The sequence below is a fragment of the Ciconia boyciana genome, chromosome 7, assembly GCF_034638445.1.
Source record: "Ciconia boyciana chromosome 7, ASM3463844v1, whole genome shotgun sequence".
NCBI lineage: Eukaryota > Metazoa > Chordata > Aves > Ciconiiformes > Ciconiidae > Ciconia > Ciconia boyciana.
The window spans coordinates 32276024-32482600 of NC_132940.1; the positions used below are offsets into that span (position 1 = coordinate 32276024).

At 44.7% G+C, this 206577-nt stretch overlaps 1 protein-coding gene and 1 non-coding gene across 5 annotated transcripts; both read left to right on the forward strand.

The window, feature by feature from the left end:
• Positions 1–19802: 19802 nt before the first annotated feature.
• COP1 (COP1 E3 ubiquitin ligase) lies at positions 19803–149649 on the forward strand. Of its 4 annotated transcripts, XM_072867328.1 has the most exons (22): positions 20255–20317; positions 27754–27813; positions 28346–28626; positions 28734–28797; positions 29383–29480; positions 30826–30902; positions 33300–33419; positions 35449–35517; positions 45631–45690; positions 47627–47703; positions 52776–52833; positions 56471–56585; positions 60150–60285; positions 75520–75663; positions 84006–84114; positions 85885–85966; positions 92769–92885; positions 111508–111625; positions 115518–115642; positions 116760–116920; positions 146509–146553; positions 148526–149649. In XM_072867328.1, exons 4-22 carry the CDS (start codon positions 28757–28759, stop codon positions 148541–148543), a joined length of 1770 nt encoding a protein of 589 aa, XP_072723429.1. In that variant the 5' UTR covers positions 20255–20317; positions 27754–27813; positions 28346–28626; positions 28734–28756; the 3' UTR covers positions 148544–149649. The 4 variants fall into 4 exon arrangements, 3 of the variants coding, with proteins under 3 accessions (XP_072723427.1, XP_072723428.1, XP_072723429.1); XR_012043363.1 differs by lacking the exons at positions 28346–28626; positions 28734–28797 and having other exon boundaries at positions 19803–20317; positions 148526–148777; positions 149102–149649; XM_072867326.1 differs by lacking the exons at positions 28346–28626; positions 28734–28797 and having other exon boundaries at positions 19803–20317.
• Positions 130631–130763, forward strand: LOC140655052 (small Cajal body-specific RNA 3). The gene has a single exon (XR_012043627.1).
• Positions 149650–206577: the final 56928 nt, after the last annotated feature.

The window sequence follows — 206577 nt, forward strand, 5'->3', positions numbered from 1 at the left end:
ATGGGCACCAAGAACTTGCCCCAGCCCAGAGCAGGGCACCAGAGGACATCTGCAGGGACACCCTGGCCAGCTGCTTATGGTGGGAACACACCAGATGCTCCTGTTAAAGCAGGTCGTGGACTGCTCCTTGCCCTGGGTGGGCACTAAGAGCTTGCCCCATCCCTGCACAGGCTGGAGGTCTTGTTCTCCTCTCTGATCCACAGCTGCTGTGGCATTTCCACACACCCTCAGCATGGATCCTGATGGAATCAGACACCCATGGGAACAGCCACAACTCCTGTGCAAAAACGCTTTCAGCTGAAACCAGGCGCACGCTGTTCACCAGTTTGGGTGAGAAAGATGTCCCCATGTCACAGGCTGAGAGCCTGGTGGGTGCCATCCCACTGAGCACACAGGCTGCCATGAGTAAATGCAATGCTCTGCAGCATGAGGAGGCCAGGCTGGAGACATGTCCCCGATGGTGGTCCTGTATCACCCCACTGCCGCATCTCCAGATGCTGGAGATGTGTCCCTCATGCTGACCCTGTATCACCCTGTATCGCCCCATCTCCAGGTGCTGGAGATGCCAGAGCTGAGCATCCTTTGAAATTAAGGGCACTGCATGCAGTGCAAAGCCTCTTGAAGACCCTTCCTGCTCCCAGGATGCAACCCAGGATAACTGGTGGTCTGTGGTCGGTGCAGACAGGTAGGCAGCTGGAAGGCAGGTCTTGCAGCCAGCCTCCCTCAGCAGGAGGACGCTGCCCCTCTCCCTTTCCTGGGCACCTCTTCTTCCCCAGGAAAGGTGGCACGGGGATGTGGCATCTCAGGATGGAGGTTCCCAAGGGACCAGAGGGACTGGGGCTCTCAGCCAAGCCCCGAGTGCTGAGCAACCCTGGCTCTGTCACTGGAGCACTATGAGTGGGGTTTTCTCAATTAACGAAGCCCATTTCAAATGGCTTTTAGATCCTTAAACACAATCGTAGGGCTCAAATTGGATGCACCCCACTTTGAAAGCCGAGTTCCGCTGGCATCTCCTGTTTATACATGAACAATCAAAATGATTTATTCATCTGCCTAAAGCATGGTTGCTCTTTGACCGTCCATCCATTATCCTTATCTATCTGTCCTAGTTAGGAGCCGAGCAATCCATCTTACCCAACCTAATGTACGCCAAACGACTCCGCAAGCCGCCGCGCTCCAAGCGGGCTCTGCCGGGGCAGACAACACAGGCCTGGTTTTCAGCAGCGCTAACGCAATTGCATTGACGTCAACCGGAGCCGCCCGCCATCACCCTCCTAGAAAATTAAAGCCTAGGACGGGCAGACCCGAAGCAGGCGCTGAAGGGATCCGCAGTTGTAATCAGGACCGCATCTGCCACCGGGCTCACTGTGCAGCGCACGGACCCTGTGCCACCAGCATGCAAAGAGCCTGTTTAACCCAGAGAACTTCTTGTTTCTTCTCATTAAACTGCAAAAGGGGACAGGTGGTGTGGTCCTGGGGCAGCATCTTCTCATTCATGATGAAAAGACCATGCTGCTCCTGTGCCACATGAGCATGCAACAGGGGCAGCTGTGCCCAGGGTCTCCGGCTGTCCCCACCTGGGACATTGCAGAGGGGCAGCACCTTCTGCAATCAGACCTCAGTGGGTGTCGCAGGCGATAGCGGGCTGCAGACCTCCTGTCTCCCAGGGGAGAGAGGTTCCCCACCTTGTAGAAAAGGAGTAAGTGAAGCACCATGTGGATGTCCCCTCCCTGGAAATGTTCAAGGCCAGGTTGGAAGGGGCTTTGAGCAACTTGACCTAGTGGAAGGTATCCCTGCCCATGGCAGGGTGGTTGGAACTAGATGATCTTTCAGGTCCCTTCCAACCCAAACCATTCTATGATTGATGATCTATGGCCATGAGAAATTAGCTCAGAAAATGCATTACCACCTTTCTTCTCATCTTTCATCAGGAACAAGCAGTTGTGACAGGCTGAAGGTGCCTGCAAGACCCGTGTCTGCAGCAGGTGGGTGCCCAGCAAGGAGAAATGGGGTCCCTTCTCCCTGTCCCACCATCTGTCCCCATGCTGGGCTCTACAGGGACTGTTCAATCCCACGGCCATGGATGGGAGAGTGCTGAGGTTCAGTCGTGCAGGAGAAATGGAGGGTCTCCACCCCACAGGACAGGCAGCTTGGGGAGGACAGTACTGGAGCTGCCCACCACGCACACCACCACACTCCAGCACAGTGCTGCCTGCACCTCTGGTCAGCAGGTCAAGCAACTGCTGCTGAAACTTTAGCTAAGAAAAACAAATCTACAAGCTTAAATAAGCTGCAATGGGCATCGCGCTCCTCCAAGGAAAGCGGAAGGGGTTTGCAGCTGAAAAATGTTGAGACTATGGTCCCATCAAGAGAGACCTCCCTCGCCAAATTTCACCTCTCCATATGAAGCACAGGGTGTGACAGCTTTCCAAAGGAGGCTCGGGAACAGTGTTTGGCCACAGGCAAGCCAAATGGCTTTCCTCTGGCTTTTCTCTTGGAAAAAGCTGACCCAGTTTGGCTGAAATTTTCCAGAGAAGTTCATGTTGAGGCAAATCCCTGGCAGACAATTTCTGCCTAAATGTTTGCATTTTGGTGTTGTTCTAAGCAATGGGAAACATAGCCCTATAATGGGAAGTATTGGGTAACCTCAGTAACAAGCAGGGTTATCTACCCTGTCTACAATAAAATAATTAATTCTCATTAATCTGCCCTCTTTGCCTTTGAAGAGGATTTCCAGACTGGAAAAAAAAAAGACAAAAAAAGAGGAGAAGAAAGCAATGGAATTAGTCAGCCCCCTCCTGACTTGAATCACTCCAGATCTGTGTGACAGTACCTGGCAGAGCAAGGAGAGGTGTTAAGTGCTGTGGTTAGGAGACCTCTGAGCTCAACTAATAAACAAGAAAAAGGTTCTTTCCACTGCCGTCTCTGAGCAGGACCTTCAACAGTTGGTAATATCAGAGGAAGCTCCTGGGTCATGGAGGAAAAGCAGGGGGCGGTAGGAGTAGGGCACTGGCACTTCCAAAAAACACAGTCCTGGAGAGGGAAAAGCAGGTATTTTCATGGTATCTGAGACACCGTTTTCCTCTGTGCAGAGCGGGCGAGCAAGGCTCTTGCATCAGGATTCTCCACAGCATTGATAAATGGAGTTTATAGCCTGTCTGAAAGCAGGAGTCACCAAATTTTTGTGAAAGAGACTGGTTTTGAAAGATTTCCAGCCCGAGCAATTAATGAGATTTGGATTATCCAGAGAAGTCCCAGGTAAGCATCTAAAATTTGGGGAACCAAGCAGACCCAGACCCTCAAGGCCAGTGCCCACAACTGGGTACCAGGATGCACGGTTTGTATCCCCAGTTCTGCACCCAACTTTGTAGGTCAAAGTGAGGCGAGATGACTTCCCCGACCACTCACCTTCCCTGCTGTTGCCCTGGTTGGACGGAGATGCAGGTACTGAGCATGACTGCTGCCAACACTGCTGCAGCACTCATACAGTCCGACCCAGCGACCAACACATTTTGAGCTGTGACTGGTTGTCTTCTGGAAATTCCTGGCTGGATCAAGCCAAAAGATCACCCAGGTTCGACAGATTTAGCTTGCTGTAGCGTGGGATGACTCTGCCCACAAGCCAGGGTGACTTCATAGCCGGTGTGAGAGCAGGGGCACTCACCATGTGCTTGGAGAGAAGTCCACAAGCCAAAGAGGTGCTTTTGTTCAGTGAAACTATTTTCACTGAGCTTAAGTCAAGCAATGAAATATTCATAGGACACTAAAGTAGTGGGCTCACCGGCTGCCTTCTTATGGGAATTCAATAATACTGGAGACAGCCTTAATTCAATATTCAAAAAGCCTCTTTCTCTTTCCCTCTCTCTCCATCTCCCCGCTGTCTCTTTGGGTTCAGAGATCTTTTCGGAAACCTCACTTTTATGCTCTGGATGCATTAGTGGAGAGAGAATGGTGGAGAGGAGAAACAGGGGAAGAAGGAGTGGGAGCACAAGGATGGGGACCACATGCAAGACAGCTGGGGATTTCTGGTTCCCAAGCTGCCTGGTGATGCTTGGCTGGATGATCTGAACCAGCTCTTCCTAAAGGCACGTCTGCATGGCTTTTTAGGGGCTGGACCCACACTTGCGCTCAGACATAGCTGGTTAGGAGTCAGCTCTCATCCAAGAGCTGTGTAACCATGGTCATGTAGTCCTGTGCTCCCAGCGACAGACCCGCTGAGAAACAGGCTGCCTGGCTCAGCCGTGGTGTGATGCTAGTGGGACTGGGGCCATTTTTGGCTTGGCAGCTATCCTGTGAAAAAAAACAGTGGAGATGGAGCATTTGTCCACCAGCGTGGACTGGAAATTGGAAGAGTTGGGCCTAGATGCTCATGAGGTGTAAAGCCTTGTGGCTTCAATGACATGGGTACTGTTCACATGGACATTCATCCTCACCTGGGGTGAGGACACAGGTGCTGGCAGGGCTCTAATGAGCCATTTTCATGCTCCCAGGTTGCCCTGCTGTTGCTATAACTCTCGATCCCTGTCCTGGAAGAGCAATACTGACAGCCTCCTCCCTGTTTCAGAGAGAGCAAGGACCAACCTGTGAACTTCTTCCCAAAGGTCATGTTTTGGGTGGAATTGCACTGAGCTAGCCCCCAGAAACCAATACTGACACACAACTACCCCATGCCAGGAGATGGGCACTGCTTCGTGCTGCAGCTGGGTGGCAAGGAGCTATAGCTCTGCTGGTAGGGCCTTTCTGCCCACTGTGGGGATGGCCAATACTCAGGATGTGACCAAAGCTCCTCCAGCCACTGAGGGGCCCTCCAAATACAAAAATGGGGAGGCACCAAAGGATATGAGCAGCAGGAGGTGGCTTTCCACACCATCCGTGGACACTGCAGGGGCAGGATGCTGTGGGTGCTGAAGTTTCACATGGTTCAGACAAATTCAGGGAAGAAAGTCCCCCACAGCAACCCACTTGTCATCCATAGCTTTGGATGGCAATGGTCTATACGCGTTGCAGCAAAGGGGAGATTTAGAAGAGCAACAGCTTTCCAAGCACTTAGCAGGGCTTTTTTCCCCCCTCATAGGATCCTTTCCCAGAGAGTATTTAAAATCAAACTATTTACTCCACAATGCACTGGTTATTTGGTTTCTTCTGGCATCTCCCCATCACGAATGCCCTCGAGCAGATCAGTTTCAACCTTCAGAAAACCTCTCTATTAGCGTTTGATCTTGGCAAGCTCTTTTTATAGCCACTCTTAAAGCTAAGTGGAAGCCGCTCGATGGCTATCTATCTGCTGGGGCATGCAGGCAGATGCCAGCTAACAGGAGCAGAGCACCATCCCTACGTGTGAGGCTCCAAAGCACCAACGATGGTACAAATAATGCACAAAAATTGGGAGAGATGCACAAAACTTTGGTCTGTGTTCACATGCTGGGGTGAGAATGGGGAGTTCCATACTGCTCTGAGCTGCTTCTCATCTCCAAGGCCAGCTGGGAGCCCTCTGGGGAAAAGCAAGATGCTCCATCCCCTTGCAGGAAGGGTGGCTGGGTGCTTGGTGGGTGCTGTGCTGGTAAACCCTGCAGAAGGAGAGGGCGAACAGGTTGCCTGCAAGTCCTTTCACAGCTTCTGCAAGAGCCTGGCATTAGCAAGGCCCTGGCCAAACTCCAGCAGGGACCTGACATGCTGCCTCCCTTTCCTGCAGTTTCCATGACAAAAAAGAGATTTCTTTCTTCCTTATTCTAGCATCTCCAGGGCTGATGCTGATCATGCAAATGCAGTGAAGATACTCTTTCTCCCTATTGACCCTTTATAGGTTCTGTTTGCAGCTGTACTTGGAATTATTTTATTTTTTTAAGACTTTCTGGCAAATCACCAGTCCCACAGATGACTGTTTTGGAGCAGATTTCCCTGTGCATTTGGAGCTGGTACAGGTCTCCTGATGGGGTCTCAGGAAGCTCTCCCTCACTCTGCTGGTGCTCCAGGTGCATGCCAGCCATGTCACCCCAAAATGCTCACTTCCTACCCCATCTGCCAACAGCTTGGGGCTTCCCTCTCCCCTTTTTGTCTTCAAGCAAGCTGGAACAGCTGGACCACATCTCCCAAGGGGCACAGGGACCTCCTGTTTCTGGGACACCTGGCACTGCCTGGAGTCACCTGGTCCATGAAGATGAGCAGAGGTACTGTGCATGCAAAGGAAGCTCCCAAAAGGCACTGCTGATTCACTGTCAAACAGGAATTTGATGGTGTGAGGCTCAAACTTTTCCCTGTCTGATGTAATAACTCAGATACAGCATGGCAAACCACAACCCTACTGTAGATACAGCTACAGTGTCATAGCATCAGTGTGCATCTGAGCTGGAGAGGCAAGGCAGGTATTTTATCCCATGGCAACATGTCACAGGAGATAGGTATTTAGCTATTGGTAAACTAGTTGTTTTGTGACAAGATTATGAAGCTTAGTTTTCTCCAGATTTTGAGTCTTATACTTTGACTCCCTGTTTTATTGCTCCAAGCTAGGGTTTTTCTGTATTTGTGGTGTTGACCATTTCATGACAACTCTTGGTGAACACCAGAATGTAGTTGATGGATCTCACAGACCATATTGGGAGCTGAAAGCAGAGACATGCACTGATGTTTCTGGTGGGAAACTAGGTTATAAAGCAGGTCTAAACAAAGTTACACAAGAGTTGTGTTGCAGAGCAGGGACAGGATACAGGGTCTACAGTAATGCCCCCCACACCTCACCTTGATCCCTTTCAGGTTTTTCAAGCTGTCCTTGAGAAGAAAGTCCCCCTTTTCCCAAAGCACCTATTGCACCATGGTTCATCAGCTGCTGGTGAGTGAAAGACCAGCTCTGACCCCAGGCAGCAGCACATGCCAGGGTGTCCCCACAATCCCAGCTTCTCCCTCAATGAATACCCCCCATGTGGAGTCACCTGCAGACGCATAAGCCTCCCAAGACAACCTCTGCAAGGAATAACGTCACTGATGCCTGCCTGCATGAATTGTCTGCCAGTAGGTCACAAATTACTCAGATGTGTCTGTTATCCTGAATTATTCCCTGATTCACACAGCAGCTTACGCAGGAGCCCCTTGATTAGATTCCTCAATATCAAACACCCCAGCTTGTTGGCCTGACCTTCTTGTCCACATAAGCCCTCAGGCTGTAAACCATTCTTATCAAAAATCTTGACCTCATGTTTAATTTTATTTCCATTGACGTTAACAGGGATTAGTTAGGCTTGAGCATGCACTGGAAGTTAAGCTTTCCTGTACCAGGGCCTCCATGAGTTTCCCTATGCTGACTGATGACCCAAATTCAAGGATACCTTTTCCCTGGCTTCAGCAGGCTTCAGCTTGGCACACACATAATTCCTGGAATCGGTTCTCCACCACCAACGATGATGAATCAATCGTTTGCTTTCTGAACGTGTTCCACAGAATTCCCTTAGCCTTCAACACACTGGCAGGCTTTCTCACCAGAAAATTAGTTGGCTCAACAGTTCTTGGGATAGCAAGCACCCTGAGTATGATTCCTCCCTGGAAACAAATGGATTTAAACATTTGAAGTGAACTTGTGGGATGTCTTTTTCAGCAGTTCCCCAGCCCTGGTGAGAACCAGACCCTACAAAAATGGGTTTGTGGGCAGAGGGTGGTTGAGGAGAAGGAAGTGCGCATGAGGGCTAGTGTATTGCCATCAGTCAGCCTGGTGCAGTCTAGAGAGGGTTTTTACAGGTTCAGGAGACCCCTAGGTACCTAACCTCACCCAGGCAGTTCCATGGAAAAATCCCTGTAATGCTCCAGTTGAATTCACCTCACATCAGATATCTGTAAGCTTGATAGGTTTGCTTGGCTGTCTAAAGCAAGCAAATCATCCAGGCTCCCTCTCTGGTGAGTGAAGAGACAAGCAAGAGTCCAGTCCAGAGGTTGATTTATCCCAGCTATTTGAGGCAACTGGCTCTGAGTGATTCATCCCACCTAACAGTTGCTTGTTCAGTCCTTTGACCATGGAGGTATCTTGGACAACAGCTTTTGCTGCAACTACTGGCTTTTGGATGGCTGAAGCCAGCTAAAGTGAATCCTACCCCTTGGTGCCTACCTGTACCTTTGCCAGTCTCCCCCACTGTCCAAACATCCCAGTCTCCAAGGTCCACTTCCCCACATCATCCTCCACAATCACCACATGAAGAAGGACAAAGCACCTTCAGCCAGCAGTGGGAGAGGAACCAGCAGGGCATCCCAGTTCATGGGGCCAGCCTCATTTGGCATTTCCCTTGAAGCTGCTTCAACAGCAAGGTTGGATCCTCCTGCCGGCAGTGGGGACTCCCCACAACATCTTCCAGTACTTCACTTTTTTCCTGGCAGAAAGGCATTTCCTCAGGGCTTCCTAACTCTTTTGCTGCAGTTTAAACCAATCACTCCTTGCCTTTTCCTTCAGGGACAGTTTATTCCTTTTCTGGCAGTTTTGGGTGTATTTGGAGCCTGTTTCTGTACCCTCTCCTCAGTCTTCCCTGCTCTTGGTGAAACTGCCCTAGCCCTGCTATAAAACTTGCCTGCTGGCAAGTTTTCATAATCACACAGTACATTTTCAGTATTTGAGGCAGCTGAAAACACTAAGTTTCTTCCAACTCCACAAACTGATTGTCAGCATCCAAAACAGGAACCCAAACTCAGATGAATGCATGAAGAGCAGCCCTGCAGAAGAGGACCTGGGGATACAGCTGGGTGACAAATTGGACATGATCCAGCAATGTGGGCTTGCAGCCCAGAAAGCCAACCGTATCCTGGGTGCATCACCAGGAACATGGCCAGCAGGTTGAGGGAGGTGATGCTCCCCCTCTACTCCACTCTCATGAGACCCCACCTGGAGCACTGCATCCAGCTCTGGAGTCGCCAGCACAAGACATGGACCTGTTAGAGTAGGTCCAGAGGCCACAGAGATGGTCAGAGGGCTGGAACACCTCTGCTCAGGAGAAAAGCAGAGAGAGTGGGGGTTGCTGAGCCTGGAGAAGCAAAGGCTCCAGGGAGACCTTGTTGAGGCCTTTCAATATAAAAAGGAGGCTCATAAGAAAGATGGAGAGAGATTTTTTTACCAGGGCCTGTAGTGATATAACAAGGGGTAAGATCTAGCATAGACAGAAGGAAAACATTTCTTGCAGAGCATGGTGAGACACTGGAACAGGTTGCCCAGAGAAGTTGTGAGTGCCCTATCACTGGAAATGTTCAAGGTCAGGCTGGATGGGACTTTGAGCAACCTGATCTAGTTAAAGATGTCCCTACCCATGGCAGGGGGGCTGGACTAGATAATCTTTGAAGGTCCCTTCCAACCCAAACCATTCTATAATCCTCAAACCATGATTTAGACTTTAGATAGATGCCTCTGCTTACCTAAAGATGCCCAGCTCCAAAGCCTGATAGGGAAGCTCAGTGGGGCAGGGAATCCTCAGCACCTCTGGCAATCACATCACACCAGCCTGAGTGCCAAAATGGGGTGTCTCAACATTGCACCAGGTGTGGGTGTTTATATATTGGCATAATGTAGAACATGTTTGCAAAGAGGAATGAATAATTTTTGCCTATCAGTTTAATTGTTGAATACTGCCTCTCTCTGCAAACTATTTACAAATAGATGACAACTTTCTCTAATTTAGTCATTAGTCCTAATTATTCACTCCATCTCTCCTATTAATAACATGCAGTCAGCAGACTGACAGTAAACAGCTCCATGCAATTATTTTGCTCAGTGAAGTTTGAAACATGAGCTGTGCCAGGTATTTCTGATGGGGCACAGATTGCATGGCATATCTCTGTCTACCCACCACGTGGCTATGAAATCATAGAACTGCATTTCTAGTGTGAATGCCCCTGTTTGCAAAATGAACATGTGCCAAAAAGCTGCTGGTTCCCAGACTCAAAGACATTTGTTTGAATATCTGTGAAAAGTGAATACAAAGAAGGACCAAAGCAAATATCTTAAATAGCTCAATAAATCACCAGTCTCAACTTCACAGGAGACAGCTTTCTTTAGGCTCACTGTGCATCCAAATATTAAGTGACAATGTGAGAATCTGCCACCTGAAACTGAGTGATTTATTGCAAGGGTACATAAGGATTACCCAATATTTAATTAGCATGATGTTAATTAGCTACATCACATTGCTTTCATCCATCCACACAATGATCTAAGCAGATTCAGGCTCCTGACCAGTGTATGAAGCCCTCAACCTTTCTTTCCCTGTGTTACCTGGGCAAGGATTCTGGGTGTCACCAAACCATCAGCAAGTTACTTATGGCTTAACAGTTTTAAGGCCATTTGAGGTTGTAGTCCTAAATTCTACCCTTAGCAGGGAACAGAAACAGGAATCTCCTTTATGCACATAGAGATCTAAATTTAAAGCCCCATGTGAGGCAAAAGTCAACAGCTTACAAGCATGCCCTCATCCCCTGGAAGCGGCAGCTGCAGCATTAACTCCAGGCAAAAAAATTCCTGCTAGAGAAAACTTATTGACTTCTGGTGGGGAGAGCTCCTGTCTTGGTTTTAAATTCACTTGAGATACAGAGTTTATTCAATTATCAGCCATCTAGAGAATGAAATGTGGCTTCACTCCAAATATCAACTGGGCAGGGAGAAGATGACAACCAGGTTAACCCTTCATTTACCCTTCAGCTAGATAGAGGGTGGGCAGCAGGATGGCACTGAGTGATCCCACATACATGGATCATGCATCTCCAAGGTTAAAATTATTGGCTCAGTCCTCTGTATGCAGAAAGGGCTTTTACACTGGCTATGCCTAGGAGGGCAGGTGGAAAAAAAATCAGTTTGATGTGGTACCCAATGGGAGGATGCTCTGTTCACAAGCCCCCTTTTGTAAGGGAACCCCATGTAGTACAAAGGGCTCTCTGTCCTCAGGGGAGACCCACGGCTGTAAAAACAAAGAGAGACACCGGGAAAGCGTCTGGTTCATTATTCCCCTCTGAAAAGCTCTCCAGCATCAGGCTTTTTAAAGGAAGACTCTGAGGAATAAGGGGGGGTGTGGATTAAGACTGAGATTCATTGGAAGAGGCAAAGGGGGAGCTGGCAAGATCTAAATCCTCACCAAATGCCCTGGGAAGCACAGAGGGTCTTGGGCTGGCAGCAGGGACCACATGCAGCACATGGGGCTCCTGGGAGAGGTCAGAGCTGCAGTAGTATAAAGCAGTTTTCTTTGCTCCTCTAGGATGCATCTGAAGCACTTGAGGGCCACCACTCCCATAGAGGTTACCTTAGTGCCTCTGGGTTTGCTGGGGCTGTGCAGCCACTCCCACTGGTGGCTCCAGAGACCAGCAAGATGCTGGATAGAAAGCAAGCAGCAGCCAGCACAACTTTTCCACGTGCTGCTCAAAGTCTGTCCTCAGCCATAAATACAATTTCTGCTGGAGGAGGAGAGGGTGGGGAAGGTTATATTTGTATTTGGGATGCTAAAGCACAAACCTGCTGCTTTCTGGGAATCTCTTCTGTATTAAACTGATTTGACTCAGAGCTCACAGCATCATTCTTACCACTCACTGCAGGCTGGGGCATTCCTGCAAAGCAAGATTTGCCCTCGGGGGAACCAGGGAGCAAAGCCCTTCCTGGCAGCAGGCAGAGATGGGAAGCTGGATCTGTCCCCTGCGAGAGGGACGGTAAATGGCCTCTGTTTCCTTTGTCATTACCTAGCAGCAGCAGCCCTGACAGAGATGGGTCTGGGAAGCAGCAGGCTGCAGTAACCTGATATGGAACATCTTCGCCTGCGCTGAGCTTGCCCTCTGATGGCAAGCACTGGTAGTGAGAAGAAGCAGGTCTCTCCCAAAACCATCCTCTCCCTTGGAGGGTTTCCCCATCCCCAGCTGAGCCCCCTGACACTAATAGAGCATTTCAGAGTGCTGCTGCCACAAAGGCATCCTCAGCTCCTGGACTGAAGGTTGTCCCAGTGAGGGTAGCTTCTCAAGTCATGCCCTGCCCCAAGCAGGGCTGGGGGGACAGGGGCTGGCAGAGGACAAGCAAGGCAGTGCAGGGATGCTACAGCAACTCAAAGGGGGCAAGAAGGCTACAAAATACTTTTTTTAAGCCCTAGTTTAAAAAAGAAAACAGGGAACATGAAGACAAGCAGCTTCTGCCAGCCATCTACCAGCTTACCCACATCTAGCAGCTGACTGGGGGGGTTCTTGCAGCACTAACTCCTGTGACCTCCCATTCACCCAGCTTAGCAAAGAGAAAGCAGGCAGGGAAGCAGCCAGCACACAGCCACACATGCAGTTGCTAATGTCAGGGAGCAGAGGGCTGCCTCATGCAGGGAGACAAGCCAGAAGCCAAAGTTGACTGCAGCACAGCAGGATACTCACCAACAAGGGTGCAGCCCCATAGGGCCTGAACACAGCAGGCAGGGCTGGGTGCTGGTAACAGGGTCCATCAACACTCCCAGACACAACAAAGGAGTCAGGTCCTGGGTCCATCCAGGAAGAGCAGAAGATAGTGCCAGAGGCAGGACTGGAGACCAGCTACCTACAGCACAAGCACCGAGTCCAGCCAGAAGATAGCACTCATGATACACACCACTACACTACATCCCAAGCAAAGGAAAAGCCCAGGCCTGACCTTAAATACAGCTCCTGGGCCAAGAGCCAGGGGGTGTGTGGGTGGAGGTCCCAAATGAGGCTGCTCAAGGCAATCAAGGCTTTTTGGTGCCCTCAGGGTCCTGGCAGCTGGCATGATGCTGCATGCAGGGGCAGAGCTTAAGCCCCACCCCCACCCCCTTTTTTTCTTGCCTCTCCCCTATTTCACTGCTGAAGGTCAGACCCTGGAGGCTCACCTCCGCAGTGACAGAGCTGTTGGCTCCTTGCTCTTCACAGGAATATGCTTCCAAAGCAGGCACTAAGCAAGGACCTTGCTCCCCTCCATGTTCATATGGGAGCAGATGTAGAGGATTTGACAGCTGCCAATCTTTTTCCCCTGTTTCAGATAGAACGAGAAGAAGAGCAGCTGTATGAGCACGGAGGTTGCACAGCCAGGAGAGAGTGATACACACATACATGTCTTGGGACTCCAGGATTGGACCTGGGGAAGAAGAAATGTATAGGGGGTAGTAAAAATGAAAGGGAGAGCTGTCTGGGTTAGGGTGTCAGGAGTGTAGATCAGTGGGTGAGGGCCAGGGGTGGTGAGGACTTTAGGTGCTGAAGTTTACGCGTAGCCCCTTGCATCCAGCCTGGGCATCGCACTGCATTCCCCTGTCCACGTGTGCAGGGAGGGATGAGAACAGGCACAACTTTACGTCTTTTTTAATCATGAAAGATCCATGTTGGACCTGGCCGGTGAGCAACAAGACAGCATCACAGTGGGTCGTCCTGGGCTGCAGGTGACAGAGGTGATGCAGAAGAGCAGAGCCCACTCTAGCCAGGCAAAGCAGCAAGCAGAGGGCACGAGTGGTACATACCTGCCAGGGAGAGCAGCTCGAACACAGGCAGACGTGTATGGATCCTTGGGTTGGTTCAGACAGCAACAGGGATCCCAAGATAGGATCCCAAACTTTTCTTTGCCAACTCCAAAATCCTTAGAATAATTTTTCTCACCAGATAACCAGCAGAGACATCATTTTACTTCCTACTTGAAGGAGGAGATGCACCAGATGCTTCCTTGTGCCCAGCACGGGTTTGATTTGGGCAATGAAGAACAGCACACAGGCTAGATGGAAAAGGTCACTTGTGCAGGCAGAGTTCGTGTCTGGCAGAGGCAATAGGGCAGCGTGAAATTTCCCAGGCTGGAAACCATCAGTAGGTCAGTGGATCGCTCCCTGAAATGCCCTCATTGGTAGCTGCCTTCCATAGAAGGGTAAATTTTTCAAAATACATTGGTTTGCACCAGGAGAATCAACCCCAATGAATGAAAGTGGACTAGAAAATATTCAGGCTGGTCAACCCTAATACATTCATTAGACAGGCTTGAAAATACTGAGATTTGAAATAGATTTCTCTATATGTATTTCACTTCCCATTTTTTTGAAATCTTACAGGTCACTTTTTCTAGTCTGCCCCTATAACCACACAGGCCAGGCACACACTTCCCTAAAAACACTGCAGAGCAACGTGGCTCAAGCAAATACCAGATCTATGCAGCCAGGGCTACAAGAAAACATCAGCTCTTGCAAGCCACGCAGTAAATCCTAACAGGTGGCAACACTAAAGACAGATGCCTTTTGCCATCCATAACATAATGGAGGGAGTTCACAGGAGATAGCAGCACATACTAATGCTCAAAAAACCAATTGCAAGCCACTAAATAGACCTGTTCCATATTATAAGGGCACATAAACTACATCATTGTCAATCATATTTTGTGGGAAAGAAATCACCCTGGACAGATGCTAAATTCATCTTTATTAAAACGATTAGTACAGTTACAAAAGGAATTAATCTGATCATGGATGTATTTAGGCATGGCATATTAGGCGAGAGTGGGAGCGATAGCAGGGGCTGAGTTTAGCCAGATTTGAGGGGTGTCCCTGAGAGCAGGTACGCCGAGTAAGGAACAGCTGAGCCTCACCACTGCACTTCGTGAGTAACAGAGAGCTTTGGCAGTGCTGCAGTGTCCTGAGACAGACCTGGGGTCACACAAACCGAGGGTGGGCCAAGACTGTGTGATAGAGAAACTGTCTCTAGCCCTGCTTACGCCAGGTGGAGGACTTAGTTAATATTTGCCTAGAAAGCCCACTCTTTGAATACAAGGTCAAAGACTCAGAGCAAAAGGACGTGCCATAAGGGAAGCTTCACTCTACCCCCAGGCACATGCATTAAAGTGCGGAGTTTAATAACAAGATGGTATCTTTTTTTTTCCCCTGTAAAGGGAATTTCATAATTCTGAGCAGTGAATCAGGTATTTCTGCTTGTGTAGGTCAGAAATGAAGTCAGGCTCCTCTGTAGCTTTGCTTCAGCGCACACACATTGAAACAGCAGTTGTATGTGCATTTCTCTTCGGGTCTCTGTAGCCCCTGGAAACTTTGGAGACAGTATTTCAGTACTACAGAAGAATCACCAAATGATTTTAACCTCATTTTAGTTCAATCGAGTCAAATGCCTCTTCAGAAGACCTGAATAATGTAGTTTGCAGCGTAAAGATGACACTTCTCCCAGTTGTTTGGGGTTTTTTGCTTTAAAGAATCAGAGCTTTTTAAACACAGCAGTAAATGTTAATATTTTATTTTGCTGATTCTTCATTTCTGAAAATGGTTAAACCACTTTTGCTCAAAATCTCTTCACCAATTTGGAGTTAGGCTGAGGCTGATGCATAAAATTCTATCTGGGAGAGGCAAAGGTGTCATTATAAAGCATTGAAAAAATCCTTTTTTTAATAACAGTGTATAATCCTAACTATAACAGATGTCGCTAAGCATCCTCCCTCCCAGCACTACTTGCTTCTGCACTATTGAACTAGAAAAGAAACTAAAGAGAAAAAAACAAGCAACCAACCAGGTCCCCCATAGTTCCTGCTGTACTCATATCCTAAGCAGCCTGAGGTAACCTAAATCGTATGTTTTAACAACTAAATATTCTTTCATAGTCAAGTTTCAGGTGATGACCAAATGCATACCTGAATTGCTATAAGAGCAATTCGTTCCTACCCCCCTGCCAAAACACGGTCATTAAGTGCATCGTGCCCCTTCCTGGGGGGCTCTCCCCTGTGCAGGCACCAAGTGGGTACCACTGCCCTGCAGAGGACATGTCTGCTGTGGGCAGGGAGTGCTGAGCTCTCTTCCTCAGGCACCACTGCCTTCTGGCCATGCCTTCCAGATCCTCACATCTCTCTGTGTCTGTCTGCATGAATTGAAATTTGGAGAGATGTGTCCAGGTTTCTCCCAGTAAACTGGGGAGGGAGTGTACCTGATGGGTAGGAACTGGGTGTCCTGGATAACTTTGCTGCAGGTTAGCTTTAGGAGAAGTTGCTGACAGCCCTGTTTTCAGATTTATGGAGCATTAAGAGCTCCCATTGACTCTGTAACCACGTGATGAATCTGTCTACGCTTCATTTTTCTCAGCTATAAAATGGGAGAAATGGCATCTCTGTCACTGGCTAGCTGGGAGGTTAATCCAATGATTATTAATAAAGCTCTCTAATGACCTCTGGAGCAGCAATTCCCAAGCTAGGGTGGCAGTTCCTAGCAGGGGTTGCTTTGCTCCTGAATGGACTAACGGACCCAGTGGAAATTAGGTGGCAGCAACAGGCTCAGAAATGGAAGCAGAAGTAATTTTCCTAATGAGTCACCACCAGTCAGGAGCAGAGCCCAGGAGGTGACTGTCACTTCCCCCAAACATCTGTCCCACACGTCGCTCTGCGTGAAAGAAGTCGCAGTCTCCCTGCATGGTGATCCATGCAGAGCATCCGTAATGATTTCTGCGGCTGTGCTACCACTGGGCATCACAGCTGCAACTGCCTGTTGCACAGGTAAATGGAGCTGCAGTCATAAAAGTCACAAACTCAGGGCTTATAATAAGGAGGATTTATGTACCCAGAGGAGCAGAACCTATATTGCTATTAAGGTTCATTCATCTCTAGACAGTACTACAGACTGTCTGCTCCTTCCTTTAATGTCAGGGTTAGTGCATTATCCCTCCTTGCACAGGATCAGAACATATCTTCGGTGTTTGGGACACGGTCAGTGAGCAGCTTCAGAGGCTGGAAAATACAGAAAAGTAAGAGCAGGTTCCTACAGCCAGTCTTCCAAAATGTACATCTGTCAGAAATACCAGTTTCATTGTATAAAGTAATCACTAAGGGCTATAGCTGGAGACAACTTATCCCAGAGTAACTGATTTGTTTTCAGCCTAAGTTTCAGGCCAGTCAGGAACGGGTTGTGTTTACCGGCTGGGTAGGAGGTGCTTGGCTTGCTGTGCTCCACACACCTTCGAAGGCAGAGATGCATAATATCTCCTTTAAGAGGAGGTACAAGGGTAATACACAGGTTAAGCAAGGAAACACAAGCAATCCTTTGGGGGCAGGTTTGAACCTGAACAGGACCCTAGGAAGAGTGTGCTACACGAGGATGCAGGTGTCCCCATGCCAGGACTCTCCCCTCTGTCCTGAACTCAGCACGAGTTGTGCTTCAATACAGGATCCCAGTCCCAAGGTGGTGCAAGCATCTGGCACGCTGCTGGCTGGAGGAGACAGAGAAAAACCTCTTACAGCTGATCTATCATGTTTCACTCTTGTATCCCTGCCACCGACTATAATAACAGCATTGTCGATACTTGGACTGTAGCAAATTAATTCTTAGAGCTCATTTTGTGCTCATAGGGACTCGAAGGTAACTGATGCACCACTGCTCCAGCTGCAGTGAAGTTTTAAAACCAGGAGACTTTACCAATGTCCTTTATCCTGGTACAATGCACAGGTATCTCCAGGAAGTAGCACCTAATCTTCCCTTAGGCTGCATACATTGATCTTTGAACTGGTAATACAAAGTAACACCAGGAAAGAAATGGCTCCAGAAGCCAGAGGCTATTCAGTATTCATCAGGACAGTGAAGAGAAGGTCTTTGCTTCAAGGGCCTCCAAGAGCTTGTAATGATATCCTAAAGCTCAGGTATTAGGGAGTCAGTCCTTCAGTGCGGAAGGTGCTGGGTGCCACACTCACTGCCAGGCCTGTGGGTAGAGGTGTTGTTGTGAAGGCCAGCTACATATAGGCATAGGGTGGCATATATTTGATCTTTAATAGCTTTTACCTGTGTCATTTTTCCTCCCTGGAGCACAGTCAGTAATGGCACCAAAGAATAGCAAGACTTTTCAAGGATCAGCCAGTATTCCAGTACGCATGAAGCATGTAGATGTGCCATCGCCAATACTACTGCTTACTACCACTTTGTTCTTCCTTGGAAACCTAAAAGTCAATTGCAGACACTCATCCATAAAGCTTTTGGTCCCTCTGGAAGACAAGGAAATTATGCTTTCCTTTCTCTTAGCAAAAGGAAATACAATGCATAGAGACATCAACAGTCAGGTTCAAAGAAAGGTATTTAGGCACTTCTCTTTTGCTCCCACTGTAATCAGGGGGAATTGATGTGTTTAAATGTCTTTATGGAGTTAGTCCTGAGACCTGCCAGTGAGAAGGCTATTTACAGAAAGCAGGGGAACACAATGGCTAAAAAAGAAAACCAAAACAAAACACCAAAAAGAACCCCAAAAACTATAAAAAGAGAACTTTTTAATAACAGCAACAAAGAGTTAAATCATGGGAGTGACTATAATGGCAAATGACAGTTTGTAAAGGTAAGACCTGGATCTCAAAGAGAAGCTGCCTTTGAATTTCCTGGCTTGCACCGATCCACATTTACACACTAACATTCCTCAGAGAGACAGTTTGGGTTTTGTTGGCTGTCTTGGGGTTTTTTTTTTCAACATTAGGGGTAAATACACAGAGGCAAATACCCAATGGTATTCAAAACCAGTTGAGAGGGGAAGTCAGGAGGAGCACTCCACAGCTCTCCACATGCAGCAGCAGCATCTCCGGAGTAAAGCAAGAGCTGTGCTCCCTTTAGGACATTTGTGATCCAGCGTCCCTGCCACCCTGCTGCATACCAGAGAGGTCTCCTGACCAACACTGCCTACCTGAAGCCACCTTTTTTTCTCTCAGACCAGTTTTACCAGCTCTCATACTGGTTTTACAGCCCACTGAAGGCTCACTCTGCTGTCTGTACTGGGAGGAGTGCTGCAGAGCTGATTTCTTTGGGCGTTTTCCTGTACCTGGGTTTAGGATTACCGTCCTCAGGGAATGCCCTAGAGTTTCTCCAGCTGCCTCTTTAACCCTGGACAGGTAAAGATGACTGCAGACAATACAGTTACTCAACAGAAAGTAGGCAATACATGTCCATAGGTTGTTGGAAGAGAAATGAAAGGAAACAACAGGTATGTCTCTGCAGTACTTCTGGTCAAGCTGAGAAGTTGGCAAGTGCTGTGTTTCATGAACCCTTCAGTTTGGCTTGCAAAAGTCTGGGTCTGGGGACGACATTTCCCTTAACACCCAAAACATCTTTAGGGCATCATTCATCAATACTTCATTCATTAACTTATGCAGGAAACAGTCTGCCCTTGCTTCTGTAAAACCATGGGCTACTGTAGGGAAACGGGAACACCCCGTAGGCCTGCACAGTGGGATTCCCACCTGCCCAGGCAGCAAAGGCAGCCGGCTCAAGTCCAGCAAAAACTTGTTAACTCATTATTGGATGCCATTCTGTGGGGCTGGACAACGTGCGGTACTCCGGGTAAGGCTCAGCAGGCATAGAGCTGGTCTTCGGGGCATTCACCTAAGGTGGTAACTGCAGCTGAGGGCACCCTGTGAGACACGGATGAGTCCTGCCCCTTCATGGGACCCCCTCTGTGGCGCTGAGGGGTCGGGTGGTCCCTGACGGAGAGCGTGGCAGCCTTCCTCCTCAGCGCTGTCGCACTCTCCGATGGAGATGTGGTGTCGGGGGGAATGACTCCTTGCTTACAGCAAGAGCCGGGTTTGCCCCGGGCGGCCTTCACCGCGGCAGGCAGGCTCCTGGCCCACAGCCCCCGCCCCACCCAGCTCCCTGTCACACGGCCCCTAACCTGCTGCCAGGCCTCCCGGCGCGGTCGCTCCCCTGCGCTCGGCGGCACCTCGGGGTCCCAGACTGAGGCGCCGCGCGCAGCCCACGGGGGCCGAGGAGGGCAGGGCCCGCGGCGCTGAGGGGAGGCGGGGCCGGGGACCCGCGGCCCCGCCCCGAGGGGAGCCTGGCCCCGCCCCAGGCCGCGCATGCGCGGCGCGCTGTCCGCCTGTCAATAAAGCTTGAACAAGCGCCGGGCCGGGGACGCGCGGGCGGGCGTGTTTTTTTTTTTTTTTTCTTCCTTTCTTTCTTTCCCCCCTCCCCTTCTTTGAACGAACTTTATTGTTCCTGCGGCGCCGCGCGCGCGCGGGGATGCGCTGAGGCCGCTCCGCCGTCGGCCCCGCTCGGCCCGGCCTCGGCATGTCGGGCAGCCGCCCGCCGCCGCCGCACCCCGCCGCGCCGCCCGCCGCCACCCCGGCCTCCTCCTCTTCCTCCTCCTCCTCCTCCTCTTCGGCGGCCATGGCGCCGGGCTCGTCCTCCTCAGGCGGCGCGGCGGCGCGGCCTGTGCTGGTGGCGGCCGCCGTGTCGGGCTCGGGCGCGGGGCTGGCCCGGTTGGCGGCGGCGGCGCGGCCCGGCGGCGGCTCCTCCGCGGGAGGCGGCGGTAGTGGCGCGGGCGGTGGCAGCAGGAAGAGGCCGCTGCTCACCCCGCTCTGCAACGGGCTCATCAACTCCTACGAGGACAAGAGCAATGACTTCGTCTGGTGAGTGCGATATATCGCGATAGCGGCACCCGCTACCCCGCTGAGGGAAGCTGGGGCGCCGCCATGCCGGCGGAAAGCCCGGGGGGTGTAAAATACCGGCGGGAGGACGGAGCAGCCGGCAGCGGCACCTCAGGGGCTCTCTGAGGGGGAAGAGGCGTCTGTACGACTAATGGTACTCGAGGGATTATGGCCTTGGGGGTTTTTCCCCCCTTTGTGGCTATCTGTTTTCTTCTTGGCCCTGTGTAGCAGCATTGCTTTCACCCTCTCTGTTTTTAAGCAAATTCAGGTTATTCCTTGCAGGTTCCTCCTTGGGTACACTCTGGAGCAGCCCAGCTTATCGGAAAGGACCCACAACCCGAGGTGTTTCCTCATAACGTGTTGACATTGCAAGCAAATGTCCTGTTTTCCTGGGGGGTGTAGCCTCGGCAGGGGCCGGAGGGGCTCTGGTCTCCGGTGGGTGCGATAGCTCCTCTAGATCCCTTGTGCTGCCCTATTCAGACCTCTGGAAGAGGAGCCAGCAGAGGATTTTGTGCTCCTTCAGATGGGGATCTGAGGAGTCTTGTGGTGGTTGACAGATCCAGCAAAGCTGGTGTGGGTTTACCTCCCTTGCTGGGAAAGGTTGGCTAGTTTGAAACAGCAATAAGGTTTGTGTCAGTCTGGCACCGAAAACCATATGAGTGGGAAATTTTGGCAATGATGGGATAAAGATTTTTCTTGAAGCTGTTCAGATGCTGTCCTTCTAATGTTCATCCAAAGCTGTAGCTTGTAGCTGGAAATACACTTTCAGCAGAAGTGGTAGACCAAGGCCCACAGCAATGTGTCGTTTGAGAACTGTTGGTAATTTGCAGTTTTAAAGCAAGCCCATTGCTAATGGGTTTCAAACCTAACATAAGGAATAGGTTTGACTTTTGTAACTGGTTGGATGTACTAAAATGTGAGAACAGAAAGTAGGGGTAAGTGTTTGCATCTGAGAGACAAACAGTGAGGAGATACTGGAAAGAAGCTTGAGTTGTAGTAGGAAAGTCAGGTATCGGAAAGAAACAGTAAAAAAACCCAGAGGAACAGAAAGCGGGCACAGCTTCCAAGATGACTTTGACAACTCTGGTTTACAGGTGAGGGTTGGATGTTTGGCATCTCCACAGGACAGGCATTGTCTCAAAAACCTGTAGACTTGATTCTACAGCTTCGTAAACTGTCTAGCAGAGTAGATAGGAAATATTCTTGCTACTGAAGTGAGAACCTGAAGCTGCTAAAAAGTTAGTGGCAGAAAAAACAGTAACTACTTCTTACTAGTAATAAGTAATAATAAAAAATGACTGCTTATTACTGTAAGTAGTTTTTTGCTCAGTAGCAGAATTGGGATGAGAGCACAGCTGTAATCAGCTGATGTCCTGCTCTGGCTGAAGGCTCTAGGGCATGTTAGGTGAATTTAAGGGCACTTGGTGTGGGAGATGGCTGTGTTGCTGTTGGTCGTGGAGGTAACTTGATTGCGAATGCCCGTGCCCCTCTGTTCCCTCTGCAGTTATACTCTGGCAGTAGTGGTCTGCAACCATTGCTGCCTGTCCTTTTCTAGTCAGCTGTCATTTCCCGTTTTGTTGTCTGTCATAGAAATGAGAGTGTTTGAAGGGAAATTACACCCATAACAAGTTTGTAGGCCAGTTGAAGTATTTTAAGAGTGTTCAAAAAGCTGAGTTTCTTGGTTCTTTTTTTCTGCAGGTAAGTACCGTGCACGCTTCAAGGATAACATGTAATTAGCTGTTTTCTCCTCATTCAGGAGTGCTGCTGGCTGAACAAGTGAGAGGAAAAAAATCAACTGAGTAGTAATCAGGGCAAAATGCCTTTTCTTGTCCCCCTTTTCTTGGTATTTACAAGAGCTACATTGGGCATATTGAAGTGCAGATCAGAAGCTTTAAGAGCAGGCAATAATTATAGTTAACTGACCTGAGTTCTTTACTGCTGTGTATTTCTGTGGGCTGTAGGATTTGTTCTTGCTTATATTAACACTAGCTTCAAGTTATAGTATTCTTCTTTTTTTGAGTTAGCAATACAGTTGTGTAGTACAGAAATAAACTCAACTGGGCAACTCTGGAACTTTGAGCAATGTCCAAGAAGACAGGTGTGTGCGTGTGCAGGTTAAATAACTGATTTAAACAAGCTTTAGATATTTCAGTCTGAGAAGCAGAAGTTTTCCATATGCCTTTTTTTCCATAAGGACACTTTCAAGATGCTGCCAGCTGCAGGGAACATTTGATAATTTTTCTGAACATGGGCTGTGAGTTGCTAGCAGGTAGCTACAGCTGTAAACTCAGTGGTACATTCTGCCTGTACCAGACTGAAGGTGGGAAGGAGTAAAGAAGTTTGGGTGAGTTTCAAACATCAAGGTGCAAGTGGAAATCCTGTAAATAGCGTTAATGTGTGCAACCTCTCTGCCTGTCTTCTGAAAGTGCTATCTCAGCAATGTGAGGCCTAGGCCTTAATGTAAACATTGGCATACATTGCTAGTCTGGATTGTGAAATGTTCAGCAAGTGTACTCTCAGGAGTTTGCAAGTGTGTACCATTTGTGGTAAGTATCAGCTTCTGCCTGGAAATGTATAACTCTAGTCAGGAAAGCAGATAGGTCTGACTTACTGGACAACTTTATAATAAAAGAGGAAACTTTTTGTTTCTCTTGGTGCAGGATGTAGAATTTCACAGAATCATATAGGTTGGAAAAGGCCTTTCAGATTGAGTCCAACCATAAACCTAACGCTACCAAGACCACCACTATACCATGTCCCTAAGCACCTCATCCAAATGTCTTTTAAATACTTCCAGGGATGGCGACTCAACCACTTCCCTGGGCAGCCTGTTCCAATGTTTGATAACCCTTTCAGTGAAATCAAATTTCCTAATATCCAGTCTAAACCTCCCCTGGCGCAACTTGAGGCCATTTCCTCTTGTCCTATCACTTGTTACCTGGGAGAAGAGACTGACCCCCACCTCTCTACAACCTCCTTACAGGCAGTTGTAGAGAGCGATAAGGTCTCCCCTCAGTCTCCTTTTCTCCAGGCTAAACAACCCCAGTTCCCTCAGCTGCTCCTCATCAGACTTGTGCTCTAGACCCTTCACCAGCTTTGTTGCCCTTCTCTGGACATGCTTGAGCACCTCAATGTCTCTCTCGTAGTGAGGGGCCCAAAACTGAACACAGTATTTGAGGTGCGGCCTCACCAGTGCTGAGTACAGGGGCACGATCACTTCCCTAGTCCTGCTGGCCACACTATTTTTGATACAAGCCAGGATGCCATTGGTTTTCTTGGCCACCTGGGCACACTGCTAGCTCATATTCAGGTGCCTGTCAACCAACACTCCCAGGTCCTTCTCTGCTGGGCAGCTTTCCAGCCACTCTTCCCCAAGCTTGTAGCATTGCATGGGGTTGTTGTGACCCAAGTGCAGGACCTTGCACTTAGCCTTGTTGAACCCCATACAATTGGCCCCAGCCCATCAATCCAGCCTGTCCAGGTCCCTCTGTACAGCCTTCCTACCCTCAAGCAGATCAACACTCCTGCACAACTTAGTGTCATCTGCAAACTTACTGAGGGTGCACTCGATCCCTTTGTCCAGATCATTGATAAAGATATTAAAAAATATATTAATTGATAAAGAATTTAAAGGTAGAGTTTGTGCTACTCCTGCAGCCTCTTCCCAGTTGCCCGGGGAGTACCTGAGAGGGAATCCTCTCATCAGAGGACTTTCTCCTGTCCAGCAGTGTAATTGCTTACAGTTTTCCCAGGCCTTACATTAACATTCCCAATTAGTGGTTGACTAAACCTCTTTAAAACCACTTACTATCTGCTTTGCTCCCTGGATGGAGGGGATCTTACTACAGGCTGTCTCTTCAGTGGCTGTTTCATACCAGTGCTTGTTTCTGAGCTCTGGCATAAATCAGAATGTATGGAAGAGGGGATGTTGCATACTGACCTGGAGAGGTACAACCAATAAACTCAGGTGAGAGAAGGGCTGTGTGCCACGTTGAAGGATGGACTTGCAGGTTCATGGGTTTTTAAAAACAGTTCTTCAGGTGGCTGCCTGTTAATGCCAGGCATGGGCTGAGTGTAGTTGTTCACGTTTGTGATTTGGCAAAGCCCTTTAGTAAGGAATGCTGCAGATTGACCCTGGAGGTCACAAACTAAAAACATAGTGAGCTGTTTACATACCATATACAATTATGGTTTTATAATTTATTGTTATATTGGAGCTTCATATTGAGTAGATAGTAATGGCAGTGATCTTTAACCTGGCCACCTTCCATGTGAAGGACAAAGCCTGCAGCAAGTCCTGCTCTCTGTTTAGACCAGAGAGGAGCAGAATAGGAGGGAGAAACTATAATGGATCTTGTTTGCTGTGGAGCAGAAGGAAACTTGAAATGTGTTTAAATTCTGTAGTGACCACTTCAGCCAGGTGTTCAGGTAGCAGCAGGGTGACAGTAACACTATTGAGAGGTGCCTTGAAAACAGCTGGCAAAACTTAGAGGCATGAACTTGGTTAAAATGATTTAAAAATATTTGAGGTCTACCTCATAGAGAAAGAATGGCAAACCTTTGCAGTGCTGGATAAAAACCTGTTTGGTAAATAAGTCATCAATATCTGGTAAAGAACAGTGACATTTTTGGCTTGCTGAAGTAATTTGCATCCTTTTCACCTGGCTCTGCTGCTTAAGACAAATAGAGAATAAGAGCTATCTCATGCAGAGAAGCCTTGATTTCACCATACCTGTGCTTCTCAATTTCAGTGTATACTACAAGCCATAGTATGTCTCAAGTCGCCATCACTCCACTACTTTCTTAACCTTCGCTCTGTGTTAGATTAACTTAAAACAACTGGTGCATGGCAACTTTCATGTGTTACAGCCAGCTTGGCTTCAGTAAGTATTAAAAGACATCAATCTTGTTTCCACTTGTAAATCAGTGAGCATTTCAGGGGAAACAGTTCTTAATGGAAACTTCAGGCTCTGTTAACGATGACCCTGGCACTGAATGGCTGCATCTGCTGGCTCTGATTGCTTTTTTTCTCAACTATTTTGGCTCTGTTGTTTCTCCAGTGAAACTGGTGTGAAGAAGAATAAGTTTGGGAGCAATGGTCTTGGGTGACTGATGTGTTAGGAGGTAATCTTTTTAGCTCTAATTTGTGGTGTCCTATTGCAGACAGAGGAGCATTACAGCCTTGTTGATTGCTGCACTTTTTGGATGTAGGGCATTAGGAGCGTGCTGGAAAAGACACATCTGGCCCTGTGGAGAATAGCAGTTTTTAGCACAATACAGAGAGTGGGACTGTGTTATACAGCATGACTAGAAGAAGGCGAAGAAGTTAAGCTGTTTATCACCAGTGGGAAGAAACCAGCCTCAGACACTCATATAACCATAAGTCTTTGACTTTCTTTTTTTGAAGGCCAGCTAATAGAATACAAAGATGCTTAACTCTCCTCTTATTAATCCACCCTTGTTGGCTAAGTTTGGTCATAATTTATTCTGACTAAACAGTGCCTTGAAACTAAATAACTTCTAACTTGGAAGCAGTGGCTTGAACTCCTGAAGTTGGTGCTACTCAAGACAAATGATGTGCAGAGAGGTGTCTGCCAGGGTGGAAGAGGGACAGGTCCATGTTAATTATTTTGGAGGCTTCTTTTGAGGTGGCACAGTTGGTTCAGAGAGTAGCATTCTGGTTTGATTCATTTGCCTTTATGTTGTGTTTATACAGACAATTTGGTGCAATATTTAAGACAACCTGGTTTGTATGTGAGGTTGGACAAACTTTTCAAGGCATCCATGTTTTCCAGTTTGGTCATTTGGAGGGGGATTGCATTGGCAGGAGCCACAGCTTCCCCTCTATGTGCTTAAAAAATAAGTGCTTATTTAAGAGGTGTTTCCTCCTTCCTATTTTTAAATGCCTAATGGGGTAACAAATGTTAGTATCCTATAAAATGGATGACAAAGGGGGAGTGACTTCTGTGGAGTGCTAACAAAGGGAGAAATTGAGGTGCTCCCCTCCCCTGCTCAGCCAAGCATTGCTTATTTCAGTCTAAGATCTGGGTTTTTGATCTTGGATTCAAAAAGATTTGTGCTTTTCAAAAGTGGTTAACAGTTTATTAACTGCTCATTCTGTGGGAACTGCCTTGTTGGCAGAAGGTTGGAGGGAGGCTGATTCTGAAGAAAACAAATGCTGGTGAAAACATCTCTGAACTGAGATTGGTGTGGACTTGAGGGAGTGACAGGAGAGCATTTGGATCTCTGTAAGGTCTTGAAAGCAAGGTGAAGCTTGTGACACAGCTAATACATGTTACATGCAGAACTGATGTTGCTGTCCACAGCATCTCACTGGATAGCTGGCCAAGACCTGAAGATAAGTATGTATGTGACAGGATATCTTACCAGCTATTGGGGATAGCAGCTGTAGGAGTCACTGGAAATAAGATGCATCTCTCCTCTGCTTTCATTTGTGTTTCATTTTCCTTTCAAACATGTCACAGCCACTTGATGGTGAGACAGATTTCTTCCACTACCCATCTCACTGAACTCCTGTGTCTCTTGTCTTGCTCAGGTTCCTGTGGAGCACTACTTGCTTGCATATCCTTCTTTTCAGCTCCCTGCTTGGTCCTTGGTGATCCCTCCCAGAGAGCAGGCTGTGCTTTGGTCACTGACTAGTCTTGGAAAAAACTAAAGCCCTTGTTTCCATTTGCATTCCTTTGTCTTCCTTATGAACAGTCCTATATTCTACCTTTCCTGTCTTCTCCTTTGACTGTAACACCGTGCTTGACTGTTGGTTCCCTCTTTCTGTTGCACCGTACTTTCATCGTGCTCTTCAGCAGCCAGCCTGCTCCCTGGCAGTGCTCTGCAGGCACACCCCCTTGTTGGTACCTTTTTTCTCCTCCTGCTTATTAATTCTTGTTCTCATGACATCATTACTATTTCTGTTCTCCTCTGCCTCTTTGCATCATTTTTTTAAAATTATAGATAGCTATTGGCTGAAAAAAGGAAGGATAAACTAATTTTGGTGTCATTTATAAATACCTCATGTCTGTTCATGTAAAAAACAGGTTTTTTATTTTGTCTTTGAGACCGAGTGCAGATGGTTAGGACGCTCTTCTGCAGCCTTGCTTGTTGAAGGTACTCTGGCTTTGGGTGGTTTGCAACTGTTGAAAGCTTCAAGACTGAACACTTACCTGGTTTCTAACTGTAGCAAACTTGCAGTATCATTCTGAGTTCAAAGGACTGTTGATTGCCCTTTTGATCTTTATACTGCCTGGCTGCTGTTGCACTTGTGTGTCCTCTTTTGTTTTACAAATAGAAAATATTACCTAAGTGTGATTAGGTGGTTGCTTTGAATTAATAATACTTTCCTTCCTTTTTAGCATAAAAATACATCTTTGATTTTTTTGTTGTTGTTTTTGTTTTGTTTTCAGCCCCATCTGTTTTGATATGATTGAAGAAGCCTACATGACGAAATGTGGACACAGCTTCTGGTAAGATTTTTTTTGTATTGCGCAAAATGTCTGTCTCTTACAGCGTGTGAGGACTGATGTTGCTGTGAAACCCTTTCCTTCTGAGTTTTTGTTACTTTTCTGTCTTCTGTCCCTGCACTGAAGAAAGAGGTTGAAATAAAATTTTAAAAGATGGGTACCAGTTAAATTAAAAAAGTCATCTTAGTGTTTAAAACAAAAAATGTTGTGCCACCATATTTCCTCTGTAAAGAAATAAAATGGTCATAAACTGCTGGTAGCATCCAGTACCCAGAGTCAGAATAATTGGTCAACTTATCTCTATTGGAAATGGAAGGTGTCTGTTACCACCTGAAGCAGTGGGTCCCACCTCTGTAGAGGTCATGGGAGTGAGTGTTGGTGTTGGGAGGTCCTCCTTGCCTTTGTGCAAGACCGTATACGGTTTGAAGTGGCTTGCACGTTGTCTATTGCAATTCTCTTAAACTTTTAAAGAGAGGATATGCTTCAGGTTTTTTTCTGTTGTATTGAATTGGCCCACGGTCCACTTATTTTTCAGTGTGTTATCTCTGGCTGTCACGAGGAGCAAATGCTTCATGGAGAAGTACAAGAACCTTCCAGGGGCAGGTGTGGAACTATCTGCTGCTCCTGCTCTCAACTAGGGATTGGAATAAATGTTGAACCATGATGTTTTAATGTCCCATATACATTATACTCTTACGGTGTTTATTAACTAGAAATAAATCGCCTACCTCTTACAAGAAGTCATTTTAGTAGCATAAATCACTTGCTCAAGCAGCAGATTCAGTTAACTTTCAGAAGTGTTTTCACCTGCAACAGGTAAGATAACAGCTGATTTTGTGCCCTCTATGGTAACACTTTATCCCTGTGATCTCTAACTTTTAAAAAAAGTCCAAGATGAGAAGCATTCAAATATCTTTGTTTAGAAAGAAGAGAGCAATGTTGTCACATGATGTCTTTACCAGCAGTCGACATGAAGCTAGGCTCTAGGTGAGATGCTTAAACTTGATGCTAAAGTGCATCTTGTAGTTACTCTGTCCCTCAAATAGCTAACAGCTCAACAGAGAGCACCTCTGAAGTCACTTCTGGTGAGAACAACAGCCAGGGAGTGGGGGGAAATGTGAGAAGTTGGTGAAGGTGTTTTTTCTGTGCTCAATTACCCAAAATGTGCAATAGCTTTAAATGTTGCTTGATAAGTATTTGGTTTGTCTAGAAGAGTTGCTTCTAAATAATGCAGTCTGTTTGTTAGCTCTGCTTGTGGAAGAAGGGCATAAATTCAAGGTGAAAGTGTGGCTGAAGTATCCACGTTGCCACAATCGTCAGGGAAATAAGAGCGAAGTACTTAAATACCTTTTGTAATCCTTGCCAAGGAACTTTGCTGTCTTTCTGCTATAGCATGCTCTCAGTTAATATTGGAACATTATGACTCCGCTGTAAGATCTTGGCAATGCAGCTGTTAGATGGCAACACAGAGTACACGTTATCTAAGGTTGATATTAATTACCTTGTGCTTATGTTTTGTTCCTTCATGTTTGCTCACTTGTTTTGTTTCTTGTTTTTTATGTTTTTAAACAGCTATAAATGTATTCACCAGAGCTTGGAGGACAATAACAGATGTCCCAAATGCAACTATGTTGTGGACAACATAGATCATCTTTATCCCAACTTCTTAGGTGAGCTCTGGGCTTGCTTGCATGAGAAACATCTTAGTTGTTAAGGAAGGCAGGCACTTGTAAATTTGTCCTATAAATAACTGGCTTCTCAATATTGAAAATAAAATCCCAACATCAGTCCTTTGGTCAACTGTGGTTTTTATTAAAAAAAAAAAAGTGGTTAGTAGTATAAATCGTTAATACTCCACTGCCTCCAGCAGTTCTGTATGCTGAGTTACAGTAGTGAGACTGACTTGCTGCTGTTTGCATACTAAGAAAAGCAAAACGAAGATGTTTTTCTGGTGGCTAGAGATTTGAATGTCTTTATTTACTTTTGTTTTCTTGCACTGTTGTCTGACTAATAATCAAGAACCTGTCCTGTTTACAAAGCATGGACACTGAAGGAGGGGGCTGAATTACATATTGTACTATTTTGACTACTGTAGTGAGGACCATAGGATGTATGTCTAAATTAGAGAAAATATGCATACACATACCTATACGAAGTCCTAATTGATTGCTGCTTAAACAGAAGAGGGAAATGTTCTTAACTGGAAATAGAGTTTAAAACTTTGTTATGGGGAGAAAAGATCAAAAGAAACACATTGCAGTGTGAAATTTCAAAATTAAATCAAATCTTGATTTCATGTGCTGGGATATTCATTTAATAGTAAATAGATTAGAAGCCACAGTAGCCGAGGAATGCTTCAGAAATGGGCATCCTGATTTAGACCCTAGCATGCTGTGCCAAAGGTGGTGCTGAGGTGGATCTTGGAGGATGTGTTAGGCCATAGAGCATTGCTTCCATACAGCCACATTTGAGGGTTTCAGATCTGTACTGGGGTGGGGAAACAGACGTGAGGGGAGAGAAGAGCTTGTATATGTGTGTGTGTGAAGGGTTGAGGCTATTTTTCTCTCTTTGCACCATTCACTAAATTGGTATGAAATAAAACAGTAGCAAAAATATATCTTTAAAATTGCACATAGTGATTAAAGGAGAAAGTTGTTCTACCCAGCTGCACTTGTTTTCAGCCTGTAGTAAATCAGTTAAAGTTTTATCTCCTTCATACTATTCTGTGATATACCTCTGCCTTGGAGTTGAAAAACCAGGGTGCTCAGAAAAAGGAACTGAAGCAATTTGGGGAATGTGTAGGCATTGTATTTAATTTTTTTAAATCTTTATATACTTTACAAAATATCAAAGAATAAATTGGTGAGAAAAAAATTGAGACATCTTCTGCTGTTTTAATTACTGATAAACTTACTGTGGAATTAATAACTAAAGTAAAAATATTGAGATAGAATTTTTCATACTTTTTTGTGAACTTAAATCCAACTCTGACATCCAATTTATGTATGTTTTTAGTCAATGAACTTATTCTTAAGCAGAAGCAAAGATCTGAGGAGAAAAGGCTCAAACTGGACCATTCAGTGAGTAGCACCGTATGTTCCAACTTTTTTACTTTATATTTACTTAATGGTTCTGTACAGCAGTTGTCATTATGTGGCTTAATTTAGAAGAAATTATACTGTTGTGCTGATGCTTTAACTTGCTTTATGTGAGAATAATACCAATATCAGTGGCACTAGATCCCTTCAACCTTGTTAACTCTCGTTCTTCCTGCCAGCAATATATGTGTAGAGGCAACCTGTGTTAGCATAGCTGAGTGTCATATGATGTATTGAATATAACCTGGGAAACTACCCATGGAAGCACACTTGTTTAAAGGTAATAATTTTCATTCGGTGTTGGAAATTACAGCTACAATGAGAGTAATGGATGATTAGAAATGCCACGGGCTTGTCTGATCACATGCAAGAAGCTGTGTTCTACAGGGAAATTGGAGGAAGGCTAATACCAACCACAAGAGGGAGAAGGATGTGTTCGGAGTACTGGTGTTCTGGCTCTGATCCCAGATAAAACTGCCTGGATATCTGCTAGACTTGCTTCATGTCACAGAATCAGAGCATGATCTGTGTTCTCAGTTCATGAAAACACATGTACAGCAGCAGTGGATACTCTTGTATGTTAAGATCAAAAGGAATATATGACGTTAACCAGGAAACTTGCATATTTGTCTTGCTATGCCTGGCTTCCTTCCTTGGCTTCTGTAATTCATAAATAAGGTTGCAAAGTAATATTAAAAATCGTGGAGCCCCTGTTTTTGTCAGTTGAAAAACCCCTCTATTGAAGTGTTATTAATTTAGGATCTGTGTTGCGGAAACCAGTGCTTTCACCAGTTGTATGCTTTAGAAAAGAGCAGGCTTTAAGGATTCATTGGTTTACTCGCAGTAAGTTTTTTATATTCAATATAAAATATGCATAAACCGTATCTGGTTTAAAATGCACACAATTGACCTGAAGGCATGTGCAGTAACTTCTTGGAAATTTTCTACTCTCTCATAGTGCATCTTTAAAAACGATGCCTGTAAGGTAGATACTACCAGTAAGTGGAAATCTACCATGACTTCATGCCCAAAACAGTGTTGTGTTTACCTTTTGGCAGCAAATAAAAAATACCAATGTCTCTAAAAAGAGGAATGCTGCTGTTGTACCAGCTCCTTAATGTGTCTCTTCTCCTCTTGTATTACTTTTGGTATTAAGAGAAGTCATTCAAGACGTTGCAGCAAATGCACTGTTTCTTGGTTATGGATTTGTCTCATTAAAAAATCATGTTAAGGCACCTTTGAAACTTTGAGTAGTTTAGCAGTAGTACGTTTAACTAGTACATTAGTATGTTAAAGTTTGTCTCAAATCTTGTTGACTTGCTTAAAAATTACATATTTTTTTTTCCAGTTGTTCCAGATTGGAATTGAGTTTTTGCCTGTGTGGTTTCCACAGGTTCTGTTGAGAGTTAGGTGAAAAGTAAAAGTTGTGTGTTCTATAGGGATGTTACATATTTTATTTTTTTATTTAGCCAATACAAATAGGCTACAACCTCTTAGAAAATGTCTGGTTTAGACTAGATGACACTTTTAGTTCTTGCAAATTTAAATATCTTGATTTAGTGTCATAGCTTTTATAGGGCAGGATTTTTTAATCCAGCTTTGTTTATTAGAAGGCCTAAAGACCTTTCAGCTGCTCCTGTTGGTTCCTGAGGCTTTTTAATGTAGGTCTATATTAGCATTAACCTATTATTGAGGTATTCCTGTGCTAAAATATACTATTTTTACTTTTTACTGACAATGAGAAGAGCTAACAACCTGTAGGGAAGAATGGGGTGCATGGTAGCATGCTGGCTCTCTGGGGGGTCCTTTTCAGCTCTAACAGGTTGAATGAGAAGATCACCCTGATGAGCTCCATCTTCTTTCCTGCTCTCACATTTCCCATGAAAATATTCTTAAGAGGAGTAGTGTGGGGAGGTCAGAATAGAAAAAATAAGCTGATACTACCTTCTTCCATTTGAATTTAGCATGAGGGTTTTACCTATTACTTGGTTAAAAAATTAAAAGGTATTGCCACTTAACAGTATTTCAGATAGGTGTAATCCAACTAAGCTTGGATAAACATGTTTTTTCTTTCTCCCCTTAGAAATATGTTCTCAGAAACTAGGGCACAAATCAAATAAAATTGTGGCTGTGAAATAATCTCTTCCTAGCAGCAGCAATGCTCTCATAAAGCACAAATATCTTCTACTGTGTAACTGCTTATCTTATTTGGGACAGAAGAGCTATATCCTGTACATGTGGGAGAATTGGGAATTCTGATTCCTGAAAATTGTTTTGAAGTCTTTACAAAGGGATGAAATATTGCAGTGTTGCTTTTAGTATCTGTTGCTGGATATAGCTCTGGATGGCAAGAACTCACTCTCTCTCCAACATATCTCCTTCTCTTTCTAGAATGGCCATAGGTGGCAGATAATTCAAGATTTGTTGGGAACGGATCAAGACAATCTTGACTTGGCCAATGTCAACCTGATGCTGGAGCTGCTGGTGCAAAAGAAGAAGCAGTTGGAAGCAGTAAGAAGTTCTCTTGTCTTACTTAAATGAGTACTGTTGTCTATTTAGCAGTTTTCTTTTCATGCTTTTATCTTCTTGAAGTAAGATTCTATTGCTGAATTAATTGCTCAGAGTTTTCTCTTACATTTTGGTGTTAGTGTTGGCCATCTCACTGACCTTTGTAGCAAACTAACGTTTCAACTGTGATGCCCATAACATGCTTATAGTGTTGCTGCTGGCAGGGTTGTACAACAAGCAGGGAAAATGGAAAAGGATAAGAGAAAGTGGCTAGCAGAACAGAGAAATGCATATGAAGATGTTTGCTAATTGACTGTTGCACAAGTAAATATTAGATCTTTCTTGGTAATAAGCATGAAGAAGTCTAAAATATAGGTTAAGGAATAAACTCAATGAACATGTGAAAGATCACACCATTTAGTTTCTACTGGAACCGATAGAACCTGAATGACTGCCATCCCTGAATACTTTATTAGCATTTAATGTTTGAAAGGAAAGTTCAGATGTCTTGTTTATGAGGTTGGTTTGAAGATTTATACAATATGAAGCAAGCTGTTCCTATGATTTAACTGAAATGTAGTTGGTTTGGGATAGTTCTCATGTATTTGGCTGTTCCATGCTGTTGGTCTCAAGTGACCATTTTCCATTTATGAGAGCCAGACCTTCAAAATTAAACTGGATTACAAAATTTGGCCTAGTGGACTTTGGGTAGGAGGGTGGATTTCAATGGTGCTTTAAAACAGGTGAGGGAAAGTTGTATTGGGAATGGCTTGTCTTATTCACTCTTGCAGAATGAATATTTACACAACTTGTGGTTCTGATGGAAGGAAAGTAACCCAAAAATATGTTTATTGACTACTAGCAAAACTGTTATGATACCTTATTGCATGGGGAGTTGTACATAACTTCTTTTATTGTGGTTCAGTGAAGTTATGGTGGGAGTATGGTCTCTAACTTCAGAAGAAAACCCCCCCCCCCCCCCCCCCCTCGCCTTTTTGTGTCATTTGTGACAAATCTGAAATAAAGCACAAGACTGAGTGTATGAGTACTTCTGAGCAGGAATATCTTTTAAGGATACTAAGCCTTAAAAAAACCAAAACCACACCTACACTTAACAATTTAAAAACATTTTTCCTTTCTAGTTTTACTTGTTTCATTATAGTCACGGGGCAGGGAGGAAGAAAATAATCTCAGAAAAGGTAGTAGTCTTGCATCCTAATCTCTTTACTTTTCCTCTCCCATCTGCCTTTAATGGATTCTGCGTGCTCCTATGTCTTGATCCTTTTTGTGTGTATGTTCACAGTCCTTTAATAGTAAATATTTTGGTAGGTTGTGAAAATAATTCTCAGAATGCTGTGATAGGATTAGGGCTATATTAGTGCTGGAATATAGGTTTTATTTGTCTTTCCTCTTGTGCTTCTCTTATCTTGCCCTGTCAAGTTTTTGTCCCATTTGGGTGAAAATACTAAGCTGATGGTTGAGGTAAATGACCTGTTATGGAAGGATTGGAAAGGAATGTTTTAGTTTCATCAGTGACTTAATTGTTGTCTTCCACTCAGGAGAAGTCTTCAGCAGTAATCTCTTTACATAAACACAAATGTTAATTGTGGGAGGATGTGGGGTTTTATATAAATACTTTATGCTTTAGTATGTTAATCATGAAGTGGATGCTAATGGTCTTCCAGAGTGGAAGATGAGTCTGTGAGGAACCCGTATTCCAAAAACAATTTCAGATGCAGTAGCCAAAAAAACTGAAAAGCATTTAAACTTATTAGTAAGTCTTCATTAACGCACAAACAAGAGCTGTTAGAATGATTTCTTCCTTCATGTAAAAACTTGTCATGAGCCAAACAAAACCTTAAAACCTGTGAGGCAAAGTAAAACTACCATTTTTAAAACTGCCTTAAAAAGCTATTTTCTCTTCCTCACCTCTAAATGAAAGCTGTTTCTGTGCGAGTGTGGATTTCTGTGTATAAAATGTTTGTTTCTCTTAAAGTATATGGAAGAGTTACACTTATTTATTCTGTTACAGGAGTCCCATGCTGCCCAATTGCAGATCCTTATGGAATTTCTCAAAGTTGCCAGGAGAAACAAACGAGAGGTAACTTGCTTTGTGTTTCAGTGGGTGAGGTGTTGTCTGTTGCTTTCTACCAGTTCATTTCTATTTAAGTGATGTGTTAGCCTGGCATTATCTCTGCAAAGAAAAAGACAAAGTGTATTTGGGGAAGTCTCAGGCAGAGGACACGTGGGTTTCAAGGAAAATTAATCTCTTTACATGTGACAGCTTCAATTTTTAATCTCTTGCCTTTTTGTCTCACATTGGTGAAGCATGTGGGAAGAAGGGAGCTTGAGGACAGAGAATCCTTGCTGTATATTTACATTAAATTCTGGAAACAAAATTTTTCTGTGATGGGGGAAAACTGAAGGATGGGGAAAGGAGTGAAATTGTCACTCAATTTTTTTTCTTTTAGTGTATCAAATACCATGACTAATGCTGTGTCATAAAAGAATGAACATTCTGTGCTCTTTCCTTATTTGTCTCAAAACAAGTGTCTCAAGGAATGAGAGAGGATTCCGTAATCATGTACACGGTGTTTCATGGTTTGGACCTTATGTCATGCAATGCATAAACCCTAGTACCAGAAATGTCCCAGAAACCTAGAAAAATAATCGTGAAAACGGCAAAAGGACAAGCTTTCTTGGAAGTCATGGTTTTTGATGAAAGATGTGAAAAACATGAGACCCAATGCTGTGACTAAGGTCAAACTTGGACCATGTAATGGTGATGTGTGTAAGAAGCCTTGTGCAGAATGGATTGAGGGTCTGGTTATAGAGTCACCCCAAAGCAAGTTGTTCAGAGTCTGTCCACCAACAGATATCCATGGCCTTCTGACCAGAACCAACAGGGGTAATGGAAAGGAACTAACCAAAGGGGAAAACTGAGTCCAAGATAAAGTTGCATTTGTAGAGTATGAGACCTGCTAGGCATAGTATCCCATGAGAAGTGGTGAACATACTGTTTATTAGGATACCTGAATGTGAAAGGAAAATGTGAGAGCCAAGATATTCTCTAGTGTACTAGACATATCAGTGAAGATAAAATGGCATGCTTCCAGTTCTGATTCTGTTTAGTATGAAGCATAATACTTGTTTGATCCTTCAGGGTTGGAAAAAGTGGAGAAATATGTATTACTGTTTGTTGGGGGTTTTTTTGCTTAAACAGCAAAGGCACAAGCGTTGCTCAAAGCTATTGAGGTATCTTTCAGCTTTCATTTTTTTTAATGCTGGTAGAAGTTATTTTATGGCGACTTAGTCTACAAACACCTCAAATCTTCAGAATATGTACTTTCATTTTCTTGTATTCATAATATTTAGTATTATGCAGAGAATTTCAGAAGCTTGACCCATCTTCACTGCAGAACTAATGCAGGCTCTGGCCATCAGCTCTCATTAAACATCTTCCATCAGGATTCGGTGCAGCTTGAGGAACCAGTAAGATATTGGGGAAGTTTCCTGGTAATGCTGCCTTTGTCTAGGAGGTGAATTGAGAAGTAGGTGCTTCAGGAAGTTCATATACAGCTTAGCTGGGGTGCTCTTGAGTAATCCTGCGGTGATTCAAGTGCAGGGTGTTTGGGGCAGTACCATAAAGTCAGTGATGACTTTGCTTTCTCCTCCCCCAGTTGAAACTGAGTTAGAACAACTCTCACAGAAGGAGGGGCTGTTGATGCCTACTTTAGTTCGCATGTGTTGAGTGGGAAGGATGAAGGGAAGGGAAGTTGCATAGCTTCTGGTTTTTAACATTCTGTAGCACTGTTCTACCACTGACTATAATTTTCAGCACCTGGGAAACCTTTCCCATCTCATCTGTATCTGCCCTTGGCTTTAGTAATAATGTACAAGGATAGCATCTCTTTTTTTTTTTTTAAGGCTGAAGTAACTTAATTTTGGCTGCAGATCCTGCAAATATGGCCTTGGGAACATCCTGAAGTCTATTAGGACACATAGCTTATTTGAGATCCTCTGTCCCTGCTTATGTGTTCCCTCTGTTGACAAGATGTCCTCTGATGATATTTCTTACCACCCCCCCCCCAATATTAAAACATGAAATGCAGGCTGTCACATCTCAAAAGACTTTTATGCAGGCCTGTCAGTTCTGTCCTTGCCATAGTGATTAGCATCTGGCCTTGCCATTTATTTTGAGGGAAATGAGGACTTGTCAGGCTTGCTGCTAGCAATCTTTCTTTTCACTTGATAAGAAAGATGAGAACCAGTGGGTAGAAGCATGGAAAATACAGACCAGTCAGTAGGATAGTTTTAGAAAGATGTCAAAGGTTGTCTTCAGCAATCAAGATATATCCATAGAGTAAATTAAGCCAGTTGATGTTTCCTTTCTAATAAGTCCCAAGGTCTTCTCTGTAGCTGGTAGAGTTTGTGGTAAGTACTCCTTTCTGGAGGGAGTTTTCTGTATGGATAATAGCAGAGCTACTGTTTGGAAAAGGGCATAGGTTATGCTGGTGGTGAAGATATATCCAGGCTGCAGAAAGCCTGAGATGCTAGTGTGGAAGCTGAGAAGGGGGGTTTAAGTGGCCACATAAATAATGCAGTAAAGCAAAGGGAGGTTATCGGAGCTTTAAAGTTTACTGTAGTTTCTTTTGATGCTGTAATAGGTGACTGCTTAAGAAATAAGGATGGAACATGTGTGGACCCTGGAACACTTCTATGATGTATTGCACATAGTTATGCTGAGTCATATGAGCAGGCTTTATTACGGGCAGGAACACTACCTTTTTTCCTTTAAGTCAAACCTGGTTCTAGTAAAGATGCAGAGTAATCTGCAGAGTAATTGCAATTTCACTCAGTAAGCCATAGCTGCAATATAAAGTTCTTAATAAATAAAAGCTTCTTTTGTGTGAGGCTGAGAGTGCCTGATTCAAATTTTTGGCTTAAATGTTTAAAGGAATGTAAAATTGCCTGGTAACTCTGTTTCCTAATATGCCTCTCTGAATATTGCTGCATGATTTTATTAATCATTTTTTAATTACATACTGCAAGTTCTTACATAGAGACTAGGGTAGTTAATACAGATACTGCCTTAGAGTTAGTGTACCTGTGTAGTATTTCATAACATGTTCAGAGCATACGATTAACCACCTGTAACCCTACTTGCTTACTTCACTCATAAGTTTTGTGGGGTTTTTCTCCTGCCTTCATGAAATGGTGACTTCTGAGCTTATTGGAGGGGGTTTATATCTAGAAGAAAATTGTATCTTTATAGACTTGTACTTAAGAATTCAGAATATTGCTGTAGTCAAGTATTTTGACAAATGCCTCTTTCTTGCACTTTCATCATTTCTCTAGAAGATAAATGTGAGGTTCAGCACCTGCAGAAGTTTCTATCAGAAATCCTGTTTTGGCATGTTTATAACTTTCCAAAACATTGATCTTTCAAGCTGAAATTTACTGCATGTTTCTTGCACAAAGGTATTTGCAAGTCCCTTTTCTTTTAAGTTTATGTATTTTGTTTTCTTTTTGACCTATGGCAATGTGGTAAAAAACTCAAGTCTTTGGCAATAGTAATAGAAAAAAATTTCTTCTTTGAAAAAAGATTGGAAACGAATGGCTAAAGCTTGAAAATACTTTTTCAACAAAACAACAGATGGTTTTGGAGGGGAGAAACGTATTGATCATCCACAGTAGTTTGTTGTCTCTAAGGCAAACTTAGCATGGCTGTATGCCTTTCCATATATGTGCACAGTTAATTGAATGTACACTCTCCATTTTTTTTGATCCAGCAGTCTCTTCTGTTGAAATCAAGAGTCTGGAAAGTCAAGTTTAATAATGAAATACTTGACTTTGGGTTTTTTGTTCCTATTTTCAAGGGAAACTAAATGCAACAACCTGTAACATTTTAATATTCATATTTTCATGCCAGAGTTTTAATGCCGTTAGCTTAGCTATGTTGCATACTTTTGCGAGTTTAACTTTGCTTTTAAATGATCACATGTTCTTTCATCTTGAACACTTTGTGAGAGCTGATAACATCAGTTAACAGAAAAAATTCTCCCCAGTTTTGTATTCATCAATTTAAAGAGGCCTTACTAATTGTCTTGTCAGGATTTGAATGTTACCAAATTAAGTTAGACACCACCATATATATCATATATGTATAATTTGTTCTAAAACATTGTTAGCTCAGCTATGTGATGGAGAGTGTTTGCTATTTCTGCGAAGTAGCACCATTGCTTACTGAAGGAAAATACTGAACTTAATGATTAGTATCACAAATCAAGTTCTACAACATACAGGTGATATTCCCTACATGCATTCATGTTTCTCTTGGCAGCTGTCACTTCACTTTTATGTTTTGTGGGCTTTTTCTTTCTAATAATGTCACATTAAGTCTGTCATATCTAACAAACAAGACCTCTTTCATGTCTGCTAATGCACAGGGGCTGTTTTTAGCTGGTAAACATCCTGGGACAGAGAAGTAATCCTGAAATGTCTCAGGTTTGTGGCACTGAGTGCCTGCTCAGTATTTCAGAATCATCATCGTTCTTTTCAGCCTCAAATCATGTATCTATCCAGCTGTCTTCACTTACTCCATATTGTGAGCATGTTAAATACTAAAAATAAGAGGAGTTATTAGTTATTGTGGGATAATTGCAGGGAATTATAAGTGTGAATTCTCCAGGGATGTCATTACCTTGTGTTAATCACTTCACCTGTCAAATCTCATTGTTCTGTGCATACACACATGGATGAACTAATGAGTAAGCAAGAGGAGGTGACAGAAGTAGAAATCAGTCATGCTCTTATGTTGTCATATAGTCTTGATTACATTCTAGGACTCCTGAGGTGAATTTATAGCTATAGTAATCTCTTTCCTATCCACTGCACTTAAATAACTGGTATTTTAAATCTATTTGCATTTCTAAGCTACTCAATGAGAGATGTGAGCTCTGACTGCAGTGATAATAAGCCAAGGATACAGCTGGTGTATGAGCAGCAAGCTAGAGATTATCATATAAACATCAGTGCATAATAGCTGACTCTCCTTACTGCAGTGGAGAGGTCTTTCCACAGAAGGAGGGGGCAACCTAGTACTAGGAGCAAAGTAGCATGTACAGTGATGTATTAAACTCTAAGGCAATTAATCTAAATGTTTAGACAGCTTTATTCCCTACCCCAGATATCTCTCTCTTGTGACACTTTTCTATCAGACCCTATCAGTAAGCCTTCAAAGCATTAGTCCTGCAACCCAAACTGGAGGATTTAAATGAGGGGGATGAAAGTTCAAGATATGAAACATTTCTGATCAGCCAGGCATCTCCTTCCTCCTACCCTCAGGAATTGTGTGTGCTAAACAACTCAACTAGGGTCTTGTCCTCAAACCTTTGTTAACTCTTCCCCAGTTAAGAGGAAATGTTTACCATTTGGAGGAAGTATTGATGAGAGAGAAGAAGTATTGATGAGAGAGAAGTATTCCCTGCAGATAAATCTGTTGTAGGAGGACTGTCTGTGTGTCTAAAAGGCTTGGATGCCATGTTTCACCAGTGAAAGTAACTTGTGGAGGCTCAGGTGTTCTTCGTGTCTTCGTACCAAAAGAAACCTTGCATCTTTTCCACTTGTGCAAAGACTTCATAACAGTGAAGTATTAACAATGGAGTTTGATGTCAAAATAAGTGAGATTTGCAATTAATTTAAAAGGCTAAAATCTCCGTAAACTCTTGACGATTACTTCCTTACTATAGTTGCCCTGTATGTTATAACAGGCTCTGTATCAGAAGCAATATAGGAAGGAAAACCCTGAGACAGACAAGACTTCCAACTGGTTTCCGGTGAGAAATTGATCTCAGTTGCTGTAGAGTTGTTGAAGTATTGAGTTTTATGGGAAGAAATTAATTTCACTGCGTACTTTTAGGAAAGGTTTATCTGTTGTACTTAAGTTTACACTTAAGTTTGTTAGAGCACTAGTTGATGCAAGAACAAAGTAGAAGAGATCATGCTGGATGAAGTTATGGGATAGTCTGTAGATAATCCATTCATTCTATCTGATTTATTCTTCTCAGCTGGACAGCTACTAGTTTTTACCCTGTCCTGGTTGGTGCAATGGCTATGCATGTTTGTGGGGGAAAAAAGATGCTTCCTCTGGTAATAGTCTGTCTTTTTGTCTTGATCTATGGTGTATGTTGCGATGAGTTCATGAAGGTTTTGCTCTGTAGCCTTGAAGGTGTTTGAACATAACAAGGCTTGTGAGCTTTCAACATCGTGAATCCAGATGCTCTGTTTAAGCTGCTTGATGAGAATTGTGTTAATGCTTTCACAGTATTTCTGCAGAAAATAACTTCTGCTGTTCTTGTGCTTCTTCTAGAATTGGAAAGACAGTTGGACAAGGGTGTATAACTCTTTTTCTAATGCATTTTTCTAGGCCATTTTTTTCTAGGCTGTCTCTGTGGCACTGGGAGGCTCTGCTGAGCTTTTTTGTAAACGTTTAAAACCAGCACCAGGAGACTCAGTCAGGACCACTTGCTGTCTGTGCTGTACAGAGGATGAAGTCACTGCCTCCTGAGGGGCCTTTGGTCGAGGAAAAACAGGAAGACTGAGAAAGAAAACTCAGCACTGTGCACAGCTACACTTGTTAGTAGATAGCAAACTGAAATCAAACTCTGACCATGATCTGATGCTTAGTGTTGTGCAAGTTCAAATTAATATTTCCACCCAAGAATCTTATATGGTAGTTCAGTAGCACGGTGGGGTGTCTCTTATCTCTGAGCAACTCTAACCAGGGAGTTTCCTTTCATCCACATACGGAAGGGCTGAGAGTTGTCTTTGGAGAACTCTTTGTGTGTGCGTCTAGACAGCTTCAGACTCAAACCAGAGGGTTTTGGAGTGGACTTGCCTGGTGGGTGTGAAAGGGGTTTGCATCTGAAAGGTTACCTAAAAAGAATGACATGAGAGTCTGCATTTCCTACTGTGGTACCTTCTCTGGTAATTGATGAGCATAAGTTTTTTTTTCTTCTTGGACATTGCTTTCAAATATTGTTTTAACCTATTGCTGCTAGCCTGTATGTTTGAACAAGAAGGTTGCCAGTGATCATGCCTTATTCTTGAATTCTTCAGTCACCTCTGAAAAGACTGAATTTCAAAGGGGGATGTTTACCTGCCTTTACTGGGAGCATTTACAACTGCTAGTTGTGGGGTGGGAGTCAGTTGCTTACTCACACTTAGAGTAGTATGCAGCTCATTCACTGTGTAAGCTTGTTTGTCCTTGAAGTTTTGCTGTGAGTTTTGCTTAGGTGAGACTAGCTCTGAGTTGTGCTGTTGGCTTGTTTTTCTTAACTGACATTCAGCTCCTTGATATAAGAGAAGATCTTTCCAGTCCTTTAGTTCTTTTGACTTGCATGTTCTGAAATCCCTTTTCCACACATTAAAAGAAACATAGGCTGTTTTGAGGTAATCTTTTTTTTTTGTATGTCTATTTGTGTAACTTGGGATTTTCTTCTTGGGACTTTTTTCTTTTATATGTCTGTGTAATGTTATAACTACTTCTTGTAGTTCATTCAGTGGAGTTGAAACAACGAGGTCTAACTGCTGAATCGAAACCTTCTCCTTGTCCATATTGGCCCTTTCAGTTCTGGGAAAGCATCTGTGTCTGAGAAGAGTTTATAGTATGTGCTTCTATTTTAGCATACATTTCAGTGTTCATTCTAAGTGGTTTTGCTGACTTAATCTGAAGTTTGACAGGTGTGATTCTGCCCATCATTGGGACAGGACTTGGCTTGCTTTCTGTGCCCAACATAGTGAAAAACAAATTAAGGGCCCATAAATCTGGATATACTGGAAGGACTATAACTCATTTAGCTTTCCTTAAATGTCCCTCAATAGCTGGCAATTATAAATCAGTAGTCTCGTTTTTCAGAGTTTAATTGGAATGAATGTGGACTAATTTAAGGTCTTTGACAGATTAAAGCTAAACCACAAAAGACTTGAGCCAACCTACCAAAAAAAAGCCTCAATGTGAGCATTAGTAACTCATTTGATGCTGACAGTATGAGAAGGTTCTTCCTAAAATAAGCATGAAACCCATTTACCTAGTTTTTACACTTGCTGCTATTGGATAAGTTTGTGGTAGGTTCAAATTGCTTGCCTTAATGTAACTAGAAGGAAGAATTGGTAAATGGAGTCCCAGATCTTGTACTTTCAAGTCTGTGCAATAGTTAATAAAAGCTGGCCAATAAAAAAAGTCTCTGCTCTTGTTCCTATAAAAAGGTCTCCTGTTTATGTGATGGCAACAACTGTCAATTATTTTTCAGTTGTCCAGTTTGTCTGTGAGCCAGTACATTGTAGAATAGCTGATTTCTTTGCTGTAATTTTGTAACTTCTAAGCCGTTTTGTAACTTCTTTTAAAATGGGATTTATGAAAGTGGGGGAGTAATAATATTTGCCTGCTAGTAGAGGCACGACCCTTGCTCTGCAAGTGTCACTTAACTTTACCACTAATCTTGGAGCTATAGCACCACCTGCTATTCTTGCTGTAGGTTTCACAAGGAAAAATGGAATTTTCTGTTATGGTGTAGTGGTTTGTAAATTCTCTGTGGCAGTCTAGTTTTAAACAATTAAACTTGTGCTGTCTGTGACTCAAATTAAATATAGACTGAAGTGTTCAGAGTAGAGAGATTAGGATATAAATACAATGTCATCTCATTCCAAGGAAGAAGCAGCCATGTTAGAAGTAGGTGTGGACCCAGCAGTCCTTTCCTCTCCTGTCTTCAGGGACAAGAGCTTTTTTAATGTTGAAAAGGTAAATTAAAATGGTGGATTATCTAATGCAGAGCACACAGATACTTGGAATGCTGATCAATAGTGGGGGTTTAAGTGGTGGGTGTGTCTTTGTTTAAGCAAAACTTTCTGCCACTTCTGCTACAGGATCAAGCTTAAGCACTCGAGTGAATAAGTCTTTGGGAGTAGCTTGCCAAATGTTCTTGGGAATATGTCGTACTAAGTGTAATAACCCTTGCAATACTAGTAACTTTGAATTTGGGCAATTTGATATTCCCTATAAATTCAAAACGACAAAAATTTGTCTGGCCTTTAGAGAATGTGTTGTTAATAAGCTTTCAGTGGACTTGCCAACTTGGTCACAGCTTCTGGTTGAATGCCACAGTGCTAGTTGTCTGTAGACTTTTATTGTGAGTTGAGGAGAGTCAGGTGGACTTCCAGTTTTCAATTTTATTCATTAGATGTGTGCATCTTAGTGAAACAGACTTGCATTGGAGCTGAGTTTTGTCTGTTTAGGTCCAGACTCAGCTCTCACCTAGAGAAGTGCGTGTGTTCAGGTCTTGCAAGGCTGGGTATAGGCTATGTGAGTGTTTGGATGGGACATGTCTGCTGAATAAGAGGGGGAATTAGAGCTGGTAAGCAGATGATGTTCTTGCTTAGGGATAAACAATCACCAAGTCTGTAGCTTCACAGTTGTTAGAGATGAGTGAAGGCAGGTTACTGACTGACTGAAAAGTAACTGCAAAAACCTGAAAAATACTGTGTGACACAAAGAAGGGAAAGGGGGTGTAGGCTGGTGAGAGGGGAAGTCCCTTTCTGACCCTTTCAGGGATAGCCCTCAGATTGACTGGAGTTTATGCTGTAATCCAAGGTAAGTACCACACCTTTGAAAGAAATGCCACGTGGTGCTTGCTTGGTGCCAGGAGCAAATCTATCCAGGGTCATAATAGATGGTTTTTTGCCAATCCGAAAATTTTATCAGTAAGTTTAAATTGGCAATTGGCAGGTTAACTGCTAGCAAGAGAAATACTCTTAACACCTTTTAGCAAAGTATTTAATGTTTTGTTAAGGGTGGAATGATCACTGTCTTGTTCATGGTGGTTTTTTCTAATTATGTTCAGTGTTTATAATCCAGTTATACCTTGCATGGAAGATGTTAGAGGAGTATAAAAGTATTAGTTTGAATAATGTGGGCCTCTAGTTGATATCAAAGTATCTCGTGCTCATGTTTTTTACTGTTTCACAATAACTTTGTCTTGAATGTGGTTTGTGTGCACACTTATGTTAATCTATTCATATGAACTTCCTGCCTAGTCACTTTTGAATCGTGTAGCATGCCAGTTAAGATAGCTCAGGTTCCTCTCTGAAAAGATTGTAATCTTGTTGGTGGTGCAGTGCAGATTGATTTAGACTTCTCCCATTCTCTTATCCACAGCAATTGGAGCAGATCCAGAAGGAGCTAAGTGTTCTGGAAGAAGATATTAAACGAGTAGAGGTGAGGTGCCCAGACATTGTTCTGACTCTGGCAATTTTTCATTTTCATCAAGCTGTCTGCCTTGCTGTGGGGCTGCTGTGTTAAATTTATAGCATTTGAGTCAGTAATGGGAAAATGAACAGATGATGGTCTGTCTTTAATTTGTTCATTTACTTGATGTGTGCAAGCTGCAGGTTGGTAAGAGGGGTCTTCGTTGAAACCTAGCTCTTATATAATCGTATCTTTCAATTCCTTTGTGTTGGTAGTAGGTATTTTAGAATAATTGCTAGAAATCAACAGCCAATATATTGATCATAACTTACGATTTTTGTACGTTGCAGTGTTCTGGTTATTTGCACATGCTGTTTAAATCTTAGCAGCATGCCACTTTTAAAATGAAGAGGTATTGGGGGGTGCACAGGAGAGCCATAATGCAGAGACTGGGTAGGAGCAGACCAGCTCCCTGCTGCATGTCAGAACAGAAGCAATCTGCTACCTCCTGATATAATTCCCTTAATTCCTTAATGATGGGGGATCGCTTGAGATTTTTAAGAATTATTTTCCAAGTATTTGTAAACCCATCAGCTCAATCCTTCTGTCCTTACTGAGTCCTTAGGTTCCTCCTTAGTTCTTTCCTCTAATCATTCTAGTGTTTTGATCTTGGAATAGGAGAGTGATGTTTCAGGAATGCATCAGACTGCCACCTCTCAAAATAGCATTCCCTTAAAGCTTCTTGGGAATCAGTTTGCAGGTCTGCTTCTTTCTTCTTGCTTGTCTCAAGCAGTTAGCACGAGCTCTCAACCACTGCCCAAAAGCCTTTTAGATTTCTTCACTTCCAATTTATATGCATGCTGATGAATTATCAAAATATAAATAGAACTGGCAACTGCAGGAACTTCCCTTCCGCTGATAGCTATGTAAATTGTAACTTAGGTCTGAAAAATACTGTTATCTACTATTTCCCTAAATGTTTCTCAGCTCTTGGGAAATAAATATATCTAGCATGTTTCCTTGAGACTGGTAAAATAGGTCTTCAGATCTTGGAGAAGCTATTCCCAAAGCTGCAGGATCCATCAAAGAATATCTAGCTACCTGCTTTTCTGCTCTTTAATCAGGCACTTCAGTGGACTGCAGCTGGGGTACATATCTGGTGTGTGACAGTGACCTTGGTTCTGACCTCTAAAGCCTGGGATCTCTCTCATCACAAATATCCTACTCTCTGCCTAACAATTAATGGGCACCTAGTGGGAGTTTGAAAAGCACTGGTAATGTTGTCCTGGAACACTTTGCGCCCCTAACTAATGAGCTGCAGCATCCTGCATAGCTTCCATTTCTCAAACAGATGAAAGGTACAGTCTCATACTGAGTACACAGCAGTGATTTAGTCTGGCAGTGACAAAGCCAAGTTTATGTGCAAAGTTTGCCCCACTTGTTTTATGTGCACTTGCCCCACAGAAGACTGATAGATCCTCTTTTAAGTCTGGGGCATGATACTACCTTTGCCCTGTCATCTTGTGGCTGTTCTTGCCATGACCCATATTCAGCATTACTTTCCAGCTGCGAAGGCTATTAGATAAGTTTGCACATATCTCAAATGCAGTTACAGCTTGCTTGTTCTGCCATGTTTAAGGGAAGTGCTGGATTAGAGACAATTGGATGGTAACCAAATGCATTGATTTTTGAAGTATAAACTCCAGAACTGCCTCTTTTGGGGCAAAAAGCACTGCAGTTGTAGGATTTCTGAAACCCAGTTAGAATGATAACTGAAAAAAAAAATTGAAGAAAATCAATATTTCCTCAGGTATAGTAAAGACTTCTAGGTGAGAGTTGAATAAATGTAGATACATTTGGTTATCTGCTTGGAAAAACAAAACATTACTATGTGAACACCTTATATTAGACGGTGCCTACTATTCATGTTTTGTCAGCTTTGCTGTAACATGGCTTTCCGTTTCAGGAAATGAGTGGTTTGTACTCCCCAGTCAGTGAGGACAGTACGGTGCCACAGTTCGAGGCTCCCTCACCTTCACACAGGTATGGAGCTGGTAACTTAGAACTTGGATTTCAAGCTGTACATATTGCACTGTACTTGCTAGTCCTCTCTGTGCCGTGCCCAAAACACAAGTAAAACTAGTTTGAGTGCCGTACAATATTTTCCTCTTCTGTTTCTGATTGGTATAAACTTTCTGTAAACAAAGCAGTGAAGAAAGAAGCCATCTGAGTCTGCAGTTGGATGAAAAGTCTACTCTCAACCAGATGCTGTGGAAAGCTGATGGTTTTAAATGTAGTGTGGATTAGTTAACTTGAGTCATAAGCCTTCGCTATGGTATGAAATATTACTGTTAATACATGCTACCTTTTCTGAACGTTAGGCAGTTCTGCTTGGCATGTGAAAGATCTTAATTTTGTATGATATTTGTGTCCTCTGGCTCCACACTCAGTGTGAATGGGTAAAGGTATGGGCTCACAGGATCAAAATTTAAAATATACAGCCTATTGATTCTGTTTATCTGCTGTCTGTTTTGATTTAATGAAATGTGGCCACACAAAATAACATAATAACATATTTTCAATGTGGATTTTTGTCTGGAATATTGCGTAGTCTGGTTTCTCGATGATAAAATTGCCGATGCTTTTTGTGTCCAAGTTGCACGTGCCAGGGTTTGAAGTGCTTTACTTCTTTATAGCAGTGGGTTTTGGTTGTAAGAAAGCTCTGATTTCACAGGGCCAAGTTATGTTATTAAATGAACATCTCTCCTGCCTCTCCCCAGTGTATTTTTCTAATAGAGCTCTCTAAACTGTTGACTTACATTATAAAATTGTACTGGTGCCTTTTCTGTAATTGGCAGCTCTAAACCTAATAGCGCAGAAGAAAGAAAAAATGATCAGATTTCCCCCCCTACAGAGATTTAGATATAGTGCTCTAGTAAGGAGCCTAGCAATACTGGCTGGGAATTCTTACCAGAATGCTATTTCTGGACACAGAGACCAGAATCTCTCATATTTCTATGAAGCTCTGGTTGGCCCTAAGGGAAAGGACAGGAATATGGCCAAGATGGATGGGAACAGTGTTATTCCGCTTTTCACTGCTTGCCTGATTTTTGCATGCAGGTGTGTTTTTGATGTGGGTTATTGCTGTTTTGCCAAGCAGCAGTTTTGTGAAGCTGATGAGATTCTTGTCAGGTTCTACTAGTTTTCGTTATTGGCTATTAAATAGATTGCTTATTGTTTGCTTCATGGAACTGCTGCTTGGGGAAAACTTGAGCACTAGTTGAGCTGAATTTGTTACATGTTGAACGCCTTCAGGCCTAGAAACCTTTCTTTTTTAACAGAAGACTGTACTTGCGAGAGGAAATGTATCTCTATTACTTTAGCCAAACTAACAAACAAGCTCTCAAATAGCTTTTTTTTATCTGTTGAAAGCTGGCATAACACTTAAAGCCCTGGAGTTTTGGCGAAAGAGTTGGGGGAAAAAAATAATCTGCTGTGTGAGGCCTACACTGGTTTCAGTCTACTGAGAGTTTCTTATTATTCCTTTATGCCTGTTTATTTCATGTCCTAGGGTCAATCATTCTCAGTTCTTGCTTTTGAAGATATAAGATAGCGTCCAAAATATTTTAGTGGCTTTGGATGGATGTGCTTAACCTGAGGTCTGCTGGGAGATGGCGGTGGGTTAGACTATGGTCGGTGCAGAGACAATGGGCTCTTTCTTGCTTGATCTTCTTATGCTTGTCTGGTTCCATCTTGGCTATGCTTTAAGCTTTTGGGTTTTTCCTCTGGTACAACATGCAAGGGGTGTGTGATGCAATAGGATGTTCTGAGGTTTTCTAGGGTATGTGGGGTTGCCTTTTTCTCTTGGCTTGAGAAGACTCCTTTTCTGTTTTTAATGACATTCTTGCATTAAGAGGTAGTCTTAAGTGGTCAAAGAGAAAACAGTATATGAAGGTAGTGTCCAAACAGGCACTGATTGTTGCTGGACTCTTGTAACTTTGGTCCCCTGCCCCATTCTTACAGTTTTGTGTAATTCAAGTAATTGAATTGGTTTGAATTGCCAGAACTCAGATTCCAGAAAAGTCTACCACTTGAAATTTGTTTTGTTTTCAACATTAAATGTACATTTTGGAGAGTATCTCAAGAACTGTAACTTTGATTCCTCCTTGGAAAGAATGCTGCAGAACAACCGGTAGGAGCTTTAAAATATGCTCTTTTTTTTTTTTCCACCTCTAACTGAAATATTTAGTCTCCAAAGTGCATTTTAGAGATGCTGTGAACCAGTAAGAATGAAATACAAATATAGTTTGAGATGGTTTCACTTCCAGGTTAAAATGTTGTTAAACTTGCAGAGACTTTTTAACTTATCAGTGGATTAAAATGGTATATTTAAATTGGAATATAACTTGTTAATGTGCTTAACACCCTGCTAATGAAATACAATTGTATAAAATTTTACTAATGTGTCTTATAAATTAGTACAAGGTTATCATAGACCCATGCTGAGATGAAGAAAATCTCTTTAGCCTTTGAATTTGAAGTTCAAGAAAATAGTTCTTTGGAATTTGGTTTATCTGGTCTCTAGTGACTTGCCCTTATTCATCTACTTCTTCTAAATCACAGGCTTGCTTCATTAATTCTCTGTTTCTTTTCATTGTTTGTAGCTTCCCACACACACACTTAACATCTTCGAAATGTGAAATTAATATGCCTCCCCCACCTTCTTTTGTAAGTTCTTTTTAGCAAAAAACCAAGTATGGCTATCGAGTTCAATACGTTCTTGGCTTCAAGAAACACGTGTTTTCTCTTATGCTTGTACAGGGTATGATGAAATATTAAATTGGGTAATAGCATAGCACTTGTTTACAGCGTTGCAGATTGCTGGGCTTGTATACTAATAGAGAACAAGAGGGGAAGAATAAGGGAAAAGAACAAATAGTTCTGTGTAGGGTTTCTCTGAACAGGCGTGCATGCTATTTTTGCTACCAGTAAATGGTGCAAACAGGAGATAGAAATAAGCAACTTCTCTGTGACTACATATTCAGGCAGTATTACCAAATAACAAACTATCACTCTAAAAGGAGTATCTGGGGAAAGATTCTGATCTAAAAATTAGTTGCCTGGTAACTGATTCGGTTATTGAAATCCTGATCTCCTTACCCTCCATTTCTTCTAATTATCCCCTCCCACCCCTGCAAGGGAATAACAAATGGGATTTATAGTCTGCAGGTTGCTGTGTTTTTGTTGTTGTTGTTCCAGGTTTTTAAATATGTTGTGTTAGTGTAGCTGAATTTGCTAATTGACCTTAATGTTACAGCTTTTAAAAATAATTTGGAGGGAACTTTTGTAATTTTCTCATTATTTGCTTCCTATTTTTAAGAGGAAAAACATTCAAGCATATGCCAGTTAACTCAGCTACAGGCACCACACAGAAATTACTTTTGAATTTGTATTCTGGTTAGAGAGATGACATCTGCACTCTTGAAGGCTTTACATCACCAGACAACCTGCAGCAAAATGAGACCAGATGCTATAATTCTGTGTGTTTTGCTGTTAATTGCCACTATACCTGCTTCAGAGCTGAAGTACTTTTTCATTGCTTTCCAGCCGAGCGTCTTATTCATGCTGTTCCTGGCAGGATCTGCTGTACGTGTTTCATTATTTCGTGTGGCCACATTCTAATTTAAAGTTCATTGTCCCTGACCATGCCTGAAACAGCTCTGCTGTTTTCTCCCTTGCAATAGCTCGCAGCAAATAATGATTTTTATCCCTCAGATTTTCTTGGTTGCAGCTTTTGTCTTGCCTGTAACAGAAGCCCAATCAATCTCACCTTACAAGTTAACCACTAATGAGACTTTAAAATTGTCTCTCATCTTCTGTTTCTACTTCCCTCCACCTCCAGGGGAGCTCTAAAACATTCAGAAATATTTAAGCACTACTACCACTGTTTCATCCTTACAGACTTACAGGTACCCTGACCCAGCATTTCAGACAAACCACTTGTTTTATGACCAAGAATGTCAAGTCTATGCATCAGTTCTGGCAGCTGTTACATAAACATCAATAGGTACAATCATCTTTTACAAAACCAGGACTTACAGCCATGTTCTGGCAGCTTTTTAAAGAAACCTTAAGCTTTCCCAAGTGATGCTTAAATCTAAGGTTACCTCATAAGTAAGACTAAGAATAATGAACCCAGATAGTTTATTTTCTGTCCAAGCCAAATGATAGCAGAAGCAAGTGAGTTATAAAGACTTTTAGAAACAAATCATGGTGATGTCTGTAATGTGTTCTCTTAATTAATAAAATGGTGTTCTGGTGTACTAACGTTTACTTGTCCTAAAAGTGTTTTAATTTTTTGAGTGATAAGGGTGCTTTCATCTGGCTCTGGTGTTTTATTGAGAGCTAAATATTTTGCCCATATGTGCAAGAATACTGAACCACCTGTTTTCTGCTTATATCAGTAGATCCTTTTGCAGTTTTGAAAGTTAAATCTCTTGATTTTGCATATATATGCTATGTTTTGAAAACAGTGATTTAAGGTATGTTGTGTCATTATAGATACTATGTAGCTATATATGGTGTAGCATTTTCTAATAATAGTAATCCTGGCTGTCAGTATTTTTTTAGTTTATTTCTGTATTTCATTACCTGTGTCTGTTTTGTGTGTCTTCAGAGATGTCTGGAATACTAGTGTCTGTCTGAAGCCGATTTCTCTAGCTTTTCTCTTCACAGTGCTGTTTCAAATGCCACGGCATTAAACTTCTCTCTTTTTGAAAGGAACTGAAAACCGATGGTAGCATGTTATTTTCAGAATGTCTTATCCTGCATATTTCATACAAAAGATATGCTTTTGCATTCTAATTAGAAATTATTAGATTGCACTACACATAATTGTGTGTGACAGCGTTCTGCTCTAGGAGATCCCTGTATTAAAAATAAAAAAGCCCTCCCAAACCCCCAAACAAAAAATAACCTTGTGTTCCCTGTCTGTAAAATGAATTTTAAAGGCAAGTATGCTGCAGGACATAAAGTGGGGAATAGCAAACAGGTTAAAAATGGTAAAGGGTGGTTGTACAGTGATTTAAGCAGACTTATTTCTTTTGGTTTTGCAGTAGTATTATTGACTCCACGGAATATAGCCAGCCTCCAGGCTTCAGTGGCAGTTCTCAGGTAAGGTAATACATGTGTCTGTACAGGGGGGACATGAGAGTGAATGTGGAGTGTGGGCAGAGATTAGGCACAACCCCATCTCTAGGGTACCAGTCAACTTGAGTCTTGTAAATGCTTTTAGCTGGTTGTGTGGAGAAACTGGAGCCAAGACTACAGCCATAGGAATGACTGTGCGTGATTGTGAGTGTTCACACTGATGCCATCAAAGAAATCTAGTGTAATATATTTAGACGTCTGACTTTATTCCCAAAGCTGACTCTTCCAGGGAAGAGGGGATATTTTTTTGCTCTTCACCTCTTCTTCCAAGTGGGCAGCATTTGGTAAGGGAGGTAAATCCCTGACCCTTTGCATTGACTTAAATAGCTTTGGATCAAGCTTGACTTTCAAAACAAGAAACATTCATTCTCCAAACATACAGCTGTTTTGTAGTTTGTCCTTGTTTAGGGCCTTACGAACTGTATTATAAATTCACATAGAAGGTAAAAAGTTGCATATACAGTGAAGCTGTTTGGCAGGCAGCCTCCAAACTCTCTGATCCACAGGGCCTCCCGAATGCTAAACAGCACTGCTGTAGTCTTGCAGCTCAGAGTGATTCAGCTAGGCTGGGAAGATGACACTGATAACCAGCTCACAGCTTTGAAAAGGTTAAACAGTTTTGATTCAGACAGATGGACTGTTGGTTATATGCCAGCTCATGCCTTTGGTGCTCTCTGGTGGTGGACCATCCATGGCACACAGCAGTTTCAAACTGGTAAATTAACAGAAGTGCTGTTGGATCTTATTTGATGGAGTAACTGATATAAAGAAAAAAACACCTGAATTTTGGGCTGATGTGCATGTATGTGTGTGTGCACAGGTTTTTGGGTTTGTAGCTGTATAACTAAGTGGTAATTAGAATTTCCCTGTATTAATCTGTGGAAAAATGCTTGTTGTTCTTGCTACTGGGGTCTGGGAGATTTTTGCTTCAACGAAAAATTGTAGCTCTACCTCACTTCAGAGGGCAAGTGAAATGTGGGTGGAGATCTTATGTTCAGGACTCTGATACAGTACTGTGTGTTTGTTCTCCACTGACACTGCTTGTCTCAGTACTTTTCTTTCTATTTCAAAGACAAAATTAACAGCATAGCTGTACTGCTGGTAAGTGCACAAAACTAACAACCTAGACTTTCTAGTCATTCTGTATGACAGCCTTATTTGAGAATAATCTTTTTTGTCCTCAAATGCAATTTTTTGTCCTCAAGAGTGCAAGATCTGTACTCTCTAGTGCAAATTTTTGAATTAAACTTTAATATATGTTTTGATGGGGAGTTGAAAGAGAACTCTTGAAGTTAAACACTTCATTCAAAGGTAGTCTAATATCAGCAAGACTTTACCATAAAAATAGTTTTAAGAATATAAATTCAATTGTGCTTTTTTCTAATTGTCAGTCATGGCAAAAATCATAGATTGGGCACTGCTGGCACAAGCTATGCTAGGATGGACAGCATAGCTTTCTTTCTCAATATAATTACTTTGTGCAGTGCTCGTAAACATGTTCTTAGGGAAGAATTTATATATCACAAGGCTGCAGGACAGTTTTCTTCCAGAAGCTGAGCTTCAGAAGTAAATAATGGACAAGTCATATAGGCCCTGGGGAATTCTGCAGGTAGTATTTAGTGGCAGTGCCTTTCTTTACTGCTAGAACTAAGGAGCTTGTGTGTAGCTATGAAGCTTTTCCACAGCTGTTAGAGGACTCTTCAGAGCACCTAATGGAGTTCAGACAGTAAAATCACTCTTGATAACAGAGCAATCCTAAATAATGTCCTCAACTAGGACAACCATAGTAGTTTTAGCAGTTGAATAAAAATTGCTTGGGTATGTTTTCTCTCTTTTCCTGTATTTTTTTTTCCTCCTGTTTCCCAACATTGCTTAACAAGTAGCCAGGGAGCAGGCTTCATAGAAACTTAAATGTTTTGGTAAAACATGAGCAGTTTATAATGCTTAGCTGGGGAGGATCTGATGAAGATGAGTTAATGCAGATTGATTCCCAACACAGCTGGGTCACCATGTGCCAGCCTGAGACCTGCTCTGGGGGGTTCTTCTTCTGGAGACCCAGCAGGTGTATCACACAGCAGGTAAATACTTACCATAATTGATTCTACCTTGGTGTGGACTGGGCTCATCTGGCAGATCAGACTTGGACTTGGGTTATATTGCTCATCATGTTGCAGGCAGCTTGTATTAACTTGAGACTGAAGTGGTTGCTCTTCGATGTTTGAAGTTGTCTTGAGCCCTAATCACTCCTGATGTGCTTGAGAGAGGCTGGAGCCCTTGCAGGCTGGTGTGCAAAATTAATAGGAAGATGCTATAAAAGTGTTCCATTAAGTATTTCTTAAAGCTGTGAAGTTTTAGAAAATTGTAGTTAAAAAGTGTTGAGGTAGGAGTACTTTCCAGTGTTCTAGTTGTGTGTTGAGATTGGAGTTGTTTTTGAGATGAAACAAGCTGCATAGACCATAGGCGCTGTCAACATGCAAGTGTGAGTCATGATACCGATGTACAGCCAGGGGCCTCGTGTGGGAAGTGGCGTCTGGAGGTTTCATTGCTTGGGGCTTGCTTTTTCCCTAAAATGTTAGATTACTGTTCATACAGGTATAAACAGAATTTGAGTGGGCTCTAGTTTGTTCTTATTGGCTTGCTTGATGGCTGTAATGAGGGCAGTCTGTTCTCACACATGGATTGAGGGGGAGTTGTATGTGGAGTGGGTATTGTTAGTGCCATTGAGTGGCATTAGAGACCTTGTACGTGGTCAGGGATGTTGTTCATTAGGGATCTTGATGGTTCTCAAATCTTTTAAAATTTCCCCATTAGCTTTGAGTATGTGATATGTGAGATTTCTTAAATATAAACTAAAGCAAGGTGCTCTTCATGCTTCTTGTAGTAGAGGAATTGGTTCCTTTTTCTTACTAGTGCTTAAAATGAGAAGTACTGTATTTTCTGTTTTGCTTCAGGAGAAGAGCTTACCTATGTAGTTTCAGTCCTCTGCTTCTGCCTCTCTGTTACTGCTTGGGTAGGTTGGGAAATGGCTTTAATGATGAGTTTCATGGACTTCTTTTCAATTAACCTTTGAACTTCATGGTGTCTTCTGCTTCTATCCTTATTTGTTTAGCTTTACGGACAGTTACTGAGTTGCTTCAAGAGAAATAATTCAGTAACTAACTCTTTAAAATAAACGCCGCCTTCTCTTTTTAATGAGCTGTCTGCCAGGGATCTAGGAAGTATTTGTTGTACAGTCGGTTTGATTTGTGAAGCTGGAAGCCTGATATCTTTGGCCTCTGCCGTCTATCTGTATAAAGGCAAGACGTGACTCCCCAGGGGTTGCTGCTGTCTGTCCTGCGTGTGAGGCTGAAATCGGTAAATTTGCAAAGGTTCAGGAAACAAGAACTGTCTAAAAGCAGCTCGTCTTGTTTGTCAAGTTAAAGGGTGCAACATAGGACCCTAAGAATAACTGTTGACAGCGGCAAGATCTTCATTTATTGTCACTCAACACTTCTAACCTTTCACACATAATGTGTAAATTGTTTATAATTTGGTGAAATCTCTTGAAATGGAGCCCAAGCCTGGCTTTACCTTTCTGAAGTGTTCTCTCTTCTCCATTCAGACCAAAAAGCAGCCGTGGTATAACAGCACGCTAGCCTCACGACGCAAGCGGCTCACAGCTCATTTTGAGGACCTAGAGCAGTGCTATTTTTCCACCAGGATGACACGTGTGTCGGGTGAGTTCCTCTTGCATGGTGTTCAGCTTCTGACATCAGTTACCTCTTTCAGTGCCTAGTCCTCAGAAAAGGCGTGCTTTTGAGAGAGTAGCTGTCACTTCTTCCCTGCATGGGAACATTGCTGTACATATTTGTGTTACTCAAATCATCCTGCTTTTGCTTTTCTTGACCAATCTTTGAGGTTGCTAAACTTAGAAAATTTAATCCTGTCACTTTGGAGGGGCACACATATTGCTTTGTAATCCTGTACTGTGAAGGGCATAACCCACAATAAACAATTTCACTAATGGTCCTTCTGAAGATACAAATGTTTGAAAGCAGTAGTTGGGTTGTCTTTCTACTAGATGTGGTATAAACACAGTAGTTATAAACATTGCTATTGAACTACTACAGAGGTATAAACATAAATTGATAAGTTCCCCTATATTTAGCATGCAATAGGACACTTGGAGGTTATCCTTTATGTTGTCTAGATTGAGTCTTGGTTAACAAATGGCTTGGAGTATAGAAGCTGAGTGTGCAGCAGCATTGTTGTCCCGTGGGGCACACCTTAGATTTAAGGCTTGTTTTGTAGAATTAGAAGCTGTTTTCACAATTGCCTAGATTGCTTCATTCATAATTGAGTGACAGTGTGATAGCACCTAGAGTAATTGTTTCCTAGTGGATGGATGGTTCTTAATTACATGACAAGATTCTCTTAAGAAATGAATGGGTCAAATGAATATGTTTTGAGGGCCAGGAGGGTTGCTCGGTGGCCCCTCTGGAGAAGAAACAAGCTTTGGGGAAAAAAGTTTCAGGCACCGGGCTGTGGCGGGCGAGCGATTTGCAGCATCAAGCTGCGAGCTGCAGCTCATATGAGTGACAGACTGCAGCGAGGAGTGGAGAGCAGCCAGCCATCAGGGGATGGGAGAAAATTTCTAGGGACAAGAGGGAACCAGGCAGAGGTTGCTGCAGCAGAATACCTTTACTTGTAGTCTTGGAAGGTAAGGACCAACCTCCCAGGACACAGAGATTAGCAAGAGGGCTGGGGTAGAAACCCCTGCTTGTTTTTCTCCATGAATTTAGTTTAAGTTTTATTCACTTTAAAATAAATAAATAAAAATGAAAAAAATGAGGCTTGGTTACTTTTTTAATTAAAAAAAATATTGGCTTTAAGTTTAAAGGATGCAATGTGTTTTAGGGGAGCTCACTCTTACAGATGTCTACATCTTCTACCTACTTCAGAGCAGTGACCGACTTGGGTCTCATCATGCACAGCAAAATAATTTTAACAAGGAATGCGCGTTTAGAGGGTGCTTCAGCAGCTGGAAGATCGGAGAAGCCCGTTGTATGTGACCAGCCAGTTTCCTGTGAAGTGCTAACAAGTGCTTTGCAGAGTACAGTACTTCACAGATCACACTGAAATGTTTTCATGCGGTGCTAACTTAGTGATGCATTAACTGTGTTTATGTTAAAATAGTACTTATTAACCAAGGATAACAAATGGGGTTCTTCCCAGCATTCCCTTCTAGAAGACATCTTTCTTCATAATTGGAACTATAAATATGAATGCAGTGTCTTCATATTTTTGTATTCATATGTCAGCTGCACCAAGAGCAGAGGATTTGCAAGTGCAAGTTTTTTCCTAAATAAGGGATAACCTGTGATACTTGATTTGTTTTTCTTCTCTTAAGTCATTCCTGCTTTTTGACACATTTTAAATAGGATTTAATGTGGATTTAAAGCTTTTTGCAAGAAGTGTCTGACTGTTCTAGTAGGGAGTGGAGACATGATATAACTGTAATTATGAAATGGCCTTGCACTTTGACGGGGAAAATATCTTGAGAAATAACATTCAGTTTTCCAGGCACAGATACAGAATAAATTATAGGAGGACTGTGTGCTTGATCTTTAAATGAGGGAAATGGAAGAGTAGCAGCTATTTGTTCCTGTCAGTGTTGAAGGAGGAAACAGTCTTTGAAAAACACTGATGTTTACATGCTTCTTCTCGAGCTGTTTCCTGTAGTGGTCAGGTGCTGATTATTTTAATTTGGAGCAGTACTTCATTCATTTTGCCCCTTTTGATCCATCTGACATGGGTAATGTATATGCTAGTACTCTTAAACTTGCTAATTACTAGCCTTCACTGTTCCTTTATATTATCAAACATTAAATAGCATATAAGGGACACTTCAAAATGCCTTAAAAGTGTAGAGCAAGATAATAATTTCTTACGGCAAGGAATTACCAGAGTGCAGAAAGTGATTATTCTCTCTGTGTTTTCCCACCAGAAATCACAGCTGCATTTTGCTTTTATAGATCAACCTTTTCATTTTTTCACCCCAGTATTTCCAGAGACTTCTAATAAGTGGAGCTTTGTTGTTTCCTTGTGCTGCTGGTAAGGAAACAGATAAGGATAACTTAACTAGTGGATGGAATTTGATCTCAGCCACGTGAGCAAGTAGTGTGTATGGTTTCTCTGCTGCTGCAGTGGATGCTGTGCTTTAACAGGAGGCAAGGTGTGCAGTATTGTGACTTGCAAACTGGACTACCTGTAAACTGAGGTGCTGTGTATTAGTGCTGTGAGAGCAGCCATAGGTGTAGTTCCCTTACGTTGCACTGGTGCAAAAAGACAAAGCAAGCAGAGAGAGGAGGAGAGGGAGAACTGTTGCAAACTTTGGGGGTTGTTACAAAGCCTGAAGGCTCTACATAATGTTTGGCTGCAGATGCATGATCGTGTTAGGAAGGCTGGCTTGCCCATGTGGCATCGCTGTAAGTTAGGAATTTTTCCTTATTTAGGAAATACTGAATTTTAAAATGGTTTACATAAAATTCTGTTCATACTGAGAAAAATTGGAACTTCTGACGAATTGGGGAATGACTTTCAGCTGTCTACACTGCAATTTAGTTTTAACTTTTGTAGTAAACTGTTCTATTTCCCAAGAATACTTATGATTATTCAAGCTGGCTCGATTTCATCTTGTCTGCTGAAGGTCATAATTTTCACAAAACTTATAGTACAAGGGAGTCTTCTGGTTTCATGCTTGTCTGTCTTCTCCAGCCCTGAAACAACTCTCCCTCAGCTCTGTTGCTTTTGGAGTAACAAGACAAATATTTTTTACCAGAAGTATTTTCAATGTAATTGACACCAAATGTAGGCATATTGTAACTGAAATCAGGGGAAAGGAATATACTTTCACCTCTGTAGAAAACTAGACATGTTCTTCACGGTGCTTTTTGATATGTCTTAAGGTTTTCTGTTAATAATCTGTATGGCCCATGGGCTCTGAATTTGAATAAAATAAATGAGCTTATCTACCAGGAAAGCTGTATTTGTGATCTAGGCAGATTCTGAGCACAGTAGGTTTACCTAGTGTTGCAGTGGAAAGACTTTGCGCTCTGAAAAATCACATGGCCTTCAGGGAATGCTAGAGGGGAGAGAAAACCTGTTCTTGACCAAGAATCCTCCCCAAATAACAAGCAGAGGTAGTGTCACATGAAGACATACATCTTTATTTTTGTTTGCCGTTGAGTTTATCTTCTTACTCTGTTTCTGTCCTCCCCAATGCTTCTGCCTCTCCCTAGATGACAGCAGAACCACAAGCCAGCTGGATGAGTTTCAGGAGTGTCTATCCAAGTTCACGCGCTACAATTCTGTCCGACCTCTGGCAACGCTGTCTTACGCTAGTGACCTCTACAATGGCTCCAGCATAGTATCCAGGTAAGACACACCGTGGCTCTGACAGTGCATCTCATGCTGATACAGGCTGCTGAGGCTGAGTTAACCCATATTAAACAAGTTATGGTCTGTACATGTGTAACACTTCGCAGTTGCTTCCCAAAAATAGCTTTGTGAATGTGTGATTATCATTGATCTGCAAGGGCACTCAAGTACCACAGTAGTACCTTTTCCTGTTGGTGTTGGTCAAGACCAAATGCAGAACCTTTGAGGTGCCAGTGAGCATCTGGAGCTGTTTTGTTAAAGTACAAAGCCTGTTGCAGGCTCAGTCCTGTTCATTTTAGTACAGTTGCATTGTAAGTGATGCAGTTCTAGCATTTTAAGAAACATCCATCTTGCTTGGTGTTGGTAGCTTTAAGAATCTATGGTGGCTTTAAGTATTGTTGGTGGATCCAGTCATAATGGCAAATATTAAATAGCTGAGTTGTTTTTATCTGATTGATCAATTATAAGATTGCTTGAACTCTCGAGTGCTGGAAGCTCTGTTCAGTGCTAAACACTAGTGAGGGGGTGGTTGTGGTAAAGCCAACTTGACAGCTCTGTTCTTGCCAACAACAGCTTTGTATCCCCTCCCGTGTGCAATGGTCATGTCCTGTGCACTGGTGCTGAAGCTCATCTGAGTGTCCCATGGACCAGTTTGGACACTTAAGCTGGTGAAATGCTGTTGACTGTCTTTCAACAGAATTAGTTTCCTCTAGTTTAGCTCCATGAACCAGCTCCCTTAGGGATCAGGCTTAAGAGAGCACATAGGATAGGGAGAGGCTGGGACCTGCCAGCAGCCCTAAACTTCAACTGGTTTCAGCAGCTGTGGAAGCATACCCTGGGGGATTTAATTAGTCTGTGGTAGCTTGTTTGGAGCTGGTGGTGGTGGAAAAAATGATTCAACATGTTAACTGGGAAATCTTTTCTGCATGGTATATATGCAGGACCCATTAGCTTCTTACAGGCACATTTCACAAATTTAAATGTTTTTTTAAAATTGTTCACAGCAACCTTTTGAAGGAGGAATAGTAGTATCATCTCTATTTTATACATGAGGAGCAGGAGATCCAAAGTGGCCATACGTGAGGTCTGACAATGACATCTTGACGATGACATAATGAATTGAACTTGGGTTTTCTGAGTTTTAATTTAATGCCTTACAAAGGGGCCATTTGGACAGTGACAGAACAGCTTAAATGTTTGTTGAAAGACCCCAAAAAACTTGCACTATGTGAAGAAATGGAGGCATGTGTAGCATAGAATACACATTTTTTTAAAGCAGCATTGATTCCTTAACTACTGCAATATGTAGCAGGAATGTATAATGTCTGACTTAGCCACAGAGGTCAGAACACAATAATCACTGGTCTGACATATATTTAACCTGCACTGATTGGGTTCACACTAGCTGCAATGAAATGCAGACGGGAATCTCACTGCAATGTAGACAAACTTTCTCAGCTACCAACTTCAGCACGGATTGGATTTTGTTTCTTTGCCCTTCCTTCTCCTTGACATTCTGCAAGAGCAGCATTTTTGTGGTATTTGGTTAGAAAATGCTGGAAGAGCAGTAAATCTCATTCCTGTTTTGAAAGCATTATAGTTCTTGGGTGAAATATATGTTTGAAGAGCATGTGTGTTAGTGTTAAAATGAAGATACTGTGGGGCCTCCCTCCAAGCCAGTGCTAGAGTTGGTAGTTAAATGCATTTAACTAAAAAACAACTTGGCTTCCAACTCAGTGTTCTCCCCTGCTCATGCTTTTTATTTATCAAAGCATTTAGGAAGTTTTTAGGGGTTTTAATGTGGGGGCTGGGTAAGACTGTTCACATCTGAGCATGTCCTTAAGTGCTTTGGTAAAGTGGGGCTGCTGAATGTGCTGCTGCAGTAACTCTTGTTAGCTTCTGGCTATCTGAACAGTTCCTTTAAAGTTTGAATTTGTCAACCAAGAGTTTACATGTAATATGTGTCGGCCAACACAGTTCTGTTGTTCACCATTGTTCTTTATCCAAATTAATAGACTCAAGTTCAGAGAGAGTCTGTGAAGCTAAATGAGGTGTGTCTTAGTGATGGCAGCTTAAGGTAATAGAGCAGCTTTTAGGTACCCACTGATGGGCCAAATTAATTATTGGGGTGCTTTAAAAAGCTTTTTAACTGAGTGAAATGCTGTGAAAAGTTTTATCTGGCCAACTGCACTGACTTCTGAAGATGTTCCTGGGCGTGCTGTAGGAAACACTGAAATAATGACAAAAAGTAAGTCTTGCTGCTTAGCCGTTGCTGTTGAGACAAATGTATTTAAATACAAAGCAAACATAAGGCTAATAAGTAAGGAATCTCATAATTTTTTTAAACATATTTTAAAGGGATATTTTAAGTATATTTAAGAAGAAAGGTAGAATTGACTGGAAGTTAAACTTTCTTGTACTTAATTTAGTTGTTTTTTTTAAAAAATATATTCTGTTTGTTGGTAACAGCAGTTTAAGGGTGTTTGGTTTGCATTTCTTTAACCCTACATGAAGTTCACACGCTGGACTCCAAAAGCTCTGCTGGCTTAAATAAGAGGTTTTTAAGATGTATTAGCTTTATGTTTGCAAAGGAAGAAGATGGAAATATGTTCCTTATCTGCAAAACCTTGATGTTTATTTAGAAGGGAAATAAAACTGGGTTTATGGTAACAGGTTGAAAAGTGTAATTAAAGGCTGTATATAAGCAGGCTGAAAAACTGAAACTGAGCAGCAACAGTACTCTCCTGAGCACCTTGCCACAAGCATATTTATGGATGTCTGGACTTCTTGAGGACTAATATAAGACCATAAACAACACTATGTAAGTTGTATTACTGTAAAACTTCTGGTGCAATATTAGGAAAGCTACAGTTGCCTTTCGGGATGAAGGGACAAGCCAATGCCCTGCTCTCCAGTTCCAGGTTTCTCCAGCCCGTCAGGGAGCTTGCCCAAGGGACCCGCGCTGAGCCTTGCTGGGCTGGCAGCTCTGTGGCAGCTGTGCAGCATCCGCACGGTGGCGTCGGTTGTGGTGCTGGCAGCATGGGCCTGCGGGCAGGAGGTGGGCAGGGGGTGGGGGACTGATGCAGGGCTGGTACCTAAGCTGTGCATCTTCTGTCACGGGCTTATGGTCTTATTTAGAATGGTGTACCTGGTGTGATCGTAAGCCCAGTGAGGGAGAGCTTTCTTACCTTGCTTAGAAACATTCTCACAAGCAAAACTAACAACCCTCAGTCCTTTTTTCCCTTATTTGCTTTAAGAAAAACAGATTAACAGAGAAGGATGTTCAGTGAAAACACATTCAAAGCTTTGCAACTGCTGGTTGCTTAGTTTTGCTTTAACATCAGGGGGACTTTCAGCGTGCTTGCAAAGGGAATGTACTTGTACCTCAATATGCTAACTGTTTTTTTAATACACTTCATTCTCTTAAGTACAAAGTATTCACACTGTTTTCACAAGTATATTCAGTTTTGTTAGAATTGGGCCAAGGAATAAATTTTCCCTTTATTATGCCCCCAGAGAGAGTAGTCATCAGAGCTTAACTTTTCTTCTCTCTGCTTGCTGTGGCAGTAAATAATAAAGGCTTTCTTTTAAAGATGAGTCTGTAAACTGCAGTGTTAGCATTACAATGATTTATGTAGAAAATTGCTTTAACACTGTCAGAGGCCTTCAGAGAATAATGTGTCAGTCTTTCATATTTTAAAAAAAAAAAAATCCAAGAAAAATCCCAAAATCCAAAACTACAGCAAGATGTCTGTCTGAAACCTGGTTATCAGAAAACTGGTTCTCCCTGCTGGGTGGTTCCCAGGTCTGGTGGAAACGTGAGTGTGTCTCTACCAGAGGCCCTGAGGTTTGAGGACAAATGGTGTGGGTTTTTGTCATCTGCTCAGACTTCAAATTCTTCTGGGTTAGCTTACCATTTCTCTGAAAAGTCTTAATGACATCTGAAAGGTTTTGGATAGCCAAGACTAACTATATTTATCTAAAGGCGTAGTGATTTACAGAGAAGGAAAGAAACAACTTGTTTTTTGGCTGCTGAAACCTTACTCAACTCATCTGGTGAATCTTGAGACGGTGTTCGAAAACTGGATCTTACCTTTGGGGTCCATTATTCTTTTTTTTCCCCATTGTTTGCTTATTATTTCATTGCCTCTAAGTAATGAACAACATATGAAGATGTTTCTCTTAGCATTCAAACAGTACAATTAAGTCGGTTTCAAGATTGTATTTTTGTTTGTGTTGACCCTTTCAGTAATGTGACCTGAAATCCTTTCTTCAAAGGTGAGCTTAAAAAAATAAAAAATCCATTAGGGTATGTTTTCCGTGTATTCATTGAACCATTCTGGTTTTTTACTCCCCTTTTTACTTTTGATTACAATTACTTGTCCATGTAAATTCTCAGATCCAGACTTTAACAAGATACCTTTTAATTCTGTGTCCACCATAACAAGCCCCCCCCCTTTTTTTTAATGCCATGGGCTTGCTAGGATTAGATGAGCCATTTTATTAAGTTTGTGACCTGCAATGGTTCTATTTTGGTGGTTAAGATAAATTAAAGAAATGTAAGTGGGTTTATCCTTCACAGGATTGTGTTTCAGAGTACAGTAGATGCTTCTCCTTGAAGATGAGAAATGAGGGCTGAATTTTTCTTAGTCTGTTAAATCAATCATTTTTTCAATGGACTCTTATTTACAAGTGGCAGCTCAAAACTGTGGATGGATGTGTCTTATTTGGACTGTTCCTACAACTGGAAGGAAGAGAGAAATGCTTGGATAAACAGACTTGAACTGCAGAGTGGCTGAGGAAACTTTAAGTATAATACCCTGAACCTACTTTTAAGTTTGTGCTTCTCCTGTGGTTCTCTTACCTTACTTCATATGAGGTTTTGGCCCATAGACCAGAGGTTGTCTGGGACTGAAATGGGATTTTGTTCAATTAGAGCGGAGTAAAGTACAGAGCCTTTCCCTTACTTTCTCATCTTTTTCTCTGGAGTGCAGAACTGATACATTTCCTAGTACATAATTGTAGTCTGGATCCTTTGAGCAGAAGCTAAATGTGACTCGTACCCAGCAGAAGGATTATAGAGATGTCAGTTCAGATCTCTGAATTCAGACTTCAGAGAGACTCTCAACTCTGTAATGTAGCCCTCCAAGTCCCCAGGGTGGACTGCTAGTACCAAAAGGGACTTGAAACCAGAAAAGTGCATGTCTACTTGTATCTCCAGTCTTGACCTGAAAAGTAAACCTTCTGGTGATTGTGGTGACACTGCAGAGAGAGAAGTCTGTTCTTCCATCAACATAAGCTTTCACTTTCAGGGGTAAAACTTAAATAACTTGAAATTGGGAAGTTAATGAATGGAAATTGCATGGCCACCAAAGGGACCTCATTTTTCCCCCTCCCCCTAGTAATTTTGGACTATTTGGTAGTAGGAAGATCTTTTTCCCATTAAGCTCTCGTAGTACTTAAAACCTGTCTCCATCTGCAGATAATTAGATAAAGTTTTTTTAGTTTAATTTAAACTTTGTGAATTCTTATAAATGGTCTGTTAAAAGTATTGAACAGTCTTTTGATGAATTTGGGAATCGGCTTTTTAAACCAAAGGTATTAAACAATGATTGCTCTTCATGGCTTCTTTTTTTTATATCTTGAAGAAACTTTGGGCAGTTTACATAAGCAGTTGCCATTTCTTAGCAAATATCACGTAGTGATCACTGGCTGCAGTGTGGGGCAGTCTGGCATTGGAGCTGGCTTTCCAAAGAGGTCGTACAAGCTCCATTCTCAGGAGTTATTCAAGAACTAGTTGGAGAAAGCCCTGAGCAACCTGCATCTGACCAGGATGGTAGCATGTGGAAGTTGTGGTGTTATCGTTGCATCCACCCCTTCTTGATCAGGACAAATCTTTTCTGGGAGGCTGCAGGTAGCTGCTGTTCTGTTCCTCCTGATGTTCATGTAATAATGGCCATCATCAGGCAGTAGTGCTGTGTCTTGGCCTCAGGAATTGGACTTGCAAGCCATGAAAGCTGTGGTTTCACAGCATCTTATATGCAGAACTTCCATGCTGACGGTGTTGGTAAAAGGCAAAGACAGATTTCCTTTAATTCCCCCCCAATTCTGTAGCTTTCTTCCAATGTTGAGTGTTGATACAGTGAATTTTTGTGTCTGCTTGAAGAAACAAACCTGTTTATTAATAGAACATGAATTTCTGTAGCTTATTACAGAAATTTAATTATCTAGCCATATTTGTTGCAAATGCCTGAATTTGCTAGGAGGTCATTATCTGAAAAGCATTAGCATGCCTTTGGATTTTTTTTGTTCCTTCCTTGTGAACTAAAGGAGTTAGTCTGTTAAATGGTAGGTAGTTGAAAAAAAATGTATTGATGTGGTGTGTTAAGGCATGCGAAGATGTATGGTATGGGCTTAAACAGTTCTCAGAAAAAAACCTTACAAGCAGCTCAGCCTGGAGAAGTCTTGAGTCAATGATTATTAATATTGTCTGTATTAATAAATACAGACTAAGACAGATGGTTGGGATTTATATGCTGCATAGGTGTTATAGAATAAGTTGTGAAGTGACACTTATGTTCTTACAGGATTATATACAAGTGTGTGTATACACTTGTGCAAATGAAGGTGGAAGTCAGATCAAGTTTTTCTCTGAGACTGCGTGAAATTAGAGGTATTCATAAGTATCTTTATTTTTTCTAAAGAATAGCTTAAGGATACCATTACAAAATAATGACCAAAAAAAGATTCAAAAAGCTATCAAAACAATCTCCTGAAACAGATTTGGCAGTTGGATGAAAAATGCTTCAACTGGTGTTTTAACCTCGTTTTAACCTCATTCCATCATTGTCCGGCAGCAGGACCATCAGAGTTAATTGCCCCAGCCTATTCTTTGGCTCCTCAAGATGGCTCATCTGCAGTGTGTGGACTTGACATTCATGAAGGCTGGTGCCCCTGCCTCTCGGTGCCTGTTGGATTGAGCTGAGGTGTCTAAAGAGGTTACTGTCTCCAGCTGTCCCTCCTGGTGCTCTGCTGCGGGGTGTCTGGCAGAAGAGCTGATGGTGGTGTCGGGCAAATTCAGAGGCTTGAGTTAATAATATGGCAGGCTGTGTACTGGGGCACTGGGCTGGACGGTGATTTGTTCTGAGAAATGGGACCTCTGGCAATGTGGTCAGCTGGAGACAGAAATGTCTTCAGCTGCTGCAGCCAAATCATGGAGGAATCATGGAATCATGAATTGGAGCCTATTGGCAGACTGCATTGTTTACAGTCCCAGTATTGATGGAGGTTTCCTGTGCTGAGCTCTTTCAGATATATTTGTTTCCCTGCCTCTTTGGCTCCGTCAGCAGCTGCCCTGCTCAATTTTGAGGAAACAAAATCCTTGTTACTGTAGTAATAAATGTGGTGGCTTGAAAACAAGTTTGCAAGCTTTTGAATGGCCTTATTTAGAAGGTACTTCCATGTATATCACAACTGATTGAGTTCCTTCCTACTTAATGGCATAATCCTGGTAAGATGGTACTTGTAAGATGTGCTGACAACCTTGCAACTCATCGTGGAGGAGGGTTTCCTACCTCAAACCTGCTCCTTATACAGCTTTGGCTGAGGCGGCTGCCTTCCTTTCTGGAAATGTTTCCCAAGCTTGAATGGAGAAAGAAGGCAGCTGAGTGTGTTTGGAGACTTAAAACCTCTTCCACCTTAGTATTTTGTAACACTGAGGCTGTGCTCCTGCTACTGTCAGAGCTGTTTGTAACCTACTGTGTATCAGCCCAGCTGGGAGAAATGGCAGATCCTGGTTTTCAAATATAGATAGGTTACCCAAAATATTAACGGCAGGGAGACTGATAACTTGGCTTTAATTTTAAATAGTGTTGCAAGAAACATTCTGTGTTTAACTGTTGGCATTTTTAGTTAATATTTCCCTGCTCCACCTTTTATTTAAAATGGTGTTTGTGGAAAAACTGAATCTAATCCTCACTAACTTGCATGGTAGTTGTTTGCAACGGCTTTGGCTCGTTGGACTTCTGTGTATCTGGCATATAAATCCTGGGATTGCTGTCGTCTTCTCTTCAGCATGCAGAAGAGCATTGCCTAGCAGTAAAGTGGCTTTTTATCAATATGCTTTATGTTCGGTTGCTTGCAAAATTCAGTAGTTCCCTATAGGTTTTATCATCAGTGCTAATTAAGCCAGGTTTCCCTGGATACGTGTATGAAAACAAACTTACGCAGTAGAACAGGATGTCTCTAGCTATAGAGTCTTACAGACAAAAGGCTGGAAGTCTGCTATGGCTTCCTGGGAGATTTTGGGTTGTATTTAGAGGAGATTAGGTTCAGGGTCATTTCCCCTTACTTCCACCCCAAAGTAGAGGGGATCCTGGTTCTAAAAGTTGAGCTGTTGCAGGAAGCATAATTAATCTCTTGTAGCATAGTATATTCTCTCATTGGGTTTAAAAAAAGAATGACTCTGTTTTATCTAGCGATGACAAAGCATGAAAGTAGCTCTGTTGGTTTTGATTTCGGAGCTGTGAGATGGAACTAAGCCCACCAAACCTCCTCAATTCAGATTTAATATTCTCCTTTAAACAAGCTCTTTGTGGAATGAGAGTATCACTAAGTGGTCTCTGTTAGAACTGATGGTATTTCATTACACTTAAAAGGACTTTTGTCAGCATGAAGTGGGCCTGGAACTAGGTCTAATGACATTACTTTGTCAACATGGTACCTTTTTATGCCTTTCTTCAAATGGAGCAAAATAAAACTCCAGGCTACTGTGGCTGCAAGAAAGAAGCTGAAAGTGTGACTGCAGCATGACTGGTGCAATAATGTCCTCCCAAGGGAACCTGGAGCTGAGGACTGTTCTTCTGTGCAGTGCAGGCTTTGAACTGTTGTAACACCCTTCCCTGTCTGTTTTCCAGCAGTGGGGGGAAAAAAAGATAATCAACACACAGAGCTGACTTCCTAGTGTTGTCTTTCTGTGCTTCAGATAGAGGTTTGCTTAGGGGGAGCATATTCCCATCAGATGTTTAAAGCCTGGAAGAGGTGTGATGGCAGGGGAGGGTACCCATGGTGCATTCAACAGCAGCTAGTGCTGCTGAACCTGGAGCTGGAATATCCCAAACAACTCCAAGGAATGGGATGAAACTGAAACAGCTTGGGGTCTTCTGTCCCACGGTTTTCATTAGACTTCCATTAGACTTTGATCCATTGAGAGGCCATAATTATAGCAGCCAAGACAACTTTACCTTGATTAGAGGACAAATCTGACAATTTTCTGGTAATCTGGGGGTCACATCTAACCCAAATTAATGTGATTCTTAGGGATGATGTTTGCTCTCTGACAGGATTCATTTAAGTGGAGTCTCGTTTATACAATTAGTTTATCTATCCATATAGCAGTCTAGACAATCAAAGCGTTTTTCTTTAAGTAGTCTTTCCTGGGTAGCGATTGTAGCAACCTGTCTGGGATTGTGGTATGCTTGCTCAGTTTATATTTTGGAAAACATTTGGCAGCACAGGGGTTTGAATCAGGGAATATATTCAACCAGCAGTGGTCTATCCTTGTCCCTGTGGCACAGGTTAAGGACTTCAGAACAGCAGCAGTGACCTTATGTAGGTGGTGCTTTGGAGTAAGGAGTAACTAATGCAACTGTTGCTTTATTAAAAAAAAAAATAATTTCATCCACTCACAGCTTTAGCAAAACAGTCTTTTGATACTGAAAATTCATATGCTTTGTCTCAGTAGCCTTTGTTTTTTATATGTGACAAAATATAGACTTTGAGCTGATGGAGCACAAAATCCAAGTGCTGTAATAGCAGCTTCCTATGCCTGAATATAGCTTTGTTTTTAAAAACTACAAATTAGTATGCTAGTGCATGCTTAGTGACACTAATTACTTTGCCTTAAAATATCAGTCTGCTGTAAAAAGTCTCGCAGGTATGTGATATTAATACCAATTTCTGTATTGGTCCCAGGTGCTGAACAGTCTGCAGTGGTGGTCATGGTGTTGAATTGTAACCTAAATTTCTAATCTTTGACTTCGATGTCTCACAATGGGCATTGGAAATAGGCAAGCAGGCTATAAGACAGTGGGACTTGGGATTGTTAGAAGTGACAGGAGGTCACTATCCCTCGGAGGCCAGGGAGTGGAAGCACAAAGTGAGAAAGACTTCAAGGAAATGTAAGTGAAGAGCAAAAGCTGCTGTTATCTCTCCTTCCTCCCACCAATTAAGTCCCCCAAAACTGATAACAGTATGTCCATGTTGCAATTAAATATGGGGCCATGGCATGATAGGAGTTGGGGTTAGAGGTATGGAAATAGATACAGTACTGTATTAGGTAGAATTGAAAGGCTTTGGTATATTCAGGGAGAAAAATATATATAAATATATAGTCCCATGAGAGGGACTGAGTTCATCTACTTGGTGGAAATGGCAACTCCTGCGGTCACAGATCTTGTTACCAAGTCACAGCTGAGGCATTTATGATTGTAGTAGCAATTGTAAAGTGTGTGTATGGAAGGGGGAGAGGAGCAGTTGGCTGCAGACCTTCAGTTGTAACTAGCGATGCAGTTAAAGACAAATGCAGATAGATGGCAACCCCCCCTTCTCCTGATTTGAAGGAGTAGATATAGCAGGTACCCATTTCTCACAGAAACTTACTGGGGTAGGTGCCCCTCCAGTCTGACCCCTGAGGCATTTCAAACTGCAATTTCGAGTACAGTGTGAGCTGCCCCAGGGGTCGGTTTGAAGGGCACCTAGCCCCATGCTATCCCTGCAGGAAGACCACAGAGCATGTGAACCTGGTCACTGCCTGTAGAGTTGTCTTCTTGTGGCTTCCCAGCATCCACAATAATTACATCGGGGATACTAAAGAGTATATCTGTATTTCTGTTAATATCTGGTATGGGCCAGTTGTTCATGGATTACTGTTGTCAGGTTCACTTTGCTGCTGTCGTGTCTTGCAGGAGTAAGTACCTGGAATGTGTGTGTGTGTTTTTTAAAGTGTGACTGGGAGGGGGGAAACTCTCATCTGTCCCAAATCAATCTTCTGGTGAGTGCCTCCTAGTTCTAGTGTGGAGTGATTGGTTTAACACCAGTCTTGCTGTTGCCTTGTTCATAGTCCTTATGGTAAGGCAGCTGCTCCATTCCTTTAATCAATTTAGTTGCCTATCTGTATGCATTCTCTAACTCCAGTGTGTCCTCCTGGAGTGTGGAGAACAACTGCATGCACCATCAGGATGTGAATATAGCAAGGCTTTATACAATGGCAGAACTGGTAAATACTCATGCTTTACTGTTTCCCCACTGATCTACCCTCAACACCAAGCCAAGCTTCCAGACATGTTTCAGAAGCAATTTATTTCATAATTCCATTTGTTAGCTACAAGTGCCCTCCAAGGTTGTAGGTTTTAGCATTAAATAAAGCAATTGATTTATAATCTCACAGATTGGGAATAAAGATAAGCAGCAGAGCAACCAGAACCCTTGAGAATGTGTTTACTTTCTAGCAGCTCTCAGTGGTATTTCCATAGGACACTGGTCATTAACTTCTTATGAAAAAGAAAACAGTGACTTGGGAACTAGAGATGTCTCTTCTATTTTCCCTAGAACAAAACAATCAGTTCCTTTCAATTTGATTTTTATAAGTAAATTCTGTTGCACATTTATAAATATTTTTCAAATATCCAGGAGGTTTTTTGTCCCCAAAAGATTCCTTATAAAAATTCAGCTAGTCTTTATTAGTCAGAAAATGTGGAGTTTAAAAGTAGGTTAAAAAAGAAAAGGAACAATTGCTGATTGTTTCTAACATGCGCATCTTTGAGGAGCAAGGACCACTGCTAGTCCAAAAGGGAACTTCACTGGATGTTCAAATGATCTAAAATATGGCTTACCTCCAGCCATGCTTCCTTAAAAGAATGAAAATAATATCTGAACTGGTCTCCCATCTCTAGAGGATGTTGCTTCATGCTAGGACTGAGGTAGGTTTGTAGCACACAGAGACAGTTGGTGCTCCATCTGCCCTCTGAGATGGTGAAAACATTCATTGTCAGTCCCATGTTAAGTCTACTTAAAACAGTGCTACCAAAACACATTGCTCTTATTTTAGCAGGATGTTAATAGCCATTGCACACACATTTTATGTGCTGCTTTGGCTCACTGGTGGCTCTGTGCCTCTCGCCACATGTGAAGTGGGTGCTGTTGTCTAGCTGGTTTATTTCTTGTCTTGATGGCCTTTTTGACAAAAAGGATAAAGTATTTCTTATTACTCTATTGCATGTGATCATTGTGCTAATGACTAACTCACTTTGACTGTAGAAATGTATCGCCTGCAAACCAGAATGTTGTTGTTCTTCAGAGCTGACCCTGTTGTGTCTTTTGACAAAATAAAACTAAGTTCTCTTGCAAATTTTCATATAGATAAGCTTGTGCATAAGCAAGTACTTACATTGAAACAAATACTCAAGCAGTAAGTGACAGGAATACCATTGAGCTAGTTAAATGCAAATAAGCCTTGCTTAATACTAAATGCGTTTAGAAGACTTGTAGGAAAAAGCGTGAAAAAAACTGTTGCTTTGCAAGTGAGCTGTTTGTCCTAATCCTGATTAGTCCAGGGGGAAGCAGAGCTTTGCAAATATTAGGAATAGTTTTATAATAATCCACTTGATTAGCTACTTAGATTGTTCATATTTTTTTTGTAAATAGCTTACTAAAAGCCAACTGGCAGAAAGTGAGAACGCTTGTTTTACCAGGACTGTGCATAGATGATGGAGGCCAAGGTGCAAGTGTGCGTTACGCTTGCTGTGTTGGGTTTGCCTGCCTCTTACAGCCGACAAACATCTGTACAGATGATGGTTTATTTCTCCATCCGTTTTCTCCCTGCAGTGTCTTTGCTGTTTGAAGGTTACAGGTCTGACAATCAATTTCATTGGTTGATGCTTTTTATCAATTTTTTTAATGGTGTGTTAACTTTTATAGATGTATTGAAATACTCATTTGTTACGTCTACAGCATGTCTCTATTAAAAAAAAAAAAAAATTAATGCTAGAGAAGCAAACCCACCCCAGGTGAGAGGTTCTATTCTGTTCTAATAACTTGGCTTTTTACCAGACATTGTAATACATAACTTTTTTTTCTTCAGCAGCAGAAGGCTAAGGGTATAAATTGAATCCAAGTAGATGAATCGCTGCCATCAGTTTAGTTGCACTTTACCTGAATCCACAGGGCAGTGAGCAGGAGCTGAGACAGCGGTTCAATTAAGATTATGGTACAAGTAAATCCATTGTATCATTATAGAGGCTTTCAATTTATAAAATTCTTCCACAGAATAGGGTGAGCTAACAAGACAAGGCAGGCCTGAATGGTGCTTTTGTCCTGTTTGTATAAAAAGTGATTAGACTAGGGTAGATCTGGGGCTGGGGGAGAGCAGTCTAGCTGCTTAGATGACTTCTTTCCCCTCCCATTTTATTTAAATAGATGCATGCTTACTTGCTTCATTCCCCAGCCATAAGCGTGTTCCTTTTCTTTGCCTTTTGGAGGCTCGTGATTTTGCAGGCTTGACCCAACTAGCTTGTTTCTCCTCTAGCAAGCAAGCAGTCGTGAGTGGGACCATCTCCTGCCACTGCTTTGGAGAAGTTTAGGTGCCTGAGTTACAAGGCCAAATTGCAAGCTGTTTCATTGAATTATTTTATACTGTCAAACTGCATATCAACAATCCTTTCTCTTTTTTAGTTTAAAAATAACTTGATGATATCTCCTTTACAGGGATTTAAACTCTGGCATTTAAATTTATCTTCCCTTGAAAGCATTGCAGTGCCTTCAACTTCTCAGCTATGTTGAGGGGTAGAAAACTCTGTTACAGCTATGGGGGCAGCCTAAAGAGCCCTCTCTCTTCTTGTAATTGGTTTAATGCTTTCTAATTGTAGAAAGGTACCTTAAATACCCCTGCTCTCAGGATTTTTCAAGCTATGTGAACGTGAAACCTGATCAGTGTAAACTCAGTTTTCTCTGCTGCCATTCAGAACTTGCTGCCTGGTTCACAAGTGCTGTGGCTTTTAAAAAAAAATCATGATAGGGACAGCAGAGATTGAAATTAATTACTGAGTGGAAGAACCCCAAAAGAGACCTCTCAAAGTGGTAGATTGCTTGCTTAGTGAAGAGATTTGAGGAGAGCTGGTTACTGACTATACCAACCTGGAGACTTGGGGCAAATGCTACCCCCCAAGCCCTTTCTGGGAGGAGTAGCAAACTTTTTGTCTCACTGAAGCTGATGCTCCTGAAAGAAGGTATATGTGCACATTCACCGTGCCCTGCCTGCAGTGACATGGGCTGCAGGCAGGCAGGAGCTCCTTCTAGGAAGCAGGCTTACTTCCCTGGTTACTAAGAGTCTGATAGCTTTCTCTCAAGCCCTTCCAAGCTGCAAAGGTAGCAATGACATTAGCTGTTTATAACCTGCTGCTTGCCTTCGCCTCAGATGTATTTCATGTACAACCTCAGGCTTTTCTTATTTGCAGCTTAACTTTGTTATAAGGTGACTGCTTTTACTTCTGACTTCAATGATATCTATTACAAACTTGCCCTGCAGTACAAGAAAGAAGGTGCCTCAGTTTCTGTGAGCAACCCTAAGTGGAAGTCATAGCGTGCATGGTTTTTACAGTACTGATGATATATGTTTCGACCCTCTGTTACTCAGAGAATTTAGAAGGTGTTTTTCCACGAATACTGGTTTGCTCTGCATCAACACTTAAAGTTCACCAAGCTGCTCTATATAAGGAGCTAAGGGATGCAGCAGAGAAATCACTGGGCAGTCATCCCATAGCATGTTGATTCTAGAGCATACAGCTGAATGTTAAGCACGTTTCCAGGGTGAGCTGTCAGCTTTGACGTTTGGGTACCGCACAATGTAGATGGTGTAGCTGAACTGGAAAACCTCTAGAGCATCTGAACAAAGATCCTGGCTGCAGGATGGAGATTATGCTACCACAAAGAGTCCGTTTCAGTAAATGGAGTTGTGGGTGTGTTTGGAGGGGATTAGAAAATGGTGCCTGAGAGCAAGAACTCCACGCTGTTGGTGTGTGTGCCAGACCTGACCAAGGTGTTCTGAATGGGGTATTTGCTAACTGCAAATTGTGATTCTCAGCTCTGCCATACCAAGATGTTTAGGTGGTAAAATACCCTGCTGGTAAGTACATGTGTTATGTTACACAGTTCTCAACCTATGCTTTTGTTCCTCAGTATTGAGTTCGACCGAGACTGTGACTACTTTGCCATTGCTGGGGTGACAAAGAAGATTAAAGTCTATGAGTATGGTACAGTCATTCAGGATGCAGTGGATATTCACTACCCTGAGAATGAAATGACCTGTAATTCCAAAATCAGGTAGGTGTTGACTTTGCATTTGAACTCGGAGGGCCTTTTCCATTTGCTTGTTTGTGTGCAGTAACTGTTTTGCTTTCTTTATCCATTGTGGGAATAGGAGGGGAAAGGAGGAAAGCAGGAGCTGATGGAGAAGCTTGCTTTGAACTCTGGGTGGGATCAGGTGGCACAAGCACTGTTACTTGTGTATGCCGAGCTCATCCAAGGTAATAGCAGGCCCACATATCTGGAGGAGAAAGGGACGTAGGGTAGTGAACTGCTTTTGCGTTCCTTGCAAATGCTGTTGGATACCTACTCAGTTAAAAAGAGAGTAAAAGCAGAGTAGTAGATATGCTCCAGGTAAAGTCTTAGCTTGTCTCAAGGTAACTTCTGTGCCCAGTTCTTCACAATAGCCACCAATTCCTTCATGCTGTCTTCTCTTCATCAACCAGATCCTTTTCATTCTGCTGAGAGGCTGCTAGTCCTCAGGAAATATGCCTCGTGTACCTTCTGCCTATGGATTTTGTCTGCCTGAAGTACTGTTCTGCTGGGCTTCATAATATCAAGCTCTTGGGAAGAGGCCTTGCTTGATTTTTGCTTCTGTGCTGCTATCACTACTGTCAACCTATTTTTTTATCTTTTTAGATTACTTAAACCAAAGAAATATAGACCACCATGTCAGAACTTCAGTTGAAAGAATCTGGCTAACGTAACTTGAAAATCCTAATTCAAAAATTGTTACAGCTCAAAGTAAATACAGGCAGTCAAACCAATTCAGTATTATAATACAAGTCTCCAGCATCTCTGAACTCATTTGGTTTTATTTGGTACTCTACATTTTAAAAACAGTAAAGCACCCACAAAAGTGTAAGTAATAAATTTATGTAACAGTCCGGTTTCCATGAAAAAAAAATGTTGTACGACAAGCTTAATAATGTTTGCAAGCCTGCTTGATAATGTAAAAGTTACACTTTTTGTAGTTGATAACGTTTCTTAAGATAGATCAATCACTCCTGTATCACTCATGCTGATTGTTCTCAGGAATTGTGTAACACTATTTTACGAAGGAAAAGATGTAAATGCAACTGACCCTAGGACTGGCTTTCAAGATGGGTAAAAACAGTCTGGGAGGGATTTGTATTGATAAGCCATACTGATTATGGAGCTTGTGTTTTGCTGGACTTGTGAAACATTGAGCACTTTTGCCTGAGTCATAGCAGAGTTCATACTGTTCAGCTTCATTATTCTGGGGAGAAGAGCAGAATAATAGGAGAACCATCTAGCAGTTGATTAATACCTTTTGCCTTAATTAGAAGGGGAAAAGCAATGTGTGTTTGGTATTTCTTGGTCTGTCTGAGGCAACTTCCAAACTTGCTACTTCAAATTTGACAGGGATCTACCCTGATGATCCTGCCAGGCATTAGGAAGTTGTTTGTTCTCCCTTTGGCAGCCACCAGTGAGGAGAGCCACAATAATGCCTTCAGTGATGTTACTCTTGTCAGCTTTGTGCTCCAGACAAGATACTGCTTGCATTTAAGATTTCTTCTTTCTCAAGTTTCATGCATATATACATTATATATATATATATATATATGGTGATGCTAAATACATTGTTCTCTGACACTGTGCCTCAGCAGAGGTAGACAGGATCCTCTTTCATTTCCTTGCCCTAGTTTCTCTCATTCCTCTGAAGGAATGCATTTCTTTTCTCCCATTGGCACTTCCACATTATATCAGCCTTCCTTCAGCATGTAGATGCTTTTGCTTTTGACAAATAAAGTTAGGCTGTCAGTCAAATGCATCCTTGCTATATCCATTAGTTGTACTGCCAGTCACTGGTGCTGGGGCTCGCTGGCACAGTGTCGAGCAGCATAATAACTTCTATTCTGAAGTGGTGTAGCTTGAGGGAGAAGTTATATATTAAGGCTGTAATTTCATTATGGAATATTGCAATATGCTGCAAATGTGCCCATATTATAATAAAAAAAATAAACAAGTGGAGCCTGCTTTTTGTAAAGCCTTGGCTTAAAGCTCTTGATCTTAATTTGGGTGGAGGTGCAGCTTCTTTCAGAGGCTTACTTTACCTGCTAGTGCCCTTTCTGGTATCAAAGACAGACTATTTCTGCTGTGGCACATGGGTGGTACCTCTCTTCCCAGCAGAGATGCAGGGGTCTGTGTACAGACGGGATTTGGTGACATGTCTCTTCTGCTGAAGCTGGCGTGTGACACTGGCACAGCTCATAATGTCCCTTCCGTCCTCGGGCGGCACCAGAACTGTCTGTCAGCAGGCACTTTGGCTTTCCAAAGACATGTCATGGGAGGCTCACCCTAAATTGATCCTGGTTAACCTTATTCAGAGTGATGATGCTGGAACATAAATTGTTAGTGGTTATGTGAGTGACTCAGCTTTCGGAGGAGCAGCAGCTCTGATGGGCTTTTATAAAAGCAGACAGGTGACAGCATTTGTGAGGACTCATGTCTGGCCAAGAGCAAGTCTGCTGGCCTGGAGCAGCTGTGGGAAGGGAAGCCCTTGCCTGGGATGGGGCTGGCATCAGCCCAGCCCTGCTCTGCCATGTGCCAGCTGGGCGTCTGCTGAAAGGTTGAGCTTCATGCCAGCAGTAATTGATTATAGGCTTTTCTGGAGCAGAGCCCTGGTACCAGCTGTAGCTGAGTCTTTCTTCCTCTTTTCCAACCCCCTTTTTTTACACCCACCTGCTTCTTACATACATTCTTTTTTCATCTGCTGAGCTTTCTCATCCCTATTTTTAAGAATGGGGAGGAAGTCGGTGTGTCGGGTTTCTGGTAAATGTGCATCGCATCCCCCGGGAACAACAGTGGCATAAGCTTCCAGGAAAAACACAAGATGACACATAAATCCTCATAAAAATCCCATTTACAGATTCATAGCTTCAGTACAAGAAACAAATCCTGGCATTGTGTAGTAGCTATAAACAGCACCCTGTGAGCTAATTATGACTTGCTGTGTCCCTAGCTATGGCAGACAATCTGCAGCTCTCCCCGTGCAGGAGGAGATGGGAAAGGATGAGAAGAGGATGAATGGCTAGCAGCGAGCCACAGCTCTTCTCTGATTTATTCAAGAGGCAGATTTGTTGTTTTGCTATAGGTTGCAGGAGGAGAAAAATAAGGAGGTCTAGCGTTCAGGTAAAAGAAGTTGGCTTTGGGCCTCGTTAATCTACAATAGGTGATGTGCAAGTGTGGTTAGGTAAACATGCTTTTGAAATCCATGTTTAGTATTCTGCATGCTCACCACTGTTTGCAGCATCTGTATGTCAGTGATAGATGTTACCACAAACCTCCAAAATCAGCTGCATCTGTTTAGTCAACTGCAGTAAAAGCAAAGCATCAGTAGGGTTTTTTTAGGAGGCTGCTAGTATTTTATTGTTTTCATTTTTCGGTGTCAATAAATCAAATGCGTGATTGCTATGTTGTAATAGCAGTTCATGGGCCTATTGCTGTCAGTTTTTAAAATGCAGTCAGTTCTCACTATGAAGTTTAAATTAAGCAAAAACTTGCTGTATGGTGTTTTTCATCGTAGAGTCTTTGCTATTTGGAGAGGTATGAACTCTCTTTATCCTGAAAAACCTCATGACTGGTTGTGTTGGATGCCCATATGTCCAATGCAGAAAACGTTTGACACTAAAAAGGTTATAAAGAAATGTACCTTCAACTTTTATTAATTCCGGTTTTCAGAGTAACTGCTTCACTTTGCAAGAAGATTAAGTTTTTCTTTAAAAGTATTTGTCTCTTAACCCTACTAGAGGTTTTCTTTGTATTGATTAGAAAAAAGGGGTTTTTTTAAAACATTCATGATGGTAATGTAATTCTTATGTCTCTGAAATATTTGGTTAGTGTTGTTATTCACGTGGATGTTCCTTGCAGTAATAGAGCACTCCCTTAAAAACATTTCAGTTCTAAAACTACTGGGCATTGGTTGACTCATGGTAATAGACTGGGTCTGAAGCACTTGGCACTCAGAAGCGGGTCAGACCACAGCAGTTTGTGCCTTATTAAAAGCTTTAACTCTGTTTAACTCTCACTGCCAGAGGGGTGGCTGACACTGGGTAACTTGATCCTGGATTTGAGACATTTCAGCTATAAGAATACTGGCTCATGAAAGAAACATCACTGTGACTGACAGCGCTAACGGAGCTGGCCCGCTTTTGTGTCTGAATAAAATGAAGGATGCACATAAATCTTTACAGGGTCAGGATTTCTGTGTGTCCGGATCAGATGCTGAGGTTAGGAGAGTGTTTCAGAGGTTGGTGATTAGCTTTCAACTAGAGTTTCTCCAGGCTAATCTCCTAGGAAGGAAAGCTATCACAACTTATGGCAAGATAAACCTCTAGGGTATAACTGTCGTCCTGTTTCTGGATTAAAAAACAAAGCAAAAACTGAAAAAATATAGCTACTAGTATTTAAAATAAGATGGCCTCGCACAACTCCTTTTAATCCAGCACTGAATTATGCATTATCTCAGCCTTAGGTAGCTATTTTTTGTATCATGTCTCGTAGCTTCCACATTTCAGTTTCTCCCTGGATGTGACTGCAGGCGATCTAAAGGTTGTCTACAAAAGGTTATTTTTATGTACTTGTGGGGTTTTGATGCTTAACCTGTTTGAGGACTGTGTAAGCTGCACTTTTGGTCTGTCTTACCTTAGCGCTTTCCTTTCCCCTTCTCCAGCTTGCTCCCCCATGCATTTTTGAGTCTGTTATTCAATTTGTTACCCATGATAACATCTCAAGGGAACCTAGAAAAGTAGATTTCTTTGAAGTTTCAACAAAGTTGCCTGTGTTGGGCATGGAAGAAGGATCAGTGCTTCCCTTGAGGGGAGCATGGCAGTAGCTTCTCAACCCTTTGTAGGTCCCAGGGAAGCCACATGGAAGAGAAACATCGTAATGTCCCAGCTCCAGGACCACCTTCTTTCAGGTCTGTGTCACCGCAGATGCCAGAGAATACAACCAAAGGACAGTCAGCCCTTGGTAAAAAGCATCCTTTACCTGGAGAGGGAGCTCCCCTCCACCTGATCCAACCCTGAATTGAGCTCTACAAAGGTTACTTTTGAGGATTTAAGTTACAAAGAAGCTCAGGTATTGCGATGTCAAGGAGAAAACTCTAGTTTCAGACTTTGTAAAGAGTTGGGTGGTGATGAGGGGAGAGAATTAAGGCAGAGCTGAACAGAATTGGTTTTGTCTTATTATGATCCTTTAATCATATTCCTTAAAAATGAAAGATTTATGGTGTGTGTGACTTAAAAGGTGTTAATTGAACCACTTAGTGGCTGCAAATCCCAAAACATTTTTCACCTGTCAGTTCCTGTTTTCCCCTCTGTTGATCTACAAATGCTTTCCAGGTGAGTGTTAACCCCTTGTTAACATCATCACACTTCAGTAGGACAGAATGCTTAGCTTGATCTTTGCTGTGCCAGACCTAATGGACATGCTTTTGGGCACAGAAGTCCTTCATTTTTCTCCATCTATATTGATTGATTCTATTAAAATATTACCTCTACCTACAAACCTGATATAAGAAATATCCTTAGATCTATCACATCTCAAGCAGCACTGTTAAACTTTGTCCTTTATATTTTTCTGCCTCCTCAGTAATTTGTAATTTTCATCATCTGTGGTGATTTCTTTTTTGACAAGATACAGTTATGTGATTATCCTATTCACAGTTCAGCTTGCAGTGCCCAGCTCTCTTCTGCTGGTCGGATGTGGATCTCTTGCTCCCCTAGCACGTAGCATCCATCCTCTAACAAGCTAGGGTGGCACCAGCATGTCTGCCTTTCTCTAGGACCCTCTCCACCTGCTGATGCTGCCCAATGTGCTCTCAAAGCTGTCCAGATAGAAGACTGCCTTCTCTAAGATTTGGCCTGGGGCTGTATTCTTCCTGCTTTTGTGTGATGGCTAAACTTACAGATTATATTTTTTCTTAAGCTGCTTGAAGCCCTGACTTGAGTTGGAGATAAGATGGCAGGGGGAACAGGTTTGAACTGATAAATGTCTAGTGCAGTGTCTAGCCCCCTGCCATTAGTTGGAGACTGCTCCCAGCCCAGTGCCTTGCTGTGTTGTAGCTCTAGGGCTCTGAACCACTTTTGCTTCCATCAGTGACTGACTGCTCTGCCTGGAAACAAGACTCCAGATGTCAGACGTGGTTATCTCTGAACTGCTGCAACCATCACCTCAGTCCTGGTGGGCATTGCCTGCCAGCTTCATTTGGTCCTCAGGGAGCCACTTAAGCCTCTCTGAATGAGGCTTGTAGTAAATCATAGACCCGCTTTTCTGCGGGTACCTGAAGGTAGTAGAGCTGGTGTAATGATAGCTCCTTGATGATACATTTGTGGACAGTCTTTGTACTTAAAAGGGTTGAGGACACTAACATTTTCTAATTAATGACATATCGTGGAAGAGGTGAAATCAGGGAAAGCATTGCCTGAGCAGTATCACCTCAACCATCCTCTTAGCAGCTGGTGGTTAAAGATAATGACTTATATTGGGTAAATAAAACTTTTTACGTTTCTGAATGAAAAGTTTTAAAACCAAGGGATGCTGTTGTATGAAGGAAATGTGCAAGTGTGTGAACAGGGTATAGGTAGATAAAGGTGTGCACAGGGAGTAATGTTTGACAGGTTGAAAACAGTGTCGTCTATGTCATCATTCTGTACTGGCCATTCTAAAGAAAGCTCCCAGTGATCTGCTGGGGAAGGTGTGTCCTAAAGGTTTTCTCCAAGCATTATGCAGTGGTGTGAGGCTTGCAGAAAGCTGCTACTGTTGGATGACTCTGTCTCGTTTCTGTAAGTTACAGATTAACTTGTGCAGAGCAAGTCAGAGCTGGAGGTCTTTTGGACCACTCAATGAAGTTTCCTGCTGATGCAAACATCCCTAGCATGTTGTTCCTTTCATGTATTTCTTCAAATTTGTTCTAAAAACCACCTGAGTTTCTTGCTTCCTATTATTTGGCTGCTCCAGAACCTCAAATAAGTTTGTTGATTCCATGCAGCTAAATAGCAGTGAGCTATGATTAGTAGTTGGTGTGCATAGTCCCCCTGTAGTTACAAAACTCACACCCCAGTAAGTGAAGTTTGACCATACTCAGGAGCAGAACACCAGCGCTGCTTTAAGTGTTTATATACTTTAACTATGTTAAAAAGGAAAAGGATTTTTTCCCCTTCTGTGTGTAAATGCTGTATTCCTAAGGAAAACAGGCTGCATGTGTATAGTGGAACCAAGAATTTGCCAAGGTGTAATACTCCTAAATCAGTATCCATGTATCTACATCATATTTCAATGTGTAGCTGTACTGATCAAAGCAGTACTAAAAAGTTACAGAATCACGGACTTCTAGTTTATATTGTTGGTTAAAACTTGGCCCCAAGGCTGCCATAATCTAGTTAACTGTGTCAGAGCTGTTTGACCTGCACGAATTGGGTCTGTCAGTTCAGCTTCTGCTACATGCATCATAGTTGATACCAACTGGCGTGTTTTTGTGCCAGATGGTCCAAAAATTGGTGAACAAGTATTAAAAATTTTCTTTGTCACATTTTTCGGGAGTCAGAGTGGAGGCATAGTGCCAGAACGCCACAAATGTGACTTGGCAGTGTCACTGCTCTTGTTTTGTCTGCTGATGCTCAGAGTTTGTTGGTGGAATTGTCATTTAGTTTTGCATGGCCACTTAATTCAGTTTAAAATATAAACCCATGAGACATATATTGCAGGTCTCAATCAGAAACATCTCCTTAACTTCCCGTAGCAAACAAACCACTGTTTACTTCTGGATAGGAAGGAGAATCTTTCCTTATACAGAAAGCTGCAAATAGTTTCTCAGAAGTAAAACTTTCATTTGCACATAGGTACAGCTTTGAATATTACGTATATGCCAGGGGAGAGGTTGATTTACCATCCATGCAGCTATGTGTTTTACATATATAGCTTCTGTTAGATAAGTAGTTATTTTTATGGTAATAATAGTAGTAGTAGCTATTGGCAAGAGGCTAAGAAGTCAAACCCTGAGCTCTCTGAGAATTTGTGTGGAATTCAAATAGCAAAACAATTGCAGTATTAGAGATGAATACATTTTTAAAAAATCCCAAGCCCTAGCACTTCATCTTGAGGGAGGCAATGTCACTTAAGCCAATAAAGCTTTTTTTTTTTCAACTTGTGGAGGAAGGTTTGTTATGTTTCTGTTGGGTTTTGGTTTTGTCCTTTCCTGAGTGTTTCAGTGGGGTGGCTTGATCAAATGCTGCATGCTTTGCAAAGACACTAATTGCCTGAGGTATTGCAAGAGTGATTTTTGTGTTGAGATATGATTTAATGTAGGACTGACCAGGACTCTCTTTCTTTTTAAGCTGTATCAGCTGGAGTAGTTACCACAAGAACCTGCTAGCCAGCAGTGACTATGAAGGCACAGTCATCCTTTGGGATGGATTCACGGGACAAAGATCCAAGGTCTACCAGGTAACATGCAGTCAGTGAGCAACACTTTCCCACACCATGGACCACATCAGGGGAGCAGTATTCAGTCTGAGATTCTGCTTCTAGTCCAGCAATAGGCTTTTGCATTCCGCAGGGTGACATGGATGCTCCTCATGTTTGGTAAATGTCTCATCTGCACAGCTTTATTGAGCTATAGTCCTCCAAGGGAGGCAGCTCTATCTTCTTGTCACAGTCATGAGGCAGTTGATGTTTTCTTGCTGCTGCTTTTGGGTGGGGAATCTGCACAGGGAGAAATGAGTTGAAGTTGTTTGTCTTGCCTTTCTTTAGAAACCTCTGTCTCTCCATACTTGTTCCACTTCAGTCTTTGTCAAAAGCCTTTTGTAAAATCCTGCAGTGATTGCTGTTTCTGGTGCTTGTAAAGAAGAGGAGCAAAATGCAGACTTAAGTGGCAAGGCTGGGAGAAATGGGGTGGTAGGCAGAACCCTTCCTGGTATGGAAGGGTTCCTGCGCTCGGCAGAGCAGCGTATGCATGCAAGTGGGCTGAGCTCAACAATGAGACCTGCTTGAGAAGAACTTTCCAGCATTTTGTCTTTTCATGCAATTTGAACATTGTGTTTCTATATAATGGATTCTGAGAGGTTTGTGATCAGAACAAGGAGGTTGGAAGATAAGATGGTCTGTTTGGGGAGAGGCTGGATGTGCTGCAGGCTGTTGTGTAGGTAGCATAGTGCATTGAAACAGGTCAGTGATAATGAATGAACTGCAGACTAGCCTTCAGTTCCTCCTTCTTGACAGTTCAACATAAGTTTTGATTCCTATTTAAGCCTTTTTTACTTTTTCATTGTGTTTTGGCCATTTTATAATGCATGTTTTCACTAATCCTTTGCATATCTTGATTAAAAAGAAATTATACTGGACAAAATAAATCTTGTCTGTTTTCCTCTCAAATATATTCAGCCTCAAAGAAATGCAAAATAATGAACCTAGAGAGGACCAGCTGTTGCTTATGTTAAAACAAACTCATTTTGCTTCCTATCAGATTCTTTGAATCTTTTATTTGGATTTGCATAGAGGCATGCATACTGACATCTGCTTCACATGTATTAGAAATCCTTTAGTGACTTTGTCCTGGCGAGCTTTTCATGTTGTCATCTTGCAAGGCTTTAAACAAAGGGTTTGACTGAATTTCATGTTTCATTCAATGTGGTGTTTTGCTTCCATGTGGGATGTGCCAGCATAGCAAATACAACTCTTCTGTGCTTTGGGGGAGAGTGTGCAGCCTTGTAAGAATACTTGTTTGAATGGAAAACCACAGGATTAGACACGGGAAGTTTTGTTTAATAGCTCAACAGGAAGGTGAGAATTTCCTGGACTTTCAGAGGAGGTGTTTGAAATGTCTTTGAACAGGCATCTTATGGGTATTGGGAGATACAGCTGTGATCTACTAGAATAAGAAGCAGCACACGGTGGAACCACAGCCAGTCAAACTGTGCTGCAAACACAGGTCTTTAATGTATATTTCCTGAAATCATTATTTTTTTTCTTTCAAGTAAAAAAAAATCAGTTTTAGTTTTTAAAATTGCTGTTCTGCTTTCATGGCATGTCTAGCATACTATAAGCATTGGTCTGATTAGGAGAAAAGATATATTTTGAGAAACTGCTAAACACAGTAGGCTTCTGTGTCCAGGACTCTCCTGACAATTTATACCAAACAACATGTGTGTTTTCTTTTACTGTTTTATCAGATTACAGCTCACTACCTTGCAATATTTTTCTTGTTTCTCTAAACAGGAGCATGAGAAAAGGTGCTGGAGTGTTGACTTTAACTTGATGGACCCAAAGCTATTGGCTTCAGGCTCTGATGATGCCAAAGGTATTAGTCTTTTTTAGTCTCTGTGCCGAAGACTTACACTCTGCATATTCCCTTTGAGGAACAAAAATGCGGTATTTCAAGTAGCTGATTCCTCAGCTGCCTTCAATATTGTAGTTGACATGGTAATGTGTCAAGATATTACTGAGAAGGAGAGGCTTTGTTTGAATTAAGATTTCTTGGTGCGATGTTCACATTTTTTGGGTAATATGCTCTCTAGCATTTTCCGGGACACTAAACAAAGCAAAATGTTTTAACATTAGTTAAGCTTGTTGAGTTAAAGCCTTAGGGCCTTCCAAAAGAACAGCATGTATTTATATTTCGGAAATGAGGTTGTCGGTGAAAAAGCAGAAGTTAAAAATCCCTGCTGCTGTTTTACCTGTAGCTCGGAATGTTAAAGACTATGCACAATGAGAAGCTTACTGCTTTCGCAATGTGCAGTGTGTTTCTCGGAGCTTAACAGAGTCAGATGGTGGACTGAATGAGTGTGCTGGGAGCAACTCAGCTTTCCATGCTCTGGGGTCCATCTGACAAAGGGCTTTTGGAGAGAACCCTTAAGACAAGCCCTTTCCCAACATCCTGGTAGAAAAATGTTCCTCTTCTTAGAAGAAATAGGAAACTTCTAAAGAAAAGGATAGCACTGAGTGATATGTAGTAGTCTTCATCCTTAATGAACAAGATTTTATCTGTAATATGTTTACAATATCAAATTAGGGTTATTAAGCAGCAAGAGGTTTAGAGTTCCTTTCATAGTCCGTGGGGATCACCTCTCCCAGATGGGCTTGATACAGCTCTGGACAGAGCTCTTCATGATTTGCTTTGAAATGATAAATTAATTTTTCATAAACATTAAACCTTGCAAGCTGCTTCCCCCTCTAAAATGCTTTTAAATTCTGTTTCAAAAGAAAGCTGTATTAGTGTTCCTCAATTGCATTTTGCAGTCTTAATGTAGCTGGTAATTCCATTTACAAAATGCAGCTTTAATTATTATTTTATACTTAAGGTCAGTTTTAAATGTTCTTGATGCACTTCCCTCCCCTTTTTGGTGGAAGTCAAGAGTGTTTTCTGTGTGTTTAAATGCAGTGGGAGTGAACATTCACCTTATTATCAACCTCTTCATCACATTGCTCCCCACTCATGCTATGCATTTGAAAAAGCTTACCTGCTGGGTAGACATGCATTTATTAGCATGTTAAGTTGTCCAGTTTTGCAAAGCCAGCTGCAAGCAGAGCTCCTGTCTCTAGTTTAACAGTTAACTTCAGTAATAGTTTCTAAAAGTGTAGTGTTTCCTTAGAAATTACTGTAATAAAGTCGGCAGAGCTACATAACTTGCGTTTCAATTCACAAAGGTCTTTTAAAGGTGTATTGGGGTTTTGGTGAATAAAACTGGGCTGGAACATTTTATCCTTTATGTCCACCATGGTTTGCCTGTGATTTGCATATGTAACAAGCCCATTAGAGACAAATGGAGTCCTGTGTGGAAGTGGTTGAAATAAGCACAGATTTTGGAAGTCTTCAAGATACAGAGCAAATGTCCAAATTAATGTTATAGTGTCCACCTTCCACTCCAGTGGTCACATTGAAAGGGTTAAATGTGAGGAAAAGGTAACACCTATGATGAGTTCTCTTAACTCAAACCTGCATAACTTAAATTTTTGTCTTTCTGCTTATCATGTTCAGGAGTGTTTGGTTGAGTTCTGGACAGCTTTGGGTACATATAATACACATTTTGCCAGCTACAGCGTCTGGTGGGAAATCCAAGTTCTATGTACCCTTCCTGTCCTCTTTTACTTCTCTGCTTGTGTGAGGCCACACTGGGCTTTCTAACAAGAAATCTGAATGCTGATAGATATTGGTGTGACCAGAGCGATTGGAGCTAATCTCACCGCACTTCTCTGGAAAGCACGAGTATAACGTTTTCCTGTCCAGTGAGCAGGACAAGCCAGCAAAAAAGTGACAGCTTTGCCAGTTCTTCCCACTTGCCTGCATATCTGCCTGTCTATCCTTGGTCTTTTCAAGTTGGAAGCTAATTTTTAAAGCACTTGGTATGCTCAGTGGGCATGTATTGGGGAGGAGCTTTTAGATGAAAAATCCTAGCATCAGTGTTTCACAGTTTTCTCTGCCAGGGCTCAGGCACAGCAAAGGGGGTGCTAACGAATGGAGAGCTATTAGGGATAAATTATTTTGATACAATTAGAAACAGCATCCTTGGGCCTCGGGTCCTGCATTGTCCTCTTCGTTAGATGAAGATAATCCAGGATGCTTATTTGTGGAAGATCTTTCTACTTTAATAGTAGATAATGAGAGCATAAGAGCATTATTGTATTTGAAGTAACTACTGTGTGTATGAAAGACCTCACTTTTATCTACAGTTGTCATGCCCTTCCCTTTTAAAGGGGCAAAGGTAGTTGTGTATGTCTATAGGAACCTGACTGTGTACACTAACTAGACAGCAGTGAGCAAAATTAAAGTGTTTACTTGTGCTACAAGCAGCTTGGGGGAATGGTACAGTCTTAATTTCAGTTCTTTTATGCACATAATAATGGCAGGAGCTATGATTCTCATGTAAGTAAGAAAGGGTGAATTTCTGCTATTGGAGGAGAAGAGATTATTTAATCTTGTGAAGGCAAAATGATGTGATCAAAGTGCCAGGGTAGGGCTGGAGCTAGTGCACTTAGCTAATGACTTACAGCTGCTTCTCAACCCATCATCCCTGTTTGTTCTGGATTGGGAATGTAGTTTAAAGGCCATGGTAGAGTTAGCAGATGAGATAGAGCAAAATATTATGTGATGCCATGTGGGTAGAATTTAAGTCTCCACTGGGGTAGAGGCCTGTTTTGGAGTAATCAAGCATTTGATCTCTGCTCTGGGGTTGTTTTAGAAGCTTTCTGAAGCTCAAGGAGATACAAGCAGTACTGACAAATTCGTCTGAAGGAAGAGTCCTGGTTTTACGTCCTTTCTGTAAGCTGTAGTCCCTTTACTATCCCCTGGCTCAAAATGGAGAGGTGGAGCAGAACAGTAGCACCTGATTGCTCTGAGCTGTAGCAAGATGTTACTTTCCTCCTTGCCATGAGACAACAAAATGCAAGCATCTGTTTTATTATGTCTAAGGAAAGTAATTTCCATGCTGCCTTGGTAAGTGAGAACACTGGTACCAGTCCTACAGCTAACTTTTTTTACAGTGCCCCTGAATTCAGAGGTGCAATACAGATTTGCAGAGTTGGCTTCATAAAAAAGAAGCATGGCCTTCTAGAGAGGGAACTAGCCTGAGAACTGCAGATCAGAGTTTGCTCCTCAGCTTTGTTGAGGACTTCCAGAGGATTGTTCGGGGTTTCATTTTCAGTGATACTTCGCTCCATCAGCTTCTGCTGACTTTAACTGGAGGTATAGGTGTTTATTGCTCTTAAAATATCAGGTTGAACTTTCATTTTGCTCATTGTCCTGGCTGAAGGAAGTTTGATAATTTCCTGGAGATTTGTAGGGTTGTTGGATTCCATTGGGAATACCTCGAAAGGTCAAGAAATGTTGGTAGTTAAAATACCAACCAAAATATCTATCTATCTGTGTCTTATGCAAGGAGGAATACCCTGCAGTCATTGCCTGCTAACAGTCATCAGTTTATATCATCCTCCTGACCTGCACAAGGCAGTGGATCAAAATTTTTGCCTAGCAGGACAATTCAGCAGCTTCCTTCCTTTCTAAGGGATTCCTCAAAATCTGTTCAAACGAGTTTTCTGGTGGCAGTATCCTATTCCTGGTTTACAGCTTTTTCGGAGTGACAGCAGCCTCTCAATCACATGACCAGATAAGAGTTTCAAGAATGACGGGCTGAATGAAATATTCTTACTATCTGTATACCAACTGTGTACATCGACACCTTCAGCTACTGCATTACAGGCTTCTGCCTCTTTTAGTCAGTGTTTAGACATGGAACTGGTGTATAGAAAATTAACTTATAAACTCACACATTTGGTGTAAAGTTCCAACCAAATAAACAATATCTTAAAGACCTAAACATTTTAAACTGAAAAAGCTGTTCTGGAGGCATCTTCTTACTTGTTTGGTGAGGGGTAGACATTTGGCCACCTAGAGATGTCTTTCAGCAGCTGCAAAATTAAGATACATATGCTTTGACATCATGTGTTTTAGAAATAGTCAATCTCGGATGGTTGCTTGTCTCATCAACACAATTCTAGGTGTTATCAAGACATCTGTATGTTGTATAATTACTGCCTCGACCTCAGCAAAATTGCTGAAAGCTACAGCAAATAAACTCTACCCTTATGAACTATGCTTTATTAACCTGTCAGTTCTTTTTAAAAAATAATGGGCAGTTCCAGGTAAAACTTGTCATGTTTCATTACGTGTTATGTTGCATATATCCTTTTTTATGGCACTGACTAAGATATAATTGGAGCCCAGCATATCCCACAGCAGTTAGATCACAGAAATTGCAGACTCTAATCTGTGTCTGTCAGTTGTAACAAATATTATGATGGCTTTGAACATGCAGGTTGACTCTTTACCAGATTAAATGGCTCCACTTACGACCTGAAAACTTGAATGAAAAAAGGAGCCAACTTGAAACTGAGCCCTCAATTAGCTTTTGCTCCAAAACTGAGACCAGATGGCCATTTGTTTATTAGAGGTGGTCTCAAGGAGAGACTTGGCTGCTTTGAATGCAACTTTAAATATTGATACCCGGTTGGAAGGCTTCAAGACAAGCCTTTGTGGTTTTAGTACTAGATTTGGGCAGAACATCGCTCTGAACTGTGAGATCGTGTAACCTCCCTGCACGCCTCAATTTGAAGCAATGTTGTCTGCCAACAGTGTCCTCTTGTAATCATGGTAGTATTTGCTTCCTATACCATCTCATACATAAACCTGATGTCCTCTACTGCCACTGCAACTTAGACTATACATCTCCTAGTGTCTGTTCATTAAAGCAAAATGCTAATGTTTTATTACTTTGCAAAATTGTCTTTCCTGGCTCCATTTCCCTCCCTGCCCCCAAGCACAAAACACGATGGAGGAGGTATATCATCCAGTCTCACCTGGGAGAAGAGAGCATCTTAAGCCATGCTTGCAAAGCTGTTGGTTTCATTTGGAAATGTAGCTATATGTTTAGGATGAATATTATAGCTCTGGTAAATGAGAATGGATTTTATTTCTGAAAACCAACAGGGTGGGTGCTGTTTTCATTGAATTTTACATAATGCTTATATGCAAATACAGTATGTATCACTGTTTGTATTTCTGGTGTGTGTGTGTGTGTGCTGCTTTATAATGGTTCCAGGCAGCTGTCAGATACCCACACAGTGCAGTACTTAAAATGATTCCTTAGTGAGCTCTGAGCAGTTATGTATTTCCTTCATCCTTGAAGCAGTTCTCCTAGGCATGGTGAGAAATAGTGCAATCTTGTTGCTTTTTCATTGCTTACCATACTATTAAAAAGTAGGTGCACTAGAATGAACCTGCTAGTGTTCCTCCTTTTCCTTGACTATCTAAAACATCCTAGAGTAATCCACGTGGAAGCCTTGCTGCTGCTTTGAAGCTCCTGGGAAAGACTGACCAAGAGGTGATACACAGGGGTCCTCAGAGGGTGGGGGACACACACCATAAGGCTGCTTACCTCATTTATTGGCCACAGTGAGTAACAAGATTCCTGTTCTTTCGCCATTTTTGCTCACTTCACCTCCAAAGTGAGCTTTCTGTAAAAAGACAGCAGAGGACCCATTGGCCACAGATCTGAAGAAGCCCAGGCAGCGTGTGGCAGCTGTTTAGGGGATTAAGACTTCATGTAGCTCCTGTGTGATCAAACACTGGCTTCAGCTTGCTCTGCTTCCTGCCTCAGCATGCTGATCATGATACTCAAGTACAGCACAACCCACTCATCAAGAAAAGGGAGAAGGGAGAACATTTAAGTCTTATTTAAGTCTGCCTTACAGGCATCAATGGGTCTTGATGCCAGTGTGCTGCCCCTTCACCTGGACTGAGGGCAAAGTGTTTCATCTGTAGCTTTTAATAGGAAGGTTGGCTACATGGGGAGCACCTGGCACTCTTCATCTTTAAGGTTAAATGGTACATGAAGTGTTTGGAGAGGGTGGGGAAGGCTGTATTTTGAAAAGCCGCTGGTGTTTTCTGTTGGTTGTCCTGTGAAATGCTGAAGTGAGTACTTGGGAGAAGAGCTCATTCTGTACCACAAAGCTTAATCAATGTTCACACGGTAGTCTTGTAGAACAGTAGAGTTCCTTGTAGCGAGGAAATATATCATCACAGGAAGCCAGCATACTGATTTCTTTCCTGTCTGTGCCAGTTTCTCAAGAATAAAACAAGTTGTTCTCACTCACTGTGCTCAAGCATACAATTAGGTATATTTATTCTGTGCAAAGCAATTCTGCTGTGGAGTATAGAGTTCTTGCATCCCAAGTAAGGGATAAGGAACAAAAAGGATGCAAGCCTTCCTGCTCTTGGTTATATGAATCTGTGGTCCAGTAGCCTTAAATGCTGAGATTCTAACATGTGGTTAGTCACCTGCTCTGATGTTCTCAGCCATGCAGGATGTGGACTTTCAGTGTGTCCTGTGTGTATGGAGGTGGGCAGGATATTTACAGTGCGCACCTGAGAGTGTTCTCAAGCTTACCAACCATCAGCAGCAACTGACCCTTTATAATCACTAACATCTTGGCAACTGAGGCTTTTCAAAATCTTATTTATGAAATAATGAGATTTTGTGCCTTTCTAATGAGGTTGATTTTTTGTTGTTGTTGTTTGTTTACTCATTTCTCTCTTTCTGTTTCTCTAGTGAAGCTGTGGTCTACCAACTTGGACAACTCAGTAGCAAGCATCGAGGCCAAGGCTAATGTGTGTTGTGTCAAATTCAGCCCCTCTTCTAGGTATCACCTAGCTTTTGGCTGTGCAGGTAGGTACAAGGGGTTTTGGGCAAAGAGTTTCTTCCTTCCTTTGTTTCTTATTCTCCCCAAAGATGCGAGGTTGGCTGCTGTGCCCAGGACTGAGGTATCTTTGCAGTTAAAATGTCTCTGAGTAAGACTTTTCAAGCGTGCAGTCACCCAGAAGACATGATACCCGAGTGTCAACTTCATCCTGCAGCCTGACTTTTTAATTTGGATGTCTCTATCAGAGATAAAAGCTCATGAAAGCAAGTCATCTAGTATGTTTATTGAGATCACTAAGGCAACCAGGCAAAGCTCAGCTTTGAGAGTCTCATAGCAAAGTTAATGTGTTAACATGGTGATAGTTGTTCTTTCTGATTTATAGCATTGCTCTGTAAATACTATAAAGCCATACTGTCAATTTTAACTGGTTTTACCTGAGGCGTGCTGTAAAACAGTGGCTCTGCGTGTTTCGCATAGCTGCAACTACAGTCCCTGTGGGTGGGCTCGTACTTTCCTAGGTTGGGCAAAGCATTGCTGTTAATGGGGTTTTTTGGGTTTTTGGGGGGTTTTTTTGACTTAGTCAATGGGGAAGGCACGATGAGCCTTTTATTCACGTCGGTTAAATAGTTCTTAGTGATAATACAAAGATTTGAGAGCAGAGCAGGTGTCGCTTTGGGAGGAAACTGTATCGTGCTATGCATGCAGGAACCGAAACTCAGAGGTACCTATAAATGTTTAACCAACTCTGCATTTTCTTTCTCCTTGGGGAGTTTTAATGCACTTGTAACTAGGTGTTCTGACAACACTTGCTATCTCTGGACTTCAGGAGAGAAGTTGATCATTCTTGCAACCACTGGTTTGCCATGTCATTTAGGTGTTCCCATTTCCAGGCTCGTTCTACTTATTGTGACTCTAAGGAGGAAAAAATAAATTTGCATTTTGATACACTACAAAAAATGGATTCAAGTTGAAGTGTAAAATATTGACTTGTTTGACAGGCATCTCACTGAAGTTTAGTGAATTACATGCAAGAATAGAATTGAATTACAATACCTACTAGCAGCATTTGAATGAAAGGGGCTATCTGTGAAAGGCTCTAGGGAAAGATGAGTGCACCAGCTCCTAATGGATCAGCTGCTGATTAAAATAGATACCTAAAAGCACCACGAAACAGAATTCTTCCTGATAAATCAGTAACTGGGATTCCTTTCCACCTGAAAGGCAGAGCGGGGAATAAGGCACAGATAAATCTATGAAAGCTTTCGGAGCTGTAGGGCACGTGGGATGGAACAGATAGGAGTGTTTCTCTCCCCATACTCACATCTAACAAACTGTGATGGGCTCATCTTCAACAAGTGTGTTTGGGAAAAAAGCATTATCAAGCACTAGGAGTTATATGGAGGTTTTAAATGACTACATGTGCATTTTTATGATTTAGAGAATGCTGAGGGGTAAAATGGTATTTGTACTGGGGAAGAAGGCGTAGGAGGGAGACAAGATGAAGTTTTAAAAGTGTTTACATCTGCTTGCTTGGTAATTGAGTCTCTAAATAAAAATTAAAATGGGTATTTAACTATGATTGCTGAAACAATTACATGGAGTAATTGAACTGATGGGAATGACTTCCCTCAAAGGAATTCTAATTGATCTTTCAGCCATAAATACATGTGAAAAAATGGCATATGAAATTCAAAGAAATACTGGGGTCTTGAAAGATGTTATTTCTGAACTCTGAACCTAAAAGAAATCAGAGCAAAGATATGAGTTAGTGTCTACTTTTGTACTCCATATAGTCAAACAGTCCTGTTTCATGTGTTATGATGGAGACAAAGGTTTTTCCTCCTCCATCAGTTTCTGCAGGTCTTGTTTACTAATTTCATTTAGTCTAAGGAAAAAGCAATCTAACTTGTAAATAGTGTGATTTGTCACGTGGGCTATAAAATTGACAAAGGAAGAGTCAAAGCTGGTTTCCTTGAGTAGTAGTAACAAAAAAAAGGGTGGATTGGGCACACTGACTTGGCTATTCCTGTTTGCCCCTCAGTAGGAATAAAGATGAACGATGCAAAACATTGAACACTAATTCAGTGACCAGTGTAGTGAGCAATTTTAGAAAGCTGTCCTAGCTCTGCCTTGGCTTGTTCACATGCTCAGAGGATTTTCAGTTTTGAAAATGGTTTCAATTACTTATTCAGTGACTTAGTCAATGGTAAAAGAGCCAAGACTTCTTAGCATTGCATGCCCAACACAGTTTTGTACAGTATTTAGGCAGAAGTGCTGCTCCCATATATACTCTCTTGTTTTGTTTGATATGATGGAACTTAATGCTATGTATGTGCATATATATATATTTATAGTTTAAGACTTGAGGAGACAAGCAGTTGATGAAATGTTTGGGGGGGAAGTATTGGTACTTAATATTTGAGATATAAAAGGAGGAAGTAAATTGATTTAATATACCATTATTAAATTACTAGACATACATGTTTCAGTTCCCCCTTCTCTGTATGCAGAATAGCTTGCAAGCTAGCATGCCTTGCTTTAGCACTGCAATTTTGACTCCAAGTCTAAATTTTTTCAGTGTTAATATTTTGAAATTATTAATTTTTTTCAATTTCATTTCTTGTTTTTATTTTCTCTTGAGGGTCTTTCTGAACCATTCATACAGCTGAAACACCTTTTCATAAGGTCTTGTTCTTTCATGCCTTGCTTAATGAAACATTTTCCTCTACCCTTGACAAATGCATCTTGCCCATTTGCCTCCGTCTTTTAGAAACACCTCTTTGAAGTGGGTTTTCCTAATCAGATGCTTCAACTAGATCAGCATCTTTTTGAATCTCTGTGCTGGTTCCTCCTTTACATTTTCCACAGAAATAGAATGGCTATCTTAAGGTCCTTTCTACCCGTCTCCAGTTTATGTATCCCTTCTCATTTGTTAGTAAAATCTTGACTGTTGGCTGGCTTCTGCCAGTGATGCTAATATTGTACATGGGTAAAATATTCAGAGGTACCTTAGTGCTTTCTCTCACTTTCTCCAATTTTAGAAGAACTCCCTTTTACAGAAAAATAGGAAGGAAGATACTTAAGTCCAACAGAGATCTAACAACATGTGGCATGAACTGTGAGCTGATGCAGCAGCCTGTTGAAGTGTTCTCATTGCCCTTTTGTTCCCTGTGTGCCTTTACCTGCTGAGGACCTCCAGTCCTCAAACCAGGGGCTCTTTGGGGTGGGGTCACTTCTGCATGTCCAGTGCTGAGGGTGATGGCAGCTTGACCTTCATCTGGGTCCCTGAGCCATACTGCAGTGTAGGTAGCCACAGTCACGTACCCACAGCTTCAGGGCTCTGTAAGTAATCCTGAACCAGAGATCTTGGTTTTAAAAAAGCATTTCCACCTGCACCCAGTTTGCATGCTGTATTGTCAAATAAAAAGTGAACTGAAGGACTGTGGTGATGGATTTTGAAGCAAGGCCAGGCTGTAAACCCTGTGGCACAGTCAGTGAAATGGGGGTTATTGCTCCAGCAGCTTTGGCTGTGATTTTTTCTCCCTGATGAGACTATGGTGACTCTGCTAGACTGCTCACTGCTGTTAGTATCGTACTGCTCCTCCTTCAGGGATAACATCCTTTTCCCCTTGTGCCGAGTTCCTCTGCAGGTCCCTGCCCATCACTGGCAGCAGCAGGAGAACATGAAGTGACTGCCTTGAATGATGCCTCCTGAAAAGGACATGATGCGGGTTGGAATTGGGATTTTATGTGGATTTCTTGGTCAAACCCTCTGTGCTTCAGTATACCTGTTGGTAAACATGAGTACTGATCATAGGAGTTGCTGTGACACTTTTAGATGTAGCTATGGTCAAAAGTGTTGTTAGATTGTGTATCTCTGTGGATCACTTTCCTTTAGTAGAGAGTACTGTGTTGGCTTCAGATGTCATAGAAAACCATGCTTTAGTTACCACTATAGAAGCAAATCCCAGGATTACCATCTAATATGGATGATACATATGTTTCTTTCCTGGGCTCTTCACTCTGAAAGCTTTTAGATGACCAAAAGATCATTTTGGTAGCTTAAAACAGAACAAATGAGCAATAAACTGGAAATAGAGCCTATACAAGAGAGGAATGGGTATTTGGTTTGGGAAATAATTCTCTTAAAACCAGACAGGCACTTCAGGTGAGAGGGAAACTAGCGCATCTGGCTGCAGCCTGATAAAATCTGTTGCAGTGGAGAGGGCACATAAAGAAGAAAAGATCTCTTTGTCTGTTACTTTAATAAAATATTCTATTTGCATGCTTACTGAGTTGAAACAGTGGGCAGTATAAACTGTAATCACTGCCAAATACAAAATCAGGTAATTTTGTGGTCTTTTCCTCTCTTTAAAAATAGATAGGGGTTTTATCCTGAAATTAGCTATATAAATCATGACTGAAGTTATTGTTCTGCCTCAGCAAGAGCACTGATGCCCTCAACCTATATATTTTCTAGCAGTACCATTTCCCTGCTTTAAAAAAAAAAAGGCTGAAAATGCATGCAGTTTGCAGCTTGAATGTCCAAGTTGTGCAGTCTGGGTGAGATCAGACTGTCCGCTAACTCTAGTGAGCTAAGTGTAGCTATTGATAGCAATGCTTTATTCCCAGCATGCTGTAATACTGTCAGCAGCTAGCACTGACCTTTTATTTTCCATATATTATGCAGAGATCATGTCATCAAAGCTTCATATTCCTGAGTTCTTACACTAGATGCGTCATTCTCTCGCATGCTATATTTTTTTCCCTGTAGGACTCACAAATCTAGCAGGTTGGATAGGGGGATGAGAGGGATTCCTCAGGGCTGCAGAGATGCAGGACAGACTACCAGCTCTCCAGGAGCTTCACAAAATAAGTGGAAGCAGCGGACAAATACAGATGGACAGAGGAGAGCAACAGGACAGCTGCAACGTGGTTAGAGCTTCAGGTTTTGCTGGATTAGTTTTAACCTTGATCAGGTCTCCAAACTGCTTCGCTTCATTGTCAGAAACTCTTGACAGCGTGGGTTCAGATAAAGTGATCAGGGAAGGGAAAACACGGGGCAGTACTGATTTGTTGGTTTTACTACTTACAGCCTCAGAGTTTGAGACTACTTGCACTGGGGATACCATACTCCCTCCTAAACATTTCCAATTTTGCTTTTCCATCTTTTCCTTCATACTGGCAATTGTGTGGCCAAAACTGAAGTGCCTTTTTTCTGGATTGGCTCATGCTCTGGTCATAGAGCACCAGTGCCGGCCCCAGACAGGCTTTTGGCAGCCTGAATTGAGATCAGCGTTAGCTACCGAGGGGCAAATCCTCATTGGACATGAGGTCTCCCAGTCCTGAGGTTTCTCCCCTTTCTTGCCCACTCTCTCTTCTCTTTATTCCCTTCCCTGCTTTACAGTGACGCTGAGCAAAAGTACTGCCCAAGAAAGTGCTTTTCCTTCAAAGATGGTTTTGCCCTTCCCCAGCAGGTTTTGCATACTTTTTAAAGATCTGCCATGTGCACCATTTTCAGCATTACAGAATGGCATTGTACTCTGGCTTTGAAAGCTGATGCCTTTCTTTCATTGTTGAATGTCCACAAAACTAACGATACTGTTCCACAGCATGTAGCATGCTGAAGGACTCCTGTTGCTAAGTCAACAGCTTTGTTTTCGTTTGCAACTATTTACCCACACCTTAAGATCTCCACATTGCCCTGATGCACTTACAGTTCAAGGTCACATGTGGCTTCTTTATCAGCATCGTTCAATTTTGCTAATATACCTGGTGTCCAAGCAAGACAACTTTGGAGACCATCCTTGTCCAGTGAAATATTGATTTTTCTGCTGCAGTAACTGGAGCAGTGATTTCTCTTTTCCAGACATCTCTCTGTAGAGCTAGCCTTTCATGCTGCCTCAGATCTGGGTGACTTGCCTGCCTTGTCACTCAGCTCAGAAGAATGATGTGATATTAATGACCAAGAAGGCGGTGTGCCTTTTTGGAAGAGAATTGTTTTCCAGCGAAAGCAAGGTCTTACCTTAATAGATTCTCATGGGTAAGTACTCTGCTTCATTGAAAGCCTGCAGTGACTCAGAAAGAATCTATTTGTGCAAATATATGACACGTTTAGGGTGGAGTTAGGCAGCTTCTTTGGGCTTAAGCTACAAGGTTACCTTTAGCATACAAATTGAGTGCTGTATTCAAAGGCACAGTCAAAGGTTAGACATTTGTTTCAAGCCTGTGGAAAAGTTCACAGCAGTGCTCAAAATTCAGCCTTTATGAAAGCAGTATGGCATGCAGCAGTCCAGGGCTTGCCTGTTACTTTTATTGGACTTTACCTGCAGAGTGTCTTTTCTTTTTTTGTGGGTATTCAATAATCTTCCTCTAGTCCATGATCTCTGAGGCTGTTGGCAGGGGAAGTAGGGGATGAGGTCCATGTTTTGGAAGTGCACACTTGTCGCCTTATAATTTAAACTCATTCCAGAATTCATTGCAGAGGTTTCGTTTGTAACCTTTGAACGCATCTACAGCACTTCAATCAGTTGAGGGTCATTTGGAGGAATCTGTATTTTTGGCCAATGTGGTTGTAATCATATTTCTGTCCTGACTACTTATTGGGGGGAAAGCACTGAGCTTAGTGGGATTTGTTTAGGTTAGAACACCATCTTGAAGGTTTGACTTAAGTTATCCCTTTTCTTGGATGCTGGGATGTAACTGAAAGTGAAGTATCAAGCCATACCTTCTGCTGTTCTGGTGAAGACAATCTTTCTGGCACTGGCAGGTAGATCACATTCTGCTTCTGCTCAGGACTGACAAGCAGAACTGCAGCTATGCCATGTTATTTAAGCCTACGATGTTTGCAGTTAAGCTGACTTGCCTATATCTGCACATTGGAGATGCTACCAGGTCAGCCAGGCACTGCACAGTGTTGTCCTGCCTTGCTGCCGCTGCTTCCTAGGAAATCATGAAAGGACACACAAAGCACTTATAGGTGTGCAGGACAAGTTGTATATGCAAATTTCACATAAGCTTCAGAGTTTAAAAGCTTATGTAACTTTTTTACTTGCACAGAAAAAGTAGTCTCTGACTTGTGTTGGATAAAGCATTTGCAATGAATAGTGAGTAACAATATAAAGACCTATTAGGAGTTTCCAAACTTTATCCCAGAGGTCGTCACACTTCACTAACAAGTGAATGAATAAAATGAAATTGAGAAGCTCCATTTGATTCTCTGGAGAAAAAGATAAATCTGTTGTTAGCAGAAATGAGTGTGCTAATTGTTTGCTTAAATATTATTTTCCTGAACATTTTGTCTTCCGACTGGTGTAGAAGTCATTTAGTCAATGTTACAAAATTCAAATTAAAATTGAAATGAGCCTTGAAATTCAGGAACAGAGTTAGACAACTCCAAGATTCATCTTTTCCTCAGGATGCCAAATTACTCTTGTTACTAGCTGTTGCTGTATGCCTTAGAGTTCAATCCTTGCAGCTTTGGAAACCGCCAAGGCTGGAAGTTTTTCTGGTAGCTCATTTAAAGGAATTACTCATTGGAATAACATTGTCTGTAATGGCTTCCTGTGTTTTCTCCTGTTCAGACTGCTGCATAGATTAACCATTCCAGCCTTTTATTTGGGTACTGTGCACATTTAGACTTTTATAACATACACTACGTTTTCCATACAAACTGGTGAAGATTGTCACATTGCATAGGAAAATCTATAACCTGCAAATGCAGTGTGGGCTCTCATCTCAAAGGCTTTGTTTGATAGTATCTGAGCATCCAAGCATTGCATATGTTTTTTAAGAGGAGAATTTTTGAACAGTTGGGCTAGGTTGAGAGGAATTAATCTAAAGATGCCCTCTTAGCCATTTGAATCTCAAGAAGATAAAAAGTAAGACTGTAGATGTGTGTGCAAATCCAGTTCCCTTTCATGTCACTTATTTCGTTGCCTAGCTAGTGTGCACTTTGCCTCTTCTACATTGCATACTTGTGTATCATTGCGTATTTTCCCATGCTTATTTCCTTGTCTGCATAATCCCAACACATACCTTTGGGGTTTTGGTTTAAGTATTCTTTAACTAATTAAGCATTCTTTATCTAAGCTTGAATATTAGTGATTGTGATGCTGTATTTAATATCCATCATCTCTTCCAGTGGAGTCTGCTTTGAGGGCAGTTTAGGGGATGAATCAGATCACCATCTCCAGAACCTAGTAAAAGAAGGCTTATATCTCCTCAGGCTAGTGAAGCAAAATGTAGTTCTGGGCCAAAATTGGGTTTGACTGATAATTTCACAAACTTGGTCCTCAGCTGCATATTGTACTGTATATGGCAGCAGCCTGCCCTTTTCCTAGAGATCGTTTCACTGCTCTGAAGCCTGTTTGGTTCTTTTTGTATGATGCTTGCTGATATGACAAAAACCCTAAATCTGTTGCTTCATAAACGTAGTCCTAAAATCTTGGGGAGGATGTTCCTTTTCTTATCTACCTTTCTTAATGTCTTAAGCCCTTATCTACATGATCTTGACATCTTGGAGCCTGTGGTCCCTGGGAGTCTGGCTGTACTGCCCTTTCCCTCCATCACAGCTCCATGACCTGCACAACTTCGAGTCATTCAAGAACCAGAGCTGACATGGGCTTGCAGTAAGAACAAATACTGTGTGCAATAAGTATCTTGAATCAGGAGAGATCTGTTTGGTGAATGATGTAGTACTTCAGGCTTTAAAAGGTGTACCCAACAGTCATTGTACAAATAAGACTCCTGGTGCTCATGTGAGAAGTTTCAGATCTTCAGAGATGTAGTCCATTTAGACAGCATGGGTTGAAGCACCTTTTACTATAAAATGACTGTTCTTCACATGTTCTAGGTGTCTTAACTCATTTTGGACATTGGCCTGCATGCACTAGTGCATATAGAGTTGTACATGTTACGTAGTTAAGGAGAAAAGTTGGATTAAGAGTCTGAATAGTACATAATTCTTTTTTCTCTTTCAGACATAAAGAATTCTCTGAAAAGCTGCAGGTTGTTACTACTCTTATCTTCATTTTGTAACATTGGTAAATCTTCCTTATGTCTACTGAATATTTTGTTTCTCCAACAGTCTGATAGAAGGCAATCTTTGAATTGCACAAAACCCAGCTATCCCTTACTCCTGTGAGAAATCTACGTAGTTCTTTAAAACCATAAAGGTCAAAGTTTCAAAGGAGTTCTAGAGAAATCTGTTTTCCTTCCCTGTCCCATCAGAGCCCTTTTCTCAACTGATTAAGATCTCTAATGTTTTATGTCTCCTCCTTCTCCCCTTAATATGAGACAAGTTATTTAGGGTGGAGGTTTTATGGGCTACTGTGTCAAAAGCTTTAGACAAGTCAGTAAAAAATGTTCCCAGTGTGTAAAGACTATTATCCATAACCTGGCAAATGTCATCTGTAACTTCAAGCCATAGGGAATCTGTCAAATACAAAGGTAAAAAACCCAGTTGGTGGTTCCCATCAAAGCTGCTGTTTCCGTCATCTTTTCAGCAGAGAGAGATATAGATCTTTAGTGAAATGCTAGTGTTGATATACATTTTAAAAATGTACATTTCGTGTTAGAGATTAAAATCACTGGCTGAAGCAGTGTATAGTCTTCCCTGCAGAGCTCTGTCAAAATATTTCAAGTGCTAACCCGAAACCCTCTGCTGTCACATCCCTGAGTCTTTCCTTGGTAGAAGGAAAGGTAGGAGGTGCTTATTGTGCTGTTGGTTTTGCCAGAGATTAAACTGAGGCTACCAGATGTGTTTAACCTCAGCTCTCTTTAATTCAGTTTTCATGGAGTGGACCTTTATCATGTCGCTTCCTTTATCATCTAGTCTTCTAAACAGAACACTGTTAGGCGTTTTTCTCCTTCTTAAAGCTGTGCGCTTCCTTAGTTTGAATGAAAACCTGGGCTGGATTTGTGTTGATTCCCTAAATATGATTTTTTGGAGGCTGGATTTGTATTGGATTCCCTAAATATGATTTTTGGAGGCTGTTGTGCATCATCTGTATTGCAGTGTAGGAAAATGAGATTGAGTTGTCATCCCCAAATACCCATGCGCCTTTCTCTGCTTTAGAAACTTCCTTTCATCTCCTCACTAACATCACAGGCTCTGTGGCTTCCTCACTTGAAAGGTGGATGTGTTTTTAAGATTTTGCCACCAGCAAAATAAATCACACAGACCTTGCTTAATCTTGTATACACTTCAGAGCATGCTATAAGGGAAGAGCACTTGGGGGAGGCTTTGACCTGCAGGGAAAATATTTATTGAATGCTTTTCCAAAGTTCAGGGTGGCTGTTGAATTTTTGACACCTATGAAGACAGGGTGTGCGGGAGCTCCCTGGGAGTCTGGTGCAAGTGTTTGAGACCACTTGTCTAGACAGAACTCCAATAGCAAACGTGAATGAAGTACCGCATCCCAAATCATCTCGGGCACACATATGAAATACAAAATAAGGTCATTGTTCCAGCTTGCTGCTGTGGACCAGAGCGTTGCTTCTAGAAGAGATTGCTGAGATTCCCCCAGGGCAACAGAAAATGGCTATTCAGAGAAAAACTGTTCCTTTACCGCAAAGGGAACTCCAGGTAAAAAGAGGAGGAAAAAGCAAATGCATCAAATGGGTAATTTTGTCTTAGTTATAGAAACAAAGTACTTGCAGTTTCTGCTGGAAGAGAAAATGGTGAATACAAAGCTATATCCAGCAAACACTTTAATGTGCTTGTAGCGATGGCTGTCGGGATAAAATTTTCTTGTTTTATTGTTTTGGGGGGTTTTTTGTTTGTTTGTTTATTTTAAAGGAAGGTATATACACGGAAAAATTAAAAAAACACCAGTTAGCTTTGCCTGTGCTGCAGTGTTCTACAGGGAGATGTTGGGGTGAAATGGATTTATTTCTGCTCTTTCCTCCTCATGTGACTTGTGATGCTGCAAGTGGAAAACAGCACACTGCATTCTTCAACAAAATGTTCCAAATAGTTTCGTCTGTCAAAGGTTCTTTGCTTCAGGCTATATCAAACCCATTTTTAATCCTCTTCCTTACAGTAAGGGAAATGGCTTGTAAAGAGGGCACTGATGTCAGCTCACTGCTGTCGATATTATCTAATTTCTTCTTCAGAAAATTCTTGTGTTAATTTTTGGTGCAGGGCTTTGCTTGAATTCAAGTCCCCTTTGTTTCCCGTCCCTAATGCGTTGTCACCTTTTCTCTTTTCCCAGACCATCTATTTCCTTTATGTAGTGGAAACTATCACACTGTCTTCTCTCCCTGAAATGGCTTGTGATAGGCCAAAGCCTGTGCTGATCATATCCCATCCTGGCATTACTCTGTCAAGTGAAATAAATATCTTTATAGTGTTTCATTGGCTGAAAGGCTTCCTCACCGTTCTCTGTCAAATGCCCAAATGCCACCCTGCATTTCTATTGCTATAATAAAGACCCTTTTTTTTTTCTCTACATGCTCTGTTCTGCCCTGGAAGACCCAGGATTGAAAATAGTGTTTTTTCTTTTTTTGTGGTCCCTGCATGAAGATTCACCTGTCTTGTTGAGTTGAATTATTCCCAAAGATGGAGTGTTCAACTGTCCTATGTCCCCAGTCTTCTCTCCAGAGCAAGACCTTTATACGGATGTTCAAACTCCAGTCTGCCTCTCTGCCATAGGGGAGATTAAATCTCCACCCTAAACTTTTAGAACAAAGCCACCTCAGTCACATGAAGATCTCTAAGCGCTGTTGTTTGGTAGTACAGGCTTGGCAACAAAGTTCAGCAGTTCTCCATTTTCTTTTTTTACCACTAAGGAAAAAAAAAGAAATTAAAGGAAAACTAAGGTTGTATGGCACTGCCTCATGCCACCCCAATCATGTGGGATTAGGTAGACAAAACCTGAAAGGTCTGAGAAGCCAGAAACTTGTGCAGCAAAACACAGCCTAAACTTTAATGCTGTAATGCTGAGAGGTGGGCTAATGCCTCTCCTTTCTCATGTCAATAGCAAATAGCTTAAGCAAATTTGGATTTAAAAAAATTTCTCCCTAATCCTTTGACATGAGAGTACTTTTCAAGGCAGCTAAGACAAGGTAAGAGTTTACAGAATCTCTGTCTTTGGAAAAGCTCAGAGCTTGACTGAGTAGGACCCTTGAATACAATTATTTAACTTGGAAGTTGAATCCAACTTTGCAGTTGTCCCTTCTTTGAGTGGGAAGTCAGACTGGCTGGATTCCAGAGGTCCCTTCCGACCTGTGTTACTCTACAACTTTCAGGGCCCTTGAGCAAAAATAGATTTCAAACTGCACTCTGTGCAGGATTAAGTTTCAGTTTGGGCTTCCTCATAATTAAATTCTGAGTTGTCTTTGGACCAGCCTTTGATATTGCTGCCTTTGTAGGAAGGCTGTTTCCTGGTGTGGAGGTATGTAGAAGATCCACTGGAGAGGTTCTGCTTCCTTATTAATAGCTTTTCAGTAAGTCTCTACGTAAGTATGAGCTTGTTAGATGGCTTTGAGGTCAAGAGAGTCCTGAGGCTTTTGTAGGTCTCCTCTCAAATTAAAGGAAATCTTTTTTAAAGCGTTTCATCTTCAAGGTTTGGGTTCTGATAGCAGCTGTCTGTCTTTTCAGGTTTTTGAGGAAGAGCAGCACTTGTTTACCTGGCCTTTGTTCAGGTTTCTGTAAGGACCAAGGCATCTAATGTTCCAAGTTGTCTTCAGTGTACTGCAATACAGTACACTGTAGTATAGTGTACTACTGTTGATTTGAGTTTATTTTTAAATCAGGATGTTGTCCCTCTTTATCTCCTTCCTCTTTCTCCTCACAAATAGAAGAAGAAAAGTTTTTAACAGTGAAAACTGAGGCTGCATGTGAGCCTCCTGATTCTGTTTCCACTTTTGGTCTAGCCAAAGGCTTTACCTCTGAGGATGCAAGCTTCCTTTTTATAGCAAGAAATCACACCAAGCCTGGATGAAAGAGACATTTGGTTAAACCCATCTTGATGCTGAATTTCTGTTCCACTGCTTGTTTGTCTATGTTCAACAAAACTTCATTAAGGTGGTTTGCCCTCTCCTTCATGGCATGCCACTTAAGGGAATAACAACATGTACTCTTTCCTTTCACCCAGAGACACTTGAAACACAAGTTTTGGTTTGAACCACTGGGCTCTGGACACTTGAAGGCATAAGGATATGATTATATTTTCCTGCTAAACAAGTTGCCTAGATACAATTCCAGGTAGCTTTGAAGGCTTCATTCTGGCCACTCTGTGTGATAAGTAATCTTGCTTATGCTTGGTATACAAAGGAGAAAAAGTGAAAGAAAAGATCAATTTCTATATGTAGATGTTTAAATATAAATAACTGGATTTCAGCTAACCCCTTCAATATATATTGAGCAATGGGGGCTTCCTTCAGGATCTCTGAAATAATTTTTTTAACCAATGAAAGTAGAAATGGAATCAAACTCCACAAAATCATGCCTCCCATCTTTCTTTCTGACTAAAGATACTTCGTGGGCTTTTTTGTGCCCTTTTATTTTGTTGCTCTTTAGGTTTCTTCATGATAACCTAATTGGAGGCAAGCAGAGGTATCTTGCACCAAATTTGCTCTGACTCAGTTTAAATTTTGTTGAACAAGTAATTTAAATACACTCCTCAGACTATAAATGTCTCTTATTCTTACTAATGTGCAGAGTTTCACTGGTGAAAACAGGTAGCCTTGATCCAAGCTTGAAGTTCATATGAGGAAAACAGACAAAGCTGAGGGAATCATCAACTGAGGACATGAGTTACTAGATGCAACAAATCAGATCATGGTCAAAGAAGCACAAGAGAAACACCTTAAAGGTTATGCTGCAGCCTGCACTTCTGTAAAATATCTGTAGCACAAAGCATGCAGGACTGCAGGCTGTAGCCAGAGCATTAATATAGGAAATGAATTTGACCCCTAAGTTTGATATTGAAGAGCTTTTATTTTAAAAAAAAGTCTAAAATGTGCTTTGATAACAGGACTTCTAACAGACCACTTAATTAACATCTGGCTCCCCACCCTACAACTTTAGTTTTGAATATGTGCATCTTCTTGGCTGTAACATTCATCTGACGTGTAGCAGCAAGCACCACTTATATTGTCAAGTCTATAAGCACTGAAAAATCTGAGTAAAGTAAATTATGTTTTTTTAATGGATCAATAATCTAAATATTGAACAGTTGAGAAATATGCATTTCTAAATGATTGAAATAAGAAAAATGGTCATTGATTCTCCAGCAATTCAGTTTTCCAGAGGAGAGCCACAGAACTTTTGTATGCAGCTCTTGGGGCTTTCTAGTCATTACATCCATTGAATATAAAACTGTTGCATTGCAGGTAAATTTTTCTATTGCTGTCCTTGCCTTGATATTCCTTTGAGTAAGCGATTGGGGGAAAAAAAAGCCTTGGGGGGTCTGCACGTTAGCTCGTGCCATAGACTGGTTAATGTTCGTGGTGAAAGTGAGCGTGAAGCACAGGCCCTGGAATATGAATGTTACTGGGAATTGCTGGGTGCCTGGAGAGTTAAATCACTCTGCTTTTTGGGTTGTGTGTGTTGCTATCCTGGACGTACTGGCACTCAGTGAAACATAAACTGCTGCTGTGTGGTGCTCTTTCCTAACCCTTGCCTACTCTTTCTGGAGTTGCTGATTCTCAGTACATTTTTAAGAGCTTTGCAAGAGGTGATGTGAGCCTAAAGCCTGCTAGTAACAGCTGTTTTGTGAATTTTATTAACAAACCTAAGTGTAAGGAAAATAACTTTTGGCAAAAATAGACTTTGCCTTTTGTTTTGTTTAAACAACTAAAAATCCAAGAGCAATTCCATCTTTCTGAACAGCTCTGAAATTACCTAAGATGCTGCTGGCTCCATTAGCAATTCCCAGCTCTTTTTTAGAAGTGTTTAACCTGGTTTCCTAAGATCATGTAACGACATCATCAGTTCGTTCGTTGTGTCCCTATCCCTGCAACTAAGGTGGGTCCGAGGACTGAGATTGAGAAGGTGCTGATCACTTTACCTTGTACATCACAAAACCATCCTTCCCTTTTGCCCTGCTCCTGCCAGCTGGAGTCTTGTGAATTTATGAGCTGCTGAACAACGAGGGATGCTATCCTTTGCTGATGCGGGTTATATTTCCTGAAGAGGTGGTGAGATCTTTCAGAAGTTTGGAAAAGTCTGTGTTCTTGATTAGTTGTCACTAGATGGCTCAAAGGTGAAAGTGGTGGCGTCTTAAGGGAAGTAAGCAGTTCTTGAGCATTCTGGAAAAGCACTATTTAAAAACTCAGACTTGTGGTCAGAGACCTCTAAGCAGCAGTGGCAGAGCTTAACTGCCCTTTCTCTGCCTTCTGTGATCACTTAACAAAAATAATATATATATATAAAATAAAATAAAATATGGGCTGCCAGCAAACATTTGAATTCAGAAAGCACAGCAGCAGAACTGTCATGCTCAGCTTCTGCAGTGACATTGAACTAGACAAGAATTGCTTCAGAGTGTTTAATTCGTTATGGTATATATACATGTTCTTTCCCATTATCTCATATATATTTCAATTAAGCCTGAATGCAGAAGAAAAAGTAAAGCAGTGAGCTGTTGCTGCCGAAGGGTTAGGGATGAGGCGTTTAACTGTGGAAATGTCATTTCCAAGTTGAAATTGTTCTAAGTGAGTTTTCTGGTTGGGGTGGAAACTGTAGATCTGAAAAAAAATTGCCAAATGATGATTTTAATACTCATGTCTGAGGAGCAAAACAAGAAGCAAATACCCCTGTGTGCCACTGGTTAGTGGCAGAGTCTGCTCTGTGGTCTTCCGGGGATGCCAAGGGCAGGAGCCAGCAGTGGGATGCTGGCTGAGCTTATGGGTTCTTGCAGAGTTCGGGGAAGTGTTTGATTCCCCTCAATGCCCAATCTATTTTTCTTACCTTCAGCTTGCTCTTAGGATTAATTTCTTTTCTGAGCTTTCCAGAGCACCTCTCCTCAGACCTGCTGATGTGCTGAGGATGCTGCCGATTGCAGACAATTTCAGCTCATCAAACTCCACCAGGCGAGGCTGCTGCCAGGGTACCTGGGAGTTGTATTTTTCTCATTTAGCTTCACTTTTGGGCTCTCTGCTTCCTCAGCAGATGGCATTTTTATCATGTTTTCAGAAAGTCCATATGGCCTACGAGAGAGTATCTCTTTAATTGTAAAACATGACCACCTGTTCTGATTTTAATGAATGCAGTGAGCATTTGTCTTCATATATCTACTTAAAAATAGCTGCTTCAATTGAATTTTAAAAAAACTCAATTGGGCACAAACACTTCGGCTGCTGAAATAATCAATTAATAATTAAGTGGCTAATTTTAGAACCCACTGGCCTTGCCTATTCCCTCGGACTTGTGGTGATCAGAGCAGACAGTGATTGATTGCCCTGCTGATGCCAAGAGGCACATGCAGTACTGGGGCCGGATGCCGGCAGGCTTCGGGCTGTTTATTGTGATAGTTAGAAGGTGAATGCAACTTTGTGTCTCTGCTCTGCAAATGGACTTGTCTTTCCTGCTCTAGCTCTTTCCTCTCTGCATTGCTCTAGCTGCTCTCATGCAGGCATCCACAGGCACCCCTTTCCCTGCCACCCTCTGAAGGATGAAATCTGGTGCTCAAAAGGTATCCTAATGACAGACCAGCTGGAGAGGAGGTTGAAACTGGGATCAAAAATAGGCTTGAAAGGCTTATCCACTAACTGGCTCCTAATAGAAAGCCCTGCTAGAATCATTCTGCTCATTAAAATAACAATTGCCAGTTAACTGTTTCATAGCTCCTGTAGCAGGTACACCAGCCAGATGAGAAACTGGAATTTTTTGGCTCAAGCTTTCAAGCAGGTGGAAGGGAGCAGGATGCCCAAATCTTGTTAAAGGACTGTTAATGCTTAATTCAAAGTCCTTTTGAAAATTAACTTCTTTATTGAATAAGCCTGTTGCAACATCATCTTGTTCTAAAGCTAATTAAAATGCTCAAAGGGTAGCAACACTCTGGGATTTTGGTCAATAGTGTCAGCTGTTCGGAGGGTAAATATTTTGGAGCTAGAAGAAACAGGAGTGTTTGAAAGAGCGCTTGGTGGTATGGCACTTCCCAGTGTTTCAGTGCTAGCCGTAATGGGCACAATAGCTGCTGGGTTTCCACACAACTAGGTAATTTGACAGTTTGGTGTAAGTGGTGGAGAAAACTTGGTGTGGCTGTTTGGAGCATCTGCTTTTACACGGCGAGGAGGGAGAGAGCCAGAAACCTCTTACCAGAGAAGCCTCCGAACCCATCATCTTATGCGGAGAGCAAGATACTGGAAGCACTTAAAGGGGAAGGCGACTTGCCTGCTTACCTCATTTTACTGGAGGTGTTTGACACAGCTGCCCCGTCCTGCTATGGCCACCAATTACCCTGTTCATATGAGCGAGAAGCTACCCTTGCCAGTCTGACAGCGGTTGCTGTAGCCTGATAGATGTAAATCCAGTTATCTCTCAAACCACATGGGATTTTGAGACAGCTGGGTGTTGTTTGTATGACTGAGAGCCCTGCTTTGAAACACTGTGCAAGTACAAAAATAACCATAGCTATTGGCATTTAAATTCATTTCCATGTAATCTTTGTGATAAACTTCCATTGGTGGGGTGTTATTTCAGTGGGAGGAGGGTCAGAGCAGTTTTAAGCTGACATCTGGGTATTGCAAGTTCCTTGGTGAGAAAGGCATCCGGCTTGATTTCCTTGCATGTGTGGCCTTCCCTCCCTGTGCTTCCAGAATAGCAAGGGATAATTAAATGAAGTTCAACATTAAAGGCTGAAAGTTGGGCAGGGAGAAGCTTATTAAGCTTGCTGAGCTGGAAAGAGCACTGGGGGTGTTTGGGACTTGGGTCTTGTGGGGTTTTCTATTCTTATTTTTCTATTTTCTGGGGAATTGACACTTGTGCAGAAAATAATATGTATTGTTAATTCTGTTGCGATCCCTTTTATGTGGTTGTGGCACTGCAGCACAGCTGTGAATTAAATCTTAAGAAGAACTGGAATTTAGTCTGTTCTCTCATTAGGAGAAATGCTAATTCTCTCAATTGGTAATAAAATCAAAGGAGAGAAGCAAAAAACAAAAGCATGGAGGTTACCCATTTAGGGTAAGCATGAGAAATTTAATCCCTATTTTCCGTGATCCCATTTAAGTAGCAAACAGACTGAGGTTTTTAGCCTAGAGTTCTTCAACAGTTTTCCAAGAGGGGACAGATTGAGGAAGGAGAAGGGGGTGCAGGGAATTAGAAATGGCAATTAGAGTGGCTGGGCAGGGAGCCAAGAAGGCAGGCAGGAGAGGCGAGAGTCCTTTTTGCTGCTGGCTTGTACATGGGCCAAGTGGAGTTTGCAGAAGGACACATGTATGAGCAGACATATGTGAATGCACCTTTTCCCCTCACTGACTCTTTGAAAGGCTGCTTAGACCTTTACAGATTGAATTTTGGGTCTGTTTTAACAAGCCTGCTTAAACACTCCTTTGCTATAGTGCAGACTGTTTATCCTAGATGAAACTTCAAGTGAGATGTGGAAGCTGCAGGCAGGAGTTTTGTGAGCTGACTTTGAGGTCCTGTGCATACTTCCCATCTGATTAAATTTTGCTGTTCTTCCTTCTCATCTCCAGATCACTGTGTTCACTACTACGATCTTCGCAACACTAAGCAGCCCATCATGGTGTTCAAAGGGCATCGCAAGGCAGTCTCCTACGCAAAATTTGTGAGTGGGGAAGAAATTGTCTCTGCGTAAGTATTGCCTTTTATGTAGGCTAAAAACTTTGTAGCCCTTGCTTTCCAGCGCTCTTCAGGGTCGTCGTGCAAGTTCACCTGTGTGGGTGGGCACGCACACTGGCTGCTGTGCTTTAGGGAAGCAGATCATTGCTTTTTTCTAAGACAAAAATAGAAATTCATTCCTGGTGTCAGTTGGCTCTGCTCTGTGTTGCGGAGCTAAAAAGCTTAAGAGGAATACAAAGACAACTAGATGCAGCTCCTGACCATAAGCCCTGACTTTGGGAAGCTGCAGGTGTACTCTCCCTTTACAAAGTGCTGTGTGTGCTGAGGATGCTCCTGACCAGAACTCTGATGTAGAGGAGGCTGCTGGCAGAGCCCTGAAGATAGTAATCTGTGGTAAAACACAGCTGATGAGCAACAGAAGTGATTAAATGGTGCTGCTATGTTTGAAGAGGAGGTTTAGCCACAGCCTGAAAGTGACTCAAGTAGGACTGACTGATCTGTTCCCTGGTAATTTATTAATCTGCTCTTTGAAGGCCCTTTTTAGGATTATACTTGGGTTAGAAAGTAGACAAGGAGAAGTTGTGTTTTGTGGTCCTAATGGCGAGCAGCTTTTCAGACAGGGTAGACCATAAGGTCTGCTATGGAGGCCCTGAAGAGTAATATTCTACAGCTTCTGTTCAGTTACATGGCCAGATGTGTCTGCCCCAAAGCCAGATGCAGCTGCCTCAGTTCTGGGTAGGTTTTCAGTCACGTGGGAATGAGCGTGTCTGTCAGATCACATAGTGAAAGGTTTGAATGACTGGCTACAAGCCTGTTAAATAAACCAGAGGTGAGCCCCTCTTACACAGTGGGCAAAATGCAAGCAACCTTGGGGGGCTGCAGGGGAAGCTTTGATCTCAACACGCTTGTGTATAACACCCAAGGGCAGCAGGGATGGATCACAGGGGTAGATCTAGTCCCAGAAATTACACCTGCTGCCTTGTACCGAGCCAATGATTATCCAGCTTGGCTCTATCCTGTGTTTTCACACAGTTTGCTCTAGAAGCCTGGAGCCAAAGCAGAGCATTTTAAGGTGTATTCAGGCTGCTAGTGAGTTACGCTGAGCTGTGTGATGGAAGATTCCTTGGTGGCTTCTGGTACTGTTCATATTTAATCAGCTCCTCTCTTCCTATTTCCAGTAACATTATAAGGGTGCAAATTCATACCTAGAACACAGAGAAAATTAAATTAATGCTTTGAACCAAATCTGGGTAAGAAGAAAGTGTTTAATAGAAGCAGGAGGAGGCTGGGAATGTTTTACAGCTATGATCAAGGGGAGCATCATCCATGGGATGTTTCAGGACAGAATGGCCCTGTCCTGCTTGAGCTGACCATCTGAGAAAGCTTATCCCACAGTCCTGGGGGGAATATCAATAGAGCTGTCAGACTTGGACAGGCAACAACAGGGTGAGAGGGCTAACTGGAGGGTTCATGTGTCTTTTTCTGCATGAACAGAAAGAAATGTCAGAGAGAGTAAGTTATTTTTCATGTCTGTCTCTTGCAAATTGAGGAGAGGAGACAGCAGTAGTGATTCCCAAAAATCAAGCACTGATTTCTTTTAAGAAAAAATTATATGTATATTCAGATTCTCTAGATTTCTAGCTAAAGCTGTTTTATAGATTGCATTGATTTACTTTGCCTTGTAGAGTTAGGTTTTGACCTCAAGGGTGTTCAGAACTGCCTGTTATTTAGCACAGCACATTGATTGCACTGCTGATTTACAGAGAGACAGATTTAACAGCAGCGCATCCATTATATTTTTTTGGAAAGGGTATGAAAGCAGAAGAGCAGTGTAACGCTAGTGGGATCAATGGCCTTTTCCTCTCCTTGCGGTCCAGTGGCAGATAACTTCCTTCTTTTATGGCATGCTTAGCCTAAGCAATGCAAACATGGCTAGAGCTTGATGGGAATTTGTTAACAGTAAAAGCATTCCATTAGTAATAGACTTTAAGTGTTTTTATTTTAATGAAGAGATCTAGAATGTATGCTACTAAAACACAGAGGTTAAGTGCCTATATATATGAGGTCTTTTTGATGGGTTAGCTAATAGCAGAAAAGCTGTCACAAGAATCTGACAGCTTGTAGACCAGGGATTAATCTTTTGCTGCTTTACCCTGCCTTCAAGAAAAGTTTAGTTTCCAGGCTACTCTGAAGCTTTTAAAAGCAGTGTTTTAAAAATGTGGCTGTCCTAATAGCACAGAAGGCACCTCCCTGTACTTGTGGGCCAAAAAAGCAGTAGTATATACCTTTTTGCCCTTTCTATGAGCTGTGCTGCTACTGTGATAAGGACAAGAGAAGGGAAGGGAGAGTGAGCAGCAGTGTAGGGCAGGGATGGATGTGGAACAAGCATGAGGCAGAGAAGCTGAATACTCTGTTTTAGGCCCCCCCCCTTGGTCAAGACCTGGGATGAGGAAAGCACTCCTACTTAAGTCACAGTATTACAGATAAAGTTCATACCTTTTGTTCTGATCTGACCTCGTACTATTATTACAAATGACTAACAAATCTTGCTGCAGTTCCCTTATCGCTCCTTTGTCATTCCAGCTGTCGTTGAGAGCTGAGATAAGGTTTTAGCAGTGTAGTATGAGGTGCATCTCTACTCTTTTGTGCTATATTTTTAGGTAAATGTGACATTGGTGCAGGGTTAATTTGTTATATCGTCGGTAATATTTGATGGATATTGGGTGGGGTTTTTTCCCTTCAGCTCTTAATATTCAGAAAGCAGTAAGGTTGGGTGATGTGACTTGTAAGAGGGGAGTGTCACCTACCTCCTTTTCCTCCCACCCAGGAGACTGACAGGTCCTGCTCCCAATCTCTTTCAAATTTAAGATCAGAACAGCACTACCCATTTCCTCAAGGGTGGCTTCACAGGGCTCCGGTCCCACCACATCAGTGTTTCTTCACCTACTGTGGAGTGTATTGCTGTAAGTCAGTGAGTGCCAGAATAGCAGAGCCTGGCGATTTGCTAAAGAATAACGCCTGGGAAGTGAGAGGGGCTTGTGTCCCTCAGGTTTGGGGGAAGAAATTAATCCTGTATCTCCGGGAAACCTGGGATCTCTTTCAGTTGAGCTCTGCCAGGGAGAGGAGACTACCTCCACCTCCTTTCTTTTGCCAAAGGGAAAATGTTTGCTCGCAGTAAATAGAAAAACATTTTGAAGGCAGGTATGTTTGCATCTGGGGGAACAATGGAAAACATCAATTTTGATTTAATCCCAACAGAGTTTGTATATTTTTAATAGTAATACTTAGCTTTGCTGCCAAGGTGAAAAAAGTGGAAGTTTGAGATCTGTATCCATGCAGTCTCAATTACACATGAGAAAACCACATCAATTTAATGCTAATAGCAACTCTGAGCCCCCATAGGTTTTTATATGCTGCTGCTTGGTATTGGGCAGGAGGAGGAGAACATGCTTTCAGGGCAGCTGGAGAGGGAGGAGGCTGTTTCCTACCCGAGTCCCGTAAAGGCATGAATGAGAGTCGTAGCCAGCACGGAGTAGGGAACAGATTTTGTACATGCTGTAGAAGTTTAAAAAAAAATAAATTCAATGTGTCCTGGATCTGTGAGGATGTGGAGGAGGCAGTGATGACTCAAAGGCTGTACAGTTCAGTGGAGGACTCTCTAATTGATAGGAGAAAGGAAGAGTAATACTTGGGGGAAGTTTTTTATTCAAATGTGTAATGTGTTTTGACAAGCTTCTAAAATAATGTGATACCTTTCCTGTAAATGATTGAAAGTGGGATAAATCTCCTGGAGTGCACTAAGACTTCCTAAATTTACACTGCAAGTAGGGTGTTAAGGAGCAGGGTTGCAAGTGAGGAGTACCTGCCATATGCCAGCAGGGTAACTTTTAGGTATTGTTTTCAGGTCCACAGACAGTCAGCTGAAGCTGTGGAATGTAGGGAAGCCTCACTGCTTGCGCTCCTTCAAGGGTCACATCAACGAGAAGAATTTCGTAGGGCTCGCATCCAATGGAGACTACATTGCCTGTGGTGAGTAGAGCAGCCATCCTGACAAACGCTGATGGGACTCCTCGGAGCTGGTGCCTCTCCAGTTGCAAAGCACACCAGCAGTTGTGCTACATAGCTGCATGGACTTTTTAATAGAGGATTATTCTGAACTTCCACCTTCCTTCCCTTCCCAGGGAATGGCGTAAGGAGCTCTGACCTAAGGGGGTCTGTACTTGGTTTTCTCCCATTTCAGATGAGTTCTTCGTACATGACGATTCAGACTTGCTGTCACCAGAATTCAACTGCTAATGTAGCCACTGTTGGTATCACTTAGGTCTTTCAAGTTTATCAACTGACACATCCTCATGCGTCCTTCTAAGGAAGGGCAGTAGCCTGGACCACATGAGTGGGTCCTATACTTGTCACTTGGTATGGCATTCTGCATGGTGAAGTGCTAATGCCCTCATTGTGGACAGCTCCCTAGAAGACTAAATCATCCTGAAGCAGTTACCCCTTCGGCGGTTTCTGTCTTTTCACTGCTTAGGTTGGACTGTTGAACCTCTGTAAATCCACAGGTCTTGGTGGGAAAGCAGTGACAGGCTGATTGCTGTGGGATGAGTTGGACAGCTGTGCCAGAACTAAAGGGAGGACCTTAGCTTGTGTATACTCTGATCTCTGTAGAGCTTGCAAGGCAGAAATTGGGATGAATTCTATATAAAGCCTGCACACTGTCTAGTATCTCTTACTTAAACCTCCACAGACCAAACTGTCGTACTTGATTACAGCAAGCAAAACTGTGACAGTGCTACCTGCCTCAGAGCTGTAATGCCGAGCTGGCTGGGTATAGCAGTGTTTCATGTGATAGCGTAGATGCTCTGTTCTGCCCTAAGAAAGTTATGGGGGACAGATGGGATCCTGTATGTTTTGCAAGTGCGCTGCATACTGCAGTTGTCATGTAATAAAACCTGGTTCTGTTATTAAGCATCGTCAAAGTTTGCTGTGGAGCATTCCCAGTTGCCCAGGAACCACAAGTGTGATAACTACAAGGAGGAAGTGTCTAGTCTTGTCTTGTCTTGTCTTAAACAATGAAAGAGCTAAGAAGCTGTATTTCTGTGCCTGCTACCAGAACCTAATCTTGTGTATTTGTTTTTATTTCTAGGAAGTGAAAATAATTCCCTTTACCTATACTATAAGGGCCTCTCAAAGACACTGCTGACGTTCAAGTTTGATACGGTCAAAAGTGTCCTGGACAAGGACCGGAAAGAAGATGACACAAATGAGTTTGTGAGTGCTGTATGCTGGAGGGCACTACCAGATGGGGTAAGCTTTCTGCTCAGGCACCCAGCCGGGTGCGAAAGGAATGCCTCCTGCTTTCTCACGAAACAGCATTGCTGAGGGTTTGACTGCACTTCGTATTTTCCTGTTTATGGGTATTGCAGATCGGCATAAGAACGTGAAGATGTGCAGGGTAACTGAAAGGCTGGGGGATGCTGGAGGAGAAGGGACTGCTGTGCTCTTAACTCTTCCACCTGGGTGTCTGAATTTCTCTACTTGGCATCTGAAATCCCAAAAGCAGCATTGTATTTCTGGCACTTAATGTTTTTTGTGGGTGCATTAGCAGGTTTCTTTTGTTGCTTTAATGAAGGCACCTGCAGATACTCGCTGTGGAGCCTTATCTTAATGTTACTGTGTTTATATGGGCTTGCTCATTGAAATACAGCCCCTGTGTTTCAATGAGTAGGTATGTAAAGGAGGCGAGCCCAGGCTGCAGTCACCTCAATGACTGTTCCAGTGACAATTCATACACGTAGCATGTGTACTAATGCTGCAGGCAGACCTGACGCAGCTTTTGTGAGAGTGGCCTTTCAGCACGAGGCTGCTCTGGAGAGCAAAATGCTGCTTTTAAATTCAGAGCGCTCTTGAAAACCTTGCATAAAAAAAACCTTGAGCAAGTAACTTTCTTGTATGTACAAGAGTTTGCAGATCAGATACTTAATGGGTTTGTTGAGAGGGGGAGGAGAAGAGCTCATCCCAAATACAGTCTTCCAAGTAGATAAAGTGGAACGTTGCCTAATTGATGTCCTGAGATGTTGCATTCACAAAGACAGTGTTTTGGAAGGGTAATGTCTACCAGTCTGTTTCTGTATGAAGAAACTGCCCCCACAACTATGATTCAGTTGTCAGTGGCATAAACTTACTTCAGATAGACGCTTCTGAATCAAAGTAAAAATAAACCCAAGCATCTGAAATTGCAGTTTCAATTTAAAGTAAAAAGTGGACTGTTGTGGTTGAACGGTGGGCATGAGACTAAGTGATGTAGGGTTACCAGCTTCTTTCTGGCTGGGGATTTAGGAGGATTTGGTATACACAGATGTCATGTCTCAGATGAAGAGTGGCTGTTAGAAGTTGCGTAATCCATCTTTCTACTGGATAAAAATGTGCTGCGGGAACCTGTGTGTCCAGAAATGCCCTTCTCTGAACTTTCTTCACTGCAGCATTTCTCTGTTGGGTTGTCCTACCCACTGACCTCCTGTGCAGCTTTTCTACAGGCAACAGACTAAGTGATGTCTCACCCCTGGTGTTATTTCTGTTGCTATCTGCTCCTTATCAGCCTTTTCTCTGATTAATGTGCTTTACTCTGATAGACGTTCTGCTTAAGTGACTGAGAAACTTTTGAGCGGTCACCAAGGGCTGTCAAGCAATTCTTCATAACCAGTATGAAAAATATTGTGCAAAAATGTAATAGCTAAATCAGGTCCATCAAGATTGCACCAAATAACATTCAGGCTTCAGTCCATTAAGCAGCATTTAGAATCGGTCGCTATTCTGATAATTTTTTTTATCGTTCCCTGGTTTCCCTGGGCTGCTTCTAAATTAGCCTGCTTCTCCCATGGCAGCCACAGTACCTGGCTCTCATTTGCAAAGAAAGCAGCAAAAAGCTGCGTGTGATCTGAGAGCCACTGGCTGAGTGTTCTGCTTCTGTGTTTTACCTCTGCCTGTGCTGCATGCTATCCTGCTTTACATACTGAGCAAGCAGCCTCGCTTGCTTTTGCCAAGAGGCCTTAATGCTTCCTTGCACCATATCTTCCGTCCCCCCGAGACAATAAGTACTCTTCACCAATGCAGCTGCACATTTCTCTTCCCTCTTATACTGGTGCAGCGGTCCTCTCCGACCTAATTGAGACTTTGTTCATGTTCTTAGGAAATTAAATTACTGCACAGCCAAAGGTCACTTATGTCCACAAAGTCTTGCTCAAACGATGAAACTTTTATTCTCCATTTTGATAACATTTCTTAAATTTGGCATGAAATTTTTCAAATTAGCTTCATGTATATAGGCTTCTGTAAAAGCTGATGTGTGTTTTAGTGATGCTCAGATGAACTAGAGAAGGCCTTTGCCTCACAGTGCTGTCAGCATCTGTGGGAACTGGGGAACCCACAGCCTATTTCTGGCTTAATTGCAGATTTTGATCCTGGGTGAGTCACTCTGCCTTAGTTTCCTAATTATAAGAGTTACCACACCTACCTTTCACCGCTGGCGGTGAGTGTGCCTGCTCTGCTGAAGGGCATGTGCATTGAAGCAGCTCCAGCCTAGCAGCAACACAGAGCCCAGTGTGGGCTGGGAAACCTGCCCCAGAGCTGCAGGGAGCATGGTGAGTAAGCATTATGCTGCTGTGGGTGTGCTGTTCTCTGTGCCTTGCTGGGCTGGTTCAAAGCCATCTCGCTTCTCTCCATGCCATGGTCACTGGGCAGTAGCTTCAGTTTGCTACCTGGAGTGTTTCCAAGGGGGGAGATGTGGGTGCTGTGTGCAGCCTTTCCCCAGGGCTTCCTGGTGGAGCAGACTCTCCTCTGTTTCCCTACAGTGTTGCTCTCAAGGATTGTTCTTTAATTAACCTTTTGAGATGAGATGAGTAAGTTTCAGATCTGCCAGTTATCTTGGGAAGCATGAGTACATGTACTCCTTCATTTCATGCACTTAAGTGCAAAATCTCAGATCCTAATTAAAACTTAACTAAAACTTTCAGATGAAATGTCATTGATTCTTTCTTAAATCTATTTTTGTGTAATTCAAGCTTTTACTTCCTCCTGAGCTGAAGTCAAGCTGTGCCAGCAGCCCTTGCCAGAACCCATCTTTTTGTTTTTTTCCTCTGCGTTGGTTTTTCATCGCTTACAAAGATGCAGAGACCTTTTTGCTAGAGCTGTCACCTTTCCAACCACAGAGGTCCAGCCAGTACCTTCTTTCCACCTGTGTCAAAGCCATAACAAGGGAGATAAATTGTTCTCCGTAAGTGCTTATTAGCATTTTGCATCAGGCTTACTCACTTTTCACTTAAGTAATGCTTAAAAATAGGCACTAGCTTGTAGGCTATAGTTTTGTTAGTTTTGTTAGACTGCAAAAAAAAAAAATCCCCAAGCAAACAAAGAAATCTCTCAGCAGGTACATCAGGAAGCAAACCTTTGCTCTGCTTCTTTTGATGCTGTGTTTTGGATGAAGGTGAATAGGGTGTTTAATATTTTTTTAAATAGCACTTATAGTTTGTAGGGAAAACTTTCTCACTTCTCATTTTACTCTAAATTTGATCAATATTTCAAAGTAGAGAAGGCTTCAGGACACTTTTGGCCTAAGTGACCTGATAAACATGAATTAAACAGGGATGCATTTCAGAACCTTCCCTGAACCAAATCTTTTTATTTCTCAAGTCAAGGATTTTATAATATACCTGTGCCATCCTTTGTTTCTGGCACCTCAGCAAGATTTAGCCAGCTTGATTTTAAATGTGAATCTGGTCTTGAGACTGGAAAATATGTTCTATTTCATTAGCACGTAAGCAGGGGGTGCTCTTGCCTATAGGGGTGCTCTTGCCTATAGGGGTGCTCTTGCCTATAGGGGTGCTCTTGCCTAGCGAAAGGAAATTATAGTAGTGGTAGTAGCTCACTGCAGCTAGGTGGGTAGGGATGTTTTGTCTGTCTTGGGAGGGTCACTCCAGTTTTGTCTAGGTACATGGATAGCAGCTGGAGGAAATTGGTTTGTACTTCATTTTCCCTTATGTGTCCTACATGATGTTTTCCCCTTCCCTAAAGGGGATACCTTTCGTTCGGACCTGCTTTGCTATATTGCAGAGTTCAAGATGTGCCTCATACAGCTGTGTTAAATAATTACATCTCAAGTAGCCCCTTTCCCAGTCATGGTTAGTGTTTCTCAGAAAGAACCTGTCAAAAGAGAAACCAAGGCTGAACCTGCTCCCAGGACAGCAAAAAGATATTACCACTGAACACAGAAGCAATTTGATTATGTAGATTAAGCATGGCTCAATCTATCATAATCACTGTAAAGAAGCCATTTAATTTTGTACCTGTTTGCATGAGTATTCATTACTGCTGATAAGCAGGTTAGCCGGGGAAAGATTTCTCAAGCAGAAATGTTGAGGCTTTGATACCAGTGAGGAGATGCAGATAAGAGCAGAAGAATGCCATGCAAATTAGCTTAGGTAAAGATTTATGTACATTTTTTTCTTTTAGAGGGGTAAAGAAAGGAAATCCATTGAGAACAGTGCTGCAGACTTTAAGTCATCTTGCTGCAGTGAGCAGGTGGGTGGTGGTACATGCTGGATGGATGCAGAGGTCTCCTGGCACTTGGAAGGAAGGCTCTCAGCAGCAGCATGGCAGTGCTATGAAAGCATCTCCTCTGTCTGACAGGGGAGAGCAGAAACTTGTGTGTGTGTTTCCTCACCTCGTTGTTGCTCTTCTAAAGTCATTTTAATTTAGGGGAGTCTTGAAACAATCATCTAGCTGCAAGTGAGAGAAGCAGGCTCTGGGCTTCAGGTTGCCTTTAGCACTGTCATATGATGGAAGTATCTTCATAATTAGTCTTGCATCTCTGAACTTCTCTTTGTTAATCTAAGAGGATGGAAATATTCCCTTCAAATAGGGGTTTTGATTCATCTCTTCAGAAAGTGAGCTTTCCTTCTGTTTATTTTTCCTTTCCTCTGAACATTCAGCTTTGTTTCTTAATGATGTCTGGCTTGAATTCTTTAAATAGAAACCTATAATTGTACTGCAATAAGCTGGTCACTTAATAGGGCTGTAATCTTGTTCACTGATGAAAAGTAGCCATCCTTTGTTTCCCAGTAGCCTAATAAATGGTACACAACGTACACAGGAGCTAGTCAGGGACTCTGATAATTTACAATCGGCAAATTGGCTCCCTTTGGTGGAATTAATTTAGCCAATACAAATTATTTCGGGAAGTGATTCATTGCCATTTTAAAGCGCTAATTAATTTGGATGACTTATGAACATTAAAAATGAAACCTCCTTTGTCATTCCCAAATAACCAAATGCTTATTCAGTGTCTGTCTTAAGTAACTTGTACCGACTGTAACTACATCTCTTGTAACTTGAAATATGAATTCCAATGGGATTTTGGGGGGAAAACAAGTGTAAGACTTGATTTTTTTTTTTGTTCTACTTTGTTGCTGAAATTTTAAAGGCTCAAAATTGGTGACAATTTTGACTTCCAGCTTCAACTCAGTGTTTTATTTTTGCAGCATCCTCAACTAATTCAGATGTCGGTTAAGATACACCTAGGTAGTAATCTAAAGCTTATGAGATAAATGCCTGCCTGGAGTGATCAGATCCAAGCTGTCCCTTGCCTGCCTCTGATACCAGCTGCTGGCACAGGCAACAGCATGAGTAGCTCCAACCGCAGTATTTTCAGGGAGAGCGCCTGCTGTTTTCTGACTCATCCTTTCTTTCCTAGACCAGAGCTGTCCCATAGCATTCATGTGCAGCATCTCCCAAACCAGTATTCTTGCAGATTATTCTCTGATGCAATACCACGCTACTACTTCATCCTGGAAACGTGGTGGTCTTCATCTTCTCTCTTGTGATTGAAATGCACAGCAGTTTATGGGAGGCTAAGAATGAGCAGCTTTTAAGAAAAGCAAGGAGATATGACTTTGATCAGGTTTATTCTACTCGTTTGTCTCCCCTTCCTGAAAATCTTCAAAGATTTTCCTTCCTCCTGTGGAAGCTGTCTAAGCCCTGTAGCATGTGTGCTGTGAAGCTTGCAGCTGTCTGTGTGTTAGCTTCCCACTCCTCTTGACATGCCCTCTGCTTTCTGGCCATTGGCAATGCTTTAAACAAGAAGTTTTCTTTGGCTTTTATTACTTTGCTGCTTTGCACTTTCCTTAGGTAGTAAATATATTTTATTTCTCTTCCATCCTACCTTTTTCATGTCTATTCCTCCCTTACTCATTTGAAAATCTCAAATCTTCATTAAAAACAAGTGGAACCCAGAATATAAAAGAGACATCATACATCATGCATGCTTGATGCATGCATGCATCCCCCCGCCCCCCCAGTCTTAGCATAGAACTTATGTATGCCAACACACACTGTATATATTGTTTTATATGCTGCTTGAAAACTATTTTCATATGCAGAATAATTCCTACCTTGCAGATAAAAGATGTCACAAGTTCAGTATGTATGCTTCTTTGTGCTGAAAATGCTCATATACTTTCATACCTATATCTCTTCAAATGCTCATTTTGGGCTCTTTTCTGTGGCTAAGGAGGATTAATTAAAAAATACTCAGATGACTAACAATATTTTACTCCTCATCACAACCCCTGGAGTCCAACTGCAGAGAACTTTGTGGAAAAAAATCATACTCTATTATTAACAGTTCATGCATTATGTTGAAATTTCAGTGTGTTGACACTTTGGTCCATATGAAAGACCATCTTGATAATGTGATTATGCAAATGACAGGCTTTAGGATAAAGTGTTTAATTTCTAGTCTTCTGTAGAAGAATAAAAATATTGGTAAATGTTCTTTCAGTATTGCCTCTCCCTGGTTGCAGGACACCCTCTGAGCTTCCTCCTGATGAGGGCAGTCACTTGCTGGACCACACTGCTGCTGCAGTTGAGCCTGGGCAGGGGTGAAGGGAGCCAGGCAATTCCCTGATAGCCCCAACCTCTGTTCACTGTGCTCCTCCCATATAGTGTGTTTGGGGGGAAAAAGGTGTATTCCACCACTTATTTTGCTGTTTCAGGGCTCAAGGTGGCACGCCGGCAGGTGGCTGGTACATCAGTGCCTATGTTAACTCTTCTTTTCCTAGATGTGGAGTAGCTGGCCATGCCACCGATGCGAACAGAGGGGATGAGTCTGTTGCTTTTGTTCAGTTCTGGAAGTTCAGGTCCCCTGTGGTACTGCAGCATGCTGATATCATTCTAGCTTCTATTTTAAGAATAGCTTCTCCAAGAAATGTAGGTGGCTCAGGTTTTTCTTCTTTGTTGGTTTTAAGTTTACATTTGCAAATTCAACTTCTCTCTCCTTTTGCAAGGTGAGGCTTTTTTCCTGTATAATTGCAGAAAATTGCCAAGGGGTTGATGTTTTTTTGAAGTGAAGGCAGATCAAAGTTGTGCACGTTTCTTGAATGAAAGCAGCATTTACTCTTTCAGACTTTTACAGCTGGTATTTGCTTACCAAAGTGTCTCTTGTAATGCCAAGAGAAGTAGGCGGTGTGCTCTAGATAGGACCTCGGTCCTCCTTAGAGTCATCTCTTTCCTAGAGCAAGTGAATGACATAGTGGTTGACATAACTCTGAGTGCTGTTGACATTACAGTTCCAGTAGCTAATCCCAATGGTGCAGCTGTACAGATAATGGATTGTAGTTCACTGCTGGTGCAAGCAGAGGTCTGAGCAGGCTCTTGTTGTTTCCTAGGCTTTAAATAATAAGAGCATCCCAATACAATCACAAATTGTATTGGTATGATACATGCTGTGAACTGGGGACACAAAGAAGTCTCTGTGCAGCTGTCATTAAACTTTTAAGTGGATGTTTCTCTCCTGTTGGGACTCTGCTGCTTTAGTAACCATCAATTCTTTATTCAAGTATGAGTTCTTATTACAGATGAACCCAAGTCAGGAATTCACCTGGAACCCAGACTTCATTCCTGACTCCATCCCCAACTCCCTACTGAACCATAGTTTTCCAAGGTACAAGCTGAAGTGCAGCAGTATGTATTGTGTGGCCCTTCGTATAAGCTATGACCCAAACAGTACAACTTAATAGAAAATTTTTTGTATTAGGGTGATACTCAGGGTCACCCTTATATTATATATTGGGGTGGAAAGAGAAAAAGAGCAGATTCGTATTGAGAGAGCACTTGCTTTTAGAATTAGATAATTGTACAACTGTTTTCCCTTCCCACCCAACCTCTGCAGTGCTGCTGTTGGGCCACTTGTTCTGAACTCTGATACCTATCCTTCTGGGTTCTAGAGATGCTGATTAAATAATTGATTAGCCTTTTGTAAGGTTTGGGGGTTTTGTGGGTTTTTGTTTTGTTTCTTAGGTGATGCCTGGAGACTTGCTTATTGTGAGTTGTAAGCTCCTCTCTTCCCATGCTTGTTCTTAGCGTTATGCCTTTGTCTCGCAGGCATTTCACCCTCTATTGCCCTAGGGATTAAAGGTGGCAGGTGTGCTCTGTCTCTTCCCCTGCAACTCTTAGCCTTTGATGGGTAGGAAGGCTCATCCCTAGTATTTTCTGGCGTTTTTATAATGTATATTATGTATAGTGTCCTGGAGCAGAGCCCCCTGAAAGCACTAAGTCATTGTAGGAGCCAGGCAAGTATTTCAGGTACTGAGCCAGCATCTATTGCCTGATCTCAAGCTCCAACCAAAGCTGGTCTTTTCTGAGTCAGGGCATCTCCTACATGAGCAGCTTTTGCTATCCTTTCCACTGCTAGGTTCATGCTGGCTTTTTTTTGAAGTGCCATCTATCTGCTGAAGTCTCTGCTTGGCACAAAGTGCCAGTGGGATGAGGTCTGAATGCTCAGAGCTAATCTCAGTAAGTCAGCCAGTATTCACTGTTTTATGAAGCAGATGAAGGGGGCCATTTAAGATGGGAGCTGCAGGGGTAAAGCTGCATTTCTCAATACTTAGTGCTAAAGAAGGACTGTGGTTTCAGACCAGCAAGAGCAAAGCGAGAGAGAGTGAAGTAGGTTTTGAAAAGCCATTGGCATTGGGCTAACCACTGGTTTTGAAGTCGACTTCAATGCAGCAGCAGAATTCCTGCACCGAGGGTATTTGAAACCCTCACTGCTGGTGGCCTGCTGTCACTGCTGTTTGAAGGTGGGTTTATAACCTCATTCCCTCTAACAGGTGACACCACTTCAATTACAGTCAAAGCAACCCCACAATATTGTCTCTTTTTTTTTTTCCCATTCTTCAGTGCATGTATCAATGGCAAGTCCTGCCAGGCCACCACCATTCAGTAGTCACAGCTTATGAGCTGCATAAACCTGCTCTACCGCTCCTAATTAAGCAATTTTAATGGCAGGTTGTCATGTTTTACAGAGTCTAAATGAAGTGGAAAAAATATGAACTGATTTTTTTTTTCTTTCCAGCACAAGATTTTGATCAGATAATTTAAACTCTGGGTGAAATGGAAGTAGAAGCATTTATGCACAGGTGGTTTTCTCTGCAAAAGCTTTACTTTGTGTAGGTCTCTGCATTAATATAGTTACTGCTTGGTTTTGGGCAACTGTTCTGAAGGTTTTCATATACCTTCTGCCCTTCTGTTGTCAGTAACAAAACCCCAAAGCATTTTGAAACCCAGTAACCTGTGACCAGCTTAATACCGATCGCATTGCGTGTTGGTAAAGCAAGAATTAAGGCTTTTATGACACTCCTTGTAAAAACAACTGCTCAGACTGGTTTTCCAACAGCAACACGGATTTGTATCCTTTTAACCTATATAAAAAAGACTTAGTTTCATTTTGGTGCTGTTCTGATTTAATTCTAGCTGATGCTAGATGAGCTAGCTACATGCACAAAGTGAAAATGGTCGTTCCTTTCAAAGCAATCTCATGTCTGAATTGAAACTACCTGAATATGTAATTAGGATATATAATTACTTTATATAGGATACACATAGAATTCTAATAATCGGTCCTTTCTAAGGAAGGGAAAGCCAGTATGGCAGGAAATGTATGTTTAGTAATTTAATGAGTACCTTTTAGACAGAAATGATACTGTTAAATTTGGGGTTGTGCAGCTGAATGGGGTTGCGTTCACCCTTGCACGAGGCGTCCTGAATTCTGCAAGGGAAGCACTGCTTCAAACAATTATGTCTCTTATATGTTATTGTATATCATAATTGCTTCCAAAACTCTTATCTGGTTGCTAAAGCTGGAGAGAAGTGAGCTGTTTGGTGCAGTACCAGATTTTCTGTTTCACTTTAGTATGTCTGAGGTGAATATTAAGTTAAGCAGAGAGGTATAGCCAGGGCAGCCTGGGGAGCTGGCAGATGAGACAGTGCATTGTTTCCCATTTACTTATAATAATGAGAGATACTGGAGGGAAGATAAGCAGTATTACATATACTGGGAAGAAAGATTGGTTCAGATCCATTAAATAAAAAAAATTCCTCTTACCTGTAATCTGCAGATAGCACAGAAATTAACTGCAGCAGGAGGAGGAGAAGCTGCATCCCTACTCACTGCCCGTGCTGGCAGAGGCTCAGCATCACTGTCCAAGTCTCTGAGTGTAAATCAGGCATACATGATTTTTTCTTCCTAGTTTCTAGGTTGATCAGTTGAGACCTCGTTGCCTTTTTCTTCCAAGACCTTCTACAAAGCAGACTGCTTTGGCCAAGTTTCTTCCGACCACCAAATAACAGCAAGCCTGTGTGGGGAGTTAGTGCTTGGGGGAAAACTTGACTTGTTTAGAGTGAAATATCCTTGATTAAAATAGGAGGTTAATAGTGCTTCTGTGTGTGCCTTGCTTCACAACTTGCACGTTAGCTCCAGCATTTGAAAAGATAAATTTGGGCAAAACGAGATGGGAGTGAAATACAAATGTCCTTATTTAGTACAAAAGGATTCATCTCATTGTCAGCTTTCTGTTTTTGTTAGGTTCATTCTTGGCTTGACAATGCAAAAAAAAGTAATTTAAACTGTTGGAAAATGCATGAAAATCTGAAGTAAAACAGGAGTTAGCAGCTTGTGAAACTTTTCTTCTAGTGTTATAGCAGGCAGCAACCTGCACTGGGAACTTGTGAGTTTTCTTTGTTTCAAGACTTCAGAATATATATATTTACCTTACCAAAAGTAAGCTAAGATCCACACTGTGAAAACTCACTCTGCTGATGCTCAGATGTTTGTATAAGAAAAATACCACTTTAGAGATTTTTTTAGATAAATGCTTGATAGATGTATGGTTACAGGGTGAAGGGATGCAATTTGGCTGCTGCTTTTCCAGTGTATCCTTGAATGCAAACTCAGACCCTCTCCTTGCCTCTTGGCCATCCTCTGCAGCCATCCTTCTTCTTCCTGTTGTAAAGCTCCTTAGTTTTCCCCAAGAGCAGAGCTGTCTAACACATGGGTGTGGACAAGGACAGTCGTCTCCTCATAAGCCCACCACAGTCACTAAATCTTTGGCTTTTGCTATTCATTGTGAACCTGGAAATTACCCATTCTGCAGTGGGGAGGGGAGCTGTGAAAACTCATTTTTGTACAGATTTTTGAAGTTTCCATTGTTTTCCTTTGCAAGCAGGTTTGAGGTGAGTTTGATATGGACAAGTATATTCTCAGCCAGGCTGGGGCTTCTCTATTAATTTTGGATAACACATGAATGTGGAATTTGAGTCCAGCTCACTGCAAATCAAAGGTAATGAAGTAAAGAATGTGATGCACACCAAGCCCCATCGTCTCTGTCTCTCCTTATCCAGACAAATGCATACTGTGTATGTGCTGTGTGCTTGGCTTTTTTTAGAGGCCATTTCTTTATACTTTCATTTATTTCTTCCTTGGAAGCTATAGCTAGGGCAGTAGATGATCATGAACTCTTCACAGGAGCTTTTCTGCTGATGACTGTAGCAGTACACTAAGTTTGCTGTGACAAGAAATAAGTTGTGTTGAGTCCTAGCAAGATGACAGCTTTTTTTGTTTTCCTATATCCACGGTACTGTATCCTGTATTTCTCACCATCACTGCTCCAAAACGTTTGAGGCATCGTCAGGCGGAGAGGAAAGCAGGGGGTACCTGTTGTGTGGTCCAGCTCCAGCACTGTGGTGTCTGAGGAGAGAGTCAACAGCAGCATCTCTTCAGAAAGAATACCTAAAATCGAGGGAGGATGAAGCAGATTAGCTAAAAAAAACCCATATGCCAGAAATGTTTGTTTGTCTTCCCTCATCCTTTGTCAGCAGAGCTCAGGTTTGTATTCTAATATTTATGTAGCTGAAGGATATTATAAAATCAGAGGTACTGTGTCACAACACAAGGGGTTTTGTTCACTCCTATAATCCCAGTAGGAAAATGACATTATTTTTTTTCTTTATATACTTGATTCTTTTTAAACTTCCTTTTTGCTATTAGTGTCATTGATAGCTTAATGGATTTCTTGATTGTTGAGCTCCTCTTTTTGATACAGTATTGTTAGTCTTTGCCTGCATTCAAAATGACAGGGAGCGTTAAAAACAGTCAGTTCAATTTGAGATATCTAGAGATAATTTTTTTTTATACCCAATGTGTGAAAATAACTTGAACAGTAGCAGAATTATCCATTGTGAGAGAGATTATTTTACTTGTGAATTGGGTTTAAAGATAAAATCTTTCCTACTTCCTGGGACGTGGATTTCCTATTCATTGCTCTGTTAAGATTAATCGGGAGCAAGACTTTAATCCAGAACAAAGATGATTGAATTGTCCTTAAACAGTGATGTAGAACATTACCCAGATCTCCCTTTATTGAAAACCTTTTTCGGTCTTGCAATGCTGAGAAACCACAAGCGTTTGAGAGCTGCTTGTGAGTACATCATATGAAGAAGGATGGTTTTTACTCATTTGCTGGCTCATTAGAAAGTAAAATGCTTTCTAGGGGTTTTTTTTTTGGAATAAAGTTGTTGGGAGGTGTTGTATGGCATGGGTTAAATCTGTGTGGTATATTAGCTAGAAATTATTTTGGTGTGCAATAAGAAAAAGGGCTCCACTCCACCTGTAAAAGCCTCTGACAGCTTAAAGGTCTGCCATTAACCAAGCCGCTGCTGGGTTTGTGGAGTCGCCAGGATGGAAAATTAAGTACCTTAATGTAGTTTTGTTTCCTCTCTGGGAACCCAGAGAAAGACAAGCTCAGACTCCAGCTACCCGAGCCTGTTGGGCAGCTTGTCTGGCAGAGCCGCAGCATGATCCACTGCTCCCCTTGCTGCCGCCATCCCTGACTGTGCGCTGCCAGTGCAGTGATGCTAACAAAACTGTGCTTTTAAGAATTAATGTCTTTTTTTAATCTCCTGTTTTCTAGCAGGAAGCATGTAGAGCCACGAGGTTGTCCTAAATCTCCAGTTACAGCCTAGAACAAAGTAAGGATGTCATTTGGTTTTCACCCTTCCAGAATGTCAAGGAGAGAGCATGGGGGGAAGCATCTGATTCAAGGATTTCCAGGCTGTGATGTGTGAGCTTGACAATCCCTCAGTTAATTTCAGGACTCCTACCTGAGAGTGGGCTGTGATCAGTAACGTTTGGGAGTTGGCAATACTTATTTCAGATGCATGTACCACATTTAAAATTAAAAAAAAAAGGGGGGGGCGGGGGGGAAAGCAGTTTTCTGTTTAATGGCCTTGCTGTAGGGACGCTGGCAGGCAGCACACTGTTGGGAAGCTGTTCCCTGGAGTTCAGGAGCGTATTCAAGACCAGCAGATTTAGGGACTTATTAATGGCACTGCAGCTTCAGGCCCTGCTGTTAGCTGGCAGTCATGGAGCGAGTAAGAAAGGAGCCGTTGGTGCCACGTTTAAGGCCATTGGGCATGCATGCATGCCCTGTGCAGCATCTCTTTCTTCTGGCTAGAATGATTTTGACCTTCCGAGTTAAACTTTCCCACTTAATGATATTTTCCTGTTATTTGAATTCTCTTTTCAGCTCATTTGCATGTGTTACATCATGTTTCATTTAGGATTTCATACGGTCAGAAGCTCGGCATAAAAGACTGTAATAAAAGGCTGTTTTAATCGTGAAATTTTGTAGGACTGGAAGCTGCTGGGACCGGTTGGGCAAAAGAAAAATGTTTTGTCCACTGTTGCAGTCTTCCTAGAGCAAAGTGGAGGTCTCTGTCTGCTTTAGGAGAGCCAACTAAACTGGATCGTTCCCCTCCATATACATGTATTATCCCATAGTGTGCCGAGACAGCTCCTGCAGCATCCTTGGCAGCAACTCTGCTGCCCAGCCGTGATGTCCCACCGCATAGGGACAGCCCTAGGGCAGGGTTTTGTCTGCAGCATCCAGAGCTAAGTATAATTGCTAAGAGTTAATCCAGCTTGGTAGTTTAAAGCAAGACTGTAATCATAGTTACTGGTTTTTGTATTAAAATGCCCTTTTTAAAGTCCTCATTAGATTTAGCAAACTGCCTGTAAAGGTGATTACGTTCTAGTTGTAGAAATGTGCACGGGTGGAGCAAGGCTGCACATCCTGAGGTTCCCCTTCCCTCTCAATTCCTGTTGCTGCTTCAAGTCAGTCATTTGCTGTAAAGCCAGGTTTGCAGCTTTGATTGAAAATGACTGTGCAAAACCACATCAAAGCCATGCATGTCCCAGAGTCATTAAAAAAAACCAAAAAAAACCCAAACAAAAAAACCCAAAACCTAAAAGGCACCTTGGAGTGTGTGAGCTCCCTGGGATGCCAGGGGCCATCACCTGTGGTTTGCTGGTGTCCCCAGGCAGGACCTAGTAAATCTCTGCCCAAAGAGCCCAGAAAAAAGGGGGAAAGGACAAAATTGCTCTCTGAGCTTTGGGATGATGATGAAGTGCTGGCCCACTGCCTGATGACTGTCACTTGTTTGCAGAAGTGAGACAGATCTCAGAGAGGTGGCTGCAGCTGTATAGCTGTGAAGTTGTGCTTTTAATTGCTAATTAAAGTTACCATTTGCATTTGGGGTTTTCCTTTTTAAAGAATGACATCATGTTACACAAGAAACTGCTAGCACTGACTATTTATAGCACAACCAAACTGGCAATTTGCTCTTGCTGCTTTGCTGGTACATCTGTATTTCACCTATTGCGTACTTTTGCTTTCCCATCTGTTTTTATGACTTTTGTCTTGACAGCCCTGGTTCTTCTAGTCCTTGACTCCCCTCCCATGCAGACATAGGATCCTGTAACATCCTTTTGTGTTTATAAACAATAGGCAGGCAGTCTAATAGCATAAGTCCAAAGTCAAGGGAGCTTTGCAGATTCAGCTTGACAACTCCTCTCTCTGAATTATTTAAAGGCCATAAACAAAAGAAAGCCCATCTAAAGCTTCAAGTGACTTCTCATCTAGTATTGTGGAGAATGCCTGATAGGCAAGTCCTGCTAATTTTGCCCATGTAAATCCATGGGATTGAGTAGAATAGCAAATGCAATTAGAATTCAGGGGCTACCTTCTGGTGTTCCTTAGGGGAGGGTAAGTTGCAGGGAGATGAATGAGCAAGTTGAGGAGAGGGAAAGTGGAAAGTGAATGAAAGAATAGGGAATTTCTCTCTAGTTGTAAGAATTGTGTGTCGAGTTTGGATTTATATTTTTTCCCCTCACAATCAATGAACTTGTCTAAAGGCATCCTACATTTTTCTTCTGACTTAAATCTCAGTCCTTGGTGGAGTGGGGGTTTTTTACATCCTTTGTTTTTAAATCTAAAATGCTTTTCAACAGCTGAAGGACCCAGTGATTTCTGATTTCTCAGGTGCATTTTTGTTGCTGGTTTCTCTCATCCTTCTGGATTCAGGAGTGTTTTAGATGGATGGGATCAGGGAAGCAGGCAGCAGAGCACAATTGAGTCCTTCAGATGATGCAAAGTTCATTATTATCTTTTGAATAGTTCATTCTGCAGAACAAAGTAGGGAAGATGTCACGCTTTGCATTTATTGTACTAAAGCTATAAAGCTGTACTCTCATCATTCTTAATACCTAAGGCATAGCTGTCTTCTCTTCCTACTCCCTTCTCCTTCCAGATAAATACAATGAAGAAAGCTTTAGTAGTAGGATATTAGAGAAGCAACCTCATATGTATCATCTGTACTCTGTATGGTTTTGTTTAATGAAGTTCTTCACCTTTTATGTACAGGCAGATCTTATTAAAATTCAATTTACTGTACTGTCTTTTTCAATGCCAGCCATACAATTTGGTAATCAAAGCTGATATTTTGCAGTGTGGCCTTATTTTTGCAGTTCAGTTTTCAAAGTGTCTTGTGGGCTTCAATGTATCTTCTTTCGGGGATTCCAGCATCTCTTTCAGTTTACACATGAAAGATCACTCTCTTCCTGACAGCCTTACAGACATGACCCAGCTCAAAGTCCAGTTCAGCTCCCTTTTGTATACTGCCATAACAATAAGGACTTACAGAGACCACACTGACTGTGAGCCAGGCCAGCTCTGACCCCGTTCTCAGCTGTAGGTGAAGAGGAGATGGTTCTGATGGCTGGGGGAGGACGCCCAGCTCTGCTGCCCCATCCTTACCTGTGCTTACCCTGTACCACAGGAACAGAAGACAGTAAACTTTTTTAACACAACCCTATGACTTGAATATGTGCGGGGAGAAGATTTAAGTATAACTGGAATTTTACCTAGTTACTACTCAAGAGTAAACTTGTGCTTGTGACATTAAACGCAGTTTTGGATATCATCAGAACCTGTTGCCTGCAGGTGTAGGCTCTAGCCATTTTTCATTGCTGATATCAAGTTTATCAACATCTCTTCTCCTTCATAATTTTCCTGCATGTCCTGGATAGTGAAAATATTTGCCCACTGTACTCGGGGCATTTTGAAATGGTATTTTGAGGAGAGAAGGCTTCCTATTTCTCAAGACCAGAGAAGGCCATGTGATTTGGTACAGCTGGCTCAGCCTTGTCTGCATCGCAGGAGGTTTCAGGTATGTAGTGCTGTGCTTGATCCTGGTATAACATTAGCTGAATTGGATGTCGAAGGAGAGCAGCAGGTTGTGAATTCTTTCAAGATTAATGGAAACTTTTATTTTACCTTAATTAAATTTCCATTCCTTAAATCAAAGTCCTCTTTCCCAAATAGGTGTATATTATAAGTTAGTATAGGTATAATTTCATTAAGCTTATACACATGTGTTAATGTTTGTGCCTTGATTTTTCTCTGCAAGAAACAATTTGTCCCTTCTTTTATCTCATCGGGTCCTGGCGATTTCACTTCTGTGGCACATATATTTATTATGTATGTGTTGCATAGAAAGTATATATATATTTCCTGCAGTGGCTTATGCAGCTACAAGCTGGGCCACCTTGCAGGCAGGTACTCTTCCCTCTTTTGTTCTTACCACCAAGCAGCTGCAGCCCTTTGGGTGGAAGCAGCCTCCAGGGATGAGATATTTTTGCTCTCTTGCTGTGCCTCACTTCCCTGCCCCTTGCTGTAGCTCTGCTTGCCATGCAGATGTGTAATCCCCCACCCTCCCTGCCTGCAGCCTCGGCTGGAGATGCAGCATCTTATGTATGCTGTTGTTTCCCCCCTGCCCCCCTGCCCAAGACAGCATCCTCAGCACTGATGCTTAGACCCATGACTCTTGTTCCTCTTGCTATTAAATATACTATTCCTGGCTTAAAGAGAAATGAAGGCTTTGATTTCCATGGCTGCCAGACTTCTGGCCCATCCAGTAACAAAATTAGAAGGCTTGCAGATGCAGTGAAACAATCATCCTTCTTTTCCAGCTGGCATAAGCAAAACATTCAGAATAGTTAATATGTTTCATAGCTATTGAGCACTCTAGTCCCCCTGCAACGTTATTCCAAGACCTGTTAACGAAACAAGTCAGGATTTTAACATAGTCCAGAACTTTCAAAGTTGGTTGGTTTGCAATACTGTAGTATCAGGGTTTGGGTTTGGTTTGGTGGTGGGATCCCACTTAAAAATGTATGGGTATGTTCAAGGGATGTTATTACAGTTAAAGCATACGAATTAAATGTCAGAATTCAAGTTGCTTAACATGACCCTTTTTTTGCATCTCTGTGTCAGGCCAGACTTAGAGGTGGAGGTGATTTCATTAGGACAGTGCAAAGAAGCTACAGTAGGCAGGAGATCCAATTTACTAGGTATTGTCCAAGCTGACAGCAAGTGACAGCTTCCTGCCCCAAAGAGTTGACAGCCAAACTGTTTAAAATGAACAGTAGCAAAGTATGAATCCATTATCAGTTTTACATAAATTGATTTCCTTGGTCCGTCAGCCATTTCATGAGTTCCTGCCAGAGTGTTCTCCCTCTTGCTGACCCAGCCAGCCTGACTCGGCTTGGCTCCCTTCATCATTCCTGACATCTCCTATCATTGACCCATTCTCCTGTACTACTGATTGCCACCATCTGTGGTTGTAATGCATTAATTATTCTTCCACTTGTGTTTTGAGGGGACAGTGTTGTGTGAGGGGTTTAGTAAGGTTTTTCTTTACAGCCTGTCCCACTAGTGCTGGCCAGCATGTGTTCCCACCAGTTACATGGCTGCAAGACCTCTTTCCCTAGAGGTTATTTCAGCACTTTATCCACCCTGTATTAAGCCTATGGTAGCTTTAATACCTTAATATTAGTCAAGCCTTTCTCTCTCTTGCTTTAATTAGATGAATTCTGTGTTATCTAATCTTCTGCACACCCTGTCTTAGACTGGGAGCAGTACAGGAACTGGTGACTTTGCGATTACTCTCATGTAAGCCACACTTTATGTCATTCTGCTTGGAGAAGGAAGGCTCTGCATCCTACCATCATGAGACAGACTTCATATTGATACTCAGGTCCCTTAATCATAGAGATCCAGTTGCCAAAGATGTTGAGGAGATGAGCTCCTCTTGGTTTCAGTGAGAACTTCTGAAAATCCATCCAGCTTTGCTGAGAGGCACACACTTGGGTTAAAGGGACTGACAATAGGCATCATTGGGGTCTGAAACATTTCATCACATGATAATTGGGAAACCTAAAGCATTTCCACAGCATATAATTTGCATACAGGGCAGAATTCATGATTTTTGGGAAAAACAAGGCTGGACTTGCACAGTATGGGCTGTTGGACTGAATTCTACATGGCTGCCAGGCACTATCAAAAAAGCCATCCCTGATACTTTGAGCAAATCAATTTGCCTGTCAGCTATAGCCTCAGTCCCAGGAACCAGTGTTTTTCTGTACCAAATGGGGGAAGCAAACAAAACTGCTGGGTCTAGAACTGTAGGTTGAGGGCACAGAGGAGCCTGTCCTCCAAAAAGAGCTGCCACAGTTGTGTGGGTGCCACCATTGTCTGGGACCACTGCAAGGGTCACCTGGGTGTGGGAAGAGAGGAGGAGATGGCAGGACAGACTCTGCGTGGCCTGAAAGACTGGTTAAACTATGGGTTTGTAGAAGAGTGAGGATATTGGGACACCTGATATATTCCAAGATTCATAATTGTTCGGTGTGTTGTGAGCAGAGTCAGTGTCATTCAGGAATTTCTTGCTCTTCTCCTGTGCTCCTGGCATGGGAGCCTGGTGTGAAACTCCCCAAGGGCTGGATGAGTTGTTGGAGTGCTTGGGGGATAAGAGACACTGATGTAGGTCTAGGACCTATGACTGCTAGGTAAGTGTTCTGCATCCCATGAGCTTAGATGTGTGTATAGGTGTGAACTGTGGGGTGGGAAGGGTCATTAAGTGTTCTTCAAAACCCTTAGCTGGGTGTCACATTGGACCTAGTCTGTTCAGCCTCACCTGGCAGGCTGTTGCAGCTTAGAGTTGATTTCTAGTGTGCTTGATAGCAGTGGTTTGTGCCCCTAGTCTGTTTGGGAGAGGAACGCAGCTGGAATGGATTTCTCATCAGCAAGTAAGTAAATACTGCAGTTCAGAAATGGAATGCTTATTAGGAGAGTTAAATCTCAGTGGTATTTCTCCCTGCTTTTTCTCTTCAGTGCCTCATTGTGAACATCTGGATTAACCCTGGGCAAATCCACTGAGTGTGTTGCTTCGGTTTCCCCACATGTCAAAGTAGGATAATACTTAGCTACCTCACCAGGGCATCTGTTACACTTAATTAATGTTGTAATGTGTCTTTGGTTTCTCTGATAAAATGTGCTGTGCGAATGCTAAGTTGTTTTTACTGATTGGATTGTTAATTAAATGTGCACATATAAATGATTTATTGGCATTAGAGAACTAAGACTTAATAATTTAAAATATTAACGTCAAGGTGGTTGGGTTAGTTTTAAGCCTGTATCATTCAGCTATTTAGAGACTGAAACTAACGGCGCTGGGAGAGGAAGGGAAGCAGGAGCTGGACCAGCTAACAGCTTATTTTGTGGTATTTCTATGTATTTAATTTACTTTTAATAACGGGATTTAATAACAGGATCCGAACTCCAGTGCCTGGCCCAGGGAAGCCACTGGCAGCATCAATGGTGTGCTGAGCTTCATAGACCATAGATGTGTCACTGAGCAGTGATCCCTCTGGGCCCAACTTAGAAACCATTTGTCAGCCTTCAGAGGAGTGTCCTCCAGTGCAGCAGCTGATGTGCAGTATTAGCTCTTGTGTATCAGGAAAAAGCACAAAAGAAAGAATATCTGGAGCATGTGTGCATCTGCAAGTCTGCTGATGTGGATCACCTTCTCCTGTTGAAAGCCCCTGGCCCAGCAGCAGTTTGTTCCCACAAAATAATGTGGTGTTTCAGTCTCTAACCATAAGGCTTCTGCCTCCTTATATGCTTCTATCCTGTGGTTTTTATCTAGGCAGATGTTTCTGAGGTGGATGTGGGAATGAGCTGTAGTTGACAGCCCAGGCAGGGACCAGAGGAACAGATATGTTGTCCTAGTACAGTAATGAGGTCAGGGACCTAGAATTACAGAGCTAAGAAGGAGAAGGCAGCCTGTGGGAGCAGATAGAGTTGATTGATTGCATTCTGGGAGCAGAGAGGAAGATTAACCATCATCTGAACCCTTTCTGAACCCAAGGAAGACGTGCATGTTGGTGTTGGTGCTAGCACGTTGGAGGCAAAAGGGTTGGAAAGAAAAGGAAACTGTTCTGTAAGCAGGATTTTTAAAGGTGGACTCACAAGGGGAGGGAGAAGGAGATGGGAAGATGTACACGGTGCTGTTAAAACTCAAGAACAAAGTGCTGAAAGTTGGATTTTGATAAGACATGCCATGTAAGTGACAATAATCTCACAAATACAAAATCCACAAAGGATATGGGACAGATGGTCTGGGGAAGATGAAAGTGTTCTTGCACAAACTAGGAAATTGCTGATTCAAGTGTGAAGAAGATTTGAAAGAGGGAACAACAACGGAGGAGTGTTGGATACAGTTGAGCTGGAAGAGAAAGCGCTAACTTGGCAAAAAGGAAAAGGAAGAAGAATAGAGAAGGTAAGAGAGATGGGAGAAGCCCATCATGAGTGTGAAAGAAAAAGGCATAAGAACCAACTAAACATGAAGCAGGCCTTAAATTGGTGTTTGCCCTTCACAGTAGGGCAAGGAGTGTGTTGTAAATTAAAGAGGACTGAGGAGCTGGGAGGTGTGGGAAAGGATGTCTTAGCATCTCTCAGGAATTTCCCACCAGCATCCATTCCTTCCCAGTGCAGCAGCTGGGAGTGGTGGTCCTTGCTGTACTTCAGGACTGGGCTGTGGTAGGCTGTGCTTGTAGGGTGGACTGCTTGTCTGTCTAATTCAGGGTAGCTTGGACTGAAAAGGCTTTTCACATTCTACTGATTTCTGTTTATGGTTCCGATCCCTGATGGTTTGCCATTGGTCTGCACAAAATCAAAATCTAAAACTACCAGATTTAGGTCACATTTCTGAACACTCTTATGCAGATTGGTGGCCATTTCTTCAGATTGCACGTTTTGTTTCTGATGAGGGTTTGGAAGGGAGGCATAAGCAACAGCAATAGCAATAGTAATGATAGCGCCCTGGGGCTTGGTTTTGCCACATACAGCACTGATCAGCAGGGCAGCATGACCTTGGCTAGGGAGAGATTAAATTCATCACCTCCAGCATGATGTAATGACTGACTGCAACAAACAGTAGAAGAGAAAGGAGGAAAACGTATTGGCGGTAGGAATGCAGGTCTCGGACTGTGCAGTTGTCAAGCGACGTATGGCATTGCATTATGTAGAATTGTCAGACGAATATTTGGGAGCGTTAAATATTAAGAGAATAGATGCTAAAAGCTGTTTTCACTAAACTAATGCCTAGCCATTTCCTGTGGTTTTGCAATATTGATGCTAATGTGTTGCATGTTTATGTATATGTTTTTGTAGGCTTATTGCAATCTATATTTATATACTGCTGCTGCTTTGTTCAAGGCCTTAAGCATATTTTTTATGGGGAGTGTCTGAAATCCCAGGATATATGACCATAGGAACAAGTAGCTTTAGAGACCTTGTCACAGATAGATGCGCAGTGGAGCTCAATGTTCCCACATATAGAGGAAGAGAAGACTTGCCCTTTGGGGGAGGGGGGTTAATGCCAACATAATTTGGTTTTAACATATGTCTCCCTACCTTGCCTGATGGGGAGTGTGCAACAGCTGTTAGAGCTGTGTACTTCACTTTGCAGTAGATGCAGAATAATAATGAGTTATTCTCATCTTGAATTCTAAATAAACTAGGTGCTCATCAAAACCATTTTTGTTCCAGAACAACTAAATTACAGAGGCGGTCGCCTGTAATATATCAACCATTCCTGGGGTGGGCTTTGCTGGCTAGCTCTCCTGCCCTTGCAGAGCTTTCTTTGCCCTTGTCCCATCAGTCTCGTTGGCCTCTGTTTCCATCTTGAATTCAGAAGACGGCGTAGAAACGAGCAAATCGGTGCCTGTCTGTGTGCAGCACCATACATGTGTGTACTTCTATTTTCTTCTAGCCTGGTCTTCAGTTGCCTTGTTGATCTTGTTTTCTTGAGAGCTATATGCTGAAAAGAAGGGTCATGCTAAGAAAAAGTGATTTCTCACTTGGCCGAGAGCTTACTACTTACTTGTGTGTCATTGGAGCAAGCCTTGGGCTGCTTTCCTCTGAGCACCCATGTGCTGTGAATGCAGAGACCTGGGTATATATGATAGCAAATAAGCTTCCAGTTATACAGCATCATTTTGTGCTGAGTTTGGCCTGAATAGGAGTAGAAAAATGCATTAAGTGTGAAATCCAAAAATGAGAAGACTGCTTCTTCAGGGTGCAGGAAAGAGGGATATACTCATGTATTGAGAGTCATGGTTAGAAAATACCAGATGTGGAAGTGTCAGAAAACTTGATAAAAGCATCGCTGGTACAGAGGTTAAAGTCTGGAATTGCAGAAAAATGAGGGGAGGGATTCAAGGAGATGTTGAATTTCTACCTGTGCACATTTCCTAGTGAGATGCACTTCATCTTGTGCAGAAGCTGCAAACTCTGTGATGTAGGATGATGAAAACACTAATTTGTTTGAAAGCTTTTTTCCCCTTTATAGCATGTCCGTGTATTCCTATGTAAGAAGAAATTATATGCATGTGCATATGATTGCAGGCAAGTCTTTCTACAGAAAGCAAGCCAAAGGAGTGCCACCATCTGTAAATCTGTGGGCTAATGTGTTAAGAAAACATCTTTATTATGCTGTGCAGGTGTAATCGTGTAGCATTTATAAACTTACAAACCCAAAAGACTGTGTATTTGCAGCTGGAGTTAGAAGTACAGACGAGACCTTTTTCAGTTATATTGAGTTGTTGCTTTTTTGGGGGCCCAGATAAGCCTAAGGAGGCTTTATCTCTGTGTGTAAAAAGGATTTACCTTCAGAATGAGATAAAAATATAGTTTCTAAGGATTAAAAGACACAGTTTACGCATGTGTGTTCTGTTCCAGGTTTAAAACCTAAAGAGTTGGGTGTTGCTGCTCCTGAAAGGTCTTGGTACGACATCTTTTGTATGTAAGACCTCGTTCTTTGAAGAAGTGCTCAGTTTAAAGAAGTAATTAATTTCTGCTTGGGCCTGATGTTCACAGTATGGATAATAGTCCCTTAAAATTGTTCAGAAGGGATTAATGTTAGGTGAGTGTGATGGCATATAAAGGAAGTTCTGGCACACAGGGAGATAGTGGGTTGTGCACCACTCTTTAACCATCCCACCATGCACCCCTTCATCAATAACGATTGTATCGCAACAATGGCAGAAATAAAGAAAATAAAATTCCACGTGCACCACATTATCCTGTTGGGAGGAGATCTAATCTAGCAGTTTAGCTTTTAAAAACTTCTTGATTTTTGCACACTGGAGGTTCATCATGTTTCCTAGGTTAGAATTTGTAATTTTCTTTCAAAAACAAAAGCTGACTTGAGTCATACAACAAAATAACCAGATCCTGGGGGATTTAGAGTAAAAACCCATTAGAATCTGCTAATTACAAGATGAAGAGCAGTCAAGCAGTGGTGGTCTGTTGGGGAACTGCTTTCACACATCTTGATATATGGAAAAAGCTTCGTGCGTGATGTCAATGGGAAAAGTTTTGGTGAAATATGTCTTGCAGATGGTCTGCAGCTTCAGTCCTAAAAGCCAGCACCTGAGTAATAGTTGCCATCTTCAGTAAGGACCAAGTAGTTTTACTTCAAGAAACGGCTTTCTGTACAAAACAGCACTAGACTTAGTTCAACTATATACTTTTATTCTGCCTATAAATAACATACGACAATGGCCATTTGAGTGCAAGCTTTCTCACCCAGTATATTTTCCCATTGTATCAACAACTTTGCTTAATTAGGCTCCAGTTCCTTTGTGTAAGTGTTAAGGGTTACTTGGCAGTGAGTCTGTCTGCTTGAAAGAGAATTGCTGATGAACCAGCCATTCGTTAGCAAAAATGTCTGCTGGGGTGGGAAGGTGAGAAGTTGTTAACTTAATATAAGATCTTTAAGAATCCTAACTGTGAATCCGTAGAACAAATCTAGCTGAAAATCCAGAAAATTCACGCTTACCTCAATGATGATTGCGCTGGAATTTTGAGGCGAATATGCTTTATTTGTGCAGAAAAGGGGGGATAACAAAGACACAAACTTCATGGCCTGTAATTATTTATAATACTGTGAAAGTCCCAAATAGGATTTCCAGTCCATCGCATGAACATGTGCACATACAATTTGGAGGCACATCTTGCATCTTAATACTCCTCCTGAGGAACAGCTTCTTCAGCCCATTGTGTTATCACTGGTACCTGTAGAAAGTAGGGGAGAGTGTAAAAGTAAGAAACAAGTCTACGTTGTACCATTTCTCCTTTAGTCAAACTCTTCTCCTTCCTCAGCGTGGGTCTTGAAGGAAACACAGTCAGTTAAGTATTTCAAGGTTAGTTTTGTCAGGCTAATGGCATGGAGAAGTGCTGCTGCATCTCTTGTGTTGGCTTACATGGTCAAAGCTGTGGTTGTTAGCTACCCACTGTAGTTTCCAACCTTCAAGTACTCTGACTCTGTTCCTGGTAAGACTAGCTTTTGCAAAACTACCACGTTTACAAACTATAAAAGTGTAGGTTATGTTCACACATAAATGTTCTGATTCACAGTTTCGCTCCCAACAGGGGGACCGAGATGTTTCAAAGTCAGCATCCGGGCTCCTCCTCTTGTGTAGACCATGCTCCAGCTTTTCCTTCAGTGTGAGCTTCTGAATTTCACTTTAAGGACTGATATATATGGGATAGTAGAGGAGGAGTGGTCTCACAAAGGATTCTATTAAAGGAAAAAAAAAAGATGCGAGTGATATGTGCTCATCTTGCCTATTTTGAGCCCCTTTGGGACAGGCTTTCTATTTTGTGTCAGGAAAGGCAGATAATAAAAATACTCAGCTGTAATTTTGCATGAGCCCACTGGTCAGAGGGGTGCTTAACTCCTGGAGCACTGCAGCTGCAGGTGGGTGTCCATGGTAGCTCTTTATTAGTGAAGTGGGATGACAGAGAGGAGCCTTGCAGTTAACTGTGAGGATGGGTTCACAGCTTAGCTAGAGGGTCTGTCTGGAGCTTTTACTTGCTCCATAGAGTTGAGTCAGCTTGAATATTACCAGTGTGTGTCCCTCTGAGGAGATGTGTGTGCTCTTTTAACAGGTATCCATCTGGGGTGCCTTTCATTTAGCCCTCCCTCAATGTTTTCTTACACAAAGATGAAAAGAAAGAGTGGAAGAGCTACAACTTCAGCTGTCTTTTACTCCCTATCGCACTGAAGCAGCTCCAACAATTTTCAGTTGTTCAGCTGAGTTTCCTCAAGCTTCGTGAAACATCCAGAGCATTTCTGATTCTCTTAATGCCGACTGCTCTTGCATGAATACCATCAGTCAGCCAGACTTTCCTTCTCCCTTCCTTCCTTCCCTGTACAAATTGCTTCCCCAGGGCCATCCAAATACAGGACTTAACTAGGAGGGAAGGAAATCGGTGTGCTTCAAAATCCATCTGTCACTAGGTGAATAATTCCTTCAAATGATGAATGTAACAGGTATCTCATCTACTCAGGAGGGTCCTAAATTTGATTTTGTTTTTCTTTGCCATCAAGAATGTGCTGCAGAAATTTCTTCTTTTGGTGCAATCAATGAAAGTCCCTTCATATCCCAAGGGCAAATGCTCCTAAATTCCTGTTGGTAGACCAGTCGTATTCATCCAGTGCCACATCCAGGAGAACATGGATGTGTCAGGTTCAGGACGGAGGTGCTTCTGTTTGGTCTGTCTTTTGCTCTTGGGACTGATTTACAACTTCATTTTGCATAATGCCTACCTCTGTGTGGATATGTGTCCAGTTTGTAGGCAATAACAAAGATTTGTGGTGGAGTCAAGTACTTCCCAATGTCAAGGAACTGTCCTTCAGACTTCCCATAATACTGTCTCTGCAGTCAAGGAACAAGTTGGCCTGTGTGGAAGGCTGTTCATAAGTCTTAGCACAGGACTTCAGCCCTGGAGCACCTTAGAGCTATTCTGGACCTGCACACTCCGTTAATCTTGACTGAGTCCTGAGGTACACCTACATTTGTCAATTAATCTTTCTATATTCACATGTAATGCCCAGAGACAAGAAGATGATGCTGCATACTTTTGACATCCCCAGAGCCTTGCTCTTTTCTGTTGACTTAACAGGACCAAAACTCTTAAGCTGTCTCCTGTCAGTTTTATGGCTGTCCCTGGCTTGTTGAGATGCCACGTTATCTCATTGCAGGGGACTTGAGTGCACTGTGCCACATCTCCACCAATTGCTCCTTATCTGCCTTGATGTGCAGAGGAGAGGTTGCCACATTTCATCAGGTTACGCAGTCGGTAGCTTTCCACCAGAGCGCAGTAATACTTGAGATTAGCAGCCGCATGGAACAAAATTCTGTTGCTTGCTAGGCAGTAAACCCTTGTCTCTTGAATTTTGTTGTTCATTTTTTCTTCTTCAATCTTGTTTTAGCAAAGGCAGCTGGCACCTTCTGCCTCTCCTGTTAAGAAGGGTTACAGGTGCTAACCACCTGTAGCAGGAGGTGCATGCATAGAAGAGTCATTTCAAAAATTGATTTCTTCAGAGCAGGACTATTCAGTTGGGGTGGATCTCCAACATACTCCCTGCCTCTGCTTTTGGAGTTTGTCTCCTGCAGACAACAAATTTGGGAGGGGTGGGGAAGGCCAGCCTTTCAACCTTCTTGCCCTGCATAGAAACACCAAGTGATTAGGGTAAAGTAGAACATGCAACCACAGTGGATGGTGATACCCTGTTTTTCATGCCTGAGAAATACAGATGCTCATAGTGGTGTGGTAAGGGAAATAGGTATTCTGCCAGTTAAGTGGTCATGATGGTTGTCTTCTGAGGATATGGTAACTCCATCAAGGCATGTCCTGGCAAAAAGATTGGTTCAATGTGCTCACACCTGTTGCAAGTTACAAACCTACAGATTTAAGCAACTTCATGACTTGCTTAGGTGTTTAATGTGTTGAATATATTGGCTCTTTTATAGGCAACATGAAAGGAAGATAATTGTTTCTTTAGAGGATTAAAAACAAGTTACTTAGCAGTGTTCCCAGGGAAGCAGTGCTAGACTGTCTTAACAAGCAAGTCACTGTTTGTTCAATGACAGATTTGGTGCTAATTTTGCTGCTGTGTGCTCCTGTTTGCATCTCATGGTTGTGAGTGAAAGCAGCAGAGTGGTGGTTAGCTCAGACCTGCTGGAGGAAAAAAAAAAAACAGTGGCTTCTGAAGAACAAGGGAGTGAGAGTGTATTACCCTCTGGCGTTTTTATTTTATTTAGCAGGTAAAACTGTTCATTGAACCAGAGTTCATTTACAGTGGTACCCCAGCAGACTGCAGCAGCAGGATGAATTACCAATCACTCACAGTGCAAACAGGAATCATTCAGACCCTGGATCATCTGTACTCAGGAGTTCAAGTCTCTTGCACTGCATACTAGATAGCTGCCAGTGTGTCTCCCTTGCCTCCAAAATCCTGTCTGGCATCCCAGTCCCTGTTTTAGTCCCCAAATCACATTTATATCTGCATTCCCCCCAGTGGGTTTTTATTCTAATGCTGTTAACCAGAAGCTGAGCGGTTCACAGGATTAGACTCTTTTAGCCACCAAATTAATGGAAATTGGAGTATATGCTTCCTTTGAGGATATACTTTCTTTTCAGGAGCTTTGATCTGGAGGATCATTGGTGAGATATCAGGAGTCTTAACTAATCCCCTAATGATTGTACTGGGGGTGAACAAATCTATAAAAAAATTAGACCAGTGGTCCACCACAAGGCTACTCTTACCTGATAAGTGGGGTTTTGCATTGAAAAGGATTTTTCTCCCTTTGCTTTGAAGCTGGTGGCTGTGCAAAGTCCTGAACCTCATGGTCAGGCAGCATGCAACCATGTTGGGGCTGGGTTGGGAATGGCTTTCCCACTCCCATTGGAGCAGGGCATATTCTAGTCACCGAGTTTATTAAAAATGCATGTGTTAAGTGATGGGGTAATTATGGCAACTTTGAGGATGGATAGCAGCAGTGAGAGAAATTGAAAAATGTGTCTGAGAAAAGTTATCATCTGACTTTAGAGCAAACAGTTCACAGAGGGCAGTTTGGCAGCATATGTTACAATTGCTGGCACAAGGATGGATGCGGGACACCAGTCTGGGAGCAGTGGTTCAACCTTGGCATCTCCAGGGCTGTTGCCAGCACCCCAGCAGTTACGTGCTTTAGGTTTATTGGCACAGTATTGTTCCTTTGGATTTCCCCCTGTCTGAATGATTCTGGTTTGGGGGGGTGTGTCTGCACTTGCTGGTTACATCAGGAATGCGGTCTGAAAGAGCAGAGGCTGTGTCCCCCAGTTTTTGCCTGGGGGTTGCCTGACTGATGCAGCAGACCATTAATTTGCAGACAACCAGGATATCTCCAAAGGCAACTCCATCAATTGGCAGGAGGTAAATAGATGCTGCCTTTCTGAATAAAGCAGGCCTGGAGCCCTCTCTGTTTATCTTCCCTCCCAAACTGGGTGTATCTGCTATTGCCTTCTAATCTTGTCTCTTTGTTTTACTTGTCTGAAACCTCTTGGCTGTCAGAGAGGTTGTGTGGCCTCAGAGACAGAGAGGTTTTGTCGTGGTGATTAGTCGGTTTAGTTAGGGCACTGGAGACCTTTGTCCATATGCTGCCAAAAGATGAAAATGATTATTATTTGCCCACTTCACAGGGAGACTGTGAGGATTAATTCATGTTTGTAAATTGCTTTGGAGATTTAAAGCTCTGTACAAGCACTAAGGATTATTGCTTTCTAATTCTTTAAGGTAATACAACTTCTATAAAGACTTTTAGCCTCGAAAGCATCTTGGAAATGGGAAGAGTTAAGTCCCTTTGAAATTAGATATACTTCTAATGTTTAAGACAAAAACAACTGCTGCTTCTCTGCTGCTTCTTCCAAAAAAGGGGAGAAGAAGGAAAAAAAAAAAAGCAATGGCAGATTGTGATAGTGCCTCTTCTTTTTTTCCAGGAGTCCAATGTGCTGATTGCTGCTAACAGTCAGGGTACAATTAAGGTAAGTTATTTCATGCATCTCCTCTTTAAATGCTTGAATCTGTTGTTAGTGAAGAGCAAGGTCAGAGAAACTGTACAGCCAGGAGAAACCTTTAGAGGACGTCATCCCAAGTGTAGAAGTTTGTAATTTAAATGATGTATTTGCCTCTGGCACATGGCGGAGCGAGCAGACAGCACACCAGCAATGAAACCCAGTTAAAGCAAGGTGTAGAAAAGCTGCTGGTGGCCGTCCAGCACCCAGTGTGCTTCTGCTGCTCCTCGGGGTCCTGGTAGCATGGAGAGTCTGGCACAAGCATCTCCCCAGGCTCTTGTTGGTTCTTGTGGCAGCAGAGGCTGTGTGTTAACTTGCCAGTGTTAAGCTGAGCCCGTCTTCTGGCTGCTGCCGCAGCATGGAGTGCAGCAGAGCTAAAAGCTGAGCTCCTGATGTGCAGCCGGCTGGAGCAATGTTTAAAATGAGCAGGGATGCTCCCTTGCTTTGCTTGCTCCTGGTGCCCAGACTGGCTGTAACAAACAGCAGCTGCCAGCGTAGGGTTTTGTGAAAGCAACAGCCTTCCCTGTGCACCAAGAAGCCAGTGTTTTGTCAGGTTTTCAGCACTTGAATTAAAAGTCTTCCAGAGTGTCTGTATTTCTATCTATGGAGTGTCAAGTAATATGGAAAAGACTTTGCCCTTCTTTACGTGTCTTATCAGACAGCCAAGCAAAACCAGTACCCAAACCCAGGCTGGTGCTAATCCTCTGGAGAACCACAGGTCTGATGCCATCCCAAACTGTACACAGCAGCGTTGACCTCCACCATGATTTGAGGCTTGGTGGTTAACACCGCATGCTTGTAGCCCAGAGCCCTGGCAGCTTCCTGTAGCTGCTGATAAAGGGGTTTACTTGCTGTTTGCAAAGTTACACGCGGGATTGTCACTCTCATGAAGCTAAGGTCCTCATCCTGATTTCCCCTCCCATCCCTGTGATGATAGCAGCTCTCTGGAGCCAGACCAGAGTTGCTGGTCTGAATGGTCCTGAAAAAATCACAAAAAAAGCAGGAATGCGGGGAGACCCAAGTGGTCTGTGTTTGACTGTGTGTCAAGATTTTTTTTTTCTCCTTTTTAGGCCACGAGTGGCCTGGTTACTTCTGCTCTTGCAGCATGTGATGCTGTAGCCTCTTGTTCATAGGCGATTTATTTAGCAGGCTGTGGAATTGTTTGCTCATTACTTTGGTCACTTCCTTCTTAGTAAAATGGGCAAAATGCACAGACACTTTTGATATCTTGAACTGAATCCAGCAACAACAGGAGAGTGATTAGGGAGGAGAGGTTTTGCTCATGCACTTTGTCTGTTAATGAGAGAAGATAGAGAAATGTGCAAACAGCCAGGGCTTTCAGAACTCTGATATTTCCATTTGCCTTTGGCAGCACATGGTGAAGGTGGGATGGTCTGGGAAAGGACTGCGTTTGCACAAACCCAGTCCATTCTGGGGGCAGATGCCATGCCAGCCAGCACCCATGGGTTAAAGCTCTAGAGCTTTCCCTAGTAGAACCACCCTGGGTTAATACAGGCTGTGCAAATCACTCTGCAGGTGCGTAGTTATTTTCTTCTGCTGTCTCTAGACCATGCCTTCAGAGGCTGCTGCCCCATCTTAGCGTGGACAAGGGAAATGTGAGCACAGAGGGCTGAGAGGACAAAATCTCTGATCTCCATTACAAGATTTCCAAGAGATGGTTGATTGGGATGAGTGGAAATGAGACAACTGTGGATGGTTTTGCTTCATGCCGTAATTTATCCTAGTGCAAGTAGACATCAAAATCAGGATCCTTGCCAAGTGCTTATCCCATTTGCGTGATATTATTGCATGCTGGTGAATAAAGGGTAAGGGGTGGAGATGGGAAGGGGTCAGTCCTGTCCTAGTGATCTATATGCTGATGTAGGAGATAATGAATGTCATAAATTGCTATTCTAAATGTCTCATCTTCCCTACTAATCAGGTACTGGAGCTGGTATGAAGGGTTTGCTCTCAAGGCATGAGGTACTTGGTCCTGCTGATATGCTACAGTATTCATCTGGGATCCTCAGCAGGACAAGAAACCGAAACCACCTTGATGTTCCTCCCCAAAACCATCATGTTTGGGTTTTTTCCATTTATGGACTTTCTAGGACGTTTTGAGACACTGGCAACACCAGTGAACTGTCTGCCATCAACATTAACTCCACAGACTTTGCTGCTGCTGGTGGTGGTGGTATGGTTGTTTAATTTTTATGATAGGAAAACAAATTCTTTTAAATAAAAACAAAAAGGAATAATAAAATTTATTGAGCCACAAGCTGAAGCTGGGAAGATTCTCTCTTGTTGCATATGGGAACAGATTTACTTGGGAAGGGAGCTTACAGGACCACACAGGGCTGTCCTCATTTGCACATCTCCAGTTACTTTCATCTGGACTGTTCTTTCATCCCCATTGGAAAAAGAAAGTCTCTAAGCCTTACCTGGACATGCAAGTAATCTGCTTTGAGATCCCATAATGATATGGTTCAGTTGTTCCTTTGATTTATTTTTTTTTTAGATGCATTAAATGTTGAGAAATGTCACCCAGGTTGGCACCTCTGGAGACTGAAGTCCTCTGGCCATCAAGAAGAGAAGGGCAGCTTCCCCTTCCTCCTCTCCTTATGCTTCTGCCTCGACCCAAAGGGGCAGCTCCAAAGGAGAGGAGTAAGTTGTCCTTCCGTTCACATGAGCCTGGGCCTCTCTGCTGTCTGCCACCAGCAACGTGCTGAGATGCGGTGACCTGCAGTTGCCTGGGACCTGGACTGACCTCACCAAGACACTGTGGGATAACAATCTCCCCCCCTAGCCTGGCTGTGTTTGACTGTTTGGCTAGAGGAGGAAAATTCTAGATCCAGTTACCAAAGCCCTGCACCACTTAATTGCCCATGTGGTCTGGTTGCATTTGCCCCTCTCTGCACACCATGGAAGCCAAGCATTTTGAATGTTGTAATGAGAGGGGATGGAGTTGGTTTGTAATGTGTTTCAGAGCCATGATATAAGTAGCCTTATTTTTAATGGTCATGCATACACTTAATTGTACATATGGAGGGGGAATAAACCATGATGTTAAGAGTTGTTGTTGCTTTGTTGGCAGGATAGTGGGAGGGGTAAGAAGGTGGAGACGGTCTTCATGAGTAGCAGTCATGCTGAGCTGTTAGGATTGCTGCCAGGACTTGTTAAGCTTGAAAGTGGAATGGGTGGGTGCAGCATCTTTTCCTAGCTGCAGGTGGCAAAGGTGCAATGTATACAGTGATACCTATGGGAAGCATTTTGGTTTGCAAACAGAATCTTTGTGTTCATTCATTGCAGTATGTCTCCCTCACGCCCCTGAGGCTGATTGCCACAGGGACTTCACCCTCCATGTTATCAAAGCAAGGCCCTGCTGCAGTCTTGGGCCACTTGTCAAGGAGCTGTAACTGATTGTGGCATGTGAAAGGTGTCTCACATCTTCCAGGTGTTAAAACCCTGATTCTGATCTTCCCAGAAGGGTTGTGTGGTCTTTTGACATCCTTTGGTCACAGGACAGAAAAGAAAAACAAGGATGCTCTTGGGCATATGAACAAAGGAGCAGGGATGAAGCCTTACAGCAGAGTCGGGGCAGATCCTGTCCTGATCCAATGTTGGTGCCTATTTCCAGTGGGGCCACAGCAGACTTACATGCTCCTTCAGCCAACAGCTGTGGCTCTCAGAAGGGTGTGGGACACACTGAAATTGCTGTTGACTTCTGGAGAGTCTTTTCCAATGGGGAGAAATGTGATGCTCAACTCAGAGAGGTGTGGATTGCTCCCACATGCTGTGTGCTGGTTTTCTTCCATGGTTTCTGGCATGCCAGTGGGGGGTGAGAGCAATGAGAGAAGGAAGGGAGAGAGAAGAGAGCATGCTAGTGTGTGTCCTGCTCTGAGGATGTTATGTGCAGGTCTCCATCGTATGAGTCACCCTAGTCACTGTAGCAGAAGGAAACGAAATGGATTCCTTCTGTCTGATGGCCACTGACGTGTCCCACTGAGCACTAGCTTGATTTCCATTTTGCTGCATTTTAAGAGAATTTGGTGCTGGGTGACTGTGCTGGGCTGTGCGGAACATCCTTCCCAGCCAGCCACCTCTGAAGGCAGGGCTGGTGTGAGGAGCAATGGCCATTGCTCTTGCTGCTTCCCCTGGTTTCAGGTGTGGGTTTCCCTCAGCCTCTGGCTTGTTTATCAATGGCTACTAATTTATTTTGCAAGCTGCTGTGGCTGCTGTTGTACCCCTCTTCCATGCTGAGCAGCTGCTGCTTGGCAGGTGACCTCATTCCTTCTCTCCCCTCACTTGAAGGTCCTCTGTGTTTTAAATTGAAATCACTCCGATGAAGCTGAGATCTTAAAAACAGAAGAAAAAAAACCAGCTATTTTGAATGCTATAAGGTTACTCCTTAAATTAAACAGGGAAAACAGTTTAACATCGGCCGCCTTTATTTTTTTGGTTTTCATTCTGTTTCAATCAAGATAAAATGCAAATTTGGTGTCTGGCCCTAATTAGAAACACAGCAGCTCATAAACACAAGTTGATGGCATTTTTTGTCTTTGTCTCTTTGTCACAAGTGGTACACTCCTTATTTTATAATCCCCTTAATTTTCTTTCCTTCAGGTGACTCTTTGCCGTTGACATATTAAGTCGCATATAATTACTTACTGTAATTTTTTTTTAAACAACATTCAGTCAATATTTTTTTTAATTAGTGGCTTCCTCAACAAATGGTCCCTGTCAGGTTTTCAGCTTTTTTAGAGTCGGGGAGTGACTGAGTTTGTGAGGGACCTCCAGAGGTCTCTGGTTCAACCCCCTGCCCAGAGCAGGGCTTGCCTCAAGTTTGGATGAGGTTGCTCTAGGGCTTGGAGATCTTCACAACTCAACCGAGCAAGGATCGGATATTTGTAAGTCCCTCTGGGAACCCTGTTCCAGTGCTTAACTGCTCTCCTTGTGAAAATTAATTGCAGGTGGTGGGCACTTAGAGTCTTTATTCTCATTTTCTTCTTTTAAAAGAGCAAGGTTACAAAGCCCTTGGCTGGAAGCTGCCCCAGAATGGTTTTGCCTCCAGTGCTTGTGTGTCTGCGAGAGGTGTTGGGCAAGTCAGATTTTTCTTTGAGAAAGGGAATTTAAAACCTTGCCTGGCCAGCCAGCCTCTTTAATTAATTTTAAAGCATATAATAGAAGAGTAGGAGGAACATGCCTCAGTGCTAAAAAGAATTTCAGCGCCGGAGGGAATCAAAAATGATGGTCAAGGGGAAATTTAAATTAATATCAATATGTCAGAGCTCTTCAGCAGTGAGTGTGGATGGCTGCTAATGCCAGTGTTCGACCCAAGCACTGGAGCCTTGTTTGTTTAGGGTAATTTTGTTTAACTATGGAAGGTCATAATGACAGCAGTGGATAATTGGAAAGGTAAATCTAACTCCTTCCTTGCCTAAAAGTCCTCTTTCCTTTCTCGCTGGTTTTTGGAGGCCAGAAGTACCCAGCAAGGACCTGCAGTGGTCCGGGGACAAAGTAGAGTGTTCACTGTGGAGTTTGCCTTGAAGAAATCATCTTGTGTGTCAGCAGTGTCCACATGTGCAGGCAGCTGTACTAACCCCGGCATCCAGCAGAGTTAATTGGGAAAATTACAGCTGCTGCCCTCAAAGACTCTCTTTCTTGAGGCCAGCCTCACAAGATCCTCCTCACTTGCTCTCCAAGTGGGATTTCCCTTCCTCTCAGCAGTGCAGAGACCCCACGTGCTGCACTTGGTCATGGGTGTAGGGTTATTACCGAGCATCTGTAGGAGCTCGGGGTCTGTCACCTGCTTTAAATGTTGAGAAGCCAAGGGGTTTGGCTAGTGGAGAGGTGTGCTTAAGACCATGGGAAGCTGTGAATTGTAGCAGGATTCATCAGATAAGGACCAGAGCCCACATCTTGTACCTTTCAGAGAAGCACTTGTAGCCCTGCTGGTAATCGTCACTGCATAGTTTGCTTTAGTTTTGCTTTCACAGCGAGCTGCAAATGGGTTCTTGAAGTGCCGGTCTTCTCGTCCTTATCTCTGTTCAACTACAAGGCAGTATTTGGGTATTCTAAGTCTTTAATCTCTTCATAAATGAATTAAAATGGTTGGTTGGGTTAAAGCAAGACTTCTTCCTCTGCTCCACATGTTAACCAGCCATTTGAGCTGAATAGGTCTTGCCAAAAAAATGTTTTAAATCTTTCCAGCTTAACTTTCACGCCTTAAATCTGGCTCTGGCTGATGGTTGGCCATCATTACTCAGCAGAGGCAGGGCAAGAATTCGTCCTCTAACATCAAGCAGCAGGAAAAATTCTTGGGAGGGGGGAAAAGTGAGGTTTTTGACATCTCTTAGAAATAAATGATGAGAAAGAAAACAGTATTGACCTTCCTTGGCCAATCTGCAGGACAAGGGGAGAAGGTGGTTCCAGCTCTTCCAGGACCGCAGCATCTCACAGGGCTCCCTGCTTCATGAACATTTCAGGTGAAGAAGGGCTCCACACACCCATCGTAGCCTCTCTTAATCTGCCCAGAATAGCAAGCGTGCACAACATGGCTGCTACCATCAGCGGGCTGTGGTAGAAAATAGCTCATCGGGGAGTGGGGAGGAAGAACAATCTCATCTGTGATAGCTGCTTGCCCTAAGCCTCTGATCTGTGCAGCAGCAAAGGCAGGGAGAGGCAGGTTAATTTTTTCCTCTCCCAGTTTTGCCTTCTCTTAAAGGTGTTGCTGTCTCCCCAGTCTCTTCAGGGAGATGTTTTAACCTTGATGCTCTTGTTTGACTCCCAAACTGTGGCCATGGGGAGCAATGGGACTGGCTTTCACCTGGAGACTTGCACGAGTAGCAGAGGGGTGTGAGCTCCATGAGCATCTCTAACCCCATCCTCCTCCCCGACATCCCTCTGGTGCCTCTGCCCCTCCCAGGGTTGGGGAGCAAACTGTCACTTAGTCTCTCAAAATCCTTTCAGGCAGCCAAGGAAAATAACTTGGAGACTTTCAGAAAAAAAAAAAAATGTAAAGGCCATCCTTAGGATGTGTGAGTAATAGCATGTGACAGCTGAAACCAAGCCAGCAGCACTAGTTCAACGCAAATCGCAAACCAGTGAGTGCTGGTGTGCCCTTCCAGCCCTGCCTGCCTTCCCCTTGCCTCTCTCCATGCCAGAAGCCTTGCCGGGAAGGAGAGCAGCCCCAGGGCCTTTTAGTACAGAAATTAAATGTGTTTGTTTAAAGGTTATCTTGTCATAACCCCTGTGGCATCATGAGCCTCCCAGGGAGGGCTGGCCAATGCCGTGGGGCTGCGGGGAACTGCAAGCACAGTGTTGGGCTCCGATGGACCAAGCCGTGGAGGTGCGAAGGCACTGGGCCATCCTATGTGTCCCCTTCTCCAGACCCCACTGTGAAGATGGTGACCACTGGAGAATGAGCAACTTGTGCTGCAGGTGTGACCCCATCCCACCACCCAACCCTCCTCCTGTGAGATGTGCGGGGTTGGTAGGAAAAACACTCAGCAGCTCTGATTTGTCCTCAGGGGCCTTATTTAAACAACAAGTTTGTCTTGATTACGGTGCTTAATCTGACTTGTCAAAATCCCCATAAAACCATTTAGGTGTTTAAGAGGGAAAACACACTCCTCATCCTCCTAGAGCTGAGCAGGAGCTGGTCTGAAGCCACCAGCCCAGCTGCTCCTGTCCCATCACCAGTGTCCCAGGTCAGAGGCACGTGCTGGGGTGTTGCCTCCAGGGATGAGCCCTCACCCCCCCCCGCCTCCAGTCCAGTGCCAGAGCTCAGCTACCCCTCAAATATATAGTTATTTTACATAGTTATTTATTTTATATATTTTTTAATTGTTATTAAAACAATTATTAAGAGCCAGTAGCTCTTCCCCTGTCCCATGGTGACCAAAAAACATCCTGAAGCTGGCATTGATCTGTGGAGTGCAGAGAGACCCGTGACTTAATGGGGCTGGGGAGTTTGAGAGGAAGCAAAGCGGGCCTGACCCCTCAAAGGCATAAGAGCATCACGCTCGAGCAGGCACCAGACAGGCGCCTGAGCTGGGGTGAAATGGGCCAAAGCCCAGCAGACCGCGATGGTGCTGCCCCCGGCACAGCCCCAGCAAGGGTGAGTGGCGGGCTGGGGGCTGCGAGTCCCAGAGGGGACACGGAGCAGCCCTACCCAGGGCTGGGGGGAAGGTACGGCTGCATCCTAACCCCCTCCCCTGCTCCCTGGCTCTGCGCAGAGGAGGAGAGCTCTTTAAATGCGATATGATGGGTTTACATTGCTGGCGAAGGATGGTGGGGCTGGAAAGACCTGGGAGCGCTGCATCTATTTTGTGAGATGTTAAGGAGCAGCTTATGTCTGGATGTTAGTGGAGAAGACATCCCTGTGTGTCCCAGCTCACCCAAAACAAGGAGGAGGAGAGGGCAGCATTGATTACAACCTGTGTCCCCCTGCTTTTCTCCTGTTCAGTTTTTTTCCTGTAGGAGATTAATGAGAACTCTTTGTCTTCTAACATGACTGTACCTTATGAATTCTCTGTCTCACCCTCATCCTTTAAATTATCCACATAATAAAATATGTATTCAGTGATTTCAGGTCATAATTTGATCTGCTTAGGGAAGAAAAGGAATGATGGAGAAGGGTTGCCGGCATGCTCTGCTCTCCTCCATTTATCTTTATTTATTTTTTTTTCCTAACAACCTGTGCACAGCCAAGTGATGGAAATGCCAGTACTTGTGTGCTGGTTCCTTGCAGAACAAGTTCTCCCTGGCACCCCCAGCTTGGCAGGACCCAGTGAGCCGCCCTGGCTGCCCCCAAGCCTGGTCTGTTGGCAAAGGTGATGTTCAGGGTGGTCAAAGGGCTGAGCCATCCCGGTAATTCCTGCCTTGCCCTTGCTACCTCTGGGCTCAGTTTTGCCCAGCTGTAAAATGGGCACAAATTTGCCCCCATGCAAACCCCAGGTATGTGGTGGTTCCTGCAGGAAAGTGGCTCTGCATGGGCAAGCTGTGGAGGCACAAGAAGCATCCGGGATGTGCCCAACCTGCCAGCAAAGGTGGGATGGCATGACCTTATCCCAATGCAGAGACGTGGGGTTAAAGATCTTCCTTCATCTCATCTGTGGGGCAGCAATGGGGCTGCTGTATAGCACTGGAGCTGCCAGAGTTTCATTTTAATGCCAAATTTTGTCTGAACGTGGGTTTTAAGTACTTTAATACACTCCTGTGACACCTAAAAGCCTTGTGTGCTAAAGGACGTTTTGCATTTAAAAAACCCCAGGAATCTGTAATGCCCTGATGTCTCTGGGGGATGCTGCAATTCCCACCCGAGCCGAGCCGTGAAGCTGCTCCTTCCCCTCTGCCCCATGGGGCCGGGAGGAGGAGGAAGGAGAAGGGAGCCCAGCACCATGCAGCCAGCGAGGGGATGTCCCCAGCAACATGTGACCCAGGCACAGGGCCCCCCAAGGCACCAGCCTCCCTTGGGAGTAAGGAGACAATTTTGAGAGGTTTTTGGCCTTTTCTGCACAGGGGGAAGGACACCCTCCCCACTTGGCTGCACTACACCAGCAATCGCGCCAAGAGCACATTATGCTTGTTTGCAATAAAAATCAGGGTTTAAAATCCTTGCGTTTGGTGCGGTCCTTGGACCGACATCCCCCGTGGCTGTTTACTTAGCTATTTGTCTGTCTGCGAGCCTGCAAAGCTTCTCCTTACAGGGATGCAAAGCCATGGGTTTCAGCAGCACTGGCTGGTGGGTCAGTGCAGCTGCCTGGGGAGGTGGGGGATTTGGGGGAAGGTTTCCAGAAAGGAAGATTTGGGGGGCTTCTCCCCCGAGGGCCACCCTGCTTCTGTACAGATGCTCCAAGCCCTCAGAGGCTGTTTGCCTCTTGCCTCTGCTTTTAAGGGCTATTTGTTCTGGCAATGGAGGTGCTCTCTTTGTGGCAACAATGCTTTAGTGATGATGAAGTGTTATCATCGGCATCGCTTACCCCAGACAGGTGGAGAGAGGGAGAAAAACTAAATCGGTGCCACCCAGCTGCCCTGGGCATTTCTGAGCAGCTAAGGATGGCCTTGCTGCTGCACCTTCTGCTGCGAGCAGGGGCACGAAGGGGGAGAAAACAGTGAAGGCAATGCCCCAAAGCACCCAGTGTAATTTGCAAAGCTGGGAACTGTCGTGCTCTGCCAGGATGAAAGTGGCTGGGCTTAAATAAATCCTCTTTTTGGCACCCCTGCATTGGCCCTGGGAGCAGGGGAGATCTCCAGCTTGTTTTGCCTAAAAGAACCTCAGCACACCAAAGAGGTTGGGTTGTGTTTTGCCAGTGGAGGAGATGCTCAACCCAATGCCAGCTCTCAGTCCCTGCCTGCTCATCGCACCCTGCCTGCCCAAATCCCCTGCCGCTGCCTGCAACCTGCCTGCCAGGCAGGCTGGCGTCCCCATCCCAGTGAGCATGGGTGCCACTAGTTGCCTTCCAAGTTTGTAGCGTGTTTCGAGGCTGCGGGGTGACAGCACCGTGGTAAAGCCCCCTGCCGTCGGGTCAAGGAGCTGCCCCATAGCGCTGCCAGCCCGGCTCAGGGGAAAAGCCTCCCGCTGGGGTCTGAGGTGCAAGAGGGACCCTTGGAGGAGCCCTTGCAGGGTGGCACCTCTCCCTCTGCTCTCCCTACAACCCATGGGTCCAGGCACCGGCCATCTCAAACGGGATGGAGAGGTATTTGGGGATGGGTCTGAGCACAGGTCAGCAGCAAAGCAGCTCATCCACCTGTGGATGAGAGTGAAATAAAGAGCGTGGCTTCTTCCGTAGCAGCAGCTCCTCCATCCGAGGTGCTTTACTGTCTTTAGGGGCCATTGAATACACTGAGATGCAGCTGATGCTGGGGAGGAGCAGGGAAACTGCTGCCAGCAGCGCCCTGAAACCCAAGGATGGGGCATGGCTTCACAGCCGCTTCCCCCTCAGCAGCAGCAACCAGCCTCAGAGCTGCCTCATGGGCAACTCTTTTCTCCTGGGGCTCTCCCAGGGATGCTGGAGGGGGGGCTGGGGATGGAGAAGGATGGACATGACCAACACTTAGAGCCAAGAGGTGCCCCGTCCCCATCCTCAGTGCCTCTCACAACGAGCAACGTCTCCGTGCTCTCGGCAGTGAAGCTGTGTCCTTCCTTAAAATATGAAATTAAAAAATCCATTTGGTTTCTCGTGTGCTCCCAGTGATCCCTAAGCACAGGTTTATTGGATGTTTTCTGAAAGGTCTCCTCTCCTAATGGGCATTGTATGTACAGACATGTCGGCTCAACCCAGCTGCTGCAGTAGTTGGACTTCACAGCGATGACATACTATAATATTAATGTTTATTATTTGCATATGAAACGTTAGACAAAGTGTTTTGTCATTAAAAAGACAAACTTCCCCTGGCTTCACAGTGAGGCTGTTGGCTTCTTGCCAGCAAGGTCAAAGATGGAGACACCCTCATAGGCAACACAGGTTGTAGCTGCCAGCGCATCTCCCACCTGGGCTTGCCCGTGTTTCCCACCGCTGGAGCATCTCAAGGTATTTCACCTCTCCCTCAGAAACACAAACCCAGCACTAAGGGAGCTCTTTGCAGCATGCTGGGGACAGGCTTTCCCTGCCTGTCGCCAGGAGGATTGAAGTCTTGGTGCTACAGACCGATAAAGCATCTGGGCTGCCTTGCCATAAAGCTCACGTCTATTTTGCAGGGCTGTTTTCTGGCTCTGCCACTGTTCTCCATGCCCCTGCCAGTGCTTGCCTTCATTCAGCCATTGCATGACAGCAGATAATTTGGGGGCTTTGATTGTAAGGTATTAGATGGATTTAAAGATTTGAGTTTATTGCTGTCACAATTACAGTCAAACCTTTTTAATATTGCTCCTGGTTTACAGTAGGCTCCCTCTTATTATCCACAGACCCGCAGCCCTGTGTGTGCTGCAAGTTCCTGGGGAAGCAGCTTGGGGTGCTGTCAGCTCCCTGGGGGTCTGAGCATCCCTCTGGTGTCCTGAGCATCCACCCCAGGACACTGAGCATGCCGTTCATGGCCCCGAGCATCCACCCCAGGTCCCCAAGCATCCCCCTTCAAGGCCCTGAGCATCCCTCTGGGGCCCTAAGCATTGCCCCCCCGGCCCTGAACGTCCCCCCCCATGGGTCTTGCTGGGACCGCAGTGCCTGGGGTGCTCTCCTGTCCAGGAAAAGTGCTGCAGGCTGGAGACCTCTCCGCGGTTATTCAGCTTTCTTGGGGTCTCTGTGTGGGAAAGGCAGCGCCTGCCCTTGGCTGTAATTGAAGTAAATGGAATCAGGGTGGATCAACGTCTAATTCCTTGCCAGGATGAATGGGGACATATGTTTAATTTTCTGGTAATTCAGGCTGTGAGCCCCGGCTCGTTCCTCTGCATGCATGTAAGGATCACCGCTGCCAAGAGGCTGTTTCACTTTGTACACATAGGTCTACATAACAGCTCCCCCCCCGGGGCTGCCAGTCCTGACATCGGTGATGGGAGAAGAAATAAAAGTCATTTCCCAAACTTATTCCGCAAAGGCAGAGTTCCCATCATCCCACACACCCGGGGGAAATAGCAGGGATGCTCAAAACCCAGGGATGCAGGTGGGCACCAGTGATTTGAGGGCTGTGCTGGGAAAGGAGTGGCAGGAGGGGAGGGATGGAAACAGCAGCAGCTCGCTGCTGGGCATCTCCCCAAATGGGACCACACAGGGAAGCGATCCTGGGATTTTCAGACCAGCCCAGAAGGTCTCATTTGCTGCAGGGTGCTTTTCCCTAATGCACCATGTTATTGCAGGGATGGAAACCCCCGGGGTGTCCAGCTAAGGCTCGATTCCCATTGGCATCAGCAAGGCAGGCTCAGGAAATGTGAGAGTGCCTGGGCTACATGGGTGGTTATGGCCCAGAGCCCCAAAGAGCTGCAAAAAGCATGAGCAAAACAGAGGGAGGAAAGTTATTCGAAATGATCTCCCCAAAGACTTCTTCTAAATGAAGATCTCTATTTTTCCCCAGAGTGGTCCCCAGGGACCACTTCAGACCATCCATGTCTCGTGCAAGCCACACGCTCTCCCCTCCAAAAGTGTCCCTTGGAAAACTTCTTGTGTTGGCTGCAAAACAAGCGAGTTTCTCATTTTGGGGGTGTATTTTGCTCTGAAGTGCATTTAAGAGAAAGGGACTTTGTGTGTTGCTCCTCAGCTTCACCGCAGGTTTCATTAAGGATCCTCTTTCGCAGGCAGCGATGGCTTTGGGCCCTGCTTTTTCCTTGCATCTCCACTACCATGGGAACTAAAGCACTCCGGTTTTACACCCAGCCACACTGCCCCCAGGGACTTGGGTGAGAAACCTCTCCTTCATGCATGGTCATGATCAAAACGCCATGACTTTTGGGGATGTTGCCCTTGACTTTGACTTGCAAGCTTGCCATCATGGCAGGAAGCTGAAGGAGAGCAATGACCTCCTCTTTGCCAGCTGCTGTGATTTTTTCATCCAAGGCAGGACCCAGCCAGGTCCTTTTGCCCACCACAACAAGGAGCCTGGGTGGAGAAAGCCAGGAGGGATGCATCAGCTTTTCAATCTATTGCTTGCGTATGGCTTCTTGGGGTTTTTTCCATCAACATAGTCCAAGGAACATAATTTTTGTCTTGCTGGTACATCTGTAAAACAAGAGGGAGTTTTCTTGCAGCTGAAATATCTCTTTTACAACTCAGGCTTTTGCATTACCATCACGCCACCTCACTGGTGGCACCCGTTGGGTGTAGGTCAACCAGGTTTCGTGAGCGCTGGTGTCTGAGGCCATCTAAAATCACTGCCTACTCCCTTGGAGCTGTGGGTTTCACTCCACGTAGGATGTCTGTGCATGTAGGTGCAGGTATATGACTCCCTGTACATCTAAGTGGGCACTTACCTACAGAGCTGAAGCATCTCATAATTATTAATGGGTTTTACATCTCTCAATGAGCTTTCATTTTACAGAGGCAAGAGATAGATTAGGCAATTTACCCAAAGCGACATGGGGAAACTGGGAAAGGAAATCATATCTCTGGAGTTACGGATACTTTTAAGGCCACCTTGTTACCATGACTAAGGGGGGTCTGGTTTAACTCCTCAGGATGGGATTCTCTCAGCTGATGGAACAGCTTGCCAGGAAAATGTTGGAGCCACCTGTGGAAACTGTGTCTAAAGTTGTATGCAGAATTAGATTAAATTGCTCTTTTCAACTTCGGTTCACCAGCTCAGCTGGAAAAAAAACCCCTCTACCACCAACAACACTGCTCGTCATTGAGCAAAAAGCTTTTGGAGGCTTATTACTTTGAATATTCAGGTAGGTTCCGATGTTAAAAGGAATTAGAGCACTCTGAATATGTTAAAATATAACATTACAGCCTCTTTGGCATCTTTCCCGCATTATTTTGGCTGAATGATGGTAATTGGGTGAATTTGTCAGGAATTCACAAATGGCTTCAATGGCTCTCAACCTGCAAAGAGAGAATTTGATTGAAAATTTCTCCTGGCTGTATTTGAGGCAGCGACCACTGGGGACTGAGGCTTGTTTCTCATGTTCTTGGTGAGGCCAGTCTCTGGCTGTACAGGAGCAGTGGGGAGTGCTGAACTCAGGTCTTTTTAACCAAGTTAAGTAAGGACGGGTGTAAAAATACCTACTGCCAGCTTGACCGTTTATCCTTCCACTTCCCCAAGGTCTGACAGCTGGTTGGAGGCAACGTATAATGCCAGCGTAGCTCTCTTTCTCCATCCTGCTTGGAAAGGGAGCTGGGTGTGACCCTTAAAGAGGGACCAGAGTGAGGAGGGTCCTCAGCCCCCCTGTTGGGGCTCAGGCTGCTGCCTTCTCCTCCCCAAGCAGCTCTGTTCCCCTGTCCAGACAGTGATGTACGATTTGATACCCCAACCTCCCAGCTGGGTAGGAAATCCCCTCCCAGACCAATGACTGTTAATTAACCTTGGGGGGGGGGGGGGGCAAGACCTAAATTTTATTGTCTGGGGTTATAGAATCATAGAGAATCATAGAACAGTTTGGGTTGGAAGGGACCTCTAACGGTCATCTCGTCCAACCCCCCTGCAGTGAGCAGGGACATCTTCAACTAGATCAGGTTGCTCAGAGCCCCGTCCAACCTGACCTTGAATGTTTCCAGGGATGGGGCATCTGCCACCTCTCTGGGCAGCCGGCTCCAGTGTTTCACCACCCTCATCATAAAATATTTCTTCCTTATATCTAGTCTGAATCTCCCCTCTTCTAGTTTAAAACCATTACCCCTTGTCCTATTGCAACAGGCCCAGCGAAAAAGTCTGTCCCCATCTGTCTTATCAGCCCCCCTTAAGTATTCAAAGGCCGCAATAAGGTCTCCCGGAGCCTTCTCTTCTCCAGGCTGGACAACTCCAGCTCTCTCAGCCTTTCCTCATAGCAGAGGTGTTCCAGCCCTCAGACCATTTTTGTGGCCACGCTGGTTTGCGTTCACAGCCCAGTAAGGCCGAGGCCAAACTCAGTTGGCTCTCACTTTTTTTTGCACCCCATTTTGTTGCGTGGCCCCTTCCCCCCTTCTTTTCCAGCCGCTTCGCTCCTTCGGGAGCCGACGCCCGCCGGCTCAGGAGCGTGGCCGTGGCGGGGCCGCGGGGGGGGCCCCGCGGGGCAGCCCGGGGGCGGCAGGGCCGGCCGGGGCGGCGGTGGGAGGCGATGCGGCGGTGCCGCGTGGGTTTGCGGGTGGGATTTTCCTCCCGCCTCTGCCCACTAGGTGGCTGCGTGCTGGGAGAGCCCGGAGCGGGGAGCGGAGGGAGAAGAGGGGAGAGCAAGGGGAAAAAAAAAAAAAAAAACCCAAGGAAAAAAAAAAACCCAAGCTGCTGAAATTTAAGCGGGGGGGGAGCGACAGCGAGGCAGTCCCGGGGTCGCTCCTCTCCGCCGCAGCAGCCAGCAGGGCTGCCGGCGCCAGGCAGGGCGCCAGGCCGAGCCCGGGGACCCCGCCGGAGCGGGGCCGCCCCACTTTCTTCCCGGCGGCGGCAGGAGGCGCCGGCCCGGCCCGGCCCGGCCCGGCCCGGTGAGTGTCCTCAGCACCGCGGACAGCTCCGCGCTCCGCGCCCGCGCTCCGCGTTCCGCGCTCCGGGCTCCGCGCTCCGGGCTCCGGGCTCCGCGCTCCGAGCTCCGCGTTCCGAGCTCCGGCTCCGAGCTCCGCGGCTCCGCGCTCCAGGCTCCGCGCTCGGCGGGTGGCCGCGCTCTGCTGCTCCGCGCATCCCAGCCCCGCGGGCGGCCGCGCCCCGGCCCCCGGCCGCCTGTGCTCTGTGCTCTGTGTGTGTGTGTGTCCCTCTCCACCCCCGCGGCCGGGCAGCGAGGCGCGGAGTTGGGCGCGGAGGGAGGCGGCGGTGGGAAGAGACCCGCGGTTCCCCCGCCGCGGTGCGGCGTCTCCCCGGACCGGCCACGGGGGGCTGTGCGGGGAAAGGGGGAGGTGGGTTTTTTGGGGGGTGTGGGGGGACCTGCACTTTCTGCAAGTTCCTTTTGTTGCTGGAATGAGGTTAAAGAAATTTGGCTCTTGGCACCTGCGTCATACAGAGAGAGGAGACAGTTCGGGGAGGGGAGGAGGTTTCTTGCTGCATACTTGCAGGCAGTGCTGGGGAGGCCTCATTCACACCCTCTCCCCATCAAGCCCATGCTTCGTACCTCCTCACCCCATTCCCTCTCTGCTCCTGCCCACAGCTCCCCTCTGCTAAGGGCTGAGCGCAGCCCGATTCCCCGCAGGGCCGTGCCGGCAGCCGCTGGGGAAGCAGCATCCCTAACTCCAGGCGGGGTGGAAACAACCCTGCGCAGCCTTTCCTCCCGCACACGGCTGCTGTCTGCCCGTAGATGCTGCTGGCAGACACGAAGACCACCCAGGCCCTCTGCTGAGCCTTAACCCCAGCTTTCTGCTTCAATTCACTGAAGTTTGAATGTGATTTTTGCCTCCTCTCCTGCCTGCTCAGGAATACCTTGCAGGCAGCAACGGTGCCTTGCTCTAGGAGAGCCGACCCCTTGGGCTGCCCTGGAAGGGGCCATCTGAGAGCTTTGGGCTGAAAGATGCTCCCTGAGCCTTCTCTGAGCTGTGACTTGTAAAGCCAGGGAGTGGAGCGCTCGTTTGGCGAGGCTGCCGCTGAGCAGAGGGGTGGCCAAGCATCTGGAGGAAGGGGCAGCGAGGGTGTTTCCGAGGAGCACGTTAATTAGGCATGCTTTGTTAGCAGTTACCTGTTACGGCTTCTGGCAGAATCCATCTGTCCGGAGAGAAGGAGGAGGCTGAGGCTGGTGGGGGGATGCTTCCTGGAGAGGCAAGGGGTTCGCCAAGGCGCTGCGGAGCCTGGGGGGAAGAATCATCCCTGTATCCTGCCCTCCTGGCTGGGAATGGGGAGAACCTCGCCGCTGTAAGCTCCTGTCCGTGTGTTGGCTGAGACTAGACATCCCCTTCTGTGGTGACATTGGGGTCTCAAGTAAGGTCCAGATTTGGGGGTTGCTTTCTGCCTGCTGCATCCCTGTGGCTGTGTCCCCCCCATTGCACGCCTGTGGGACTTGTGTCTGCAGGCAGGGAAACTGTGGCGCAGGGAATGGGCAGGAGGAGGAGGTCAGGCAGGCAGGCAGAGGGGTCAGAGGGGGTTTTCCTGCACCTTTGGTGGAGCATGAGCCTGGCTGTTTATTTGACTCTCAGGTCCGTGCTCACAGCAATGGAGTGCGAACGCCCAGGACAGGTTGCCAGACAGGCGGGCTCAGTGGGAGAGAGGAGCCATGGAGCATCGCTGGCCCTGCCAGCCTGCCGGGAGGGCAGGTCCCCCCCAGCGTACCTGGGCAGCAAGAAGTGGTGACTCCTCAGGGGCTGGGGCTTTTACTGCGACCACGGGGCAGATTTGGGCCCTGGGGTGGTATGGATCCATATGTAGATCCATACTGCCAGGACTGGAACATACAGTGCAGGTTGCCAGGGCTCGTCATGCTGGTGCCTGGGGGGGGATTTGGCTGTAAATCCTGGCAAACCAAGGCTGAGGAGAAGGTCTGTTTTGGGCTGAGTTTGGGGTTTCCTCTGGGCTCAGCTCCTGGCAAATGGAGGTTGCTCTGAGGGCAGGGACAGGCTGTGCTCCGCTGTGTCCGGGGGCTGCTCATGGGGTACAGGGGGGCTCAAGCCACCCCGCTGGAGACCTCCCTGCCCTGCCCTGCACCCCAAACCCACTCAGAGGAGCTCAGCGGGTGGCTTTGAGCATCACGAGGGGGAGGACAGAAGGCTGCGGGGATGGTTTGTCACCTCAGGGCAGCAGCCATGGGGGGGACATGAATATCTTGGTGTTCCCCTGATGGTGATGCTCCAGGCTCCCCAATCCCCCCTAAAGTGGCTCAAGGACTGCATTAAGAGGCAGAAATAAATCCTAAGGGAGCCCTTCCCCAACACGGCCGCAGCTCTGGCTGCCAACAGCTTCATCTGCAGCTCTGGGGGGGGAACGGGCACCCAGACCGGCTGGACTGGGGTGGGTTGGGGGCTGCAGCTCCTGCCCTGGCACAGGGTGTCTATGGGGCTCCCAGCCCTCTCCCTGCTCCCATCTTGCCGGAGCCCATAGCGAATGCAATAAACGCCGAGAAAAATGCTAATTAGGGAGTACAAGCATGCAGGGTGTAAAGTAGATGTTTAACCATATTATATAAACAAACATAAAGGAGCCATAAATTAGACGGGGGAAGAAGTCAATCCATCGATGGAACTGCCCAGGCAGAAGAGATAAAGGCAGCACGCGGCAGCCGAGGGACAGGGACACGATGCAACCGTTGCCTGTAATCCTCTCTCCTTTTAATTGCGCCTGTAATGAGAAACGAAATGTCAATGTTGTTAGATGCTGCTTCTCCCCATAGGGTGGTCCCAGCCAGGGGAGCAGCATCCTACGGCCAGGCCAGGGTTAAAATCCCAGTGAGGGCAAAGCCTGGGATCTCTTGGATTCTCCCAGCTCTCGGGAACTGTTCTCTAACAGTGCCCAGTTTGCTGGCTGGAGTTACTGGGAGGTGACTGCTAAATGTGATGGCATTAAGTGCTTGAAGCTCAAGGTCTCTATGGGGCCTGCTCGACGGTGTGATTAGTTCCTGGTCTCCCCTAACCCACATGACTGCTCTCAGCCCGCTGTCACCCTCACTGTGCAAGAAATAAAATAAGGAAATAAGAAGGGATAGGGATAGGAAATTAAAAAATAAAATAGAAAATATGGGGCAGGTTTGGCAGGTGCTGTTAGTCCATCCCTTGTAGAAGTTTTTTTTTTCCCCCAGCACTCTCTCACGTGTCTTGCAAGGCAGGTCAAGCCTTCCTTACCAATGCGCCTGAAACAAATCCCAGGGTGCCCAGCACCATTTCAGCTGACCTTTAGTTAAAGATTGTCCCCATCGTCTGCCTCTGCTCCCGCAGCCCTTGAGGGGAGCTGCTTCAGCTGGGTTTCATGGGGACTGAAAGGGCCTCTCCTCTCCACCCCCCCCTCTACTCCCTGGCTGAAGGAGGGGTCGTGAGCCTCTTCCTGCTGGGCAGCAGCATCCCTACACAAATTAATTGATGATGGTATTCCATGAAATAGCCCCAAAGTTTGGAGTAGTTGGACTTCTCCAGCCCAGAGACAGGCAGCTGGAGCTGGCAGCTGGCTCAGCGCTGCCTGTCGAGACATCACGTCCCCACCGGCCTCTTGGCCTCCGGACCTGCTCGGGGAGTTTTCCAACTGAATTAATATTCAAAGGAAAACCCTTCCTCACCAAAATATCAGCAGCAAACCTCCCACCCGTGGGCTGCCACAGGGTGCTGTGAGCCCCTCTCCTCCTGCACCTTCCCAGTCCCCTCCAGCTTGTCATCCTCATCTTGGAGCTTGATTTTATTTTCCCTTTATAATTACCCGGCACAATCTCTCCTGGCAGATCCTTGATGAGGCCCAGGTAATTGTTTGGTTCTTTTTTTTCCCCCTCTATTTTCCTTGATGCTTTGCAATGTCAAATCCTTGTATTTCCATAAACTGGCACATTTCTCCCCAGCAAAGCATCTGCAGGGCAGCAGGCACAAAACAGGGAGCTGAAAAGCCCAGACAGGCATCAGCAAGGTGTTGGCAGCTGCCTTGCTTATGTCCCCCAGGTTCAACCAGCTGCCTTCAGTAAAACACAACACTTTTAATAAGCCCGTGTGGTGAGCTCGTTCTGCTGGCACGTAAGCATCCAGATCGGCAGAGGCTGGGAAAACATGGGGCAGGTGGAGGTGTCACAGCTGTGAGATGTCACACGTCCTCTCTCCTTCTCCCCACGCTGGGGACCCTCATGGGCAGCGATTTGATATCCCATGGCCAGTTGCTGCCAGATTTGCTGGTGGGGTGGAAATCCCAGGGACACTAAATTCTCCCGCCACGTTCCCTGGGGTGACTGGGAGTAGGAAGGGGTCCAGGTACCCCCAAAACCCCCAGCAAAAAGGATGGCAGAGGTGGTATGGGCTCGCTGAGGTCCTTGTCTCTAGGAGGTCTGGCGAGCAGAGATCTTCATCTGAACATTTTTCTCCTAAAAGCTCTTGGGTTTTGGGGGCAGCGTGTCCCAGGACAAGCTAGGACCCATCCCAGCTACCACCTACTGCCTCCTCCCTGCCCCTCTCTCTGCTTTTTTTCTGAATAAGGGCTTATTGGCAGGCATTTCTGCTCCCCATCTCTTTTCCCAGAGCGGACAGAGCCCCAGCGCTTGTCCTCTATGGCGAGCCACCACGGGAGGATGAGGTTTGAAGCCTCCTGTTAGCATGTGGTCGTGTGGGTCATTGTTAGAGGAATTATTCAGGGATGTTTAATTCGTACCTGGGTGGGTGTGGGATGTTGTCAACCCACCTTGCTTCCCTTGGCCCAGCCAGAACTCCTTCTTCTTTTGGAGGAGACCTCAAAATCACCCACGCTTTGGGGAAATGAAGTGCATGTAGATACTACAAGTGTAGAAATATCCTTTGGTAACGGCTGTCCTCCAGAAGAGGGGTCTGGCAGAGGCAAGGGGTTGTCTCTCTCCTTCCCTTCTGCTCACGAGAGGCATCATGGGAGGGAGAAATTATTTCAGCTTTCTGTCCCTCATCCCTGGGGCAGCTCCCTCCTCTTCTCACTCGTTTCAGGAGAGGATCCCACTTGGGATAGTGCGGGCTGGGGGCTGTGAATGGGGCTGGAGAGGTGCCTAGGGAGTGGAGATGCTTCAGTGGGTGCTGGGTCTCCCCCCAGAGTGCAAATATCCTCCCCAGAGGAAGGAAAATAGCCTCAACTCTGCCCACCCGGCACCACTTTCTCCATCCTGGGATGCGAAAGGGCACGCTGGCATGGAGGCCACGTCCCAGGGGAAAGCTGCTCCTTTTGCATTAGCTGGGGCACACAGCTGGCCAGCGTAATTACTCTTCCTTGGCCTGGCTGCCTGGAATTTGAAAATCAATTGCCAAGTTGATACTGATGTGTTTGGACCATGCTGGGCTGCCCGTGGGTGCAGGCAGGCGCTCAGGGACGGCTGCCCCCACCAACAGCTGGCATGGAGAAAGGCTGGGCTTTGGCTTTCTGAGCTCATCGCTAGCAGGGGAGGTGACCCCTGAGCCCTGCCTGCACCGAGCCCTGCTCGTACTGTGCTCCCCAGCTGGAGCGGGGTGGTGGGTGCAGGATGGGTGAGCAAGCAGGAGGGGCAGAGCATGCCCTTGGTCATGCAGCCCCTCTTGGTCCCCACCCTTGGGAGTCAAGTCCCACCATTGTGGTCCTAGAGCATCACCTCCAACAGGGAAATGTTTCTTGGCAAAGCTCTTGAGCCGTTTCCCACCGGCTTCCTTCGTTTCAGCTGAAATCATGTTAGTCAGCAGAAATCTCTGAAAACGTGGATTGCTAAAGCACATTTTTAAATTTTCCTTATTTTTTTTGTGGATGAGTCCTCTGATCCCTGCGGGGTTTTGCAGCCTTGCCTTGCCAAGCACCACGGCTGGGAATAGGTCCCGTTAATGGAGCATGCTCATGTCCCTACTATATAGCATGGGGGATGGGAGCATGGAGCCTCACTGGAGGCGATTTTGGCTGCTGGCACCCGCAGACGGCTCAGCGTCCCCGCGGCCAGTAATTAAAACACAGATTGATTTGGTTCGATCTGGTTGTTGTCCCCTGGGGGGGCAAAGGGGCTCCGCAAGGGGACAAGCTGGCGCTAATGGGACCTGATGTTTCTCATGGGGGATCAGTACCCTGCCTGGCCCTGCCTGGCCCTGCCTGTCTCTGCCCATGGCTGTGGTGCAGGGTTCAGCCCCTCCTCACGCGATGCTCACGTGCGTGTGTTTTTAGAAGGGATGCTTATACTTGCATAGAGACTTAAAAGAAAATCCCTCTGCAAAGCACCAGCATTAAACTTATCTTTAATTACACAGTTAATTTATTATGTAGCACTAGTAACAAAGTAAACTGGGCAAACGGCTCCAAGATAGCACTCCAAGAATTGCCTCATTTAGTAAATAATTTTAACTTAAGTAATTATTTCCTGCAAGGGGGACAATGCGGGAGCGCCCCAGGGAGGGTTCTTCACTCCTGGCCACAGGAGGGATGAACCCTCCATGTAATTCCTCATTAATCACTTGACAAATCGTCACCGCCTCCCCACGTCTGGCTGACGTGCACCCATTGCCCTGTGCACGCCGGGACGACCGACAGGGTCCCACCGGGTGCTTTCAGTGCTGCCTGTGGGTGCCGCTGGCCCCAGGCTGGCAGCATCCCCAGGCAGAAGTTGGTTCATTTTCCTTTGGGTTGGGGTTGTTTTTCCCCTCCCCAGTTTTAACCCATCTGCTTGTCATTTTGCTAAAGCATCGTCTCTTTTTGCTAGCCTTGCATAATGAAGACTAATTGCAGCGGGACATTATTTAACATGTGGGGCACTTTCCTACTGGGTGGGTGGCAGTGGGCAATGGCCCAGCTGGAGGCAGGTGATGTTACCAGCATTCCTGGTACCCGGCACTCATGCCACTGCTGCCTGCGTCCCGAGGTCCTCCAGCTGCCTTGTTTTCAGTAGGAAACACGTTTTATACGGAGCTGTTTTCCCCCCTCATCTTCCTCTCCAGCTCATCCTTCACTCCCCCCCTCCTCCCCTGGCTCTGTCCCCATGTCTCCCATCCCTCTCTGGCTTCACCCGCACGCTCTTCCCCACTCCGGCCTTTTGTTTCCCCTCTGGGGCTTCATTTAAAAGCGCTATTGATGCTGTTAGGTGCTAATATGAAGAGACTCTCTCTCTGGCTGCCCAGTGCAGATGGGGACCTCGGCTCAATCCACGTCCTGTTCTCCACTGGGGAATAACAATGAACTCCGGCACCACGGAGAGATGGAGAAAGAGCAGCTCTGTGCTCCGGGAGACAGCCCTGTCCCCGGGGCCAAAATAACTCCACTTGTTTTATTTATCAACTCCGGGGGGACGGGGAGTGAGTGGCATACAGATGTTGCCACAGCTGGCTCTGCTGGCCTGACGTGCTTGGGACTGGCCCCGCAGCGGGGTCCTGTGCAGAGGGGGGATGCTCTAGGGTGCCTGGGTCTCAGCATCCCACCCAGAGCTGGAAAAACAGCTGGGGGGTGTTTTAAAATAAAGAACAAGACTTGGGGTATGGGCATCTCTGCAGCCGAGCCCAGCTGCCAGCATCCGACCTGCCACGAATTTCCACCCTCCCCCAGGCTGGTACCCCAGTGATGCTCACACAGCCTGAGACAGCTCAGCATTTACCCAGCAGCTCCGGCGCTTGCAAGGGGAAGAGGAAAATGAGGAAGAAAAGTCTTTCTCCATCGTTCATGCACGCACACAAAATGAAATGAAGGGCGATAGCAGCTGAGCTGATTTTTCCCCATCCCCTGCTCCCTTCCCGCCATTGCCCCCCACACGCACACAGGCTCCCTCCCTCCCGCTCCTCTCTTCCTGAGCTCCCACGAGTGAATTGGATTAGTCACCTTCTTAATTAACTGTACCGGTGTGAGCTCTATTAGGTATTAAATGTTTGTCACAATCCAATTTAAAAAATCCATCCCAGCCGGGCAGGGTTTCGGAGGTGTGGGGAGTTTGCAGCCCTCACACCAGGGGCTTGGAGGCATGAAGCCGGGGGGGACTGGGAGGGCCTGGTGGGGTGGAACCCCCCCTCATTTCCTGGATACCCCAGGGGCTTGTTTTGCTTTTGGGAAAGGTCATCCTCACACTCTCAGCAAGGGGTAAACCCAAAGCTGGTGCCCCAAGGAGGGCAGGGATGTCCCCACAGCACCTCCAAAGCACCCCCCAAGCCAATGTGGGTTGAAAATCGGGATGGAGCTGGGTGAAAATCCACGATGGAGCTGTGGTACATGGGCTCTGACCGGCAGCGGGGTCCCTGCTGGCGTTGGTGAGGCTGAGCTGGGGTAAACCTGGCCTTTTGCGGGGGGGTTAAGGGCTGTGTTGTGAATGCGCAGGCTGGATGCTGTCGGGAGGGAGATGGCATCAGCATCTTCAGCATCAAAGGCAGCTTTCGTTTTGAATGAACGCCCACACCGGGGAAGAATGAGGTTTAGCTTCTGCTTTAAAACTAACCCAGCTCCTGAGGACAGGCACGGCACATCCTCCTGCAGCCTCCCACACAGTCCAGCCGGTCCAGCCTCCTCTCTCCTCCCCTCTCTGGGGTATGTGCCCCACAGGAGATGTGCCAGGCTCTCCACCCGATCGGATGCCTTCATCACTGCTCGGCTCTTTTATCTTTTTCTCGGTCTTCTAGACCATTTCTAATCCGTAACAAACTTTCACCTCTCGTCTTAGTTCCCTTAATAGCCTCTGCAGAAGGACTCTATTAAAGCCTGGTGGAAACTCTGAATTCATTACAGCTCTTTATGCTCCGCCACGCAGCGCTTGGCTGGCTCCCTTGGGTCAGGGCTCTGGTAGTTTATAGGGGCCGTACAGAGCACTTGGGCTGGTTTCTTCCAGCCCAAATTATTATTTATCATTTTTATGTATTTATTAATTATTTATCATTAATTATTTATTATTATAATTCAATTTGTTTTCTCCCCACACCAAATGGCGAGGCTCATTGGGCTGTGATGCTTCCCAGCATCGCCCTGTGTGTTTTGCTGTAGAGGAGGTGAACCACTGACTGGACAGGTGGGTGAAGCATCATTTTGCACAGTAGATTATATGTCATTCAGCATTTTTAGTCTAAAAAAAATCCTCTTGAGTGAACCCTGCAGGTACCCGGTGGGTCTTGGTGGGTGCCCATGGCCACTTGTCTCACCCATGAAGTCCCACAGCAGCTGATGCGGTCCAGGAGGGGAGACCCCAATGGCGAGCATCTCGTTGGCAGCAGAGGCAGAAAGATTAATCCTTTTAAATTTCTCTTTATCGATTGCGGCTTTACAGCTAAATCAGTCACTGGAGCGACGCATGAGCTTCCCCATCACAAGTGTATTAGTGGCCTGCAGGACTCCAGCTGTTGCATGGTGCTGCATGGCAGCACCTCGCCTGCCGTCCCCATCCGCGGGGCTCAGCGGAGGAGCTCTGGCAGTGCCCGAGCATTTCTGGCAGTGCCTGAGATTTCCAGCATGAAACGGGAATGCTTGGGCAGGCCCAGGGAAGAGAAGCAGGATGCGATGGGTTGCCTGCATGGACATGGGTGCAGGTGCTGATGCGCTGGGGTGCTTGCCTGGGGAAGCAGCTGGAGGTGGTTTGTCACCCATGGGTGCAGCACGGAAGGGGTCAGCCCTTTGGGCCCTGCTCTCAGTCTCCCAGGTGGATTTATAGGTGCATTAGATCATATATCTGCTTCGGGTGTCGTATCTTACATCCCATACCTGCAGGAGGGGGTCCCTCCTGCCTCAACTCTAAGGGCGTCCCCAAAACACATCCTCCTCACCAGGATGGAGGGCTGGGGAGAGGATAAGAGGGATTTGGAGGTGTTATCGATCCCCAGAGCAAAGAATCTGCTGCTCTGGAGGATTTTTCTTTACAGCAATCAATGGAAATGTGTTTATCAGGAAACCGTGTTTGACCTGGACAAGTGTTTTACTGATGTAAACAAAGCTGGCGAGAGGGACAGGGGGAGAAGAGATAAGGAGGGCTGGGAGAGGAGAGACAGCCATGGAAAGAACTAGGAGGGAGGGGAAGAGATGAAAGGGGCAGAGATAAGGAGGGACCCTGCCCTTCCCTGCCCAAGCTGCCAGAGCCTAAATAAGGGTACACACCCACCCTGAGCTTTGCACAGACCCCCGTTAGTGGTGGGCAGGGGCTGCCAGACACTGGCAGGGAGGGGAGCATCGCTGCCTGCCCTGGTGGGATGTCTCCAGCCGGTCCAGGCAACTCCTCGGGGAGCAGAAAGCAACTGGTTTCCTTAAATTAACGGGAGTGCAGGCAGGGGAAGGAGCAAGGAGGGCAGGTTTCCATGGAAATGGGAGCTGGCAGGAGAGGTGGCAAAGGCAGAACAGGCAGTGGTGAGCCCTGGCAGAGGTGATGCTCTGCCCACCTGCACCTCGCTGTGCAAGGGAGGGCTTCTCCCTGCAGTTTTAGGATATTAATTGGAGCAAAAATTAATCTCTTCGTGATGGAGAGGATGGGTGCCTGATGCTTTCATAACGGGTCTTTTCTTCTTCCTCTGGAGCATCATTTAGCTTATAAGATCCTTAGGAAAGACAAGAAGCAAATGCCCAGCCTCGAAATGTTGGGTTGGGAAGCGAGAGTAGGCAGTGGGTTTGGAAAAAAGAGCAGTTTCAAATGTCAGGGGAATTTGTGTGATGAGGATGCGGTTAGCAGAGGGCGGCCAGGGTAGCGGGTTAATGTGCCTACCCTTTGCAGAATGAACCGGGGGACATTTAATGACTGTAAATAGCGAGGGCTTGAGTTTTACATCTGGTCTTAAAAATACCCGTTAAATCCCAGGTGAACTCTCACTAATCTGTATTTCGGCATCAGTCCATATTTCAGCTCTCGGGTAGGAGTAGCACTGTCTTTCGGTCCTGCCCTTTCACATCTCCTTCGAGTCCCAGCATAACTGGAGGAGAAATGCTGGTACGGGATCCCATGAAGCTGATGAAAGAGCAAGATCCAGCTGGGAAAACTGGATTTGTAATGTCACCGAGGTGTTGTGCATGTGGGTCCTGCGTAAGCAGCAGGATGAGCATCCCAATGAGAGCCCACTTGGAAGACAGGGAAGGCATGTGCCTCCCTTCAGCCAGGAGCAAAGCTCTTCTCCTCTGCCCCAGGCAGGGTAAAGCAGAGCAGAGATGGGGCTGATTGTGCTGCAGAGAAGAATAAAGCATTATCTTGATTTTAAATACAGCTGGAGAAGGGGACGTGTGCGCCGTCGCTGCATCCCGCACGTATGTGTGTTGCTGGCAGGCTTGCTTGTACCCAGGTCCTGTGCAGGCTGGCTGGGCACAGGGAGAGTTTAGGAGCCTGCTCAGCAGCCCGTAGATGACAATCCTTGCGTGTGCATGCCCCATCCCAGCACTGGCAAAATGCTCTTCTCCCAGATTCAGTGGGATTTGAGGCAGGGTGATGATGCCACTGCCATGTGCAGTCAGGGACCACACTGCAGAGCAGTGGAGGACCTGCCCTCCTACCCCAGTGCTGGTCCTTACCTCCCCAGCACTGATTTGAAGCCATCCAGCTCCATGCAGACCCTCAAGTGCCACTGACTCAGAGAAGGGTCCGACCCACACCACCAGTGGGATGGGCAGAGGGACCCCCCCAAACCATGCCCAGATGGTGCTGGCACAGACATGTCTCCTCTTCTCCAGCATATGGCCTGCGGCAGTCTGGCCGCTGATGGCTTTTAATAAGCTGCTGCCTGACATGAGGCCACCGAGCACAGCGGGTTGGCACCAGTGGCTTTTATTTCCCCCCCTCAGGAGTCTGGGTTCCACCACGCCCGGTGCAGACAGACCTCTCATCACGTTGGGGTGCGTGGTCCACCCCACCCGCCCGGTGGGATGGTCCTCCATCGGCTGGGACAAGGCAGGAGGGACCCCAATTGGCTCACAGAGGCAGAGGAAGCTGGGGCGGGTGGCACATCCCTCTGCCCACATCTGGGCTGCCCGCTTGTGCTGCCTGCTCCTGCTGGGAGGATGCACGTGTGGGACCTGCAGAGCTGGCATGGAGGAGGCTGCTGAGATCCAGTCCAGTGTGGGCTCCCCTCCTCCTAAAATAAGTGTATTTGGGAAATGCCCCACCACAGAAACGAGTGGGATTCATCATTCACCCAGTCAACACCAACACTCAGGGTCATATTAAATGGGACACCAAGGGAATTAGAGCAGATTTAATTCCTTGGGGTATAAATTGAACCATTAACTGATGCCGAGCTGGAGATACTTTCTTCAAACTTATTTTCACTTACAAGTATTTTTTTGCACATGAACATCAATGCCTCGCTACCCAAATTGGGGAAAACTTCGGCTTTGCTCCTGGGGAATGGCACTGGCTGAGAGATGCGGCCACACCAATGTGCCAACAGCATCCCACCCGCAGCCATAAATCACCCTCCCGGAGGGAAACTGCCTCCGTGACCCCAGGCAATTAGTATTTGCCTCGTGCCCTGATGCACCAGGGGTTTTTATTCCCTCTAAGCTTTTATCCTCTCTTGTTATACCCTTTGGTGTCTAATCCTTCCTCGGCTCCCACTAAGCCGCTGACGTGGCTGTGCCCAGACCCTGACAGCCAATCCAGAGATAATTCCTGCATCTGAGGGTGGGATGCTTTGGGATGCTCTGGACCAAACCCAGAGCAGACTCAGGAGGGACCACTGGGCATCCTCAACAGGCTAAAAATCAAATTGCAGAGAGAAATAGGCTTTTTTTGGGGGGGTTCCTCCCAAATCCTGCAGACAGCTACAGAAATACATTCCCTGCCACTTGACCTTGATAAAAGCATTCACTCCAAATGAGATCAGAGGCACAAATGTAGTTAATTGCTGGCTCAGGCTCTGCTCCCAAGTTGTGGGGATCCCTAGGGCTCGGTGGGTGATGGCGCGCGGGACATCCCAATTATGTGGACAGTGTTGGGTGGTCCCTAGCGAGTGAGCTTCTTGCCTTGCCGCATCGCCTCCAGGGCTTTGCAGAGGCTCTTTGCTCTCCCCTGGTGGTGCGGCTGCCCCAAGCTCTGGGCTCAGCCTGGCAGAGGCAATGCCAACTCGTGACAGCTGTGGGTACCACCAGCCTTTCCCTGAACATCGTCTCCAGGGAGCTGCATCCCTTCTCCTTTCCTTTTTTCCTCACCGTCACTTGGAAACAAATGTTTTAATGCAAAGAAGGGGGAAAAAACCCATTCCATTTATGCCCTGGTGTAGTTGGTATGAAAAATTGCACCTGGGACAAGTCCAGAGCCAGATCTCCAGCTCCTGGCCTCCAGCGGGAGCTGGTCCCAGTAAATAGCTCCTGCTCACATCAGGAAAAGCTTTAACTTTGCTGGGGTGGAGGCAACCTGGCAGCTGCCTGCATCCCCCTGTGCCACGCTTGGTCCCCAGGGCGGCCGCGCTGGTGCCTGTGGTGTCCCAAGCCCATGGCTGCAAGTGCCACCCCACTATATCACAGGCCAGGAGCATTAACCGCCCCTTCTTTCTTTGTAATTACCCAGTAATTACTATATTCTCATTCCTTCACCTCCCTCCCTGTACCCTGCAGCCGCATCTCTGTTAGGGGCACCTCTTGATTATCCCTAATGATGGCATTGCAGCTGAATGCCAAATTCCCCATTTCCCTCTAATATGCACCGCGGCAAAGCAGCTGGAGCTAAAGCCACCCTGACTTTGTGACTGCGGGGCTTGTGACTCACTAATTATCCTCTGGGCTTGCCAGGATGATGGGGGAAAGGGGAGACATCCCCCAGGATGGCCATGGGGACCACAGGGGACATATAGCTGTGCTGGCCCCAAGCAGCTCAGTGGGATTTTCCCATCCCAGACTGAGCGTGCAGGCAAGGGACAGGCAGCCTTTGCCAGCAGGAGAGCAGCAGGAGAGCACACTGGTGCAGCTGAGACCTTCCCAAGTCATTCCACCCCGCAAGGAGTGACTGATGGGCATCCTCCATGATACAGGATTTGGAGAGATGTCCCCTGGATGCCTGCAGGGACCCTGCCCAAGCCGAGCAGGCAGCAGTGCTCCTGAGCCGATCACAAGGGTCAGTGCAACCCTTTGCCAAATGGGAATTGCTTGGAAATGCTTGGATTGCTTGGAAATGCTTCCTGGGCAGTGAGGTCTTGCATGGTCCCGCTATACCGCACCAGTGGGAGGCAAGATTACTGCTAGGCAAGGGGGGTTGGCAAGGAGGCAGAAGTTAATAGGGTTTGGGAAGGAGGTAGCTGGGGTGGGATGCTTCTTGAGCTTTTGTAATAGCAAAAAATAAAAGACAGCCTCCCAGGGTAGAAAATAAATGGCAAAGCCCATCGAAAGTGCACGTCATGGCATGAGATGCTCCATTTGGCTGAGCATCCTTGGGTCACTGCTGGTCCCACTGGGCAAGAGACCCTTCCGCAGGCAATGGATCCATCCGGGGCACGATGTGAAGGGAGGTGGGAGGAAGCAGAGGGGAGGGGGAAATCCCCAGCGATGACTATCACAAGGAGGAATTAGCAGAGGCAAACCCTCAATCTAGCTGTTGAACCCCCAAAAATGGTGCCTGTGGGGGGATCTGGATGCTCCCCCTCCCCAAAGGGCTTCCTCTTCCAGGGCTGCAAATGGCTCCATCCCACCAGGGATGTGGGTGATGCCCATGGGGCCATGACCAACCCCTCAACCTTTTTATTGCCACCTTAATGGCTCAGAGGGAAGAGCCAGGGGATTTTTATACTAAAAAAGGCTTTTTTTGAAGTTTGAGGTGTGCTGTTCCCAGCATGGGGACTCGCTTGGGAGCACAGGGTTGGGGACAGGGTAGCAGGGAGAAAATGAACCCCTGAAATTTCCCTTATTTGACCCCAATGGTGGGAGAGGTTTGGATTTGTACAGGTGCAGGTTTTTGGCTGAGTCGGCAGCACGTGGCTGGCAGAGGGCCAGTCCCTGAAGCAGCAGCTTGGGGTTTTAGCCTTTCCCTGGGGTGAGTGCAGCCAGCATCAGTGCTTAAAAAAAAAGAAATGACGCAATGGAGGCGTGAATCAGCAAGAGGAAAATTCCCACCCTCCGGGAAGGGAGAGGAGGTTGAAAAAATACAGGCAGGGCCATGTGAGACAACTTTATGGGATGCAGTGATGGTGTGGGAATAGGGAGGCCAAGGAAAAGCACAGAGCTTCAGTGCCAGAGCAGCCAGCAGGGTGTAGCAACGGGGCGATGTATTGAGGATGTTCAGCTGATGATCCTCCAGGCTTGAATTTCAGCTGCTGGGAAGCTTGGGAAAGCTGCCCCAGGTACCAATCTCACAGCATCACTGAAATGTGAGCTTTCTCCCCAAACCCGCTGTCCTCTGCGGGGTGGTCAGGTCCCAAGCATCCCGGGACAAAGGGATGCAGGAGGTTGGGTACCCCCACTCATATTCGCCAGCTGCAGGTTTCTTGATGCCCATGTGCAGGGCAAAGCCTAACCCCAAAAATGGGGCAAAAAGTGTGTCAGGGACAGGAAGCATCGCCAGTGTGGGATGTTGAGCTCCTGCACCTCCTCCTGTGCTGAAGGGTCTTCTTCCACCACGCTTTGCTGTGTGGAGGAGCTAGAGCTGAGGATGGCTTAGGAGAGAGGGCACAGAGATGGGGCCATATTAGCTCACCGGTAATGCACCCGAGATGAGCAGCGTGATGGAAGCCGTAAACAAGATTGATGCACGGGTTAAAGAGACAGAGGGAAGAGAGGCAAAGGTTAAGAATATAAACAGGTAAAGCTCTAACCAGGAGTGCAAGGTAGAGGCTGGGCAGGAGACACAGTGAATAAAGCAGGGACTGAGTGGCTGGAGGGCTAGATAAACATGGAAGAGAGGGGGGAATTGAGAGAAAAGCAAGGTGGATAAATAAGCAGTAAGATGAGAGCAGTACCAGGGAGCTGGGGGTTAGGAAGAGCTGGGGGTGTGGGGCAGAGGGATGGGGATGTGATACCCACCGTGACGGGGCGCTCAGCATCTCCAGAGGGGAAAGAAATACAGTCAAAAACCCAGCATCTCCCAAATGCAGCTCATCTCAATTCCCCCACCAAGTGCCAAGTTGCTTTATATGGCTTCCTATTTTCCCAGCTATCTGCTCAGACATTAATTTTACGGCCCGAGTCGAAAGAGCTATTCAAAACAAAGCGAGTGGCACCTCAGTGCTAATTCCTGGCAGCAGCCAGGCACCATAACCTAGCACCACGCTGCCTTCCCTTGACCCTTAATGAGCCCCCAACAGGGCTGCGCTATTAATTGCATCACCTTGCACCCCAAAAAGATGCTCCAAAATATATATGCATACATGCATAGCATGCACACTGCTCCTATTAACACACATAGTGGGGTTTTCTGCTGGTTTTAGGGTGCCAGTGCTGTGGGGAAGAAGCAGGGATGTCCCGGTGTTGGGAAGCTGGAGAGGGGAAGAGCAAAAAGCAGAAAATCTCACTCATCCATAGAGGCATTTTTGACGTTCATACGTCTCATGGAGGAGCAAGCCTTCCCTGCCACAGCCTTGCCATGCCTGGCTTTGCTCATGGCTCACTCCCCTTTCTCCCTGCCACCAGCAAGGGGATTAAATGTTCTTTTTATGGCATGGCTGGGGTGGAGAAAAAGCCCACCCCGGTGATGCTTTGCTCTCCCCCACAGCCATCAGGTCCCCGTTCATCCCCATGGGGACGGTTATCTTTTCCCAGGGACTGGACCCAGCAGGGATGCCTGTGCCCCAGGGCACCCCCCCCAGCAGTCGTGCTCCCCACATTGTTGGAGACAAGTTTTTACAACTGCTCGGACAGAGAGTAGTTTTTACAACAGTTTTTACAACTTCTAGAACTGCTGAGTTGCAGTTCTGGTGTCTCAAAATAGGCTGTCGTTAAAGTGTCAGGATGGTGGGTCCCTTTGGTTGTCAATTATTCTTCTTTATTATATCGAAGACACTCGGCAAAGGCCAAAAAATAAAATAATCTAGGTGATTTACTCCTCTTTGTAATTAGAGTTAGTAATTAGACTGTCCTTCATAACACGGTGGGTTTGTGTCCAAGAAGGATTTTGGCAGCAGCCCTACCCCAAGATCTGAAACTCTCTGTCCGGCTTATGTGGGGGACCATGGGAACATAGCAGCAGTGTCACCAGCACAGCTCTAGTGGAGGATGCACCCCCCGACACTCCCAAAATTTTGGGACCTTTCTCCTTCATTGCTCCAGCTTAGGATGCCTCTTGTTCAACCCCAAGATGGGGAGGACCTTGGAGCACCTTGGCTGATGAGTCCTGGTGGGACCCAACAATTGCTATGCAGTTATTGAGAAAATAATTGAGAAAATGGAAACAACTGAAAACTAAGTAGTAGAAGAAGGAATATTTGAGACCTTTCCATTACTCGAAGGTTCCCCAGGAGCTTGCTCCAATGGGGAAGGAGGGTGCCTGTGCAGGGTACCAAACGCAGGGTTTGCCCACTGTTTCCCTCTCCTCGGCGCTCACCAGTGATGCTGCTGGGATGTTTTCTCTGGAAGCACGCTGGGATGGGGTTTTGCTGCATGAAAGAGAACATCTCCCATTGGCTTTCAGTGCTGGAGCGTGCTTTCGTTGGGATGGATTTAGCCGGCTGACACTTGAGATTTGTGACTTTGCACTTTCTTTCAGATATATTAACCACAAGAGTCTTCTGGGCTTCCTAAAATAAAACAAAAACAAGAGAGAGATGTTAAAAAGTCACGTTAGCTGACTCCAGCCCTTCAAGAAAGGGGTTAGTTCAAGAGACAAAGGACTGGGTAGCTCATCTGGGTTATTTTAATTAATCCATATCGGCATCCCCTTTATCCCTTATGACCCTTACACCTGGTCCTGCCACATCTCCATGGGGTGACTGTGGCCAAACCCCCCCATCCCATCCCATCCCATTCCATCCCATCCCATCCCACCCCATCCTACCCCATCCCATCCCACCCATCCCATCCCAGGTCCCCATCACCTGCTTCATCCTCAGGCTGTGGTGACTTAGGGCTGCATTTGCTCTTGGGTGTTTTAGGGTTTATTGTTATTTTTATTTTGGTCCTGAATTGGAAAGGAGAAAGAATGTTTTGGGAATTGTTTTCCGTTCAGTTTAATTCATTTTTAATCAGCTGTTGGTAATGATTTGATACAGACAATCTTCCCCAACTGAGGTTAATCAGGATGGAGCAAGCCTTTCACTTGGCGTTATTTAGAGAGGCATTTTATAGAAATACTGTTAGAGAGGTTATTTAACCATATATTTGTTTTCATTGTGTACACAGCTTTTTCATGGGCTTCCCAGCATTTAATGCTGAGAGATTTCATTTATTTTTGTCGTTTGGAGGGAATTCAGGCCTGCCAAAGTGCCCGGGATGGATAGCCCTGGAGGCTGCAGTAATCTGTTCAGACCATCTGGGCTCCAGCTCCCGGAGCAGCCCCGGGGCGGGGTGGGGGGGCTGGAAAGCTTTAACAGGCCCCAGCCCCATCAGCCTGGGAAGCTGGGATTTTTTTGGAGATACAGTGATGGAGAGATACCCTGATGGGAATGTGCTGGCTCCTGTCAGTCCTTGCAATGCAACGCTGCTCCTAGTGCAGCATCTCCCCCAGGTGAGCAAGGTTTAGTCCCTGGGGGGCTGAATTTTGCTCTGGTGGGTTGGTGACGGCTTGGGGGCAAAATCAGACCAGGAGATGGTGCCAGCCCCATGAAGCTTGAAATATAAACCATGAAACAGCTCAATGGTCCAGCAGCCAAGCCCCAGAGCAAAGCTTTCCAGCCGGCGGGGAGCAGCGAGCATCCATGCCACCTCAAAAAACACCCTCCCTGGGGTAGTGGGGGGCAAACCCAACCCCTAGATAGCAACTGAGCAAAAATTCATTGACTCCTACAGGTGGGGCCATACATGGGTATTCCTAGGCCAGGCACACGTAGAAACCCACTTGCTAGCAAAATCCCTGGGGATGATGCTTTGCAAGGAAATGCCAGCGCTATTGGCAGTGGTTCTTGACCCGTCGGAGATACTCAGGGACCAGAGAGTCCCCCGGTGCAGGTGGCGCCTGCGTGGGGCTGCGCTCGCTTTTGTTTTCATCTTGTTGCAAGGAGTAAAGCATCTGTCTGGAGACAGTAAATTATCCCCTTGGCTAGTGTATAGCTAATGTAATTAGGCTGCATTTAAAGACTCCCCAAGGTGCTCCCTTCTCAGCGCAGCAGTTTGCAGCGTGCTTGCTCCTAACCACAGCTCGCCCAGCCCAGCACATCCCAGCACATTCCTCTTGGGGGACTAGCATCCCCAGCTCCCTTTTGCAACTGGTTTGCAATGGGGGAGTGGTAAAAGCCATTCTGCCCAGTCCAGGTCCCAGCCAGGAGGTGATGGATTATTTGCAGTCCACAGTCATCCATACATACTGAAAATCGCCTGCCGTTAGGGGATGAGGGCTGCCAAGCAGCAGGATCAGACCCTTGCAAGAGGCTCTGTGGAAAACGGGGCCACCCCGGTTCAAGACACCCCAGAATTATTTACTGACCTCGCCAAAAATTTCCAGTGCCTCGAAGCTTGTAAAAAACCTCTGTGCTCTACTGCTGCATATCATAATTCTGCATTTTATGGCAGAGAAACCTGTGTTTCCTTTTAGTTTATAAAAACTCCCAGATGTTCTGGCTCCAGATGTTCAGTGAGCAGCCTGGGCAGCACAAAACCACTAGCGAGGACTTACTGGGGGTGTTATTTTAATCCTGAAGGTGTTTGCCACCACACTGCCTGCTTTCTGCCAGCTCCTTGCTTTTATTTAGTAAAAAAAACAAGGTATATGTTCGAGCTGGCAGCAGGTTGCAGCAGCGAGACAGCCCTCTGGCTGCTCACTCAGGCAGTCCCAGTTTATACTTTTTAGGAGGAAACCTGTGGCTATGGATTAAAACCAAAAGCCAGGAGAGCCAGTCTCCATCCTGGTGCTGCTTTAAATACACCTGTCTGTACCTTCCCAATTTTTCAGTCAAATCCTTCCCCTTGACCCCAAAAGAGCTTAAATGTCCTGCCACCCTGTGTTATATTCAGCCTTCCCCACGTGATCACCAAGGTGTGGACAGGGCGTCACTGGGTGCTTAAGTGCTCTCCCAAACTCCCCACAGGAATGGCATGGCTGAGCAAGAGTGCCAGCTGTCGCCATGCCCCTCGGGGAGGTCACTGCCCTGTGGATTGCACCAAGCTCAGCTCCATCAGGTGCCTTTACAAGCAGTGAAGCAAAGAAATAATAGGAGAGCGATGCTAACTGCTTTGCCTCCCTTTCTCTGGTCTGCTTTAACCAAGCCAGAATTACGAAAATCTCCCCCAAAGTCTGCAGCATGGCCCTGGGGGCTGTTATCTGCCCTGTACGTGTCGTGGCTGGATGGCAGCTTGCTCCCCCTTCGTTAGCTTTTAATCAGCTTTCCCCTCCCAGTCCTCCTCAGTGGCATCTTGGGGGGGGTGCAGCAGCACGAGGTCACCCTCCTCACCCCTTTACTTATTTATATCTTTTATTTTTCCCTCTGAGCCCTATTGCCTCTTAGCATTGCTAAACCAAACAGAGCACAAAATCTGATAAGTGCAAGGTAGCATATTTTTTTTTCCCGCTGCGGGATACATTATTTACAAAGCTTATTGATTGTGGGAAATAACCCAGGAGCATTCGAACATGAGCTACATCCCCTCTTACACCAGAGATGTTAATTACCTGCAAGCCGTTACTGGCTCATCTGCTGCTGAGCATCGCCTGCAGACTGATAGGGTTTAGGGACGTGAGGAAATATCGCTCATGAGCTGTTGCATCACACCCTTTCCAGCAGCCTCCTGGAGTGGCTAGGAATGGGCATCGCTCTCACTTTAAACCCCATGTGCTGCATCAGTCATCCAAATTTGCCTGCCTTAGCTCCCAGCCATCGCTCCTGCTCTGCCTTTCCCCACTGCTGTAAAGAGCTCTTTAATACCTTCTTTAGTATTTCCCTGCCTTGACAGTTCTTATAGGAAGACATGAAGTTACCTCTCAATCTTTGTGATAAACTAAGCAGACCAAGCTCTCTAAAGCTGGCAGTTTCCCCATCCTTGGGGAGTTTTGTGACTCTCTCTGTAACCACGCCAATCTCTCAACGTCCTCTCAAAGACCATGGGCACCGGACCCGCCGGCACAGTGCTTGTCCTTGGCTGCATCAGTGCTATATAGGGGATAAAATGGTACCCTACTCCTCCATGGCATCCTAAATGATACCCTGCTCCTCTGTGGTACCCTAAATGATACCCTGCTCCTCCGCGGGTGCATTGAGGCTCTCCCTGTCCTTTTCTCACCATGCAGCTCCATCGCTGCCCCAGGGATTGAGCAACATTCATGCCCATCTCAGCACCAGTTTTAGATGCATAGTTTGTATCTTTAGTCCATGATATTTCATGCACAGAGGAAGGGCTGTGACTAGCTGATAAGATGTGGTCTGCGATGCCCTGAGCATGCTGGATGAGCCGGGCGCACTCCTTCAGGAACCACACTGTACCCTGCATCACTCCCATCAGATTGGGAGCGATGTGACACTGCCAGACCCCAATAAATGTGGGGTGAGGGGTGCAGCCCTGGTGCAACCCGCGCTATGCCAGCCAAGAGGCTTTCTCCCTCCTCTTCATGCTGATGAAAGAGCTGCCAAACACCACTCCCAAGTTATCAGGGTGGTTTCTGAAAGATGAAGGTGTTTTGGGGGGGAGCACAGGCAGGTCTGGCAGCGCAGCTGAAACCATAACAGCAGACAAGGGGAGAGCAACACCAACAGGATGCAGTGCTCAGGGCTGGACCACGAGAATTTATGAAAGTCAGTACCTTTGCAACAAAAACACTTCTTCCACTAATATCACAGATATTCTTTTTATTAAAAAGAATAAATGGTCCCTATAGCCGTTGTCCAGCTTTAGATATGGAAAATCAGAGAGGGCCAGGGATGCTCCTCCATGCAGACAGGAGGAGAAGGGGCACCACCGGCTGGAGGAGGTGGTCATGCCCATCAGGGAAGCTGCAATGGAGATGAGCTGAAGGATAACAGAAAGATAATGTCAGTAGGCTGCAACAGAGATTAAATGCTAGAATTGCAATAGAAGACAGCAATGGGGTGAAGGTACCTGCTCAGGGCTGGTGCAAATCAGTGTAACATCACTGACCTGAGTCTGAGCTTACACCCCCGTACCCATCCTAACTATGATACTTCAAGGAGAGGAGAATGGCTGATAAAGGAAGCAATAACAGCAAAAGACTATAAAACCATAATGAAAAAATAATTAAAATATGACCATTGGTATGGGGATAATTACAAACGCAGGGAAGGTGGCAGTAACCGTGCTAGGCGGTGAGTAGTGCCGAGCGAGAAAGGTGTGCTGCTGGTGATGGGGCTGATGGAGACACTGACTTGTCTGGATGGAGAAACAGATCTCAAAATTGTAATGGGAATAATTATGACTGTAATGTAGTGGTAATAAAGATAATGGAATCATAATTGAGGAGGGGATGGCTGTAAAGGAGGAGGTGCAGATAACAGCCTTATAAAGGAGATAGGAAAGATAATGGATGGTAATGGAGTTGTTGTTAAAGGTAATGGAGTTATAATGAGGTGACAACTGCGGCAGGTAGAAGGGATGGTTGGTTTAACGATGACTATGATGCAGAGAGGACTCTATTTCTAATTCGTCATGACAGGCAGTGCTGGAGGTGACCATGAGGCTAATAATAACTGAAGGGGTCAATCGTTAAGACAAATGCAGCCACACACTGAGCATGGCAGGACTGCAGTCCCTGGAGATGCAAGGTGGAGGTGCAGATCCTGGGGAGGGGGATGCTGTGCTGCAGCAGAAGGTACAAGGCAGATGAGACTATAAAAAAGCACTGTGACAAATGACCTGGCCAAGTCCCATGAGGTTTGCTTTAGGGCAGGGCTGCCCTTCAGGGTCTTGAACCCAGGAGACAGGGATGGGAGAAGCAGCTAGTAGTGGCCATGTGTCCCCAGTGAGGGCAGCCCATGGCAAGGATGAGGAGCCACTGCAGCAGAGATGATGGTGATGGGGACCAGCTGATGAGCATGGGGGGAATTAGCAAGGGCAGGGCTGATCTTTGCAGCATTGGGACAGACACACAAGTGAGCCCATCAACTTGCAGTGACATAGGCACTACTGTAGGGGGACAATTCAGAAAGCAGTTGATGGCATCATGCATTGAGGTTTTTGTTTTCACTCCTGTGCAATGCATCTGCTCTTCACCTCCCCCTGAAGCTCAGCCCAAGGTCCCTAACCCTTCCTGCAGAGCAGGTCACCCTCCCACAGCTGCTTGCCACACAACACCAGCCAAGCCCTAACCTGTCCACCACCGCTCCCCTATTCACAAACCCAGTTATCCTGTCAGAAAAGAAAATTAGATTGGTCTCACTTGACTTGTTCTTGACAAACCCATGTCAGTTGTTACTTTCTAACCTCATTATCCTCCAGGTTCTTACAAATTGATTGCTTAATAACTTCTTCTTGCATTGCTCCCTGTTTTGAAGCCTCTAACTCCTGGGGTTGCCCCACTGCAGCTCTCAGTCTGCCCTAGGCTCCTGCAGCATTGGAGAAACCCTGAACACTTCCAAGGCTGGGTTAGCTCTGGAAGCATGCCCGGGGGGATTTTGGCAGGCCCTGCCAACAGAAGCACACCAAACTGATCTAAACACCCCAGAAGGTCTTCTCCCCTCTGCCCAAGTTGGGATCCTGCCCAGTATAATCATCCTGTCCTAATTAGCTGGGTGCGAGGAAAGGCTGAAGCAAAGCCCACACTGAATCCCTTAGTTTTCCTCCTCCATTTAAGCAACATGCTTGGGGTTTCCTCAGCTCTCCTCCTCCTTCCTCTGCACTTACAAAAGGTTTTTGTGCAGCCTTTGAACAGGCAGCCCACTGGAACTTGTTCTGCACATTCTCATCTCCCAACTTGTAGCTGCACAGCCACTGCTCCATTGTCCCCATCACCATATCTCTGGCCTCAGTTCCCCTTTTCCACAGCTCTTCTTTGGGTCTCAGGTCAACCAGGTCTCTGTGCCACCTTCCTCTTGTTCTTCTGCATCAGGACAGGTTGTTTTGATGCCCCTAACGCAGTCGCTTTAGGTAACTGCCAGCTTCCCTGCACTCTTTATCCCTTGGATTATCTTCCCTAGAGATGCTACCTAGGAGTTCCCTGAGATTTTTGCAGTTCATTATCCTTACTCTGCTGTTCTCACTCCCTTTCTCTTGGCATTGTGGGCTCCACTATTTTGTGACTTACTTCCTTAAATTACCTTCCGCCTTTTTCAGCCAGTTCTGCTCCATTAGCCCAAGTCAAGCCCAAAATAGCAGCTTCTCCAGTAGCTTTCACCATCATTGGAAATGAGATATTGCACTAACACACCCAGAGAACTGAATGGCTCTGTCCTCCTGTGTCACTCTCCCAAGAAATGTCAGTAGAGTTTAAGATGCCATTACCACCACGTTGTACTGTGCAGAGGTACCCTGGGTTTGAAGAGCCCCTCACACTCACTCATCTCCTTCTCATAACTAACATGAGGTCTGTCCCAACAGTTTCACTCCTTTTAAGTCACCCATGTTGAAGTAGCCTGTTCCCAGCCCCTCGCTAACCTTCAGGACAAGCACACACTGTTCTTGGTGCAATCCTTTCCTTCATTCCCAGCTTGCTCTTCTCCAGCAAGCCACACTGGGTCCCATTTATCCCACCAAGTCTCTATAATGCTATTTAAGCCCTAGTCTGAGCAAGGTACTAAGACATTTATATCAGCCTTTCTATTTGCCATGCTCAGGCACGTGTGTACAGACACACTCCCCTTGTTATTTGCTTTCTCATCCCTTTTCCGATCTCACCACCCATTTTTTTTCCCCTGCCATTTGTTGCCATTTCTTCTGTTCGCCTGTGGATACGTGGTACCTCCTCGCTTTGACAGTAAGCTGGCATGATGAGGTGCCTTTCCTTATTAAGTGGATCCCAGCCTCCCCACAGCAAGGACCCCCCCATACATGTCAAATGCCTCTGGTTCTGCCAATGCCCAACTCAATAACAGATGAAAGCATTTCTCAACTGCTCACCCCCAAACCACCAAGACAGTGAGCCTGTCTCCACCAGCCTTTCCATCAGCCATCTCTCAGCTCATTTCCCAGAGCTCCCCGAAACCTTTGTGATTCTGCCCCTGCTTCCAGGGGACAGGGTGTAATGGGTTTAAAGTACCATCTGCACATGCCCGAGAAGAAGGGGAGAAGTGTCCTTCAAATGCTCAAGCACTTCTGAAATAAATAGAACAGCTAACAATATATATATATATTAAGGAAGGGGTGAAAAAGCCTGAAAAAAGAAGAATGCAGGAGATTGCACTGGCCTCAGAGATAACCTAGGGACATTTTTTATCACCAAAAGTCCATTTTCAGTCACAGATGGGACTTTTTCTTCTTAATCGCTTTCCCAACAGAAAACCATGAAGTCAAAATAACCTAACCCACCAAAGGACAAAGTAATTGCAAGTCCTTTCTCTTCTGGCTGGTCGCCAAATCAAACTCTGCTAGATACAGGGGAAAAAAAAATGCAGTACAACAGGTTTCCCAAAGGGAAAACAGGGAATGAAGGTGAAGGATAGGAGGGGAAATTGGAAGAGAAACTTGGCCCAGCTTCAGGATGAACTTGTGCACAGAGTCCCTAATGACTAACCAGCCATGGCTGCCCAGGGAAGTTCGTAGAAAGCCTCCCATTTGTGTCATCAGAGGCTCCAGCCCTGATAAATAACGAGTTGGAAAATCTGTGAGCACTGTCATGTAATAGAAATCAAGGAAGGCAATGGAGCCTTGAAGAGAAACTGTAATAGTTGGCTTTCTCATGCCATTGCTTGGGAGGTTTGTACTGGGAAGATGTCCCTCATCCCCGGTATAGGGCTGGCCAGGAAGCTCAGGAAGAGTTTGCACGAGGATCTCGCAGGCTCAGGATATTTGCTGGTCATTTTGAAGCAGACCTGCTTACAGCTGCCTGGTGTAGGAGGAAAACCTGAAAAAAAGCCAGAGCAGAGGGAAAAAAAATGCAAAACCCATACTAGTCCATGGGAAGGCACTAGCGACAAGGAGCTGGAAAGGATCAATGCCTTGTCCACCAGCCTTAATATAAAGCACTTAAGCCATTTGGAGCCTGCTTTCCTGCAGAGCTCTCTGCTCCAACAGCCTTTAAGTGCTGCAACAATATTATCCACACTGAGAAATGCCTGGGGTTGAGATCTCCCCCCAGCCCAGGCCCCTGTGTTTGCGGATGAGTGTCTGATTTCCTTCAGGGATGGCAGGATAGAGACAAAGAACAAAAGTAAAGGCAGAGAGAATTAAAAAAGCAGCTGACCCAATGCTGGCTGCCAGAGGGAGACTCAGAGCAGGACTTCCCTTCCTAGCTAAGGGAAACCCCACAGAGTAAGGGCTGAACTCTCCTTTTGCTCTCTGCCACCTCCTTTTCACTAAGTTCCCCGTCTGGTGTCTTCAAAGCCTCTGGGCAGCAGCCAAAGCCCCTCCAGGCTCCATGGTAACTCAGGTGACTTTTGCCAGGAGACAAATTTGGGCACTGGGGTGAGGACTGCAGCAAGGCTTGGTGCTGTGGGGCAAGGTGATGCGCTGGGACCCAGAGGCACCAGGGTTTCTGCAGTGATAGGACCCAGCTCCAGTTGCTGATGGCATCATCTGCATCCTCACACCTCATCACAGGGACACATCCTGCCACCATCAAGGGGTTAATCAGCTTTGAAATACAGTGGGAGCGTAGAAAACCAGTAATAGGCACATGGTGATCCCCAAGGAGCTGGCTCCAGCCACAGCTCGCTGTCCCAAGCTTGCACAGATCACATTAGCATGGAAAGGCACAGCAAAAATAATAAAAATAATTTTAAGAAAATATAAAATCAACTTTTTCAGCCATTGTACGCTTGCTTTCATCATGCCCTGTGCTCAGCAAGCAGCCTTACCCCACATAAGCCCACCCACCTGGGCAAGGAGCTCTGCTGCCGAAGGGGAAAGCCCACACATGTACCACATGCCCTGTTGCACATCTCTGCCCAAGCTTGTGAGGATATCAGCATCTGGCCATAGCCTCAGGACATTTCTAAAATATCTGGAGAGAGAAGAAAATAAAAAGGGAGATAAAATCCCCATTATGCAAGAGAAGAAATGGCGTTATTTTGGCTTTTGTAGATGCCCAAGTGTCAGCGTACATGGTTCAAGATCCCTGCGAAACTGTACCCTATGGGAAAATCCTACAGGATGCAATAGCAATGCAGTTAACGGAGTTACCCTGAAACCTGCAGGATTTAATAGCTCAGGATCCTCTTTCTAATAGTGGTTTTAACCATCCAATATGGTTTTTTTTTTATGGCAGGGAGAATTATTCTTGCCCTTTCATAGGGCATGATCCACAAAAACCTGTAAGAAAGCCATTTTCTATTAATCTCTGTATTGCCTTCAAGGGGGTAAAAAAGCCAGGAAATGTAAGTCAAATTACATCTCCCCAAAGCTATAATTTCTCTTTAAATCTTAGTTTAAGTCTTGCAAGGATTTGCAAGTTCTCCACTCCTGGCATCCATGGTTGTTTAATTTGGAATAAAGTTCAGGAATGTCACAGACAAGGAGCAGGAGCTCACAGGTCTCGCTGGGACCCAGCTTTCAGCTGAACCTGAATGTACAGGTTGTACAAGAGTACCCCAGTCCAGGGTTTGCCAGACAAACTAATAGAGAGGGTTTTCCTGGCCATTGCTGTGGTGTCCAAGTAGTGAGAGATCCTGACTCAGTGTTTTATAAAGAAAAAGGTCATAAGCAGTTGGCAAAAATAGTTTGGCATCCATGTAATAGTTGGGAGTCAAACCATCTCCTACAGGAACAGGCTGTTGCAAGCCCTGGTGCTCCTTTCCCCTCACCTTCAGGGACAACTGTGCCAAAGCCATCAGTGATGATGTTGCCTCCCCACCCATTTGTTGCTAGTGTCATAGAAATTAAAGATTTGCTCTTTTCAACCCAGAGGAGGTACACTCAACCACTATAGAGTTTCCATGATGGGCATTGCATAGTCTGTGTGCATTCAATCCTCCCTCCAGGACATAAGTTTTCACTTCATCTACGTGTCCAAAACGTTGAAGTTTGATTTCTTGTGAACTCGGGCCATTCAGAGATACGGGATCTGCCTGGGAGAGCTGGGGTAAAGTGTTTGGAGGAAGAGGAGGAGAAAGGGGGTCCTCTGATCCAAAGGAGAAGTCCTGCAGAGATGGGGCTGCCTCATCCAGGTTCTGCAACATCACAGGTCCCCTCATGGGGGGTGGCATGGTGGCACATGTGGTGCGGGACACTGGGCTACTGGGTTTGACATCTCTTGCTTGAAGCTGCTCAGTGGGATTAAAGCAGAGCACACACACACCAGTCACTCACACCCCCCCCCACATCCAAGGGATGTTCCTTTGCAGTGTCCTCATTTAAGAGCATAAAATAGATGTCACAGCCAGGTCCTGGGGACTTGACACCCTCCCACCAGCACCATGACCAGCCTGCAGCACCAAGCAGTGGTGCTGCTGCACCAGCACTCTGCCCACAGCTGGCATGAGCAGGACGGAGACACCACAGAAGCTGGTTTTGGTGTCAGTCTGACAGCAAGTGTCAGTCTGAGTCAGTCTTCAGGCAAGTGGCAGCAGCTCTGATGTTGCACCATCAGGGTTGGATCTAAAAATAAAATCAGAAAGAAAAAAATTATATATATATAAATATTCTCAGCCCCAACCATGTCCCAGAGCCTCCCGGAGGATGCAGCTATCTCTTCTCCCCTCAATCCCAATGTCCAGGAGGTTGGGAATGCAGCTCTGGATTGAACACACTGGGCATGCAGCAACATCAGCTGCCTCTCACAGCAGACAGAGCTGCCCATGATGCTGTCTCCTACCCTGCTTTTTAGGGGGAAAAAGAAATTAAGCAAAGGAAGCATCCAAAAGGCCATGCTAAGTCCCAGGTAACCAGTGCATAGTGCTGCAGTTGCCATGCTGCAAATCCTCACCCAAACCCCTGCAGCCCTCAGCTTTCGTGTCACTTGCTGCCTTCTTCACAGGCTTGGCCACTCTCTCTGGAGCAGTGTATTTGGGTAATTTACCCTCCCCTGGCAAGCTCAGCTCACAGGCAGCATCTGGCTCTCTGCAAAGGTTGCTCTGCTTTCTTAGCATCAGCCCTCCAGCCAGGTTTGGCAGCAGGACACTGAGACCCACCAAAAACCTGGCTTTGCAACAGTTTCTCCTCCCTCCCCTTAGATAGTGTAAAGTTACTTGGAAAACAAGTTATCCTGAAACATGGCTTGAGAGATTTCCTTAAAAAGAAATATTCAGGCTTCAGGGCCATTTTCCAACTACAACCATACAAAGTTAACTTCATACAGGTTTGCGAGCTGTTTTGATATGCCCCAGTTTGCCTTTGCCAACCAACACATTACTCCAGCAGCCAGACCCAGACCGAAGCCAGGAGCTGAAGCAGCGCCTGCAGGATGCTCCGCTGCCCTTGACAAAGCTCGCAGACCTGATGCTCATGAGCAGATTTGCTCCCTTACTGTCTTACCTTGTCCCAGGTCCCATTTTCTGTGGATTTTGCAATATCAGATGGTCCCTTCCAGCAGCCACAGTACCGCCTCCCAGCCCCAGGAAGCAGGGACTTCCACAACCAATACACTTTTATGGATATTTAAGACTTGATTTAACTCCTGCTGTCACAGCAAATAAAAAAAAGTATTTGTTAACATGCCAAGGAAGGCTGATGTGAAATGCAGCCACGTTTCCATCGCCTATCCCCCCAAAAAAACCCCATGCTAACAAGAACATAACTACAGACCTGAAGCAGACAGCTGGAGGTGTGCGAGCACAGCAGAGCCACTGGATAAGTGTTGGATGAATAGATCCCATCAGTATCAGCACTTTTTACTTAAGTATTTCAGGCTTCCCAAACTGGCGAAGACACTTCTTTTTAAACCCAGCTTAACATGAATTCACATTTTCTTCTGGTGGAAAGTGCTCAGTGAGACCACAAGTGGGTCTGCCACAGGATGGATGGACCTACCATGGGTGCACCCATGATGATGGTCCACCACTGAAGCATTTCCAGGGTCAGGTAACAAGTCATCATCTCTCCCATGTCTCTGAAGCCTGTGTGCATCTCACACAGCCATAAATCAATTTCCAGGCTTTTTCAGAATTGGATTCATAACACCAAAGCCTCAGGTTGTGTGTACTTGAGTGCTCCACAGGAATTCAAAGGTCACTGAAGTGCTTTTTGAAAAATATTACTTAAGCTCCTCAGGAAGGCAGGTACTTCAGTGGGAGCTCTATCAGGTTTATAATCACATACAGAAGCATTATCCTGTGGTTTAAGTGTAGTGAAAATGCAAAACATGATATCCAGCAAGGGAAAACAGAGTTTGTTGGGTTGCTGATGTGATTTTAAGTTAATTCAGGGAAAGTGAGCACTGCAGCTTGGGGCGGGGGGAAGTTCCCTGTCTGGGTGTCCACCAGCTTTTCCCCATCCACATGCACTGTGTCTAGATGGAATGAGACCTCTCTTCCAGCACTAAATGGCCACAGTCAGTGCTTCCCAGGGCAATCATCCAGGCAAAGCACTCAGAAGCAGCCCTAGGGCATATGGATTATGTTTGCCTAATTTGCTCAGGGCAGAGGTTTCCAGTGTCTCCAGCAACCCCAGCTGGAGACAGCCCTGTTGCACTGGGAGTGGGGCAGCACTGGGCACAGAGCACTGCCTGTAGGACACCCATTGTCCCCGTCCCCAGGGTTGTACTGCATCCTGAGATGCTTTTTAGAGGTTCCTCCCCCAGCTGGCTCCCACCTTCACTGTCTGGCCAGCTGTTATGGGAGGAGTTTTCACTCAAACCCAGCAAACACATAACAGAGCAGCTTTCTCTAAAAATAAATAAAACCCTCAGAAAACCATTATAAAAACCTTACATCCACTGTGTAGCCCTGGCTGCAGTTGTGCCAGCTCAGGACTGTGCACTCTAGTGACTTTGGAAATCACTGATTTACCTGCAAATTCTCAAAATCAAAACAAATCTTTGATTTTTCTTTAAAAAAAGTTGTGCCTCCTGGCTTTGGCAAAGAAAGAGCATCTTACTGCATTCAACTGTTCCTCTAAATTTTGTTAGATCATGTCAAAGTCTGTATGCTCCAAAGCACCCATGTTTAGGGGGATGGGAAGACTCTCAGGTCACTCATGAGGAGCAGAAAAGCCTGCGATAGGCACTGACACACTCAGAGCTGCAGGAGCAGCACAGAGGAGATATAAAAGCAGCTCAGAAACAGAGCATCAGCTGGGTACACAATGAGGTCCTGGCACAAGCCAAGCTCCCCTCAAAACCACCAACAGAAAACATGGGATGGGGAGACAGGTGAAGTGATGAGACCTTCCCACCCTATCTTCTCCCATCAGTACTTGACAGCCAGCTCTGAGGAACTTAAGATCAGATGTTTGTTTTTAAATGTCATCCTTCTCAGGGTGTGAAGATTTAAAGAAAATACTTGAATCGCCTCCAGACACATGTCTTTCCTTAAGATTAACGGCTATGCCCTTTTAGCATCCCAGCTTTGCTTAGAACAACAGGTGTCCACCACACATCAAAAAGTGGAGCACATACACATATCTTTGTATATATATATGTAAGCTTTCTATATTTATATATATTTAAAAAACCCATGACATACAGAAGACAACACAGGACACAGCATTGTAGAGAAGGAGGCACAGCAGAAGCCAAACACAACAAGCACACCTGAACTCCAGAGCAAAGGACACAGCAGATCAATGAGTTTCCTCATCCAAGGCTCCCAGCAAGGCAACATTCACACTTCTCAGAGGCCATCAGATAGCAGACCAGCAGCATGGTAATGCATATACTGGAACAAGACAGAAGTAGCACTCCAAGGTCCTCTAGCATTTCTTCTGTACAGTAAGAAAAGGCAACATTCCCACAGGCACCCAACCAAACCCAGGATGCTCAGTCCTTACAACAAAAGTCTACTCCCTTTCTTCTCCCTCTTACCCCCATCTCCTATCTGTCCAGAGCATCACCAACCACAGACATTCATAGTCCTCTAAACACCACAAAACCTCCCAGCCCCTGCCTTTACCAAAGATGCTTTGCCCCTGACCTGATCTCAGCCGACATAAATAAGCACAGAAATCAGCAGAGCCACATGGACTTAAAGGAGTTGATCAGCCAGTCTAATTACTTATGGCTGGTACCACCCCTTGCAATTAGCCATCTCATCTGTGAGAGCTGCAGCAGCTTTAGAAAGGAGAAACACGGGGTGAAGAAGATGGAATTTCAAAATAACTACTAGCAATGCTTGGCTTTTCTTTGGTTTCCCCAGACCAGCCAAGGCAGGCGCGTATCTAGCAGACTAGATCCCCTGCCAGGAAATGTAATCATGTATGAGAATGATTATAATGACTTGCAATCAGAAAACCTTCCATCGGAACATCTTGCAAGCACTGTACAAGCAGTAATGAGTGAAAGCCCCTCTGCAAGGCACACCAGGACACCATAGGCTAAACGCCAATTGTGCCCTGGGTTTAGGGTGGCCATCTATTTGGGCAGGAGAAAGTCTGAGATGAGTACAGGCAGTCCTGGCTTGCTGTCTGCCCCTGGCCACATGGTTTTGGCTCCAATGGCTCAGGCTGGGGAGGCAATTCATGATAAAAGCCCAGAACCTGGCAGCAGAGCTCATCATGTCCATGTGCTGCATGAAAAGCAACATTTTTTTTCCCAAAGCCCTACAAAACCAAATATTAGACAAAAATACATGTGAAGCTGCTATTGATCTTCCAGCCAAGCTTTGCATTAAAAGAACATTCTTTTCTACTTACTTCACTTATAAAAGAAGATGAGGTATCAGAGACATCACAGCTCAGTTTTATCTCCTAGAGACCAGCCAAACACCACATTAGAGGTGGGCAACGCCAGCCAGGATAGGAAAAGGAACCACCCAAATTTCAGACCAGATTGTAAAATTAATCTTTTTCCATAGTTTTGGCAGTGGAGTTGTCTCTGTCACCTGCCCAGCTAAGCACGTGTCTGAGGGGTCTGTTACAAGGCTTTCTGGTTTCATTTCTCACATGCATTTTAGTAGAGTATTTTGGACTTTGTGGAAGAAAAGTGCTCTGTAGGTAATCCCACCAGACTAAGAGGACTTTGGGTTATTAAATATCTATCTACAGTAGAAAATTAGATTGGCAGCTCTGCACAGGAGTGAATTTCCACCAGCTCGTGGCACTATTCATTAGGCTGTCATCTCAGCATTTCATAGGGAGATAGCTCTATATTATCCCCATTCTTCAAAGGACACAAGCCGCAGTGGCAGCAGCAAGAGCTATCCAGGTGAAACAGTCCGGCGAGGGTCAGGGTGGGGATTAAATGCCTGACTGCTGCTGCCCACCCTACCCACTCAGCCACCCCAAATGAATGAATTATATCCCAAAAGGTAAAACAATTGTTCCAAAATGGAAATAACTGTGCCAGAATATAAACCTGCTTGAAAGCCTCATGGTGACCTCCTTCAGGAGGATCCCCTAACCCAGTGCAAGACCCAACTGGAGACATCATACGCGTGTGCAAGTGTTGGGATGTTACCTTGTCATTGTCCCCCTCTCAAGGAGGACCACTCTGAAATGCCAGTGGATCTGTCCCTTGCAGCAAGGAATCCTCCAAGGCTGTTCCCAGGTGGGATCCTACCTTGCCAGTTAAGGTGAACAGAGTTTCTTCTGCTGTTTCCCACTCATTTTCCCATGCAGAGCTTCTTGCACAAATCTCCCGGAGGCTTCAACCCCAGAGTCTTTCTCCTGCTGCAACACTTTGAACTTCAGCAGAACCACAGAGGTCCGAACAGTCCTACCATGATGGATCTCAAGCCTTCCCAGCTGGTGGCCTCACCAGTAGTTTTCCAGGGACGCCCAGCTTCCAGACCCAGCAAAACAGCCCCATCCTCTGCAGTGCCATCCTCCCTGCCCTGCTCAGCAGTCACAGCTCAGCGTTACAGGTAGCAGAGGCACCACAGTGCCTAACGCTTCTGATTTTGAAGGGAAAATTGCAATTGTATAGCCCTCATTGCATGGCCCATTACAGGCTGGTGGTGGGTGGGAAAAGCCAGGGAGTGACCGGGTGCATATACCAAGACATCTCTCTGAACACTGTGCTATTTGCTCTAAGGTGTGTGAAAACCAGTCCACGTCCATCTCAATTAGCAGGTTGAGTTTGCCTCATTTGATGGGGCTGTCCTGCTCTCAGCAGGCATCAAGGGACATTTGCTCCTCACTTTCTGCAGGAATAGGGTGCAGCCAACAATCCCTCGCTTTCAAATTACTGTGCTCCAACTCTGCAAATATTTTTGGATATTTCCCGTCTTCCCACAGTGCCGCAATTGCTGCCCAAGTGATCTCATTTCTTGGTTCAGCAAGCCCTACTCGGATGGCCACAACGTGTTATTTATCATTATTTATCTATCTGTTTGATCAGAAGTGAAGGAGGGCAGCAAAGGCAGGCAAAAAAGTGTGTTTCAACTGACTGTGGTTAATTTTGGCTTAGAAATTATAAGACTCAGAAACACAAGGTGCTGAGCCAGCCTTCTGGGACACTGGGGACCATGGGAGTCAACGCAAAGATGAATTTTGACCTGTTCATGAAAGGGGTTATATCACATCACTGTCTGTCACAGGACCAAAGGGGTCTCCTTCATCCTGACTCTTACATCTCCATGCAGCTCTTCAGGATAAAAAAACAGCCTTAAAATTGATTTTAAGTGCTCATTTGTGAACTGTCTAACCTCAACACTTACAATACTAGTGGGAGAACTAAAGTGAGCAAAACCAAGCTCTACCTTAAAAAACATCACAAAGCAGCAGGCTTGCTTCCAAGCTCCTGCGCCCTGCACCAGCTCCAGGCTCAATGAAATTATGTTATGCATTTATATCCACTCCTTATATCCACTCAGATCTTCAATGTGTGCAAGCCCACATTGATGACAGCTATTTTCCCTTCCCAAGGATCTTGTTTTTCCCCGCAATAAAAGCACCGAGGCTATTTCCAATTCTTCCACGGGGATGTAAAATGGGGAGAGATATGGGTTTTCCCACTCACCTTCATTCATATGGTAGCCCAGGTCTTCCTCCAAAGTCCAACAGAAGCAAATCTATTTTTAACCAAATCGCTCCAATAGAAATGTTCAAAGCCTGCCATAAAAATTATTGAAGAGCATTATCTCTGGCGTGCCTTGATTAAAGCCATTTTATATACTTCCCGTGGCACTAGGGGATCTGTGCAGGTGCCGAGCCAGCTCCTCAGACCCAGAAATCTGGGTGATGGGTTGGGATGCCGCACTGCGATGGCTGTTAGGGTCAAAGGAATGGCAAATCTGGGAGGTGAGGCGATGCGACAGCCTCGCTTCACGCTGTTGTAACAGCAGCATGGGATCACAAAGGGAAATCCTTGCTCCCAGTGCTGTGCAGGGATAAACCAGGGGTGATTTAGCTGGTCATCTCCAAGGTCCCATCTTTCCTGGGGGAGCCCACCCATGGGCGATGCCACGTGCTCCTTGGAAAGCATGCTTGAAGCCAAAAAAGAGATTTCAGAGGAGGACCCCCCCTTACCAGGGAAGGGAGGAGGGAGGTGATCCTAGGGTGGGGAAGCCGCATCTCCAGCATTGGGCTAGACTGGGGCTGATGGGCAGGGTGCAGCATCCTGGTATCAGGGCAGCTGGTACCCACCTGCCCACCCAGGGCTATACATCTTCTCTCGGCCGTATGTCTGTGGCACACATTAACCTCAGGAGTTTTCCTAAACGCTGTGTCACCAGAGCATCTCTTTCCTCCTGCAGTGCCTGGAAGCACCACCTCCTCTCCATACACACACACGCAGAAGTCAGAAGTGAGAAAAGCCCCAGATTAACCTATCTGACACAACAGAGCCTGTCACTGCCTGCCCTGCCTTCCCCACCACACAAGCAGGCACCTGTCATCCTGTTCACCACCTGGAAGGAGGAATACATCCAGGATGTGTCAAACCCAGCCTGGCTGCCTAGGTCAGAAAAAAGCGGTGATTACTGCAAACCCTAGATACATTATTTATCAAATGAAGTCTCTGCAGCAGGACTACAATTCATTTCTGTGCTCTGGCTTGCTCGTGCTCTCCTCGGCTGTCTTTTTGATGGGAGATGATAGAAAACATTTGCAGCCTCCTTGTGGTCGCTGCCGCAAGGCTGTCCCCTCCCAAGGAGACCCTGCAGGTCCCCAAAATGGACCTGGGACAAGCTTTGCCCAAGCAAAACCACCCTCTAGCAACAGCCAGCTCCACCATGACAGCTTTGCTTCAGACCCAGATCTATTGCACAAGTATCTGCTACTGCTCTGAATATTCAGGGGAAATTACAATGGGAAGGCAAGTAGAAAATACCAATTGTTGGAGGGTTCAAACAGCACGATCCCTGCTGCTACCTGCCAGGTTGCATATGCATGTAAATCAGCCGCAATGTATGGTTTAGTTTGAGCAATATATTGAAAAGGGAGAAATATCTGAATTTTTCCAGTATGGGGGTTATAAAGCAAGTGGGGAAAAGCCACAGCATGCATGACCTCACAATCACATCAGCTCTGCTTCATCTCTGCAGTGTAAAAATACACATATGGGAGGAAAATGAATGCAAAAACACATCAGATGAGCATTTCTTTTCCATTCCCCCAACTTCGAGTTAGGGTATAAATGACTAGGCAAACTGAAAAGCAAGTTTAAAAAAATGTGCTCATTTGACTTCAACAGGTGGATTTGCTTCTAAGGCTTCAAGACCGAAGCAAACCGAGCTCCTGGGTGCTCCAGCTCAGGTTTCCCAGGGGAAAATGCCACAACTCCCTAATTATGGTAAAAAAAAGCTGTGATAATAGCAGGGATTTTCCTTTCCTGGTCCGCAGCACTGTTACCCATTTCACAGTCGTGCTGGCAGCATGTGGTGATTATATGGGGCAATGGAGGTCGTGGCGCATCCAATTTCTTCAATGTGACTTTGCACTTCGTTGCACGCTCCTTCATCTTCATCAAGCTGTACACTCCATCCACACTGGGGGTAATGGGTGGCAGCATTTTGGCAATGGAGCATCCCAAGCTGAGTTGTTTGCATCTGTGTTGGCTAAGCCCTGAGGAGGTCCGGGTTGACTCGTAGACTCTAATACAACATGACAGCTAAGCAGCAGCTATACAAGCACGAGGACTTGCTGCCAGCACCCAAGCTGTGTTCTGGGAGCAAACAGGGAAAGAAAAACTTGTGCCTGTGGCCGAGAGTGATCCAAATCCCACTGGTTATGGGCTGTGGGTTCGCAGTGTAATTTAGGTGGGATGAATTAGCCATGGAAGCTCTCATGCTTGCTGTTCTCCATTCTCCATGCTGGAGGATGAGTGGGTACCCCACCACTGGATCCTGCCTTACCCTGACATCTGCAAGTCTCTGCCTATGCATGGACGGACAGAAAAGAGGGATGCTGCCTAGTGGGGCATGGGAAAGGATGGCAAAGCCATGGCTGTTGGAGAGGGAGAAGGGAGGTTTGACTGTCCTGGGTGGCAGCACCTCTACAGCACTGTGCATGCGGGATCCACATCATGCCTGTGTTCAGCTGGGTTCTACATTACCCTCCAAAATTAATTACTGGTGCCCCTGCTGAAGATAAAAATGAAATCATATTTATTTTTGCGCTTACATTCCAGTTGCCATGTAATTAAGTGCTCCCACGTAATTAAAGAGGATTTAGAGGGTGTTTATGCCCTGTGATGCTCTGTAATTATGGTTAATTCCTCCTTTATGTCTTCTGAGCATCTCCAGTGGAGCTCCGGGAGCCAGCGGGGCAGGCAGAGCAGATGTTGTGGGGTGTCACGAAGGTACACTGAAACTAACTCAAACGAGGGACAAGCTCAAACAACTTTATTTCACGAAACAGCCAAAACCACACAACAGAAACCAATGAGAAACACAGGTAAACCAAAATCAATCAACACTCCGATAACATTTAACACGTAACAGGTTCGAGGTGTCAGTCGGGGTATGGTTACTACACAGCAATACACACAGAGGAATGATGAGCCAAAGTGTGCACACACACTCACTCACAAAGGGGGAAACTCTCTTTCTCGTGGGTACCCAGAAGATACAATCGCTCATCCGGGGAGGGGGTGGTGTGTGGAGGGGTGAGGGCTCACTCAAGGATATATATCCAGAAGAAATCACTCACCACAGGAGGTGAGGACACTCAATCCCAGCAAGTTTCCTCAGGCGGCATCCCAACCCGAGGGGCGGGGGGGGGAGCGTACCTGTCACATGAGGCTCAGAAACGGGGCGCACAGCTTTGGCACTGAAGGGTAGCAGCTCAGAAAGGCCTGTCCCTGTCCCAGAATCTTCCTTTAGAAATTGAATCTCTCTCCAGGCATGGGGCAGGAGCGATGTCCCCAGCAGCGTTGCTATGGGCAAACTGCAACTCAGGGGAGAGCAGCAGGAGCCGTCCCAGCCTCTGCCCCCAGGCTCTCCCTAGTAAAACTGTTTTAACGCCCAGACATGCTGCATAAGGATAAAATAAACCCTTCTGCAACATACAGGCCCACCGAGAGGAGATTTATTTAGTAACTGAGTGTGAATAAATATATGGTGTGAAGCGCTGGACATGATGCCCTTTCATGGGGTCTCAAGGGATGGGGTTGTCCAAGCAGCGGGGCAGCCAAGGCTATCTCCAACAGACATCAAATATTAGCACTCGGAGGGACAGGCTACCAAATACTCACCTGCCACAACTCAAATCACACATCCAGCCTCATAAGTAGGTATGGAAGAGCTCAGTCTTAGCAGCCAGTGACTCCCATTAGGAGCTGGGAGTTCAGGCACCGCGGGACCAGGGTGTCACGTATGGACTCAGAAGGGAGCAGGTCACCCTCCTGCAGGATACTGGACACCATGGGTCTTTATATTGGTGTTAGAGGCCAGAGGAAAGCGTCTAACCGTGAGCCTTGACGTGCTGCACCATGGGCTCACAGCCTGCGCCTGCATCTCAGCATTGCCCACGGAGCACTGGGGCCAGTTGCAGCAAAGAGGTACAGGCAGCATCCGGGCCACTGCCCAAGGCCACTGCTAACGGCTTTCATTACGAAGTTAGGCATCCACCTTGGCTTTCATTGCAAAACTAGGTGCCCACCTTTGCAAGCGGTCATATGAGTGAATTTAGCACCGAGCAAGCGTTTTTCACGGCATATGGTTCAGGAACAGTGGCTTGGACAGGGGAGCTGATAACGTACCTGCTGCTGCCTGTAAATATATATAAATGAAGACAGTCAATGCCATAATTTGCTCAGTAAAATGCTGGAATGGGCTCAGATTAGAGCCAGCAAAAATGACACTCACCCTGGTGACTCCCTGGGCTTCACAGGGGAGCGGGCGGGAGGCAGTGGTCAATGAGACCATGTGAAGTCAGACCCGCCGGATCCAGGCTTTACCTGTTAATAGGAAAATGAAAGGAGATTCCCCCCAAAATCTTTGTGGTAAGCCATGGCCTGTTTTCCTGTGGGAGCTTTTAGAGGCTATTGATATATGCCATGGCAATTCAATAAAAGAATATGTAATGAAAGAAAGATATAACGTAGGCTGCAAACACAGAGGCATGCGTGAATTATTAAGCCGGCAGAATTTACAGTCAGTTGGGGGAACTATAGATTTCTTCCTCCACATATAGTTAGGGAACACTGGTAAAAGCATAAAAGTATTTCATCCTTAAATATGTAATTAGTCAGCGGGGCAAAAATCGTTCCCTCTCTCAGGGCTGCTTGGTGGCAGCATGGAATGACTCGGTTGGGTTTCTCCAGCGCAGTGCAGGTATCAGTGTTGGTCCTCAGTTCCAGCCCCACGAGTCCACAGGGTCTGGCCTTCAACTAACTGACCTCAGACTGAGGTCCAGCATTATGGGGGACATGATGCTTCGCTTCTCTAAGCTTTCCATCTCCTTTAACTCCCCCAAAAGCCCTGAGCAGGCTGGGTTTAGAGGGGAGACAAGGATTGCAATTAGGCAGAGGATGCAGAAGGAGTTGATGAGGGAGAGGACTCCATTTGCTTGCACATAGCAAGGATCTTCACTCTGCCATGAAGCCCAGGGAACTAAGGAGATGAAAACCTTTTTAAGCAGATAAATGCTACATCATTGGGTTGGTAATAACTGGGAGCCAGTGCTCTTCCCCCCACCAGAAAACTGCAGGAGGGAATCAGGTCTGCAGGACATGCTGCATCTCTACATCCTCTCAGGAGGGTCCTGCTGGTGCAAATCAGCCTCATGATGCCAAGTTTGCAGCAGTTTCAAGCTGCTGAGGAGTTGACCCAATTATTTCCACTAATTCTCAGTTAGCACCTGATGCAACACAAGTGCTTTCTGGTGAGATGGGCAAATCACAAGAGTTTCTCGCTGGATCATGAAGCAGAGCAAAAGGGGTGCACCTTCCATGCACATGTCCTCACCTGCCATGGCTGGAGGACTGTGGCACCCAGCAGCAATTTCAATGTAGAGCCAATAACAATGCTGATGCACAGGAGTGATGGGTTGCTCTAAACCAGCGAGTGCTGCAGCCTCTCTTGGGAGGTCTAAAAAAAACCAGGGTTGAGCTTCAGAGCTTTCAGTCCACCTTGTCTTCCCAGCTGTGTGGTCACCTTGGGATGGAAAGTGTATGGCTGGGAAGCCAACCAGGGACACCATGGAGCTGAATTTCCTTCCCTATGAACCTGGTGAGCAGGAGGAAAGCTTGCAGGGGCTCCATCTTGCCGTAACACGGAACAGGAACCATCTGCACTGAGCGCTCAGGTATCTCCAGGGCAGTTTTGGGAGCCTTGAAAACCATCCAGCGGGGGGTTTTTTGGCTTATGGGAAACCTCCAACACACTTTTCAACATAAAATCCCAAATAATATGCTCAGAGGCTTCCTGCCTGCTTCACGCACCACCATGCGCTGGGCTCACTCCCATCATTAGCAGCAGCTGGGAGCAAATCCATCGCAGCAGTCCGGCTCCTGCCAGCCGAGCTCCGGCAGGGAACACATCACAGCTCCAATCAACCAGCCCCGACATGGCTTGGGGACCGCTGGGTGTTAGCTAATATCTGCCTGCTCCTGCCACGCTGAGGACACAGGCAGCAAACTCCATTTCTTTATGGTTTGTTGGTTGGCATTAAGGATGTGTCCCACTCCAAACTCCAGATAAATCTGTTTTTTCCAGTTTGACCTGTGCACCAAAAAGCGGGGCTTGTGGTTTGTCTGGTGTTCAGGAAAAGAAATAAATAAATGCATATAAATATGTATATATACACATATATATCTATGTGCTCTGGGTAGATTAAAATATTTATCACCCAAAACAAAACGTTCACTTCATTTTCACATCTTTAGTGATTTTAAAAACATTTTAATACACAATATCTGGCTGGAGGAAGAAGCGCTTTAATTTTTCAAGCATCTTTCCAGGCAGCGTTGGGGGTATTTTTTAACCAAAGCAATTCACCAAAACTGGCATGAAAATAAAAATGTTGTTGGACCATCCAAATATTAAATTATGTCCAGCAAAATGCTGGAGATAAAACTGCTGGCATCATCCCCGTTGTGCAGATCTGAAGTCCCTGCGCCTGTCCCACAGCAGCCCCTGGGGCACAGTTTGCATTTGCTACGTTGATGTTGCTAAGCAATAAAAAAGGGGGTGCAGATGCTGCTGGGGGACACGGTGCTGCATTTCTGGGTGATGCTGCCCCCCCCAAAAACTGCTGCCAGACCATTAATGACTTTCCCGGCACAGCTGCTCCAAGCATCACAGCACGCAGGTTCCCTTCTGCATTCCCAGCACCATTTGCTCACACAAATACGGCCCATCAGCAAAATGTAAAAATAGCCAAAAATATATAATTAGGGTGTATGCACTGTGGATTCAATAGGGTTTTTCTATTTCTTCCTTCGCTGGCCCATAAGACACAAGCCCTGGATGGAGAGAGGCCGTTTGAGAGGGAAAGAGAGCGCTTTGCTGTGGTATATGTTTGGCAAAAGTCCTCAAATATTTTTCTCACTTTTATATTGTGTGTTTTTTTATTGAGCACCATGCAGAAATTGCAGCAGATTGATTCCTTCACAGCTCCCCAAAGTTGAAACGCTTTGGAGCTGAGAGCCCAATGCCTGCCAAACTTCATCATTAACTCTAATAACTCTTTAATTTGAACTTTAATTCAAACACCTATGTTTCTGGGGGACCATAAGGGGAAAAAAAACCCAAAGCAAACCAAGGGAAACCAACTCCGGTAAAATAAAGCAGCAGCCTCAAGCTTGTGCTGTGCCAGAGGCAAATGGAGATCAACTGTCCTGTCCTGGGTGCGAGCAGATGGAGAGGCATTGCCCCAGCCTGGTGGAAAGCGAAGGAGAAGACATTGCTGTTGGATGCCGGGAAAGAGCCAGGCTCAAAGCTGCCTTTGCTGCCCCAGCCAGGAGGTTTTCCAAGGCCACCTCCAGGGACGGAGGGACCAAAGCTACCGGGAACACCACCAGCTTGGTGTTTTATCTGAACTTGGTGACAATGAAGGAGAAATTAAAAAAAAAGACTAAAAAGCACCCCAGATAAATTTGCCCTAATGCAACTCATTTTACACGTGAAACAATCACAGAAATTTGTTTCTTTTTCCTTGTACAGGGAGAAGGAAAGTATATATAGTCCTGGATCTGTTCACTCAGGCAATGGTTTCTAATGGTTCTGTCGCTGCCCATGGGCAGCATTAGCTGGGCTGGGAAGCACCAGGAGGACAGGAGGATGAGGAACCCAAAGCAGGAATGTTAATGCAACTTCTGTTCCCCAGTCAACAAGCCTCGAGCCATCAGACCGTGCATGCAGCCCCAGAGCACTGCCAGCCGAATCCCCATGTTAACCCACCCCAGCTGAGCTCATGGTGATGGGGTCCTTCAAGAAAAAGCAAATAATTGACAGGAGGAGCAGGAGACAAAGCAGGACCAGATTGGGAAGGGAGATGACAGACCCTGGGAATGCATCCACAAATTTGGCAGGGCTTCAGAACTGTCAGCCCAAGCCTCCAGGAAGAAGTCAGGGATTAATAGGGATTTATGGCTCAAATGGTCTGCTGTGGGTTGGAGGACACCAAGGAGCATCCTCCTGCTCTGCAGGACGCTGTGGATTCAGCCTGGTTTGAGCGAGGGACAGCCTGAACTGGGGTGACTTTTCACCATTTCACAGCAAAGAGGTGGCATTAAGCCTGACCCAGCACCCAATCGAGGCAGGAATACTTTTTCTTCTTTTTTTTCCTTCCATGATCCTTTTTATAATAATAATAATAAAAGAGAGAAAGCTCTCTTAGCATCATGCCATGGGGATACCACCACCCTTGAAGCATCAGCCCCTGCCCAAGGCCACCGTGTTGAGTGGAGCTGGAGGGGGATGCCATGACTTGCCACTCAGAAACAAGAGCTGGACAGCATCCCATCGGCATCCACTGTGATGAATATACCAACAAAGAGATTCAGATCAATGAGCCTGGCGGTTTCTACCTGCAAATGAATGGCTTTCCATCTATGGGTTAGAGTCTCGTTAACTACCCAACCTGCCTTCTGTCTTTAGCAAGCAATCTCCACCACGTTTCTGCTTGCCCCACTTTATCCACCAACCCATCTCCTCCTCCCTCGTCCCTGCATCCACCTGGAGCCCTTCTCTCCCCACCACTCATAAACAGGCTCTGGCGTATCTGTTGAGTGAGGCTGGATCCAAAGAGCGGGGAGGGGGAGGATTTCATTTTCCCATGTCTAAGTTGCTCCTGTAATCCTGCAAGGAGGCTTGCTTTGAAGGTCTGGCCCGGCTCGGCACAGCTGGCTCACAGCCACAA

Excerpts from the sequence above, each read along its gene's own strand:
- COP1 (XM_072867326.1), top strand. The coding sequence starts at position 19,977 with ATGTCGGGCAGCCGCCCGCCGCCGCCGCACCCCGCCGCGCCGCCCGCC. Across the intron at positions 85,967-92,768 it reads AGGCTCTGATGATGCCAAAG|TGAAGCTGTGGTCTACCAAC; the intron begins GTATTAGTCTTT and ends CTGTTTCTCTAG. Across the intron at positions 115,643-116,759 it reads TGGAGACTACATTGCCTGTG|GAAGTGAAAATAATTCCCTT; the intron begins GTGAGTAGAGCA and ends TTTTATTTCTAG.